At 45.0% G+C, this 288,358-nt stretch overlaps 2 protein-coding genes across 2 annotated transcripts; one reads left to right on the top strand and one right to left on the bottom strand.

The window, feature by feature from the left end:
- The first annotated feature begins 88,557 nt into the window (after positions 1 to 88,557).
- Positions 88,558 to 90,469, top strand: LOC310714545 (ferritin heavy chain A-like). Its single transcript, XM_083519841.1, has 4 exons — positions 88,558 to 88,660; positions 89,375 to 89,521; positions 89,655 to 89,780; positions 90,294 to 90,469. The coding sequence occupies exons 1-4, from the start codon at positions 88,559 to 88,561 to the stop codon at positions 90,447 to 90,449; spliced, it is 531 nt and encodes a 176-aa protein (XP_083375967.1). The 5' UTR covers position 88,558; the 3' UTR covers positions 90,450 to 90,469.
- A 13,643-nt stretch (positions 90,470 to 104,112) lies between these two features.
- On the bottom strand, positions 104,113 to 241,622 carry ADAMTS3 (ADAM metallopeptidase with thrombospondin type 1 motif 3). The gene is made up of 23 exons (XM_083458599.1): positions 241,606 to 241,622; positions 240,651 to 240,733; positions 235,890 to 235,917; positions 227,689 to 228,095; positions 199,652 to 199,808; positions 157,896 to 158,095; positions 153,660 to 153,743; positions 149,972 to 150,128; positions 149,083 to 149,188; positions 147,921 to 148,064; positions 146,209 to 146,341; positions 144,170 to 144,283; positions 142,054 to 142,199; positions 141,122 to 141,297; positions 139,946 to 140,079; positions 137,989 to 138,112; positions 136,131 to 136,211; positions 128,338 to 128,501; positions 126,822 to 126,987; positions 124,861 to 124,993; positions 123,397 to 123,604; positions 120,344 to 120,461; positions 104,113 to 108,681 (listed from the first exon to the last, which is right to left on the bottom strand). The coding sequence occupies exons 2-23, from the start codon at positions 240,717 to 240,719 to the stop codon at positions 108,116 to 108,118; spliced, it is 3,615 nt and encodes a 1,204-aa protein (XP_083314725.1). The 5' UTR covers positions 240,720 to 240,733; positions 241,606 to 241,622; the 3' UTR covers positions 104,113 to 108,115.
- Positions 241,623 to 288,358: the final 46,736 nt, after the last annotated feature.

The raw sequence follows: 288,358 nt of genomic DNA, 5'->3' as shown, positions 1-288,358 counted from the left end.
CTTCAAATTTATTATTGTTATTATTATTACCGTAATTCAATTTATATATCAAAAGATCTTAATGCACAAAGTAACAATGCACAAAGAAGGAACACACAATTGGCACCTATTTATATTTCTTGCATATGCTGGTAGATACTTAAAATGGGCCCTCTAACGCTGGTCTGCTTATTATCCTGAGATGGAACAGGAAGAGGCTGGATAGACAGATGGAAGGAGTGGATGGCTGGCGATGTGTGAACAAGAGACCAATTTGCTTTTATGCTTGTTTCAGTTTAACTGCGAAGACAGGCTGCTAGCACATGTGGAAAAAATGAGCTTTGATCCTACTTATGAAATCACATCTGAGTAATCATAGTGAAGACAGCACTCAATTATTGATTTTGCTGTCTCACAAGCACTCCACCCTCACATAGACAAACAACAACATATCTCAGTGGCTATTCTGTTGGGTGCTGTAAACGCAATTCTCAGTTCAGTGGCAATTGGTTTCACAGTTCTTCAGCAGGCGATGTCTCATTGTCTTTGGAGAGAATGCTGGCACATTTTCATATGAAGAAGATGAATCCTCCATCTGTTTGCCTTCCCTTTTTTTTAATTACTGTCAATAAGGCAGGCTTAGCCTCTTGCAATATTGAAGTCTTGGGCTTATCAACTCATACTTCTGGCTGGATCCACGAGAAGGGCATCAGCTGTGCAGAGAACTTCCAATCTCTGTGTGGGTGGATAGATGCCACTTGTCTCCACGCACTCAGAGATTTTCACTTCTGTGCCCATGGATCGAGCCAGATGTGGCTCGCCTGCACGTACACACCTACAAATGCACATACTGCATGCCTGAACACAAAGGCATCATTCTGGGCACACGCTGCTGTTGCGCACAGTGCAGAGGTATATTTTGATCTGTTGGGAACATATTATAGGACAAGATATATTTGTAGCCCAAAGAACAAACAATATATTGGCTTTTCAAATCAATCAACAGAATATGCAAGAGACAGAGCATAGCACAGCTGAGGAAGAGATACTTAGGCTTTCATGTATGGGATAAAGTTAAGGATGCTTACTATTATTATTACTTATTGCCCAGGCGGGTGCATTATGTGACCCAGGAGAGCAGCAAAATAACAAGACTGCACAGTGGTACCTCGGATTACATACTCTTCAGGTTACAGATGCTTCAGGTTACAGACTCCACTAACCCAGAAATAGTACCTCGGGTTAAGAACTTTGCTTCAGGATGAGAACAGAAATCGTGCTCCAGCAGTACGGCAGCAGCAGCAGGCCCCATTATCTAAAGTGGTGCTTCAGGTTAAGAACAGTTTCAAGTTAAGAACGGACCTCCAGAACGAATTAAGTACTTAACCCGAGGTACCACTGTACAATAGTGGTGGGATAAAATCAAGCCAAATCCGCTGGGTTTGGACCACTCCAAACCTGCTCCATGGAAGTTGGCCAGTGTTGAACCTTGCCGTAGGACAAGCAAGGTCTCACTGACTGACCAGGGTGCAGATCCCAACCAGGTAGATACCCTAAGCTTGTGGTGCCATGGTCAATTCTCCCCTCAGGCAGTGGCGGAGCTTCATGCTCCAGCACCAGGGGGTGGAGAGCAGGCGGGGGCAGGGCTGCCATGTATCCTGGGGGTGTGGCGTGTGTCCTGCTTGTGGGGCGCACCGCCTGCAGGATCGTAGCGCCCAGCGCAGGTGGGGGGGGCAACCACGATGACGATACGATACGATATTTTTATTGTCATTGTCCCATACAGAACAATGAAATTGCAAATCTATATAAAACCCTGGGGATTCTGCTGCCGGGGGCGATGCGTTCCCCCCGCACTCCTCTTCCTCCGCCAGTGCCCTCAGGCTTCTTATTGGACTCCTTATACTATATTTGATCATTCCCAATGCCATTTCTACCCTCATACAAACAACTTTCTTCGACTAACAAAGGAAGACCATAATTTCACTGAAGGAAAGGCAGAAAAACCCCAACCAAGTGCCAATCAGGTTGTGAGGAAACAAAACCCTGTGACCCCAAATTTCTCAGTGAAGGCTCTAACCCAAGGGTGGGCAGGTGGGAAGCTCTTGGGGCAAAATGGCCCTGAGCTTATAGAGCAGCCTTATTTAGGCTTTGCCCTTTCCTTTGCAAGAGGTCATGAGACAGCTTTTCCCCACAGGATAATATAAGAAGAAGCCTGGGGGTTCAGACTGGATGTCCTTTTAGTCCAGCCATGATGATCAAGGGACTGGAAACCAAGCCTTATGAGGAACAGTTGAGGGAGTTGGGTATGTTTAGTATGGAAAAGAGGAGACTGAAAGGAGATATGACATGACTTGTTAAAAATCTAAAGAGATTATGACATGGAAGAGGGAGCAAGCTTGTTTCCTCCTGCTCTGGGGGGTAGGACCCCCCCCCCCGTAAATGGCTTACAAAACAGGGTATTCTGACTAAACATCAGGAATAACTTTCTGGCAGTAAGAGCTGTTCAACAGTGGAATGGACTCCCTTGGAAGCTGGTGGACTGTCCTTCTTGAAGGTTAGATGTCAACGACTTGGATGATGGACTCAAGGGCATCCTGATCAAATTTGCAGATGACACCAAACTGGGAGGGGTGGCTAACACCCCAGAGGACAGGATCACACTTCAAAATGACCTTGACAGATTAGAGAACTGGGCCAAAACAAACAAGATGAATTTTAACAGGGAGAAATGTAAAGTATTGCACTTGGGCAAAAAAAATGAGAGGCACAAATACAAGATGGGTGACACCTGGCTTGAGAGCAGTACATGTGAAAAGGATCTAGGAGTCTTGGTTGACCACAAACTTGACATGAGCCAACAGTGTGACACGGCAGCTAAAAAAGCCAATGCAATTCTGGGCTGCATCAATAGGAGTATAGCATCTAGATCAAGGGAAGTAATAGTGCCACTGTATTCTGCTCTGGTCAGACCTCACCTGGAGTACTGTGTCCAGTTCTGGGCACCACAGTTCAAGAAGGGCACTGACAAACTGGAACGTGTCCAGAGGAGGGCAACCAAAATGGTCAAAGGCCTGGAAACGATGCCTTATGAGGAACGGCTAAGGGAGCTGGGCATGTTTAGCCTGGAGAAGAGGAGGTTAAGGGGTGATATGATAGCCATGTTCAAATATATAAAAGGATGTCACATAGAGGAGGGAGAAAGGTTGTTTTCTGCTGCTCCAGAGAAGCGGACACGGAGCAATGGATCCAAACTACAAGAAAGAAGATTCCACCTAAACATTAGGAAGAACTTCCTGACAGTAAGATCTGTTCGACAGTGGAATTTGCTGCCAAGGAGTGTGGTGGAGTCTCCTACTTTGGAGGTCTTTAAGCAGAGGCTTGACAACCATATGTCAGGAGTGCTCTGATGGTGTTTCCTGCTTGGCAGGGGGTTGGACTCGATGGCCCTTGTGGTCTCTTCCAACTCTATCATTCTATGATTCTATGATTATATGTCGGTTTGTCATGAATGCTTTAGTTCACGTTCCTGTATTGTAGATGGTTGGAATATATGACTCTTGGGGTGCCTTCCATATCTACAGTTCTATGGTTCAAGCATGTAGCTTTCCTCAACAGCAAATGAGATGCTTCCAGGAAGCCCATAACAGATGCATCTCATGGTTGCCTCTGAGGTTGGTATTTGGTGGCATATTGCCTCTGAGGGCCAGTGTGGTGTAGTGGTTTAGAGCAGTGGACTCGTAATCTGGTGAACCGGCTTGGCTTCCCCACTCCTCAGCATGCAGCTGCTGGGTGACCTTGGGTTAGTCACACTTCTCTGAAGTCTTGCAGCCTCACTCACCTCACAGAGTGTTTGTTGTGGCGGGCGGGGGGGAGGGAAAGGAGATTGTTAGCTGCTTTGAGACTCCTTAAAAGGTAAAGGGACCCCTGGCCGTTAGGTCCAGTTGTGGATGACTCTGGGTTTGCGGCGCTTATCTCGCTTTATTGGCCAAGGAAGCTGGCATACAGCTTCCGGGTCATGTGGCCAGCATGACTAAGCCGCTTCTGGCAAACCAGAGCAGCGCATGGAAATGCTGTTTACCTTCCTGCTGGAGTGGTACCTATTTGTCTACTTGCACTTTGATATGCTTTCGAACTGCTAGGTTGGGAGGAGCAGGGACTGAGCAACGGGAGCTCATCCCGTCACGGGGATTCGAACTGCCAACCTTCTGATCGGCAAGTCCTAGGCTCTGTGGTTTAGACCACAGTGCCACCCACGTTCCTTAGGGTAGTGATAAAGCAGGATATCAAATCCAAACTCCTCCTCCTCTTCTGAAAATGGAGGCTTTATATAGCCATCCTCCAATATAATAGCAAAGTTTGGGAGTATGTGCTAATGATTATTTTGCCACTATTTTCAGCACCCATGAAGGAAATGTCTTCATTCCCAGGGGGTTGCTAGAGAGGAGGAGGAGGAGGAAGAAGAGGAGGAGGAGGAGGAGGAGGAGGAGGAGGAGGAGAAGAAGAAGAAGAAGAAGAAGAAGAAGAAGAAGAAGAAGAAGAAGAAGAAGCAACAACAACAACAACAACAACAACAACAATCACCACTGCAAAGACAGACCATTTCAGTGACTTTGGCAGTTCTGATCCCAACAGTGAATATGCAAAGTGAGGATTTTTGGGGGGGGGGCAGGGGGAGGGGGCTCTGTACACAAAACATCGCCTCACTCCAGCATGACAGCATGCATTGCCATTTTCAATCCAAGAAAGAATAATGCATCAGATGTGCTAAATTTGGCTGGTGCACATTGCAGTTCTCTTTAATTGGCTCAGACACCAAACTGGCAAGTACCGGAAGAAGATAAGCCTTAAAATGAGCATAGTGACTCCACCTGGGATGCAATCACATGTTGCAGTCAGCTAAGATTACGGAATTGAACACCCTGCCAATTATATTTATCATCTGATTCTGGGACTCCTAAATGAACATGGCATGTCTTTGTCAATGCTGGGTCCAACAGGCCTGGTTTGGCAGAGAAGAGAGTTAAAACATTGTTATACTACCTCCCGATCTCTTGAAAAAAATACGTTTCAGGAGAGCTCGCTGTCAGTTCTTATCAGGTTTTCAGTCATATTAGTTCCCATCCTGGCTTACACCTGGGGCTCAGAACAGAACACAATAAAGCTCACTTTATTAAAATATACAACATTGTTTTAAAAATGGATGATAAGTCATCCACAGTGCTACCCTAAGCAAGGATGTTTTAAGGCAATGCCAGAAATTTACATTTGATGACTAGGAATATCAGAAGGGCACTGGTGTATCAAACCAAACACCTAAGGAGTCCAGAAATCTGTTCCTCCACTGTGATCAATCAGATGTCTCTGGGAAGTCCACAAGCGTGAGGGCAACAGACCTGTCAAACTGTCATTCTCCAGTTCAGGGTATTCAGGGACAAGCCATAATCCAGGGGACTCCCAACCCCAGAATTACTTTGGGGATTTGAGAAACTGTCATGGGTACCATTACATTCCCATTTCACAGAAGGAAAACAGGCACAGCTCAGACCCCTCCCCCAAGAAATAAAACAGACACAAAATACCCCTTCAAAAAAGCACCACCCTCAACAAAAAACTCTTTTCTTAATGATAGATAGTTAGCAGATGGGGTCTTAGCAGATGCCAAGGGTGTGTGTGTGCATACCTATAGGTACCATGTTGGGGTCTCCATCCTTTGGGGTTTTATAGGTCATTGCCAAGACCTTGAATTGGGCCAAGTAACTCATTGGCAGCAAGTGCTTTCAGCACCAGGGTCTCATGGTCCAATCAGCTGCCCCACTTACCACATTAGGACCAGCTGTAGCCTCTGGGCAGTCTTCAAGGGCAGCCCCCCACATGTTTAATCGGTATATAAATCCTGTTGGGAAAAAACCCAACAACCCCAAGTACAGTTGAGCTGAAGCAACCTTTTCTCTTGTCTCCCCATTTCCATTCCGATTGCTTCTCCACCCATTATTTTGAATGTCTTTTGTAGCACCAAAAGAAGATGCAAAAGAATTTTGCCACATGAGATCCACCTTGGGTTCTCTCATCTCCTCCTTCAGGTCTTTTAAAACAACATTTCCCCATCTGATAGCTCAGCTGTCGTCTTTATTCCCTTCTCTCCCTTTGTTCCAATTAAGCTATTTCTCAAAACCACCTCCACAACTCTTTAACCTGAAACAAACCATGTTCCTCCCCCTTTCCTGCCCCCCCCCCCCGTTTGCTTCATGTTCCCAAGGACTGATGGAAACAATTGTCAAGAACATTTGTTCCCCTTGAGGTACTGCTGGAATTCTCATCCACTCCACAGAGTGTGAGGGTTTGTTGCTTGCATTTCATGTTCTACATCTCAGGGATGCTCAACACATCTGAAATGTTAATCTAGGAAGTGTGCCCCAAAGGAAGAAGTGGAAAACATGTCTATGTAGAGTAAGAACAATAGACCTTATCCAAGGAAGATTCACTCATTAAGAGTGACCCAATTTCCCCTGTTCCATCTCTTGATTGTTCTTTTCTTTTCTTTTATACATTTTTATTATTTTTTAACATATCATTTCCAACAGTCATTTAACATACAGTCTTATACAATATTTAAGACTTCCGTCAACTATCTCTGAAGATTTTCTGTTCTTTATCACTTAATCTGCATTTCTTAATTACTTTTAATTGTCCTTAACTAATAATTCTCTTCATAATCTTCCTTGCAATATTTCACCTAATCCTCTTTACAAAACTTCTTGCAGTCCTACTAGCATAATCCGTGTATTACAATTGCTTTTCAAATAGTTCAAATATTTACTCCAGTCTTCTAAGAATTTCTGGTCCCGCAGGTTTCGAATCCATCCTGTCAGTTTGTCTAATTCTGCATTGTCCATTAATTTCATTTGCCACTCTTCTTTCGTCGGTAATTCTTCTTGTTTCCATTTTTGTGCCAATAATATTCTTGCTGCTATTGTTGCATATAAAAACAATTTACAATCCTGTCTATTAGTATCCTCCCCATCTCTTGATTGTTTCATGGATTTTGTCCATCTTGCATTCCACTCCTTTTGAAATCCTGCTAAACCTGGATGCTTTCTAATATTAATTATGAACATAGGTAGAGGAGCCCAGCTAGATTTTGCCAAAGCTCCATTTGATCCAGGATCTGAGTGCAACGGCCCTCTCTCCTCGCTTGCAATTCCCCTGTATGAATCAACTAAGAAGGGGGTCTATGTACCGTCATGCATCATGTGTGCAAGTGTGTAAGAGCGTGGGATATCCACACCTACCATTGGCATGTGGTCTCCAGATGGCTGGCCAAGGGTGAATGTGGCCTCTGAACCCCCAATGTTAGCCACTCCTGGGCTGTCAGCACAATCACATTGAGACTGTATTTCCATTTTCTCAATATACCTCGGTGTGCATTTACAGTGGTAAATTTACAGTGGTAAATTTACACACACAAAACAAACCTTGATGCATTCATGTGTACAACAAGGAAGGAAAGAAGAACCTTAATCTAGTTCATGTCCCTTTTGTGTCCGTCTACTGCTTCAAATCCATTTTGTTCTGTTTCTGTGAGGAATTCCCCCCCCCTTGAAAATCTGCATAAAAGGTTATTTATGTATGCAACTACTGTGGCCCATGTTTTGTTAGCCAAAAAATGGAAAACAAGCGCAGTCCCAATCAAAGAAGAGTGGCAACTTAAACTGATGGAACATGTGCAGCTTGCAGGTTTAGCGTATAGGACAAGAGCACAAGAAGAATATACGTTTAAAGAAGGCTAGAAAAGGTTTACTGATTATATGGGTGAAAATTGTGTTCATTTAAAAACACCGGTAGCATTAAGGTAAATTCAAAAGTGTAAATAAGTTTTCATGGATGTAAAAATGGAATACTGAATGGTTTTGTTCATGTAAAATATGCAGGGCTGTATGGTATGCAAAATGAACCACGGAAAGAGAAGAAGGGAAGTCATTGATTTAAGGTTGTTTAAATGAATATTCTGAAATGTAAATTACAAAAATTAATTAAAAATTATATAAAATAAAATCTGCACAAATTTAAGACAGGGAAAATTAAGAAGCACTTAGAAGATGGTCCATTTTGCATTTCTTTTTTAATACAGTTGTACCTTGGAAGTCGAACGGAATCTGTTCCGGAAGTCGGTTTGACTTCCAAAATGTTTGAAAACCAAATTGCAGCTTCTGATTGGCTGCGGGAAGCTCCTGCAGCCAATTAGAAGCCACAGAAGCCCCATTGGATGTTCAGCTTACAAAAATAGTTCGCAAACCAGAACAGTCACTTCCGGGTTTGCGACATTCAGGAACCAAAACTTTCAGGAACTAAGCTATTCAAAAACCAAGCTATGACTGTATGTACTAACTCAGGGGTCAGCAAACATTTTCAGCAGGAGGCCGGTCCACTGTTCTGACGGAAGCCAGCCGTCACAAATGGCGCTGTTAAGCATTTGAAAAAGACACAGAGAGCCAGCAATATTTTCAGGATGGTATGAGCAGCTCCTTCGACCACTCTCCTCCGATTTTATTCTCCTTTGTTCTCTCCTGTCGCATGGCCATTTGCCAATCCGGTCATGGCTTTTACCCACCCATCGCCATATAAGGTAATTACTGCCCAGAGGGGGAACATAACTCCATATAAGGTTATGCACTTAATACACTGCAAGGCACGGACATGCAGGTCACCGAGGTCAGCGAGGCACCAGGTGGCGCTACAAGCCTTTGCCATGACTTCATGGCTCCCACACTGTCCCTCAGACCTTGTGGGGGGGCTGGACTATATTTTGAAGGGAAAAAATGAACAAATTCCTATGCCCAAAAAAATAACCCAGAGATGCATTTTAAATAAAAGCACACATTCTACTCATGTAAAAACACCAGGCAGGTCTCACAATTAACCCAGAGATGCATTTTAAATAAAAGGACACATTCTACTCATGTAAAAACATGCTGATTCCCGGACTGTCTGTGGGCTGGATTTAGAAGGCGGTTGGGCCAGATCTGGCCCCCAGGCCTTAGTTTGCCTACCCATGTAGTAACTGCATACAGCAGGTAAAAAGTGCAGCTTCTGCCTCATGCATTGTGGATGGGGCTGAAAACCCCTCTTGGAGCAACAGGACTTAAGACAATGAGAAGAAGCCAGACCAGAGTACAATAGTTCTCTCCCCACTTTTGGTTCCAAGGAACTGCTATTTAGAGGCACAGTACTTCCAAGATTGGGAGGTAGAATATAGACTCCATGAATATAATCCTATTGTAAAGCCACCCAACTTGGTGGCCAGTCTTGTGAGAGCAAGTTCTAGAGCTAATTCTATGTGTTGCATGAAGAAGAAGGTACTTTTGCCTGTCTTCCAATATTCACCTTCATTGGTTGTCGCTAAGGTCTAATATTATGAGGTGCACAAAATATTATCCACACCATGAATATTGTCTGCACCTTTATCATAAACCAAGTTTTCTGTAGAAAAGAAAAGAATTAGCCCTTGGACCACGATGTCATGGAATTCATTAGGAGTGCTGAGTCTGAAATGGACCTATGACTAACCCACACATTATTTCAGGAAGGACAAAATGGATAAATTTTGCTTTGAAATTTGGACTCGCCAGATTCCTCAAGCATTCCTAATGTACAATCACATCAATAAAAGCAGTGTGACATGTGCAGGTTGAAAGCTGAAGCAAATGGTTTATATGCAGTGAAGAGTGCAAAATTTGGAAGTCAAAAGTACTGTAAAATAATGGTTTCCTAATGCACTTCAGAAAAAAGAAGGTGAATAATTTGGAACTCCATAAATCTGAATAGCAATTCAAATGAGGAGAATTTAAAAATCAAGTTTAGGTTTATTCATATCACTTCCCAGTACAAAAAAAAAAAAAAAGGCTGGAAGAAATTTACAACCAAAGTAAAAATACAGTAAAAATAATAATAATAAAAAATCACACCAGTATGTAAAAAACACATTCAGAAATACCATAAAATCTTATGACCTATTAAAACCTTAGGTAAAAACTGGATTATCATTCATCAATGACCCTCTGTCCCATGGGCAGTGGCCTTGTCTCTGGTAGATTGTTCCAGGTCGGTTAAGTAAATAGACCAGCCAAATTGCAAGATTATAAATATTAAATATAACCTCGGAGGGATGGTCAGGACAGGGAGAAAGATAATAATAACCAGATGCAGATAAATTAATAACCTCAGTACTTAAAACTTGGCAGAGGTAATAAAATAATAGTAGTAAAACATAATGATGATAATAATAAGATCCTAGGCGAGGAATCCGGGTGACGGCACTAATGTCATTCAGATAGCAGCTCTCAGTCTCATTGCTCTCTCGATAAATTTGGCAACATTCAGAAAGAGAACATTATCTGGAGTTGATGTATGTCCTTTGGAGAATTGCCACAGGCCAGAGAAGACTGAGGAAGACTCAGAGGTGATATTGTAGCAATATTCAAATATCTGAAGGGCTGTCACGTGGAGGATGGAGCAAGCTTATTTTCTGCTGCTCCAGGGAGTAGGACCTGAACCAATGGATTCAAATTACAAGAAAGGAGATTCCAACCATAGACTAGAAGTGCAAATGCTATCCCTAGATTATTCAGAAGGAAAGGAGCTGGCTTCCTCCCGATGGCCCTAACAGTCTTTCAGGCAAAATCTTTAGCCCAACTCCTATATGGCTCTCAAATTAGCCCCACTGCCAACCTTAAGACCCTTGAAACAGTACAATCTAAATTCTTAAGATCATTATTTGCTACCCCAAAGTGTACACCTAATGCAGTCTTAAGGCAAGAGGCAGGACTGCCCAGAGTGGAATTAAAAGTCTGGGAACAAGCAATATCCCTCTGGCTGAAAATCCATTACAATCCTAAGGGACTATTACCTTGCTTCCTGGCCGCAGTTCCCTATCCTCCTTGGCTCATGCAAATAACTAACAAGATCAAACAAATTGGCCTAAACCCTGAAAATCTTTTTATTGGAACTTTGAACAAGGCAAGAGCAATTATCACTCGGAGACTTTATGATATCGAATTACAACAAGAAGGCGCCCTACTCCCGGAGACGTATAGATGTTTAAAAGCTTGGCCTAATTTTGCAGCTGCCCCTTACTTAACTAACATCACTAACGAAGCCTATAGATGGGCTTTCTCTAGAGCCTGCTTTGAGACAATGCCCTCAGCAGTGCTGTACGGCAAATTCACGCGGGTTCCAATGCATGCGCGTCTCTGCCCTTGTATGTCTAATAAGGTAGAATCTGTCACACACATTCTTCTATTTTGCGAATTTTATAGTGAAGAACGAGTTCAACTTATTTTACCGCTTCTATCAAAATTTATACCCCTTCAATATTATTTGGAATCCTCCCCCGAAATTCTTCGAAAATACCTCCTGGAAGATTCCTCAAGCTCAATATCATATGAGGTGGCTAAATTTTGCACTTTAGTAATTAGGAAGCATAAATCTCTTCTGTTGAAAGGCACACTGCGAAGTTCCCTTGTGTAACCTTTTTTTTCTTAGGTTGTTAATAATAATAATAATAATAATAATAATAATAATAATTTATTATTTATACCCCGCCCATCTGGCTGGGTTTCCCCAGCCACTCTGCGCGGCTTCCAACTGAATATTAAAAACAGTACAGCTTCAAACATTAAAAACTTCCCTAAAGAGGGCTGCCTTCAGATGACTTTTAAAAGTAAAATAGTTGTTTATTGCTTTGACATCTGCTGGGAGAGCGTTCCACAGGGCAGGCGCCACTACCGAGAAGGCCCTCTGCCTGGTTCCCTGTAACCTTACTTCTCGCAATGAGGGAACCGCCAGAAGGCCCTCGGTGCTGGATCGCAGTGTCCGGGCTGAACGATGGGGATGGAGACGCTCCTTCAGGTATACTGGACCGAGGCCATTTAGGGCTTTAAAGGTCAGCACCAACACTTTGAATTGTGCTCGGAAACGTACTGGGAGCCAATGCAGATCTCTCAGAACCGGTGTTATGTGGTCCCGGCGGCCACTCTCAGTCACCAGTCTAGCTGCCGCATTCTGGATTAATTGCAGTTTCCGGGTCACCTTCAAAGGTAGCCCGACGTAGAGAGTGTTGCAGTAGTCCAAGCGGGAGATAACTAGAGCATGCACCACTCTGGCAAGACAGTCCGCGGGCAGGTAGGGTCTTAGCCTGCGTACCAGGTGGAGCTGGTAGACAGCTGCCCTGGACACAGAATTAACCTGTGCCTCCATGGACAGCTGTGAGTCCAAAATGACTCCCAGGCTGCGTACCTGTTTCTTCAGGGGCACAGTTACCCCATTCAGGACCAGGGAATCCCCCACACCCGCCCGCCCCCTGTCCCCCCAAAACAGTACTTCTGTCTTGTCAGGATTCAACCTCAATCTGTTAGCCGCCATCCATCCTCCAACCGCCTCCAGGCACTCACACAGGACCTTCACCGCCTTCACTGGTTCTGATTTAAAGGAGAGGTAGAGCTGGGTGTCATCTGCATACTGATGAACACCCAGCCCAAACCCCCCTGATGATCTCTCCCAGCGGCTTCATATAGATATTAAAAAGCATGGGGGAGAGGACGGAACCCTGAGGCACCCCACAACTGAGAGCCCAGGGGTCTGAACACTCATCCCCCCCCCACTTTCTGGACACGGCCCAGGAGAAAGGAGCGGCCCAGGGGAAAGGAGCGGTATAACAGTGCCCCCAGCTCCCAGCCCCTCTAGACGGTCCAGAAGGATGTTATGGTCGATGGTATCAAAGGCCGCTGAGAGATCCAGCAGAACTAGGAAACAGCTCTCACCTTTGTCCCTAGCTCGCCGGAGATCATCAACCAGCGCGACCAAGGCAGTTTTAGTCCCATGGCTATAAGTTGGGCCAAACTTATTCAGGGACAGCCCCATGGAGGCCATGCTTTCCACGAAGTCCCGAGCGGCCCCTTGTAAGGTCGTGTCGGCATGGATGTTAAAATCCCCCAGGACAACCAAGCTAGGTGTCTCCAGGAGCATATCCGCCACGACCTGAAGCAGCTCGGGCAGGGAAACCTTGGTGCAGCGGGGAGGTCGGTACACCAATAGGAATCCTGTACTGCCCCTATTGCCCAACTTCCAGAACATGCACTCAGAAAATTGGGTCTTCCCAATAGGACGCCTGGTGCAGACTAATGACTTCCTAAAATGACTTCACTGCAACCCCCCCTCCCCGCCCACATGACCTGGGTTGCTGTGCATAAGAGAAACCCGGTGGGCAAGCAGCGGCAAGGACAGGCCCATCTGCCTCATCCAACCATGTCTCTGTCACACATGCCAGGTCAAATCCTCCATCCACAATCAGGTCGTGGATGGCAGTGGTTTTATTCATCATTGACCTGGCATTGCACAGCAACACTTTCAGGTCATGTGGGTTTCCCTTGCTGATTCCAGTATCCTTCCGGTCAGGACCAGACCTGGAGGCAGGGATAGTCCTCAAACAACGACTAAACCTGCCTCCTCGGTAATGACATGGTCTGGTCTTAGTCTTGTTGATTTCTTGTTGTTTGATCTTGTGGTGTTTAGTGTCACTGGCTTTGGCCACAATAAAACTTGCTTGCAATACTAGAAAGAGCTTTCTGAAGGTAAGAGTTGTTCAACAGTGGAACAACTATGTCAGAATGTCTCAGACTCTCTTCTACTGGACGTTTTTAAACAGAGGTTGGCGTGCCATCTGTCCGAGATTCTTTAGTTGTGATTCTTGCATTTTAGGGGCTTGGAGTAGATGGCTCCCGTTCTACAATTCCAAGATTCTAAGGACCTATTTATTTATTTTTTTAAAAATCAATTTAATTGATTTTCCAATAAAAACAGCCAATCAACATATCCACATCATAATCCAATTAAAAACAATAAACTAAAATAAAAAATTGACCAAATTACAGTCTGAACTGTTAATTATTAACTTTTCCGGGCTCCCCATAGTCTGGACCTCTGAAGAATATCTCTAATATCTTCTTCCTGCCTCTTCTCGTTGTTTTCACTATTTATTTATGTTTTGCAGCTACTAGATTGAGGCTACTTTAAATTGCTACCAGAAATACCAGTCTGCAGCAGCACATTATGCATTTCAGGCAATATTTCCATACTGCCTGAAGCACCTTTCTTTTTACATGTTTGTGTTGTCCTTGTGAAAACCACCCTAGCTGCCCATTGAGCTTCCACATGCAAACGGCTCATTATGTTGAAGCAGCTGCTGTGCTGAATAACACATTGGAATGAGAGCTGCTCCTAAGCTGCAACGATTAAAACATTTTAAACATTCAGCAAATGAATAATTTCTCTCTGATTCTCTTTTTTTCCCAGGAGTCTCTCTTCCACCACAGTCATTAATGTAACTTCTGTCACTCCTTCCCATCTCATGCATCTTTCTCCTCCACAGCAGTTTCTAGCAGTGTTGCTGCATATTCCTACTTCTGGTCTCCCTCATCTTTTTCTCACCAGCAAGCTGCTCATGACCATTACCCCGCGAAAACTTCCCAGTTGGCATTTCGAGACCCACCACCTTGAAAGCTGCAAAGCCTGGAACCATGAGAGATCAGCATCTTTCTCTCCCTTCCCCACTTGGGGTTAGGAGGCAAAATGTTCAGAGGCTGTTCTCTTATACTCAGCAATCATATCTGACTTTGTCAGAGGCCAAGACCACTGGCCTGAGTAACGATAGCCTTTCCCTGCTCAAGTAGCCATCCTTGTACCTACCGACCACCTCTCCTGGTATGTCCCACGGAGGACCTTATGGTCTTCAAATAAAAACATCTTGGAGATCCTGGGCCACAGGGAGGTTAGGCTGGCCTCAACCAAAGCCAGGACTTTTTCAGCCATGGCCCCGATCTGGTGGAACGCTCTGTCACAAGAGACTAGGGTCCTGTGGGACTTGATATCTTTCTCCAGGGCCTGTTCCGTCGGGCCTTTGGCCAAGGCGCAGTCTGACCCCCTCTCTCCTGTAATCTTCATAGAACCATAGCTGTCAACTTTCAGATTTGAAAATAAGAGATCAGCAGCCTCACCTGTCCTGGGGACAGTCTACGGGATATCTAACAATCCAGGATAGCAGCGGGAAGCTGCGGGAAACGGTGCTGGAATAAGGGGATTTCCCACAAAAAAGGGGAAGGGTGACAGCTATGCATAGAACTCTAACCCAATGGCTGCCATTAATTTGATTCTGAATTGATTCTAGAATGTATTTTAATTACAGTGGTACCTCTGGTGAAGAACTTAATTCGTTCCAGAGGTCCATTCTTAACCTGAAACTGTTCTTAACCTGAGGTACCACTTTAGCTAATGGGGCCTCCCGCTGCCGCACGATTTCTGTTCTCATCCTGAAGCAAAGTTCTTAACCTGAGGTACAACTTCCTGCTTAGCAGAGTCTGTAACCTGAAGCATCTGTAACCTGAAGAGTCTGTAACCCGAGATACTACTGTATTTGACTGTGTGATTTTATGTACACTGTGCTATTTTTACCTGTTGTTAGCCAATTTGGCCGGGGAGGGCAGGATACAAATAAAGAAGAATAATAATAATTATTATTATTATTATTATTATTATTATTATTATTATTATTATTATTATTTGCAAAGGCAACACAAACTAATCTGCTATTTTAAGGACAAGATGACCCCACCACCCCTTCCCAAGTCCAGGAGGTGAATAGCCTGAGTGCCGAACCTTAATTCAGCACTGGCCGTGGAACTCTGCCAAACCTGAGGACAGCAGCCGAGCTTAGCAGAGCTTAGCAGCCTGCAGAGCAGGCTGTGTGGTGCACAAAGCACCATCATGGAGTCATAGAACTGTAGAGCTGGAAGGGACCCCAAGGGTCATCTATTCCAACTCCCTTGAAATGCAGGAATCTCAGCTAAAGCATCCATGGCAGGTGCTTAAAAACCTCCAAAGAAGGAGAGTCCATAACCACCCGAGGGAGACCGTTCCTCTGTTGAGCAGCTCTTACTGTCTTCTCACTGCTGATCCCTGTTGCCCATTCTTTGCTGCCTGGGGCATCTGTCTTACTCTGTCTAACGACAGGGGCCTGTAGATGTATAAAACTTGTGCCTTTTGCTAGAGAGGGGAATGGGGTGAACCTCTATCCATGCCTAATTCCTGGACGTCAAGGGTGCAGCTGATGAGGAGGGAATCGTGCTTCATCAGGGATGGGGCCAGTGGTGCAGTCCTGCTGTCACTTAAATTGTGTGTTTCCTACTTCATGCATGTAACACAGGAAGCAGGCGTTGTTGTTGTTTAGTTGTTTAGTCGTGTCCAATTCTTCATGACCCCATGGACCAGAGCACGCCAGGCACTCCTGTCTTCCACTGCCTCCCGCAGTTTGGTCAGGCTCATGTTTGTAGCTTTGAGAACACTGTCCCACCATCTCGTCCTCTGTCATCCCCTTCTCCTTGTGCCCTCCATCTTTCCCAACATCAGGGTCTTTTCCAGGGAGTCTTCTCTTCTCATGAGGTGGCCAAAGTGTTGGAGCCTCAGCTTCAGGATCTGTCCTTCCAGTGAGCACTCAGGGCTGATCTCCTTCAGAATGGATAGGTTTGATCTTCTTGCAGTCCATGGGACTCTCAAGAGTCTCCTCCAGCACCATAATTCAAAAGCATCAATTCTTCGGCGATCAGCCTTCTTGATGGTCCAGCTCTCACTTCCATACATCACTACTGGGAAAACCATGGCTTTAACTATATGGACTTTTGTTGGCAAGGTGATGTCTCTGCTTTTTAAGATGCTGTCTAGGTTTGTCATTGCTTTTCTCCCAAGAAGCAGGCGTCTTTTAATTTCGTGACTGCTGTCACCATCTGCAGTCATCATGGAGCCCATTATCCTTATTCTAAGCCATAGTGTGGCTATGGAATTGCTGTCTCCCATTATTTTGGTACCTTACATGGGTACCTGACCAAACCATGGCTTGATTCCAGCTGACTGCTGGTTTTGCACTCAAGAGACTGTGCCTAACATTTCATAGACACTGCTTTGTTTTTGTTTGCTTTTAATCTCCCTGATATACCTCATATATAATAATTCTGATTTTTCTCCACCCCTCCATCTCTGTTCATATGTTCGGCAATGATGTGCTGCATTTGCCCTTTTGTTCTCTTTGTGTGAGCATCAAATTCATCAACCGTTTATCTATTTATTGTCAGAGGAATGGACTGAACGCATGTGGGTGGCTTGTTCTTTTAAAAGGGCAATGTTTATTGGTGCTGAAAAACAGGATGGTCATCTTATCTGCCAAGAAGGTTTTTGACTCCAGGAAAGTTCTGCAATTTCATGACACATTGCAATGACTAAATCACTCTGATGACGTTCACTGAAATTTAGAATCTATCACGGTTTATGTTCATGCATGGCTGAGGCAAAGTTCTGCAGGAAATCGCTAATACCACTTAGAATCATAGAATCATAGAATCATAGAGTTGGAAGAGACCACAAGGGCCATCGAGTCCAACCCCCTGCCAAGCAGGAAACACCATCAGAGCACTCCTGACATATGATTGTCAAGCCTCTGCTTAAAGACCTCCAAAGGAGGAGACTCCACCACACTCCTTGGCAGCAAATTCCACTGTCAAACAGCTCTTACTGTCAGGAAGTTCTTCCTAATGTTTAGGTGGAATCTTCTTTCTTGTAGTTTGGATCCATTGCTCCGTGTCCGCTTCTCTGGAGCAGCAGAAAACAACATTTCTCCCTCCTCTATGTGACATCCTTTTATATATTTGAACATGGCTATCATATCACCCCTTAACCTCCTCTTCTCCAGGCTAAACATGCCCAGCTCCCAACTTCTTTTTGGAGTTTGGAGACCCTTTCCTGGCTCCTGCTGGATGAAGGATTCCAACTTCGTTTTCTGGTACAAACTTTATTATTCAAATCAGTACAGTACATTCGCAAGGCAAGGATCACGACTGCAACCATTCCACAGAAGAACTAAGCAGGCTAAGCCGTTGATCTAAAGGCAGGCAATGCTTCAGCGGAGTATGCAGGATGCATCTGGAACTGAGCAAGCAAATGGGAAGTACTTCAGATCGGGAGGACATGAGCTTTCTGTTCACACCAGCTCTTGTGTCTCTAGGTGTCTCTAGGGGAGGCAAGAGTGCTGACTTGGAGCCAGGCTGAGAACAGACACCTCCTTGGTGAGCAAAAGTGGAGGCTTTAGTGACCTGGGAGGCAGCAGAGATGGTGTGTACAGAAGGGGCAGAGGTTGAGTCAGAATCAAGACTGTGGATGTGGCAGCCAGCTGGGACCCTCTGCATGCCTCATCCACAGTTTCATTGCCTGAGTGCTTTTCATGATTCGCAGACCCCTGGTGCAGCACACCCCAACCTGCTGGGTCCCTCTCTGGAATCACCAGCAGGAAACTCCTTGAGCTCCTCTCACCCTGTCAGGAGTCCACTCCCTGGCTTGAGAACACAGGGAGCGTAGTTAATTAAAAAGGATGCTTTATTGTCAAAACAAACAGCTCTGGATGGCTTAACACAGCCTCCGCCATCATCAATCAAGATGACCCTTCTGAAGACTGCTTCCGGCATGACCAGAAGCAAGTGAATTTTTGCTTCATACGTCTTTTGTTTTGCTTCCTATCTTGAACCTTCCCTTCGCCGAGACCTCAGACTGAGTGGGTCAGCTCCTGCATCTTCCCCATTCTCTGAGAGGCTGTCTCTTAACTCTTTCTCCCCTGTTTGTGCTTCTGGTGAGCTTTGACTGCGTTCTAGCCTGCTCTCAGCCATTCCCTTATCAACCAACATTCCAAGGGGCGGGGGAGTTGGCACTAGCCAATGCTCATCCTGCATGGCAGTTAACCCTCTCTGTTCCTGGCTGCTTTCTGCAGTTGGCTGCAATCCTTCCCTGGGAGCTGGCTCATTCCTGGCACTCCCCTTGTCCTGATCTGACCAGCCCCTCCATGAGGTCTCCTTAGGACAGAGGTATCCATCTTGTCTGTGGTGTTTGACTGCTGGACCACCGGCGTGAACCTAAAAGAGAGGAAAATGGCTAAAAACTTGAAACCTCAAGCAAGAAAATACATCCATTTGGGAAGGCGTATAACATAATTGGCAGTGAAAATGCTATTCTCTGGTGATATAAAAGCTTTGTTGTTGTTGTTTTTAAGTAGAGAGAGTTCTGGTTTTGTATAACTGCCCTAAAAAGAAACTCAGCAGCAGTGGGTAAGAGGTGACCCCCCAAAAAAGCTTTTGCCCTCCTCTTTCAAACTGCTGTGAAAACATTTTTATTTATTTATTTTTTGTTTCAGCAAGAGTATGGAAAATCAGATAACAGGGCAGTGAATTCTTGCCTTGAAAGGTACTAGGGGAAGAAGATCTAGAGCATTGACAAGAACATCACTGCAGGAACCACTTTCGGAGCTGAATCAAAGCAATTATAGTGAAAGAAGACAAAGTGTACTTTCTTCGATTATGACCTCCCATAACTTCCTCTTGGGAAGCATGTGGCCTTCTGGGATTGATTTTCTGCTGACGGAGGGAAAAGAACAAAAAGTCCCCCTAAGAAGCAGTGTGAAAGATGTCTGGCTAAGCACAGGAGTGAAAAACCTGAGCCCCAGGGGCTGAAAGTGTCCTTCTGTCATGGCTGCCAGCTTCAGAAACAGTACTTGAATAACATTAAAAGAGAATTGGACCAATTCATAGAAAACAAGGCTATTCACGGCTACTGTGCTGAGCCCAGGGTTAACCCGAGCCACGCGGTCCAGGTCTGGTCCCAAATCCAAGGATTCCACGAGGAGTCAGTCCAACAGGGCCAAGGCAGGAAACCGGGCTAGGTCAGGCACAAGGTCTCAGCAGGTTCCAGCAAGCAGCAATGTTGCTCCCACAACCTGGGGCGGGGTCCGGCAGCCTTTTATCTCTGACGGGGTAACGACCAGTGCTGATCCTCCAGTGACTCACCTCCCTGTCTCACCCGAAGGCGAGCACGCCTCCTGTGAGTACTCAGGTCTCTCCTTCTCTCAGACCTCAGTCTCTGCAGCTCGGGAGATGTCGGTGGGTTACTAGATCCAGAGGCCGCCTCAGCCTCTCCTGACTCAACTGGTAGTGGAGCAGCTGTAAGTGATTGCCTAGCTGGAGGCAATGAGGTAATCCCCACATCTGGAGCCAGGGCAGGCTCAGGCCCCTAACTCGGCCCAGCTGGTGCTTGTTGCAGGGGAACCTGTGCAGACTGGGGCTCTACAGAATCAGGCCCCAGACTCTATTCACATGCCACCTGAGGCAGAGGATCCGGTGTGGACTGAGACTCCTCCAGCTCCGAGTCCGAGCCCAAGTCCCAGGCCATCACAGCTACAAGCCATGATGGTTCTGCTCTGCTTCCATGGTTGGAGACAGCAATGTTTCTCAATACCGTATTTTTCGCTCTATAGGACGCACCCAACCATAGGACGCACCTTGTTTTAGAGGGGGAGAACAAGAAAAAAAATACTCCCCCTCTCTGTGCAGCACCCCTTCAGTGAAGCGGCAGGAGAAACAGAGCCCCTTCCATTTCTCCTCCCGCTTGGCTGAAGGGGCGCTGCACAGCTCTCCCTCTCTGCTGAAGCCATGAGAGTCTTGCTCTCCCGGCTTCAGCAAAAGGAACCCGAAGCCTGCGGAGCGCAGCACAAGTTCCTGCTGTGCTCCAAAGGCTTCAGGCGGCTATCCCCGAAGCCTGGAGAGCGAGAGGGGTCGGTGCTTCAGCAAAAGCAACGCGGAGCCTAGGGAGTGCAGAGGGAGCGCTCCCTCTGCGCTTTGGAGGCTTCGTGTTGCTATTGCTGAAGCCAAGGAGCCTGCATTCACTCCATAGGACGCACACACATTTCCCCTTGATTTTTGGAGGGGGGAAAGTGCGTCCTATATAGAGAAAAATATGGTACCTGTTGCTGGAAACCACAGGAGGGAAGAATACTCCTGTGTTTGAATCATGCTTGCAGATTTTCCACTGGAATCTGAGCGGTCCCTGTGAGGAGAGGATGCTAGATACACCATTGGCTTCATTCAGCAGGCTGTTCTTATGACTCTTTTCTTTCTTTCTTTCTTTCTTTCTTTCTTTCTTTCTTTCTTTCTTTCATAAGATTTATACAAGACTGAATTGTGAAAAACATTGAAGTGTTTTTTAAAAAAGTTAAGACAGTAAAATCAAGTGGGGTGGGGGAATCACAACTGTACCTTAAAACATGCAAAAGTTAAAATACTAAAACAGATTAAAATTACCTCCATTTCTTCTTGTCTTGATTGTTCCCATAGGCTTTATTCCACAAGTCACCATGTGGTTTAAACACAGAGCAAATTACAGGCCGCACAGTTCAAAATTTCAAAGCAGAGCTCTGAGTTACATGTCCTGCTCATCACTTTCTCCAAACACATGTCTAGAACCTCAGCTGCCTCTCCTGATTCAGATGGAACTTAGAGATAGGGCTGGATGTCACCCACATATTGGTGACACTTCACTCCCAAACTCCTGATTACAGCTTGCAGTGGCTTCATATAGATCTTAAACAGCATGGAGAACAAGATGGAATCCTGCAGGAAACCACAGGAAAGATCTTATGTGCCTAACCATAACTATCTCCCATAACTATCTTCTGGGAACGGCCCTGAAGGTGGGAGCCAAACCACTGATATACAGTGCTCTTAACCCCAACCTCCTTGAATCACTTCAGAAAGATACCATGGTCAATGGTATCAAAAGCCACTGAAATGTCAAAAAAGCCAGCAGGGCCTCCCTTCCCTGATCTCCCAGCCAAATCTCTCTCTCTCTCTCTCTCTCTCTCTCTCTCTCTCTCTCTATCACTCTCACTCACACACACACACACAAACACAAATTAGCATCTTAGTGTGCATTTCTACAAATGGAAACATTTTTGTATGCAGTTTTGCCTAACATGCACATTTTTGCAGGCAATTTCCCTAATATAATGCATTTTTGCATCCCCTCCACAAATATATGTTGTTTCACACTACAGTATGTACATTTGTGTACACATAATTTATTTGGACACCCACTTCAAAAAATTGACAAAAGTACAAATTTCAAAGCACAGCTGTGTTTCAGCTCACACATATTTTCCCCAGGAAGTGCTAATTAGGTTCACATTAAAATGCAAACTGAACAGCCTTTCTGCCTTCTCTCTAGTTGGAGGACAGAAGTGTTAAAAGGCAAATCACTAGCTGATTAGACTGTCAATTGTGTACATCTTTTTTGTATGAATCACCCTCATTACTACAGGAAAGGAAATGAGACCTTCCCTTTGCTGAGAAAAAATTGGTGAGAGACAAAAGCTCAACAGCTCAGACATTTCTAATTAATAGAAGTAGTCCTTAAGTGCTCTGGCAATTGTCACAGTCCTTTGTGCACCAGTAGCAGTTTAGTCATGTTGTGTCAAGAGCTGGACTGAGGAGGAATGGAGTGAGCCACTCCTCGCTCTCTCTGCACCTTCCAGAGAAGAGGAGGACAGTATAGATTTAGAACAGTGGTTTGCAGAAGGACATAGTTCAAAGGCTGCAGAGCGGGAAAGCTGGGAAATAGTGGGGGAGCAGCAGCAAGAAGAACCTGGAGAGAGTAAGATGGCAGGCTCAGTGTCTTTGGAGAGCATTCCTGAGCCCCCCTCTCCCAGATGTAGATGGGCACTGAGAGTGATAGAACAGAAAACACAGAGGCAGAAAGCTCAGTTCAGCTGGTGCAGGGATGACACAGTATAAGGGACACAGAGGGGTTTGGGATTTACTTGGAGCAATGCCATTATTTAATAGAGACAGCATTGCTTTCTCTCTATGTGTGAAAACTGAATAAATTATGTGGTAAGAACTCTTTTTGGTTATCTGCTTTTTGACTGCCACTGGGGGAGGGATCGCAATTCCCTGAAGTCTTGATATGCTGGCCACAAGACCCGGAAAGCTGTCTGTGGACAAATGCCAGCTCCCTCAGCCTGAAAGCAAGATGAGTACCACACCCCATAGTCACCTTTGACTGGACTTAACCGTCCAGGTGATTAAGTGAATAGCGCGGTATCTTCGTCAATAATGACTGGTGTTCAAGGACATCCTTTTCTCTAACTTTCTGAGTGAAGGGATTGGGAACTAGGAAGTGTGGAGACAGCTGCCAGCTAAAGGCAAACTTTAAATTATCTCAGGACAATCCTACCAGGGAGTCTCATTATATAGTTTTCTGAGGGCTATCTGGAAGAGGTAGTCCATTATTACAACAAATGTATTGCGATAAATGGTCAGCTTTATTTGGGAAAAGGGGAACCAGGAAATAACTAGAAGTGTGCATTGTGTTCCTTTGTATTTTCACACAGCATGGGCTAAAGCAGTTGATAAGCAGAGTTTCTCACGAAATTCTATGAAGCTAAGTCTTATTTCTGTCCCTAGCCTGAAATAACTTTAAAGAGAGTGAACACTGGTGTAAGGTGTTAAGAGCAGTGGGGACAATTTGACAGCATTCTTACTGCTACGTTCAGTAAAATTGTGCTTTCTTCCATCTTCTGGTAAATGCTGACATACCAGCTCTGAGAGTGTATTTCTATGGTTCAGTATGAACTGGGGATCAAGCCAGTCCTACTGTTAGATAGAATCGCTTTGGATATTATGGAAAAGCAGCAAATTGTTGCTTAATTCAGAACTGCATTTTTACTGCCAGGGAGCAAGAGAGATACTTAGGGGGTTTTCTGCTCCAGGTGCCAAATAATAATAATAATAATAATTGGGATTCCTCAGACACTATGCTCCTTGACTTGGATGAGAGTGTGTTGTTATGACTCAAGACAGAAAAATGCCTGGAACCAACCTTTCCAGGGGGCAAACTCACATTCTAAAACTGTTCAACACAAGTTGGACCTATTTAGCAGAATTTATCCAGTTCTGCTGCAGGGACTTCCCTACCTGTCAATTTCATCCACTTCTGTGAAAAAGATTTTTTTTTTTTTAATAAACACACACACAACTCAAAGAGAGGAATTGCCCAGATCAGGGGTCTGCAACCTGCGGCTCCGGAGCCGCATGTGGCTCTTTTACATCTTTGCTGCGGCTCCAGGGCAGATAATAGCGAGGGGAGGAGGCGCATTGTGCGCCCCGACACTCCTCACTGTGGCAGGCGCTGTACTGGCTGTGACGTCGCATGGGGGCGGTGCGTGCGTTAGTCACGCACCGTCCCGACGTCACCTTCCCGTCCGCTGTCAGATCGTGGCTCCGGAGATATATTTGTTTTAAATGTCGCAATGGTTTTGCTGCTCCCAGTTGTTGTTTTTTCTTCGGAAACGGGTCCAAGTGGCTCTTTTTGTCTTAAAGGTTGCAGACCCCTGGCCCAGATCCTCAAAACTATAATGTATCGCTCTACAGGAAAACCACTGTGCCTATCCACCTGAAATTTGCAGAGGCTCAGTAGCTTAGGAGGGATAACTGCCTGCAAATTTCATCCAAATCTGGCAGAGATAAACATATTAGGGATGATGCTTTAAAAATAAATTATTGTTTAAGTTGTCGAGCATAGACATCACACCCACTATTTGCTTTTAATCTGGCAGACTTTATTCACTCTGGGTGGGCTACCATGATTGCCAGTTTCATTCACTGCACTTCTGTCAAAGGAATAATAAAAAAGTTATAATTGTTTCTCTACAGTGAATAGGGGAGAGGGGAAATGAAGAAAACGTGGATAGATGAGTTGAATCTAGCAAACTATGAAGATGAACCGTGTTTCCTTCACTACCACCCTGCCTCCCTATGGTTCCTATTGCAGTTTACAGAGTCTGTGATAATATAATATTTCCATTGTATTGTACTCACCTCACAGTGATAAAGTCTGCCCTTGAAGAAGAACCACTCTAGCTGTCATTTTCAAATTTAGCAGACTTCATCCTCACAGAAGGGGTGAACATACCTGCAAATTCAATCCAGTTTGAGTCAAAAATGAAACAGTTATAGACTTTTCCATTATTCATTTTTAAATTGAAGTTTAAAGGGGCCCTGCATGAACCTTTCTGGATGTATCTGCCTAGACTTTGGGAAGCTTAATGCACTCTGGTGGAGCTGCTACTCCAGCCCCAGACCAAATCTACAATGTCCAAAATTTAGGAAAGTTACTTCCAGTCAGCATCCCTGTAATGTCTTTCATTTTGTAGGTATGTGATTTCTGCCCATACTGCATTGTGGTGGCCATTGGCTATAAACAATAACTTTTGTTGTTCTAGCCATTTTTAAATTCCCTAGTGTAGTGAATGGGAAGGAAACAGAACTTATTTTTTAATTCATCTAATTCAGTCCTGAATAATATGTCAAATTTCAAAAAAGCAATTGTCTTGTTAACTTCATCAGAAGCAATGCAGAGACAAATCTTCTCACAAACAGGAAACAATCCATCTGGGTGGGGTTATTTTCAATGTAGAAATGCCATATGAGAGAATACTCTGATTTCTGGAAGGCTGCGTTTTAAAAACGCAAAAGCCCTGATCTAGCAAATATCAAAAGCACAGGGTTTGTCTTGCCAACCAAGGAAATGTAAAAAGATCCCCGCAGCCTTATGTGAGCTAAACCACCCATTGAGAGAAGCCCAAAGGGATTTGGGTTGAAACCCATTGTTTGTAGAAGAGGTGTGGTGATCGGGTGTAACATTTCAAAACCTTGGCTCCGTAAGTCCCACCATGATCCAGTTCAACCAGATAGAGAAATAGTGGTGGCTCCGGTCACCAAAATTGCAAAGTCCTAAGCAACGTGGTTCAGTTTGGATACCTAAGATATTGCCTTGAGGCTTATATACTCAACCATCAACACCAACTTCATTGAACTGGTCCTGTTCTTCGGATGCTTGATTATTGTCTTCCAAAGCAACTACTCTTTTCTGAACTTAAAAATGGAAAGAGTAATGCTGGTGGTCAACAAAAGAGGTTTAAATACTCTCTCAAGGCAAATCTATACAAAATGTAGTATAAACACCAAAAACTGGGAAACACTGGCCTGCGAGTGCTCCAATTAGAGAATAGCCTTTACTAAAGGTGTCATGGACTTTGAAGACACTTGAATTCAGGATGAAAGGGAGAAATGTGCTAAGAGGAAGGCACATTTGGCAAACCTCACTGTGATCAACTCCCACCCAGAAACCTATGTCCTGTTGGTATTAAAGGGTTAAGAAGCTCTAATCAAGACGCTCTAATCACTGAGCAGCTGGAGGTCGTTAAGCTTCCAGGAATGTGAGTTTGTATAAATAGTCAGCTCACTCGTGTGTTTGCCCCCTTCCCCTTTCTTTTGGGGCGTGTTTGCTGAAATGTGTGGTTATTCACCAGGGTTTTTTGTTTTGTGTAAATAAACCTTTTATTTGAGTTCCAAACCGCTTGCTCCAAGATTCCTTTATTGAAATGATGCTGACTCTCCAGCCCTTCTTGAGCCGCTGTGCGAAATGCTCTGCTGTAATGGGACATTGTCGCATCGGAAGCGCACTGGACATTTGATTAGCATTAAACTAATTAAAGTTTAATGGGACAGGTTATGGCTGTTTGTACGTCAAGAAGGAGATAAGGAGTGCAGTTCAGAGTGATTTATGAAAGGACTGGAGCTGTGATGGCCTGGGATTCCGATTCGGAGGATGAAACAGAGGAATCCCAGCCTGCACAAGAGTCCCCGCCTCCAGGGCCGGCTGAACTGGGGCAAGGCCTAGATGCTGAAGAACCTGCACCTGTGGCAGTGCATCAGGAGCTGGCCCCAGGTGAAACCCTTCTGGCCCCAGAGAGGCTTGATGACTCAGTGGCCACAGGTGAGCCTCCTCCAGGGCCCAGTTACCCTTCGGCCTCTCCTGATCTGCAGAGGCTTAGGGCAGAGAGGCGAAGGGAACTGGTTGCCCCCAGGAGGAGTGCTCGCCTTAAGGCCAGAGGAGGCGGGGCTCCTGGGGGCCGGGACTGCCCCTGGCCTTAGAAGAGGATAAAAGCCCAGTCAGCCCGGCCCCAGGTTGCGGGAGCAACGTCGTTGTTGGCTTCGGACCTTCCTGTGTTCCTGATCCCTGCTCGGCCTCCTGTTCCTGACTATCCGGTACTCCTGTTCCCTGCTCGGCTTCCTGTTCCTGACTATCCGGTACTCCTGTTCCCTGCTCGGCCTCCTGTTCCCGACCATCCGGTGTTCCTGCTCCCTGCACAGCCACTTGTTCCAGCGTTCCTGTTCCCCGCCCGGCTCTCTGCCTCGGACCTCGCCCCTCTTCGTGTGTACTCTGCTACACCCAAGGTACCTTACCCCCGGGACCAGCACAGTTTGCTCCCGCCACACCCGCACTCCCCCTTCGTAGGGGTGCGTTCGGGAAGAGCCAGAGGCCATGGCTGAACAGGCGGCTGCACTGGTGGCTTTGGCCCAGAAGAACCAGGCCTTGACTCACACCGTGCAGCAGCTCAGTGACGCGGTTGTGGCACTTCAGCAACGCTTGGAAGCCCTACCGGCTCCTGGGGCCGACGCCCCGGCTCCGGGCAAGTACCCAGTGGCTTTGCCTGAGAAGTTTGATGGAGCCCCGGCCAGCTTTCCCATGTTCCTGGCCCAGGCCAAGCTGTATATCCAGGGGCGAGCCCGGAACTTTCCTGACGACCGCACCAAGGTGCACTTTTTGATTAGTTTGTTAAAGGACCAGGCGGCCAAGTGGGCGTTGCCGCTACTCAGGCAGGACTCCCCCTTGCTGGCAGACTATACGGGGTTTTGCAATCGTTTGGAGGCCGCGTTCGGCAACCCCCAGAAAGGGAGTCAAGCCAACCGAGCGATTCGGCGTTTGAAACAGGGCAAGTCCACGGTGGCCGCATATACCACGGAGTTTCGGCTGTTGGCACAGGACTTGACCTGGAATGACTCGGCACTGCGGGACCAGTATCTCGAAGGGCTTTCGGACGAGGTACTGGACCAGTTGGCCACAATGGAACGCCCCACCACGCTGGACACCCTCATTCAACGGAGCCTACAAATAGACGACTGGTTGGAGGATCGTCGTCAGGCCCGGGGTCGCCGACACTTCCAGTTCACGGCACCAGCTTTTTCCGGCAGCCCCACAGTCACAACTGATTTAATGGAGGAGCCTATGCAGCTCGGGGCAGTGCGGCCACGCCTTTCCCCCGCAGAGAAGGCGCGGCGTCTGGAGGGAAATCTCTGTCTTTACTGTGGCGGAAGTGGACACTTCGCTCGGTCCTGCCCTGAGAAACGCCAGCCGCAGGGAAACCGCCAACCCCAGTAGCTGATGGCCCTAGCTACCGGGGGTCCCAAACCGTACAGAATGGGCCCGCACCAATGGACTTGCAACATCTTATGGTTTCGGTACGTTTATACCCTCCAGGGGGGCCCTGGATCCTCACCCATGCTTTGGTAGATTCAGGGGCAACCCGCTCCTATATGGACGCTGCTTTTGCCACCCATCATCAGGTGCCACTTCAGAACAAGCCAGTACCGATCCAGGTGGAAGCGATTGACGGACGACTTCTGCGTTCAGGTGCTGTTACTCAGGAGACCCAGCCCCTGGTCCTGTGTCTCCAGCAGCACCGGGAGTTGCGAACTTTGGACATTGCCTCTATGCCCCGCTTCCCCCTGGTGCTCGGGATGGACTGGCTGGAAGCCCACAACGTTCAGATTGACTGGGTCAAACGGACCGTGCACTTCCCAGACCCATGTTCCCATGCTCAATCTGGAACGCTGGCGGCCGCGCCCTCAGAGGAGGCAGCACCCACGCTCCCAGCCGTGTACCAGGACTACCAGGACGTGTTCGAGGAACGGGGGGCAGACCAGCTGCCGCCGCATCGGCCTTTTGACTGCGGCATAGACCTCCAACCCGGAGCGCCTTTACCAGTGAGTCGCTTATATTCCCTAACAGAGCCAGAGCGCGAGGCTTTGCAGGACTTCTTGCGCAAGAACCTGGAGCGTGGGTTCATTAGGCCTTCCACCTCGCCTACCGCGGCACCAGTGCTTTTCGTTAAGAAGAAATGTGGGGAACTCCGCCCTTGCCATGATTACCGAGCCCTGAACAAAATTACCGTCCCAGACCGGTACCCCTTACCCCTTATCTCGGAGCTGCTGGAGCGGGTGCAAGGGGCACAGGTGTTCACCAAGCTGGACCTCCGAGGGGCCTACAACTTGATTCGGATCCGAGCCGGGGATGAGTGGAAGACAGCGTTTGGGACCCGGTACGGGCAGTTCGAATATTTGGTTATGCCTTTCGGTTTGTGCAACGCGCCTGCTGTGTTCCAACGCTACATCAACCACGTGTTTCAGGACTTGTTAGACAAGTACGTGGTGGTGTATTTGGATGACATACTGATTTACTCCCGTGACCCGGCTCACCATGAGGGACATGTCCGGACCGTGCTGCAGCGCTTGCGTGAGCACCGTTTGTACGCAAAGCTCAGCAAGTGCGAGTTCCATCAGCGGACTGTGGACTTCCTTGGTCACCGGCTCTCTCCAGATGGGGTGCAAATGGACCCGGGGAAGGTGACAGCGGTTCGAGAATGGGCGGCACCCCGGAACCGCAAGGACCTACAGCGTTTCCTGGGGTTCGCCAATTACTACCGGACCTTCATCGCTGATTATGCTCATCGCACCACCCCGTTGACCCGGCTACTGCGCCCAAAGACGCCGTTTTCCTGGGACAAGGAGGCAGAGGAGGCGTTTCAGGGGTTGAAGGCCTGTTTCCAGAGGGCACCAATCTTACAACATCCTGACCCCTCTCGACCCTTTGTGGTGGAGACCGACGCCTCCAGTACGGCTCTCGGTGCCGTCTTGTCTCAACAGATTGGGCCTGAAGCGCCACTCTTACCCTGTGCCTTCTATTCCCGCCAGCTCCTACCAGCGGAGCGTAACTATACTGTGTGGGAGCGGGAACTACTGGCCATCAAGGTAGCCTTTGAGGTCTGGCGCCACCATCTTGAGGGGGCACGACATCTGGTGGAGGTGAGAACCGACCACCGGAACCTGGAGTACCTCCAGACCACCCGCAAGCTGAACCAAAGGCAGATCCGGTGGGCGTTGTTCTTTTCCCGGTTCCAGTTCCGGATCCGCTACATCCCTAGCTCTCAGAATCAGAAGGCGGATGCCCTGTCCCGGAAACCTGAAGACAACGCAGACACGGTACAGCAAGCAGAACCCACCACGATCCTACCTCCGGCTGCATTCCTGGCCACCCAGGAGGCGCAGCCACTGCAGGTTCGGGTGCGGGAACAGCAGCGGGTCGACGCTTGGGCCCAGGATCGGCTCCGGGAGCTGGCTGAAGGGTCCAGCCCACAGTATCCGGGGCTGGTCCTGCATCAGGGCCTTCTGCTGCATCACGGTCGTCTGTACATCCCGCCAGGGCCACTACGGCTGGAGGTTCTCCGGATGGCCCATGATGCCCCAGCAGCGGGGCACTTTGGACGGTATCGGACCACCCATCTGGTCAGTCGTGAGTTTTGGTGGCCCCGCCTGAAGGCTGACGTGGCTCGCTACGTTGCTGGTTGTGATGTCTGCCGGCGCGCCAAGGGACCTACCGGGCGACCCCCCGGCCTACTTCAGCCATTGCCAGTTCCACCGCGCCCTTGGCACACGGTTTCATTGGACTTTATAGTGGACTTACCCTCGTCTCGTGGCTGTACCTGCCTTCTGGTTTTCTCCGACCATTTCACCAAGATGGTGCACTGCGCTCCCTGTCCATCTGTACCCACAGCCAAGGAAACTGCTCAGCTGTACCTTCAGCATGTCTTCCGCTTGCATGGCCTACCTGAGCGCGTGGTGTCCGACCGGGGCGTTCAGTTCACATCCCGGTTCTGGCGAGCATTACACCAGACCCTCGGGACAGAGGTCTGCCTCTCGTCAGCCTACCACCCACAGACCGATGGCCAGACGGAACGGGCGAACGCGGTGCTGGAGCAGTACCTCCGGTGTTACTGCAGCTACCAGCAGGATGACTGGGTCGACCACCTGGCATTGGCAGAGTTCGCCTATAACAACGCGGTGAATGCGTCCACCCAGCAGACCCCGTTCCAGGCCAGTTATGGTTATCATCCACGGCTGTTTCCAGAGGTGCTGCCGGCGTCCGCGGTCCCGGCGGTGACGGAGTGGCTTCAAGAGCTCCAGTCCCAGCAACAGCTTTTGGTGGAGCAACTGCACCAGGCCAAGGAAGCGTACAAAGCCCAGGCCGACCGCCACCGCCAGGTGGGGCCGGAACTTCGCGTCGGTGACCTGGTTTGGCTCTCCACTCGCCACCTCCACCCCTCTCGACCTTCGTGGAAGTTGGACGCCCGCTTCACCGGCCCGTTCCCTATCGTGGACCAAGTCTCTCCTGTGGCATTTCGTCTCCGGTTACCCGCAAACCTGAAGGTTCACCCGGTCTTCCACAGGTCCCTTTTGAGTCCGGTGGCCCCACCCGACGAGTTCCACCCGAACCGTCCCCGACCGCAGCCAGTGTTGGTTCGGGGAGAGCCTGAGTACGAGGTGGAACGCATCCTGGACTCCCGATACCGCAGGGGAAAGCTGCAGTATCTCATTGACTGGAAGGGGTACGGACCGGAGGACCGTTCCTGGGAACCAGCGGCCAACGTCCACGCACCTGCCTGCCTCCGAGAGTTCCATGCGACGTACCCCGGCAAGCCGGGTCCGGACCCTCGGTTGAGGGGGGGGCCTGGGAGGGGGGATGGTGTGATGGCCTGGGATTCCGATTCGGAGGATGAAACAGAGGAATCCCAGCCTGCACAAGAGTCCCCGCCTCCAGGGCCGGCTGAACTGGGGCAAGGCCTAGATGCTGAAGAACCTGCACCTGTGGCAGTGCATCAGGAGCTGGCCCCAGGTGAAACCCTTCTGGCCCCAGAGAGGCTTGATGACTCAGTGGCCACAGGTGAGCCTCCTCCAGGGCCCAGTTACCCTTCGGCCTCTCCTGATCTGCAGAGGCTTAGGGCAGAGAGGCGAAGGGAACTGGTTGCCCCCAGGAGGAGTGCTCGCCTTAAGGCCAGAGGAGGCGGGGCTCCTGGGGGCCGGGACTGCCCCTGGCCTTAGAAGAGGATAAAAGCCCAGTCAGCCCGGCCCCAGGTTGCGGGAGCAACGTCGTTGTTGGCTTCGGACCTTCCTGTGTTCCTGATCCCTGCTCGGCCTCCTGTTCCTGACTATCCGGTACTCCTGTTCCCTGCTCGGCTTCCTGTTCCTGACTATCCGGTACTCCTGTTCCCTGCTCGGCCTCCTGTTCCCGACCATCCGGTGTTCCTGCTCCCTGCACAGCCACTTGTTCCAGCGTTCCTGTTCCCCGCCCGGCTCTCTGCCTCGGACCTCGCCCCTCTTCGTGTGTACTCTGCTACACCCAAGGTACCTTACCCCCGGGACCAGCACAGGAGCGAAGACAGAAGCGGTTGCCGACAACGAAAGCCTTCAAAGCAGCTTGAGTCCTGCAACGTGCCTAGGAAAAGTCCTCTGTGGAAGGACGTGTGGATCCAGAATTGGCCTTCATAGTCACTTACGGATTCACTGTTAAGACTGTGTTCGTGGAAGATAATCTTACTCTGCTATGAGTGATCACCAAAGATACCCAACCAGTTTTTTGTATCCTTCAGGAGAGGGCATCCTGCAGATGTCATCTTATCAGGAGGTCCATTCTGCACAATGCAGGAATCAATCCTTTAGTATGGCAACCCATTGGTAAGGCATCACTCACTCATCCTTTCTGTGAAGTTCTTTTGATGGTGGTACTGATGCATCAGAATCCCTTTAGACACAATAAAAGGAAACATCCAGACACAGCTTTAACATGCTGTAAACAATTCTCTTCAATAAAAGTCAAATGCTTGAGGGTATCAATAGAATGATGCCTTTCAGCTCTGAAACACATAGAATTTTGTTTTATGAAATAACAGCTCCCCCCAGGGACATCCTGTCTAGATGCATTACTTTGGAACTCAACACATACCTTCAAACACATTAGCAAAAGAAAACATGTCAATATGCTCCAGGACACAAACTTTCTCTCTTCTGTTCCTGCATTGATTGATTGATTGATTATATGAAAGCAGTCTGAGAAGTGCACAAGCTCAAAAATCTTCTTGGTGTAGTCACCCAAATTTCTAACTCTTTCCCCCCCCCCCATAGGGTTTGGGAAGGATCCTCACTGTGTGAGGAAACCATGAAACAAAGGTCCATATTGTTAAAGCTATGGTTTTCCCAGTAGTGATGTATGGAAGTGAGAGCTGGACCATAAAGAAGGCTGATCGCCGAAGAATTGATGCTTTTGAATTATGGTGCTGGAGGAGACTCTTGAGAGTCCCATGGACTGCAAGAAGATCCAACCTATCCATTCTTAAGGAAATCAGCCCTGAGTACTCACTGGAAGGACAGATTGTGAAGCTGAGGCTCCAATACTTTGGCCACCTCATGAGAAGAGAAGACTCCCTGGAAAAGACCCTGATGTTGGGAAAGATGGAGGGCACAAGGAGAAGGGGACGACAGAGGCAAGAAGGTTGGACAGTGTTCTCGAAGCTACCAGCATGAGATTGACCAAACTGCGGGAGGCAGTGGAAGACAGGAGTGCCTGGCGTGCTCTGGTCCATGGGGTCACGAAGAGTCAGACACGACTAAATGACTAAACAACAACAACAATAAAGACCAGGAAGCAGGAGTCAGGAGAACATCAATAGTTTACTTTGTTTATGAACAGCAGCTAGGACTTGATACTCTAGCAAGACTAGTTACAACAGGCTGCTACTCAGCCATGGACAGAACCACACCCAGAGGGTGGAAAGGAGTTTCTATTGCAGAAACACCTCAAGGGCCAAAGGACACACCAGGAAGCAAGGTTGAGAGGCAAGTCAGAAGTCAGCACTAAAGACCAACCATGGATACATAAATTCAACAAATTTAGGAAAGACCTAGGCTAAACTGAAGCAGGAAGCCCTTTATAATCCTTCCTGCCCAGGAGGATTCAACTGTTGAGTGTCCATGGAAGTTCAGTCAAGTTGTTAAGCTCACCACAGGAAGTAACTGTGTAGCAGAGATGGCAAATATAAACACAACTACACACACACTATTAACAGTTGCTACAAAAAGTCTTCAATCTCTGAACCTAAAGAGGGTTCTTTGCTTACAGAGTCCTTGCTGAGACAGAGCCCACACAGCACATGCGACATCCAGTTGCTAACGAAGTCCTGCAATTGCCAGAGCTCTCTGAGTCCAGAAGTCTTTCAAATTGTCCAACTTCCGTCAGATAAATGCTTCACAAAGTCTCCCACATTTTCACAGCATCATTCCAACAGTCTCCAACAGATTCTCCTGTACTCCCCAACACTGAATGTTGTAACATGAGCCTTTATCTACTCAGTGCTACATGCTAAACTTGCCAGGGACTCAGATAAGGCAATCACAAGATGCCTGCAGCTGTACTGGAATGGAATAATTTATGCCAGCTCATGGTCAATTAACCCTTTTTTCACATTCCTTGACACCAACCACTAGTCTATATGGGAAGATTCAGTTTCTTCATTGAGAAGTGGTTCGCCACATGAGGCAATCACAAGCAGATTCCAGACAAGCTGTGCTGAACTTTTCAACTCTTTCTCTCACCACATCAACCATATATGGAGGGGAAGGGCAAAAATATTTCCTGAGGGGGAAAGTCTACAGTGATTCCCCCCTCCATTGTATGTGTGAGATCTGTCTTGCTCTCATGTTATTGTTGTTGTTGTTAGACTTCTCAAATTTCATTTATTTTAGAAATCTTATACAAAGATTTACAACTCACTGCACGTAACTGAAATGCAAAGAAAAAGTCTGGTTTCTTAAAATGGTAAAGGGAACACAAAGCCTAAAAAGCAGGGGTGGGTATGTCAGGGACTGGGCAGAGGAGGGGGGAATGGTGGAGACTGTCAGGAGCTCGTCCTACATTCGAGTAGAACCTTGGCAGAGAAACATGCCTGACTGGCATGTTCTCTCCCTCCTGGTCGATCGTTCGGGAGCTTCATTAGCTTTCTTCTGCCCAAACATCTCAGCGACCAATGCCAACAGACATTGGCACACTTAGGGATCTGCAGAGTCTTTGCAGCTTGCGGTGAGTTGTAAAGTACATATACTTTATTTACATATAAACACACACGGAGCACTGCAACATGGCTCCCTCTCTCTCTAGCATCAGACAGCAAAGACAAAAACAAAGGTAAATAGTCCCACTTCATGGAACACAGTAACACAAACATCCTGTCTCCGTCACTTCCCACTTTGTGGAGTCAAAACATACACCATCATGTGATAGACAAAAATCCTGTGACTGCAACCACGGAGCAGGAATTCTAACAGAGACTGCCTCCCCATCCTGACCCTTCCAGGAAGGAGGAAGAGGAAGGCAGCATAGATTTACAATAGGGGGTTGCAGGAGGTTACAGATCAGAGGTAGATGAGGGGAATAGATGGGAAATCATGGGAGAGCCAGAGCAACAGCTGATTGACACGTCATTAGAAAGCATTCCAGACCCACCATCTCCCAGAACCTGGTGAACCTGAAAGGTAGGAGAGCAAAGACCTAAATGACAGGGGGCACTTAGCAGCACCAGTAGAGGAGATGATGATGATGAATGAGGAAGTGGGAGAGATGGGGGGTGTCACTCAGGACAAACACCATTATCCAAGAGGCTGGGTTCTATAGCCTCTCTCTGCAAAGTCTGAAATAAAAAAGGGCTATAATAATCTTTTCCTTGTCTTTATACTTTCCTGGGCAACCAGCCAGGAGCTGCTGACAGCATCCTGACAGGGGATAATAATAAATCTATAATGAAGAAAATACTTTTCAACTGTCACTGAATTTAGTTATTTGATATGAAAATATGTGTGGTCTTCGCCAGTAAGCAAACTTAACATTGTGGAGTTTTAAAGTGTATCTATTAACAACCATGTCTAAATTCCAGGTAGGTAATTATGTTTTGTTTACAACCTTCATAACTAGTAGAGGACAGTGAGAGAAAACCTTAGTGGCCAGATTGCCTGACATTTCTCTATGAACATCAGTCAAAGCAGTCAGGGTGTGTGTGTGTGTGTGTGTGTGTGTGTGTGTGTGTGTGTGTCAGTTTTCTTTTTTCTTTTCCAGGAACAGAGTTTGGTAAATTACAAGGTGGCAAATTAAACATGTCTCGCCTCCCTTTGAAGAAAACCACCAGAAAGAGAGTTTTTAACTGTCGGTTATAGTAGATGATGCTAACCAATGTGGGTGTTACAAAGAACTACTGACATTTCAACCGGTAGCAGCACAAATGGAAATAGCTAAATGTTGGAAATTATGTGAGGATCTGACACTTGACTCACGGTATATACATAAATGGACTCTTAGCTTAATAGAAAAATGGACATGTAAATTGCATTGGGGGGGCGTGGGTGGCACTGTGGGTTAAACCACAGAGCCTAGGACTTGCCAATCAGAAGGTCGGCGGTTCAAATACCTGCGACAGGGTGAGCTCCCATTGCTCAGTCACTGCTCCTGCCAACCTAACAGTTCAAAAGCACGTCAAAGTTCGAGTAGATAAATAGGTACCGCTCCGGCGGGAAGGTAAACGGTGTTTCCGTGTGCTGCTCTGGTTCGCCAGAAGTGGCTTAGTCATGCTGGCCACATGACCCGGAAGCTGTACACCGTCTCCCTTGGCTGATAAAGTGAGATGAGCGCCGCAACCCCAGAGTCGGCCATGACTGGACCTAATGGTCAGGGGTCCCTTTACCTTACCTTTACCTTTTAAACTGCATTATTGTTCAATGCAGCATTTCATTTCATAAATACATAGGAATGACCAAACTCAAAGACCACCACAATCACTTGGAGATAATAAATAAATAATAATAATAATAATAATAATAATAATAATAATAATAATAATAATAATAATAATTTATTTCTACCCAGCCCATCTGACTGGGTTTCCCCAGCCACTCTGGGCGGCTTCCAGCAGAATATTAAAATACAATGATTCATCAAATGTTAAAAGCTTCCCTAAATAAGGCTGCCTTCAGATGTCTTCTAAATGTCATATAGTTGTTTATTTCTTTGACATCTGATGGGAGGGCGTTCCCCAGGGCAGGCGCCACTACTGAGAAGGCCCTCTGCCTGGTTCCCTGTAACTACACTTATGCTATATATATCAAGGCTCCTTTGGATCTCACTGGGACTGTTTTCTATACTGATGGAACAGCCATTAAGTTGTATTTTGTTAAACTTCTTTGTTGGTTTCTTAAAGGTTTAACAAGAACATTTATTTAAAAATAAAATAAGAACTGCACCCAAATTAACAAAATTAATTTCAATAGGGACAAATGTCAGGTTCTACACTTAAGCAGGAAAAACCAGCTACACAAATTAAGATGGGGACACCTGGCTTGCCGGTAGTACATGTGAAAAGGATCTAGGAGTCTTAGTAGACCACAAGCTTAATATGAGTCCATAGTGTGATGCAGCAGCAAAAAAGAAAAAGGAAAAAAAGAAAAGCTGATGCTATTCTAGGTTTCATCAACAGATTAAGAGAAGTCATATTCTGCCTTGGTCAGACCACACCTGGAATCCTGTGTCCAGTTCTGGGCACCACAGTTTAAGAAGGATCTTGATAAGCTGGAATGTGTGCAGAGGAGGGCGACCAAGATGGGTGTTATGAGGAACTGTTGACGGAGTTGAGTATGTTTAGCCTGGGATAGAGGAGACTGGGAAGTGATAAGATCACCATCTTCAAATATCTGGAGGGGTGTCACATGGAAGATGGAGCAAGCTTGTCTTCTGCTCTGGAAGAACTTTCTGACAGTAAGAGTTGTTTTGAAGCACAGGTTAGATGGTCATCTGAGAAGGATGCTTTAGTTGAGATTCCTGTATTGCAAGAGGTTAAACTAGATGACCCTCAAGGTTCCTTCCAACTCAACAATTCTATGATTCTATAAATCAATAAATAAAACCTTTTAGATTTGTTTTTTTTTAAAAAAAACACCACCCTCCTCTTCAGCATCCAGCAGCTTCTCAGCTAGCCTCAGTTCCTGAAGTGCCGGTGGGAAGACATCGTAAAGAGCAACCTTGCAACATTGTTTGCAATGTAAGAGCAAGATAAATAAACTCTTTCTCCTTGTGAAAAACTCCAGTAAATTCTCCCTGCCACTGGAGAAGTAGGAGGAAAAATAGAGCCTGCATTCATGGAACTATGTAAAATGGGGGCAGGGTTGCTAATTCCAACAGCTCATGGCTGATGCTTGATGATCATGGACTCTGCTGTTGTTTACTATGGATGCTTGACTATGATTAATTCTGCCTTCTTTTTCTCAGATGACCATACTCTGCTGGAAATTATCTGCATTGGTTAATACATCATTCATGCATTCAGTCATTCTAGTTTTGCCCTCCCTGCTTACAATGTTAGAGGCGTGAGGTACCGCAGCTCTTGTTTTTTCTGTGACCTTTTATTCTCTTTGGAATAAAAATGTTTCCTCTGCTTCTTGTTGTGAAGGCTCTGCGAACTGGAGAACGTCCTTTTCTTTTCTTTTCTGAACAGTTACTGAGGTTTACAAAAGCTATCCATACATACTGTATTATTAACTGAGCTACAGAAGGCTAATTTGTTGAAGAAACATATAAGGGCTTCCTAGACTGGATGTGACCCTCCAAGAAGCCCAAAAGAGGAAGACGCACCAAGTGAAAATATAAGCTTTTATTGAAATGCAAATGTGCACAGCAATAGCCTCCAAAATAAGGAAGAGGCTGCAAAGAACCACATCCAAAACAATGTCTCCTATACACTTCCAGATTACACATGTGATTTCATTTCATCAAAGGATCACAACATTCTTAACAGTTGCAACCCAATATCACCATCTTGAACCAATCGAAATCATTTAGCTCTTCAGACTAGCCCCTCACCATAACATCGTGCGATCTTTCTTTCTTAAGACTTTGACTAATTTTCTTATTCACCAAAGGTCTCCCAATATCTTCTTTCATCTATCTACAAAACAACTCAGGGTTAATCACAATTGCCATGCCTAGCCAATTTTCTCTTCAAGCTTACAATGGCCACCATAGATTTTAACATTCTATTCTTTTCAGTGTTCTGGAATGAACATTTGCTATATAACCTCAAAAACAACTAGTTCTGTACTGTAGAAGGTAGACACTGGCCTTTTCAGTTTAGCTGGGTGATAGACTCAAAAGAAAATGCAATTGCCAAAATGATACAGTTTTGTGAAATTATTTTCTCCATCAGATTCTTCCATGTGCTTTGATTTAAACTCCCTTGACAATTGCATTTCACTTTGGAGTAGTTTCAAATGCATAATGAGAATTGGCTCTTTTTATGCTCTTATAAAAGGATTGGACAAATTCATGGGGCATAAGGCTATCAATGGCTACTAGCTAGTGACAGCTATGTTCTACCTCTATGATGGGAGGCAATAATGCATCTGAATACCAGCTGCTGGAAGCCACAGGAGGGGAGAGGGCTCTTGTGCTTGGGCCCTGCTTGCTGGTTCCCCACATGCATCTGGTTGGCCACTGTGAGCACAAGATTCCAGACTAGGCTATTGACCTGGTCCAGCAATAACCTTGTATGTTCTTTTTTTTTTTTTAAAAAAAAATTTATTAAAGGTTTTAAACAATATAACACCAAGCACATAAAACACCATCACCAAAATAAAAAAATACACACAGAACAAAAAAATACAACATAGTTAAATTTCAAAAACCAAATTTCCATAACCTTCTTTTAGGACTCCCTCACATCTCCCTTTCCTGCGTCCCCGTTTACAAAGTCATATTCAGCAATACTTCACCTTCTCTCAAATCTTGTTTTAATTTGTGCCTTTCAAATATTATGTCTCCAATTTTACCCTTTGTTATCAAATATTTAAATATTTAAGCTTGACATAATATTAATCAAATTTCATCTTTGTTCTTATAGTTCAGTTATTTTCATACTTCTTTCCACTAAGTTACTACTGCCAAGTTATCTTTATATCCTGCATCATTCTAGCATTCATACAATTTACAATACTTTTGCAAGTAGTCCTTAAATTTCTTCCAGTCCTCTTCCACTGTCTCTTCTCCCAGGTCTCGGATTCTGCCAGTCATTTCTGCCAATTCCATGTGGTCTATCAGTTGCATCTGCCATTCTTCCAGAGTGGGCAAATCTTCTGTCTTCCGGTGTTTTGCAATAGGTATTCTTGCAGCTGTCGTCGCATACATAAAAAAAGTTCTATCCTTCTTTGACACTCTCTGGCCGACAATGTCCAAAAGGAAGGCCTCTGGTTTCTTAAGGAAGGTATATTTAAATAACTTTTTTAGTTCATTATAGATCATTTCCCAGAAGGCCTTAACCCTTGGGCACGTCCACCAAAGGTGAAAGAATGTTCCTTCAGTTTCTTTGCATTTCCAACACTTATTGTCTGGCAAATGATATATTTTTGCAAGCTTGACTGGGGTCATGTACCACCTGTAAATCATTTTCATAATATTTTCTTTCAAGGCATTGCATGCCGTGAATTTCACACTGGTGGTCCATAACTGTTCCCAGTCAGCAAACATAATGTTATAGCCAATGTCTTGCGCCCATTTTATCATAGCTGATTTAACCGTTTCATCCTGAGCATTCCATTTTAACAGCAAGTTATACATTCTTGAAAGTACCTTAGTTTTTGGTTCTAACAGTTCTGTTTCTAGTTTTGATTTTTCCACCTGGAAACCTATTTTTTTGTCCTTATTAAAAACTTCCCTGATCTGACCATAGTGTAACCAATCCCGCACTTTGTCCTTCAGTCTCTCAAAACTTTGCAATCTCCATATATCTCCATCTTTTTCTACTATCTCCCAATATTTTGGCCAGTTGGCCTCCATATTGAGTCTTTTCTGAGCCTTAGCTTCCATTGGTGACAACCACCTTGGGGTCTTACTTTCTAATAAATCTTTATATCTTGTCCAGACATTAAACACTGCCTTCCTGACAATATGGTTCTTGAAAGCTTTGTGAGCTTTAACCTTGTTGTACCACAGATATGCATGCCACCCAAATACATTGTTGAACCCTTCCAAATCCAAAATATCAGTGTTCTCTAGAAGTAGCCAATCTTTTAACCAGCAGAAAGCTGCTGATTCATAATACAGTTTCATGTCTGGCAGGGCAAACCCCCCTCTTTCCTTAGCATCAGTTAGTATTTTAAATTTTATTCTGGGCTTTTTGCCCTGCCAGACAAACCTAGAGATATCTCTCTGCCACCTCTTGAAACACTCCATCTTGTCTACAATCTGCAAGGTCTGAAACAAAAACAACATTTTTGGCAATACATTCATCTTTATAGCAGCAATTCGACCCAACAAGGAAAGCTTCAGTTTTGACCAAATTTCTAAGTCCTTTTTAATTTCTGACCAACATTTTTCATAATTATCTTTGAATAGATTCAGATTTTTAGCTGTCATATTAACCCCTAGGTATTTCACCTTTTTAACCACATTTAAATCTGTCTCCTTCTGAAACCTTTCTTTTTCTAAAGTTGTCAAGTTTTTTTTCCAAAACCTTAGTTTTCTGCTTATTTAATTTAAATCCCGCCACCCGACCAAATTCTTGAATCAATTCTAACACCCTTTTTGTACTAGATTCTGGCTCCTGTAATGTCAAAAGCAAGTCATTTGCAAAAGCTTTAAGTTTGTACTGTTTAGCTCCGACCTGAACCTTGTATGTTCTTATTATGGCTACCATAATGCCATTGTTAGCATGCCCCAGATGCTAGCATAACCAAAGAGTTGCATTAGGGGTAACTACCTCCCAGTTATTTCTGTTCTCTGACCTCTACCTTTATTGCAGGCCCCATTTTTAATCATCTGAGAACCTCTTTGGAGAACTTGAAGTGCATCTTAATCATTTGCAGAAGTGAAGAGCCCGTGGTCCTGTAGATGTTGTTGGGCTCCAGTTCTGAGCATTCTTGACCATTGAGTACTCTGCCTAGGGATGATGAGAGTCCAACTACATCTGGGGGGTCTCAGGTTCCCCATCCTTGTCCTATCATGCAGAACCAGGACATGGTGGGACATCTTTACAGGTCCCAGGCACTCTAGCTTTACTATCTTGGTTTGGATCTGACAGACCAAGGAAATGTCTGGGCTCATAATTTCATAATTATGAAGACCAAGGAAATGTCAGGGCTCATAATTATGCTCATAATTTCTAAGCAAGCACAACCATGACCTTTTCACAGCATACAATTTCCCTGCTTTGTGGAGGGCGAGTCAACAAGAGTTATCTTAACTTTGATCTTAAGCTGGCAGGTTTTGATTACTGAACACCAGAAGATCCTGGTGAATCAGACCAATGGACCATCTCGTCCAGCATCTTGTTCTCCCACTGGCTGCCCAGATGTCTATGGGGAAACCTCAAGCAGGACCCAAGTGGAAGAGCATTCTCCTATGGTTCCTTGAAAGTGGTATTCAGTAGCCTTACTGTCTTCAACCATGGAGGCAGAGCAGACCCATCTTAACTAGTAGCCATCAAATTTCCCTGGTTTGTGAAAAGAAAATGTATTATAATATTGGGATCTGTTAAACATGAAATGAGTTGTTTTGCAGCTGTTAATTGTTGGATATAATTGGTAGTTATATGTACAGTTACATTCTGCACTCCTACAGAGTACTCCACCCTGCTGTGAAGAATCTGGCAGTCTGAAATGCCATTCATAGCATTAAAGCATGAAGCTGAACAAGGTTTGGTCTAGAAGCTAATAATAATGTCTATTTTAAACTGCTAACTGCGTGACATCTTGCTTATGAAAGGCAGGAGAATGAAACAAAGACTTTATATCCCATTATGTTTGGTAGGCTAGCATAGGCCAATCTGGTCCAGATTGGAAGGCAGCCCCCAAAACTAAGGAGTCAGGGCCAATAATTGATGGGGGTGTGCTGACCTCAGGATCACCTCCACCCTCTCTAAATTGGTTTTAAAATCCACCCCTCACCCCTGCAATATTCACCGATTCTATCATACTGCTAATTACAAGTCAGGAACATCACAATTGCTAGGTATGACAAGGAACTGATACAGTAGCTCCACCATGGTTCCAGTTTATGGAATGATCCTGAAAAAAATAAGCCCACATAAAAATAATTCTCTGTTTAAATGTGTGCAGATGAATAGATACAGCTGTCTGTGTTCTGAAAAGCTTACTTCTGAGTGAGCCTGCCCAGGATTGCATTATACTGTACATTATCCTTTTACCTCTCTGCCCTCTTTTGATCAGTGATCTCTCCTTGCCTGGCAGGCTGACTCCTTTAGGTTTCAAAAGTCGCCTCCCTTTTCTTCTTCAATTGTCAGTTTGCTCCTAACACTCCTGAAATGAGAAGGGCAGTGAGCACACTTGACTTCTGTGATAAGCAGATACCATTGACTTGAAGGAACTGGGCCACTTTATATATATAGGCTGATCGCTGAAGAATTGATGCTTTTGAATTATGGTCCTGGAGGAGACTCTTGAGAGTCCCATGGACTGCAAGAAGATCAAACATCTCCATTCTGAAGGAAATCAGCCCTGAGTGCTCACTGGAAGGACAGATCGTGAAGCTGAGGTTCCAATACTTTGGCCACCTCATGAGAAGAGAAGACACCCTGGAAAAGACCCTGATGTTGGGTAAGATGGAGGGCACAAGGAGAAGGGGATGACAGAGAATGAGATGGTTGGACAGTGTTCTCGAAGCTACCAACATGAGTTTGACCAAACTGCGGGAGGCAGTGGAAGACAGGAGTGCCTGGTGTGCTCTGGTCCATGGGGTCATGAAGAGTCAGACATGACTAAACGACTAAACAACAACGTGTGTGTGTGTGTGTGTGTGTGTACATACACACACACAGAGAGAGAGAGAAACAAACAGACAGGCAGGCAGGCAGATAGACAGACAGGGAGACCACCTCTTTCAGTGAAATTTGGGGTTTATAGCGGCTTTTCACCAAAAACATTCCAAACTATCTAACTCTTTGACCTCGGCAAAATATTTTTTTGAGCCCAATAACATAGTTGGGAATTTCAGAAACTGTTATACCCAGCGGAACCTAAGTCCCCTCCAATCCAGGTTTAATTAACTCTTGGTCAACACACTTAGCATCATAGAATCATAGAACTGTAGAGTTGGCAGGGATCCAAATGTCATCTATTCCAACCCCCTGCAATGCAGGAATCTCAACTAAAGCATCCATGACAGATGGCCACCCAACCTCTGCTTAAAAACCTCCAGGGAAGGAGATTCATTCCACTGCCAAACAACTCTTACCAACAGAAAGTCCCACTTCCACTCTGTCTGCAAACTAACACAAATACCACTAGGATAATAATGCATATGCCTCACCTGTCCCCAGACCATGACACATAAACACACACATAAGGCATGGGAAGCAATTCTGTTGAGTTTGTTTCTAAAGGTGAGACTCCATAATTCACACTTTCTGAACAGAAACACAAACCATCCTTCAAAATTTGCTGTCTTGTTCTCCAGCCAAGGAATGTGTACAAAAATGCATCTACTAAGGTAAAGATTACATATGAGTGCATATATTAGTGAATGCCATAAACAAAAGGCATCACGTCAAGGAACACTGCATGAAGAAATGTGTACGTTGGGCAAAACTGCATGCAAAAAAAATCTGTATTATGAGAAATCTGCACTAAAACATTGATGGATTTTGATGAGGACTTTTCTGGGTTTCTAAAGCAAATTCAAAGGGAAATATGGAGACCACTCAGAGACCACTTAGAAAACTACTGTGGAAAAACCCCAATGTTAGCAATACATATTCAACCAATTTCCATTTTGAACCTTCATTAATATGCAAACATTTTCATTTCCCTGTGGATTATCCTGGTTATACTTAACAGTATCTCCACCAGCATGCCAGAATCTCCATCAGAAGCAACAGCAATGACATTCAAAAAGGTCCAAAATTAGGCATCACCAAAGTAGACTTGCTCAGCAACTGAGTGCTAAATTATTTGTAGCAATCTCTCTCTACTCCCCTCCTTCTTCTCCTCTCATTGTCTTCCCATCTTCATAATTGTTCAGTTGCGCTATAGTGATATATACATTCGAAATTGTCAAGCTGAAAAGTTTCCCTTTTGCTGCCAACCCCCTGCTTTGTACTATACTAAATATTTCATTCTGGTCTGGTTCTGCAACTTTCCTGATATCACCATGGCTGATGGGTTTGTGCAACGATTTGCATTGCAGTTAATTAATTGGGTTTACTGCTCCATTTAGGCAAACTGACAGAGAATGGAGGAGGAAGGGGTGTTTTTCACTGGCAATCAAGGCACAGCCAGCATTTGTACTTCGCAGAAGCATTTTATGATAATGCCATGTCAACACGTTGGCAATGACAACGGCAGAGATTTGAGGGCTCATGTTGGGTTAATGCTTCCTTTAGATAACTGCTGGAGAGAAGCAGTATTTTGCAATGGCAATCCCATAGCAATGGGAACATGGAATCATAGATGAGGAAGTAGTCCTCAGAGGAATCTTCCAGAACTTGGTGGGTGTAGCAAACACAATTCTCTATTTCAGCAGATGTGCCTGGCTTCCCTTGAGACAGGTTCAGATGTTTGCAGGCATCCAAACTGCAGAGGGAAAAAGAAAGGAAGAGAAAGAACAAAGAGGGGACAGAGAGGCAAGGAATGCCACGCCAACATTGCAGAGAGAATATGCAGGTACATCCTGACTTAGAAGTGCTGGATCACTGGCTTTTCCATTGACAGATAGAGCCTGCTGTAGAATATAGTAGCCTTTGTCTAAGGCCGACATTGATGCCGAAATCCAGCACCGCCTGAGCTCTGCGATTGCAGCTTTCTCCCGATTGAAGTGCAGAGTGTTTGAGGACCAGGACATTCTCAGGGAAACCAAAATGCTTGCTTACAAAGCTATTGTATTACCAACCTTACTGTATGCTTGTGAAACATGGACCACTTATAAACGCCATCTCCAACTCCTTGAAAGATTCTGTCAATGGTGTCTCCAAAGAATTTTACACATGGGACTTGGGAAGACAGATGAACTAATGCCAGTGTACTGGAAGAAGCAAAGATCACCAGTGTCGAAGCAATGATTCTACAACATCAACCGGGTTGGACTGGTCATGTTGAGTGGATGCCTGATGGTCATCTTCCAAAGCAACTACTGTATTCTGAACTTAAAAATGGAAAGTGTAATGCTGCTGGTCAACAAAAGAGGTTTAAAGACTCTCAAGGCAAATCTAAAAAAATGTTGTGTAAACACCGACATTGGGAAACACTGGCCTGTGGGCGCTCCAAATGTAGAACAGCCTTTACCAAAGGTGTCATGGGCTTTGAAGACACTCAAACTCAGGATGAAAGGGAGAAATGCACTAAGAGGAAGGCACGCTTGACAAACCCTCAACGAGATCAACTCCTGCCTGGGAACCCATGTCCCCACTGTGAAAGGACGTGTGGATCCAGAATTGGCCTCCACAGTCACTTACAGGCTCACTGTTCAAACCGTGTTTATGAAAGACAAACTAACTTGGCTATGAGTGATCGCCAAATGAAGTGAAGGCCCAAGACAGGTGTTGATCATGATGTGAGCTGCGCACAGGTGGTCTGAAGTGAGCGAGCTAGCTACCACCATTCCTGTGGAGCCTCCTTTTATTGAGACAAATATGCAAGCCAGGCAAATACATTTTTGGGCTGTGACCTTTACACATCTTCCGTCCCGAAATCGTGGGGTGGTACAAAGTTATTTTGGCACCTGTTCCACAGCGTCATTTTCCCTTTGCACAGTGTATGACGAATGGAGACAAATGTCTCATGGAAAAGGGTTACAGACAGGACACCGCAAACTGCTGAGATCGCGAAAGGTCAGGCAGAGGTGGAACGATGTACAGACATATGTGGCTTGTCTGGGGGGGGGGCTGCCCCTGCACCCCAAGGTCACGCGTGCAGGCAGACTGTGGCTGCCTGCTGGCGGGGAAGTGTGCTCCCTCCGGACCCCACTGCCCCACTCCGCGACATCCCTACAGCCAAAGAAGAAAGAAGAAGTATTAGATCCTCATTTCTAGCTCACAATCTTGATGCTTCCTCTTGTTTTGCAGAACATTTTCCACATCATTTTGGTAACTTGGTAACAAATGACCTTTCCTGTTGCTCCGCTTTGATTATGCTCCAGCATCTTGTTCCAAATGCTTGCAAAGTCATCCCAGTTGGACCTTGCTGGTGTTTCTGTTTAGCCTCCCATGGATGTGTTGTCTGGTAATGCGGTTAACTGGCACCCTGACCAGTTGTGAAAGAACACTGCTCCTTATTCTAACGTGTCGTACCCTCACCTTGTTTGTGTTGAATGCTGTAAAGGATGCCACTGAATGACTTTGGTACTTTACTGTTTGTAGAGTATACAGAAGGGATGCCCTAGGATGCCCTTAAGAGATGTAGGAGCTAAGAGGATAGAGGGGGAAAGAGAGAGACTTCCATTATACTATTTGCCACTGTAGATGAGAGAGAAAAGTGTGGGCATGTCTCTGACCATCTGCAGAGACCACACAGACATTAATCTTCCTGAGATGACCTGAAACATCTTTTTGGAAATGACCTGTTTTTCCTTTTTGGAGAAAATGCTTTTCATTCCATGAAGACCAGGAACCAGTACTTCCCTCCCTTGCATCCTGTGGTAGGACCAGGGGCTTCGGGGTGGTGGTGGGAGCTTGTATCTTCTCTTACTTGTACAGGATGTGGAGAAGGAAGGAAACAATGGGAGACTGGTCTCTCCTACTGCTCAGAAGAGAGTCTTACCTGCTTGAAAAATACTGTGGGTATGGGAGAGAGAGAGAAGAGGGAGGGAGGAAGACAGAAAGGGGGAAGTGGTAGTAGAGAGAGAGGAAAGTGGGTACCAGAAAGAGAGAGAGAGAAGTGGGTCCACTTCTGCAAACCTATCCACTCTGCCCACCAATGATGTTAGGATTCCTGCTCCATATTTGCAGTCATGAGAATGTTGTCTATCACATGGTGGTGTATTTTTTCATTCCACAGAGTGGGAAGTGATGGAGACAGGATGGTTTGGTATTACTGTGTTCCGTAAAGTGGGACTATTGTCCTTTGTCCTTTCTCTCTTTTTGCTGTCTGATGAGAAAGAGGAAGGAGCTAAGTCAGAATGCTCTAAGTGTATTATATGTAAATAAAAGTAGATTAGCCAAAATGCTGCGCTATTGAGTTCTGTTACGCAAACTGCAAATACTCTGCGGATCCCTGAATGTGCTGATGCTTTTTGGCATCAGTCGCTGAGATGTTGGGGTTGAAGAAAGCTTTTGAAGCTCCTGAACGATAGACCAGGAGTGAGAGAACATGCCAGCCAGGCATGTGTCTCTTCCAGGGTCCTATACAAGAGTAAGACGCTCCTAACAATCTGACCCCTAACAGATTACCACAGACAAGGGTGGGCATGTGGCCTACCTTATAGAGGACAGTCCTCTATTTATTTATTTAAATATGTTTATAGCCCACCTTTCCTCCCTGAGGTGGTGTACATGATTCTCCCTCTTCACATTTTATCCTTGCAACAACCCTGTGAGGCAGGTCAGGCTGAGAGACAGTAACTGGCCTAAGGCCACACCCAACATGCTGTTACCCCAGTCTCCCAGGTTTTAGTCCAACTCTCTAATGATGGCACCACATTTTGAGGGTTGTCCAGTTCAAGTCTCGGTTAAACATAAGGAACCATAAAAATGGAGACTAAGCGGGAACTTGAAGTTGTGCACCAACAGTGATCAGCACCTGGTCGGTGGACTTAGCAAGCACATGGGGCTCACAGGACACCTGGTGTCATCTCCACTACAGAACCACAGAATCATAGAGCTGGGAGGGACCCTGATGGTCATCTAGTCCAACCTCCTGCAATACAGGAACATGCAGCTGTCCCTTGTAGGGATCAAACCTGCAACCTTGGCATTATGAGCACCACGCTCTAATCAACTGAACTCTCTGGAATATATGGCACGGTGTATTGAATTTCTATTTAAATTCCAGAATTTATTTCTAAATTTGCATCTAGAAATATAAAATACCTTATGCAGGTTTTATGCAAATTGATTTCTTTTTTATGAACAAAAACAGGAGACCAGACAGTACCATTCCCCTGAGAGGCTGTGGGGTATGAAAGGGCGAAGTCTCTGTTTGTCTGGTGCTCATGGAAACTGCCAAGGATTTTCCACTCAATATAAGAACAGCTGGTCTCAGAAGATGGCCGTTGAAAAGTTTCTAGCTGAAAGCTTCTCTAAAGTGTGCAAGAACCAAATCTTCACATCTCTCTAATTAAAACAAAAACAAAAACTAAAGCGCAACATATCCTTTCCTTCTAAATAATGCACAGCCTTTTAGGTGATGGAAGTTTTCATTTTCAAGCTTCTGCTGTATCAACAATTTCCTTTACTGATTTAAATTTAAAGCACTGAGCTTAGACTTAGCAAGTGCTGGGTATGACCTGCTGATGATTATACTCTTGTAATCAAAGCAGCTGAAACATAGCAGAGAGGAATGAAAAACATCAGCAGAAAATGGACTAGGTATAAGTCCAGCTTCCTTGACTGTCACATAAGCTGTATTCATTCCATCTTCCTTAACCCTTTATTTTCATGTCTTATCTTTCACATGGTGTATATTCCGCTTCTGGAAACCTAGCCGAATCTAGTGGAAGTTTAGGGCTCATTTCCCTGTTAACCATATCCAGAAAACACACACACACCTGTTTTGCTCATGTTATGAAATTTTGGAAGGTATTTTGGCACACAGAGCAGTGAACCATGGGGGCACAGAAACACGCACACCCAGCAAGGGTGGGAGAGTCACAAAGTGTACAATGCCAGTTTCCATTGTATCACACTATGCTTGCTGGTCCAGTAGTGATGTATGGAAGTGAGAGCTGGACCATAAAGAAGGCCGATCGCCGAAGAATTGATGCTTTTGAATTATGGTGCTGAGGAGATTCTTAAGAGTCCCATGGACAGCAAGAAGATCAAACATCTCAATTCTGAAGGAAATCAGCTCTGAGTGCTCACTGGAAGGACAGATCGTGAAGCTGAGGCTCCAATACTTTGGCCACCTCATGAGAAGAGAAGACTCCCTGGAAAAGACCCTGATGCTGGGAAAGATGGAGGGCACAAGGAGAAGGGGACAACAGAGGACGAGATGGTTGGACAGTGTTCTTGAAGCTACCAGCATGAGTTTGACCAAACTGCGGGAGGCAGTGGAAGACAGGAGTGCCTGGTGTGCTCTGGTCCATGGGGTCACGAAGAGTCGGACACAACTAAACAACTAAACAACAACAACAACAACGTGCTTGCTGGTGTGATTTACATTAAGCATGACACAGTGGTATATTATTCAAAATGCCACAGTTTCATATTGCCAGGGGCATAGCTAGCTGCTCTGGCACTCGGAGCGGGGAGATCTGTGCATGGTGGCGGAGCAGCGATCCACTCAGGGGTGGCGGCGTGGTGAGCTGCCCACAGAGTCCGCCTAGCAGATGCAAGCCCCACACTAATGTTTTGGGCAGCGTGTGGCCCAGAGCCACTGCATCACTCTGAGAAGACATGCGTGGCTCCGGCGCGCTAGCTGCGCCCCATGGTAAGTGACACCCCTTCAGTGTGCCATTTTGTCACCCCCTCAGGGATGACACACAGGGCAGACCACACACCCCCCTTCCTATGCCCCTGCATAATATAGCAGGTACTGCGGGGTAAAAGTACAGTCTCCACTTTAAGGAACCAAACTTGATCATTTCCCCGTCGCAGTCTCATTTACTGTCACATTATTTCAAAACATTCTGATTTGAACCCAGAGTAACCATGAAACTTGTGCTTCGAGCAATTTATTATTCAGTGTGTGTCCCGCAATCACCTTAGAATCACAAAACCGACAGGAAATGACATTTGTTAAAAAACCAGAAGCATTTTTGTTAGGGATTGTAGGACAAGACCTGCCAAGGAAAATAAAGAATTCGTTTATGTATGCAACAACAGCAGCAAGAGTCTTGATAGCACAAGAATGGAAAATTGAGGAAATCCTGACAAAAGAACAGTGGGAAGAGAAATTGATGAGTCACGCAGAGCTGGCTAAATTGACATACAAACTGCGAGATAAGGACAACTGTGACTTTAGAGAAGAATGGGAACTTTCTACAAATTATTTAAAAAGACAACAAAATGAACTGGACTCCTTGGCAGCTTTTGAATAAACACACACAAATTTATTGATTGATAATATGGTAGACAGATAATGTTAGGATTCGTATAATTTTATAGCATGCAGAGAATAATACATGTTGAGAAATCAGAGAGAGGAGCTGAGGGAAGTCTTTGGGGGAGGGGAGGGTGGGTTTGAGAGGGGTGGGGGAGAAAAAAAGGGGGGAAATAATGAAAATGACATGTTTTGATAAGCTGTTGTGTGGAAATTGTTAATTAAAATATTTTAAATAAATAAATAAATTACAAAATCCTTGGCACAGAATACTTATGTATTGATTGTAAACAGTTGGGTGGGAAACCGGTGCAAGTTTCTTTTAAAAAACAAAGATCACAAAACGGATGTTGAAATGTGAAGACCTCATCTGAAGATTGGAAACATGAGAAATCCATATTGTCTAATTCAGCCATTCCTAGGTCAAATCCAGGCATGGGCAGTATAACAGAGCAACTGTCAACCAGGACTGGTAATGGGTAGGACACCTTTTTCTCCTTCCTTTCACTCCTAAGCAACATTCCCAGCCAGATGCCAGTTGTGCGCAGGGCCAGCCCCGGGCCAAAGGTGGGCTGATGTGACTCTTACCTTTGCCCCAGGGGCTAGAGCTTCAAGAGGTGCATTGAAGTCTACAGAGGTGTTGCGAGTGGTCTACTTCTTTCTTTCTTTTGTTTACTTTATTAAATGTATATTTTTCCCTTCCTCCCAAAGGAACCCAGGGCAGCAGCACTACATAATAAAAACAATATAAAAATCTCTAAAGTATCTTAAGAACAATTCCAATGCAGATGCAAACTGGGAATGCTCTTGATTTAAAAGGCTTCTTGAAGAAGAATGGTCTTCAGTAGGCAACAGTAGAGAAAAGGCCGCAGAAAGGACAACTGACAGTCTTATATTCAAGGGGAGGGGGGAATTCCAAAGGTAAAGAGCCACAGTGCTAAAGGCCCGGTTCCTATATTGATCAGGAATGGAGCTCCTGGTGAAATGTCATTTGCAGGAGGTCCTCACCTGCAGAGTCCAGTGATCGATGGGGTATATAAGGGCTGAGATCAACTTTCAGGTATCCTGGTCTCAAGCTCTATGGGGCTTAGTACACCAAAGCCAGCATCTTGAGCTTAGCCTGGCAGCTAATGCAACATGACTTGAATGTAATGAATGACTCAACATGCCTTGGATGTTATGCTCCACAGTAGCCTGGAAGCGAGCCGTAGCCTGCTGTGAGGGTTGATCACGCATCATGGCACCTCCAGCACAATCTCATCCATGCTTAATGCTTGTGTCCTGATGCTTATGAAAACAGTGGCAGGAGAGAATAAGGAAATGATTTGCTGCTGGGCAACGTTCCAGAGTTTGGTTTTCTTGCTGTACCTGCCCCTCACCCAAAGGTCACAGGGTGGTCCACAACATTAAAACACAACATGTAAAACTGCTTAAAGCAACTTAAAATCACCAAAAATGTATTATTATTATTTTGCTTAATCTACCTTTTTGATAGCTCTTGGGGTTTAAAGCAGTTTATAAACAGTGGTACCTTGGGTTAAGAACTTAATTTGTTCTGGAGGTCCGTTCTTAACCTGAAACTGTTCTTAACCTCAAGCACTACTTTAGCTAGTGGGGCCTCCCACTGCCGCCGCACGATTTCTGTTCTCATTCTGAAGCAAAGTTCTTAACCTGAGGTACTATTTCTGGGTTAGTGGAGTCTGTAACCTGAAGCGTCTGTAACCCGAGGTACCACTGTATCTGCAAATAAATAAAAATAAATTGAATAAACAGTGACTGGAAGTGGCTTTCCAGGGCTGCAGGCAAGAGACATTCTGAGCCCTACCTGGAAATACCAAGGATCAAAACAGAGTCCTTCTATATAGCCTACCACTGTGCTTTGATCCTTCCTGAAACATTTTCAGCTCCCTGAAACCAGACATGCCCCCACCATTCTCCAATGTACACAAATTGAGCCCTTGTTCAGACATTTCCCCATTGATTTGCATTTATCTCCCTGTTTGACAAAGCGGGTGCTCTGCTTGTGTTTTCCTTCCCAGAGAGTATATGGATTATCCTTGATGCTGCAAACTCATTTTCAAAGCAAAATGGGGTTTATCTGAAAAAGACAGGAGGTTCCATGTGCAAAGACCAATTTTTCATTTGTAAAAGGCAACAATTGTAGCTGGATTTTTGATTTTGTGCCGTGGCCATTTAAACTCCCCCCCCCCCCATCTTCCTCGAAGCTTTTAATTTTCATTCTGTTGTGTCCTTGGTTTGCTCAAGTAAGCAGAACACTAGCATGAAAGATTCCAATCGCGTTAATGCTTGCCCTTGTGGGTCCCTGCATATTTCTTTCCTTGTTCCCCTGATAGGACTGAAGATGTGAAGCAGCTGTCACATTGTGATAAACCTTGCAACTAGATTCAGACTACAATCTTATAGCCACTTAGCTGGGAGTGAACAGTTGGAGCACACTGGTCAGATGTCTCGTTTGGAAACTTCATTTGGTGCTGGAGTCCTGGGAGGTGGAAAATGTGACCTTTAAAAATGACAACTGATAGTTGACAAATAAAGATAAAGGAACACCTATAGCTGAATTTATTGAGCTATCATTGTTCACAAAGCAACCACAGCCAGCTAGTCAAGAAAGCAGAAACCGTATTTTGGTGAATCAAGCCATTAGCAGCTCAAAAGAATGCACCAAGGTGATTTGGTCTGATTGACTTAATTCAATTGGATGTTTAAAACATAAAAACAAATGTATATAAAATGAGAGGTTGGGTATGCAATGCCTCCCATAGCAACCTAAAAGGTTTGCCAGTGTATATGTGTTTGTGTGTACACATGCAAATCAGTGCTTCTAGTAGACATGCTCCAAGACCTCTCCTTCCTCTGTCTCTGTGCATCAGCCAGAGACAGAAAGTCGATCTCACAGCCTAGGGGCCACTACCCAGAAAGGCTGTTTCAGTGATGGCAACTGATTCAACAGATGGCAGGATTAGCAAAAGTTACAAATAAAACACAAAACATACAATCAAGGGAATGTTAACTAGAGAAAGTAGAGCTCACATAGCAGCTCCTTGTGGATTCTGAAATAAATGTGACTATACTTGCCTAGTGTGCATATATTTTGGCTGCCTCTGCCTAGGGGCGCTGTCACAGATATTTTCAAGAGATTGATCTGCAATTTAAGCTGATGTGTTCAATGGACTGACTCGAAGAAGAGAGTGGGAATGTGAGAGTAAAGTAGACAATCCATCGCAGGGTTTCTGAAGCACGAACAATCAGAAACTCTGATGGTGCGCATAATCCCTATAATGCTACAGCAAAGCTCTCTCTGAACTGAACCACTTCAGACTGCAGGTGGGGAATCGCATGAAACAATGCTACCCCAAGCCAAAAATGTAAATTTAATTTCCTCACATATAGAGGTCTAGCTTGTCAGGGACAAGGCAAGGTTGGGAAAATGTCTCCCCAAAAGGCTTGTTTTCTATGTGCAACATTGTTGTTTCTTTGTATGGAGGGACAATCAGTTATGTCAATCTCCACCCACAGAATGAAAGAATGAAACAGCATGCAAAGTGTCAACTAGAGCACTGCTGGGTGGTTTAATTTAGATGAGATTCAAACGGGGCATGTATAAGAAATGGAAGAAGGGGCAAATCATGAAGGGAGTATGTATGAGTAGCCAACATTTAGAAGGAAAAGGTCAGACAGACTAAAGATCATAACAAGATTAGGCTTGTAAAAGAGATTAAAAAATAACAAAAATGTTGGTTTGTTGTTGTTGTTTTACTATGTTCAAAGCAAGAGGAAGAACAAGAAAACAGTAGTTCCTCTGTATAAAGAAGAAGGAGAAATGCTATTGGGTGACAGAGAGAAGATGAAACTGCTCACCACCTCCTTTGCCTCTGTCTTAATCCAAAAGGAAAACAGTGCCCAACCTGGTGATAATAGAATAAATGATGTAGAGAGGGAATTGTAGCCCAAGAGAGGGAAAGAGGTGGTATGGGAACATCTACTCACTTTAAATGAATTCAGATATCCAGGGCCAGATGTGGTGCACCTGAGGGTACTAAAGGAGCTTGCAGATGTAATCTCAGAACCTCTGTCTATAAACTTTGAGAATTCTTGGGAAAGAGGTGAGGTCCCTGCAGACTGGAGGCAGGCAAATGCCCTTGTCTACAAAAAGGAAGAAAGACAGGACAGCTTGACAATGATTCCACGAAAGGTCCTAGAACAGATAAATAGTTGGCCTGTAAGTACTTAGAAAAGGATGCTGTGATTACTAAGAGTTGGCATGAGTTTCTCAGAAGCCAGTTAATCTTATTTCTTTCTCTTTCTTTTTTTTAGTAGAGTTGGTGGATCAGGGGAATGCTGTGGATGTAGTGTATCTTAATTTCAGTAAGGTGTATGACAAAGCCCCTCGTGATATTCTTGTGAAGCTGGTAAAATGTGTGCTAAATGATTTTACTGTAGATGGTTGACTGACCAAACCCAAAGAGTGTTCCCCGAGGGTTCCTCATCTTCCTGGAAAAAACCTGACAAGTAGGATGCTGCAGGATTCTGTCCTGGGTCCAGTGTTGTTCAACATCTTTATAAATGACTTGGATGAAGGAACAGTGGGAATGCTCATCAAATTTGCAAATGACACCAAATTGGGAGAGGTAGCTAATACATTAGAAGGCAGAATCTTGATGAGGTTGGTGACCGTGTGATTTCTACATTGCAGGGGATTTGATTAGATGACCCTTTGGGTCCCTTCCAACTCTGCAACTATGATTCTATTAATTAATGCAACACAGACATTTTGTGCTTCTCCTGAGAAAGGGGTGTGTGTGGGAAAGTAAACATGCTTCCCTCACCTGACTTTGATTGTCATCATCGCTAATGACTTGTTTGCTCAGTGAACTGCTTGCCACACTAAAGAGCTCATTAAGGTATATGCTGCCACAATGCACGCTTAGGCTGTGTTTGTACTTTGATGTTTGGGTTTATTCTGAATTTTGCAGAGTGCTGCCCCTCCTCCCCCCCAAAAAAAGAACAAGGGGAAACAACGACTTTAGTTCACTCACGAGCAGGAGGACAATTTGATGACTCCATTGAATATGCAGAGGAGAAAGCAGCAATAACAATGAATGATTCTCAATAAATGGTGCCAGGCCACTATGTAAATTAGGCCCTTATTGTTCTTATTAGTCTTAAGAAGGGAGACTCCCACAGCCACTTGAGAACCTTTCAAGAGGGACAGGGAGAGCAGCTCTTCCTTGGGTTCAAAGCCAGCCAAATCATGATAATCAATGGCCATTGAGACTGGAGAGGGCATAGCCTCTTCCCTCATATACCTTGGCAGCCTCATAATCACAACATAAGAATGTGGAGGACACATAACAACTAGACACCTGGATTATAGACTGAAGAGAGCCTCCAATTCTCCGTACCAAAAGGCATTCATAGAATCATAGAATCATAGAGTTGGAAGAGACCACAAGGGCCATCGAGTCCAACCCCCTGCCAAGCAGGAAACACCATCAGAGCACTCCTGACATATGGTTGTCAAGCCTCTGCTTAAAGACCTCCAAAGTAGGAGACTCCACCACACTCCTTGGCAGCAAATTCCACTGCTCTTACTGTCAGGCAGTTCTTCCTAATGTTTAGGTGGAATCTTCTTTCTTGTAGTTTGGATCCATTGCTCCGTGTCCGCTTCTCTGGAGCAGCAGAAAACAACCATTCTCCCTCCTCTATGTGACATCCTTTTATATATTTGAACATGGCTATCATATCACCCCTTAACCTCCTCTTCTCCAGGCTAAACATGCCCAGCTCCCTTAGCCGTTCCTCATAAGGCATCTTTTCCAGGCCTTTGACCATTTTGGTTGCCCTCCTCTGGACACGTTCCAGTTTGTCAGTGTCCTTCTTGAACTGTGGTGCCCAGAACTGGACACAGTACTCCAGGTGAGGTCTGACCAGAGCAGAATACAGTGGCACTATTACTTCCCTTGATCTAGATGCTATACTCCTATTGATGCAGCCCAGAATTGCATTGGCTCATGTCAAGTTTGTGGTCAACCAAGACTCCTATTTTTTTAAAAAAAATATTTTTATTGCTTTTTTTAGGTACAGATATAAAGTCAGATATGTGAAAGAAATAACAGAAAGAAGAAAATGAAAGAAAGAAATCCATCTTTCCAAGACATTTTTTCATAACCAACCGGACTTCCCCACATCTCCCTCACCCTGCATTCTTTACAATAAAAATATCAGCAAATTGTTACCTTGTTTCATGCATTCCTTTGTACTTTCAAATAATTATATTTTGGGTTTAAAATACTTGTTGTCAATTTACTTTTACCTTAAAATAAATATAATATTACTTTAAACTTTAGTCCTTTCCTAATTGTAGCTTAATTTCCCATATCACCGAATCTTATTGCTGAAGCTAGATTTTCCAAATCATGCAAATCTTAACATTCATATAACTTATAATATTTTTGTAAATAGTCCTTAAATTTTTTTCAGTCCTCTTCCATTGTTTCTTCTCCCAAATCTCGGATTCTGCCAGTCGGTCAACCAAGACTCCTAGATCCTTTTCACATGTACTGCTCTCAAGCCAGGTGTCACCCATCTTGTATTTGTGCCTCTCATTTTTTTTGCCCAAGTGCAATACTTTACATTTCTCACTGTTAAAATTCATCTTGCTTGTTTTTGCCCAGTTCTCTAATCTGTCAAGGTCGTTTTGAAGTGTGATCCTGTCCTCTGGGGTGTTAGCCACCCCTCCCAGTTTGGTGTCATCTGCAAATTTGATCAGGATGCCCTTGAGTCCATCATCCAAGTCGTTGACGTCTAACCTTCAAGGAAGGACAGTCCACCAGCTTCCAAGGGAGTCCATTCCACTGTTGAACAGCTCTTACTGCCAGAAAGTTATTCCTGATGTTTAGTCTGAATACCCTGTTTCGTAAGCCATTTACGGGGGGAGGGGGTCCTACCCTCCAGAGCAGTTACAAATCCACTGAGTGGTAGCATAGTCAAGACCGCATTTTACCAGCTTCTTTACAAGAATATCATGGGGCACCTTGTCAAATGCCTTGCTGAGATCCAGGTAGGCTACATCCACTGCGTTCCCTTCATCTACCAGGGTTGTAATTCTGTCAAAAAACGAGATCAGGTTAGTCTGACATGACTTATTTTTCAGAAATCCATGCTGACTATTGGTGATCACAGCATTCCTTTCTAGGTGCTCACAGACTGCTTAATGATCTGCTCCAGAATCTTCCCTGGTATTGATGGGCAGTAATTATTTGGGTCCTCTCTTTCCCCCCTTTTGAAAATAGGGACAACATTTGCCCTCCTCCAGTCTGCTGGGACTTTGCCTGTTCTCCAGGAATTCTCAAAGATGACTGCCAGTGGTTCTGAGATCACATTTGCCAGTTCTTTTAATACTCTTGGATGCAGTTCATCTGGCCCTGGAGACTTGAATACATCTAAACTAGCCAAGTATTCTTGTACTATCTCCTTAGTTATTCTGGGCTGTGTTTCCTCTGCTGAATCATTTGCTCCAAATTCTTCAGGTCGGGCATTGTTTTCTTTATCGGAGAAGACTGAGGCAAAGAAGGCATCGAGGAGTTCAGCCCTTTCTGTGTCCCCTGTTTGCATTTCACCATCTTCTCCTCTGAGTGACCCCACTGTTTCTTTGTTCTTCCTTTTGTTACGAACATACCCATAAAAGCCTTTTTTGTTGCTTTTAACCTCTCTAACAAGCCTGAGTTCATTCTGTGCTTTAGCTTTTCTGACTTTGTGTCTACACGTGCTGGCTATTTGTTTGAATTCCTCTTTGGTGGTTTCCCCCCTTTTCCATTTTTTGTACACATCCTTTTTTAATCTTAACTCAGTTAAAAGTTCTTTAGATAGCCACTCTGGCTTCTTTAGGCACCTTCCATGTTTCCGTCTCATTGGCATTGCCTGAAGTTGTGCTTTTACTATCTCCCTCTTAACAAACTCCCAGCCATCATGAACTCCCTTTCCTTTTAGTATTACTGTCCATGGGATCTCACCCAGCACTTCCCTAAGTTTTATGAAGTCGGCTTTCTTAAATTTAAGAAAGCATCATTCAATTTAAAGATGCTTCAGTGGTCTCCAGTTTAGAAAGCTACGCTCTCAACGGTGACATGTTTGAGCTCTGTAAGGACAGAATAGCATATAAAATGCATGTGTGTTCTCTTAATCTCAGGTCAGTGGCTCCCAGGTATTGCTACTGCACTTGGGTCTGAGGGAAAAGAGGTTCATTATATGGTGACAACAAATCCAGGCAAACACTGTCGCCTAAAATGCAATTTTCAGCATCCACTTTATTGTATTTTTATATTTTGCTGTAAGCTGCTCAGAGTGGCTGGGGCAACCCAGTCAGATGGGAGACACACGAATAATAAAAATAATCATCTCTGGAGTGGGAAAAATCTCTAATAGATTTCTGACATTATGAAAATCATCCGGGATCGTCAGCATAGAAATAGGAAAGTATACTGAGGTTCAGCGCCGAGGGCCTTCTGGCGGTTCCCTCACTGTGAGAAGTGAGGTTACAGGGAACCAGGCAGAGGGCCTTTTCAATAGTGGCACCCGCCCTGTGGAACCCCCTCCCATTAGATGTCAAGGAAATAAATAACTATCTGACTTTTAGAAGGCATCTGAAGGCAGTCCTGTTTAGGGGAGTTTTTAATGTTTGAAGTTTATTCTGTTTTGAATGTTCTGTTGAAAGCTGCCCAGAGTGGGCGGGGTAGAATTAATAAATTGTTGTTGTTGTTGTTGTTGTTGTTGTTGTTGTTGTTGTTGTTATTTAATTTTGAAGGCCCTGTGTTGTCATTTCCTGAGAAATTTCCTTCTTTAGAAAGAATTGTAGTATTGTAGAATTGTAGTGTCGGATTAAATTATGCAGGAATCTTTTGCCCAATGAGGGGCTCAAACCTACGACCTTGAGATTAAGAGTCTCATGCACTACTAGAAAACTGCCTCTTCTCCTAAAAGAAATGACACTATCTTCAAGAAAATTTCCCTCAGTCTATACACTGCCTGCCTACATGCCAAACATTTACAACACACATACGCCCTCCTCCAAGAATCCAAGGAACAGCTGCTCCTTGAGGGTGCTGTGAATTGTACCCCAGACAGAGGGCCTTCTCGCTAGTGGCACCCGCCCTGTGGAACACCCTCCCTTCAGATGTGAAGGAAATAAGCATCTATCCTATCTTTAAAAGACATCTGAAGGCAGCCCTGTTCAGGGAAGTTTTTAATATGTAATGCTGTACTGTTTTAAACACTTGATTGGGAGCCGCCCAGAGTGGCTGGGGAAACTCAGCCAGATGGGCAGGGTATAAATAATAAATTATTATTATATTATTATTATATGTGAAGGGCAGATTGCAGCTCCCAAGATTCTTTGAGAGAAGTCATGTGTTTTTAATGTACAGTGCACATGCAGCCGTTGTTCACAACAATGCCTTTCAAATGAGCATGCCACGGCTCACAAAAAATCCCACCAGCGGAACAAGAATCCTGCTAGGCAGGGGTGCTAGTGTTTAGGGAAGTTTTAAATGTTTGATTGCTTTATTATCATGGGTAGGCAACCTAACGCCCGGGGGCTGGATCCGGCCCAATCATCTTCTAAATCCAGCCCATGGACGGTCCAGGAATCAGCATGTTTTTACATGAGTAGAATGTGTCCTTTTATTTAAAATGCATCTCTGGGTTATTTGTGGGGCACAGGAATTTGTTCCTCCAAAAAAATATAGTCCAGCCCTCCACAAGGTCTGAGGAACAGTGGAGCAGCCCCCTGCTGAAAAAGTTTGCTGACCCCTGCTTTATTATTATTATTATTATTATTATTATTATTATTATTATTATTCTGTTGGGAGCCGCTCAGAGAGGCTGGGGAAACCCAACCGGATGGGTGAGGTATGAATGAATGGATAAATAAAGACTGATGAGTGCCGCTCGCATGGTACTGAATTAAACCCGAGCTACAGAGGAAGCTGCAGACATGGTCCAGTGTTCAGTAATAGCCTCCCCATTAAGCCAACATGTTCTGCTATGCCTTATTGTACTGCCCATTAGGTGCCAGATTTGCTAATGATGGTTGTTTGCTAAAAGCCCCACTAGCTATATCTCTGTTTTTTTCTGTTTGTTTGTTTGCTTGTTTGCTTCCTTGCTTTTGAGGTTGAGGGAGAGCAACCGTGGTGCTCATTATGAACAATTTGCTTGTAATGTGAGCACCTGCTGTAGCTGCTGGATGTACCTGCTCCTCTGAGGTTCTTAAAAGCTGAAGATCTTTAATGAAGGATGACAGTGAATTTGGGAGGTGGGGAAATCTGCCAAGTGTCAGCAGGAATATGCTTCTCCATGCTAGTTGCTGGAATCATAAGCAGAGAGAGAGACCTCACATTCATCTTCTGCTTGCAGGTGTCCCTTTGGGGCTTCTAGTCGGCCGTTGTGAGAACAAGATGCTGGACTATGTATGATGGGCCTGATCCAGCTGGATTATTATTTTTTAAGCTCCTAATATTTTAATAATGATTTTATTATTTATAGCCTGCCCATCTGTCTGAGTTGTTCCAGCAGCTCTGGGTAGCTTCCAACACATAAAAACACAATAAAACCATAGCTGTCAACCGTCCCTTATTTGGCGGGAAAGTCCCTTATCCCAGCGCCGTGTCCCGCTGCTGTCCCTTATTGATGATGTCCCTTAAATTTGCCGGGTTTCAAAGGAAGCAGCTCCTCTCCCTCCCTCCCTGCCGGCCAGGGAGGAGGGAGGCTCCAACTGTGTTGCTTGGCTGCGTTGCTCACCCAATAAGGAGTCTAAGAACGACTGGGAGGTGGAACTTGCATGCCTTGTGCTGATCAAATCGGCTGGATTGCCTGGGAACTCGCCTTTGCTCAGCTCTTCCCAGCGGAGAAGTGGTGGTGGTTTTCCTTGCTGCATCCCCTTTGCCGGGTTGCTGCGTGTGGGAACTACCGCTTGAGGCTTCATTTGGCTACTGACTGGGCTTTCTGCCTTTGGCTCGGAGGGGCTCAGAAGTTGAACATACCTGTGCTCGCAAAATCCCTTATTTTGGCTGCTGATCCCTTATTTTCAAGGCTGCTGGTCCCTTATTTTCAAATCTGTAAGTTGACAGCTATGAATAAAACACCAAACATTTAAAAACTTCCTGATGTCTTCTAAAAGTTGTGCAGTTAGTTATGTCATTGACATCTAATGGGAAGGTATTCCACAGGGTGGGTGCCACCACTGAGAAGGCCCTCTGCCTGGTTCCCTGCAACTTCACTTCTTGCAGTGAGGGAACCACCTGAAGGCCTTCGGAGGTGGATCTCAGTGTCTGGGCTGAATGATGGGGATGAAGACGTTTCTTCAGAAATAAGGGGCTGAGGCCGTTTAATACCAACACTTTGAATTGTACTCAGAAACGTACTGGGAGTCAGTGAAGATATTTCAGGACCAGTGTTATATGGTCCCGGTGGCTGCTCCCAGTCACCAGTCTAGATGCCGCTTTCTGTATTAGTTGTTTCTGAGTCACCTTCAAAGGTAGCCCCACACAGAGCGCATTGCAGTAGTTCAAGTGGGAGATAACCAGAGCATGTACCACTCTTGTGAGACAGGGAGCAGGCAAGTAGGGTCTCAGTCGGTGTACCAGGTGGAGTTGGTAAACAGCTGCCCTGGACACAGAATTGACCTTGATTCTGTATCATTCCTTTCATTCATTTTTCTATTGAAATGAAAGCTGGACATCTTGTCCTTTCTAGGGGTTATTGAAGAATGAAATAGTGGTGGCTATAATTAGGATAACAGCAAAATACCCTCATTGCAACAGGCCAGAAAGCAGGGACTCTGTGAAGAGGGAATGGAGATGAAAGAGGGCATCATTTTCCTTTTTGCCCTGTATTCACCATATGCAACACTGTTTCTGTCCTGCTGCAGTTCTTCTTCTGCCAGACACTACATGACTGTTCTCACTGTCTGCTGTGGTGAAATTATGTAACTTACTAAAATAATAACCAGTTGCCTAGCATTTATCGACTGAAAGCAACAACAACCTGACCATATTCACCGGGTTGATAGCCCTTCTCGGGATCTTCCATTCAAAGAGCAGGCTCCTTGCTTCATAAGAGCTATAGCTCAGTGGTAAAGCATCTGTAAAAGATCTTGGGTTCAATCCTGGTTTCCCAAAGCAGGGCTGGGAGAGTCACTGCCAGTCTGTGTAGGCAATACTAAGCTAGATTGAGCAATGGTCTGAGTTGATATAAGGCAACTTCCTAACTTCCAAAGTTATGCCCCAATACAGTTGGTGGCATGGTTGGGATGAGTTACATGGCTTTTGGAGCAGCTCTCAACACATAACCCCACAGCCTCACTTGCCCTTTGACACCTCAAAAAGACTTGCAGTGAACCAGGTCTGGAGTTTGTGTTTGGAGGGGGTGGCAGAAGAGATTGCTTGGAGTATAGAATGTCAAGGTTAAGTGGGAATTGAAGGGAGCATAGAAAGACAGTTGGGCTGGTGGCGAGGATTTGGTCTAGGGCAGTGGTTCCCAGTATACCTGAAGGAGTATCCCCACCCCCATCATTCAGCCCAGACACTGAGGTCCAGCTCTGAGGGCCTTCTGGTGGTTCCCTCACTGCGAGAAGTGAGGTTACACATTTATGTGTGCAGAAAATCAAAGATCTAGTCAAAAGGCAACACATGGAGATCTGGGTTGATCATTTCAATGCATCCCTAATTGTCATTAATATGCAAATATAGTACTATTGTATAATCTTAGAAGGGGTGTGGCTGTGAGTAGGATGAAAAGACCTTGCATTTCTGAATTTGCCACACTATCACAGTTAATAAAAAGACTATGTCTTTTACCAAATCACATCTCTTGCTTGCTAAAATTTGCCACTCTAAGCTGAGGGAGGGTCTTACCTTTTGGCCTGATGCACATAAAAACAAGTTGTGAAATGAATTAAATGCCAAAACAATGAATTTGAGGTCCCAGTCCTCCCCACAACCACCACCAATTGTCCCTAGTCATAGGGGAGCACAGCAGCTATGTTTCTCAGCGATTTCACCTTCTGAGTTCTGGCACCAGTCCAGGCACATTTGCGAAGTGTTTTGCAATTTAAGCAGGCTTGCTCTCCTGCTGGGAATGTATGCTGAACTAAAATGTATTTGATATGCTGAATTCTCTGGGAACAAAAGAAACACACTGTGCTTGCAGCCCATAAACACATGAAAATATAGTACAGTGACAGAGAACTGTTGAGCTCTTTCAAATTCAGGAAAGTAGCAATTGCCATCCAAGAGGCAATAATCAATGCCAGATAATATCCACACAGGGTACTCCTACCACATACAGTAATCTCTTTGTTTTGTAGCTGAGTCAGTTGCCATTTGCGATATGTCAGTTTGGAAGGCAATAATGTTAAAGTCTTTTGTCTTTTAGCTCAGATCCCTTCATTTTAAAATAACATTTTTCTCCTTATTCCAGTTATTGCCATATTTAATCTCCCCAAAGGTTTTAATTCACTGGAGTTTTGGGTGTACTAAATGCTTTTTGGTATTGTCCCTTCCACTGCTTTTTTATGGGCGTATTCAAAAGTATGCAGTACCAGCAAGTTCTTCTCCCTACAAATGTTAAAAGTGTGGCGCTTGCAATAACAACTTCATGGTGCGTATTGGCACCCTTTTCTACTAAAAAGAAAAGGAAAGAAAAAAAGCACTGGTCCATTCTGTGCCCTGAAATATTAAGCTTCACTTCTGCGCACAGTTACTGTGGAGTAAGCTCAACTGAGCACAGTGGGACTTATTTCTGAGTAAGCATGAGGATGATCAAGAAACTCATCTACAACAACTACAAGCTGTCTTTATATGTACATGTACAAGTGCTTTTGTGAAAGTGCACATGCTTGTTGATTTGTACAGTTCAGGCTCTACACTCGTTGCATGTTACCTTTAAATATCTGTACATTTGTACAGCTCAGATATTGAGTTCATAGTCACATCAACTGCCGCTTTATTCAGTGGCGTAGTGTGGGTTGCTGGTGCCCGGGGCAAGGCAAGTGTTGAACATCCCTGGTGGATTGGGCAGCTGGGGTAGGGGTGCATGCCAGGGGGGCGTGTGGAGCCCTCATGGAGGGTGAACGGAGCCCCCTTCCAACAGGGTCCTCTCTCACTGCTCCATCCACCTGCCCACTAGACCAACCCACCTGCCACTGCACCTCAGCTGTCAGCCGCTTCATGCCTGTCGTGGGGGCACCTGATTGCGCCCCCTCAAAAATGTGTGCTGAGAGCCATGGCTCCCTGCCCCCCATGCTATGCCTCTGCATTTATTGAAAGCACCCTGTGAATGCTTACTTAATGTGTGCTTACAAGATGTGCTATTTGCAGCTGTAATGAAGAGAATGTAAATAGGTTTTCACCCCCCACTCTGCAGTACTGGCATTGCAGGGTCTTTCCAGATTACTGCTATACTAGCTGGAAATACCATCCTTTTTATTCTGTATCTTGCTGAAAATAAGATACAGAATTCTGCCTCTTCAGAGTGGATCCAGGTGTCATTATAACTATGTCAAAATCTTAGGAAGCTAATATTCTTGTCCCTACCCTCCAATAAAGTCTGTATTAGACAGTCTAATAAGCAATGCCATTAAGGGAATGAAAAGACAAATCAATCAAATTGATCGGGGAATTAGAAAGTACATTCCGATTTCATTTATAATTCTAAATGTCACAGTAAGAAGTAATTACTAGTTTCTGCCTAGGATGAGATCTGCCAAGCAGCGGAAATGAACACAAGGAGCATTGCAAGGCTGGTTGAAAACAGATCATAGTTTTGTTATTCCTGTTTTACACACACACACACACACACACACTCCTCCTTCCGTTCTGGATATATCCAAAATGGCAGTTATGTGGAAGAGAGTTTGTAGCACTGCCCAAATCTACAATCTATAAACAGCTTCAGCCCCTTGGAAGTTGGTCTGTGTCTGGACAAACAATTCCCACATTTTCTCTCTATTTTCTTGCCTAAGGCACATTCAGTTGAATGCCCTTTGTGAAAAATGGACTGTGCACACAGATGCATAACATACGGCCTTCAGGTTATTGCTCCTTCACTCAAATCTTTGGAAGCTGAACATCTGTGTAAGAGACTGGAGACGTGTTGCATTTAGATCACATTCAGGTAAATGCAATGGGTTTTACTGAACCAAATTCTACTCAGAGTAGACCCATTGAAATCAATGGACCTACATTAGGGTCAGGCTCTAATCCCAAAACACAATGTCAGCAATTTGTTGCAAATTAACAGGCTGAAAGGAAAACCCATGCATGTTGAGGAAGAGAAAAGGTTTCATTGTCTTTATTGGCCAGTAAAGTTGACTCAGAGGAATCAGTTCCAAATTCTGAGCGGGGCTTATAGAGCGGGCGGTCTTTGATATACAATTCTTAAGGCATGAATATGCATAAGTTTCTGTCCAACCCTAGAATTACACATTCTACTAATGAGATCCTTATATGGGCAACTCTAATTGCATATACATTAGAGGCAGAACAAAGACTCTTTCTAAGTATCTAAGTAAGGGACACAGGTGGCGCTGTGGTCTAAACCACAAAGCCTAGGGCTTGCCGATCAGAAGCTCGGCGTTTCAAATCCCAACAACGGGGTGAGCTCCCGTTGCTCAGTCCCAGCTCCTGCCCACCTAGCAGTTTGAAAGCACGTCAAAGTGCAAGTAGATAAATAGGTACCACTCTGGCGGGAAGGTAAACAGCATTTCTGTGCGCTGCTCTGGTTCGCCAGAAGTGGCTTAGTCATGCTGGCCACATGACCTGGAAGCTGTCTGCGGACAAACGCCGGCTCCCTAGGCCTATAGAGTGAGATGAGCGTGCAAGCCCAGAGTCGTCCGTGACTGGACTTAACGGTCAGGGGTACCTTTACCTTTACCTAAGTATCACCTTGCAGCACATGAAGAAGAGTGGGCCTCTTCTTATTATGCATACACTCTGGCATGTGGTAAACAAGATAAGGAGTAAGGTCGTTCCTGGTACCTTAAGGACAGAATGTTTCCTAATACAATAGGGCAGTGTTCCCCAACCTTGGGCCTCCAGCTGTTTTTGGACTACAATTCCCATCATCCTTAACCACTGGTCTTGCTAGCGAGGGATGATGGGAGTTGTAGTCCAAAAACAGCTGGAGGCCCAAGGTTGGGGAACACTGCAATAGGGCAACTCTTTGGTGCAAAGGAGATTAGCTAGAGGTCTTTGCTTCAGTTTGACAGTGCAATGGTCTCCCTTGGGAGGTGGTGGACTCTCCTTCCTTGGAGGTTTTGAAGCAGAGGTTGGGTGGCCATCTTTCATGGATGCTTTAGTTGAGATTACTGCATTTCAGAGGGTTGGACTAGATGAGCCTCAGGGTCCCTTCCAACTGTACAATTCTATGATTCCTGTATAAACTGCTGAGTCACTCTGTGGATTAAGGTCCCCTTTTGCCAATATTCATCCCTTTTGCTTATATTTATGCACCCCAAGTCATAACAACTGGGCAGATTGGCTGCCTTCATTTTGCCTGCTGTGGGTCACAGGATTTTGGCAGGATTTTGGCACGAAGAAGGCGGGTGAAGTAAAGCAAGCAGTGTTGTTAGTGCCAGCAAAGGAGAGCCTTATAGATTCTACGTCAAGCGTTTGTAGTTTCAGAGCCTTGCTCTTCCTTTTTTCCAGTTTTCCCTGTTCACTGGTGATGGAGGGACTCCAGAGTGGCACATGTTATTTGGAACAGTTTCTTGCCAAATCTACTGGAATCAAGGCTTACTATATTTTTCTGTGTAAAAGACGCCCCCATATATAAGATGACTCCTAATTTTTTAAACCCAAAATTAAGAAATTTAGTTGTTTAGCTTTTTTTGTGGCGTGGGGGAAGTCACTTCCGCCAATCGCTCACCCGCCTGCCCGCCACTGCAGATCGCTTGTCACAGCCTCTGCCGCCCGCACACCTCGCTGCAGCTGCCAATTGTCTGCCCACTCGCTGCCACCAACAGCCCACCTGCCCACTTGCTGCAGTTGCCAATCACCTGTCAACCTCACCACAGCCACCAATCACCTGCCCAATTGCTGCAGCCACAGGCAATCGCCTGCCCGCCTTGCCACAGCCACCAATCACCTGCCCAATTGCCGCTGCCAGTGTCCTCCTTCTGCTGCCACTAATTAAACGTCCCCCACTGCGTTCACTATCTGTGTATAAGACAACATCCAATTTTTGTCCTTTTTTTAAATAGCAAAAAGCATTGTCTTATACACAGAAATATATAGTACCTATTGTGTGCAGCCTTGTCATAGTGATCCTACCAAACACAGATATCCTGGAAGTGTTGCAGGATCTTGCTTTGATCTTGGGCCCAAACAAATGTGGTGGAATAAAAGATGGGTCTTTTAACTTTCTCAACAAACTTTATCACAGCTGCTGTGGGGTGGCTGCTAATTTGACTGGAGCAGATTGGCTGGGGGAAAGGGTTTAACCCTTCCCTTTACTTCTTAACAAACTCAGCCAGCAAACACATAAATCTGTCAGAAGTATTCACTGTAGATAAATTTCTAAAAAAATATAAAATACTATTACCTTTTACCCTACCTTTTACAGCAGGCAATATAAAATGAAATATGCAGCATCCATCACAGAGTTCAGGGGTCCACTGGAAAGAAAACACATCGCCAGGGGGGAAACTATAAAAATGATTCATCTCAACCACATACATTTAAAAGCTTTCGGTGGGGAAGTGGCAAGCTCCTGGATGTTAACATCAATCGTAAAATCATACAGTGGTGCCCCACAAGACGAATGCCTCGCAAGACGGAAAACTCGCTAGACAAAAGAGTTTTCCGTTTTGGAGGTGCTTCGCAAAACGAATTTCCTATGGGCTTGCTTCGCAAGACGGCAATGTCTTGCGAGTTCCTGCTGGTTTCCCCCCCCCCCTTTTCTAAGCCGCTAAGCCGCTTATCAGCTGATCCGATCAGCAGATAAGCCGCTAAAAGCCGCTAATAGCGCTAATCCGCTAATCCTTCAATGGGCTTGGTTCGCAAGACGAAAAAAACGCTAGACGAAGAGATTCACAGAACAGATTCTTTTCGTCTTGCGAGGCACCACTGTACCAAATTAAACTTACCACTTTTACACGGGCCTCTAAGTGTCCTCAGTTTGTGTGCCATTTCTTCTTATAATGCAAAACTAATGTAACAAATAATTCTCCTTGGCATACCAATCATCTGTATCTGCTCCCACCTTGTCTCTCCAGACTCTTGCAGTGGCTACTTAGTGAGTAAGTGACTGATCAGTTCCCTGCTACAGAGAACAGACTCTTTATCTGTGAAAAGGTTTAGAAGGGCTAATTGCAGGGGTGGCATCACTGTGCTTTTCAAAACAGCATTTCAAAACAACTTGATACATGGGCAACCCTCTCCAATGTATCATTTATTTTGCTGGTAGCCCAGCAAGGAAGTAAAACAGAAGGAGGGGCCACTCGGGGCGCATCGGAAGATGGCTGACAAAAATAGGGGATGGTTCCCTAGAAAATAGGGACACTTGGAACGTCTGTAATAATAACCCCCATTTTACATTGAGTGTTTTTGGGGGAGTGTGTGTGGCTTAAGCATCCATCTCTGAGCTGAACAAAGTGGGGTGTAGTAGCTCTCAGCTCCTAGATTCCTACATAGTACTGAAATCTATAAAGGCAACTTGCCCAAGGTAAGAGTAAGGCCGTCGTCGCAGAATCCACTTTTATAGTGGAGGAGTACATCAATGTACCCAGGTGGCTGCCTGCCAGCAGAACAAAACGGCAGTATAATGAATGATGCTCTTGACACCTGAGGACTTCAAGGACTAGCAATGTTTTAAAAATTGATGTTTAGCCACCAACAAATCCTGTACATGACAAATTAATGCTAACAGCAATTGGAGAGGTATTAGTTTTATGGCAGTGTTGACTGCTCACTGACTGATTCACTTAGACCAAAAATAATGTTGTGGAGAGTATGTATTGGGAAAGGAGGATATGCCAGGGGTTTCAGCTCCACTTATGCATTATTATTATTATTATTATTATTATTATTATTATTATTAGTTGTTGTTGTTGTTGTTGTTGTTGTTGTTGTTGTTGTTGTTTTACCTTTTCTGCTAATGATTTCTAGAGAGCTATGAAAAAAACACATCTTGGCAAGCACAGACAGAAAGGAACTCAGGAGAAAAAAGCTTTTCTCCCTCTCCTAATACTAGAACTCACGGATGTCCAAAGAAAATGAATGTTTGGAGACAGAGGACAGGCAAAAGGAAGCAAATGTAAACAGTTATGTGACCCCTCCTAGCCAAGGAGGTAAATAACTATATAACCATGGGCATAACCAAGGGGGTCAGGGGGGCAGCTGCCTCCCCAAAATCAAGTAAATAAATAAAAATACTTAACTAACTATCCAATTGTGTCACACAATTGTGTCACAATTCTGCCCCCTCCATAATGCCTGCCAACCCCCTAAAATAAATCCTGGCTACTCCCATGTATACAACCTTTAGAAAACATCTGAGCACCATGAGTACAGCTTGGTGGAAAAGGTGGGGAGATGCAGCAGGGTCCTTCTTAAATCCATATACCGCAGCTGCACTATACATTTAAAGCAGTATCGTATAACTATAAACAGCTCCCCTTAAAGAAACCTGAAAGCTGTAGTCTATTAAGATTGAAGAAAGTTCTTAGGAAACCTCTATCCCCCTCACAGAGGTGTTAAACCACTCTGAATATTGTATCTCTCCAAGGCGAATATGATATTCCTGCTACTTGGGCTTCCGAAACAGCAGTCAAGCTACAGACCATTTACACTAGCAGACTCTTACAATGTTGGAGGGTATCATAGGATGTCCCTATTTTCACTCCAGAGAAATGGTGGAGGGTATGGAGTTATGTGACCCCCGAGCCAAGGAGATAAATAACTATACAACCTTTAGAAGACATCTGAAGGCAGCCCTGTATAGGGAAGGTTTTTTTTAAAAAAAAGTTTAATATTTTATTACATTTTTATATATGTTAGAAGTCACCCAGAGTGGCTGGGGTAAGCCAGTCAGATGGGTGGGGTATATTATTATTATTATTATTATTATTATTATTATTATTATTATTATTATTATTATTATTAGTACCCCAGGGCTGCCTTCAGATGTCTTCTAAAAGTCTGGTACTTGTTTTTCTCTTTGACATCTGGTGGGAGGGCGTTCCACAGGGAGGTTGCTACTACCAAGAAGGCCTTCTGCCTGGTTCCCTGTAACTTGGCTTCTCATAGTGAGGGAACCGCCAGAAGGCCCTCGGTTATTATTATTATTGACTAGAGAGCCAGTGTGGTGTAGTGGTTAAGAGCGGTAGTCACGTAATCTGGGTAACCGGGTTCGCGTCTCTGCTCCTCCACATGCAGCTGCTGGGTGACCTTGGGCTAGTCACACTTCTTTGAAGTCTCTCAGCCCCACTCACCTCACAGAGTGTTTGTTGTGGGGGAGGAAGGGAAAGGAGATTGTTAGCCGCTTTGAGACTCCTTAAAGGGAGTGAAAGGCGGGATATCAAATCCAAACTCTTCTTCTTCTTCTAGAACATCCTTATTTTCATTGGAGAAATGTTGAGGCGTGTGTTACTATGCATGTGCATGGAAGAGGGTCTCAAATTAGGGCTCCTTGCGCATTGGTATCTCAGCTCCTGTGCCAGCAGTACTGTAGTACCTTGTCAGGCTGGAGGAATCCTCTCCCTGTAGCTTCCAGAGAGGAGGAAGGCAGTCTTGGATTACAGCAGGGCTTTGAGGAAGATAACAGTTCAGAAACAGACGAACAGCAGAGTTATGAGGTGTTAGGAGGAGGAGGGAAGGCAGGGCAGCTAGCTTATATATCGCTGGACAGCCTAACCAACCCTCCTTCTCCCAAAATGCGGCGTTCGTTACGTGTGCAAGAACAAAGGGCACAGAGGCAGTTGACCATGGACAGATGCCATAGAGGCAAGTGTTGTTGATAAAATGGAGTAGGGGAAGCTCAGTGCGAGCAACGCCATCATTGAGGAATGACTGAATTCTTTCAATGTGATAACTGAAATAAAATCGTAAGTAAGAAGTTTCTTGTTTCCTCCCTGCTTCGTGGTGCCATTGGGAGAGGGAGAGTATTCCACACACCTGACATGCACTCAGTTTTGTGCTTCGGCTCCACACTTTTGACACCTGGCCCACACCATAACATGGGGGGGGGGAGGGAGGTATTGGCCTCTAGAAGCCAGAGAAGAAGAAGAAGAGTTTGGATTTGATATCCTGCTTTATCACTACCTGAAGGAGTCTCAAAGCGGCTAACATTCTCCTTTCCCTTCCTCCCCCACAACAAACACTCTGTGAGGTGAGTGGGGCTGAGAGACTTCAGAGAAGTGTGACTGGCCCAAGGTCACCCAGCAGCTGCATGTGGAGGAGCGGAGACGCGAACCCGGTTCCCCAGATTACGAGACTACCGCTCTTAACCACTACGCCACACTGGCTCTGAGGTGGAGCTAGCTGATCCGGCACCTGGAGGCGGAGCTACCTGCCCGCAGGAGTGGGGCTAGCCACCCGCGGGGGTGGGGCTAGCCACCAGCAGTGAGTGGTGAGTGTCCCAGGGGGTGCTGCCCGCAGCGAGAGTCCCAAGGGGGCGGCGCGCCGATGTCACCCCCTGAGGGATGACACCTGGGGCAAACGCCCCCACCACACACCCCTTCCTCTGCCACTGCTGCTTCTATAGTGGCTTCTCAACAAATAGGAAGTGCTGCTGGTTTCCTCCCACCCCTAGGGAGGAAATGGTGGGGGCTGCCCTCTGGGGTCTCCTGTGCTCTGTACCCGCCTGGCACTGTTCCCCACTCCCCACCCCATGACGACCTTTGAGTGCAACGCAACTTCAACTGCCACGTAATGTTGATTTGATTTCTCTCCCCGCCCCCCCCATTCCTGATGTAGATAATAAATAATAATAATAATAATAATAATAATAATAATAATAATAATAATAATAAAATTTATTTATATCCCGCCCTCCCCAGCCGAAACCGGGCTCAGAGCGGCTAACAACAGTAAAATGATACAACATTCTAAAATCATTTCATTATAAAATCAGTTCAAATCAGATTAATGGCAACCATTGGGCTAGAGTTCTGTGAGGATTGCCAAAGGAGGGGGTCAGGCTGTGCCTTGGCCAAAGGCCTGGTGGAACAGCTCTGTCTTGCAGGCCCTGCGGAAGGATGCCAAGTCCCGCAGGGCCCTAGTCTCTTGTGATCTTTCCTCACCCATTTTTTCCCCTCCCCACGGGTGGGGGTAGGCATTTTGTGGTTTGCCTCAGGTGGCAAAATGTCTTGGGCTGGCTCTTCCATTAGGCTTATTGGCTGGGGCAGATGGGAAGCTGCTCCGACAACTCATTTTGCATTCAGGATTTTTGTAGAAACTGATTGTGTTTTGTTGAACACAAATCCCCTGAGTGATATTCATGGGCATATGATTGTTTCATGCAACGAGAACAAAAAAAAAAAATAAAAAAAAAATCTCTATAATTGAGGGAATTGAAAACAGACCTAGCGGTTTTCAGAAAATTATAACTGCCTCATTTTGAATCAGATCTATCATGGAAAACGCCAAAACAAAAAACAAAGAAGAATGGATTATAAATTGCCTTTATTGCTTTACAGCTTAATAGGGCTGGTTTGTTCCTTGCAAAGCGTTGCCACTTACATTGTGGAGCAGGCATGATGCAGCATTAAAGAATGCTTAGTTCATCAATCATCCAGCTTTTAAGCAATTAACTGAGGGATTAGGTGATTGTATTCAAATCAATGCACATATAACCAAAGCCTTAATATAGATGTTGAGTGTGCCCTTAACAGATCGCCTCATTCTTTAAAAATTGCACTTCCCATGTAATCAACCCAAATTTTAGATGAAGGGTTCCCAAATGGCATCCTCCAGATATTGTTGGACGATGGTACTCATCATTCTTAACCATTGGCCTTTATGTCTAAGCCTGATAGAGATCCTATTTCAAAGTATCTGGAGGGTACCATGTTCTTTCAGATGATAAACCTACTGATTAAAACTTGAAGTCTCAGTTAATTTTAATCATTCTTTTTTTAAAAAAAATAGTTTTCTTATCCTCAAAAGGTAAGCACAGGTAGCCATGAATATCTGTCTGTCTGTCTGTCTGTCTGTCTGTCTATGTCAAATATGGAATACATTAGGTAAAGGTAAAGGGACCCCTGACCATTAGGTCCAGTCGTGACCAACTCTGGGGTTGCGGCGCTCATCTCGCTTTATTGGCCAAGGGAGCCGGCGTACAGTTTCCGGGTCATGTGGCCAGCATGACTAAGCCGCTTCTGGCGAACCAGAGCAGCGCATGAAAACGCCGTTTACCTTCCCACCGGAGCAGTACCTATTTATCTACTTGCACTTTGATGTGCTTTTGAACTGCTAGGTTGGCAGGAGCTGGGACCGAGAAACAGGAGCTCACCCCATCGCAGGGATTCGAACCGCTGACCTTCTGATCAGCAAGTCCTAGGCTCTGTGGTTTAGCCCACGTCCATTTTCTGTCAAAAACCCATCTGCCTACTCAATTTTGGCTGGTTCCCTATGCTTTCAGTGTTCCAAGTTCTTACTTCACTGTAAGACTCCTGTACATGAGTTTCAAACAAAGTTGCACAGCATTGTGGATTTCATAGAACCAAAGTATCATATTATGCCGGTTTTCTTTCGTCTTGTTGGAAGTACAATAGTGTTGTAGGCTTGCAGTGGCTAGAACGTAATTAAGACTCAAGTGTCAGAATGTGATCAAGACCCGTGTGCATTAAGATGTGTGCTAGATGCTTTTTAATCCTCTGGAATTAGCATGTGTGAAAGGCCAATTAAGCTAGGCAAACTTTCTAAACTGTATATTAGATTCCCTTGGAATCAGCATTGTTGGAAACTAATTAGACTAGTTTCCTTGGTGGGGCTAATGAGCTATTAGCAAAGCAATGAATCAAAGGAAACTCTGTGTGAGGCAACAGTGGGGTGGGGCCCCCTTCACTCCACAGATAAAGGAATGTGGGATAGATGCTGGGAGGAGGATATTATTTGACAAGTGGAGAGTAGGAGGCAGAGAAAAATGACAGGTGTCTGTGTTTATGGGGGAAGCCTCTTGGGGTACAAATGTTGTGTACTCCTTCATTGTAGGCTTAGATAGATAGATAGATAGATAGATAGATAGATAGATAGATAGATAGATGGAGGGGCAAAAATTTGTTGAAGTTTTTACCTTTTTTTCTTTTTAGGAAAATCACACAAAAAATCAACACTTCTGATATAGGCTGCCTGGGTTTCCCCGGACATTTTAGCTGCTTTGTGAAAATTGCGCCCAGATGCCATTTTCGACGGATGAATCCCATCTATGTCCAGAAAATTCCGGAAGTATGACAACCATATATCATAAAGACACCACAGTCTCTGCTGTGCCACATTTTCCAAAAAGGAAACACAAGTGTGCCTGAGACTCCCTGGAATCTCGAGGAAGATGATTGCGTTTTGACAGCTGAGGGAGTTGGGTAGAAAAGTGGTTCTGAATGAATTTTCCTCATGTGTAGGCCTGAGAGACAAAAAACAGACAAGTCTTTCTGTTTCAATTCTCCCCAAGTTAAACCTTACTGTTGCTCAGCTTTCACCTCAGCAAAGCAAGTTTCTGTTCTCTCTGGATTCCATTTGCTTCATTCTAGTCACTCTCCTAATGTCTTTCCCTTGCAATAATGAGACGTTTTGACCGGCTGGGATTAAAATATTAAAGAAGTCTTGCAAGTACATAGATAAAGTATGGGGCTTGTTCCCACAGGATGGCCGCCAACCTAGATGGCGTTAAAAGAGGGTTAGACAATTTAACGGAGAAAAGGGCTATCGATGGCTACTAGCCAGGATGGGATGTGGGTGAAGCTGTTGTCTAAACCACTGAGCCCCTTGGACTTGCCTCTCAGAAGGTCGGTGGTTCGAATCCCCATGATGGAGTGAACTCCCGTTGCTCTTTTCCAGCTTCTGCAAACCTAGCAGTTTGAAATCACACCAGTGCAAGTAGATAAATAGGTACCACTGCGGTGGGAAGGTAAACGGCATTTCCGTGCGCTCTGGCCTCTGTCACGGTGCCCCTGTTAGCATTTTACTCCTCCACTGCTGGATGTGTGATTGTTACATCACATGTCTGTGTTTACTTTCTAGGCTTGGAAAGCCTGAGAAGGGAAGTTAATCTTATCTTTTCTGCTCCATTGTGTTTTTGTACTTTTCACTTTCTGTTCTCTCTTGGAGCTGAAGGGAGAGAACGCCATGATTATTTTGCCCTGTATATTAAGTAAAGGTAAAGGGACCCCTGGCCATTAGGTCCAATCGTGACCGACTCTGGGGTTGTGGTGCTCATCTCGCTTTACTGGCCGAGGGAGCCGGCATACAGCTTCCGGGTCATGTGGCCAGCATGACTAAGCCACTTCTGGCGAACCAGAGCAGCGCACGGAAACGCCGTTTACCTTCCCACCGGAGCAGTACCTTTTTATCTACTTGCACTTTGACGTGCTTTCAAACTGCTAGCTTGGCAGGAGCAGGGACTGGGCAACGGGAACTCACCCCGTCGCGGGGATTCGAACCAGCAACCTTGTGATCGGCAAGCCCTAGGATCTGTGGTTTAACCCATAGCGCCACCCGTGTCCCTGCCCTGTATATACTACTAATAAAAGCTTAGAATGAGCACACCAATCTCCACTTTGTGTCTGCTGATCTCTGCTGAGTGTGCGTGCACATATGCATCTGATATGTGTTGCTGGAGTGTGCAGGAACTGATTTATGGATGTCCCAGAACTGCACAATACCAGGAAGATGCCCAGAGAGGTTTGTCTCATCCTGGGGGCTGTGTGGACCCCCCCAGTGTATTCCGAGAGTCCCGTTGTACCAGAAGCGGTTTAGTGATGCTGGCCACATGACCTGGAAAGCTGTTTGTGGACAAATGCCAGCTCCCTCGGCCTGAAAGTAAGATGAGCGCCACAACCCCATAGTCGCCTTTGACTGGACTTAACCATCCAGGGGTCCTTCACCTTTACCTTTTTTTTAACCTGCTCTGCTTCCACAGTGGGAGGAAGCAATGTTTCTGAATACCAGTTGCTGGAAACCAGAGAAGACAGTGCTCTGATAACTGGATGTGGCACTCAAAGGGCCATTGGCCTGATCCTGCAGGTTCTTTTTATGCTGTTATGTGTAAGTGTGTGGTTTGCAAGGTTAAATCTTTCCCAGTGTGAAAGGGTTAATATATAGTTAGAGTGCATTACAGGTGCTGTAATAATATGCTCGAGTGATTTGCAAGCACATCCATCAAACACAAGGATTCTGAAAGGGCTGTCAGACAGTTTGGATCAGTAGAGCTCATTAAGAGCATGCTGATTTAGATTGGAAGGAGTGGTGCCTGTAAGTGACTAGCTGTGAAGCTTGGGAAAACTGGGCCGAACTTGTGAATCCATCTCTAACATCAAGCTTGCCTCTGCATTCCTGCAAACTCATTCCTGTTTCTATGTCAGGAAATGAACGGCCTGCTATGGAGACACCAAATCTTCAGGATTCTCCCCCCCCCCCATTTTTTTAATTCATTTTATAACACAAATAAAGAACACAAACAAAAAAACAAACAGTACAGACAAATTCTTGTCATATCCTTATTTTTCGAAACATTGTTAAGTGGGCTTCCCCAGGTCCTACCTATCTGATTTTCATTTTACTTATGATATAAGTTTACTTATATCATAGTTTCTAACCATCTTTATTTTTATCATACTTAAAATAACTTCACATTTTATCACTTACAAATAATGCTATTTTAAAATACACTATCTTCTACTTCTAACCCTACAGCCTATATCTACTTCCAAAGCTATTCAAAGATTTAAATAGCAACATATTTTTTCAAATATTCCTTAAACTTCTTCCAGTCTAAATCTTCAAGATTCTCAAAGAGAATGGACCTTGTACGAAAGAAAGATTTGTACTCCACTCATCGGGAAAGGAGGAGCGCGACATGAAGAGCTCTAGGAGTGCAACCAAGTGTAGTCGTGCGCACACCCTGCAGCTTGGGCACATGATGTTAGCATGCTCTGCGTGCATGGTCACCATGGAATTTTGAGGGGGCCAGCCCCTCTCCTTGAAAATGCTTGGGGGCCCTAGGCCCCATGCCCCCATGTTGCCCCTAAGTGAAACCATCTCTGGGTTAATGCATCTTATTAATTTCCTTTCAAGAAGCTAACATCAAAGTAAAATTAACAGCATTTTTTTTTTAGTCAATAAATAAATAAATTAACAGAGGGCCTTTCCGGTAGTGGCGCCCACCCTGTGGAACGCCCTTCCATCAGATGTCAAGGAAATAAACAACTGTCTGACTTTTAGAAGACTTCTGAAGGCAACCCTGTTTAGGGAAGTTTTGAATGTTTGATGCTTCATTGTGCTTTTAATATTCTGTTGGGAGCCGCCCTGAGTGGCTGGGGAAACCCAGCCAGATTGGCAGGGTATAAATAAATAAAAAATTATTATTATTATTATTATTATTATTATTATTATTATTATTTAATAAAATAACCAGTTAATACTACTAGGGCAGGCATAGGCAAACTCGGCCCTCCAGATGTTTTGGGACTACAACTCCCATCAGGAGCAGTGGTCAGGGATGATGGGAGTTGTAGTCCCAAAACACCTGGAGGGCTGAGTTTGCCTATGCCTGTACTAAGGGCTGCCACCACTGCTCAACTCCCATCAACTCATGTAAAGAGGAATCTTGCCTCTGACAGAGGAAGTAGAACATAGCCTTTTCGGCTAGTAGCCATTGATCCTATCCTCCATTCATTTGTGCAATTATTTTAAAAGCCATCCAGGTTTGTGACCAGAAGGTTAATTCACAGGATCTCTACTTCCCCTCCTCACAGCTGGGAGAATGCCTCCTTAATGACCATTCCTACAGAGACATGTGTATTTTGATTTTGGAGCTGCCTGGTATCAAGCAGTAACAAGCAACCTGCCTCTCACTTCCAGCTGAGCCTTTGCACATTAGCTTTGCTCAGCACACTCCCCCCTTGGGGAGCAGGCAATTTGCGCTGCAACAATTTTTTCCTCCATGCCGGCTTCTCAGTTTGCAGGGGCTCCAAGCAGTCAAATTGGTTTGAGCCATCGCAGGTGCAAATGCAAACACTGATTGCCTCCCTCTAAGGGGAAAGGAGCCAGAGTGTGTCCCAAATTAAGCGGCAGGAACCAGTGCAGCCAGGGACCGGTAGGACCGGAAGAGAAGCAGGTGCATCACAGGGCATGTTAGCAATAAAAATCAGTGGCAAAATGCCCTTTTTGAATGCATGTTTCTTTTTATTTAAAGCACTACACTGAGTTTGTGAGCTGATTGCTCCCACTCACTCCCATTTGCTGATTGCCTTCATGCTTTTATATCTCTTTTTCAGATGTATTCCAGGGCACACGAGTAAATAGTAGGAAGGGCAATCTGTAAAGGTATTGCATAATGCTAGGGTGGGAGAACTCATGCCCAGGGGCTGAATCATAGCTGTCAACTTTTCCCTTTTCTTGCAAGGAATCCTATTCGGAATAAGGGAAATTCCCTTTAAAAAAGGAAAACATTGACAGCTTTGGGCTGAATGTGGCCCTCCAGGCTTTTCTGTCTGGCCCCCAAGGCTCTCCCTGAACCCCGCCCTTCACTAGACCTGCTTCAGTCCCTCCTTGTTTTTTGTTTTTTTAATTCTATTTTATTAAGTTTGAACGTTTTTAACATATACAGTCAAGATGCAAATATTATAAAGGCAATGCTTATGCCTTTGCACTGCCCTCACCCCTTCCCAAAAGAACTTGGGAACAATCCCTGCTGTGGCCTAAGCAGGAGAAAATTGTGCTGATATATTATAAGATGCATAACAGTAGGCAAAATTGCACACAAAAATGTATCTATTACTATAAAAGCAGAAAAAAATGAGAATTAAATTTCATGAGGACTACCCTCCTCTGGTGGTTCCCTCACTGCAAGAAGTGAGGTTACAGGGCACCAGGCAGAGGGTCTTCTCGGTAGTAGCGCCCTCCCTGAGGAACACCCTCCCATCAGATGTCAAGGACATAAAGAATTATACAACTTTTAGAAGACATCTGAAGGCAGCACTGTATGGGAAGGTTTTTTATGTTTGACATTTTACTGTTTCTGCATGTGCTGTAAGTCACCCAGAGTGACTGAAGAAACCCAGCCAGATGCGTGGGATAGAAATAATAAAATTATTATGATTAAACAAAATGTTAACTGAAGTGGCAACCTGGTGAACTGAAACCAAGAGGAACTAAAATTGATGGATTTGACCATTCCCACTTGTACCTGCCTGAGAAGCAAATTGATGTGCTATTTATTCTGCCAGAACATCATGAGAACATTAATATCTATTCTACAATCCATTTTCTTTTCCCCCATTTAGCCGATCCCTTCAATTAGGGACACTGCTGGAAATTTAATTAAAATCTCTTTGAGGTGAGAGGGGGTGTCTGTTTCGTTTTCCTACCAAGATGCTCTAATGAGCACTTCAAGATGTTGCCTCCTAGAGATTAGTTCTACTGCCCCTCTTCCTTTGCTTTACTAAGAAGGGAAAATAGATATTGATACAGAAGTGTTTAGCCACAGACTACTTAATGAGCAAAGGAGCCATCGTTAATTGTTGTGCAGATGTCTGTGGTGTCAAGTGTGCCATGAATCCCCACAGCAATGATAAAGGTAATGAAATGTGGGTTGGAAAGAAATGCAATCGGTCTTTCTTTGAAAAAACAACAACCACAAAACCCCTCATAGGGTGAAATTCAATATAACTTTAAGTGGAGGGTGTGAGTGAGTGGAATGAGGCCTTCTTGTGCAACAGGGTTTTGCTCTTCGCCTGCATGCCACACAGTTTCCCCCTTGAACAAGAGGAGATCATTCCCCCCAGAGCTTGGCCAGAATCATAAAATGATGGGCAGCAGCAGAGTTGTGTATTTATGTCCCAGCTTGCTGGCTTCCTGGGCGCATCACTTGGGCCATTTCGGGAGCTTATAACGTAGCAGGGGAACGACAACGAACAATAAAAGCATACTGTGAAACAGTTGGCCGAGCCAGCGGAGTGGAATACGTCGACAGAGGCAGAGAGCATACTGTATTTGTCTTCGGTCAAAAGGTTTCCGTTAATCCGATTAGCAATATTTCACAGGATTATCTCTCTTCTCCGCCCCACCACTCTCCCCACACAACCCCACTGTGCCCTGACCTTTACATTAAGCCTGAGCAATCGGATATCAGAAGCATCTGCAAGATCTCTTGCTGCAGCGACAGTGACTAGGACTGGTCGCGTGGGAGACAGACAAATAACATCTGACAAAGTGATAATTCAATCCGTTGCAGGTAAAAGGAGAGCAGCAAAGGAAATCAACTTCCCTTTCCCTCTGAGGCAAAGAGCTGTAAAGCAGGGCCCCTTGGGTAAAATGAAAGAAGAAAGGGAAGCCGTGGGTCGAATGTTATAGACGCAAATGCTTTTTCTGACAGGGCAAGAACTCTATGCATCACCCTTGCTGCTCCCCATATTGTTATGATTTGTAGAAGTCAGTTGGCCCATAACCTGCTAGACATGGGCCCAACATTGTGTTGTTGTTATTGTTTTTTTTAAAAAAAACTATCCTTTTTTGAGGTGCTCTCCAGGGAAAAAGGATGAGCTTAAAGCAGTATTCCTTCAGCCGCTGTACATTTGCCTGATCAACAAGTTGGATCCTCCTAACAGAGGGTCCATGTTGTGCTCGGCCCTAGAACTCTTACCCAACCGGCTTGCCCCGCTCCAAGCTGGTGGCGCCACAGTTATGCCATTGGCCTTTAGGCAATCAGCAGCGTGGCAAGGTTGGGGGTATTTATTTGGCAGCATGACGTAGGGACCGCCTTTTGCTTCATGCTGCCGAGCACCCACCCACCCACCCGTTAATTAGGTCGTGTTTGACCTTGCTTTGGACCTTGGTTGGTTGCCTGTTTTGGACCGGGGGCCGGGTAGGAATTTTTTTCCAGTGTGGCAGATTGGCTGTGGCCACTTGGTTTTTGCCTACCTCTTAGCAATCATCACAACTTTGTAAGGTTTGGTGGTTAGGCATTAGTTTAGGGGAATGTGGGGAGGGGAGGTGCAGCCATCACCAGCCCCTTCAATTAATAGGGTATTCTGTTAAAGGAATCCGGGGGTCTGGATCTCGTGTGAAGCCCGGAGATGGGCTAGGGCCATGCCAGGACCCCTGGGAACCCCAGGGGTGAGCACCAGTCAATATGCATTGATGGAGCTCCCCCTACTGGTCGTTTACCTTTCCAGGCTTCCTGCAGGGTGGGGCAGGAGCCAGTTATAGTTTTGATACCAATACCTAAGTCAACACCAGTCACATTTGTGTATTTAATAAAGTTGTGGCCAAAATTTGCCCATTAACAGTTTAACTAAATTCTGTCTCCACTGTGTCTTTATTTCCATTGGGGGTGGGTTTTGGGGCTCAGAGCACAAAAGGCAACACATGGGCTAATACCGTATTGGCAATATTTATGAAACACTATCATTTGTTTCTTAATTAATAAACAAAAGCCATATAATACCCACAAGAAGTCACAAACTAATAGAAGTCAAATAAATATTCCATCAACAGGAATGCTTCGAATGGTGTGTAATCACAAAGAAACACTGAAGCTGAGGCAAAAACCCTTTCTATATCAAAGTTTGGTTGAGAATGAACTGGAGCCGGGTGGTGCTGTTAGCACAGCAGCAACAAACAGCAAACAGAACAGTTCTTCTGGGATAATGAACTGTTTCAATGATATTTCTTCATCAGTAATTTAATACAGTGGTACCTCAGGTTAAGAACTTAATTCATTCTGGAGGTCCATTCTTAACCTGAAACTGTTCTCAACGTGAGGTACCACTTTAGCTAATGGAGCCTCCCGCTGCCGCACGATTTCTGTTCTCATCCTGAAGCAAAGTTCTTAACCTGAGGTACTATTTCTGGGTTAGCGGAGTCTGTAACCTGAAGCATCTGTAACCTGAAGTGTCTGTAACCTGAGGTACTACTGTAGTCCCCAAAGGTACATAAAGTGATTGTGGATCAGCTCTCACTCAAAAGTGTAGTAGACTGATGATCAGACTTTTGTGTGCTATCGTTCGGTGAGACACCTCATAATTTTTCTGATTGGTCCAAATATTGGATGGGGAGCAATACAACAAGCCATTGCCTAATGAGACTTCCTCCTTAGGGTCTTCTTTGCAGGTTGATGGGGTCACTCGTCTTTGCCAGACTTTGTGGAAATGGGGCTTCAAGATCATGCCATTCCAGCTGGGTGCCATGGCTCCTTATGTTCCTCCTGGAAGAGAAAATGGCCGGAAGGGGGAAAAGTATGATCAGCGGAGTATGCAAAGCTTCAGCAGAGTTTTCCAGCAGAACACCAAAATTATCCTGCTTTCCAGTAGTCAGCCTTTTCCAGTGTTTCTGGTTAAGAAAACTCCTTTCTCACTTCGTTCAGTGTTTATTGTCTCACTAGTGAGGTAGGAGAGCTGGGGGGGGGGGAATCACACCTGGAAACCAATGTGCCCCTTTGGTTTCAGATAGTACAGGGACAGCTGCATATTCCTGCCTTGCAGGGGGTTGGACTAGATGATCCTCAGGGTCCCTTCCAACTTGACGATCCTATGATTCTAGAAGAGGCTAAAAAGCCCGGGACACAAATTTGCATAGCCCTCTAGTGGTTATGGTGGCTCATTTACCAGAAGTTACATATTTAGTGTTAGCTCTGGAAGTGTGCACTCAATTCTGACCAAACTATCTAGTTTGCCCAGGCATTTGATGGCTGAAAAACCACTGTTATTTCATCTCCTCTCACAGAGGTGCTTGGCTGATCAGCTGCTGGGTGATGCATTTGGGGTTCAGTGCAGAACCAATACTGCATACCCCAAACACATGGCGCAAGGCACAGGAGAACGACTACATCTGGAGTCCCCAATGTGATGTCTTGAGACACCCCTTTGGCACTCACCAAACCAACTTCCTAAGTTGTTTTTTAATGCATTTTGGGTCCTTTTGGGGTTGTGTAAGAGGGGAGTTACCTGGGGTTTTTTGGGAGGGGTAGGGTGCCTGTTTCTTTATCTGGGATTTTTTTTGGGGGGGAGATGGGCATTGCAGTTATTTTACCTGTTTGGAAGTGGGGTTCTGGGCATCATGCGCTTTTCCCAGTCAGATGGGTATTTTGGGGATTCCCAGCAATTCTTCACATTTGCAAACGTGTCCCTGGATCCAAAAACGTTGGATAGCCCCGAACTGTGTGATGAAGTCTTTCTCCAGCTCCACATCATTCTGTAAAGCACTTTGAAGCCTTTGGCACATGGGTAGGCAAACTAAGGCCCAGGGGCTGGATCCGGCCCAATCGCCTTCTCAATCCGGCCCGCGGACAGTCCAGGAATCAGCATGTTTTTACATGAGTAGAATGTGTGCTTTTATTTAAAATGCATCTCTGGGTTATTTGTGGGACATAGGAATTTGTTCATTCCCCCCCTCAAAATATAGTCTGGCCCCCCACAAGGTCTGAGGGACAGTGGACTGGCCCCCTGCTGAAAAAGTTTGCTGACCCCTGCTTTGGCACATCTAGAAGTCTGAAAGTTGCAGTTGTGCTTAAGTTGCTGACAGCAATTTCTACAAGCAACATAAATGCATTAAAAGTTCATCTGAGCATAAGGAAACTATCTCCTCCTCTCCCTCCCCGCACCCACCCCCTTCCAGCATTTTTAATTTATGTGTTTCCCCAACAATAAATTCCAATTTCAGTTTGAAAGGCTGCATGTAATGTAAAGATACCGAACAATATTGCTTTGGGATGGTGCAACACAATTACTCTTCCTTCCTTTTCGTTATTATTTTTCTAAACTATTGATTTTACTGTACTTTCTTTGATTGTGTTGGCTTGTAATTATTATATTTTTTTTGAATTCAATAATTTAACTGTCTACCTACAACAAAGTTCTTTGACCACTTTGTTTTCTAGCTGGGCTCCTATGTCTTTAAGAAAACAGCTGGTGCAATTTCCCCCATCAACACACCCACTTTGCTGGAAAGATTTCACTTGCAGAATTTCTGCTAATGCAACATCCGATGAAGTCACAGGTGAAAATTTCTGGAAGGCGATTCTGGCCATTGCAGGAGTGCCAACTTGGCCCTGTGACCGTGGGTGCCTGGGGCTGTGGGTGCCATACAGCGTGCATGGCCCTGGCACTGAAATTTGTGGGTATTCAGCCTCATTATGGGGAATTTTGTGGGTGCTCGGGCACACAGGGCCCCAGGGAGTTGGCACCTATGCTGGCCAATGTGAAGTTCAGTGAACATTGTGGAATTGATAAGCCCTATTGCCAATCGTATGTTCAATCTCTTTCAGTACAATCTATATCTATCTATCTGTTCAGAAGTAAATTCCAGTTTTTCAGTGGGTTTACTCTCAGGTATAGCAGTGCTCTGCCTCCATGTTTGGAGACACTAATGCAGGCATCCCCAGGCTTGGCCCTCCAGATGTTTTGGGACTAGAACTCCCATCATCACTAGCTAACAGGACAAGTGGTCTGGGATGATGGGAATTGTAGTCCCAAAACATCTGGAGGGCCAAGCCTGGGGATGCCTGAACTAAAGATTTTGAATCCCAGTTGCTCCACTTCACAGGAGGGAGAGTGCTCTTGCATTTGAATCCTGCTTGTGAGTTTCCTACAGGCATTTGGCTGGTCAACGTGAGAACAGGATACTGGCCTGATCCAGCAGGCTCTTTGCATGTTCTCATGCTCTTACAGTTTTATTAACGGCGCTTCAATCTCACTGTTCCTCTACAGAGGTATATATATTCAGATTTCCACACTTTATACTCACAATAACCCCATGAGGTAGGTTCACCTGAGACATTTTCTCCTAAATGCACCCACTGATCAGAATGGCATAGTGTGGAAGGAGAATCCAGACAGGACCAACATAGGGTGACTGGGAGTAACCCATCCCTGGCATCAGATTTTGGGTACCAATAAAGGTCAGCAGATCACCATTATTGTTACCACAATGCAGGGCTTTCTAGAAAGGCCAGTGATGTACAGGATGTCATACGCTAGTGCTGTGTCATAAGAACATAACAAGAGTCCTGTTGGATCAAGCCCATGACCCATCAAGTCCTGTTCTCATAGTGGGCAGCCAGATGCCTGTTGGAAACCCATAAGCATGACCCCATCACAAAACCATCATCCCAAGCAACTGGTATACGGAAGCATTACTGCTTCCATCCATAGAGGCACAGCATGGCCATGGTGGCTAGTAGCCATTGATGGCTTTGTCCTCCATGTTTTTCTTTATTCCTCTTTTAAAGCCATCCAAGTTGGTAGTCATCATTGCCTTCCATAGTTTAACTGCATGAGGAAGGACTTCGTTTTATCTGTCCTGGATCTTCCAACATTCCTTTTTATTGGATGTTCATGAGTTCTAGAGTTGTCTCTGGTGCTTCAGTGAGAGATACAGAAATCTTGCTCAAACTTTCCGAGCACAATTCAAAGTGTTGGTGTTGACCTTTAAAGCCCTAAACAGCCTCGGCCCTGTATACCTGAAGGAGTAATCTCCACTTCCACTGGACTGAGGTCCAGCTCCAAGGACTATCTGGCATGTCCCTCATTGTGAGATGTGAGGCTACAGGGACCAAGGCAGAGGGCCTTCTTGGTAGTTGCGCCCACCCTGTGGAACACCATCCCATTAGATATGAAACAGGCAAACAACTGTATGACTTTTAGAAGACATCTGAAGGCAGCCCAGTTCAGGGAAGCTTTTAATGGTTGATCTTTTCTGTGTTTTTAATATTTTGTTGGGAGCTGCCCAGAGTGACTGGGGCAACCCAGGCAGATGGGCGGCATATAAATAATAAAATTGCTTTTGTTGTTGCTGCTGCTGCCGTTACTCTTCAAGTGCATGTTGAAACATTAAGAAGAAAACACAAGCCTGTCTATGTGTCCTTGTTCTATCTGTCACCTGACAATCCACTACCTCTGTGTGTGGGGGGGGGGGGAATAATACAAAATCCTAAAAGGGAGCTGCACCAATCCATGCATGGTGGTGTCACTTGTAGAGAATGGCGCTTTCACGGCTCATGTTCAATGGTAATCCACATGGGTGATGAATTAGTTTCCCCCTATCCTGTTCCTTTATTGATCTCTGGTTTTGGCAAGGATGCATAGCTGTCAACTTTTCCCTTTTCTTGCGAGGGATCCTATTTGGAATAAGGGAATTTCCCTTAAAAAAAGGGAAACGTTGACAGCTATGCAAGGATGGGGAACCTTTGACCCTCCAGATGTTGTTGGAGGGAACTCCAGTCTCCATCCGCCTAAGCTAGTGTGGCCAATAGACAGGGGCGGTGGGAGCAGTAGTCCCACAACATCAGAAGGGCAACAGATTCCTCATCCCTGCATAAGAGGAAAGGTAATAATGCATGGGTTGCATGAATAAATTCCTATGTCCAAACCCCAGCATCTCCTGAATGGGCCAAGAAAGACTCCTGTTGTCCTCCAGATGTTGTTGGACTCCAGGAACATCTGGTAGGTGCCATGATAGCTACCCATGCTTTTGTCTCACTACACCACACTGGCCCTCAAGGCTGAGTACAATACTCTACCTTATGTATCTCTTACTGAATCTGAGGTTATGATGAATAATTGTAAAATTTGCACACACACCCAGTTCGAGTTCCTATATGCTCGTCTTTCACTTGTGCAGGAGAATGAAGAAGGTGGCAGATTTGCTCTTATGCATGAATTCACTCCCAGCTCTGCACATCTCTTCAAAGTTCATAGTCTAGTCCTATGCATGCCTACTCAGAAGCAAGTCCCATTGAGTTCAATTGAATTGTTCCTGTGTAGGCATGCCCTAGGATTGTGCTGTGAGTCTTTGCCCTTCCCTACAAATTCGTGCTTCTTCCTTAAACTCCTGCAGCTGTGATGGAAACAACCCACAAAGTAGTGCAAAAAAAAAAAAAAACCCACAACTGATTAAGTATCCCCCCTCTCTCTCTAAAAAAAAAAAGGGCCGAAAATGGTCAAATAAGACTTGATTACTAGGTGGAGACCAAATTGTCATCAGCTGCTAGCTTTGTCCCATTCTGCTGAGTCATTCTCCCACCCCCAGAGCCAACTGGCATTTCTATTGGATGATTCTGCTGCTAATCACAAACAAGTTACCTGCCCCAAATGGTATAAAAACCACTAGGGCTGCCCGTTTTTCTACACCACCAGCAGTGTAGGGCTTGTAGTGTTGTTTGGTCTCAGTTTATTTTGCTAGGATACAGAGATGTCTTCTCAGGTGTGCCAGAACTTCCATGCTGACTGTGAAGCTACCTTGAACCAGCTGGTGAATCTGGAGTTGAATGCTAGCTATGTTTATCTGTCTATGGTAAGTGACTTTTGGCTATCTAATAGGAAGAACCTGGTTGCAACTTGTTTGTGTCATTTTAGATTTACCCCAGTCTTAAGTATGTTTGTTAAGCTTCAAGTCTCATGTAGCTTATTGGGTTGTTTTTCTAAGTAAGTGTGCTATAGGTGGGAGAATGTGCTTCTGATAAACTGTAACAGTTACAGGGTCTGGAAGACCCTTGATGCTTTACCATGTCTTTCAACTCCAGACCTGTTAGAACCCTTAGTGAAGTAACCATGCTGAATTGTTATAATTAGCATTCTGCACTGTAAGAATGTAGTTATTATGGTAACTAGGAAGCTTTTCCAGTACACTGGAGGGGTTTTTAGTTTGCTTTTACTACCTCTATGTGAAAATAAAAAAATTCCTTCCAGTAGCACCTTAAAGACCAACTAAGTTAGTTCTTGGTATGAGCTTTCGTGTGCATGCACACTACTTCACTTCTCTATGTGGAAGGTGCTTGTGGAGAAACTCAGGTCTGGGGGCTGAAGGTGGTCAACCAACTCTCTATCTGTACTACTGCTACAGTAGGCCATCTATTCAAGTAGTATCTTTTCAGATGTTGTGTCAATGCAAAGTGGAGAACAGTGAGTCCAAAATACATGGACACATCTGGGGTGGGAAGGGATATGCTTGCATATTGGCTACATGTCCTCATCTGACTATGACCTGTATTTTTCCTTCCCCTTCCAGTCCTACCACTTTGACCGGGATGATGTTGCCTTGTGTCACATGGCCAAGTTCCTGAAGGAGCAGTCCGAAGAAAAGTGGGAGCATGCAGACAAGTTCCTGAAATACCAGAACAAGAGAGGGGGGCGCATCTTGCTGAAGGACCTCAAGGTAAGTGAACGTGGAAGATCTTTAGCTGGGCTTCATTTGGGAGGAGAGTGTGTGTTGTGATTTGATAGTGCTGTTTGCATGTAGCAAGACACAGGCTGGTGTTCTGAGTCTCTGTATCTGATTTTTGGCACAGAAGCCAGAGAAGGACGAGTGGGGCAACAGCTTGGATGCCCTGCAGTCGGCCCTGCAGCTGGAGAAAAGGATGAACCAGGCCTTGCTGGATCTGCACAAGCTGGCAACAGAGAAGGGAGACCCTCATGTAAGTTCTCAACAATGCTACATTCTCCAGGAGTCTCGTGCTTCATAGGTTTAGGAGGGTTAGTTAGCTCTGAGCTACCTGTGAAAATTCCCATCCCACGTGCAAGGTTTGTTTCCTTCCATAAAACCAGCACCAATGCCTAGTATATCTTTAATTTCTCTGTGGCATTCAAAAACTGGAAGGGTGTAGCCTTGTTGTAGCCCTTCCATGGTTTGACACAATTGGTGGCTGTTGGTTTTGGTTTAGCTTATCTAGAGAAAGTTAAAGCTACATGCCTTATTCCCCTTGTGACCCAGTTCTTAAACAAGATGTATACAAAAGTTTTAATCCACTGGTAGGAAATCTGTGACCCTCCAGATGTGGTTGGATTGCAGCTATCACAAACTCTAATCGCTGTTCAGGCAGGCTGGTTTGATCTGAAATCCAACATCTGGAGGGTGGCAGATTCTCTTTGTCCATAGCTTATGGTGAATAATATGTGCAGTTGACCAGTGCTTGTCTTTCACCTTTCAGCTGTGTGACTTCCTGGAGTCTGAGTTCCTGGAGGAAGAGGTGAAGGTCATCAAGCAGCTGGGAGACCACCTCACGAACCTGAGGCGCCTGGGACTGCCCCAGAATGGCACAGGGGAGTACCTGTTTGACAAGCTCAGTTTGAAGAGCAGCAGCTGAATCCTCTCATCACTTTAGAAAAAGAGAAAAATTTGTAGTCAATTTGTGTAGTGTAATGTTCAAGAATAAAATAAATTATTGGCATGAATCTCTAGTCGTGTGGTGTTCTGGTTAGGGATGAGAACTTTTGTTGGAAGCTCTTTGGCAAAATGGAGTGGGACAACCCAAATGCACTCAGGCCAGGGTGTGGTCTGAAGGTACACAAGTCCACTACTACTATGAAGTAAAGCAGGTCTGGGTCTGGTACTTGGATGGGCAGCTACTGCAGAACCACATATGATGCCTTGGTTTCTAGGACGGAAAAGAGGTTGGATATAAATGTGAAGAAATTACACTTACTGCCCTGTAGCCTTCTTGAAGATTTTATGGGTGGCCTAAAATGCATATGAACCATAGACATTTGGTTGGTCAGAGAACTAGGGGCTGGACTAAATGGGCCTTGGGTCTGGTTCAGAAGGTCTCTCAAGTTCTTAAGCCACCTTGAGATTGGAAACTTCGATAGTAGTTGCATAAGATACTGAGAAATTTCATGGCGCAGCCAGCACACTTCAGTTCTCTTGTTTGCCTGAAGCAGTCTCCCCAATCAATCAGTGTTGCGTTGTTTTAGAAAACTAATGAACTTGCAAAATAAACCCAGTTGGTATTTACAGAATGCTTTATCCTCTACCCAAGAGTACTTACTCTCCATGAGAATATTCCCTTTGGAAGGCTAAATATTTAAATGTAGAAATACAAAAAGAAAATGGCACACATTCCCCATGCATCCTTTTACTGACAAGCTCATCACTTCAAGTTAAAAACAACTTAGCCCATGAGCAAAATGTTCCAGGAGCAGTTCAAAGCTCCCTCTGAAGCTTTGCTGTGGCATTCAGAGTTTTCTTTTAAACTTCACCCTCCAATTATTGTTACCAGTTGGTCACTTCTGTCCTTCCTGGGTGTCTATGAATGGTAGTTTCCATCTGACTTTGAGAGCAAGAAAATAAAGTTGGACAGAATGATGTGTCTCCAGTTAACAATTTCCCACTGCAATATGGAGCAATTGATTGCTTGTGGGAAATGCTGATAGGCCATCGAGTTCCACACTGCATTAGCAAGAACGTCTGTAAATAGGAACTAGGTGTATTGATTTCCATGCCAGCAGGGCTAATCGCCTCCAAAGTGCAGCTCCTTTCCTTGATGTGGAAGGAAACTATATCATAGGAAGGGGCCTTACACCAAGTCAGATCATTGCTCTACCAAGCTCAGTGTTGTATACACCAACCGGCAGCATCTCTCCAGGGTTTCAGGCATGAGGTGTCTCCCAGCCCTGCCTGGAGATGTTGCCGACTGAACCTAGGACCTTCTGCATGCAAAACAGGATCTCTACCACTGAGCTCGTTTCCAGTTCTTTCACGCAGTTGCTGCAGAACGTGCTTGGGATCCATGGTAGAACATCTGCTTGGTATGGAGAAGACTCGTGGTGGTGGAGGTGGTCCACGAGGGCAAATGGAGCACTGCTTCATCAGCCTCAGTCTGCTCACAGCCAGCTCCCACCCACCTGCCTCCACCCTCATATATTCCAACAGCTTGTTTGCAGGATTCCTTTAGGGTAGCCTGATGGCAGGCAACTCCCCACTTACACAGGGGTTATGTTTCAGGCACTGGATGCTTAGCATTGTGGACCTCATTCAGTGGTCCTTCCCTGTTGGAATTCAGGTGGTTGACGATCTTTCGATTTTGCCAGGCACTATTAGGAAGTTTTCTCTTCTGCAATGAATTTCATCCATGATATGCTTCTTTTGCCATCCTGACATACACCACAAAAAACCTGGGTGATATAGAAAGCTGAAATAAATACAGTAGTGCCCCGCAAGATGAATGCCTCACAAGATGGAAAACTCGCTAGACGAAAGAGTTTTCCGTTTTGGAGGTGCTTTGCAAAACGAATCTCCTATGGGCTTGCTTCGCAAGACGAAAATGTCTTGTGAGTTCCTGCTGGTTTTTTTTCCTCCCCCCCTTTTTCTAAGCCGCTAAGCCGCTTATCAGCTGATCCGATCAGCAGATAAGCCGCTAAAAGCCGCTAATAGCGCTAATCCGCTAATCCGTCAATGGGCTTGCTTCGCAAGACAAAAAAATCGCTAGACGAAGAGAATCACAGAACGGATTCTTTTCGTCTTGCGAGGCACCACTGTAATTGTTCAGTCTCTGACATGTCCACACACTCCATCATTTCTCCAATGAAAATAGGGATGTCCTATTTATTTATTTATTTTCATGTTTATTAATTATTATATTACATTATTAATTAATTAATTAATTAATACCCCACCCATCTGCCTGGGTTGGCCCAGCCACTCTAGGCAGCTTGCAACATATATAAAAACAGTATACAACATTTTTTTAAAAAACAACAACAATGCCTTCAGACATCTTCTAAAGGTTGTATATTTACTTATCTCCTTGGCTCGGGGGTCGCATAGCTCCATACCCTCCAACATTTCTCCAATGAAAATAGGGACGTTCTAAGGAAAAGTGCGCCATTCCAGGATCAAATCCGCAATTGGGATGCCTTCTGTAAATCCAGGTCAGTCCCAAGAAAATGGGGATACATGGGGGGTCTGCATGTCCAGGGAGCGCTAGGAGATATCCTTGTCTGAAGCCCTGGAGAACTGCTTCCTGTCAGTGTAGACAATACTGAGTTGGAAGGACCAGAGGTCTGACACAGAATTCCTATGTCTGTGTGGCAACAAAATGCACATCTGTTATGTGAAACTGCCTTATCCTGGGCCAGATCATTTGTACTGCATCTGATTTGTATGCAGAAAACCCCAGGTTTGATCCCTAGCATCTCCTGGTGGGTCTGGGAATGTCTCCTACCTGGAACCCTGGAGAACCATGGACGATTGCTCTCTTGAACTAAGTGCCTTAGAAAATGGAGCTGTGAGGGTGCAGGTTGATGGTGCTTGAGTAAAAGACACCAGGAGAGACCACCAGATACCCACAGGCATGCTAGTCTTAGGGATGCGGGTGGTGCTGTGGACTCAACCATTGAGCCTCTTGGGCTTGCCAATCAGAGGGTCGGCGGTTTGAATCCCCACAACGGGGTGAGCTCCCATTGCTCTGTCCCAGCTCCTGCCAACCTAGCAGTTCAAAAGCACACCAGTGCAAGTACACAAATAGGTACCACTGCGGCAGGAAGGTAAATGGCATTTCCATGCGCTCTGCCTTCCATCATGGTGTTCCATTGTGCCACAAGCGGTTTAGTCCTGCTGGCCACATGATTCAGAAAGCTGTCTGTGGACAAACACCGGCTCCCTCGGCCAGAAAGTAAGTGCCACAACCCCATAGTTGCCTTTGACTGGACAGCTGAGGCTCCAATACTTTGGCCACATCATGAGAAGAGAAGACTCCCTGGAAAAGACCCCGATGCTGGGAAAGATGGAAGGCACAAGGAGAAGGGGACGACAGAGGACGAGATGGTGGGACAGTGTTCTCGAAGCTACGAACATGAGTTTGACCAAACTGCGGGAGGCAGTTGGAAGACAGGAGTGCCTGGCGTGCTCTCGTCCATGGGGTCATGAAGAGTCAGACACAACTAAACGACTATACAACAACAACAAACCGTCCAGGGGTCCTTTACCTTTTACCTTTACCTAGTCTTAGTAAGGTCTTTGTAGCACTGGAGCTTTGATTCATCTCTTGATTAGCTTAAGGATAGGCTGAGATATCAAATAGCTGGACCAGCCAGCAAAATGCTCCTGTAAAATTTACAAGCCGAACACAAAAGCACCCCCCCCCCTCGACAAAACCTAGTCCCCTGAAAGATGCAGGGAAGCTCTGCATGCCTGGTTTGAGTCAGATCTATATAACTTGCCTCAGGAAATCTGGAATCAATTCCATCTCCAGCTTTCAGCAAATATTGGAGAAAGTCTCTTTGCCTGGATACCAGGTACTCCTGCTTTTTGCCTACAGCAGATACGTTTTCTAAGTTAAATTCTGCTTATTAACAAAGACATTTAGATGGAGACTTGGCGCAGTTTTAGAGAGTCAGACTCTGCCCTTCTATCCATTCCTTGGAGTATTCCCCACTTTCACTCTTATATGAGAAAATGCTTTAGAATTAAAACAACCATGCTGGAGAAGAATTTCTTAAAAATAATATTAACTTTTTAATAGGACAACTGTTTTGAGTACAGTGGTACCTCTGGTTACGAGCTTAATTCGTTCTGGAGGTCCGTTCTTAAGCTGAAACCATTCTTATCTTGAGGCGTCCTTTCTTCCCGCTGCGCGCACCTCTGGGGCACAACTTCTGCTTGTATCCTGGGGCAAAGTTCACAACCAGGAGCAACTACTTCCAGATTAGCGGAGCTCGTAACCCAAAGCGTGCGTAACCAGAAGCATTCGTAATCAGAGGTACCACTGTACAGGGAATTTTAAAAAATGCAATCGAAGAGTAGGGCTGTCAAAGAATTCAGACATAAAACAGGAACGGCAGCAGAAGTTGCTGTCATTCACTTATTCACTTATAAATTATTATTATTATTATTATTATTATTATTATTATTATTATTATTGGAAGTTTTTTAAATGTTTGATGTTTTATTGTGTTTTTAATATTCTGTTGGGAGCCGCCCAGAGTGTCTGGGGAAACCCAGCCTGATGGGTGGGGTATAAATAAATTGCTGTTGTTGTTGTTCTTGTTGTTTTTATCTGTCTGGACATCAGTCCAGCAAATTTGATTGGTATTTGCTGTTCTTGCTTTTAGCCCACAAATTATATATAATTGATTGTGGTATATGTGATTGATTATGGTTTTCTTCTTCCCCATTTGCATTGTGTTTCCTTTGCATTGTCATGAATGGGGTGGAATATCAATAACATACTTAATGTGCATAATGGATTTCACAAGTTATATCATTTTGCCAGTGGGGACAGCAGGGGTTGGACTAGATGACCCTTGGGGTCCCTTCCAACTTCTATGAGTCTATGAATAATGTAATTTTTGCTAGAATATGAAGTGCAGTTGAATGAAAGCAATGTTGCATGTGACAAATACAGGGCAGAACAGCCTTATCTCACTGTGTGTGAGCATAGCAGCCAGTCAACACACCTGCCTCTGACTGTTGGGCCAGGCTGGGAAATCATATCCAATGAGGATGTCATTTTAGGGTGTACCATTTTAAGGAGCAAAACTTGATATTTGCAAATTTCTTCAGTGAGCGGTCTTAAATATATATTTTTGAGTGTGAGGAATTCTAATCTGCCATTATTTTTTTGTGATTGGATAACATTTAGCTGGGTAAGTCTGCATTTGAAGAAGAAGCAAATAAACTTCTTACAGGAAACCAAAGACTTGTGATTTTATCTGCTGAAAATGTCAGATAATGCTAAACAACAACAACAAATAATTAAGATATACTATGACTGCAAGTACTTGGCAATCATTTTTAATGATTTCTGTGCAATTTTGCAGACCTTTTACTTACCAAGCAAAACCAAATCATACTGTATTCACTTAACCAAAATATATTTTGAATTCCCAAGTCATGTTACACCTTTTTAGCGCCCCGCATTTTTGGAACTGGAAAGTTGAAAACATGCCCTAATAACCACAGCACCTTTGAATGCAGAAGGATCAATCACTGCCATCTCTTTTCCTGTAAGACCTATTGCAGTCGTTAAGAGTCGTCAACAGGCTCATCTCAGCTATCTGCCAATCACCCATTCCCACCACCCTTCTGAGTAATACCCCTCCCCACCTTCTCACTAAATAGAAGGATCTGGCAACTTCTGTTTCAGTGTATCTGAAGAAGTGTGCATGCACACGAAAGCTCATACCAAGAACTAACTTAGTTGGTCTTTAAGGTGCTACTGGAAGGAATTTTTTTATTTTGCCATCTCTAGGTAGCACTGAAACCGACCCCTGTCTGATACCCTGGAGATCTACTGCCACTCAGTGTAGACCAAGGTTTCCCATACTTGGGTCTCCAGCTGTTTTTTGGACTACAAATCATCCCTGACCACTGGTCCTGCTAGAGACGATGGGAGTTGTAGTCTGTAGAGTCATCACACCACTGCCTCATGCTCAGTGTGTGATCAATCACAATCCCAAGGTCTTCTGTGCTGTGCCAGGGCACAAATGTGTTCAATTTGTCTTTCTTCAGCTGAATTGTGGGTGTACAGGCCGAGAGAAAACAAGGCAATTATTTCCTTTAGAATTATTTCTGGTCCAACACCAGCAGCTATGCCTAATTAGAAACTGGCTTGTATTTCATCCTGCAGGTGAGCCCAGTTATCTTCCATCTCCAGGTTCTTGGCTCCAAAAACTATATATTTAGATAAGTGCTTTGTCAAATATCTCTTTTCTATCTCTCCTGCCCCCTCCACAAATCATTCTCCACCATTTAGTGAGAAGCAAGTTTGGAGCCCAACAAGGGCCAAATGGAGAGGGCAGAAATATATGAGATTCTCAAGGGCGAGAATCGACCCTCAATTTACATTACTTTCAAGATAGTTGAGAGGTTTTAGCTGGTACCTTTTTGTATGACCATAAAGGAGACCAATAGATTCTAAATATTATTTTCTGTTGTATTTGTCTTAATTTAAGATCCATTGACACCTCTGGTATCAAGGCTAAAATACTTTCCCACTGTCTGGGTAGCATTGGAGAGGCCTCTCTGAAACATATGCTTGTACAGTGTTCTGTGCTTAACTAAATTCTGGGAGGAAGTGCTGGTCTGCATAACTATGACTGTGCAGAAAAAAGTTAAATCTTTCAGCAGAGAATATTCTTTTGAACTATATACCTATTGTATGGAAACTAACAATAGGGTGACAAAAATGGATTCTGCGTTCCACTGTCAAACAGCTCTTCCCATTAGAAAGTTCTTCCTGACATTTGGTCATAATCTCCTTTCTTGCAAGTTGAAGCCATTGGTTTGGGTCCTAGCTTCTGGAGCGGGAGAAAACAATCAGATCAGAGCATTCCAATAACTGTTTTACGATTCCTGGGCAGATCAGAACCCATAATTTCCTGTATTATACCCAACATTTTTGACCAAAATTGCCTGCAGCTCCAGGTCCTTTTATACCTCAAGCAGTACAGAGCTTTGACTATAAGTTATGTGGCATTAGATACTATTGAAATATAACTTTGAAATAGTTTTCTTTTAGATCTGCCTTTAGTAATACCACTAAAATATTTTTGAACAGCTAGTCCCAGTCTTCTTCTATGATTGATTTAAGTTCAGAAGGTTTCATTCCCATTTTTTCTCGAATAGGAGAGAATTGTGTGTGTGTGTGTGTGCAATTACTTTTCCTTTATCAGATTTTTCATGTTAAACAGCAATTGTTCATCTGAAAAAAAAAGATGTTTAATTTCCATTGTTCAATTGAAAAAAAAATAATGAAACAATGCGCTTGACTTGTTACTTCTTTGGCACCTTCATAGGATATATTGTGACTTTGCTCATACTATCTTCCCCAATTGAGTCCTTTCCAGATATCCTTGTTGATAGTCTGTCGTCTTTGCATTGTTATACTGCCATTTATTTTTTATTTTTTATTTTAAGATTTAAGCTAAAGGGGATAAAGTTGAAGTTAGCTTTGGAGAACAATTACCCCAAATCTTTAGTATTGATTTAGTGGAGGAAAGTAGATAATTTACAAGCTTCTTTGGTTTGAACCAAAGTCATTCCCATAATTGAGACTTGTACCATTCTGTTTCTCAGTTGAGTATATGGCATGCAACCATTACACAAAATAAAAGCATAAAAATAAAACAATAAACACTCATTAACAAAATTGTGTCAAATTGTATATACCACAATCATTACAGATATGAAATGATGCACATAGTCTAATGTGTATTGCTTAGATTGGTGACAATGAACAAAAGGTATTTTGTAACAATAGCAGTTAGAATTTATAGACATTTATAGGAAGGGGAGAGGAACAGGGTGATGGGGAAACAATTAAAATACATTTCATGCATGGCAGACGATGTTGTAAACTGTGGGTACTGTTCTACCTTATGCCTCATTATTTGTGTAATCAATAAAGTCACACCGACTACATTAATATTGTTGTGTTCTTTTTGGCCTGTGGTTGCTTTTAAAGACTTGTACTTTTCTGCTGTTAGCACTTGATTATGGTTCCTTCGAAACGATTCTAATGTCGCTGCTATTTTTGAGGCCTTATAAGATCTCTTTATAACTCCCACTCCATAAAGCATATTTTCTGATTTAGATTTTTGTTAGCTGTTCTGCTCTGACCATATTTTTCCTCTTATCGTTTTCTACAATTGAGGAAATTTAACTGATGGAAACGTTGACATCAGGAATAATATGTTTGGGGGCCACTGTTTCCCCCTCATCTATGATAGCTGGAGTTTCCTCCACTTTTACAGAACTAAGCTCTTAATAATCATTTAAGATAGCGTTCTTTTATTGTTTGTAGGTTGGGATGCTGCCACAAGCCCAGATAGCTTATAGATGTGCTTTATTATCGTGGCCCTTAAGCATTTCTGTATCTGTTGTTTATTCTGGTTGATCATGAAACATTTCAATTTTGTGTCTCAGGGCTGTTTGAAAACCCTTTGCCAGTGGCCGTGTCTTGTTCCTTTAGACCTTCAGAAATCCAAGGTTTAAGGAGCAGAGCAGGCTACATCAAAGCACAGAGCTGGGAGGGAGAAGTCATTTTCATTGCATGGAAACAGCTTCCTCCTCTTTGAACAAAGTATGCTCTCACTGCACATTAGCCTTGGCTCCAGGAGCAGAACAACTGGAAGCCCAATTTAAGCTAACCCTAACCCTTTGAAGCCCTGTTCTTACCTGTGAGTGTGAATTACTGTTAGGACCCTTATTAGTGAGGCCAATGTCACGTAAACAGGAATACAAGAACTAGTTAAAGGGGAAATGTATGGGCCCTATATTCTATATTATGCACTGCAATTGGATGAAAGGTAGTGAAGTACTGGAGTGGCAGAAGGTGGTTGAGTAGAGGATAAACAATTAAGACAATATATATTTGCCTATACAGTGGTACCTCTGGATGTGAACGGGATCTGTTCCGGAGCCCCGTTCGCATCCAGAATCGAACGCAACCCATGTCCGCATGTGTGCACATGCGCGGGTCGCGATTCGCCACTTCTGCGTGTGCGCGTGATGTCATTTTGACCATCTGCGCATGTGCAAGCAGAGAAACCCAGAAGTAATGCACTCCATTACTTCTGGGTCGCCGCAGCGCACAACCTAAAAATACTTATCCCAAAGCTACTTCAACCGGAGGTATGACTGTACAGTGGTACCTCGGATTACAGACGCTTCAGGTTACAGACTCCGCTAACCCAGAAATAGTACCTCGGGTTAAGAACTTTGCTTCAGGATGAGAACAGAAATCGTGTGGTGGCAGCAGGAGGCCCCATTAGCTAAAGTGGTACCTCAGGTTAAGAACAGTTTCAGGTTAAGAACGGACCTCCAGAACGAATTAAGTTCTTAACCTGAGGTACCGCTGTATAGTGTGTGCCCTGATGAAAATGTTCTTGCAGACTCTTTGAACTCTGCCTGGTAATGCATTACTGAATGAAGTCTGAAATTTGGTGTGAGCCTCTGTACTTGAGAAATTCCACTCCCGCACTTGACATATATGGTGTGTGCAGCTTTCACCAAACTGCCTTGTTGGCTGAATGGCGAGGCCTGGGCAGCCACGTTTGGCCTGTGGGTCAGGGGTCTCTCACCCTGTCCTAGAAAAACATACCCTCCAACATTTCTGGTGGGGTATGACTAGCTTGCAGCAGTCTTACTGCTCCCATTTTGTTCAGAGTATATCTCTCTCTCATTTTTAAAATAATGATAATAAGTGTTTATCTTTCCAGGTCCGGTATGTTTGCATCTTAGCGCTCATTTAACTCACACAATTTCAACAGGCTGGTTGAAATCCCACAAGTTAAGTGCAGACAAGGCAGAGAGCTTAAAAACTCTTTTCGCACTGGGAAAACTCAGCACAAGAAGAGCTTTTAAGCTATCTGCCTTGCTTGGGGCTCAAGGGCTCAGCTCTGCAAGGCTAGGTGTGTTTGCACATGCTTGGTTCCAAGGGAGCGCTTTGAGCATACATGCTTTTGCATATACATCATCCCTGGAATGTAAGCCCTATGCAAGATGTGGTTGTGCTTTAAAACAGGATAAACAAAACAAACAAAAACAAAACAAAACAGGATAAACAAAATTGTCTGGAGTCCCCCACCCCCACCCTGTGCAGAATAGTTGCAGAGGAAAACTACAGAAATGATATGTTCCATCTTAAAGGAATGTATCTATCCACAGTCTGCCGCAAATTGTAGGAGTTCTGAATCCATGTTCTTTCACGGCACCATTCCAAAGAAAATCAAAGCATCTCATTTGAAAGACACTTGTCTTTGTATTGGTTCTGTGTCCCCGCATCTTGTCATTTCATTTGTCCATCAGAGCAATGTCCCATATTTTCACCAACCGCATATCAAATTATGTCTGTATTCAGAGTCCTCCAATTCGTCATCATGGTAAGTTGAGTTGCAGTCATTAAATGTGTTATGAGTTATTTAGCAGTATTATCCTCAACAGGGTACTTCTTTACAGCCCATTCAAAGGTACCAAGCCTTTTCGGGAGTCAGTCTGCCGCTAACATGGACAATATCTGCACCTGCAGCATTTTTCAATTAAGCATCTCCATCCACATTCTACCGCATCTATCACAAGTGCCCCTCCCTTTTGAAACGCAGAATTAGAATTGGATTGGAGCAACTTGCATTTAAAGCATGGGTAGGCAAACTAAGGCCCGGGGGTCAGATCCAGCCCAATCGCCTTCTCCATCCGGCCCGCAGATGGTCCAGGAATCAGCATGTTTTTACATGAGTAGAATGTGTCCTTTTATTTAAAATGCATCTCTGGGTTATTTGTGAGGCCTGCCTGGTGTTTTTACATGAGTAGAATGTGTGCTTTTATTTAAAATGCATCTCTGGGTTATTTGTGGGGCATAGGAATTCATTCAATTTTTTCTTCTTCAAAATATAGTCTGCCCCCCCCCCAGGGTCTGAGGGATAGTGGACCAGCCCCCTGCTGAAAAAGTTTGCTGACTCCTGATTAAAGTATAAGGAGATTTGCAGGAGAATATCAGTTCAAGGAGATTATACCAGAGATGGTCTTAGCCAAGCTTGCAGTTCAGATGCTAAGCTGGACAACTGGTGTGCCAAATACTGTCCAGTTACATTTATAACTATCTTTTCACTGCTCTCGATCAACAAGACAGATGGCATTTGTGAGTTGTTTTTCCCTTGCGTCTTCTCCAGTTCACATGCAGCTTAATCAATCAAAATAACTGATTACAGACCATGCAGCCAGCACCACCTCAAAATCACAAGCCAAGCTGCCTGTCCTGTCATTTTTGCAATAGCATATAATAGGACTGCCACTCAGGCTCCCAGACTAATGTTGTCTGCTTTCTTTGTCTGCTTGTTTCGGCTTGGTATGCCATTCCATTAGACGTGATTTCAGACTCAGAGGACTCTGGGAAGAATCCAATAGAAACATCAGAAGCTGCCTGACAGTGAGACTCAATGGTTCGCCTAGTTCCAGTATTCAAAATGACAAACTGATGTGGAAATGGGGTGGGTGGAACTGACGATTGGGAAAATGACAAAATGGAGAGAAACCGATTTGTCCATCTACCTGCATGGCAATACACCTGGGAGCAAGGAAGCTTCCAGCAGCGGATTTGTGGGGGAGTGCTTCTGCGCAGTTGTAGAAGGGAGGTGGTGGCACAGCTACGGAATGGTGGATGCTGATAATTAATAGGGAAGGAACTCCAGGAGGTTGGCTGTAGAATCACACCAACATGTTGGAAGACACAAGATCTACCTACTTTGGAAGTATGGCAGATGAAGCTGATTGACTGTATGGGACTGGCAGAAATGACTAGCAGAATCCGTGACCAGGGAGAAGAGTCGGCAGAAGAAGACTGGAAAAAATTTAAGGACTATTTACAAAAATATTGTAAAATTAAGGAATGTTGAATGATGTTGGATTGAAATTAAGTGGTTTCAAGCTGTAATTATGATAAAATGGTTTTCTTTTTCTAAGTAAGAATTTGAAGTTATAACAATCTAAGATGATGGAGAGAAAATAAGGTGTTTCTTTTTTCTTTTTTCTTTCTTTTTAAGCTGTAATGCTCTGAGATAAGGATTTGCTGTATAAACAATTTGAATTGGATATACAAGAAGGGGAGGTATGAGGAGGTCGGGGAAATAAGTTATGAGAAAATAAGTTGTGAAAGTTATGTGTTTTTAATGTTTTTATGTTTGCTTTTTTCTTTTTGTTTTGTAAAAAATTGGAAACTCTAATAAATATTTTTTTTATTTTTTATTTTAAAATAGAATCACACCAAGATGCATGTTTGGGTGGGATTTCTGTGCAAGAAACATCTCTGCTCATGTTGATGTAGGAAATGCATCATTACTTTATTCCTCTATGAATTTCATGTGTGTCCGGAATGCCAGTTGCACTAGATCGGCAACATTGCTAGTAAGGATTCCTACATTAAATGTGGCATTTGGGGATATCCTGGTGAATAACACAGTTTTTTGAGGCATCAATTGTTCCGTGAGTGAAATCTACAAATGTTGTAGAGGAGTTTCCACATCTTCCATGTTTAATTCATCTCTGTTCTGTGGGTTGTATCTATTGAAGTTGGCCCATTAGTTTTTCTGACACTACAAGCAGAAACTGAGTGGAGCAAGCTGGGGAAAATTAGTCTACTGTGGTTTTGTGTTACTGGACTTTACAGTCCAGGAGGAGAGGAAGTACAAGGACGTCTGCCTGTTCAGTGGGACTTCCAGTCCCTCTCCTCTCCCTGCGTGCTCTCCATGTGCCCCTAGAACTGTTCTGGAGTTTTCCCCAACCCTCAAGGGGAAGATATGGTGCCCATGTTCCACGAAAACTGTCCTGTATAGGAAGATGGGTAAGTTACCCCCTGTGCGTCTGACAGCCCTTAATTGGTTTGAGCTGTGTGTGTGTTAACTGGCATGGCTTTACTTCTAAATAAGTCAATGTAAAAAGTCCCCCCCCCCCACCAAGGTAAAAGGAAAAACTGCCTTTGAAAACAAAATCAGCAACCACACTGATATCAGGCATCTGACAGACAGCCACAGACGGGGTGTGCTCTTGCATTCCTACAGCTTCTAAAATGATAAAGAAAGTCTAAAATAATTCTAAAGCACCCTGAGAAAGAGGCAAGCAAAAATAACTGGAAGCCTCTTTTACCGGGGAAGAAACATTTCAAGAAATTGAAAGGGCATATTTGAGCACAGAGCTAATAGAAATGCGTTGGAAGGACGTGCTATAAACCTTCAAATAGATTCAGATATGACATTTCAAAAGCAAAATGCAAAATGTTGGTGGGATGGGCCCTCTCTGTCCTTGCTCGGTAATTTAAATAGGAAAGAGCTCAGCTGACACACGTCTACATTTTTTAAGGTATGTCCTCTGCAGTGGGGCCCTTACGTGCATATAAACATGCTTAGACTGCAACAGCACTTTGCAGCCGTGGGTGGAATTCAATTTGAAACACTTTACACCAGAGGAAACGGTGCTGCCATCTTAAGCGCAAGTTTTTAGGACATGAAACACTGGCACAGAAAACCACCACAACCAACTTTTAATAAATAGCTTTACTTTTCATTCCTATATACAAGTACCTTACAGCGAAACCCTGCACACACACGCACACACACACACACAAAGAGAGAGAGAAGTTGCCTGACAAGTTTGATAGTGACCCAAATGGCTGGCAATCTGTCCCAGTTGGATGCATATATGGTGGTGCAGCTGGTCAATGCACTCTCTCAGCTTGAAATCGATGAAAAAGTTAAGTGCTTTTCCAGCGCTTGCCACTCCTACACCATGTTCCTGTCCTAGTTTGGAGCCGCTCTTTGGCTTTGACGAACAGGCAATTTAGCAGATTCTTATTTTTATTTTTTAAAAAGTAAACTTAAGTCACCTTCTTTTCAGGGACATTACCATACTTTTACTGCACACCAGGGGAGTGCTATAAGCAAGACCTTCTCATGCACAAGCCCTATTGAAAAGAAAGGCAGTCAGGCAAGCATGGGTCCATCTGCTCAAGTACTCTATACTTTGACCAACAGCAGTGCCCCATGGTCTCTTGTAAGGGCATTTCTGAACTCTGGTCCTGGAGATGCCAAGAACCGAACTTGGAGCCGTGTGCACACAGATCGTTTTTCTTACTTAGTGATTAATTTTGTATCCCTTCATTTCCCCCCTGGAATTCAAGGTAGGATATACAGGGTCCCCAGACAATTTCTTTTGGAAGAACCGACCAGATTACTAAACTTGGAGCCTAGAACAACATTCTAGGATCCTAGAATGCAACAACTGATTGGCCTGTGGGAGCAGACCAATCAGGCTACAGGAGGGAAGCAGAATCAGCCAATCAGACGGGACTCATTGTGTAAACAATGTATATAAAGGCCTGAGGTTTGGGGGGAAATTCAATCACTGTTTTACAAGCTGCAATAAAGAGCATGAAATCATTGCAGGAGTATATTTCAGGGAGAGCATCTGCTTCACCCATAGAAAGCCCCAGCTTCATTTCCTGATATCTCCAAGTTGGGTTGGGAGAGAAAGCTGCCTGAAACCCAAGAGAGATCCTGCCAATCAGGGCATATAATATTGAGCTAGATGGACTAATGGTTTGACTTGAGATAAGGCAGATTCCTATGTCCCTGTGCTCAGCTTCAGGTAGGTGGCTATTATCATGTCTCCAGGCAGGAGCCATGTGCTCCGTCAGTAAATCCTTACATCCTCCTTCTCTCATAGCAAGTGACCCCCAAATTCTAGCATTCATTTCATTGAGGATGTGCCCATGATTATCTTCACCTTTTCCACCAATTTCTTCTCAGGTTCCATTTAAATTTGCAGCTTTGGTGATGTCCCTGTGATGGGCCAAACCATCCTGGACCTTGTCTAGACAAGGCAGTGCCAATGCCACTTGTGACCAACCACACTGTAAATCGTGGTCATTTGCAATCTCAGTTGCACAATCTAATGTTGGGATTGGTGTGCACAGCCCATGTGCAACTGATGCTGCATTGGGGTACAGGCAAAAGAAGAAGGCACTGTGAGTCCAGGCCTCACTAACCCCCTTAAGTATAGGCTGGGGTGTTAGGTTGCATGTTTGTTTCCTACCCACCAGAGGCAAGGAGAATTGCTTTCCCTTTCCTTGCCAAGACAGTTCAGCGACCCCACATACCTAAAGTGGTGTGAATGAATCAACTTAGAACATGCACTTTTTGATGCCTTTCATCTCACCAAGCCATGGATTGCATGACTGAGATGATCACCCCAATGCCCTTGGAAGGATATAAAGGTAGGAGATTATCTTTCTCTGTAATCCTGCTTGCTGGGGGTCCTAAAGGCTGTGGGCAGACCTTTCAGGCCACTGCTAGCCTCTTGGCAGCTCTGCCTCCAGACCAGCTGTTATATACTGAGCTGAATCCTAGAACAATAGGATCCAGAATGCAGCAGTCTGATTGGTCCACAGGAGCCACCCAATCCAGCTCCAGGTAGAAGTGAATCAGTGACCTGATTGGCCTGCAGGAGCAGCCAATCAGGCTTCTAGAGGAAGTGAATCCGCAACCTGATTGGCCTACAGGAGCAGCCCGGAATTAGCCAATCACGCGGGGCCCATTGTGTAAATAATGTCTATATAGCTAGACATTTTGGGGGAAATTTCATTCATTGCTACTACGAGCTGAATAAAGAGAATGAAATTCACACTCGACTCCGAGTATATTTCACCAGCCTAGCTGGAAGGCTGGCCTTTCAGGTCTTCAGACTTAACCTCTCCTCTCGGCACACTTTCCCTCAGTTGATACTGTGCCCACATCAGAATGTTGGGAGATACTCTAGAGTAAGTCTGAGGCAGCACAAGGAAATCATGCTGGGAAATGGAGATCTAGAAAGCCTTCGCGGATGTCCAAAGCCATTTGGCGACCTGGATTGGTGTGCAGCACTGTTTGTATCCAGGTCTTTGGATCCCAGCAAAAAACAAACATGCTCATGGCTTGTAAATAAGGCAGAACTGAACGGCAGGCACCTAAACATGATCCTGAAATGCAAAGTCCATAAACAAATGGCTGAATAACACAAAACTCTTGAAAAAAACACTGTTTTCCCTCCCTCTCTATTTGTTATATGCACTATGACCTGGTTTGCACATTGTGCTAAAACAAAGTATAGCTTAGCATGAGCACATGAGAAAGCAGGCTCCAGGAGAGGAGGCTGTGGCTGCTTTGATCCTTTCTGTTTGCTGTGCTGTTGTTATGTGGGACCTGAACCCAGGCGTTGTAATTGAAGGGTTAATTATGTTGCCACTGTTAAAGCCACCTAGCCTAGAGGCGGGGTAGAAGTGTTGCTTAGCAACCAGGCAGAAAGACATGATGGTTCCAAAGGCAGCATGTGCCCTGATTGGCTGTGTAACTCTGAAGGAGTTTTCCCTCTGTATGTTTGACTGAATGTCTCCTGACTATGTATAAACTTTTCTGTTCGTTCCCCCTCAAGTTATACACTGAGGTTGATTCCAGTGTCCTTGCTAAAGTTTTCTGAGGATTCTTCCTCTTTGTGCACTCTGCCTGCATTATTTAACTGGCTTTGCTAACAGGCTTGTGGGTCTGCTCACTCTAGGTTAACCACAAGCTAAAACCAAACTATGGCCTGCCTGTGTTTTTTATGCCTCGTGGTTTGTACGGGAGAGCTAAGCCACAAGCCTGGCTTCAGATGACACACTAAGCCAGGGATGGGGAATCTGTGGCCTTCCAGATGTTGTTGGACTTCAACTCCCATCATCCCCAGCCAGCATGGCGCAGAGGCAGGGATGATGGGAGTTGTATTCCAGTAACCTCTGGAGCCTCGCAGGACCCTGTACTAAACTAACTCATGGCTAAGTAACAGAATGAGTGGGGAGGAGCAACACAGCTGAAAAGCCCTCTGGGAGCCTGTATCTTCATGTGGCCATGCTCAGCCACGCTTTGGCTCAGCATGATGTGCCAACCAAGCCTATGTACATGACAAAGGTGAACCATACTCTAGCATTTGCTTCTAGAGATAAATTAGCAATACAATTCATATGGAGGTCAAATGTTCCACAGTAAAAAATACGCTGTAGACCTGTAAACTTTGGTGCCTTTGCTTGGTTGCCCCCTCCCGCCCCTCAAAAGCAACATTTAATTTCTTTCCTTCCTTTATTTTTAATCAATCATACTTTCCACCCTCAAAAGCAGCCGACGTGCAACGTTAGGGGGTCTGGGTGGCAGAGAATGGCCAACCCACTCAGCTACTTGCTTCTTCTTCTTCATCTTCTTTTTACATCGGTGTGATTTTTGGTGCTTCCCTTCAAAGTTTTTGGGGTGGCCAGATGTTGGGAGGAGGAGGAGGAAGAAGAAGAGGACAAACTGAGTGAAGGATGGATGTCACTGGAAAGTGAGCCAGCACTTTTTTCCCTCCACCTCCTTTTCTGCGGTTGACTTGTTGAAAGTTTTGTGTTGGAAGGGTTTGCATGCATCACCGTACTCCAAACAAAGCAAGGAGACACATTCTCCAGTTTAGGTATCTCCCACCCCCCTTTTTTACTTCTAAGTTTCATCTTTCCACAGTGGAAGGCCTCAGAGGTTGCCGCCTGTCCGCTTGCTTCTCATTTTTCTTTGAGGGTCTATTTGGAGACAGGACGCCAGCTGAACTGCTGTTCTGTGTCACAGCTGGACCGATATCTAACAAGGCTGTGGATGTGTGGATGGCAAGGTGCCCACTCATGGTTGGCAGTTGTAACGGCGTCGCAACTGGCCCAGAAGTCTTGTTCCTCGCTTGGCTTTGAACTCTCCGCTGAGGTGGGCTGGCAACCCTGGCCCTTCCGTAGGCACTGGGGATCAGGGCATGCCTGTCTTCTTCTGCCAAGGACATCCTGCCCAAAGAACCGCGCCTCTCAGAGCGAGGAGGAACTGAAGACGTTGGAGAAGCCAAAGTCTTGGGGAGGTTGATCATCACGCCCTCTTCGGTCTCGGCAGCTTCGCTAAGGTAAGGTGGCGGGAGGGTGCTGCTACGTTTGCTGCAAGATTCACAGCAGAGCTTCTTGTAGCCCGGGATGGAGCAGTACCGGGATAGCACTTCCATTTGGCAGAAGATAGATTTGTCGCCCAGGCATGGTTCATCTGAAAGACAGAACCCAACAAGAGTCAAGAACATAAGGACACCAGAAGAGCCTGCTGGAGTTCATTCATTCATTCATTCATTCATTCATTCATTCATTCATTCTCTCTCTCTTATCGTTTTTCACAAACTGAAACATACCTGCATTCTGATTTATTAGCCTAGGAATTGCAAATCGGGTTCGTTTGCTTTAAAATGCAAAATCGCTGAGTAACCTTAACACCAGGCTCCTTGGAAGAATTGTGTGCATGTGTATCTAATTTCCTTATGTCAATAAAAAATTATTCAACATCCACATTTGCATATATAGCATGATCTCATCTTAGAGTTCGGTTCCAAGCGTTCTGCGTATACGCAAAAACGTATATACCCAAACCCTTGAAACTGTCCCTGTGCAAACATCCTGGGGCTTCTATGATCTCACAGGAACAACCCACAACTGGGTTTTCCCAGCTCAAAAAGAGCTTTTAAGCTCTCTATCTTGCTCAACTCCTCTCTTTTGCACACAAACACCCAATTCAGATTTAATCTCAAGAAGGGAAAGCAACGTCTTCTCAAACTCAATAAAAAAAATGACCTCCCATGGAGCTGTGTGGCTACTTCAGTACTTTCTATACCTCTCAGTGCATCCTACTTCCCTCTGATATTCCTCTGCTTGCTTGCATGCAGCTAATAATAATAATAATAATAATTAATAATAATAATTTATTATTTACACCCCACCCATCTGGCTGGCTTTCCCCAGCCACTCTAGGCGGCTTCCAACAGAATATTAAAATACAGTAGTGCATCAAACATTAAAAGCTTCCCTAAACAGGGCTGCCTTCAGATGTCATCTAAAAGTCTGGTAGTTGTTTTTCTCTTTGAAATCTGGTGGGAGGGCATTCCACAGGGCGGGTGCCACTACCGAGAAGGCCCTCTGCCTGGTTCCCTGTAACTTGGCTTCTTGGACCAGAAGTGCACAAAATTGCTTGTGCTCCGTTTCTGGGGAACAGAATCCAGATGTATTAGAAAACTGGGTCTTGGCAGCAGGTGATAGATAAGAATCGGGGAGGAGTTTCAGTGGTGCTATCAGGGCAGGACTTTGGGACAGAAGACCAGAGACCCATTCAGCAGAATGAGCAGGAGAACCGCTGAATGCAGCCAGACTTCGGTACCACATTTGAAGTAAGTGAAATAAAGATTGTGCACAGTTGGGTGAGGAGACCAATAAATCTGAAGTCTAAAATTACCTAAAGGAGCTTATTCCTCTCCTGGCAGCCTGCTGGTAGCTCCTTCAAAAAGCTGATTTTACCCCTTACTTAACAACAGGATTTTTTTTTTTTTTTGTTTAATCAAGTGCTCTAAGCATCCACCATGGGAGCCCCAGTTCTTGAAGCATCTACAGAAGGTGAGATTAGAGGTGCATTTAAAAATAAATCCCACCTGAATACACGCTTGTTTGCTTGGAAAAAAACATTTACAATTACGTCTGCCTGCTGTTGTGCTCAGAGACCCGTTTCATATTTGAGGATTATCCCGTTCTGCAGACACTTTCATGTTCATCTCAAATGCCCAGGTCTATCTTGCTTCAAGAGCTGTCCCCTCTCTTCTTGCTAGAACCTTATATTCACTAACCTGGGAGTAAATTCCACTGAACTCAGTATGGCTTATTAAGTATAAGTGATTTAATTCACACAGAAATGAAAAAAGTTATTAATGAAGGTTTAAAATGGAAAATAGCTAAATCTGGAAATTAGCAAATACCCTTAGCTGTCTTTCATTTATTTCATGAGGATGTTCCAATTAGGGATGGTTGAATATGTCAATTTTTGTTTGCCTCCAGTTCTCATTTTTCCACACATACAATTAAGCTCTCCACATTTCTGCACAGGTTTGCAATTTTTAAAATGTCACTGGGAAAATCCACCAGTATTTCAGTGCAAATTTCTTCTTTGTTTGTATGCAATTTTGCCTAATACACACATTTTTGCGAGGCAAGTTCACATGATATAGTGCATTTTCATATGCTATTTTCACCAAATTTTATGCACACTTTACTCTAGTACCTGCATTTTTAGGCACACCATTTAGTCATAGAACTGCATTGCAAAATTTGTAGAAATGTGAAGTTTGAAGGATTGCTGTGTTTTGGTTTGCATACCCTTTCAGAAAATGTTAGGTAGGTTCAACCTCAAATGAGTACAGAATCAAAATTCTCCCCCATCCTTAGCAGATGTCATGGGCTGGTTGGATAGAGAAATGGTGAAGGGCACCAGTTGGGGAACCCCCAAGGGAAGAAGGCTCAGAGCCCGAGGATTCGTGGTGGGATGACAATGAGTGGTCAGAGGGAGAAGAGGGAGCAGACTGGGAAATGGAAGTGTCAGGAGCTGAAGAGCTAACAGGGTTTGCTTAGTGAAAAGAGAGAGTCTGTGACAGAGAGCAGAACAGAATCAGAGGCAGGAGAGGAGGGGAACCAAGAAGCAGAGATAAGTCAGGTTGCTGAAGAAGTCAGGGAGTCTCCATCTCCTGCTGCCACCAGCTGTCTTTCCCCCTGGTCTCTCAGAAGAGGTATGAACCAGAAGAGGTGTGAAGAGGGCACAGCAAAAACAGACAAGGTGAAGAAGTCTCAGGTTGCTGGGGAAGAGGAGGAGGGAGGAGGAGACTTAGGAAGCGGTGGGAAGGACGCTACTGCCTCCTTGGGGCAAGACCTACTGGGAAGAGTTGCTGTGCTCAGAAGAAGAAGAAGAAGAAGAAGAAGAAGAAGAAGAAGAAGAAGAAGAAGAAGAGTTTGGATTTGATATCCTGCTTTATTACTACCCAAAGGAGTCTCAAAGCAGCTAACAATCTCCTTTCCCTTACTCCCCCACAACAAACACTCTGTGAGGTGAAAATAAAAAAATTCCTTTCGGTAGCAGCTTAAAGACCAACTAATTTAGTTCTTGGTATGAGCTTTTGTGTGCATGCACACTTCTTCAGATACACTGAAACAGAAGTTGCCAGATAGGTTGATGGACTTCCATTTCATGCGGCTCAATGTGGTGCCTTCCATGGTTCCAGTTACAGATAGGTGAGGCTGAGAGACTTCAGAGAAGTGTGACTAGCCCAAGGTCACCCAGCAGCTGCATGTGGAGGAGTGGGGAATCGAACCCATTTCACCAGATTACGAGTCTACCGCTCTTAACCACTACACCACACTAGGCCTGCTTGAGCTGTTTTGTTTCCTTGAATAAAGAGTTAACTTCGCTGACACCTTGAGAGTTATTCCTGACCTGTTCCCGACTCCCGCCTTGGCAGTGTATCATTTTGCCATTTTCTAGAAAGCAGGTGAATGTCTTCCCATAAATATAGTCTTTAAAAACTTTGCTCCTGGGGCTTTAAAGACATGACGGGTTTGACTTAACACTGCCATTCTCTGCTGTTTTACTCCGTTGTTCTATTACAGCTATATGCTTTCGTTGTTTTATTGATTTTACGTGGAGCATCCTTACACTGAAGGGTGGAATGTCAATATATAAAAGCAAGCCAATGGTAAATAAGGTAAGAAATGGCTGAAAACCATAGCTGATATCATAACTAATATTAACTAGCAATTATTTAATGGTTGAATAATTAAAAATAACAATGAAGTTGCCTACAGCTTTACAAATCAGAAAATTTTCAAGGTCACCAATCTAAGATGAAGAGTTCAAATCCATGTTCAGCCACCAAACTCATGGGTTGATCTTAGGCCAGTCACTCCCTCTTTGCCTAACCTACCTTTCAGGGTTGCTGTGAAGATAAAATGAGCTTCATATTCCCCCCTCCAACCAGTTATAATGCTTTATTGCATTTCCAAACATTTTATTGCTTCTCTTTGCAAGTTGTATCCATGGAATCATAGAGTTGGAAGGGACCCCAAGGATCATCTAGTCCAACCCTCCAGCAATCTTTTTGCCCAATGTGGGACTCGAACCCACAACCCTAGATTAAGAATCTCAAATTCTACCAAGCTATCCCGTCTGAGGGTTTCAGCACAAATATATTTATAGATAAAACATATTTGTGTGTGTTTGCGTTTCTTCCTTTTTAAAATTGCTGGAAATAATAATAATAATAATAATAATAATAATAATAATAATAATACTTTTATTGTCAATGTACAACCTGTGTACAATGAAATTAACTGAACCTCCCTCCCCTCCACACAAACACTCAATCTCATTGCACTCTGTGTGCTTGCCTCATGACATAACAACCCGAAAAGTCAGTTGCACTATATTATTTTCTGTTCAGCAGCCTAACAGCCCACAGATAGAAACTGTTTTTTAGCCTGTTGGTACGACTGATTATACTTCTATATCTCCTGCCCGAGGGTAGAAGATTAAAGAGGTGCATTCCACTTAGAGTTGTTTTATACAGGCAATGACTGATTTATGCACATATGATTGGCAGAGCCGTAGGTAGGTGATCTTGCGCCCCTGGCAGAACCATCCAGATTGTGCCCCCTAGCCATGGAAAAGGAATGTGGCACGGAGAAAAATAGGGAAAAACAGGGGCCCCACATATCATATAAAGACCCTTTGTTTAAAACCTTTTCTTATGAGGCAATAATCAATATTTTTATTTATAGACATATTTGTGGACACTGATTTTGCATCTCCCCCCTTGCTTGCACCCCTGGTGGGAGCCTTCCTTGCCACCCCCTGACTGTGCATGAGCGCACAGGTGAACTTAAAGTTCACCTGGAAGTGAACTTAAAATGTCCCTAAACGGGCAGAATGGAGGCAGGGCGGGAATGTAACCTCTGTGCAAAACGAAGATTGCCTGTATATTAAGTATAGAAAAAAGTATTCAATAAATAAATCCGTAATTTACAGGTCTGCATACCTGGGAGTAAGCCTCATTGAACTCAGTTGGATGCACTTTTGAGTGGACAGTATTTGATGGCATAAGGTCCATATTGTTAAAGCTATGGTTTTCCCAGTAGTGATGTATGGAAGTGAGAGCTGGACCATAAAGAAGGCTGATCGCTGAAGAATTGATGCTTTTGAATTATGGTGCTGGAGGAGACTCTTGAGAGTCCCATGGACTGCAAGAAGATCCAACCTATCCATTCTGAAGGAAATCAGCCCTGAGTGCTCACTGGAAGGACAGATCCTAAAGCTGAGGCTCCAGTACTTTGGCCACCTCATGAGAAGAGAAGACTCCCTGGAAAAGACCCTGATGTTGGGAAAGATGGAGGGCACAAGGAGAAGGGGACGACAGAGGACGAGATGGTGGGACAGTGTTCTCGAAGCTACCAGCATGAGTTTGACGAAACTGCGGGAGGCAGTGGAAGACAGGAGTGCCTGGCGTGCTCTGGTCCATGGGGTCACAAAGAGTCGGACATGACTAAACGACTAAACAACAACATTTGATGGCATGGTTAACTTACCTGCGAGAATTTGGCCCTTTCCTAAGCTTACCTGCTTATAAGACATTTTAGTAGAAATTACTTCCAAAATTGTGTGTGTGTCAGAGGCACTGAAACTTGAATTGCAGAACATTTGGCATACGAAAAAGCATTACGGAATTATAAACACAAAGATGTACAGAATGGATAGTTACTGTCTTTATCTAGTTCAAAGTCTGCCTTTTTATAGGAAACAACAAATATTTGCTCTTGGTCCTGCGTTTCTATTTATAGTGAAGTTTTATAGAACATCTGTAGGCACTGCAACCTTTTCCGACGAGTAGAATTCATCTTTATACTGTGATCTCAGCCGCCCACAGCTGACTAACATATGGATGCAAACACTCGTCCCTCCCAAAATGGTGCCAAGGTTGCATTTGCTAAAAAAAGTTACTGAAAAGTTTTCAATGCATAAATGAGCTTATCTTTTCTCACACTGCATGCAAGAGTTCCCAGTGCGGACACCGGTTCTAACTTAGACACTCTGCCTAAGCAACATATCTGATGGTGTTTCATGCATGAGGCAAAACACCTGGATGGTCCCCCTCATCCTCAATTTGTCACTGGGCAAAATCTTGGAGCAAACGAGACAGGAGTTTGGAAGGTCTGCAATATGATCTCTGCAGGGTTACAGCAAAGACTAGGGGTGTTCATCCATTAGTGTTTATCTGCTTCTAGAGCTTCAAGAGCTTGGACGCAGGGGGCGCTATGGGTTAAACCACAGAGCCTAGGACTTGCCAATCAGAAGGTCGGCAGTTCGAATCCCCGTGACAGGGTGAGCTCCCGTTGCTTGGTCCCAGCTCCTGCCAACCTAGCAGTTCGAAAGCACATCCAATGCAAGTAGATAAATAGGTACCGCTCCGGTGGGAAGGTAAACAGCGTTTCCGTGCGCTGCTCTGGTTCGCCAGAAGCGGCTTAGTCATGCTGGCCACATGACCTGGAAGCTGTACGCCGGCTCCCTCAGCCAATAAAGCGAGATGAGCACCACAACCCCAGAGTTGGTCACGATTGGACCTAATGGCCAGGGGTCCCTTTACCTTTACTTAATATACAGGGCAAAATAATCATGGGGGTTCTCTCCCTTCAGCTCCAAGAGAGAACAGAAAGTGAAAAGTACAAAAACACAATGGAGCAGAAAAGATAAGGTTAACTTCCCTTCTCAGGCTTTCCAAGCCTAGAAAGTAAACACAGACATGTGATGTAACAATCACACATCCAGCAGTGGAGGAGTAAAATGCTAACAGGGACACCATGACAGAAGCCAGAGCGCACGGAAATGCCGTTTACCTTCCCACCGCAGTGGTACCTATTTATCTACTTGCACTGGTGTGATTTCAAACTGCTAGGTTGGTGTGATTTCAAACTGCTACGCCGGCTCCCTCAGCCAATAAAGCGAGATGAGTGCCGCAACCCCAGAGTCGGTCACGACTGGACCTAATGGTCAGGGGTCCCTTTACCTTTACCTAGAGCTTCAAGATGTTGCCTGATCTGTTTCAGAGCCACTCTGTGTCTTTCCAATTTGTCTCCTTATTTGGGATGGGATTAGATCTATTAAAAACGAAACCCGCTTTCACCTTCCCATTCAACAATATTGGAAATCTAAAAACAGATAGAACTCTTTTCTCTTTTCACAGAAGCAGATAAAACTTGCAGGCATAAGAGTCCGTCCCAGGTGGATTAAGCCTGACAAATTGTAGGCAGATTTATCCAGGGGTGTTCATGCAGAGCACCTTTACTTTTTTACTTTTTATTTTTTTAAGGATAAAGTATTTTATTTTCTGATGGAACTGGATATACTTTGCGGGAATACTCACCTCTTCAAAGGAGACCGAGCCTGCTAAGTTTCAGAAGAATAGCTGCAGTGGGTTTCTCACAAGGGAGGGAGGGAAAATCATAATTCTAGTAGGTCGGGTGGGAAATGGAGCATGGGACCCCAAGAAAGATGGGAGTGGTGAAAGTGTTACCATCCAGTAAGGATCATGACCCCTAAGAGTCATGGGGAGGGGGCTTCTGCTTGTATTTTGGGGGGCACAACTTCTTTTCCCTGGGAGAGATCTATCCATTAGCTTACGCTGGAGAAGGGGTGTAGGAGGAAGAAAAAGTGTGGCTTCCCAGGAGAGACTGAGGTGAGAGAATTATCAGCCTTCCAGCAAGGATCCTATTACCCAAAGGCTCATAACTGCATTTTTAGCCTGTTTGAAGCCCTTCACATGCATGAAACCATGTGAAACCATGGAATTACCCACTCAGATCTCATGATAACAACCATTTCTGCTACACACAAAAACAGATTGCTGTGCTCCACAAACACAAAACAGCTATGGGAATTTCAGCAAAAGTGCAACAAATCCGAGGCTGAAAACTTCTAAGATTATATCTAAACTACAGCAGCTACTACCCTTGAAGCACAAATCTTTGCACTGGGTTTCCAATATGCAGAGGGGAACCAGAGATGTTTTGACAAATGTCACCCTTATGTTATAGTTTCTGAACACTTTGTCACTTTGGCCTGATCTGCAACTTGCAACAGAATGAGGTGGTTGTAGAAAAATCCTAAAATGATAGGGGAGGGAGGCTGTACCACTTCTGACTGTGAGTCAGAAATGCCATTTTTTTTAAAAAAAACTCTTCCTAAGTTTAAAAAATCCTATCGCCTCAGGCTTCTGCTTCTCTGCTGTATGTGGAGACTGACCAGATTTTAGTTGTCCAGTGCAGCAAATGCAATTCTAAACTGCAGAGGTACCTTGGTACTCGAACGGCTTGGCTCCCAAACAAATCGTTCCCAAACGCCGCAAACCCAGAAGTGTTCCAGTTTGCGAACATTTTTCGGAAGCTGAAAGTGTGACACGCCTTCCGTGGCTTCTGATTGAGTGCAGGAAGTTCCAGCAGCCAATCAGAAGTCGCGCTTTGGTTTTCGAACAGTTTTGGGAGTCAAGCGGTCTCCCAGAACAGATTAAGTTCGAAAACCAAGGTCCCACTGTATTCACAAAGGTCCCCAAAGTCACTCCATGTTTATTACCTGTTCAATAAACTATTGCATGCATTTCACGGTGGGGCTGATCGATCCAAGTATAGCAGTGCAAAGTTTTGTTTCATTTTCTAAAAAAATAGTCTACTTTTGAGCACATCAGTACCAACTCTGAGTTGCGTACTCACAGGTTCTCGTGGTTGGGGTTATTTTGGCCTTTTAGATGGACTACACATAATCTAGACATCCATTTCTTATTCACCAGGTTCCCACGGTAGAAAACCTTCCCCTTCTTACATTTGGTTGTGAGCCTCATTGTAGCTGAGGGAGGAAGAGGCAAGAGTGGTCTCGCAAAACTGTCCATGACACCTTGGGATGAACCTGGAAAAAATCCTGTGGTGTTGTACTGCCTGCCCCTTCTTTACTCTGAGCCAAAAATGAATATGGCTCCCTTATAATATTGTATTGGAAGCACTGTTCTTTCCGACAGGGCTTGAGAGATAAGGCGAAATGCCATTTTATACCAATGAAAACCTCCATGTGTTTCCACCCTCAGCTAACAGATACATCTTTGCTTCCCTCTAGTGTCTCTAGTGATTACAACAGGCCTCAGACTTTGTAAAGTTTCATGTGAAAGCTGCTGTAGTTTACAAGCTGGTACAGTGGTACCTCGGGTTACATACGCTTCAGCTTACATACACTTCAGGTTACAGAGTCCGCTAACCCAGAAATAGTACCTCGGGTTAAGAACTTTGCTTCAGGATAAGAATAGAAATCGTGTGGAGGCAGCGGGAGGCCCCATTAGCTAAAGTAGTGCTTCAGGTTAAGAACAGTTTCAGGTTAAGAACAGACCTCCGGAACGAATTAAGTATGTAACCAGAGGTACCACTGTAATTTCTCAGTTAAATTGTTGCAACTCACCTATGTGTGACTGGCTTTGGGAGTGGTTCGAAAGCTGCAGATGGAAGCTCACCTCCCCAATGTAAGGCTGGTGTTGATTGCTCTGGCTGCCAAAATGCTACCGAGCTAAATTTAAACTGCTTGTTTTGATCGCAGTTAGGCTTCCACACTGCAGCATTTTCTCTTTTTCCCTACTGCCAGGCCAATGGGAAAGAGGTTGGAGAAAATGAAATTAGCAATGCGGGAATACAGTGTTAGAAATTAGCCAGGCGCCAGGCGCATTTTGCAACTGGTCCAATTGTGACCACGTAGAGCTCTCTGGATGCCAGCCTGGCGAATGGGGAAAGCAAAATGTCACTTAGAGAAGGATCTGAAATATTTCCCTCAAAGCTTGAGTTTGTTTTATTCTGGATTGCTTTGTTTGCCGTTTTAATGTGCTGTAAGGAAATTTTCTAAAGGGAATCAGCCCTGAGTGCTTACTGGAAGGACAGATCCTGAAGCTGAGGCTCCAATATTTAGCCACCTCATGAGAAGAGAAGACTCCCTGGAAAAGACCCTGATGTTGGGAAAGATGGAGGGCACAAGGAGACGGGGACAACAGAGGACAAGATGGTTGGACAGTGTTCTCGAAGCTACGAACATGAGTTTGACCAAACTGCGGGAGGCAGTGGAAGACAGGAGTGGCTGGCGTGCTCTGGTCCATGGGGTCACAAAGAGTAGGACACGACTAAACGACTAAACAACAGCAACTATGTGCTGTAAACTGCTTTGAGGTTTGTTCTTTAAAATGCATTGTGGTATAGAAATGAAATGTAATATAAAGTCCTAGGCAGCTTGGGAAATAGATACCCGAAAGACTGCCTGCTCTCTTATACATCTGCCCAGACTTTAATATCCTTCTCACCACGCCATGGTTCTCTGAGCTAAAATATTTGGCAACTTGTGAAAGGACCTTCTCAATAGTGGAACCCTTCTGAAATGCCCTCCTCACGTCAGGAACATGCAACACCCACACTAATGGAATTTGATGCATGGTGGACCATTTGGTATAGCATCCTTTCTCACAGTGGCCAAACAGATGCTCTGGGGGGCAAGCCCCCAAGCAAGACCAGAGAGCAACAGCACTTTCCCTTCAGGTACCAAGGAATTGGCATTCAGAAGCATACAGCCTCTGACCGTGGAGTGCCAGCATCTCATTCATTTATTCATTTTTGCAAGAAGAGCACTGTGCACCAGGCTTTTAGAGCAGCAGAATTTTCTGATAACCAGGTATTTCATGTTGCTTCTATCTCTTTCTGTTACATCACATGCTAGTCGCAGGGTGTGCAAATTCATCTGGACTGGGATGCATGCATTCATCGTTACCTATCGTGGAAGAACGGTTGTTAAAATTATTGGACTCAGCTGATATGGCGAAGCTGATGTGTTTCATCAGAGGAAAAAATCTTTGTCAATATTTACTAAAGATCGGAAACTTTTCACGTGAAAAATAAACTTATGATATCTGGGTTTGAGGATTGAAGAAAATAATTGGTTTATAGAAAGTAGAGTTGTTGGGGTGGGTGTTATTTTTTACGTATAGCCGACAGACGAAGAATTGGAAGTTCTCTTTTTTCTTTATTTCTCAGTCTACTTTCTTTTTCTCCTTTTGGTTCATGTTTTTATTTAGATTAGTTTTTTATCTTTGATAAAAAGATATTGGATGTTTGATATTAACCTTGGTATATTTTATTTCAAACTTTAGTAAAATTTATGGGGGTAAAAAAGGCCTGGGAAGCAAGCAATTCAGGGTTGTTGTTGTTTTAACCCTTCCCTGCCACTGTTTTCCCAGTGAGAATATCTCCCTTAGCAAGCTGGCTATATGCTCTGTGTTCCAAATCAGGGATAGTGGACAGAGTGACCTCTGGATGTTGTCAGACTTCAGTTCCCATCAGGCTGAGCCATCCTAGCCAGTGTCCATCAGTGATGCAAGTTGTAGTCCAACAACATCCGGCAGGCCCCCACCAATCACTTTTGTTCTAAATTACCGTATTTTTTGCACCATAACACTCACTTTTTTCCTCCTAAAAAGTAAGGGGAAATGTCTGTGCGTGTTATGGAGGGAATGCCTACGGGTGGCATGCCTACGGATTTTCCTCCTCTAAAATCTACTGGCGTGTTATGGTCGGGTGCGTGTTATAGAGCGAAAAATACGGTAATGGGAAATCCACCTGTGGAATTTTCATAGCATGGTACACAGAAATGGGAAGATTTGTTCTGCATCAAACCAGAAGCAACTCTCAGAGTGTTCCCCTTGCTTTGCACCAAATTCCAGATGTTGCCAGAATTCCAGAAACTGGAACAATCCAATCCTGACGCAGTTAGAGGACAACATTTTGCTTACCATTGCAGGGGGCGAGCTTGCAAACTCTCACGGATTCTGGCTTCTCTCCATTGCATTGGTCACCGGTGCGGCATAAGACTTGCCTGGACTCTGTTCCTTCACCGCAGGTCACAGAACACTATGGCCAAAAAGCAACAAGGAACTATGGATAAGAGAAACTATGGAGACTTCAGCACATATATCCTTAACCAAATGAGGAAGGGAGCTGTACAGGTGGCTGGCTGCATTGCTGCTGCTGGAGCTGGAAGGATGAAACTCTATTTGAAAAGGTCAGAATCTGACCAGATTTGGGACTGCCCCCTTTCCTCCTTTCCCAATAAATGACACATTGCCAGGTTCAACAGCTACCTCCAGCTGCTGCACAGGTAAAGCCAGATTGTGGCACTGATGCAATGCTGTCTCTTGCCACCTTGTCCTGGTTAATCCAAAACCATTTGCCAAAATATGGACATGCATGACATTGCAAGCAGACCTTTAAAGGAAGGAGAAACATGCTTTATGAGTGCTCTGTTAACTCAGCATTACCCATCAACCATTCCTTTGCTAGTAACCTCAACTTTCCCAATTCTCCTTCTACCCTGTGGTTAGCTAGTGTTCAATTGGAAACTACAATTCCTGGCCTGTGCTATGCTGCAAAACAGCCATGCACGTTGATGGGCTCTATAACCACATTACCCCTGAGCCAAAATCTGTCCCTCAGTTTCTCAAAAGTTTTCCTCCTCTGCAAAAGAAGCTCCCATTTTACTGCCTCATTCTCAGGACACTTGAGATTTTGTTTAGAATTTTGGTGAGCATGGAGTTTAGAGCTTAGCTTGTTGTTGCAAGACAGCTGAAGTTTTCTTTCAAGGAAACATTTCCCTCAAAATATGCTGCAGCCTCCCTGGCTGTCTGTGCTTCCTGATTTGAAAAAGCTCCATCGATGGAGGTACCTATGATGCCTTCTCCTGGGCTTTGATTAAAGGCATCTGGGAAGGCTGAGATGATTTGAAGAAAGAAAGAAAGAAAGAAAGAAAGAAAGAAAGAAAGAAAGAAAGGGAAAGAGGAAGGAAGGAAGGAAGGAAGGAAGGAAGGAAGGAAGGAAGGAAGGAAGGAAGGAAGGAAGGAAGAAGGAAGGATACTTGAAAGTAAGACTAATGTGACAAAAGCCCTGGACTCCACTGATGAGAATGTCACTGAATTTTCCTGCCCTTCTGTTAATTTTCAAATGCAATTTCTTTTCCCGTTAACTGGTGGGCAATGGTAAAAGAAACCCACACAGGATAGATGTTTGGCATAGGACTAAAATCCATAGCTGGTAAAAACAGCAGCAGTAAACACTACAGTTCTGTTTTGCTTCCATCCAGAAGCAGGTATCCATTCTCACAATTATTAAAATGTGATCTAGGTAGCACTAAGAGAATATCCTTGAAGTTTAGAGGCTTGCTCATAATTTATTTTAAATATTTTCTCCTGCCTTTCCTTGCCACACAATAGTGTTGTAAGGGGTACGTTTCCCTTTCTTTTGAAAAAAAAGAATGATATATAGCCATACAAACAATACTCATCAACTAGGAAATGAAATCAAACAACAGACTTTGAAATTAGCACACGTTAATTGGGTGCATGTCCAGATTTTGTCTGAGTCTGGAAATATGACAAAGTGATGGATGATTCTAGTTTATTATATATAGTATTTTAGCAAGAGGCAGCCCTGTATCAACTGTGCCTTTGGTTGAAGCATGCTCACATTTTCAATGCCAACAAGTTTCAAACTGCTTAAGCACCATTGTTGCAAGACCAGAAGCCCTTGGAGGTTTTAGACATGAAGGTGGTTAGAAGCTCCTTCTTGTACGATGGCTTTTATCCATGATGGCCAAATGAAACTTTTCTGTTGAGAGGCATATTTTTCTTTATTTCATTTATCTCTATTTAAAGGGGATTCTCTGCTTGTGGACATCCCACTGTGGCATCTGGCTGATTACCCTGAGAAACAGGATGTTGGACCTAGTTGGGTCTTTGGTCTGATTCAAGAAGACTCATGTGTGTGTGTGTGTAATTAGACAAATATAATCCCCTCTATTTCCAGTGTTCAAGCTGTGAGTGGGTGGAGGTTGTTAGAATTCCTGCTCCGTGACTGCAGTCATGGGATTGTTGTACATGACGGTATATGTTTTGACTCCACAGAATGGGAAGTGACGGAGACAGGATGTTTGTGTTACTGTGTTCTGTGAAGTGGGACTATTGTCCTTTTCCCCCCTTCTCTTTGCTGTCTGATGCTAGAGAGAGAGGGAGCCATGTTGCAGTGTTCCGTGTGTGTTTATATGTAAATAAAGTAGATTAGCCAAAATGCTGAGTTGCTGAGGTCTGTTATGCAACTGTGCAAACTCTGCAGATCCCTAAGTGTGCCAGTGTCAGTTGGCATCGGTCGCTGTGATGTTCGGGTAGAAGAAAGCTTTTGAAGCTCCTGAAAGATCGACCAGAAGGGAGAGAACATGCCAGTTGGGCATGTGTCTCTGCCAGGGTCCTACTCGAGTGTAGGCTGAACTCCTGCAAGGGTTACCGGTTTGTTTTTGGTTTTATTAGCCATTTTGCTTTTTTTATCTTGTATTTTTATGTTGTGAACCACCTTGAGATCTATGGATGAAGGGCAGTATACAAAATTAATTAAGAATAATTCCTTATTTGGGGGAAGAAAGGAGTGCTGTATCACCAGGATATTTGGGGAAGGGGGTCATGAGGCTTTAGGTTAGGAGGGGGAAATCCCTCAGCTGGAGGGTCCCTGCCCCATAGAACAGCCCAGGGATGGCAAAGCAAGATCAATGGACTGAATTTTATGGGAATGCAAAACTGAGGGGGAAGGAAGAAGTGCAGTGGAATGGCTGGGACCTTGAACTGATGCACTCTATGCTACAACATTTTGTTGGAGGGCCTGCTTGTCAATAACCTCTCTCCGTTCTGACAAAATGGAGCATACTGTAGGTGTCCTGGGCTTTTTAACCCAGAGATGGGTTTTTTGTTTTTGGCTACCTGCGCCCATAATGGTTGATGAAACACAGAAGACCCGGTTTGCTTACTGGACTCCAGGGCCAGGTTTTCCACTGAGCAGGGCACGGTGTCCTGTTGCATGGCCGGCGGCTCTCAGGGCGATCCCCGCTACAATACTTGAAATGGACGGAGCGATTTGCACCATCATGGAGAGGCTGGATGCAGCGCACGGTTCGGATCTGATAACCAGAGGTCCCACAGGTTTTGGTGCAATGCTCCCATTCTTCTGATACCCAGCTGAGATGGGGCAGAGAGAAGAGCATTAAATAGGAATACACTAACTAGTGCAAAACACTAACTCCACCCAGGATTGATCTGCATGTGGCACAAATACTATTGCTGTTGGCTTTCACTGTTGTAAGGAAACTAGGAAATCTAGCTTGCATCACCTGTAAAGATCTTCAGGCAACAACTTTAGACTTGGCACTTTTAGAAAACCTTCTTGCAAAAATGATTGGTCATGATTAGAACATTTTGGTCAGGTGTCCATCAATAGAATGGACCATATCGGAAGATGGTGCACCTTCCTTCATGGAGGGGGGGGGGTTAAACAGAGGTCAGATGGCCACCTGTCAAGGATGCTATAGTTGTGATTCCTTTATTGCAGGGAGTTGGACTAGACAAGCCTTGGTTACCTTCCAACTCTACGATTCCATGACCCATATACTGTGGTACCTCAGGTTAAGTACTTAATTCGTTCCGGAGGTCCATACTTAACCTGAAACTGTTCTTAACCTGAAGCACCACTTTAGCTAATGGGGCCTCCTGCTGCCGCCGTGCCGCCGGAGCACGGTTTCTGTTCTCATCCTGAAGCAAAGTTCTTAATCTGAAGCACTATTTCTGGGTTAGCGGAGTCTGTAACCTGAAGCGTATGTAACCTGAGGTACCACTGTATGTATTTTTGTTTCTTTAATGTATTCTGCTCTTTTTTAATTTCTTAAGTTGTTTCAGTTTTAATTGAGCTTCTGGACACTGAATGGATATGTTTTTGTATGAGTTTGCTGCATAGAAATCTAATAATATAGTAGTCAATGTGTATATAACTGGATCCTACTCAGAGTAGACTCCTTGGAATTAATGAACATGGTTCTCTTAGGCCCAGTAATTTCAACAGGTCTACTCTGAGCAGGATTTAACAGGCAGGATGACAAGTTCTTTCTATCACATAGGTAAAGGCAGCAAACTTTCAGCCCAAGTATGCAGAAACTTGAGGATGTGCAGGAGAGGCAGAAGGCTGCAAAGTGTAATCTTCGATTCCAAAACAAAGCCTTCAAGACAGCTGGATTATAGCTTTGGGGTTAGCACTTGATGTATTTCCTGTCGTCCGTAATATGCTGTCTTGGTAAGTTGTGGGAAATCAACTAGCAGGACCTATCACTGAATCTGGTTGCCTGTTGTTTCACTGAGGAGAGACTCTATGGCTGCTTGGGTGAAGCTTTTTTGACTGCACACTGCTGCTGCCAATACATCACTGAACAGGAGCAGATGCTTACAATGGCTGCGTACATTCCTGAAGGTTGCACATCCTGCGAATGGGCTTGGGTTTTTTGCTGGCTTCACAGAAGCTGCGGTGTACCATTTTGCTATCACTCTTCCTGCGGCACCCATACTTAGTGTCTTGGAAACCTGGGGATGGAAAACAAACAACAATTAAGGAAAGAAAGGGGGAAAACCCACATATACAATGGAAAAACAATCAGCTCTCCAGTTTCATTCCAAGTGCAGAATTTGGTGCAGTTTTTAATTTATTACAAACTGTTTTGGGCTTTGCAACTACTTTGGACTGAATCCAACAGAATCACAAGTGGAACCATTCCCCCTCCCTCTCTCCCCCTTGTGTGCCCCCAACTCTTTTTTGGATGGTTGGGAGAAACTCCCAGAGTAGTGTGGGTGGGGACTGTCGGATTCTCAGGCCGCAGTCAGAGGTAACTGGCCATTCTCCAGGCGTTCGGCTTGAGATCCTTGTAGACCTCCCCGTCTGCGTCTCCCGGCAGGATACAGGCGAGGTCACTATCGACGATCCCACTCAGCGTGAGAGGGACACACCAACTCCTCCCTCCTCCCTGCTTCCCTCAGGGAGGGGAAAAGAGACAGACAGAAATCTATTTACATGTCTTTATTTCTGTCATTGCAGCAGTACAGAGAAACACGTCTGCACTCTCCAGTCTCCAACAGTAGAGAGAGAAACTCCACCCCTGTACTACCAGTACAGGTCAGATGACACTCTGAGCTAATATCCGGTGCTCAGTACAGTGAATAGACTGCCCCTTTGTTCCAATAGTGCAGTCCCAAACATCAACATCCTGTTTTGCATTCCAGACACCTGCAGCTCGCTTTTGCATTGCTGCTTTTTCCTGAAACTCCCAGAGTAGTGTGGGTGGGGACACACAGAGGGAGCAGAAGGAAGGGAGATTCCATTGTGTCAGTGGAAGTTGTTCTACTCACTCACTGGTTCTGTCAAATACAACTCTTCATGTGCACAGAGGCTGAGCAAGTCGATCAGGCATCTGGGGTGGCATGCATGCTCTGCACCCAGGTGCGGGGCCAGCTGCCCACAGGGCAGGGCGAACAGGGGCAGGACGCTCCATGGGACCTCTGAGGAGTCTACCTACCTTCTCCCACTTAGCCACCCCACAGCTGAGGGGGAGGCAACAGGTGGACTGTTTGGGGCAGCGTGGAGCCTGTAGGCCCTCAAGCCACCGCGTCACTCCTAGGAGAGACGCGTGGCTCTGGTGCGCTGCAGACCCCGTGCCACCTGGCATTTTGTCACCCTCAGTGGTGACACCCAGGGCATCCGCCCCCACCGCACCCCCCTTCCTCCACCCCTGTATGTACTGGCACTAAAAAGACACATTGTGATGGCCTGGGAATCCGATTCAGAGGCTGAACAGGAGTCCCCGCCTCCAGGGCCGGCTGAACTGGGGCAGGGCCTTGATTCTGAAGTGCCTGCACCTGTGCCGGATCCTCAGGAGCAGGCACTAGGTGAATCCACTCTGGCTCCGGAGGTGGTTGAGGACTCAGTGCCTACAGGTGAGTCTCCCCCTGGGTCCAGTAGCCTCTCCTGAACTGCAGAGGCTCAGGGCAGAGAGGCGAAGGGAACTGGTTTCTCCCAGGAGGAGTGCTCGCCTTAAGGCCAGGAGAGGCGGGTCTCCTGGGGGCCGAGACTGCCCCTGGCCTCAGAGAAGATAAAGGCCAATCAGCCCGGTCCCAGGTTGCAGGAGCAACATCGTTGATGAGCTGTTTCGGCCAGCATCCAGTCCTGTTCCCCCAGAGTTCCTGTCCTTGCCCGGCTTCTCGCTGTGGACCCTGCTTTGCCTGAGGAGGACTGTCTGGCGACCCTCAACTCAGGTCCTGGACCTCGCCCCACGGTAACCTCCCCCCCTGGACCAGCACACACATAAAGTTCTCCTATATATTCTTCTACTCCCTCCCACCAGACAATATTATGACTTGCCTCCTCCACAAGGCTTGGAACATTGGGACCAACTCTTCAAAGCCCACTCAAACGTATCCAGGTCCTCTTGAAGTACATTGTTGCTGTTGACGTTGGGGACCGAATCCTCGTGGATTATGTATTTGTATGTCAGGCTCGACTGTGTGACATTGTCCCGAGGAATGATCTGTCAAAAGGTTGAGCAAATGGGACATAATGTCAGTAGTTGGAAACATGGGCACTTCTTTCTTTTAGGAATTTTCTTTTCAGAGCCACAAGAGAGGAAGATACAGTATTTGCTGTACCTTAGCAGGTGATAAAAAACAACAATACCCAACTCAAAAGTTGATGGTTGCCTTGCTATTGCGGCTGGTAGTGTTGAGGGCAGCCTTTCCCAACCTGATGCCCTCCTGATATTAGTGGACTATAGCCTCCATCATCCCTGGTCACGGTTGTGCTGGCTGAGGCTGATGGGGATAAGTGTTATGAGTTTTGAGGAGATGTCTTGTTTGGGCTGGTCAGATCAGATTGAGAGGTGGGACCAGGATGAGGAGTTGGAGGCTGATGACTCTGGGGAGGGACCCAGTGGCCTGGAACAAGGTATGTTAGGTTCTTGTGAGATATCTGAGCTGCCTGGAGATGATGGGGACTCAGCCAATGAGAAACATGATCTTGGAGAGGGACCTAGTGGGCTGTCACTCTTTTGTTCCATTGCCAGTCCAGCCCACAACCCTGGCACCAGCACCTGAGCTGAAGGAGCCTTCCCACAGGGGAGGCACCCCATGCCAAGTCTGACTCTGAGCTGGTGCTGTTTCATCACCCATCGCTGGCCTGAACAGACAGCTCAGGCCCCGCCACCAGAAGCCGTTCCCATTCTCTTGTGCAGTCCAAAGATGCTCAGTGTTTGCCACACTAAAGCCCTTTCCACTTCACTTTTTAAAAAAACAACAACCTGGGATGTACATTTCCAAAATATAAGATAAAAAACAAATAAAATGGCTTTAGATACCTATTAGGTTCATAGATTACCATATAGCATATATTCAACACAAAAAACAGCAACAATTTCTTGTTGACAAAGGACAGCTGGACATAGAAAGGGCCCCATTACCTTCAGTAGCTTAGGGCCTCATCAAACCTAAACATAGCTGCCAACGTTTCCCCTGTTTAAAGGGAATTTCCCATACCCTGAATAGGATTCCTCGCAAGAAAAGGAAAAAGTTGACAGCTATGAACCTAAATCTGACCCTGGATTGAAGTGTAGAGCACAAGGTGACTCAGAAATAGACTGGAATATATGAAGGGCACAGAGACAGATACAAGGTGCATCTTAGGTCCCATTCATGTTCACCCCAACTGTGTATGACTGATGGGTTGCCTCTAGTTTTGAAACTCACAATTTGGGCAGATCTACTCTGTCATAACCACGTGGCTATGTCCTTGTTGGTTTTGTGAGTAGATCTCTCAAGTTGATACTGCCTGGCCTGGAACAGGCCCTGTTGGTCACACCAGAAACAGAAAATGGATCATGACTTACCAACACAACAATAGCATCATACAATGGCCCATCCGTCTGAAGGGTTTCTATGTCATCTTCTATGTGGTACTCCCACTCTAAGCCGAGATCAATGAAGGAACGAGAGCCAGATCCCTCTCCTTTGCCATTCAAAATATAGTGACCCGTTGCCTGGTTCTTAACAGCTGGAAGGAATAAAAGCAGAAATGGTGTCTGATTAATCATTGCAATTAAATTGGGTGGGTGGCCATGTCTTCCTTAAAGACAATACAAAAGGCACTCGGACCTTCATTTTGCATTGTTTCGATGCCATGAAATTTAGGTTCTCGTTTAGCGATCTCGATAGGGCATCAATGTGTTCTATTTTACAGAATGCAATCTATTTGATGACATCCTCTGTTTAAAGGGCTGCCCATTCACAATCCATTTAAAGAACCTTAAGAAGGGAGATCAGGGACCTTGAAGTTGCCAAGCCACAGTTTATCTAGGGTCATCTGTCAAGTCTTCCCCAGTATGCATTTTTATTTCAATTATAATAAATATAATAAATGAAATTTAGCCTTCACACAATTTGTGCAAATCTGTGTTCTCTTTCCTCCTCCTCCTTTTGGTGACACAGTTCATCTTTTCATTAGCAATGAATAAGTGGCCACCCAAGACCCAGAGCTTCTCAGCCCATTATCTAGTGCTTCTTTTTAGCTTTAGTTCACCCCCCCCACTGTGTTCCATGCACAATATGAAAGTAGCTGTAGCCTCTGCAGAGATGGTTTCTCTACAGCTAATTTGGAAGAACCAAGCCGATTAGACAAAATAAAATAGCAAGGGCAGGTTGGGAGAAAATGAATGAAAGCACATGCAACTAGAGGCTGGGGGGCGGAGATGGCTTTAGAGTTATTTGAAGATAATCCAGAGATCAAAGAAAAAGTGGTGTTCACTGATGCTAACTACGGTAATACCGTACTGGCCTGAATATAAGCCACACCTTTTTTTCCTTCCAAATTCCAACTGTGAAAAGTTAAAGTGTGGCTTATATTCAGAGCCGCACACCAGTGCTGGCTTGGGGAGCGGGCTGCTGAGTGCTGGCTGCCCCTCCCCACCCCCGTTCAGGGTGGTAGTGCTGGGTGGTGGGCCGCACCCACAAACAAGCCTTGAATTTTATTTGCGGGTGCGGCTTATAGGCGGGCCAATACGGTATTGCTACATGGCACCGATGGTGGCTAAGCTTTTTAAGAGCACAAGAGAAGCCTGCTGGATCAGGCCAGTGGTCCATCAAGTCTTGCAACCTGTTCTCACAGTGACCAACCAGATACCTGCAGGAAACCTGCAAGGAAGACCAAAGCACCAGAGCACTCTTCCCTCCTGCAGTTTTCAGCAGCTTACTGCCTTCAGTCAGGCACACAGAGCACAGCCATTGTGGCTAGTAGCTATTGATAAGCCATTTGTCTCACACTCTTTGAAAGCCATCCATGTTGGTAGCCATCACAAGAAGAGTTTGGATCTGATATCCCACTTTACCACTACCTGAAGGAGTCTCAAAGCGGCTAACATTCTCCTTTCCCTTCCTCCCCCACAACAAACACTCTGTGAGGTGAGTGGGGCTGAGAGACTTCAAAAAGTTTGACTAGCCCAAGGTCACCCAGCAGCTGCATGTGGAGGAGCGGGGAAGCAAACCCGGTCCACCAGATTACGAGTCCACCGCTCTTAACCACTACACCACACTGGCTCTCTTGTGGGGGGGGGGTGTCCCATGGTTCAACATACCTTTCAGGCTGAGGGCCAAATGTCAAGCGTAAAACCAAAGTGCGTCTTACTCTTTTTCACATTTAATCGTAAATGTTAGACAGAATTAATAGTAATTCCCCCTCTTTCTCCTGTTTGAAAAAACAATTTCACCATTAATTTCCACCCCTTTCCCCATTAAGCCTTTAAAAACTCATTTCACTATTAATTCCCCTATCCCCCCGTCACTCCACACTAAATTCATTTCATTATTACTCCTTGTTCATTTCATTCCACTATTAATATTCATCCCATTACTCCTTAATAACTTAATTTCATTATTAATTTCCACTCCCTGCCCCCCATGACTCCCAGTTAAATTTGTTTCATTATTATTTTCAAGTGCATTCCCCCCTTAACTCCTTTTCCATTTTACAAATTTAAACCCCATTGCCCAAGTTCCCCATTAATTTGATTAATGTTCCTTATTGCATTTACAAGTTCTAATGTTTATTATGATTAACCATTATGATCATAGCTCAGTTGGCAGAGCATGAGACTCTTAATATCAGGGTTGTGGGTTTTGCCCTACATAGGGCAAAAATAGTTGGACTAGATGACCCTCAGGGTCCCTTCCAACTCTGCAATTCTATTATTCTATGTTTTTCTAAAGAGCTATTACATTGCCTGCCCTCTTTCTGCTGCTCCTGTCAGCACTCGGGTGTGAAAGAATAGCCCAACCTGGTAATAATATACTGTAATGAATATTGGAGGAAGGGAGCTGCAGTCCGAGATAGGAAAAGAGGTGGTAATGAAACACCTAGATCCTTTAAATGAGGTGAAATTATTGCCATCTTCAAATATATTAAGGGCTGTCAGATGTAGGAAGCTAGTTTTACGCTGCTCCAAAGGGCAGGACCCAAACCAATGGATTCAATTTACAAGAAAGGAGATGCTGAAGAAATATTAGGAAGGACTTTCTGACAGTAAGAGCTGTTTGACAGTGGAATGGACTGCCTTGAAAGGTGGTAGACTCTCCTTCCTTGGTGGCTTCTAAGCAGAGGTTATGTGGCCATCTGTAATGGATGCTTTAGTTGAAATTACTGCATTGCAGAGGGTTAGACTGTATGACCCTCACAGTCCCTTCCAACTCTACAATTCCATGATCGGGAGCATTCTGTAGCTTTTGGAGATCAGGTCAGATCTCTTTTACAGTGAAGCTATAGGAAAGAAAGATGCAGATTGCTGAGTGTTAGAATTCCTGCTCCATGATTACAGTCATGGGATTTTTGTCTTTCACATGACGGTTGTATGTTTTGACTCCACAGAGTGGGATGTGACGGAAACAGGATGTTTGTGTTACTGTGTTCCACGAAATGGAACTATTGTCTTTTGTTTTTTCTCTTTGCTGTCTGATGCTAGAGAAAGAGGGAGCCATGTTGCAGTGCTCCGTGTGTGTTCATATGTAAATAAAGTAGATTAGCCAAAATGCTGAGTTCTGTCACACGAACTGCACAGACTCTGCAGATCCCTAAGTGTGCCGGTATCGGTTGGCATCGGTTGCTGTGATGTTCAGGCAAAGAAAGCTTTTGAAGCTCCCAAACGAATGACCAGGAGGGAGGGAACATGCCAGTCAGGTCCTACTCGAGTGTAGGCCGAGCTCCTGACACCCACCAGCTCCAGTCTCGATTCCACCAAGCTCACCTCCTGCCTTCTTCCTTGCAACCAGACTATGGGGTGATCCTGGCTGACAGCTTCATCCTCCTTAACCTCATGACGCCCTTGCAGAACTTATCAGGGAAGAGGCTGGAGACAACACTAGATTTAGTTGCTTCTGCCCATCACTGGCTCTCTGGTTCCCGGCTGTCCTCCCTATCAGTACCAACTGGTACCAGCCACCACTGCTGATGCAGAAATGCTTTCAATGTGCATAAGGTGGTGGGACGACTCTGAGGGCACTTTTCAGCAGTTTTGGGGCACGCACAGCGATATTTGCAGCAGTTATTTTGTAGCAATGTAACTGGCGAAAGTGGCCCATTGGGAAACAGGCTGATAAAAATAATAAAATATGCTGCTGCAAAAAATAGAAATAGAAATGGAGGTGTCCTCAGGGACTATGGTAAACCTTTGAGGAGAGGCTTATTCAGATTGAGTGCATCCCAAGTGTTTAAGCGCTTCAAATGCATTATTGCAGAATTCATTACAATAAGCTTTATGACAGGCCAGGAGGACTTCCATTCCCATATTGCAAATGTGCAGATTAAGGCTGAAAGAATAGTAGCTTGGTCTGCCCACCTAGGCATTTGAACCGGAGACTTCCAGGCTCACAGCTCACCATTATACAAATCAATGCAAATTTATTCTGAAGTCCCGCTGAATTAAATGCCACTGATTTGCAAACTTGCATACGATTGCGATCTATGCCAGATCCCTAGCATGGAACACCCTATTTCCTGGTGCTCATTTGGATCAACCAATTGATTGTCCATCTCTGCAGACTTGATCAAGTCAAGGGTAAGCAAACCAGGAGAGATACATCACATCCATAAAGAGGTAAAGGTAAAGGACCCGTGACAGTTAAGTCCAGTCGCAAACGACTCTGGGATTGTGGCTCTCATCTTGCTTTACAGGCTGAGGGAGCCGACATTTGTCCACAGACAGTTTTTCCGGGTCATGTGGCCAGCATGGCTGAGCAGCTTCTGGTGAAACCAGAGCAGTGCACGGAAACGCTGTTTACCATCCCACCAGGGCGGTACCTATTTATCTACTTGCACTTTGACGCGCTTCGAACTGCTAGGTTGTCAGGAGCTTGGACCGAGGAACGGGAGCTCACCCTATCATGGGGATTCGAACCACTGACCTTCTGATCAGCAAGTCCTAGGCTCTGTGGTTTAACCCAAAGCAGCACCCGCATCCCTATCACATCCATACCAAACATTTGAAGTACAATTAGGACACATTTAAGCTATATGCCTTCACTAAAAAAATTCCTGGGTTCTATAGTTTGTGAAGGATTCTGGGAACTGTAGCTCTGTGAGGTATAAGCTACAGTTTCCAGGGGTTTTTTGGGGGGGGTGAATGCATGTTCTTTAAATGAATAGTGTGCATCTCTGGGGGCCTAATGGGTTCTGGAAAGGGGCTGGCATGAAGTCTTTCTACCACCCTGTCACCCCTACTTCCTGAGGGATCAGCTTTCCAGGCCCCTCAGTTTTCTTACAGCTTCATGACTTCTGCATGACAAATTGATATAGCTCCTCATTCATCTCCAATTCTGTTGAATAATGATATTATAAAATGGCTAAGCTATTTATTTTGTCGTCTCTTCCTTACATGCTTTCAAGATGAGGCCCACCACTTAGTTTAATCGCCTCCCATCTGTGGATCCTTTGATTGCTCATCCTCCTAAAATATGCCATTACAGTGAATATTAGCAAATCAACAGTGGACTGAGAGAGAACATCAGCTTTAAAAGAGCTCATATAATGACTATCTGCACCAAAGGAGCATCTTATTGATTTCTCAAGGACCAGCTATTATTTCTTTGAGGGGTTTAGATTGCAGATGGCCGGCAAATCATCTGAAATTATTGGACTTGGAAAAAGGAACTGATTCCTCCTGACTGATATTTTTAAATACATGGCAACGTTCTGAGGCACAAATGTTGGGAAGGTGAATGATGTGCTTTTCTAAAGCTCAAAAGCACTAGCTGCAACTGCACAATATTACCGACGCCACAGAATGTAAACTTTTGAATGGAAACATGGGGGGGGGGATGGCGGCATGATTCTGTTGATCAAATACTACCTTAAGTGATATAATTCTGCACAGCTAAATTGTGTCTGCATACTCAATACATCAGACAGAAATGGATTTGAAAAAGCACAGTTTAAAATAATAACAAGAACACCCACAACAAAATCGGTAGCAAATGAAGCACCACCTTGTAAATGCATAGCCATGTATTAAGAGAGACCAAACTACTTTGGGTAGCAGTTCCTCCAGTCTTTCATTTGCATAAACTTTGCTTAAAAACCTCCAAGGAAGAAGAGTCCACAACCTCCTGAGGAAGTCCGTTTCACTGTCAAACAGCTCTTACTGTCAGAAAGCTCTTCCTGATGTTTAGTCAGAATCTCATTTCTAGCATAGTTAGTGACTTATGTGAAGCAGAAATTGACAGGATCAGGCCAAGCTCAACCAAATGTTTTTAAGAGAGCCAGTGTGGTGTAGTGGTTAAGAGCGGTAGTCACGTAATCTGGGGAACCGGGTTCACGTCTCCGCTCCTCCACATGCAGCTGCTGGGTGACCTTGGGCCAGTCACACTTCTTTGAAGTCTCTCAGCCCCACTCACCTCACAGAGTGCTTGTTGTGGGGGAGGAAGGGAAAGGAGATTGTTAGCCGCTTTGAGACTCCTGAAGGGGAGTGAAAGGCGGCATATCAAATCCAAACTCTTCTTCTTCTTCTTCTAAGCTTCAGTTTTTGGCCAGATTCACTTGCCTCCTCAAAGGAAGTGCCTTGGCATGACCTACATAGCAGGAAAGCTGGGTTCATGATGGAATATAAACTCAGCAGGGAGCTGCATCCATTTCTAGCTCTCTGATTCAGGTTACTAAACATCTTTGCCTCATTCACACATTACATTCCTTTGGTCTACTATTTAAGCATCTTAGATGTACACCCAGACAGACGGGATGCAGCAACTGTGATAAAGCAAAGGAGGTTTGGGTCTGTTCAGCACATGGAGGTTGAAAGATTCAGAACAGACTGGAAAGAAGTGCTTCTAAACACTTTGCATCATTAAACGATGGATGTTTGCTCCCACAAGAAGTGGCAATGACTACCAACTTGGATGGTTGTAAAACAGGACCAGACAATGGCTACTAGCCTCAATAGGGTTGTTCAACATCCACTGTTGAAGACAGTAGGCCTAAGAATACCAGTAGATGCAAATCACAAGTGAGGAGAACACCCAGGTCCTTCTTGTGAACTTCCCGTGGGCATCTGGTTGGTTATTGTCAGGGATTGGTTTGAAGACAAGGACTGGGGAATACGTTCTATGGCAGACCAGCTTGTCTCCAATGGAGAGCTGGAGGGGGAAGAGTCGCCCCCCCGGCCACAGTGTGTTCAGAAGCAGAGAGAGAGAGAGACAGAAGCTGAACAGTTTAGGGAGGAGTTACCCACTCTTGAGATAATGACAAGAGAACCAGAAGGGAGGGGGCAGCGACTTGAGATGTCACTTGGGAGTGTGGGGGACCCCTCACCAGCACCACAGACTCAGAGGTCCAAACGTATCAGAGAGCAAAGGAGTCAGAGGGAGGGAGGAACTTCTCGCTGGCGCCCAAAATGCTGCGGAAGTTGGGAGGAAGATTTAGAGTAGCCAACTGCCCTCCAGTTGTCTAAATTACCCACACACTGCCCTCCACACTGTAGTCAGTGTGGTGTAATGGTTAAGAGCAGTAGCCTCGTAATCTGGTGAACCGGGTTCGCGTTTCTGCTCCTTCACATGCAGCTGCTGGGTGACCTTGGACTAGTCACACTTCTCTGAAGTCTCTCAGCCTCACTCACCTCACAGAGTGTTTCTTGTGGGGGAGGAAGGGAAAGGAGAATGTTAGCTGCTTTGAGACTCCTTAGGGTAGTGATAAAGCGGGATATCAAATCCAAACTCCTCTTCTTCTCCTCCTCCTCCTTGCAGAGAGCTGTGTATTTGTGCTCGTAACATGATGCTGCAATAATGATGCTATAAATCTCTCAACCGCTTGTTAATTCTTATCTGTGAAGTTACCAAAGGGAGATGAGTACTCTCCATGCCTGACAATTATTGTGAGAAGAGGATTCTGGATCCAGCAGGTATCTTCTTATGTTCTTAACTCTTCCCTATGTTGAATTGAGTTCCACGGGTTATAAAAGTGATAATGAAACACAATGTCACAATGTCAAGTGAATTGCTCCACAACCTGAACCACAGGAGGTACCACTTAGACTCCCCAAGTGGCCAGGGTAACATCCGCAATGGTCCTCCTGGGCATCTTCTGGAAAGTGGGGTTAGGTCTATTAGAGTTCTTGGCAGCATGGTCAAACCTAAGCAGAGAAGCACTTACCAAGAATGTGAGGGGTAGCCTCGTCTTCTTGGACAGACACATGTCTAGCACCCGGGGGGATGTCAAACATCTTAAGGTAGCCTTTGGCATGTGAGGCAAGGCATTGGTAGGAGGCAGAAGAGAAACAAAAGGAGAGAGAGAAAAATAATTGCTAGGGTTAGTAGGTTGCAAGAAGAGGTTGGCCCCATTTGCAGAAGAGGTGCATCCATAAACCCATGAACAGCCAACTTAAGGACCAGTAGGCTTGCAATATTGGCGATTAGGCAGCCTTGCAGTTCCCATATTTTCATGAAAGAGGAGGGGAAAGGCAATCTTATTGCAAGCCACTTATTTCATTTTGTTCTCTGGCGAACCAAAGCAATCTGAGTAATTTAGACAAAGCATTTTTGTTTCCTACTGTATGTTTTGTGGAATGAAAATAGCAGGACACAGGGGTCATCTACCCCTGTTACCATCTGTCAGTTAGATCCTTTCCAGAATAATAAATACATATTGTTAAGAATTCATTTCTTCCCCAGTGGCTGAGATCAGGCCAGTGGACCATTTTGTAGAAGCACAGAAGCTGCTATCGCAAGCCAAATTCATCACCCTAAGAATTTCAGCTTACTGTTTGACATACTTCAGTGAATGTAGTTCATGGTCAGAATATTGTCAGCTTTCAAGAAGCTCCCATTGGAAGCATTAAATGATTTGCCTGAGTTTGCTTTTCCTGTAAGTGACTGGTCAGCAATTAGAAGTAATACAAGAAGAAAAAATGGTTCTGCGGCGGCTATGGATGCCCAAATTTCTGCAAAGCGTCAAAACTTACCCAGAATATTTTTAGATTCTCTGTTTTCAGAAACAGAAACATCACGAGCTCCTTTAGGCAAAGTGAACGCGCCTCTTGTCTTCCCTTAAACAGAATGTCTTTTGTTAGTAATTTAGGGCATGGAAGTCTTGAGTTTTCATTGACTGAGTCTTCATATGAGCACTTTTTTTTAATCAATCAAGCATGAATCAGTTCTGTTCCAAATTCAGTTTGAAATATTTTTGCACACATTGCAGCAGTTCTTTTTTACTTAAAAGCATCAAGTCAATGAAAATTAAGACTGTGAAAAATCAATTGGATACTTGCAGATTTCATTTTCCAGAACCTTGAGTTCATTTTGGCACCTCTTGCTTAATTGTTTCCCTGTTGGAAGAGGTCGATTAGATTTTTTTCTTGCAATGCCAAACATAAATGGAATCTAATGATAAATAATTGTGAAACATGATTGTGGAATGGAAATTAATGCTTCAAACACCTCCCCAAGGACAAAGATCATCCTCAAACACCAGCTAACAGGATTTTCTGCATTTGCTAGCTTTGCAAATGCTTCAACTGGTGTCCTGAACTTACCGCAAAATGTCTTGGATATATTCAAAATGAATAAATAAAAATAATTGAAGCATGGCATGCTGTTGTACTGTGGATCATTCAAAAGCTCAGTTTAAAGGTCTGCAAATCAGTTTGAAATTTCCATTTCCAGTTGACTTCAAATGGTTGCACGAAATGACTCCAAATAGTTGTGCAGACTGGAATCAGTTTAACACTGATGTTGGACTTCAATAGCTTCAGTCTGGATGGCCAATAGGTAGGATGGTAGCTAAAACAACATCTAAAGGGTTACAGGCTGGCTGCCTTGCTGTGACCTGTATTAAACCAATTCCAGTCCACACGAATATTTGAAGTCAGTTCATGTGAACATTTGCAATCATGGTCAAAGCACTTCATGTTGAGATTTAGGCTATCAGCACCTTTTCTCCTCTGCAGAGGTGAGGGACAGCAAAGGAAACTAATGGTAATATGGAAGAGTAATGGAGGTAGAGGTATCCCTACCAGGTTTCTTAGGGATTCTAGTGAAGGTCCCTTTGATCGTCCGGCAGTGAGAGTTATCTCCCCCGCATACTCCACACTTGTCTTCAGCTTTGTTGGACCCGATTTCCTTGTCGCAGCCCACTTTCTGCAAAAAAAGACGGTCACCGTATCATCGGAGCAGAGAATCAGAGGAAGCATTGTTTGGAAATGAACAGAATCAAATGCACAGGTCAAATTTGCAACTCCTAATATTTTTCCCCCAATGAAAGTGCAGGTGTTATATATGCTCCATAACAGCAGGTTTTGATACCAAGCATCTAATACAGTTTCTGGCAGATCTTTGCATTTATCACCCAAAAAGAAGAGGAAGTGGGGAGCAAGTTTCTGGTTCAGTGGTTGGGAACCTTCAGCCATGAAGTCTAATTAGGCCCACCCTTTGGCCCATGAGGCTATTTCAATCAAGACATGCTGACCTGCTTTGCAGGTTTGATGGGCAAAAATGTGGCTGGGCTAAAAAGGGGTTTGCAGGCCCAAGACACTTTGCACTGGGCTTTCAAAGCACCAGCTAATGGCTTTGCAAGCACCAGCAGAGGCTGTCATTGTGATGTCAGGTGATTGAAAGGTGAGGGGCTCCACCCACCTATCAAACCTGGCCCTTGAGGGGTGGGGAGATAAGGATTCAGGCCCCCAGCTGGATTCAGTTCTCCATGCCTGCTCTAGTTTATATGGCCAAGTAAACTTCAAGGACTCAAAAGCAATTTTGGCAGTTCAGGAGTTACTCTGCACAACTTACAGCATCCATTCATGACTTGCAGAAGCCAGGCAAATTCTGGCCCTACAGAATATACTTATGCAGATTGTGGAATTCCACATTTCCTGGTAAAGAATTTTTGGAATCTGTGCAGAATTTTTATGTCATTTTCTTCAATGGGTTACATCTCAGGCATAACCATTGGAAGTTTTAAGCAGAGAAGCTGGCAAAATTCTTCCAGCTCAGGGCCTCAGTGAGTTTCAGGTACTTGGTAATGCTTGTTTCAGAGAAGAACTGAGCATCAGAAGCTCCCATGTTCTTCTCCAGATCAGATTAAAATCCAAGCTGGAGGAGATTTCCTGCCTACCCCTCTTTGAAAAGCACCTCACCAAAGCTGGGTGCTTCAGGGGACCACCTTATCCCAGAACAAAATTTTCTGGGATCAGCTCTTCAAAGCACTTCCGTTGCTTCTCTGCTGCTTTGCTAAGGGGCTGCTTTGCAGAGCTACCCCCAGAAAAATGAGAGGAGCTGAGCTTTAGACCCCCATCCCCAGAAATGTCAGGAGCAACTCTTCAATGCAAAACTGTAACAAAGAAACACACAGGGAGGAAAACATTGCTGGCAACTGAACATGAGACCTTCTCTCATAAAAGAATGTTGTCCTTCACCCTCTCCAATTAGAAGTCACACCATGTTTATGTGAAAACAGCTGCACGGATGTTACTAGCCCAGAGATGGAAAGAAGAAAGAGTCCCTACCAGAGAGGAATGACAAACTAAGCTGATGGACTACACCAAAATGGCAAGGCTGACTGGAAAGCTCAGGAACCAAGAGGACAAAAACTTTTTTAAAGAATGGGAAAAAATTATAATTTATTTAGGAGACCACTGTAAGCAGATGAGAACATTAGCAGGATTTTAATCTCACTTGTAACGTAACAGACACTATGGATAACGTGGATGGAAACAAAATATAGATTACGAAATAATACGCAGTTGAAAATGTTGACAATAGGACCCATGGAGGGGATGGGGGGAAGTCTCGAGATTCAGAGAAATCTCTTTGTATGGATATGTATTTGGTATTATATTTGTAAAATCAAATTAAAACTATTTAAAAAAGAATAAGTCACGCCATGTATATTTGACTGAACATATCTTGCAAGGTCTTTTGTGAACAGCTCCAGCTAAAAAGAGCAACTGGGATGGTCAGGAAGACCTCACTCACCACACATTCCCCACGCACACAGATGCTGAAGGGGTCTTTGTATGAACAGCGAGTCCCATCATGGGTGAGTTGTTTCATGTAGGCAACATCTCCTGTCTCTCTGGATTGGCAGTAGAGTTGGCATCTTTTGGTAGCTACATGGGATAGAAATGTGGACAAAATATGTGTCCAAACCCATGAACAATTGTTGGATTACACAAGCAGCACAGACCACATTCACATCAATCCTTCAAACCACTTTAAACCATCACGGCTTTCCTCAAAGAATTATGGGAGATGCAGTTTGTTGATGGTGTTGAGAGTTGTTAGGAAACCCTTGTTCTCCTTCCAGAGCTACAATTCCCAGGGTGGTTTAACATTAATCCCACCGGCCCTGATTCAATTTGGGACCCAAAATCATGCCCAGGTCAGATCAAGGCCCAATCAGGATTACTGAAATGAGCCCTGGACCAAACCAGAAGGCACCTAATATAAATGCAGTAATACCTTGGAAGTCCAACGGAATCCATTCCAGAAGTCTGTTCGACTTCCAAAACGTTCAAAAACCAAAGCACGGCTTCCGATTGGCTGCAGGAAGCTCCTGAAGCCAATCGGAAGCTGTGGAAGCCCCATTGGACGCTTGGCTTCCAAAACAACATTTGAAAACTGGAACACTCACTTCCGGATTTCGATCATTCAGGAGCCAAACGTTCGAGAACTAGGCTGTTTGAAAACCAAGGTAAGACTGTATTGAACAGCCCTAATATAAATACAATAAATGACTAAAGCTACCTTTCTAGCTGTCTCTCTGTCATCTCCATATTCTCAGCTTCCTGAGCACGCTTAATTGTCAGAGAAGCTATGATGGGTCACAATGAAAGGCCAGGCTCCTCATTAATCAAAGGAGATCAATCTGTGCTACACGAGAAACTCTGTCGGGTTGATAGAATAAAGATCTAACAAAATTTCTTCCCTAGTTATATTTAACCAGTCACTGCGTTTTGTAATAGTTCTGGTTATTAGAGCTCAAGAGAAGAATTCATTATTGAGAAGTGACTTTTTGATGACTTCCCTACTGGAGGGCAAAGAGTTGGTGGAGGGGAATGAGCATTGCTCATCTGCTATTTGTTCTTCTTTCCCAACTCCATTGCAGCGTTTGAAACAGCTCTTTGCAGAAGACGACCGGCCATCACTTACCATCAGGATGTTCATAAGGCAGCCAGTGGTGTTTACTGCTCTGGTACTCAAAATGTGAGTTGCGTTGTTGACACTGCTGGGCTCGGAAGTCTTCGTGATGCTTTGGGCATTCTTCCATGTTGCACAGCTGGTACTCAAAGTTGACACCAGCACAGTCCTGACCCCCATTAAGAGGCCTTAAAGGGAAGAAACGAGGCCCGATTAGAATGATTAAAGGTACCTTTTATCATATGTGACAGACTTGTAAGGTGATAAAAGCTTTCTGGGAGATGATATATAATGAAATGGGGGGAAATGTTTAAAATAACTTTTGTTAAGAAACCAGAAGCTTTCTTATTAGGAATTTCAGGTACCAATATTCCAAAGGAATGGAAAAAACTTTTCATGTATGGAACAACAGCAGCCCAGATGTTACTAGCCCAGAGATGGAAAGAAGACAAGGTCCCTACCAGAGAGTAATGGCAAACCAAGTTGATGGACTGTGCTGAAATGGCAAAATGGACCAGAAAACTCAGAAACCAAGAGGACTGGAAGGGGAGAAATTGGGATCTGGGATCTGATCCAGCTTAGTCGCACCCCCAAGCATTCTTTTCTCTCTCTCTTTGAAATCATTGTTATTTGCTTTCACAAATACAAAGTTATAAAAATCCAAATGTATATCCATATACAGAGATTCCTCCGAATCTCGGGACTTCTCCCCATCCCCTCCATAGGGTCCCATTTTGAACATTTAGAACTGCATATTCTCCCCTTCCAGTCCACAAACCCCACTGATTCATCTCTACACTTGTCTGACTTTTGACCTAGGCAGTCCTGAGTTGTTGTTTTCATTTGAGCCACTGGATATAGTGTTCCTCAGAGGGCACCCTCCTTATATCCACCCCAAGATGTTGTGCGCGCAACAGGTCGCGAGAGAAGCACCGCCGACTCACGCAGGATTGTTGCACAGTCTTGTTCTGAAGCGAACGCCAGTTCCGCATGTCCGAGAGCAGGAGCCAAATTTCGTCCAGGCTCCCCAGCTGCCATCTTGCTTCAGCTGGTTGGTGTTTTTCCACATACAGTGACCTTTGTAGCACCACTAAGGGTAAAATGAGAAATGACACACACACACACACACACAAATTAGACCCTCTGTAGTCCCCTGATCTCTTCACCTGAACTTTAATTGTTAACATAAGAAGAGAGTTGCTGGATCAGGCCAGTGACCCATCTAGTCCAGAATTCTGTTCTGACAGTGGCCAGCCAGAAGTCCGTGAGAAACCTGCAAGCAGATCTGAGCACAAGAGGACTTTCCCCTCCTGTGGTCTCCAGCAACAAATATTCAGAAACATTGCTACCTCCAACAGAGGAGGCAGAGGATAGCCATTGTGGCTTACAAGTTGTGTGGCAAATTCCCGCCCCCAACAGTGGAAATAATGACACAAGACACAATTATTAAGGTTAATGGGCTAAAAATGGCCACAACTTTATTGGTTACAGGTGAAGAACTGTATTGGCTTAGGCATTGGTCCTAACTGACTATATCTGGCTTCAGCCCATCTGCTTGAAGTCCGGGAAGGGTTAACCAGCAGTAGGGGGAGTCCTGCTGATGCACATCAACTAGGAACTCCCCCAGGGTCACCAATAGGGGGTCTCCAGGCTTCGGACAGGGCCACGCCCCCCGGAATCCTTTACCGGACTACCCTTTGATATTTGGGGGAGGTGATGGCGCTACCTGCCCTCTTCCATCTACAGAGCAATACCAATGCCTAACAGCCAATACCCAGAAAGTTGTGACAATTTGCTACAAGGTAGGTGAAAGCCAAGTGGAAAAATTCCTACCAGGCCTCTCAACGGCGACCAACCAAGGTCCATAGCAAGGTCAAGGAACGAAAACCTTATAGGGCGGGAGGGTGGAAAAAGCAGGAACAGCTGGCAGACGGCAAAGAGGGAGATCCCCAGCCATGTCCTGCGTTAAATAGGGCAGGCCACACCCCCTGGCCAGGAGATGATGTGGTTGGGAATCCCACCCCCCAATCGTGCAGGGGCTGGTTCCAGTAGCTGCGTGCGTGTCGGGGCCGTGACGCCCGCAACCTCACCTCCTCCGTAGGGTGGAAGTGGCTTTATCACAAGCTCTCTCCTTCATGATTTCGTATAAGCCTCTATATTTTCATGTATCAATGAAATTGCTTCACTGTGTATTTTAATTATGTGTGGGGTTTTTCCTGTTAGTATAATTGAGTTTGTATTTAATTAATAATTTATTAACAGTCAATTAATTACCCCAGCCCATGCCTTCACAGTAGGATCTCTGTCGGTGGTCTCCCATGGTTCAAATACATGGGTCGTACTCATTAGGAGCTGTGCATTCATTAGGTAAAGGTAAAGGGAACCCTGACAATTAAGTCCAGTTGGGAACGACTCTGGGGTTACGGCGCTCATCTCGCATTACAGGCCGAGAGAGCCGGCGTTCGTCCGCTTCTGAAGACAGTTTTTCCAGGTCATGTGGCCAGCATGACTAAGCCGCTTCTGGTGAACCAGAGCAGCACATGGAAACGCCATTTGCCTTCCCGCCAGAGTGGTACCTATTTGTCTACTTGCACTTTGACGTGCTTTCGAACTGCTAGGTTGGCAGGAGCTGAGACTGAACAACAGGAGCTCACCCCGTCGCGGGGATTCGAACTGCTGACCTTTTGATCGGCAAGCCCAAGTGGCACAGTGGTTTAACCCACAGCACCACTGTGCATTCATTACCGGGGGCCTAATTCTGTAAAAAAACCCACACATAGTTGGAATTAGACAGATCTGCTCCCATTGGTAAAGATCTTATTTATTTGTTTATTTGTTTATTTATTTGTTTACAGGTATTTCAGCAAGCGTTTTAAGAAAGCCTTTCTGATTTGGTGGTTCTTTGAAACAGATTTTATCCATTGTATCGCTTCTGTAACCTCACTGTAAGCCACTGAAAGCTGCTGTGGTGTATAAGGAGTTGGAAATAAATAAAATCACCTCTGTATCTCTCTGCCTTGAAATGTATTGGGACATATAAACTTGAAGATACATACTCACTTTACTGGGTGCACATTCCGTTCCGTCCAGAGGGGGGCCCTTCTTTGTCTTGCAGAAGTAGGGGTTGTCCGGATGGCTGCACCACAACTGTTTACACGGGTCGAAAGTTCGGAACTAGAAAAAGGGAGATGCCTGGATAAGTTTTTGATCTCACAGAATTATTATTCTTTTATATAAATTTTTATTAGTTTTTTAACATACCATTTTCAACAATAATTAACCATACTTTTACATCTTATTCATTTTTTTTTGACTTCCATCAGTCCGGTCTGAAAATTTTCCAATCTAATCTCTTAGTATGCATTTCTTATTTTCCCTATTACATTTCAAACTCATAACCAATATCTCTATCTTTTTCTACTTTGTAACACTTCGTATATTTCTCCTTACAAAACTTCTTGTAGTCCTACTAGCATAATTTGTTGATTACAGTTGCTCTTCAAATAATTCATATACTTCTTCCAATCTTCTGTAAATCTCTGGTGCCGCAGGTTTCGAATGCTTCCTGTCATTTTGTCCACTTCTGCATAGTCCATTAATTTCGTCTGCCAGTCTTCTTTCATCGGAATTTCTTCTTGCTTCCATTTCTGGGCTATGATCTCACAGAATTATAGTATTGTATAGAGTTGGAAGGGACCCCAAGAGTGATCTTGTTCAATCCCCTGCAGTTCAGGAACCATAACTAAAGTATTAACCTAGTGAATGAACACACAACCTCTATTTAAAAACAGAGGAGATCCCACCACCTGGGGGGGGGGGTAGTCTGTTCCACTATAAAGCAGTACTTATTGTCAGAAAGTTCTTCCTAATTTTTAGCTGGAATCTCCTTTCTTGTAATTTGAGTTAATTGATTTCAGTGCTGCCCTCTGGAGCTGCAGAAAGCAAGCTTGCCCCATCTTCCATATGAAAGCCCTTCAGAAATGAAAGATGGCTATCATATCACTTCTCTTTTCTTTTTTTTAAATTTTTTTACTGGAATTTTATTTACAACATAACATAAACCCCCAATACACAAATCCACCCTCATTAAACATGAACATAACATACAATGAGTATAACATACAACAATACAAACAACCAAATAAAAGACTTCCTTAATCCTGTACCTGGCCTCCTTATTTACTTCTTAAAAACTGTTTCCTTTATGAATAATTATTAAGATTTTTCTAATTATAACTTAAATATCCACAAAGTCTCCTGCAGACATTACAAGTCCAGGTATGTATTTTAGGGCACTGTTTTGGGAAGTATTCTCTGCATTTTCCCCATGCTTTTTGAAACTCTTGTCTAGTGTGATCTCTAATTGTCTCTGTTAATCTAGCCAGCTCAATATACTCTAGCAGTTTGTCTTGCCGTTCCTTTTTTTGCTGGCACAGTTTCTTTTTTTCCAGTTTTTAGCCATTAGGATCATTGCCACTTCTGTGGCATAGAGGAATATTTTCTGATCTTCTCTTGCTATACCTGTGTCCGTTATCCCTAGTAGAAAAGCTCTTGTATTTTTCATAAAGTTATACTTAAACATTTTTTTAAGCTCGTCCTATACTGTGTTCCTTCAGATATTTGAAGAAGATTCATATCACTTCTCAGTCTTCTCTTCTTCAGGCTAAACCCACCTAACTTCCTCAACCATTCCTCTTAAGATTTGCTTTCCAAACCCTGTATCATCCTGGTTGCCCAGCTCTGGGCACATTCCAGCTTATCAATGGTTTGCCCCATTCTCTCCTTTGGGAGGAAAGATGAGATCTAGATTGAATAAACACATGAAGAATCATGACCAACTTGGGCTTACCTTTCATGATACATAATATAATGAAATATAACAACAGAGAAAGCTGCCTTACACTGAGTCAGACCATTGGTCCATCCAACTCAACATTGTCTTCACTGACTTACAAAGACACTCAAGGGTTTCAGACAGGTTTCCAAGTCTACCTGGATGCCATTGGGGATTGAACTGAGTTCTACATGCAAAACTGGGATCTTTCAATAGTTCAATGGTTTGGTCCGGTTTTACTTTCTAGAATTCGCTTTGGACATACCGCTGTGCACATTTTGTAGCCCACTCCAAAATCGAAACGGCACTGTTCATCCATGGAATAATTGATCCCCGGCAGGTCAGGAAGTTTGGGCCAGTCGTGTTCAAAGGGATCATCGAGGAGGCAGTCATAGGAGCTATTGCAGAAACGAAGGAGAAGAGAGTCATCTGCTGGATAGGCATAAACCACAGCTTATAACAGAGGGCCTTCTCAGTGGTGGCACCCACCCTGTGGAATGCCCTCCCATCAGATGTCAAGGAAATCAACAACTTTCTGACTTTCAGAAGACATCTGAAAGCAGCCCTGTTTAGGGAAATTTTTAATGTTTGATGTTTTATCGAGTTTTTAATGTTCTGTTGGGAGCTGCCCAGAGTGGCTGGGGTATAAATATAATATTATTATTATTATTATTATTATTATTATTATTATTATTATTAAATTAATATTTACTCCCACTGAGTCTAAGTAAGGAGGGTATTCCTTATCCACAGCCCATCTTTCAATCTGTTTAGTGGTTCTCAACCTGTGGGTCCCCAGATGTTGTTGGACTACAACTCCCACCATCCCTGAGCTCTGGCCTTGCTGGATAGGGGTGATGGAAGTTGTAGTTCAACAACATCTAGAGACCCACAGGTTGAGAAAGGCTGGACGGCATCAAGTAAGAGATAACGGAGATTCTTTCTGCCTATGAACACATGGTGACCAACACCAGAGGGCACTGCAGGGCCGATAAACTTTTGAGCCAACATATTCAGTTCAAATGCACTGGGATTGCAGAACTTGAGTTTATCAATGCTGGCAACAGCAGTTCTTGAATTAAAGATATTGGTGGTTCTTGCCCTGCAAAGAGTAAACATTCTCCCGTTTGCCTTATTGTGTTTGGATCTCTTAGGCTGATTTGCAAGAGGGCTGGTAGGCCCTTCAGATTGTTTGCTCTCTCCCAATTGCTGTTTCCAGTCAGCCACCCCATTCCCCAGTTCACTAAGCCCCCTAACTCTGAGACTGATAGTAACAGAAGGGCATGTCTGTGACAACTGATGTTACTGGAGCACACATTTCTTAATCTTCATGTAAAATACAAGGGAGGAGGGACGGGGATAAAGGTTCATTGGTGGTGGTGGTGGAGAAGGGGATCAGTTCCCAAAGACAAAAGGATCCCAGTTGATTGGGCTCATAATAAACCAGGGGTGGCTAATCTGTAGTTCTGCAGATGTTGCTGAACTACAACTCCCATGAGCCACAGTCAGCATGCCTAACATCGGGGATGATGGGAGATGCAGTTCAGCACCATCTGGAAAGCTACAGTTAAGCCACCCCTGGAATATCAAACAAGGCATTTTCCATGAGGGGCGGCCCCACCACTATCCACCCCAAAACATCAGTAACAACTGTTGCATCAGGTGCTTTGCTATTGACCTTTAAAAATGCATTAACTGCATGTCAAAATTAGAACAATGAATCTCCATGTCTGTGCACCAACGTCCTTTGCTGTGTGTCACTATGAAGGAAGAGAGGGCCAGGGTTGTTCTTCTTGGTCCTGCTGTTGACCTGCCTTCTGCAACCCATTGTTTCCTCCTGATTCAGTTCTTAAAGCTTCCAAGCCAGATCTGAGACTTTGCCTGGACACTAGCCAAACTATGGCTTTCCTCATGTGCGCTCCCTAGTCTTGCTCCAGGTATTTAGTGCCTGTTCATACAGCATATGTTGGTCCTTACTGTATGTATCTTTTGACTTCTTGGCCACTGCATCGGGACCAGTGGTATCGATGGAACGCTGCTTGCACCAGGGGAGCCATGACACTCCCCATTGCTGTCTCATCCCCACACCGGTTCCCTTGTCCGTCATGCTCCATTCCCAACCTGAAATCAGAGACCAGCATGATGGAATTAATTGGGGCCAAGAGTGGAGGAGGTTGAAACCATATTTCACACAAAAAATGACTTAGATCAGCTTCTCTTTTACTCTGATAAATTTTACCAGGCTGGTCTAGGTAGCTCAGGGATGGAGAGCCCTGTGGCTTTTCAGATTCTGCAGGACAAATATTCTCATCATCCTTGACCATTGGTCATACTGAGTTGGGCTGATGGGAGCCGGAGCTCAACAATATCTGTAGGACTACACATCTCAACCCTTCCCAAGCTCCTTCAATTCCAGGTTTTCTAGAAGGGAAAGCATGACAGCCATTGTAGTCTGAATTTCACAGACCCAGGTCCATCATTAGGACTCCATTGCAATTGAAAACCAGGGTCTGTGTTGGACTGCTTTAGACAGACATTTGGAAGGCTGGTCTAGGATCCTTCTCCCTGAACACTGGTGGGTGGTTCATTAGGGTGCAAGAAGCATTGTCCTACCAGCCTCAGTCTGCCCCAGCTGCTAACCCTCAGGGGTGAGGAACATGTTTGGCCTCACAGATCATTTTTTTATTTCTCCCTCTTCTTCCCAAGAGGACTAACTTTGACAGGTGGATGGCTGGATGTCATTGTGACATCAGATGACTGATAGGTGGGCATCCTGCTAGGTGGAAGGGTCTGCTTCACCATCACATTCTCTGCAAGGAACATGATGGTGAAGCAGCACCCAGCAGGAATATAACCCTCCGAACAATGATGCCAGCTGATGGGTAGTTTGGTGTGGTTGGAGGGAAATGGCCTTACTGGCCAACTTGGACACCCTGGTGGGTCAAGATTGGCCAGTAGGCCAGAGATTCCCTAGCATAAGGACATAAGAAGGGCCCTATTGGATCTCATCCAGTCCTGCATCTTTCTTCTCCTAGTGGCCAACCAGATTTCCATGGGAAGCCCACAACGATGACCCGAGTGCTCCTTGAACTTGTGATTCCCAACAAGTGAAATTCAGAGGCATACTACTGGGACTTACACGTGGCCAGTTTCATGGGCGACCACAAAAGCTGAAGAAAATCCGTCTTCATGGTTAAGAGTGCAGCTTCTGACAGGATGGCACATGCCTGTTACTGGAGCATAGCCTGTTGAAAATGTAAAAGATTTGGATTTTAAAAATAAAACAAAGCACTGTTTGTTAGCCCTCCGTGGCTACAGCTATATCGTCAAGCCTTAACCTACTGACAGAACAGAATTGTCAACAGTGCAGAAGGAGACATTTCTTTACAGTTCTGTGCAAAAGAAAAAGAGAGATTTCCGGTTGCATCATATGAAAATAGCTAGCTGCCTTATAATGTGTGTATGTAGCTTAGAATTGTGGCAGAGACTCTCCATGGTTTCTAGCAGGGATCGTGCCCAGCCCTACGCAGAGATTGAACCTAGGACCTTCAGCATGCAAAGCCTTCCCCAAACCCTTTATTTACCTTTCTATTGCACACTTTCTTCCCTTACTCCATCTCCTTCTGAGTAGGAAGGAACCTTAAAGAAAAATGGCTACTAGAAACCAGGGGGTGTGATTGCCATTCACCATCAGAGTAACATGAAGCCAGGAGAGATTCAGGAAACCTTTACAACCCATTCCTAGCTTCTAAATACATTCTTTTAATAACTGTTAGAAGTTCTCTAGTTTTATTTCATAAACCTAGTGGAGTAATAATAATAATTGGGAGAGAAATTGCTGAACACATTCCCCAGCAGGGATAGATTGAGTTACCAAACTTTGACCAACTCTGAATAAAGAGAGAAGAAATGACTTGTGAATTCTGGCTGGATTCCACTTGCCCGAATCAAGTAAGTTGAATCTTGAAAACAGCCAACACAGCAAAATACTTGTTCATAAAAAGAAGAAAAAGTCTTGGTTGCGCTACCTTGCATTCCAGCTGGTCCAAAATCTTGCCTGGTTAGGAATATGGCATGATCGTGGTGCTCCGAGTGGCTGGAGTCTGCTTTCTGTTGCTGATATGCCCAGCGGCAAACATTCTCCAGGCTCCGGGATGGATTTCCTCGTTCAATGAGGCTGATGGACTGAATAAGAATGTGATATATGTTAGATGGATCTGATCACAAGAGGAGAGATTGCTGCTGGTCAGGCCAGGCACCAGCACTCAGCACGGCAGACCAAATGATGTGGCTCTGGAGAGCCCTGCAGTGGTGATATTCTGGACCCCTTGTCATTTCATTCTATTCTAGAAAAAAATAAGATGGCACCAACTGCAGGTGATAGCTCAGTTTGCAAGACTGTGGTGCTGATAATGCCAAGGTTGCAGGTTCGATCCCTGTATGGGACAGCTGCATATTCAGGTTGGACAAGATGATCCTTCCAAATCCATGATTCTATGACTATATGAATCTATTCTATGATTCTATGCTTCACCTGGCACATGGCCTCATGGTGAGGGGCTGCACGTGATTGCCCCACCCCACTACTCTACAGGTGTGGGGAACTTCAAGGACTGAATCTGGACCTTTATGCCTCTCTGTTTGCCCCTTGGATCTCTCCCCAAGACACATCCCTTATCCTTGAGCCACACTCCTCACTGACCCCAAGTGTTTTTGCCTTGATTGAACGTGTCCTTGAAATCTGATAAAGCTTTTTGCTCCCCTGGATGGAGGTTGGAGAGCAGTGTATGAAGAAACTAGGCTACTGTTGCCTCACAAGCTGAGGAGACCTGGACAAATCATCATCATCATCATCATCATATTTATACCCCGCCCATCAGGCTGGGTTTCCCCAGACACTCTGGGCGGCTTTCAGCACATCTAAAAACATAAGACACCAAACATTAAAAACTTCCTGAAACAGGGCTGCCTTCAGATGCTTTCTAAAAGTTGTGTAGCTCTTTATCTCCTTGATATCTGATGGGAGGGCGTTTTACAGGGAGGGCACCAATACTGAGAAGGCCCTCTGCCTGGTTCCCTGTAACTTCACATCTCGCAGTGAGGAAACCGCCAGAAGGCCCTTGGAGGTGGACCTCAGTGTCCGGGCTGAACAATGAGGGTGGAGGCACTCCTTCAGGTGTACTGAAGGTATACACAGATGCCCTTTTCAGTGGCAGCCCTGTCAGGTCAGAACATCTGCCCTCAGTTGCATAAATGAAAGACGGAACTCTGTGTATAGTTAAAATATAATAAAATACTACTGGTAGTATTTTGGATCTTCTGCTATAAACACTCTCTTTTTTTCTGGCTCAAGGCAGTCAGATCTGCTTGTTGTAGCTGCATATTAGAAACTTTGCAGAAGACATTATCTCTGATGTTTATATTCTTCATCCCTGTAATGAATTGGGGGCTATCCTTTTCTCTGCGGGAGAAGCCATGTGCAGAACAAATGCTCAATGAGTGAGACAGTCTCAGAACCAGGACAATTGTGGCTGCACAGCTGGGCTTTGCTTACATTCCCAACTGCTGGGGGAGAAGAGGCAACCCTCTTGGAAAATAAATCTGAGGCCAATGACATGAACAGAACTGCCAGCATTTCTGCCAGGGGTGCTTGAAGCAGCAGTGTTGTGCACTCAGATGAAAAGGCAATAAATATTTATTAGTGCTCTGGGTTATTGATGAAGTGGTCCTTCCACCCACCCAAGAAGAATATTTATTAGCACTTAAGGATATTAATGAAGCAGTCCTTTCACCCACCCAAGAAGCATTATACTGTCCAACTAAGTGATGGAATAATGATATATACAAATGACTGCTTTGTGCAGCCGTTTTTATCTATAGAACCAAGCCTGTTTTTTCTTTGTCTTTTTGGAGAAAGAGGAGCAGTAGCATCATAAAGAGAACCCTGGCAGCCAAACTACAGATTATGCAGAAGCGGTGGCAAAATTATGAACTTCAGTGTCAAGGAGTGTATGGTTGAGAGAGAGAGAGAGACCAGTTCCTCTAATATAAAACAAAAGTGGTGAGTGCCAACAGAATTGTAGCCAAAATAAAGCTGAGAAACTGGAGTGAAGTGTCAGTATGCTGGAAGGATTCCTAAGGCTCGCAAAAGTACAATCTAGATGATCTAGATATCAATATTGATATAGATGAGATGATCTACAGAGCCAAGCTATACCTCTAACTGTAGGCAGACTAAGGCCCCGGGGCCGCATCCGGCCCAATCTACTTCTAAATCCGGTTCAACGGACGGTCCAGGAATCAGCGTGTTTCTACATGAGTAGAATGTGTGCTTTTATTTAAAATGCACCTCTGGGTTATTTGTGGGGCCTGCCTGGTGTTTTTACATGAGTAGAATGTGTGCTTTTATTTAAAATGCACCTCTGGGTTATTTGTGGGGCATAGGAATTCCTTCATCCCCCCCAAAAAAATATAGTCTGGCCCCCCACAAGGTCTGAGGCATAGTGGACCGGCCCCCTGCTGAAAATGTTTGCTGACCCCTGGGTCTTCACTTATCCTGCTTCTTTGAATGTTTTTGCCTACATGGAATGTGCTTTTGAATTCTGCTAATGCCTCTCAGCCTCCCAGATGGAGGGGAATATCTGTAGAAAGTAGCCTTCAGTACATAGGTAGAATTCACCTTTGCTGCCGCACTCACCTTTGCCCCTGGCTCCACCCATCACTGACTCATGGCCCCTGGAAGGGAATGCATCCTTAAGGCTGAAAAGGTTTCCCCACCCATGACTTAAAGGATGATAATTTGAAGGTATCGCTGGGTTTTCAGAAGCTGACTGCCACTAGATGGCAAAAGAGACTTGGTCTGCTCAGTTTACTCTCCTGCCAAAATCCTCCTAAAGAGAAGTGACAGGATGCAGGCCAGGGCTGTGATTTTGTGGGGTGCAAGATGGGGCGGGGATCTGAATCAAAAACCGAGTGGAGAATTCAGATTCTGGAGACTCTCAGCTTTCAACTTTAAAATCAAGTTTCTAGTCCTTGTGATTGAATTTTTTTATTTGTAAAAGTGTTTGCAGAATGCCAACTGAAGTCTCAGGAGCCAAAAGAGGTGGTTTGGTGGAATTTCTAGTGACCTGGTACATGCAAGGAGGTTTCAATGTTAAGCTACTTTAGCAGTCCAAATGACTACTGAAGTTAAAAATTTGCAAAGCAATTGCTGGGTAAATCATGCAAAGTAAGAGGAATCGCAATGAAGTTTTTTATTTGCATCATTCTGGTGGTTGCAGATTTCAGCTACTTCTGTGCACAGGATTTGGGCTTCCTTGAGTGCAGAACTTTCCCTTAAAAAAATTAAAAAGAAGCCACATGGAATAACCCCAGAAAAATACAAGGCAAAGGATAATAATGAAAAGATCTGTTAGATTCTAGAATGTTGCTCCATTTGCTTTCTTCTTCCAGGCTCAGAATTAAAGCAAACATGATAAGGACACAGACCTTGCTTATCACCTGAGGATTAAGGCAGGATTTGAACCAGCCCACAGAGGTGGCCGTTGCTGCAGCAGCAACTCTCTCTCCTCATTACTCTTCTTCATACACACACAACAAGGAATCCACACACATGTGATGTCTTCGTACAGGAAGCACACATAGTAACATCTCACCTTCCAAAAGCAATTTGGATGAGAATGGAGACAGAAGGGACCATTCACTTGGTTTTCTTACCTTGGTGTAGCCCAACATCATCATGCGAACCAGAACAACGTTTATGTGGACTCCCAGGGATTCATCCTGGTAAATTTCATTCACCTAAAAGAGAGAGGCAGAGAAGGTGAAACCTGAACAGTCACAAATCCAAAGTTTGATTCAGTCGACAATTAAAAGGACAACCCAATTTCTACTTTCCAAAACAGTGCGTGTTGGAACAGTGGGATTTTGCAACTGTGTCAAAGGGAGGATAAATGCATCAAGCTGGTGCGTGTTGTTTCTTAAAAATCTGCACTCCAAATGAGTATTCCTTCTCCTTAGTTTATATCAGTGGTTCCCAAAGTGCTTCCTTCTGGGGGGATGACCTAGGGGGGCACTAAGAGGCAAAGGGGGCAGCAAGGAATGCGGAAGTGAAAATAACTTTTCAGGCATTGGAAAGCTGACATCACTGGATCAAGTTCATCTATTTTGTTAAATTAATTAAACTAAAAAGTTTTAATTGGATTTTGAATCAATGTGCAATTACCATATTGGCCCGAATACAAGGCACACTCCCCCCCCCCCAAAAAAAAATTCCGACCGTGAAAAGTTAAAGTGTGGCTTAAATTTGCGACCTTACAAAAGTTGACTTTTACGATATCGCTGTTGGGTTTTCTTCTACATTGGCCATTTACAGGTGTGAGCCCTTGCAGAATTTTAAGGCAGCAGCTTATATTCAGGTATTGTCTTTTTTTATCCCCCCCCCCTTGAATTTTAAAGGTGCGGCTTATTTGGGGGTGCGGCTTATATTCAGGCCAATACGGTAATTGCTACTGCAATTAATATTTTATTATATTATTATCTTCCTTAGTGGGTCATGCAGAATGCTATTCTGAATAAATGCCTCTTGTGGTGTATGGGGGATGAGCGTATGGAACCAAGGGGGCGGAAAGTCAAAAAAATTCAGGAATCATTGGTTTATATGAACTTTTCATGATCCCTTGTCCTTCCCACTAGCATCACATGTTCTGAGTTTTCCTTGTGCCTTTGCATAGTACGTGGGATTACACCAAAATATTTCAGGTATCTGGAAGAACCAAGACCCCTGCTGTCTCCTGTGTCCCACTAATAGGGTTTTGGGGAGGGAAATTCAATTTAGTTCACTAATTCACACTTTCTTTCTTTTCTATCCTATCCATATTTTATTGCTGAAAGGGCATGAGCCTTTGATCGCATTTGATGAAACTTCTTCATATCCCTCTGTGTCAGTTCTGCTATGGTGAAGCATTTTGTTTCAGATACCAGAATTTAGGGGGATACATAAAGTCAAGAAGCTACATCTGAACCAGTGCAACAAGACTGTTTACATTTTGTCCACCACCTCCCTAGCAAATGATACCCCATAGGGAGGGTATCATTTGGTGCCTTGCTTCAGGCATCAAAATGTCTTGGGCCAACTACATGGAAATGGCGGAAATGACTGGCAGAATCCGAGACCAGGGAGAAGATCTCGTGGAGGAAGATTGGAGGAAATTTAAAATTTATTTGCAGAAACATTGTGAAATTTTTGAATGCTGATGACATTGAAATGAACTGAAGGGGTTCTAGCAACAAGGTAAAATGTAAGATGGGATTGATAATAGATAAGTTAAATTGGACATGAATTTGCTGAACCAAATTTTTAAAAAGGGATACAAAAAAGGGAGGCGTGAGGAAGTCAGGAGAATAAGTTAACTAAAGATGAGAATTTAAAAAAGAGGGAGTTTTGTTTTTATGTGTTTTCTTTTTTTTCTTTTCCCTTTTGTGTTTAATGTCTGTATTTTTGTATTTTGTGATTTTGTATTTTTCTGTTTTTGTACTCTTTTCTGAATTACTTTATTGATAAAACCTAATAAAATATTAAAAAACAAAAAAACAAAATGTCTTGGGCCAGCTCCACTATTCATTTTCTCATTGCTTTGGGATCCTCTTACATTGCCAGCTATCATCTCATGCCTGTTCCAGCTGCTGAAGAGACAAGCCATTTAAACAAAACAAAAAACAAAACTGAGCAATGACTTATCTCTTCAGCAGCAAGAACAGAGGCTATGAAAATGATCTGAAAAGATCCTGCTAATTCGCACTTTCTGTAAAAACATGGGGCTAGATTCAGTTTTACAAGCAACTTTACTTTTCCTAGATTTCTTGGAGGCTATCCATTTCTCTCAGGCTCACAGCTGGCCAAAGCCTTTTAAATGCTTCAGCTGAGCGTGGTTTTGAAAGGCTCATGAAAAATTGACACAGGTCATCCTCTCAAAGATGCAGACACATTGATCTCCCTCCTTCGCTTACAAAGCACTTTTCGGGGGTTGTGAGGGCAGAGGAAGGGGAATAGAGTTGTAAATGAGGTTGCCTGTTGGCAAGAAAGAAAGACCTGTGCCCTAAGTGACAGATGCCACCGAAGCATTTATACAGGGCCGGCTCTATCATTAGGCAAAGTGAGGCAATTGCCTCTTGCACCACATGCTTGCGAGCAGTGGCTGAAGCCCCCCTGGTGTTGCTCCAAAGCGCCCTGGCCTTTTTCCTCTGCATGTTAATACCCTGCCCTTGTACCCCCAAAATAGCCTGCTGCCTCAGGTACAGTGCAGGATGCCAGTCCAAACTGCTTCTGTTGCCTCAGGCAACAAAATGGCTTGTGCTGGATCTGCATCTTTGGAACACAGATTAAATTTTTGCTAGTTTTTATTTTATTTTTATCCATGTTATACTTAATATGATGTTTATTTAAGGTGCAGTCAAATATGGGGACTATTGTGCTAGTTTTCCTGCTTATAATGCTAGCAGGTCTTTTCTGTTTTCTGAGGTATTATGGCACTGTGGCATTTTGAGGGATATATTGCCATGCCGTGCTAAATTTCATTCACACTAGCAGGCATGATGTGAAACGACAAATGATGTCTTTGGACAAGAGAAACCAGTAGGAGAACACTTCAATCTCCCAGGACATTCAATACAAGATTTTGAAGCAGCTGTCTTATTACAAAAGAATTTAAGAAATAGACTTGAAAAAGAACTTGCTGAATTACAACTTATTACCAAACTGAAAACTATGGAAAGACCTGGTCTAAACAGAAATATTGGATTCTTGTCTCATTACACATGCTAAATCTATTTTTGGTCATCTGCATACTATCCCTTGCTTTTTCCTGTAGGACTAATTGCAGTCGTTAATAGTCATCAACAGGTTTACCATACCCATTGAGCCAATCACCCATCTTCCACTACCCTTCTGAGAAATACCCCACCCCACCCTCTCACTATATATAAAGGTCTGGTGACTTCTGTTTCAGTGTATCTGAAGAAGTGTGCATGCACACGAAAGCTTATACCAGAACAAACTTAGTTGGTCTATAAGGTGCTACTGGACAATTATTATTTTATTATTATTATTTTGTGTTCGGACAACGTCACTATTCCCCAACTTTCTGCAGGTTCAGGTTCCTGATACACCCATGAAAATGGCAGGAAATAACTGTATACTAGTATACTGCCCCAAATGTTGACACTTTACTTCTGTTGTTTTCCTGGATTAAGGGGTTTTCTTTTCTGGAAGCAATTAACATGGACATGAGTGCTAAACCTCCACTATATTCTGCTAGATTTCCAGAAGTGGTTTTAAGGTCATGTGAAAGCTCAAATATAGTGCCTAAATTAACAGTTAGGCAAATGCTGGGGGGAAGGAATAAACTGTCGTGTGAATGCACCCTCAGTAAAGGTAAAGGACCCCTAGACAGTTAAGTCCAGTCAAAGGCGAATATGGGGTTGCGGCAGTCATCTTGCTTTCAGGCCGAGGGAGCCAGCGTTTGTCCACAGACAGCTTTCCGGGTCATGTGGCCTGCATGACCAAGCCGCTTCTGGTGCAATGGAACATAGTGATGAAAACCAGAGCGCAAAGAAATGCCATTTACCTTCCCGCTAAAGAAGTACCTATTTATCTACTTGCACTGGCATGCTTTTGAACTGCTAGGTTGGCAGGAGCTGGGACAGAGCAACAGGAGCTCACCCCATCACAGGGATTTCAACCGCCAACCTTCAGATTGGCAAGCCCAAGAGGCTCAGTGGTTTAGACCAGTGTCACCCCCATCCCTTAGTACCTTGACTTCATCCCCCTCCCCACATCTATGCTTCAGAATACACCTGCAAAATGCCCCACCAGTTGAGGAGAGAGGGAGTTAGTCCTGAGTACTGGATGAAAAAACATGCTTCCCGGAACAGCTACAGAGGGAGAGAACTCACTATATTCATCAGGGTGAGGAGGTAGTTCTGAACGTGTTCTTTGCCATGGAATCGGACGACGGAATCATCCACTCCCAGAAGCACCTCGATGTTGTAGTGATTGTCGCCGGCATTCCGGCGCTGCCTTAGCGTCTCGTTCAGCCGTTGCTCTACGCTTGCATACATAGAGTCGAGACTGGGACGCCCCCCAAGGCCAGATTCTAAGGGGAAATAAAAGCACAGGTTCCATTGTTATAATTCATTTCCTACTTTGCCTAGAATTTCCCAGGGGGTTTCAAGTGCCCCTTGACATCCTTTAGTTACAGAAGCCGTACCATAAATTACAGATAGACCCCGACCATCTTTCCTGCAAGCTCAGCTAGAAAACAATGTTGGAAACTCATATGACGTTGCTGAATGCCTTCCAGTGGAAGGACCATATCTCAGTGGTAGAGAATCTGTTTTTCAATCCCTGGAATCTGCAGGTAGGTCTGTGAATGCCCCAAGCATGAAACGGTAGAGAGCTGCTGCCACTCAGTATAGATGGATCATTTCAAGAAACATAATTTGGTCCCGTGCAGTTTTGGCTTCTACAACAGTGTTCTAACCTGAGCTCTTGTGGCCACTGTTTTCTCTGCTTGCCTGGACATCACTGTGGTTGCAGGACGGGCACCTCTATAGGGTCTCTATTAAGTTCTGAATGTGTTCTGCAGCTTCCAGGCCACTGGGAACCATGGGAAATGTTCTTTCCTATGATTCCCAGCATCACAGAACGATTCCAAGCAGCATCTTTGGATGCTTCAATCACCTAAGGCCTAACAAGCTATCATTGCAGCCTTCACCTCCATTTTTTTTTGGGGGGGGAGTAATGGGGGAGTACAGGGGTGCCAACTTGAATAAAATATTAAGTGGCTCAGGTAAGTCCCACCGCACATAACTGATCACATGATGCAGCATGCACACACCATTTAAATGGCAATTCCTGTCAACTTGGCGGGGCACCCTCAAATATTGTATTGTGGGAGCGAAGGGACCTTGGCCCCTAGGAGTTGGCTCCTATAGGGAAGTAACCCACCTAGTCATTAAAAAAAAAAAAAAATAGCGCCAAGATTGTCCATTCCCAGAATTAGTCACTTGTGAATTGGATGACCATTTTATTTTTCAGGGAATCAATATTCACCGCTGATCCCACATTCCCTTTTAAAATAATAAACCCACTACATGTGGTGTAGTGGTTAGAGTATTCGGCTAGGACCAGGGTTCAAATCCCCACTCAGCCAAATGAAGTTCACCGGGTGAAATTGGGGCAGCCAAGGACTCTCAGCCAAACCTACCTCACAGAGTTGTTGTGAAGATTAAAAGAGAAAGAAGCACGAATGCCACCTTGAGCATGTTTGAGGAAAAGGTGGGTTGTGTGTGCAGAAAATTAATAATAACTAGTAGAGGGAATTTAACCAAAGTTCTGAAACTTGCACAACTCCTTCCAGTGAGCAGCTGCAGTGCCTTGCTCAGTAGTGGAGAATATTCTCTCTCTCTCTCTCTCTCTCCTAAAATTCATCTCAGTAGCTCAACAACACATAAGTAACCCTCCTTCCTTCCCCACATCAAACAGCGAGACTTCCCTCGCACTGTGAGCCCTTGCGGGTGAGAAACCCTGCCTAGCAAACAAGCTCTACAATTTGACCTCCGCTTCTTTGCAGGGCTCAAGAATGCAAAGGCTGTGATAGCACACAAGTGGGAAATTCATACCCCTGGCTCCCATTTCTAAAAATTGCTCCTCCTGGCAAGGGTGGGTGGTTTTCTTTCGGGTTTTCTTTTTTTCTTTTTTGGAGCGCCACGTCCAATGGAAATATACAGTCATGTCATCATATCATTATGCCCGTTGCATGAATGGAATAGTCTGAATCGGCAGGTCAGCAGAGGGGGGGAAAGGGCCGTCTGCTCCACACAGGGCCCATGGGCTTGGCTGTCATTTCCCTCTTTAAATAAGTGGTTTTGTGGTCAGGAGTAAGTGGAGAATCTTCCTTTCTGTGTGTGAAAGGGGCAGGGAGAAACACTTTCTTTCCCCAAATATCCAGCTCATTCCTGGACTGTGGATTTGTAGGTTAAAAAGCATCATCGTTCCCTGCCTTTTCCCCTGCGTGAAATATTCAGGATCTTAATTTACGGTATTTTTTGCACCATAACACTACTTTTTTCCTCCTAAAAAGTAAGGGGAAATGTCTGTGCGTGTTATGGAGGGAATGCCTACGGGTTGCATGCCTATGGACTTCCCTCCACTAAAATCTGCGTGCATGTTATGGTCAGGTGCGTGTTACAGAGCGAAAAATACGGTACATCCCCGGCAAATGGACAGGTACAGCCATCTGCTTACAGGAGGGGGGGGGAGGTTTAGCCTATGGGAAAAGCACCAAGCAGTTCCATAGCAGGGCTCACCAGACTTTATGCACAGTTAAACAATGGAGGAAGAGATGGCCAACAACCTGTTGTTTAGTCGTGTCAGACTCTTCATGACCCCATGGACCAGAGCACGCCAGGCACTCCTGTCTTCCACTGCCTCCCACACTTTGGTCAAACTCATGCTGGTGGCTTTGAGAACACTGTCCAACCATCTCATCCTCAGTCATCCCCTTCTCCTTGTGTCCTCAATCTTTCCCAACATCAGGGTCTTTTCCAGGGAGTCTTCTCTTCTCATGAGGTGGCCAAAGTCTTGGAGCCTCAGTTTCAGGATCTGTCCCTCCAGTGAGCACTCAGGGCTGATTTCCTTCAGAATGGATCGGTTTGCTCTTCTTACAGTCCATGGGACTCTCAAGAGTCTCCTCCAGCGCCATAATTCAAAAGCATCAATTCTTTGGCGATCTGCCTTCTTTATGGTCCAGCTCTCACTTCCATACATCACTACTGGGAAAACCATAGCTCTAGATGGTTTTAAAAGAGGGTTGTTTTTATGAGCCATCCTCAAGTAGCAAATTCTGCCTGCCAGCCACCCACAGAACAATTGGCAAATCAGATGCAATATTCTTTGGGATGAAGAGAATGCAAACACCTGGCAGAAGGTAGGATCCTCTCTTCCCAATCTGCTTGCTAACCTGCAACCTTCTGCACGCCAAACAGATGCTCTGCCGCGGAGCTGCTGCCAAAAGCTATTTTTTAAAGTTTCCGTTACCTGTAGCAAATCTGTTTGAAGCAGACATGCTAATCTCATGTAATCTCGTTCTGAAATTAGCCGGGTCATTCTCATCTATGTGTCTTGCAGCCTGGCTTCCTTGGCTTTACACTGGTGTGGCACGTAACACCACTGCCAGCCACATTTTTTTCTGCGAAGAAACTGTGCTGATTTAAAGATGATCCTTAAGAGGTCACTCGCTCATCTTTAAAAATCCAGTTCCTTTACTGGGGTGGCAACACACACACACACACCAGCTTTTAACCTTTTTGATGTTTTACAATTTCAGTTATAGTAAGCGATTAAAGGAACCTTGTTTAAAACAAGGATGGGGCAGCCTATGACCCTCCAGATTTTGTTTATTCATTCCTTTCTTGCTTTAAAAATATATAAACTGCATGTTCAAAAGACAATAGATTTCAGACGGATATACGCAGGAATTTAAAGTCTGCAAAACAACAGGAGAGACTGGAGGAGGTGGTTTATTGTTTTGGGTGTATGTGTGTTGTTCTTGTTTGTATTTTGTGTTTTTATGTTGTGAGCTGCCCTGAAATCTATGGATGAAGCATACAAACTTAATAAATCATCATAATAAAATAACTGTACAATGAAACAGAGGGGGAAACTATTCAATCCACTGAAAGCACCACAGTTTTAAATGCCAGGGCAAATTAACAAGGGTTTAACCTATTGCTGGGCTCCATCTCCCATCAGCCCCCGCCAGCATGGCCAATGGTGAGGGATGATGGGAGTTGTAGTCTGAAAGACAAAGCAGAAAACAGTACGTCCAGAGACCCACAGATTCCCCATTCCTGATTTAAGGGGAAAACTGAATTCAATACAAACACACACTTGGCACACATACACTCTCTTAAAACTGAATTATGACCATGTATCAAAGTACAGCGGTACCTTGGGTTAAGTACATAATTCATTCCGGAGGTCCATTCTTAACCTGAAACTGTTCTTAACCTGAAGCACCACTTTAGCTAATGGGGCCTCCTGCTGCCGCCGTGCTGCTGCAGCACGATTTCTGTTCTCATCCTGAAGCAAAGTTCTTAACCCGAGGTACTATTTCTGGGTTAGCGGAGTCTGTAACCTGAAGCATATGTAACCTGAAGTGTATGTAACCCGAGGTACCACTGTACTGAATTAAAGCCTGTGATTCTATATAAGAAAAATAAGTGCAGAGGGTATATGTTTCGGACTTCTGAGGCTAAGCACTGTCATGTATTCGATATTTACAAGACTTAAAACCTGCAAGTTGCTGTAACATCAGTAGCCGACTGTGTGATGGGATGAATACACTCACCTGATCACCCAACAGCTGAGTCGACGCTGCTTACTAGGAGGTGATAGAGAGGCTGGTGGAGTGCAAAAGCATCATAAGCACCAGATTGCCTCTGCCATTGCATCTGCACTGCGCTGACCTCTCCGATGCGTCACCTCCCAGTATGCAGCAGAGACTCGGCTCTCAGGAAGTCAGGCAAGAGCCACCACCCTTTCACTAAGAATCCATGGAGGTCACGTTGATGATTCTCTTAACTGTGCAATGTGCTCGGTTCCAGATGATGAATCTCTAGCACTCTACCAACCAAATGGCATCTACATTTAAGGTCCCATCTCATAGAGGAACACTAATTTTCCTGCTAATTTTCCTTCTGGAAACTGGTAGAAAATTAGCTTTCACGTAACTGATCTTAATTAGCATCCTTTTGTGCATGGGAGCACAAAAGGGCAAACACAAATCTGCCGCTCATCCCTAAGCAGAGTTAAAAGTGCATGGGAACTCATGGCTAAAGGTTTTAGATGGGGGTGGGTAACCTATAGACCTCCACCACCCCTTACCAATGGTTAGCTGGCTGGGTCTGATATGAACTGGGAGTCTTCCAGCATTTGGAGGGCCACAGGTTAAGCACCCCTGTTAGATCGTGCTCCCACGTTCAGTAAAGGCTATTTTTTAGTTATAAACCATTTTTTTTAAATAGTGACCAATGCTCAGGATATGTATTAATTGCAAAATGTAAAGCTTGACTGAAATCCACCTTTCTTCTCACGGATTGAAACCAATCGTTTAAATAAACCTACCCTGCCTTTTCCTCGGTTAAACAAGGATTGTCCAGTTAGCTAATAGGCCTAGAAAACGAAGTATTTCAACAAACAGTGCACTCTTCAGTTCATTCCCTGCTATGCACACACCTACACACACCCTGTAGTTATTAACCTAACCCGCTTTGAATCCTTGGATTTCAGCCAATGCAGTTCCACTTAGGTCAGTGGGGCAAGACCATCTTAGGCAGAAGCATTTCAGCTTAACTAGTTTGTGGATCAAACTGATGACCTAATGAGGTTAGTGGAGGACTAACAAGCTCAGTGGGGTCTGCAGGTTATCAGCACTTGCAGACTTTAGGCCAAGGGCCATAGCTTAGTGCTACACCACCTGCCTTGCAGATAGAAGGTCCCAGGTTCGATCCCTGGTGTCTTCAGGTAGGGCTATAATCATAGAATTGTAGAGTTGGAAGGGACCCTGAGGGTCGTCTAGTTCAATGCAGGAATCTCAGATAAAGCATCCATGGCAGATGGCCACCCACCCTCTGCTCAGGAACCTCCAAGGAAGGAGAGTCAACCACTTTCCAATGGAGTCCATTCAACTGTCAAGCAGTTCTTACTGTCAGAAAGTTCTACCTGATTTTCAGTCGGAATCTCCCTTCTTGTAACTTGAAGCCACTGGTTCAGGTCCTACCCTCCAGAGCAAGAGAAAACAAGCTTGCCCCATCTTCCATGTGACAGCCCTTGAAATATTTGAAGACGGTTATTATATCTTCTCTCAGTCTCTTCTTAAGACTAAACATACCCAGCTCCTTCAACCGTTCCTCATAAGGCTTGGTTTCCAGACCCTTGATCATCTTGGTCACCCTCCTCTGTGCACATTCCAGCTTGTCAATATCCTACTTAATTTGTGGTGCCCAGAACTGGACACAGTATTCCAGATGTGCTCTGACTTGCTCCCTGACCCTGCCTCCTTCTTGTGCTCCAGTTACAACTTGCTGTGTTGTCCTGACTTCTCAGTGACTCGCAACTCCTGGGTCTCAGCACCTGCCTCACCTCAGACATTTGCCTGTTGTCCATCCTTGTCAGTGGTTACCCTGAAAGGGGCAGGTGATTTGGAGGAATAAAGAGTCAACCATTGGGCATAAAGAACACCATGGATGGGGGGGGGGGAATTCAATTCAGTTCTCATTTAAAGGAGAAGCTACCTAATTTACTTTTTCTGAAATAATGCACAAACTGAAAGGTAGGAGTCCTTCAAAATGTACATATTGCTGATTTTTTGCAATAAAGTTATCCAGCCAAATCACGTATACAAAAATGCACATTTCTGTAAAGTGTGCATTTGCAAAAATACTTTCTGGTAGGGAAAAGTGCTTTGCAAAAGGGTGTATATTGCGAGAATATGCTTACAAAAATGTGTAGATGAGAATAAATTATTCAGGTCACCAATGTCCCTTTGGATATAGATAATTATTTTGAGACACAGATTGAAAATAACCTTTGGCCTGTGTGTGCCTTGAACGGGCATCATAGCTTGCCACAGAGAGCTGTTTTATGTTAAAACTGTATTTTGCAGGCCTCAGAATAAGAAATAAATGAGCTCTCTCATAAAAAAGGAGGTGCATACATTTGTATGCCAAGAGCGAATGGAGCCAAAAAGTACTGTAAATCTGTTTACTAAAAAGAACTTTCTTCCACAAGTAACTTAAAGGAGGGGGGGATCAAACACTGCTTTCAATATAACACAAACATGGAAGCAGCTGAAAGGACGAAATGTTAAAACCCATACAAACTCACACATTGCAGTCTAAACAGCATGGCGGAGAAAATGTAAGCCCACCATAGTTTTTAAGAAATGAAGTTAAAGGGGATTCTATCAAAGAAATAATGGGGGGGAAACACATACAAAGGTGAGTTTCTGGTTTCCATATATTTGTCACACTCTCGCGTGACCAAGAAATAGCGTAAGGGCAGAGCTATGTAGATTTTGGGGCAGGACTGAACTGAAAGCAGGGGGCTTCTCAGGGGCTTCCCTTCAGCTCCATAGGACAAAGTATGAGATATAAGGAAAGTTATGTTGCTGTCTAAGGCACAACAAGATCCCAACATCACCACTTCCATTTACTGGACTGCTAACTGAATCTTAAATCCACACAGGCAATTGGGCACTACCCTCCAATGCACCACAGGGCAGCATGGTAGGCCATGAAAGCAGGAGGGACATTTTAGTGATTCTTTCTCAGCCAGTAGGAAGCACCATTTCATCCAAAAATGCCCCTTGAAAGAGTATAGCATCATTCTGGTGTATTTCTGGCCCAAACAAATATGGCGCCCACCAGCCAAATGGAGGCTGGAGGATCACCGTGGAGTCTTGTTCTAGCTGAAATTAATTCCACGCTCAGAATGCAAAAGGCAGGTTAGCCCCCGCTTTGACTTTTAATAATGGGTAGGCAAACTAAGGTCCGGGGGCCGGATCCAGCCCAATTGCCTTCTAAATCCAGCCCGCAGACAGTCCGGGAATCAGCGTGTTTTTACATAAGTAGAATGTGTGCTTTTATTTAAAATGCATCTCTGGGTTATTTGTGGGGCATAGGAATTTGTTCATATATTTTTTCAAAATATAGTCCGCCCCCCCCCCCCACAAGGTCTGAGGGACAGTGGACCGGCCCCCTGCTGAAAAAGTTTGCTGACCCCTGCTTTTGACCTTCTCACACCAATTAACCCATTAGAATAATAGTAGAATCATAGAATTGTAGAGTTAGTCCAACACCCTGCAATATAAGAATCTCAGCTAAAGCATCCATTACAGATGGCCATCCCAGTGGCGTAGCGTGGGGGGTGCAGGGGGGGCCGGCCGCACCGGGCGCAACATCTGGGGGATAGGGTTAGGGGGCGCAAATCCATGGGTTAGGGGGTGCAAATCCACGGGTTAGGGGGCGCAAATTACTTGCCTTGCCCCGGGTGCTGACAACCCACGCTACGCCACTGGGCCATCCAACCTCTGCCTAAAATCCTCCAAGGAAGTAGAGTCCACCACCTCCCAAGGGGGGGCATTCTACTGTCAAACAGCTCTTATTGTCAGAAAGTGCTTCCTGATGTTTAGTCAAAATTTCCCTTCTTGTAACTTGAAGCCATTGGTTCGAGTCCGCCCCCCCTCCATAACAGGAGAAAACAGGCTTGTTCCCTCTTCCACATGACACCCCTTGAGATATTTGAAGTTGGCTATTGTATCTTCTCTCAGTCTCTTCTTTTCCAGTCTAAACATACCCAGCTCCTTCAATCAGTCCTCATAAGGCCTGGCCTTGATTATCTTGGTTGCCCTCCTCTGCACACATTTGACAAATGTTGAACTGGTCCCGGCTCTCTGTACTCAAGTTTTATTGTGGGTGTATTGTGCAACACCTCCTGGGCACAAGAATAGTGCATCGGTGGGAGATTCGTCCCACGATGCTTCACCAACAATAGCACATTATTGCTGTGCAGAGGGGCTGTTAGACTGGGCATGGTGTGTGCTCAAATTTGGTGGGGCATTTTTTGAGTGGGCAGGAGCCAAATTGAGCTTCCAGCTGGAAATGGTGGATTTGCATCCAGTGAAATAATTGCTTTCATTGCAGCAATTTCCACAAGTGCAATGGAACTTCTCCCTCCACACAGCCCTCTGGCCTTTGGAGATATATAGTTGGAAGCAACCCTCTACTAAAATGCTTGTGAATGCAACCCAGGGGTATTGCTGCAGCACATTGAATAAAAACCATTCTCTCAATGACCTTGGAGCAATCCCCCTCCATCTCCAGCACACGCCTGTTCACTGCAAACCTACTGGAAAGGGTGTGGAATGTGGGTAATGGCAGCAGCAAAGGCTAAGACCCAAGCTGTTTTTAGAAAGAAGTGAGGGACGCAGAATATTTGCCAGTTCCATGCTAAAGAATGCTTATGAGATCATTCCTCAAACTGCTTTTTCTTCCACACACCTGACATATTGGTTCGGCCTTTACGTTTGCTAGAAGCTCCGTTGGCATTTTTGTATTTTATGGCTCTTAAAGGAGAACAGCTGGTACCATCGATAGCTTGCTGCAGAAGTGCATGAAAGATTCATAATGCAATGTGTTTCATCAAGTGAAACATACACACTTATGCCTACACCATATGACTCTGATGTCCCTGCCTAATTATTCTTAAGAGCCACGAGATACTGTTTAAATGTTGCATCCAACTAAATTATACTTGGAGCAGAGCCACAGAAATTAATGGAGCTAAGCTAGTTGTATCCATTATTTTTAATGCATCTACTTTAAGTAGAACTAACACTGGGCATAGCTCCATCGAACGAGGAATACTAAAAAGGGGCTTCATCCCTGTGGCAAACACTGCCAACATTGATGCTGCAGTTTTTACCTGCCACAATTAAGGACCAGATGCTTCCCATTTCTTCTAAGCAAAGGAAATTATTTTCAAGACATGGGGCCTGCTCTGGATGCTACTTAAAAAGGATGGGAGCTGATCTCAAGGGCAGTTACAGCCTCCTGGATTCCCAGACTCCAGGGCTTCCAAGCCCTTTCAGTCATCTTGTTGCAGCAATCCTCCTAAATTGAAATAAATGTGGTATTGTCTTTCCATCCTGGCAGCTGGAGACTTCCGATTGCTGCTCTTGGTTCTCGGGAGCTTGGCAAGTGGTAGGTTTTCTTGCAATTGACCAGACACTGTTTCTGTCGCATGGCAGAAATTTCTGGATCTGAACAACAGCATGAATTGTGGATGAATATGCCCGGTGACTTTGGTTAAATGATCTTGTTCATTCCCCCTTCTGCCCTTCAAGTGAGATCTGCAGGGAACTGGGGGTCCTGTAAGTGAGAAGATGGGTAATGGCAAGCAAGCTTCACGAAAGGAAACTTGACTGACATTATTAATCTTATCCTGTGGTAGGCCACCATTTCTGAAATGCTCTCCCTGTAAGGTCTGAATCAAAGTTGAATACTCTCCAATATTTCTCCAATGAAAATGTTGTTGTTGTTGTTTAGTCGTGTCCGACTCTTCGTGACCCCATGGACCAGAGCATGCCAGGCACTCCTGTCTTCCACTGCCTCCCGCAGTTTGGTCAGACTCATGTTTGTAGCTTCGAGATGTTCTATTGCATCCTCACCATCCTCATCCTCCTCATAATTTTATTATTTATACGCTGCCCATCAGATTGGTTCACCCCAACCACTCTGGGTGGCTTCCAACATATATAAAAACCTAATAAAACATTAAACATTTTTAAACTTCCCTATACAAGGCTGCCTTCATATGGCTGGGGGGTTGGATAACTCCATACCCTCCAAGATTTCTCCAATTAAAATAGGGACATCCTAAGTATGGCGCTGTGGGTTAAACCACAGAGCCAAGAACTTGTTGATCAGAAGGTCGGCAGTTCGAATCCCCGCGACTGGGTGAGCTCCCGTTGCTCGGTCCCTGCTCCTGCCAACCTAGCAGTTCGAAAGCACGTCAAAGTGCAAGTAGATAAATAGCTACCACTCCGGTGGGAAGGTAAACAGCGTTTCCGTGTGCTGCTCTGCTTTGCCAGAAGTGGCTTAGTCATGCTGGCCACATGACCCGGAAGCTGTACGCCGGCTCCCTCGGCCAATAAAGTGAGACGAGCACTGCAACCCCAGAGTCGGCCACGACTGGACCTAATGGTCAGGGGTCCCTTTACCTTTAAGGAAAAGTAGGACATTCCAGGATCAAATCAGAAACCGGGATGGCTTCTGTAAATGTGGGACTGTCCCTGGAGGGTCTGAACTTGTGATTGGTAGTCTCAATCCCTCCCCCCCCCTCTCTCTCTCTCACACACACACACACACAGAGAGAGAGAGCGCACATTTTCAAGCAAGTCAATCAATATAGATAGAGCAGATGCTTGGCATATTGCAGATGAGCCACTAATGCACTATGAATGAATTGGCTTACTCAACAGTGCTTTATCTGATGAACGTTTTTTTCTCCCTAGAATAAAACTTGGATTGCATTAACCTTTTCTCCAACCTTAACACCATTTTAATGTCATTGCTTTAACGGCATGGTCCAGTAAACTGTAAAGCTTTTATCAGCTTAGATGAAGCGAAATGGGATTTGCCATTCTTCAGAGTAAGTAAGCTGGAGTGCCTCGTCTTTTGCAAAAAAAAAAAAAAAAAGAGAGAGAGAGAGAAGGGGGGGGATTGCGTCAACTGCCTTTAACTGCTGAACTTTTTCTGTAGAAGAAATTTAGTGGTGCCCCAACCATTCCCAATTCAGAGGCCATTTAGCCTTTTCCAACCAAATCCTAGGTTTAATACCTATGTGAAACGTTCTCCAACATTGTGGCTACCAGGCTCTTTCCACTTCCTTGCTAGCAGGGATACTGTCCTTCAGAGGAACTCAAAGTGCCTCCACCAAGCAGCAGCCAAAGAAGAAACTTGCCCACATTTCTGTGGGGAGGATAGGCAGGGAGTGTGCCTGCTTGGCCATTGCTGGGCACTCAAGAGGACCTCGGGCAATCATTGTCCAAAGAAGCTGCTCCCTTGACCCATCTAACAGAAAGAGTGGGGGACAGAGAGAGAGAGAACGCCAGTGTGATCAACTGTGTTTGACCGAACAGGAGGGAGGATGTCTTGGAGGGTGTGATGCACAGACAAGAGGCAGGAGAAGCATTTTAGAGCAGTGTTTCCCAACTGGTGTTCCGCGGCACACTAGTGTGCCGCGAGACGTTGCCTGGTGTGCCGTGGGAGGGAGGCGGGCGAGTCGGGCGGCGAGAGGCGGGGCGGCAGCGGCGAGGAGAGGCCGCCCAGCGTGGGGCTCTCGCCGTCTGCCTGCCTGGCTGCCTGCGTGGCGCTGACGTCACGGGGCTGTAACGTGCCCCACATAGGCACACGCGGGGCGGCGAGCGAGCTCCCTCCCACATCCCATCGCCGCTCGCTTCGGCCGGCCTACCTTCACGCCTTCCTCCTCCCGGGTCCTTGAGAGCGCGGGAAGCGGCAGCGCGAGACCGGCGTTGAGCCTGGTAGGTATTGCGCTTGCCAAGGCAGTCATTTGGGAAATGAAAACTTGCAAAGCAAGCAACCAGTTCAATCTGAAGTACGTGTATGCTTAATATCCTGTATCTGAAACCTGTTCTGCCCCCTCCCCCACACTTGGTGCCATTTTCATCTACACATGCAGCAGAGTAAGTTGACCCAGAATAGTACCAATTCAGATGGCAGATGGGAGAATGACAGTGCTGAATGCTTTCCCATGTAGAACAGTCCCTGCAAATAAAAACCTAGCATATTTGGAAGAGGGATGCTAGCCTAACCATTACCTTCTATGCTGTTATTTTTTATTTTTATTTATTTTTTACATAAGTAAAAAGTGACCTTTCCCCATCTGGCATGGTGGTGTGCCTCGAGATTTTTTTCATGAAACAAGTGTGCCTTTGCCCAAAAAAGGTTGGGAAACACTGTTTTAGAGGATGGAATGTTGGGAAGGAGCAGCTGGAGTTAAGATAGCACAAGGTATGGATCTCTCTCTGTGGCAGCACCTAGGCTAAAGAACTCCCCACCTAAAGCAGCCTGCTGGGTGGGGTGGAACTGCTAGGAGATGGGGCTCTGTTTCTTACCAGGAAGCAGGCAAGCACACCAGCAAGAGCACCAGATTGGCTCCACCAGGGTGTTTGCACCTTGCTGACCTCCCCACTGCCTAGACCTCCCAGTGAGTGACAGCGACCCACCTGCTGGGAAGCTAGTTTGTTAACTCTTCCCTACCCAACAAGCCGCATCTGGTCCCAGCCCAGCCCATTACAGTGGTACCTCGGGTTACAGACACTTCAGGTTACAGACACTTCAGGTTACAGACTCCCCTAACCCAGAAATAGTACCTTGGGTTAAGAACTTTGCTTCAGGATGAGAAGAGAAATCATGCTCCGGCGGCATGGTGGCAGCAGGAGGCCCCATTAGCTAAAATGGTGCTTCAGGTTAAGAACAGTTTCAGGTTAAGAATGGACCTCCAGAACGAATTAAGTTCTTAACCTGAGGTACCACTGTACTCAGGTGCCTCCACATGAAACAGAAGCAAAAGTAGACAGCAAGGTGACATAAAACTCTGCCTCGGTACCCTTTTATTGAAGTTAAAGGGCATGACAGGGGGCAAGGCAGAGACTTTCAAGGGCCAGATTGAGGGGCCTGGAGGGCCGCACTCAGCCCTGTGGCTTGAGGTTATGCAACCCTACTTTAAAGGTTTCAGAACCTCCCCACTTCAATTTCTGTAGAAAAACTGTGATGATGCCTTTGCCAATGCTCTCGACCACTGTTGAGCAATAGACAAAGGAAGTCTCCCACAAATCTTTCCAGAGGGTGATGATAACTTTCACAAGACAAGAAGTGGATGTAACTTAAAATTTCACATTACCTAATTTCCCCCCAACCCGTATAACAGTACGTACAATGTTTCTTTGGAGTGAAAAGGGTGTTTTGAAGAAAAACCCCATTCTGTTCTTCCCATGGAGAAAGGATCATAACCTTCTGTTTAATGTGTCTTGGGGTTCTGGCACTTCTTTAAAAGGAGCCCTTTGGCAATTCCTATAGCAGCAGAAATGTTCCTAAAATATTCAAAAGCCCATTAGCATGCACACAAAAATCATGCCCTTAACATGACATCTCCAAACTGATTTCTGAAATTACGACAAGGAAAGTACATTAAGGAGTTCTCGGTCTCTCTCTCCTTCTGTGGTTTGTTCAAGGAAGACTGTCAAGACAATTTATTAAAACAAGTTTTTAAAAATATGGGTTATCATAAATAATTTTGAAAAGGAAAGGCAGGTGAGTTTGAGCGAAATCAACTTTGTACACTTAGCTCCAATATTAGCCAAACTTTGTAGAGGAATACTCATATGAAAGCGAGAGCTGGACCATAAAGAAGGCTGATCACTGAAGAATTGATGTTTTTGAATTATGGTGCTGGAGGAGACTCTTGAGAGTCCCATGGACTGCAAGAAGATCAAACCTCTCCATTCTTAAGGAAATCAGCCCTGAGTGCTCACTGGAAGGACAGATTGTGAAGCTGAGGCTCCAAGACTTTGGCCACCTCATGAGAAGAGAAGACTCCCTCAAAAAGACCCTGATGTTGGGAAAGATGGAGGGCACAAGGAGAAGGGGACAACAGAGGACGAGATGGTTGGACAGTGTTCTCGAAGCTACAAACATGAGTTTGACCAAACTGCAGGAGGCAGTGGAAGACAGGAGTTCCTGGCGTGCTCTGGTCCATGGGGTCACAAAAAGTCAGACACCACTAAACGACTAAACAACAACAGCACATGCTTGCAAGTTTCCCGCTGGGGCATCTGGGTGGCCATTGTAAGAACAGGATGCTGGACTAGATGGGCCATTGGCCTGATCCAGCAGAGCTCCTCTTATGTATTTGAGTTACCTCCACACCATAGATCTAAAGTGCTCTTCTACCACTTTAACAGTTATGACTCCACTTCCCACAAGAATCCTGGGAGCTGTGGTTTGTTAAGGGTGCTGGGAATTGCAGCTCTGTGCAGTCAGCACCCTTAAAACACTCCAATTTCTAGAATTCTTTGAGAGATAAATCATGACTGTTGAAGTGATAGGAGAGTGCTTTAGACGTATGCTGTGGATATGACCTGCAGTGGCATAGCATGGGTTGCCAGTGCCCGGGGCCACATGGAGGGGGTGGGTGGGAGGGAAACAGACAGAGGAGATCACACCTAGGAGATTACAGATGCAGAGATAAGAAAAGAAGAGTTGTTCTGTTATCTGAAGAGGTCACATCCTGGTTCACATGGAAAAGCTGCTTTTAACTGAGCCCAGTGACAGAAGTGTGCAGCACTGGGTGTTGAAATTCGCATCCCTAACAAATTTGCACCAGGGACAACCACCCCTGTGGCCAGCCCCCATGTTACGCCACTGGCGATCTGTTCTTTATGGCTACAGAGGGCAGGGCATTTGTCCTTTTGGTTAGACATATTATCAAGAACATATAATAGCTGTTGTTCAGCAGGGGTGGGGCCACGTTCCCTTCTAGCCAATCTTCTCAGGGCCACATTCCATTGGTGGGTGGGGCCAGGGGCAAAAGTAGGTGTGGTTACAAATATAAATTTTCGGTTTATCCCGTAGGTTAGTTTCTGTCCAAGAGGCTAGTTTTTACCCACAGGCCCTACCCACACCAGACATTTAAAGAAACAATAATACCATTTTTAACAATCATGGTTTCCCACAAAGAATCATGGGAACTGTAGTTTGCTAAGGATGCTGAGAGGTGTTAAGAAGCCACTATTGCTCTTCCAGAGCTGCAATTCTCAGAGTAATAATAATAATAATAATAATAATAATAATAATATTTACAGTATACTGCACCCATCTGACTGGGTTGCCTCAGCCACTCTGGGCAGCAAGAGTAAAATAATAACAAAACGTCAAACATTAAAACCTTCCCGATACCGGGCTGCCTTCAGAGGTCTTTTAAAAGTTGTGTAGCTCTTTATTTCATTGACAACTGAAGAGGAGGGTGTTCCACATGGTGGGCGCCACTACCGAGAAGACCCTCTGCCTGGTTCCCTGTAACTTGGCTTCTTGCAGTGAGCGAACTGCCAGAAGGCCCTCGGAGCTGGACCTCTGTGTCTGGGCTGAACGATGGGGGTGGAGATGCTCCTTCAGGTATACTGGGCTGAGGCTGTTTAGGGCTTTAAAGGGCAGCACCAACACTTTGAATTGTGCTCGGAAATGTACTGGGAACCAGTGTGGATCTATAGGACCAATGTTATTTGGTCTCGGCAGCCACTCCCCATCATTCTATCTAGTAGGTATGTTCAGAATTTCAGGTTTAGGTGAGGACATGAGCCATTTCTGTATCCTCACCCCTTTATTAATTTTAAAAAGAAAAATTACAATCAACCAAAAAGAACCAAAGACTGCTACAATTTACAAAGGATAAATTAATTCTCACAACATAACTTCCATTGTGATTTACAGTCACCCCGTCAAGTGTCCCAGTTTCCTTTTGTGTGACGCACTTTTCATTATCTCTTCTAACTTTTCCCAAGTTTTATTTTAGTAAAGTTTTCTATGTTCTTATAGGGGTCAGTCTAAGCCTGCCGGAGGATTCACATTGCTCTTCAAGATATTTTCTGCAAATGACCCACTCTCTAACAAAAGTTTGTTCTGTATTGTCTCTAATTCTTCCTGTCATTGTTGCTAATTCTGTGTATTCCAATAGTTTTGACTGCCAATCCAATTTAGTTGGGGTGGTTTCTCCTTTCCAATTTTTTTTTCATTTTTTTTTCTCTGTTAGAATTCTTGCTGCAACTGTTGCATACATCGGAGGGATTAATCAAGGAGACGGTACTACCTTCCCGTCCTGAACCACAAAAGAGGGCTGAGCTGTACACCCCATGCCTGGGCCAGTCCCAAAATACCTCCACTCCTACAACTAAACACTATGATTGTGCCAGTAACTCTTTGACACCCCAGGAGGAAAGAGAGCTTATTGCCTCCTTTGGAGAGTTACCAGCGAGGGAACAACAAGAAATTATAAATAGGCTAGACTTACTTAAACTTCAGCTATTAAGTATCGCCTGCAATGGAGTTTCGACGAATAATACCCACTCTAATTTAGCGGTGCCATGCCCCATGGAGATGGAATCAACAATTCCCCAATACCCAGCATATAAGGTGCCTTCTGCACTGGATGGGAAGGTCTCACTGCTGGAGGCTGACTCTTCTCCCCCCCCCCCCCTTCACGCTGGTAACTCATCCCTGCTTCTAATGGACTTATCTGTTCCCTCCGTGATTAACCGATCAAAGAATGGAAAGAATGGAACTCAGGATAACACCCCCCTGGATAAATCGTTGTCCCTTCATTCCTCCATGCCGGACTTGGAATCAACATACATCGAAGACCATCCACGACCTGAGACAGTAGTGGCCACTCCAAGTCAGGCTTATCCAGCGCATTCTTGTCCACCAAAAATCCAACAATTATGTGAGGAAGACACTACAGTGTCGAGAGTCACCACAGAGTGGACTGAAGACCCAGCAGGACATATAAATCAAATGATCACAAGTGCATTGGTTAGATCCCCAAAAAGGACGGCTCCGGAGGACTTGGCAGGAGCCTCTTCAGAGCCTAGTTGGGCCCGACAGCTAAAAACGCCAAATATTATCTCTACCCACCAGGATGCTAACTCTCTTCTGCCCCCCAAAATTCTGGCCCTCGTGATTTGATCGTGCCACAACCGGCTCGCGCTAGAGCAAAAGACTCCCCACAATTGGTGCACACCAGAGCCAAAGATTCACCACACCAGGACGATAACTTTCAGCAAAGGAAAATAACGGACTTCTTTAAGGGAGCGTCCTGGCCGCATAAGAGCCCCCCACAAGAATTTAAATGACGTTTAGCTGGACAACCCAGAAAACCACCAATATCGATATGTTGGAACACAGCTGGCTGGCGTAGGAAAAAATGTGACCCAGATTTCCAGTCGTATATCAACTCGTTTCATATCATTCTATTGCAAGAAACTTGGGAGGAGGGTGAAATTGTCATAAACTGATTCAAACTATTATTACTCCCAGCTTATCCCTCCCAGAAAGGAGGACAGCCGAAAGGTGGTCTAGTAATTGGTATTTCACTGAAGCTACATTTCAAATTTTCATTAGTTTTGACTGCTCCCCCTTATGCTTTATCCGGGTTGATGTCGGGGGGGGGGAGTATCACTGCTAATCTCCAATGTCTACGTCCCGCCAGGGGGTTCGTCCCTTGAACTGCATGATAGATGGGAAATATTAGAAGATCATTTAATATCATGCCGAGTCAAATATGCCAATAGCCAATCCTTAATTGGTGGTGACTTTAACGCACGTATAGCAGCAAATTGGGCCGACTTAACTAAAGCTAAATGGTGGACTGCTCCATGCCTCGAAAATTATGATTTGAGACATACCTTAGGGAGAGCCTCAAAAGACTCTAAAGTAAACGAGGCTGGAGTACTTCTTTACCATATGGCTATTCGTTTAAACTTAGTACCCCTGAATGGCTGCTGCCCTCCTGATATACCGGGGGAGTATACCCACCTAGGCATAAAATCAAACAGTGTACTAGATTACCTTTTAGCTTCGAGTGACCTGATTTCGAAAGCTCTCTCTTTTAAGATTGACAATATTCAGTACAGTGATCACCTTCCACTTGCTGCTACGTTTGCTCTAGACTGGCATGGGGACGAGCGCAGTCATCCAACTCAATTAGATACTAACGCAGAAAACCCGGTAGAGGGTATTAATACGGCATTACGAGTGAAGGGTTTAAAGTGGTCTGTAACGCAGGCTCAAAAATATTCTGATTTTTTTCAGCAGGAGATCATACAAACCTATTCAGCCCTTGGCAAAACTTCATATGAACACGATCAAACTATTAATCTATTTGCCAATCTGTTGAATGACCTCACGTCATTCTTTACTGTCCCAACCCACCAGGCAAATTGGGCCCACTCCAAGACAGGTGCACCGTGGTTTAACCGAAATTGCAAGCAAGCCAAACAACTTCTCTGTGCTATTTATAATGATTACAAATCCTCAGGGGCGAGTATGCTTCCCAAGGAGTACTATCAGGCAAAATCAGCTTATAAATATGTGCAAAAAAAGGCCAAACAGGAATGGCAACTGAACTGCTGGCAAGCACTTATAGCTGCCTCAAGCACCCGTAATTCCTGAAAATTCTGGCTGTTGGTTAACAGAAAATCTAAAAGATACCCCTTAACAGTTATTCCTGCTCCAATTTGGGAATCCTTTCTAAGGAACTATTTTGCCTTACCAGACCCTAATATTAATACAATCGATGGAGTCTATGAGCAGCTCCTTCTTTGGCCACCCACTAACCCGGAAGAAATCCACGGACTCATTTCTAATCTTAAAATCGGAAAAGCCCCCGGTCCTGACCTAGTCCCGGCGGAAGCTATAAAACTTCATGCAGACTGGTGGGCGAAAATCCTGACCGCTACTTTTGATGCCGTAAATAACAGTGGGAAGGTACCAAGAATATGGAAGGATGCGATTATTGTTCCAATTCATAAAAAAGGCTCGACAGATGATCCGGGAAATTACAGGAATATCAGTTTATTGTCATTAATTGGGAAAATATATGCACGGTTCTTGTTAACTAAGCTTACTAAGTGGGCCGAAGAGAACAACCTGATTGGGCCTGAACAGGCTGGTTTTAGACCGAATCAGTCAGCAGTTGATCAGGTCTTAGTTTTATACCACCTTGCCCGGAAATATTCCTCCCCAAATAGAGGCCAACTTTGTGCGGCCTTTATTGATTTAAAGGCTGCTTTTGACAGCATCCCCAGAGGATTACTTTGGGGAAAATTAGCCCGATGGGGAATAGACAAAAGACTTTTGTGGCTAATAACTAAATTGCATGACGGATCGGCCGCGAGGGTGAGTATCACTCCGGCCGGTGACCTCTCAAATCCAGTAACTATCAATAGAGGTGTTCGTCAAGGGTGTATCCTTGCTCCGACCCTCTTTAATCTATTTATAAGTGATATGAGGGCGTCTCTGATAGAGTCTCAAGAAACGATCCACCCCCCCCCCCGTCTTGCCCAATATCGTTGCCCCCTTCTACTCTACGCAGACGACACAGTGATCCTATCCTTCTCAAGAGTCGGCCTCAGGAGGGCATTAAAAATCTTCGATGCTTACTGCAAATCAAATTTTCTTACAATTAACCACGTTAAGTCCAAAGTCCTAATTTTCACCAAGAGTCGAAAAACCTATAATTGGAGAATAGACGGAAAAGCTATTGACCAAGTCTTTAAATTTCAGTACTTGGGAGTCTTTCTCCAACACAACATGGGCTGGAAGGTCCATATTGCATATGTATTAAACAGAGCTAAAGCCCTTTCCTATGCGTTATTGCGTTTTTTCTTTTCTGATGGGGCTTTCCATATTCCATCAGTGTTAAAAGTTTTCAAGGCAAAGGTGATTGCAACAATAGCATATGCAATCCCATTATGGGGGTCCTTTGTTAACCTAACCCATTTGGAGGTAATCCAAAACCAGCTTTTAAGAAGGTTGCTAAAATTACCCAGGTGTGTAAGCAATACTGCTATACGACTGGAACTAAATGTTACATCTCCAGAAACCACATTATGGAAATGCATCCTCTGTTACTGGTTGGCATTATGGCATAAACTTCCAAATCTCCACTTGTTACAGTGTCTCTGGAGAGATGACTTCCCTAGCCCCTGGGCAAAAATAATACATGGGAAACTTGTGTCCCTAGGAATATCTCCATCTGAACTATTAAAATTGGATTTAATTTCTGCCAAAAGAATTATAACTCATAAATTAGAGGAGATGGATTTACAATTTAATATTGCGACAGGTGGTGGCACCTGTTTGCCGACAAACCTTGGCTTAACACCACCAACGAAACTTCCATCTTACTTAACTACCTTATCTGTGGTGACGCACAGGTATGCCTTTATAAAGGCTAGATTCAATGTTTTCCCATCAAACGTGTTGGGTAACAGACTCTCCAATGGACAGATCTCACTCCTCTGTGACTGTAAAAGTGGATCTATAGAATCGTTATATCATATAATCTTCTGTTGTCCATTACATTCGGCTGCACGGTCCAAGTTTCTGGCCCCATATTTATCGAGAATTGCTGACGGTCCTCAGGAAGCCCAAATAATATACTTATTAAACGACGAAGATACAAGTAGATCCCTTGCAGTCGCTAGATACCTGATAAATGTTTTATTTCAAAAGAGGAGAAATGGATCACTGTATGTCTCTGACAGCTTAGCTAAACTTAAGAACCATCAATAAGTGCCAGAACTAAGATGTATACCCCCAAAAAATCTGATGGATCTGAACTGCGGTTTACATAGAGGGAGCTTATTGTGTATAGTGTTTACTTAACTGAAGTAAAATTGGTTCTATATGGGTGTTTTAACTTGGAACTGTTTAAACTGTATTGTTTATGGATAAATTCTGATGTATTGTTTTCGATATGGGCCAATGGCTGCAATAAATCTATCTATCTATTTATATAATGAACTGTATCCTCCTCATTTACCGATGGAAGACCAATGATTTAAGACAATGTGTCAGTTGTTTTTAAGAATGATTTCCCTGTGTGTGTTTCCTGGCTGGCATACAACCTAGCACTAAGTAACCATCCTGTCAGTGCATGAATTTATGCTGGCAAAAAGGGACTTCCCCCATCCTCTGCCCAAGTGCCCCCTAAATATTTCCTGGGAGTTACCCCACTCTGCTGGGGCAGATTTGAGGAGGTCATGGGGAGAAAATGGGGAGAGTACCATTGCTCAAGCATAAATCTTTGTACTGTCCGGACAGTTACTTAGTACTACATTGAATGCAAGATTGTGTCAGTTAGATAAAAAATGCAGAGGGGGGGGGAGAAAGGAGTAATCTCTAGAACAGATGAGCCTGCAAATGAACAAAATGTGCTCTTTAGCACAAATTAATTCTCTGTCAGGCTGCATTTTTGTAAAAAGCAGATTGCCACAAAGACGACGCCTCCTGTTCATTTTATTGCTTATTGTATTTATTACATTTTCTGGGCAGAGGAGTGTGCTCTGAAGTCAAACTGGAATGCCAGAGTAAATCTGGAGTTAGAAATTAATAATGTTAAGAAAGCAACCTTGTTTTCTGTCTTTAAACACACTCTCCATAGCAACTGGGAGAAATGCCTTTTCAGCTCATCCCCTCAATTAAGGAATTGGTTTTTAATTAACAGAGCAGCTTTCTGAAATCACAAAGCCATATTGTGGGAGTGCGAGAATGTTCAGAGGTGCGTAGCAGTGTTCATCGTGGCTGAACACAGGGCGGTCATTACTCAGATTGCATCGGTGTCAGCACTGACAGAAAACTCACACTCACAAAAACCCATGAACCTGTGGATGAATAATGCAGTGTGGTTCTGCACTGCATCGGTTTAATCATTATTTGCTTATTGTGTGTGTGTGTGTGTGTGCGTGCGTGTGTGTGTTTCTTTTCCATTTTCCTTTGAACATGCAAAGTATGAAATCAAACCGCGTTGGCCAAAGACTCAGTACTTTGCTGTATTGTTTTTAATATTCAGTTGGAAGCTGCCCAGAGTGGCTGGGGAAACCCAGCCAGATGGGCAGGGTATAAATAATAAATTATTATTATATTATTATTATTTGCAAGCACCAATAATCGGCTGGTTGACAGTGCCTGTGAACCCTGCTTTCAACCCAACTGTATCTTTACCTGTCCACACCTGACATCACAGCTGACATAAGGTGTAAGGAAGGTAGGTATGGCTGGAATGAAATCATGGCTGTGTGTGTCCATGTATTGTTTGGGGAACTGAAAATTAGGTGGAGTGCAGTCCCTCCAAGTGCTCCTATTTTCCAAGGACAGTCCTGGATTGACGATTTGATCCTGGAATGTCCCGCTTTTCCTAAGGACATCCCTATTTTCATCGGAGAAATGTTGGAGGCTATGGAGATATGTGACCCTCAAGACAGCTGAAGGCAGCCCTGTATAGGAAAGTTTAAAAAAAATGTTTAATGTTTTATTATACTTTTATCTATATCTAAAGCTACCCAGAGTGGCTGGGGTAACACAATCAGATGGGTGGGGAATAATAATAATAATAATGATAATAATAATAATAATAATAATAATAATAATAATAATAATAATAAAGATAAAGGGACCCCTGACCATTAGGTCCAGTCATGGCCGACTCTGGGGTTGCGGCACTCATCTCACTTTATTGGCCGAGGGAACCGGCGTACAGCTTCCGGGTCATGTGGCCAGCATGACTAAGCCACTTCTGGCGAACCAGAGCAGTGCACGGAAACACCGTTTACCTTCCCACTGGAGCGGTACCTATTTATCTACTTGCACTTTGACAGGCTTTTGAACTGCTAGGTTGGCAGGAGCAGGGACTGAGCAACGGGAGATCACCCCATTGCGGGGATTAGAACCGCTGACCTTCTGATCGGCAAGTCCTAGGCTCTGTGGTTTAACCCACAGCACCACCCACGTCCCATAGAGGATGTCCCTATTTTCATTGGAGAAAGATTAGAGGATATGGAAGTGGGAGGGGCAGCAACATGTGTTGGCATGCACACACTGCAATAATGCTTCTGAATATCAGTTGCTGGAAACCAAAGAAGGAGAGAGAACTCCCCTGCTCATGGGTTTTTCACAGACATCTAGGTGGCTATTATGAGAACAGAATGCCAGACTAGATATGTCATTGGCCTGGTCCAGCCAGCTCTTCTTATGTTCTTAAAGTTCTTAATCAGAACCAGTAAAGGCGGTGAAGGTCCTGTGCGAGTGCCTGGAGGCGGTTGGAGGATGGATGGCAGCTAATGTTTTGAGGTTGAATCCTGACAAGACAGAAGTACTGTTTTGGGGGGACAGGAGGCGGGCGGGTGTGGAGGACTCCCTGGTCCTGAATGGGGTAACTGTGCCACTGAAGGACCAAAATGTGAGTCATTTTGGACTCACAGCTGTCCACGGAGGTGCAGCTCAATTCTGTGTCCAGGGCATCAGCTCCAACTGGTACGCAGGCTGAGACCCTACCTGCCTGCGGACTGTCTTGCCAGAGTGGTGCATGCTCTAGTTATCTCCTGCTTGGACTACTGCAGTGTGCTCTATGTGGGGCTACCTTTGAAGGTGACCCAGAAACTACAACTAATCCAGAATGCGGCAGCTAGACTGGTGACTGGGGGCAGCCGCCAAGACCACATAACACCGCTCTTGAAAGACGTACATTGGCTCCCAGTACATTTCCGAGCACAATCCTTAGTTTTGGTGTTGACCTTTAAAGTCCTAAATGGCTTCGGCCCAGTATAGCTGAAGGAGCTTCTCCGCCCCCATCGTTCTGCCCGGATGCTGAGGTCCAGCACTGAGGGCCTTCTGGCGGTTCCCTCACTGCGAGAAGCAAAGCTACAGGGAACCAGGCAGAGGGCCTTCTTGGTAGTGGCGCCGGCCCTGTAGAACGTCCTCCCATCAGATGTCAAAGAAATAAACAACTACCTGACATTCAGAAGACATCTGAAGGCAGCCCTGTTCAGGGAAGTTTTTAATGTATGACATTTTAATGTATTTTTAATCTTTGTTGGAAGCCACCCAGAGTGGCTGGGGAATTATTATTATTATTATTATTATTATTATTATTATTATTATTATTATTATTATTTTCCCTACAAGCAGGTGTTGCCAGTTTAGAGATTTTTTTATTTCGTATGATTGTTATTTGTTTGCTTTTATTGATTGCTTTCTTTTTTGCATTTGCATTTTCTGCTTCAACATGCTCTGGATGACTTTTGCAATGAGGAGTGAGTAACGGCTAAGTCATCTCTCTTGATATATACATACACAAACATACGCGCACACACTCACACACACGCACAGGGATTCCAGATGCCTTTTGTGGTAATAGTTTTCCAGAATGCTGGACGCACTTTGCATTTGAAACAAACAACCAAACATAAACAATGCATTTTAATTTGTCCACAGTGCTTGACAAGAAGCAAAAAGACCTTTCTCCATTTTTAGCTCCCTCCCATGAGTTCTCTTTGTCTAATGGAACCCATTCCAGCATATTCAATCAGTTTATTAGGAGTTTCCCTGGAAATTTCAACTATTGTTCCTTGGAGCAATTGCTGGCCTCCTTCAAATGGATTCTTCCCCTCTTCTGTTCCCTATTAAAAAGCCATTTTTAACTAAGAGTAAATAACACATCTCCCACTTTGTTATTACACCATGTCAGCACCCTGGAACTAGTAGAGGTCTGGAGAGAGAGAAAATGGGGCAAAGCGTGTGTGTCTCACTCATGGTAGCTTGCTAAGGGAATTTTTTTATTCCTTTGTTTGTTGCTTTTAAATCCCACCTTTTTCTCTCAAGGAGCTCAATGGGGTATCCATGGCTTCCCCCCCCCCTCTATGTCACATAGAGGAGGGAGAAAGGTTGTTTTCTGCTGCTCCAGAGAAGCGGACACAGAGCAATGGATCCAAACTACAAGAAAGAAGATTCCACCTAAACATTAGGAAGAACTTCCTGACAGTAAGAGCTGTTTGACAGTGGAATTTGCTGCCAAGGAGTGTGGTGGAGTCTCCTTTTTTGGAGGTCTTTAAGCAGAGGCTTGACAACCATATGTCAGGAGTGCTCTGATGGTGTTTCCTGCTTGGCAGGGGGTTGGACTCGATGGCCCTTGTGGTCTCTTCCAACTCTATGATTCTATGATTCTATGATTTTATCCCAACAACCCTGTGAGATAGGCTAGGCTGGGAGGCAGCAACTGGCCCAAGGAGTTTTTATGAGGTTATTTTTTAGTGAATCATAGACTCATGGTATTGGAGAGTTGGAAGAGACCCCAAGGATCATTGAGTCCAACCCCCTGTAATGTAGGGATCTCAGCTAAAGCATGCATGACAGATGGTCAACCAACCCCCAAGGAAGATGAGCCCACGACCTTCTGAGGGACTTGGTTCCACTGTCAAACAGCTCTTGCTGTCAGAAAATCCTTTTCTGGTGGATGTTCAATCGGCATCTCCTTTCTTGTAACTTGAAGCCATTGGTTCGAGTCCTCTCCTCCAGAACAGGAGATAACAAGAAAGCTCCATCTCCCATGTGACAGCCCTTGAGATATTTAAAGATGACTATCATATCTTCTCTGTCTCTTCTTGTCCAGGCTAAACATACCTAACTCCCACAACTGTTCCTCATAAGGCTTCTTTTCCAGACCCTTGATCATCTTGGTTGCCCTCATCTGCACATGTTCCAGCTTGTCAACATCCTTCTTAAATGTTGGTACCAAAACTGGACACAGTCCTCCAGGTGTGGCCTGACCAAGGCAGAATAGAGCCGGTACTATTACTTCCCTTGATTTGGACACTACTGATTCCAGCCTAGAATAGCAGTCACCTTTTTTTGCTGCTGCATCACACTGTTGGCTCATGTGAAGCTTGTGGTCTACTACATCCTTTTCACATGCACTTCTGGCAAGCCAGGTTAAAATAAAAATTGCAGCTAGGTGGCAGAGGACCCCGCATCACAGCAAAGAAAATACAATGCAAATGGAGGTGCAGAGAACTACCCAAATGACGTAGCATTTGGGGACTGAATGGCGGCAGCAAATGCCAATTGTGTTTGCTGGACTGACTTCTGTTCTGGATGTGGGATGAACCTGCAAGTTCTGCTCATGTTTCTATCATCTATTTTTGTTGGAATTCTCCAGCACTCTTCATTGAAATATACTAAGGGGTGAAGGACAGCAAAATGTCTACGGCTGATTTCTAAGGCCTTTGCACTGCATTATGTTCCACATACCTCCTACCAAAGGGGGATTCTTACCACTCCGGAGATTGCTTTTTATTCATTCCTAAGAACAGGAAGCTGAAATGCCACAAGTGCGGGAAATTGATTTCTTGCTGACCTTAGTCAACGAAACTGTTTCATCGAGGGCTCGCCATACCCGTAATCCCTGCGACATGGAAGCGATTCAATCTGCGACATACTTGGAAGCCGCTCAAAATCAGCTGCAAAATAAACCAGCTGAACTTTTGCTGCGTCAACCTTCCCAGTGGGGAAAGGGCACAGGATCACTTGGTGCTGTGGCGAAGGAAACAGCTCAAAACTCTGCAAGTGACCATCACACTACTTTCAGTAATTATTAACCTAAATTCAACAGAGTTATCACGGAAGTTGGGAAACCAGCAAGCTTTTACTCCCACAATGAATGAAACAAGACAGAGCTTGGGTCTCTTCCAACTCTACAATTCTATGACTCTATGTGATTGTAATAATTGACTGATGGTAGCAAATATATATATATATATATATATATATATATATATATATATATAGTCTTTAAGGTGCCACAAGGCTATTTGTTATTCTTGCAGCAACAGAACTGGAGACACCCACACCACACCATTTAAACCAGGATCACACCACTGTAAATAATCATGGCTTCCCACAGAGAATTCTGGGAGCTGTAATTTGTTAAGGGCTAGTGATTGATTGTTAAACCACTCTGAGAACCATAGTGCCATGATGGGAATAGGCAGTCGCCTAACAACTCTCAGCGCCCTTAGCAAACTACCCTTCCCAGGATTCTTTGGGGCAGAGGTTTCCAACTTTTTGAATCCATGGCTTCCTGGACCAACTACAGTGGTACCTTGGGGTACAAACTCAATTCGTTCCGGAGGTTCGTACTTAACCCGAAACCGTTCTTAACCTGAGGCGCGCTTTCGCTATAGGGCCTGCCACTGCGCCGTTCCCATCCTGGGGCAAAGTTCTCAACTTGAGGTACTACTTCCAGGTTAGCGGAGTTTGTAACCCGGAGTGTTTGTAACCTGAAGCGTTTGTAACCCAAGGTACCCCTGTACACTCTTTCTGCAGCGCCCCTGTGGGGGCTCAGGAACCCATTATGTCACACCTTGCCTGCCAAGCTGGAAGTCTCTCACCCTTTTTTCAAACACCCTTCCTTGTGGCGTGTTCCCTCAGCCTCCTTTCCTCTCTCCATTCCTTGGGAGTCCTCCGGGCAGTTGCTGCTGTTGTCCCTGGTCTCTGAGCTGTCATCCCCACCACAGCTACCAGGCCCCTTAATGGCGACCAACTGAGGTCCATAGCAAGGTCAAGGGAAAAACCTAAGGGGCAGGAGGGTGGGAAACCCGATGAGCTGAGGCGGCAAAAGAGGGAGATCCCCGGCCGCGCCGGTGTAATATAGTGAAAGCCACACCCCCCCAGGCCAGCCGATTGGTGTGCATCTGGAGAGGGCGCGAAGCCCGCAACTCCACCTCCTCTCAAGTTCGGAAGTGGCTTTGCCTGCAGAGTTCTTAGCCAGGGCTGCTTCAATGAACAGCTGTGCAAGCCTTTGGGAGGCAGAGATGTCAGAGGGCCTCAGAGGAGGGAGGGAAGGAAAGAGGGACAGAGGCCAGTGTTGCCCACAGCACCCCGGTTCATCATTCAGGGCACCCCAGGGTCCCACTGCACCCTGGTTGAAAGCCACTGCTCTGGGGGAAGGCCATGAGTGCTCAAAAGTGCTTTAAATGTATGGTGTGAATGAGGCCACTGCTTACCCCTCTGAGAAAAGCAACACAAATCAACACCACTATAAACAAAAGGAGACTGATATCTTTTATCTCTGGAAAGACGCAATGAGCACTTCCTCTTCCAACCAAGATTGCAGAACTAAGCCTTCTGGGTGCTTTCTCGGGAGAAGTAGCACATAACACAAACATGTGCATGCTCACATACTTTAAATACTTGAAAATTAGGCAATGAGAAATCCTTGATAACAAGAACTCTTCCAGCAGAGAGAAAGAGAGAGACGGAGAGAGGTGGGTCACGGTCTGAGATCTGGCTGATGCACTCTGGTAGAATTTACGCACATCGACAAGCTTTTGACAGCATGCACGGCAGAGCTGGAGTCCTCTGGGAACCATTCCCCAAATGCACATCATGTTCTCACATGAGTCATTTCCGGGAGATTTCGCAGGGCCTTTGATTACCGGGTGCTGTGATATCACACTCGAGAGGAATATCTCCCCTACACATGGGCATACGGGCAGGGGGTCGCGATGATGGGGACCTCTGACGAAATAATTCCCGGAGACAGCTGACATTGATCGTGGACCAGGCAGGAAATGAATTCCCACAGAGGAATACATGCAGGGAAGATTACAGAGAAAGGAAGTATCTGCATGGCTTCCACCCAAAGGATATGTGAGTAGGAGATGAAAAGTGAGATGCTCAAATAGGAACTGGGAAGCTGCCTTATATTGAGTCAGACCTATTGCTCCATATCATTCAGAATTGTCAGTAACTCTCCAGGGTTTCACAAAGGAAGTATTTTCCAGATTCTAATTCATATTCCCCCACATTGGACACTGGAACACCGAACATTGGAAACTGCCTTAAACTGGGCCAAACCATTGTCCATCTAGCTCCATATTGCCTCTATAGGATTTCAGACAGGGTTCTGATCCAGCCCTCCCTGGAGATGCTGGGGGCTGAACTTGGGTTCTTCCACATGGAAAGAAGTTGCTCTAAAACTGAGCAACATCCAGTGGTAGGGAACCCCTTATGCATTTCAGCTGTGGCCCCGATCTGGTGGAACGCTCTGTCACAAGAGACTAGGGCCCTGCGGGACTTGACATCTTTCCGCAGGGCCTGCAAGACAGAGCTGTTCCGCCTGGCCTTTGGTTTGAACTCAGTCTGACCCTTATGTTTCCCTCCCCTTATGGTTTTGATCTATGGGTTACTTTTAAAATGAGGCTGCATTTTAAATTGCATTTTAACCTGTATTTTAAATTGGGGTTTTTATTCTTTTCTTTTTTCCCCCTATTATGTTTTTACTGCAATTTTTACTGTTGTTAGCCGCCCAGAGCCCGGCTCTGGCTGGGGAGGGCAGGGTATAAAGAAAATTTATTATGATTATTATGATTATAAGTATATCAGGGAGTTGCAAGGTCACACAGTCTATTCCCATCCCACATTGACAAAACATACCTACTGCAGGGCGCATGCTTGGTGAAAATGAGACCTTGGTGCACAGAGCTTAATCCACATGAAAGGGGATCCTGATTAGCCCAATATCCCTCTCGTGAGGAGGAGCTCTGTCTGCATACATGCCAAAGGATCTAGGAGTCTTGGTTGATCACAAACTTGACATGAGCCAACAGTGTGACGCGGCAGCTAAAAAAGCCAATGCAATTCTGGGCTGCATCAGTAGGAGTATAGCATCTAGATCAAGGGAAGTAATGGTGCCACTGTATTCTGCTCTGGTCAGACCTCACCTGGAGTACTGTGTCCAGTTCTGGGCACCACAGTTCAAGAAGGACACTGACAAACTGGAACGTGTCCAGAGGAGGGCAACCAAAATGGTCAAAGGCCTGGAAACGATGCCTTATGAGGAATGGCTAAGGGAGCTGGGCATGTTTAGCCTGGAGAAGAGGAGGTTAAGGGGTGATATGATAGCCATGTTCAAATATATAAAAGGATGTCACATAGAGGAGGGAGAAAGGTTGTTTTCTGCTGCTCCAGAGAAGCGGACACGGAGCAATGGAGCCAAACTACAAGAAAGAAGATTCCACCTAAACATTAGGAAGAACTTCCTGACAGTAAGAGCTGTTTGACAGTGGAATTTGCTGCCAAGGAGTGTGGTGGAGTCTCCTCCTTTGGAGGTCTTTAAGCAGAGGCTTGACAACCATATGTCAGGAGTGCTCTGATGGTGTTTCCTGCTTGGCAGGGGGTTGGACTCGATGGCCCTTGTGGTCTCTTCCAACTCTATGATTCTATAGCTCAGTGGTAGAGCACCTGCTTTGCATGCAGAAGGTTCAATCCCCACCATGGTCAGGTAGTAGTGGGAGAGACGCCTCCTTCCTGAAACCCTGGAGAGCTGCTGCCAGTTAGTGTTTACAATACTGAGCTAGATGGACCAGTGGTTAGACGTGGTATATAAGCCTAGGTGGTGCAATGGTTCAGTGCATCTGGCTGTTAACCAGAAAGTTGGTGCTTCAAGCCCACCCAGGGACAGCTGTTTGCAACGGGCTGGACTAGATGACTCTCAGAGTCCCTTCCAACTCTACAGTTCTATGATTCTATGAGTTCATGGCTGCAAGGCACCCATAATTCCTGGATTTAGTAAGTGTTAGAATTTAATGTTTGGAGAATTAGACTGGAAATCAGACTCTTTAACAGCTGGATTCAGCTTCCTGTGTCAGGAAATCACCTGAGAGATAGGCCATTAACAGAGAACAAAGACACAGAGATGAGCCATCAATACAGCAGAGACTCTGCCATCCAGCAGATGGGTGAAGCCAGTGGTGTAGCGTGGGTTGCCAGAACCCAGGGAATCAGTAGATGGGAGCGAAACAGACAGAGTATACATGTGCATTCAACTGCCTAATGGCGTCGGTGTCACCCAGGAGACAAGAAGAGTTGTTCTGTTGTCTGGATAGGTCACTTCCTGGTTTTTGTTAGGCTGAAGTTTTGGGGTTTCAGTTTGCTGTGGCATGGGTTGAGGGAGAATGGTGTCAGTTTGTTCAACGCAGCAAGCTGCTGAGAGAGGCTAAAGCACAAAGTGTGATGCCTGTTTGAATCAGAGGCTGTAGCAATGGGAGAAATGGGACCCTCTTGAAGTGTGATTCTGGGAGCCCCTCCATCAAAGGCTTAGGTTGTATATGTGTGAAAATAAACCATATATCATAAAGACACCACAGTCTCTGCTGCACCTCATTTCCAAAGCAAACATGAACACAGGATAAATGCCTTGGACCCCCGGAATCTCACACCACTCAGAGATTGGGGTGGTTATGTAACAATACAGGCTTGAATAAGAATGGAATATCACAACAAAGACTCTCGAAAAGGTTGCAGAAAGTTATTCTCCTCTCCTTATTCCAATTCAGTGACTCAAAGAAGCACAGAATTTCTTAAACCCTTCTGTAGCTATAAGAAGAAGAAATGCAAACTTCAGCTGAAATTAAATGATTACTATTATTATTTTTAAATCCCGCACTTTGACAAAGTTCCAGTCCTTACAGGGAAGGGAAATATGCAGTCAACTGCTTTAGTGATCCTGTCATCTTCACTGGCGACACAAAGCCTGCTTTTGGATGCCTTCTGCTGTATGCAAATATTTGCATGTGGAAAAATTAAAGTGAGAAACCGCAAAATACTACCCAGCTTGTGGAAACGAAGCCTCTTCTTTTTGGCACCAGATTAGTTTCTGCCCACAAATCATTCTGTCTTGGAAAGAGCAAAGTCCCAAATATTCCAGTGATCTGAGGGTGTGTGTTTGTGTGTACATACACTAGAGATGAATTATTTAGATTTCTGATTTTTTAATACAGATACATGCCATTTTCCCATGTGTTCATACTTCTGTGCCATCTCACTTATGTGTTATTCTCTGAAATACTTTTTAAAACTATCCCTTCAAAAAAATCGTTCTTCAATGGGCATTTGGTCACAAAACAGAATAAGTTCAAATATGTATCTCAGTGTACGCATTTCTAAAAAAATATTCTTGCCCTAAAATACATATTTTTAAAATGTGCAATTTTGGTACTTTTTAAGCTGAAAACTACCACAACATTCAGAGAATTGCAAAAACAGAAGGCTAAATTACATTAGGACCAATGAAATTCCATCACCCTAGAGGGTTGGCCCTTTAAGTACCATAATTCTCAAAAAAGGGGGTGCAGTCTAGGAAAGGCAGACCAGAGACAGAGGCTCAAAAGACCTCAGTCTACCTGTATTCCTTGCCCTGTACAGGTAGGTGCCTCTGCAACACCCTTCAACCTCTCTCCATCCTAAGCCCACATGTGTTTGGGTGAATGAGTGTTTCGCAAAAGCAGCAGGCAAAGGCATGAAAGTCACACAATTGTACTGTGTTCCTCTTCCAGAACCCTAACAATTTTCTTAAAAAATAAATAAATAAAGTGGAGTAATAATTTTGCATCCTTAATTGCTGAAGCTAAATGGATGCTGAAGGAAATCTGGCTGGCTAGGTCGCCTGAAACCGCCCCATCCCTCGCATTGCACTTTCTAGGCAAATACTTTCCGCAACTTCCAAGAACAAGGTAGCCCAGTGTGACCTTTGAGAGACTCTCTGCTCTGATTTAAGGCAGGCACTTCCTTCTTGGACCCCGGTTTTGTTTGCCGGTTGGTTTGTGTATCCAGGTTCAACAGACCTGGAAAATCTCTTTGCAAAGCAGAATGCCTCTATGTGCCCGCAGGAGAAAGCGGGAGAGTCGTACACATTCTCAGCAATTCTCCTCTCACGGAGAACTTGGCCTGCCACAGATATGCTCCCTGCTTATGACTCACTACCCCTGTTTGTTTGGAACACTTCCCTATTTATTTATGAAACAGGGCTGCCCAGTACTTTTGGCTCTGGCTCCCGGCCTGCAGGGAAGGAAATTTCCCTCGAGGACTCTTGTTCCCCTACGTGCGGCGTCAGGCAGGCATGCGGAGAGGCCGTTTTGCTTCAGGCACTGTGCTCTCCTCCGTTCTCCCTTGCCAGGATGAACTTCACTGGCTTTCTAGCCCTGGTCAAAGCGCAGGGGATCTTTCCAGTGAAAGCTACTGTGTGCTTACAGTGGTACCAACATTCCCTCTTCCTCTTTCTCTGGAGGGCTTACAGTCTTATTATTCCCTTTAGATCAGGGGCCACCTGCACAGACCCTCCAAGTATATCCCTATTTTCCAGGGACAACCCCAGATTCACAGAAGCCATCCCAGTTTCTGATTTGATCCCAGAATGTCCCACTTTTCCTTTGTTTAGTCGTTTAGTCGTGACTGATTCTTTGTGACCCCATGGACAGAGCACACCAGGCACTCCTCTCTTCCACTGCCACCCGCAGTTTGGTCAAACTCATGCTGGTAGCTTCGAGAACACTGTCCAACCATCTCGTCCTCTGTCGTCCCCTTCTCCTAGTGCCCTCCATCTTTCCCAACATCAGGGCCTTTTCCAGGGAGTCTTCTCTTCTCATGAGGTGGCCAAAGTATTGGAGCCTCAGCTTCAGGATCTGTCCTTCCAATGAGCACTCAGGGCTGATTTCCTTCAGAATGGATAGGTTGGATCTTCTTGCAGTCCATGGGGCTCTCAAGAGTCTCCTCCAGCACCATAATTCAAAAGCATCAATTCTTCATCAGCCTTCTTTATGGTCCAGCTCTCACTTTTCCTTAGGACATCCCTATTTTCACTGGAGAAATATTGGAGGGTATGGAGCTATGCAACCCCCGAGCCAAGGAGATAAGTACCCGGTAACTAACAACTTTTAGAAGTCACCTGAAGGCAGCCGTGTATAGGGAAAGTTTTTTATGTTTAATGTTTTATTATGTTTTTGTATATGTTGAAAACTGCCCAGAGTGGCTGGGGCAACCCAATCAGATGGGCGGCGTATTGGTGGTGGTGATGCTAATGGAATAAAAGGTAAAGGTAAAGGGACCCCTGACCATTAGGTCCAGTCATGGCCGACTCTGGGGTTGCGGCGCTCATCTAGCTTTATTGGCCGAGGGAGCCAGCGTACAGCTTCCGGGTCATGCGGCCAGCATGACTAAGCCGCTTGTGGTGAACCAGAGCAGCGCACAGAAACGCTGTTTACCTTCCTGCCAGAGCGGTACCTATTTATCTACTTGCACTTTGATGTGCTTTCAAAATGCTAGGTTGGCAGGAGCAAGGACCGAGGAACGGGAGCCAGTGGCGTAGCGTGGGGGTGCAGGGGGGGCCGGCCGCACCAGGCGCAACATCTGGGGGTTAGGGTTAGGGGACGCAAATCCACGGGTTAGGGGGCGCAAATTACTTGCCTTGCCCCGGGTGCTGACAACCCACGCTACGCCACTGACGGGAGCTCACCCCGTCATGGGGATTCGAACTGCTGAGCTTCTTTCTGATCGGCAGGTCCTAGGCTCTGTGGTTTAACCCACAGCGCCACCCGCGTCCCATGTTATGTATTTTTAAAAAACACTATTGTATATCTATATTTTCCATTTTCTCTTTATATGCAGACGCGGTTCAAGCCTTGAAATAAAATTATTTATCAGCATAACTTTTGTGAAAAAAAATTATATACTTACTTAGGTATAAGACTTCAGGGTAAAAAAAGGGGGGGCACATTATCTACTTGGCCTGGGCCTTTGGCTCTGCAAGGCCCTGGGGATGACACCTGGAGTGGACCACATCCACCGCACCCACTGCACCCCCCTTCCTCCACGTGGAAAGAGGAGGCTTGGCCTGGCAAGACACAGTTAGTGGAGGGGGTTGCTGCCCCCCCCCCGGCTACACACAGACCCACCTCTCTCTATAGCAACGTGCAAGGAGCTCTATGTTGGTGGTAGTGGGGGGGGGGGTCCCGTGATATGCACACTAGACCTGGGAGGGGAGGCAGAGGCTGCTGGAAAGGCGCCCCCAGTCATCCTGCAGGGTCCTCCCAGCCTTCGCTGCTGGCCGCGAGGTCCACTTGGAAACCTCTCCTTAGCAGGCGCTGGAGAGATGATGAGGGAGAACAGCCAGCACTGGCCTCGCCAAGGCCGTGTCTGCACACTGGAGGAAGGGATGCTCCTGCTGCTGTTTCCTCCAGAAAAGAAAACCACTGCAGTCACTTGAATCATTCATTCTTATTGTTTTGAGAAACATGATATTGGTTGAGGCTGTTTGGTGGCTTTTTTATTTTCAAATCTCTCTCTCTCTCTCTATATATATATATATATATTTAGCAAGGTTTCCCTGGACATTTAAAATCATATTTAAATCTCTCTCACTCACCCCCCCAAGGCTTTTCCTGGACATTTTGCCAATTCAGCAAAAAGCCACCCAGATGCCATTTTGTCAGTCCAATTCCTGGACGTGTCCGGGAAAACCCGGACATATGGCAGCCCTATATTCCGCCCTTCATCCAAATATCTCAGGGCCAGCTCTGTCCATAGCTGTCAACTTTCAGATTTGAAAATAAGGGATCAGCAGCCTCACCTGTCTACGGGATATCTAACAATCCGGGATAGCAGTGGGAAGCAGCAGGAAATGGTGCTGGAATAAGGGAATTTCCCGCAAAAAAAGGAAAGGTTGACAGTTATTGCTCTGTCTGGCACCATTATTATTCATTTCTCAACGAAACACATTTTCGACTAGTCTTTTGGAGGGGGCTGGCCTGAGGTAGGCAGCTGTAAATGGCTTGGGAGCTGATCTGCTATGGTGTTGAGCTGCCTTGTTGATACCGTACATTTCTGTTTGATGTTTGAAGTGGCTTTCGGTGGAGATTTGATTGCTGTAGTAATCCACAGCTTTGCATAGTAAGCAGAGGGCTGTTCTGCTCCACTCTGGTGCTGAGCTGAGAGGAAAAAGACTTCAGCAGAGCCATGGATTAAGAGAAGAGTGGGTTGGTGGGGTTTCAATCTACGGTATTTCTCTCTCTCTCTCTCTCTCTCTCTCTCTCTCTCCATGTGTGTGTGTGAGAGAGAGAGAGAGAGGGGGGGGAGGGATTGAGACTACCTATCACAAGTTCAGACCCTCCAGGGACAGTCCCGCATTTACAGAAGCCATCCCGGTTTCTGATTTGATCCTGGAATGTCCTACTTTTCCTTAAAGAGAGAGAGAGAAACACAGAGAGAAAATGTATATCTGTCTGCTTTTATCTCTCTGTTTCTCTCTTTATCTGCAAGCAAACTCTGGCTATGCCCATTTTTGCTTTGGCCACATCCATCCCTAGCAAGTGACCCCTGGAGGGTTGTGTAACAGCAAATGTGGCCCTTGGGCCCCCCCAAAAGTAAATAACACCATGCCTGATTAAAAACAAACAAGCTTGCATTAGTTGAACACACAACAATCCATACAGCTGCTTTCCCTTGCAAAATGTAAAGCAGGATTTCCCAAACTCAGGTCTCCAGCTGGCTTTGGACTACAACTCCCATCACCCCTTGCTAGCAGGACCAGTGGTCAGGGATGATGGGAACTGGAGACCTAAGTTTGGGAAACTCTGATGTAAAGGATCCAGATGACTCAGAGCTATTTGAAGCAATCAGTATTGCTGCAGCACTGAGAGTGGTATTCCCCGCTAGTCCTACTGAGAGTAGACCCACTGAAGTTAACTGAAAAGAATAAGCTAGATTCATTAGTTTTAATGGGGCTTGGCTGAGGAGGACTTAGGTGAATGCCACCCCTCCCCCAAGTCCACCCTGGTTACAATCTCCACCCCTCCCCAACTCCACCTTAATCAGCATTATAATTCCAAAGTGTACTCAATCTGTTCTCCGCAATGATAAGAATGAGGTGGGAAGCTCACATCTGCTGGATGTAATCAACCTTCAGGTCTGTAAATGGATTGGCAAGATGCCTCCCACACACTCTCCCTCAGGTGACTTGGCTTCCTTAATTACAATGCCCGTTGCGGCAACCCAGAGCTAAGCCAATCGCACAGCACTCCACCTTTATAAATAACAATCTTCTTAGACTGGATTTGTCCTCCAGACTCCTCAAGAGCCCAATGTAAGTTAAGTGTCTAATGACCAGGAGGGAGGGAGGAAAGAGAAGTTTCAGTCCTAAGAGCCATGGAAGTGTCTTTGATTTGTAAAAGCCCTGTGGTCGTGGGCAGGTAGCTCTGAGAACTGTACATGTATTCAATTGCCCTAAAGCAAAAGAGCTCTACTGTTACTCAAAGCAGACCCTCCAAGTGTCCCTATTTCCAGGGACAGTCTTGGATTTACAGACGCCGTCCCAGTTTCTGATTTGATCCCAGAATATCCCACTTTTCTTTGGGGAACCCTATTTTCATTGGAGAAATGTTGGAGAGCATGATTGTTGTTGTTTAGTCGTTTAGTCGGGTCCAACTCTTCATGACCCCATGGACCAGAGCACACCAGGCACTCCTGTCTTCCACGGCCTCCTGCAGTTTGGTCAGACTCATGTTAGCAGCTTCGAGAAGACTGTCCAGCCATCTCGTCCTCTGTCGTCCCCTTCTCCTAGTGCCCTCCATCTTTCCCAACATCAGGGTCTTTTCCAGGGAGTCTTCTCTTCTCATGAGGTGGCCAAAGTATTGGAGCCTCAGCTTCGGGATCGGTCCTTCCAGTGAACACTCTGGGCTGATTTCCATAAGAATGGATAGGTTTGATCTTCTTGCAGTCCATGATAGCAAGTCCCTATTGTCAATGGAGGATATGGAGTTGTGCAACCCCCACCCCCCTTGAGTCAAAGAGATAAGTAACTACTGTATACAATCTTTAGAAGACATCTGAAGGCAGTCCTGTATAGGGAAGGTTTCTTAAAAAAATGTTTTATTATGTTTTTATATATGTTTGAAGCTGCCAAAAGTGGCTAGGGCAACCCAGTCAGATGGGTCGGGTATTATTATTATTATTATTATTATTATTATTATTATTATTATTATTGAATAAGACATCCCTATTGTCATTGGAGAAATGTTGGAGAGTATGTCAAAGCAGAGTTGCTGGCTCCTAAGTGGAAAAACGGGTCCCTTCTGCCTTAGGAACATAAGAAGAACCTTGTTGGATCAAGTCAAAGATCCACCAAGTCTTGCATCCTGTTTTCACAGTAACCAACCGGATGCCTTATGGCAGCCTTTCTCAGCCTGTGGGTCCCCAGATGTTGTAGAACTACAACTCCCATCACTCCTACCTGGCAAGGCCAGAGCTCAGGAATGATGGAAGTTGTAGTCCAACAACATCTGGGAACCCACAGGTTGGGAAGCCCAAAGGCAGGACTGCAACAACACTCTATCCATGAAATTCCTGGCATCCAGGAAAATGATTTTCCTCTGAAGGAAAAGCATAGCCATTGTGGCTAATAGCCTTACCCTCCATGAATTCATCTAATCCTCTTTTAAAGCCATCAAAAGTGGATGCCCATACTTCAGTGAAGGCCAGGAGAAAGCCTCATGTGGTTAACTTCTCCCACTGGGGTAGGAGAGTCCCGTTCAGAAAATGTAGGCAGCCAGGGAGGCTGCAAAGTGCTGAAGAAAGATTTTATTGAAAGAAAAAGGTGCACACCATGCTTGGCTATTTTGCAACAATAAAATAAGCTCCAAGCACCACATCCACCAAAATTCCAAATAAATGCTAAGGTGCCCTGAAAATGAGCCACATCATAGTAATATTTCTATTAATACATTAATAATAATAATGTTTCCGTATCCAACACATCTATACAATGGAGCCATGTCAGTAAGCTAGGGAGTAATTAAATATAGAAGAGAGTCATTTGTTATATTCTTTACATCCATTGGAATACACTCTTGAGAGCTTCCAACCATCTTTGAGAGAATTCATTGTTTGTTTACGAACCACTTGGCTTCTCAAGTATCTATATAATTTTTGAAAAGAGGGAGGGGAAAAGATATTGCTGAATAGTCTGGACAATCATTGTTTTAAGGTGGGTCAACCACATTCCGCTTGCCGGCAGACATATCCAGACAAAACAATTACTCCAAAAGAGTGATGTGCTCAGACAGTAAATAATGTTAAAATCTCAGTTTTATCCCCTAGTTTATCTGTAAGTGGAAATGGAAATGAAATATAGGGCATTAAGAAAAGTCAGTGAGTGAAAGAAGCTGAATGGGTCACAGAGTACTTTAGGTGTTGCTGAACTTCTTCAGCCTGTGGGCACAATTTTGAAATTTGAGTGAGTGCCATGGGCACCAACTGCTCTCCACACTTCATCCTGCCTCCTGTATAAGCCCTCTTCCCAAGAAACTATATATGCTCACATTCTGCTTTCCTGTGGGATCTGGGTAAAAGCATTAATCAGAGCTTTGAAAACTGCATGGAGGTAAAAGAGGACATGAGAAAGAATATCACTTTCCCAACTTCCTCCTTCATGTACTTTTCATGGGAAGGAAGGTAAGTGCCCTCAACACCTCCTGACTGCGGTGGCAGTGATGGGCAGGTAAGAGATGTTACAGGCACCAGGGAAAGACCTCAAGTCTTCCACTGCACCCACAGGGATCACAGTGGTGACCACATTGGTAATCTCTGGGGCACACATATGAGATGCATCGTTTGCTCTTTCTCACGCCCTTCATCCTACACACTGGATTCTCATGGGACAATTGACCATAGTCAAGCCAGGCCCAGGGTCCCCCTTGGTAGAATGAGTAGTAGGGCCCCCAAACTCAGCATGGTTGGCTTGCCTCAATTTTTAGTAAGCGAGTTAAGGAGGGGGCATAGCACCATTTGAAGTAAGCAAGATATTACCTCCAAAGATGTCCCCCACCTAAGACCATTAAGTCCAGAGTCTAAAATTACATAACTGCACTGCTGATTGGCCATGAACTACAAGTCCCTGTAATCATATTGTGATATATCATAGACCACGGACTCAATTAATTTCACAGTTCAGCTTTTAAAAACAACAGCTATTTCCTGAGGTCTTAAGGGGAAATTCCCCTTGGTGGTTCAGTGCATAGCTGGTATCACATTATCTATCCCCATCACCGCTATCAAAAAAACTCCCCAACCAATATGGGTAGCCAACTTAGAGCCTTCGAGATGCTGCTGAACTCACATCAGCCCCAGCCAGCATGGCCAATGGTCAGAGATGATGGGAGTTGTAATCCATTGACTTCGGGAAAGCACACAACTTACATTATCCTCAGTGTTGTTGGACACAACTCCCACCACCTATGACTATTGGCCATGCTGGCTGGGGGTGATGGGAATTGCAGTCCAACAACATCTGGCAGGTACCACATAGTCTACCACTGCAAAAGAACATCACAAGAAGCCCCAAAGCAGGGTTTGAAGGTGACAGCTCTTCTCCACAGAAGGCCACCAGTATTCCGCAACACACTATTGCTTAAACATGGAAGCTCCATTTAGCAGATGAAGCTATCATCCTTGAGTTCAACACATCACTTCCTTTCTCATTAAATGTCAGTATCATAGGCCAACACTGAATTTGTCCAAAGTTTTCAGTGCACATAGCTTATTCAGCATTACCTTCAACAGTCGCATGCAACTCAATCCTACTTGAACCAAACTCAACAAGTAGTTTGTATCACTGTGTGAATCCAGTCCTAAAAGAGTATTTTAAGTTTTTAATCAAATCAATGCTCAGGATCTGCAAAAAAGAATCCAATCAACAAATCCACACTGCTTTTGCTGCTGATTTTCTACAATGTTGTTTTTATTAAATTTCCACAGTTAATATAAGAAACCCTCAAATTTTGACCTACTTATTCAAAGCTATCCACCTGTCTCCCTGCAAAAAGATAAAACAAAGAAATGTTCATGGTGACAGTGGCCATGTACAGACATAACACTAAACCTTGATGTTAAGAATGAGCCTAGCCTACACTGTTTGTGTTTACCAGCTCCATCTGGTACACTGGCTGAGGCTCTACCTGCTTGCGCACTGTCTCGCCAGAGTGGTACATGCTCTGGTTATCTTCCGCTTGGACTACTGCAATGCACTCTATGTGGGGCTACCTTTGAAGATGACGCAGAAGCTACAATTAATCCAGAATGTGGCTGCTAGGCTGGTGACTGGGAGCGGCCACCAGGAACATAAAACACCAGTCCTAAAAGATCTACATTGGTTCCCAGTATGTTTCCAAGCACAATTCACAATGCTGTTCATAAGATTGTGTTTCCACATTTGATTAACCAGAAGTTGTGGCATTGCCCAAACCCTGATAAACTGTGGTTAATCTGAATTATGGTTTGTCTGAAATAATTCAGTTTCACACAGCTGGCTTGCTTCAACAAAATATACCTAAGATTAGCCACAGTTCTGAGTTCTGATACAATCCTAAACTGTAGTTAATATAGGAAATGTCAGTTTCACACAATGGTTTATGAAGCTGGCTTGCTTCAACACAATATACTTAAGATTAGCCACAATTTAAAGTTCTGATGGAATGCCAAACTATGGTTAATCAAAACTGGAAAACAAAAGCTTCTAACATCCTTCGGGGATGGAGAGTGGAAGCATGCAAGGCAATGGGGATGCTAGCCTTTTGTGATCAGCCCCAATGCAGTCAGCGAGTTCAAATAAGCATAGACATAAGAAATACCTTCACTGAGGATGTCAGGGAGTATATCTCCTGGATCTTGTGCAATGGCCGACCTCCTATAGACCATGTGACTCCTCCCTCTCTCTTCATCCATTTGTTTCCCTTTCTCCAGTGGCTCAATGAAATATTCATCTTCACCCACTCTGATCATTCCAGCCTAGGCAGAAAGAGGAAAAGAAGTAAGAAGACACCAACATGTGAAGAATCCATCTTCCAGATTTGTCATGATAATAAATTGTCGTTGGGATCATTCAATTGTCAACCACCGAATGCACTACAGTCATACCTCTTGTTACGTTCGGTTCAGGTTACGTGTTTCCAGGTTGCATACCGCGGCAACCCGGAAGTACCAGAAAGGGTTATTTCAGGGTTTCGCCTCACATGCATGCACAGATGCGCAAAATGACATTATGTGCATGCACAGAAGCGGCAAATCGTGACCCGCGTATGCGCAGATGTGGGTTGCATTCCTTTCAGGTTGCGAACGGGGCTCCAGAATGGATCTCGTTCGCAACCAGACGTACCACTGTACAAAACAAGGATGGAAGACCTAACCTTATGCTTGGATGAGAGGTACAGAAATCCTGTTTGAATTGCTCTGCAGAGGAGTATGGAAATGTTAAGGGGCAAACACAAGTTGGAGTGTGTGCATCTACAAACCGGCCATCAAATGTTTCCTTGTAATGGGTGCAGATGCAGCAGGACTCCCGTTGGAGTCAGTCTACCCCTGAACTACTGGGTCTGGGCAATTGGGGAACAGGCATAGCTCAGTGGCAGAACATCTGCCTTGCATGTAGAAAGTCTCAGGTTTAATCCCCGGCTTTTCCAGGTAGGGTTGGGACAGAAATCCTGAAATCCTGTAGGGGCAATATAGAACTAGATGGACCAGTGGTTTGGCCCAGTTTAAGGCAGTTTCCGGGGACGCGGGTGGTGCTGTGGGTTAAACCACAGAGCCTAGGGCTTGCTGATCAGAAGGTCAGTGGTTCGAATCCCCATGACAGGGTGAGCTCCCGTTGCTCGGTCCCTGCTTCTGCCAACCTAGCAGTTCAAAAGCCTGTCAAAGTGCAAGTAGATAAATAGGTACCACTCTGGCGGGAAGGTAAACGGCGTTTCCGTGTGCTGCTCTGGTTCGCCAGAAGCGGCTTAGTCATGCTGTCCACATGACCCGGAAGCTGTACGACAGCTCCCTCAGCCAATAAAGCGAGATGAGCGCTGCAACCCCAGAGTCGTCCACGACTGGACCTAATGGTCAGGGGTCCCTTTACCTTTAAGGCAGTTTCCAATGTCCAGTGTTCAGGTGCCCAATGTACTAAGTGCTATGGGGGAATATGAATTTGAATCTGGATCTTCCCACTCCTGATCCATCATGAAAACCGCACTGTCTTGAACAGTCGGGGGGGGGGGGAAGCAGCAGCAGCAGCTCCATGGCAAAGGGGAGCTAATAAATTAAACAGCAATGAGAAATTGCAGAGAGACATTGCAGAATCCTGTGGGATCTATTCCCTAGTTGGAATGCTTAGGACCGGCGTTTAAAAGTTATTCAACACAACTTCAAAGTTGTGGTTACTTAGAACACCTCTGCCCCGAAGCCATTCAAATTTTGGCCATGGTGAGAGAAGGCAGTGGGGGAAGGGGCAGTAAAAGGAGGAGCACATCCTAGCCAGGTAAAAACCAAGGAAAGCAGGTCCACTAGAGGGTTTGGCTGGGTAAGGGAAATGGCCTGGGGAGATTCCTGAGAGCCAGATAGAGAGGCTTGAGGGGCCACATTCAATTCCCCAGCCCTAGTCTATAGGATCGGAGGAATAGCTCCTCAAATACTTGGTTGCTGGAAGGGAGAACATGTGAGCTTTTGGGGCTGATGAGCCTTTGCCTTTGGCTGTATTACTGTTATCTATTTACCATAGAGTAAGTGCAAGTAGATAAATAGGTACCACTCTGGTGGGAAGGTAAACGGCTTTTCCGTGCGCTGCTCTGGTTTCGCAGAAGCAGCTTAGTCATGCTGGCCACATGACCCGGAAAAACTGTCTGCAGACAAACGTCGGCTCCCTTGGCCAGTAAAGCGAGATGAGCACCACAACCCCAGAGTCGTTCATGACTGAACTTAACTGTCAGGGGTCCTTTACCTTTTATTAAGCCTCGTTGAATTCAATGGGACTTACTTTTGAGTAGACATGCTGTCTATCCACCCCCACTTTGTACTCCTTTCCAGGGCCGGATTTAGGTTTGATGAGGCCCTAAGCTACTGAAGGTAATGGGCCCCTTTATTTTAGGGAACAGGCTAGCAGGTGGGGCCCATTACTTACATCATAGAAGCCTACACAACGCAAAACACTGTTGCTGTATGTAGGTTTTATTTTATTTTTATCTTATATTTTGGAAATGTACATCCAGGGTTGTTTTTTCCTTTAATTTTTTGGGGGGCCCTAAACTATAGCTTGTTTAGCTTATACGTAAATCCGGCACTGCTCCTTTCAAGGAAAGAAGTCAGGGATTGGAATATTTCGTATAATTATCTGTTTTGATTATTCTTGCTCCTTGAAAAGTTGTGTGCGGGGGTTTTTTAGGCTAATACGCAGCTCCATCAAAACACGCAAGACATTCTTAAGGCAGGAATCAACTGGTAGTGGTTCTCCGGGATCACTGGCACAGATATTTCCCAAATCTGCTACAGAAGATCCTTTTCACTGGGATATGGCAGAACTGAAGTGCAATGCAGAGCATCCACTCTGCCTCTGAATGGCCCCTTTCCTCAACAATAACCATTGGGATATTTAAGTTCAAATAAGTCCATTTCAGGATCACACCCTCATTTTTCCCTTTCCGTATGGCCAAGAAGCATTATTAGGTTGGCAACCTAGCAGCCTCCTGGCAAGTGAATGGATTGCTTTCTTGCCATTTGAAATGGGGGGGGGGGGGAGAGACAGAGAGAGTTTGTGCCTACAGTTGCTATGCTCATGACGTAAGATTCTATCTTGGCACTCCCACGTTTGTTTAAATATCCCATTTTCAATGCTTTCAGCTTGGAAGTACTCAAAGGAAAGAAAATAAAAGAAAGGAGGCCCAAAACAGCATTTTCCCCCCAGCAGGTTCCTCTTCCATTTTTCTATTTTACAGCGAAAGATGGGGTGGGTGGTAAGATAGATGATGACATTATTCATGAAAGGTTCACAGGGGGGAATATTTTCAAAAAAACAAGTTGTTGGCGTTGGGTAAATAGAGAAGTGATGAGTAATTTTTGGTTTCTATCAGTTCCTCATTTTTCCAATATTGAGTTCAGTTCTCCAAATACAGTCATACCTCAGGTTACAGCCGCTTGAGGTTGCGTTTTTTTGGGTTGCGGACCGCTGAAACCCGGAAGTACCAGAATGGCTTACTTCTGGGTTTTGGTGGTTGCGCATGCGCAGAAGCACTAAATCACGCTTTGTTCATGCGCAGAAGCACCAAATCTCAACCCACAAGTGCACAGACTTGTAGACACGGGTTGCGAACCCTGCAGGTTGCGAATGTGCATCCCGCACGGATCACGTTCGCAAAACCGAGCGTCCACTGTATCCTCATTTGTTTGTATGAATGATTAGGAAGGCAGACAAGATGATAAAGGGTCCAGAAGCCAAGCTTCATGAGGAATGGTTTAGAGAATTGAGTATGTTTAGCCTGGATAAGACTTAGCCTGGGTGAGACTCAGAGGAGATATGATAGCTATCTTCAAATATCTAAAGGCCTGTCACATGGCAGATAGAGAAAGCTTGTTTTCTCCTACTCTGGAGGGGAGGACCTGATCCAATGCATTCAAAGGAGACTCCAACTAAACATTAGGAAGAACTTTCTGATGGTAAGAACTGGCTCCTTCAGAAGGTGGTGGAGTCTTTTTCATTGGGAGTTTTTAATCAAAGGTTGGATGGCCCTATCTATCGTGCATGATTTAGTTGAGATCCCTGCATTGCAGTGGGTGACCCTCAGGGTACCTTCCAACTCTACAATTCTATGATTTCATGACTGATATCTATCTGCTTGTCTATCTATCATCTATCCATCTATCTCTCATGTATCTATCCCAGGTGAAAATTCACCAGCAGGTGAATTTCTCCTAATATGCATTTTTTTTGTATGCAATTTTGCATAATAGACACATTCTTGCACAGCTGTGTCCTCTATTATAATGCATTTCTGCAAATTACTATCACTAGCATATGCATTTATATGCAGGTTTTCCTCCAGCATAAGCATTTTTGTACATATTACTGGACTTGATATGTATGCATTTTTGCCTAATATAAACTTTTGTTTGTTCGTTTTTGCAAAGGAAAATACAATGCATCTTTGTTAGTTTATAGTCACTAATATATGCATCTATAAGGCACACTTTACCCCAGTGTATGCATTTATGCTATATGGCTGGAGGACTGCTTTGCAAAATTCAGACAGTGTGAATTGCGAAAGTTCACATATTGTTTCACGAAGTGCAAATGAGGTAAGTCCACATTTAAATGAAAACTTAATTGAATTTCTCTGCCATTCCTAACCATATGGCATTTCTGGATGCACAGTTCAACACTCGTTTTTTATTGCTTTGCAGTTCTACTCTCTTAAGGTCAAAAGGTGCACAGGAATTCAGGTGTGGTGTTACCAGCACCAGGCAACGCGGTAATACAATCTCCCCCCTGACTGGATAAGCAATCACTTACTCTACTCAGTTTAGCTGGGGGGAAAAGAATTGGCTTCCTTCCTAATTGCCTCTTTACTGTGAAGTCAGTCAGGGCCTACTCTTGTTTCAACATAATAATCAATGTGTAGAGTTGCGTCTAGGCAGGATCCCTCCCTCTGCAGTGCTTTCTCGCCTTCTAAAATGTCCCCTGCCCAGATTTTCAGTGACCTGATGCTCTCAAACTTTGTCCTTATCTTACCCCACTAATGCTGCAATCCTGAACACACTTTGTAGGGAATAGGTCTCATCAAGCTCAACATGAATTATTGCTGCATGAACGTGCCTTGGAATGTTCTGTTAAGTGCCACTGAACTTAGCAATATTTCCTTCAGAGTAAATATGCCGAGGGCTGTGCATATACTGAGATACTAGGGAGAAATTCTTTGAACCAACAAAAAAAGCTGCCTTATGGTGAAACCCATACCCACTTCATTCCAGACTCTCTCTCTCTCTCTCTCTCTCTCTCTCTCTCTCTGTGTGTGTGTGTGTGTGTGTGTGTGTGGTGGATTGAGCAAAGGTGGTAATCTCCATTGTCTCTGCAATACAAGCCACCTTTGTACTGGACTGCAGTGGTGACTTAAAGGTAAAGGGACCCCTGACCGTTAGGTCCAGTCGTGGACGACTCTGGGGTTGTGGTGCTCATCTCGCTTTACTGGCCGAGGGAGCCGGCGTTTGTCTGCAGACAGCTTCCGGGTCATGTGGCCAGCATGACTAAGCCGCTTTTGGTGAGCCAGAGCAGCGCACGGAAACGCTGTTTACTGTCCCACCGGAACGGTACTTGTTTATCTACTTGCACTTTGATGTGTTTACGAACTGCTAGGTGGTGACTTAGAGTTGCCATATTTCAAACAGTAAAAACCAGGACACCCCAAAAGTTGCTGAGCTTCTTTTAAGAAGACACCTAAATTGTTGATTTCCCCCCCCCCAAAAAAAAAAAAAATAATGCCAAAAGAGCCACTTTTGACTACCATCTGCAGAACTGATGCCAAGGTCACTCTACAAAAGCAGGCCTCTTTCTTTTGAAGGTCTGCTTGGACTTTTGGAAGATCAGAGCCGATAGCGAGCCCCTTTGAAATATATTACACAAACCAAACCAGAGTTATCCTTTGACGTTTGCCCTTCTCTGAATTTTGCAACACAGTGCTCCAACGAATGTGTACAAAAATGAATATGTTGGGGAAAACGTTTGCATTAAAATTGCAGCTACTCTTAAAAAATAACAGAAAAATACATCATATTCATCATATTAAGAAATATTGCTTGCAAAAAAATGTACATATTGAAACTGCACATGGAAATGTCTTTGTTGTGAGAACTTAAACGCTGGCGAATTTTCTGTAGAAATGTGGAGAACTGAATTTAACGCTGGAAACTTGAGAATCGGAAACTGACAGAGTCATCCATCCCTACCTGGGATGCAAGGTGGGTTGGGGATGGGGGCAGTTTTGTTATCAAGCAGAAATCCACCAAGACACGAAGTCAAATGCCCAGCTGTGCTCACCTCTCGGATACATCTGGGTGTGAGTTTCAAGGGAGGGAGAATTGCTATGGCCACAGCAGCCAAGAAGCTTGCGGTTACCTGGAAAAGACTCGCTGGTATTTTAAGTTCCAAATATATCCAACACCCAGGGTGTACCGGTTTCTGAAACCCTGAGACTGAATGGGGAATCTGCTGTCATGCTCTACATGTTTCTATTTGCATTTGGATGCTCACATTCCTTAACACAAACAGAAATAGCAGGCATCCAAAACCAAACACTCATCCCGGTATTAAAAGCCCTAACAATCAAGTGCCACATTCAAGAGGCTGTGCTTCACCATAGAGCAGTGGTGGGGGAGAATTCCGGGCTGGTTTGCATTTTCATGTGAAATGACCTAATTTGCAGTTCCTGATAGAATACGTGGAGTGCAGCTGTCCTTGGACGTTCATGCTTCTCCAAAGTGTGTGATGCAGTTCTCCAACCAAAGAAAAGGTGCATATTAGGACAAAATGAGAATAAAATGAATCTATTGGTGAAAACAAGAGCAATACTGGGGAGAACTGCTTGCATAAAAAAGCGGATATTTGGCAAAATTGCCCACACATTGGAGACATGCACTCTGATGAATTTTCAGGATGGTGGTGGTGTTGATGATTTTTAAAAACAATTGGATGTGCAAGTGGGTCAAAGTGCACTATTCCTATTCCTCATCACCCCAGCAGCTTTCAGACAGAGCAGAATAAATGGGGCTCAGTCACTGATCTTGAGGTCAATTCTGCAGAATTCTCTCCTGGCTGAGATTAGAAAACCCCTTCCCTGTTGAATTTCGGGTGCTCAGATTCATAAAATCTGAAGGAAGGGACCACAAGGGTCATCTAGTCCAACCTCCTGCAATGGAGGAATCTTTTCTCCAATGTGTGGGTCGTACCCATAACCCTTAGATTAAGAGTCTCATGTTCTATGGACTGAGCCATCCGGCTTGATGAAGACCTTTCTAGTCCAGCAGGCAATTTTAAGGAAGCGCTTTGCTTTCGTTATTAATTTCAGCTGATCTTATCCAATGCGTGTGTTTAAAAATAAAAATAAATGGGTATACCACTTCAAAGCTTTAGTGCATATTAATAGCTTAAGAGAAATTAACAAACAAACAAACGGGGCCAGGGATTTGTCGCTGATCTTGTTCTCAATGAAGAGAGGAAGTATAAACATTTTCCTGGGGTTTGGCCACCCCTTGGGCTCTTTTGTTTGAAACCATGGCAAAGTCTGGAAGACGCTACGTGGCTAATCTACAGTTAAGCCAGCCTTTTCTGCTGCAGGAGTGGATGGAACCCTGTCTTGATCCATGTTAATGAAATTAAACAGCCTTCTCCACTAAGCCCCATGGCACTGAGGAGCTATTAATTAAGAACAACCATCTGTTGCTTTGTTCCAATGCTAGGCTGAGGAGAGGAGGCGGAGGAGGCTAATTATTTGATTATATGTGCTGACTCCACAAATGCGCTATTTAGATAGAGATGCAGCGTCATGGGGCATTATCTGGATCGGCGCTGTATGGCCCAAAGGGCAAATTCAAAAGCATGAATGCCGTATTGGTCCGGATATAAGCCACACTTTCCCCCCCAAATTCCAACTGTGAAAAAGCTTATATTCGGAGCCTATCCAGATCAAACCTATCTATTCTTAAGGAAATCAGGCCTGAGTGCTCACTGGAAGGACAGATCCTGAAGCTGAGGCTCCAATACTTTGGCCACCTCATGAGAAGAGAAGACTCCCTGGAAAAGATCCTGATGTTGGGAAAGATGGAGGGCACAAGGAGAAGGGGATGACAGAGGACGAGATGGTTGGACAGTGTTCTTGAAGCTACCAGCTTGAGTTTGACCAAACTGCGGGAGGCAGTGGAAGACAGGAGTGCCTGGTGTGCTCTGGTTCATGGGGTGATGAAGAGTCGGACACGACTAAACGACTAAACAACAACATATTCGGAGCCAAGCAGTGGAACTGGCTTGGAGAGCGGGGTGCCAAGCGCCAACCGCCCCCCGTTCAGGTTGGTAGTGATGGGAGGCAGGCCACACCCGCAAGTAAGCCTTGAATTTTAAAGGTGTGGCTTATTTGTGGGTGAGGCTTATAGTCGGGCCAATATGGTGTGTGAACACTGTAGCTTATGCTGATACCTGTGAGAAAGTTAGCTCAACTTTTGTTCAGTGTCCTAATGTGGCATTCACACAGCAGGCCGCATAGGTCAGCCAGGGCCACATCCTGCCAGGCCTCCTCTGCCCCTCAAGATTGAGATGGCTGAGCCCTGTCCCAGTGGTCATTGGGGAGGTTGTAGAGGCCTCAGCCCCAGAGAGTTGTTGTGCCTGCTGTTGTTGTTTAGTCGTTTAGTCGTGTCCGACTCTTCGTGACCCCATGGACCAGAGCACACCAGGCACTCCTGTTGTGCCTGCTAGGGAAGGACAAATACATGAATTTAGGTTTCACTTTGTTTCTCATTTTCCCAATCTTAAATTCAGTTCTCCACATTTCAAAATCACTTAATTTTTTTTTAATGCACCTGAGGGCCCCCCTGAATCCTCACACAAATCCATGAGCATTTTTGTGTGATTTTCCATCATCCATCAATTTATTTGTATGCCGCCTTTCCATAGAAAACCATGATCAAGGCGGCTCTCAACATGAAAAAAATACATAATTGCAAACATAACGTGTGTAGCCATAATCAAGAAATAAAACATCAAAAAGCACACAACCAAATTAAACAATTTCTACATATAGCGTAATAAGATCTAAAATGAAGATGCAAAAATTAATAGTGTTAACAGCAACAACCCCCCACCCTCAAGCAAACCCTGCTAAACATTCCAACATTCCAGCCCAAGAGTGTGTTTAGCAGCTTCAGCTTTTGTAGCTGGAGTCAGTCAAGGCCCTGCCCTCTCTGGGAAAAGGTCTGCAAAGCTGGAAGCCAAGGTGCAGATTTGTGGAGCACAAATGTCAATAAATGTCTATGCTTGTCCTCAAACAGTAGCATATACATAGCACTTCCTGCTCCAACTATTTCTCCTAATATATACAGTGGTACATCTGGATGCGAATAGGATTCGTTCCAGAGCCCCGTTCTCATCCTGAAGCGAACGTAACATGTGACTGCGTGACTGCACGTGTGCGGGTCACGTTTCGCCACTTCTGCGCATGCACTGACGTCATTTTGAGTGTCTGCGCATGCGCGAGCAGCAAAACCCGGAAGTAACACGCTCTGTTACTTCTGGGTCGCCATGGAGCGCAATGTGAAAATATTCATCCTGAAGCTACTTCAACCCGAGGTATGACAGTATATATTTGTGTATGCAATAAATATGTGTATGTCTATAGATTTGCTTCATGTGCACATTTTTCCTGTGTTTCGGTTTGCATATTGTTTCAGAAAGAGCAAAAATAAGCAGGATCCTCTTTAAATATGAGCTGGATCCGGTTTCTCCTCCATCCCTAAAGTGCCCCTCCCCCAAAGGTATTACCACCTTACAGCTTTCGCAGTTTTATGGGCATTCCGTTCTGAAAGAAATCCTGCAGCTTCCCACGGAATCTTTTCTATTCCAGCTGCCATTCTCATTATTCAAATGGGCACATTTGCAAGGGCATCACACACACACACACACACACACACACACACACACACACACACACTGCTTTGGACAATTGCAAGTGGCTGATGGGAGCTGTGCTTTGCCATTCGCGAAATAGAAGCGCCACTGAAATAAGGATCAAGAGTTCTGTGTTTCATCTGTCTAATAGCCGAGCGCCAGCCAAGCAGACAGTCTCCGCTTGCCAAGACAAACACAGGAGACCTGGCTGGAGGGAGGTGCACATGGGTTGTGGGGGAGAGGAGAGGGGGTGCAGTTTGTGGAGACAACCCTCCAGTCTTTAACTTCTTAAAGAGTTGACATAAAACGTGCTTTTATAGCTACGATGTTGCCATGTCTTTAAAAAACACATCTCCAGGCACCGAAGAGACACAGCCACCTTTCACCCTCTCTGTTAGTTTAAGGTGTGTTGGGTTCAATGACTGTGCAAAACTTGCGTCACGAAATACCTGCCACATGCTTTTTTAAGTCCGGGGATGAAAAACGTTCAGAACCGCACACCGAACACTGGCCAATTTACTGGGAAAGCAGGGGGAATGAAAACTAAGAGGAGCCAATGATGCCCACATCGCTTTCCCCTTTGGCTGCTCCCGCCCGACATCCAAACACATCTGCAGTAAAAGTTATTATGGATTTCCTACTTCCATAGCTACGGGGATAAGGTGTCCGTGGAACCTGGGGTTGGTGATTTTCAGTGAGATCCATACTTCTGAGACCGCGACTCGGTGGTAGAGCACTTGCCTTAAGGGCAGAAGGTTCTGTTTTCAATCCCTGGCAGCTCCAAGGCTGGAAAAGGCACCCTGTCTGGAACCCTAGAGAACCACTGCCAGTCCGTTTGGACAATTCCAAGCTAGATGGACCGAGAGTCTGACTCAGCATAAAGCACTTCCCTGGGCTCCTATGTTCTTTCAAGAGCTGGAAGTTTCTCCACATAACAAATTAGAGAATCACGAAGGGGGATTTTTACTGTGTTTAGAAATTGTTTCATAATCACCTTCAGAAAAGTGAGTTGCGTATTTTCGTAACGGTTCTCTTTCTTGCATGCAAGGTTGTTGACCCTGTGGGCGGAAGGTGTGGAAAAGGCAAATTCCATGCTAGGGATCATTAGGAAAGGAATTGCAATCAAAGCTGCCAGCATCATTGTGCCATTATACAGATCTACACTGAGACCACATTTGAAATATTGTGTACAGTTATGGTCACCTCACAGTTTTCTGTGTCACTATGCCATTTTCTTATGGTCACTATGGTTTTGAGATGGTCACTATGGAAGTGAGAGATGGACCATAAAGAAAGCTGATCGCCGAAGAATTGATGCTTTTGAATTATGGTGCTGGAGGAGACTCTTGAGAGTCCCATGGACTGCAAGAAGATCAAACCAATCCATTCTGAAGGAAATCAGCCCTGACTGCTCACTGTAAGTTCAGATCCTGAAGCTGAGGCTCCAATATTTTGGCCACCTCATGAGAAGAGAAGACTCCCTGGAAAAGACCCTGATGCTGGGAAACATTGAGGGCACAAGGAGAAGGGGATGACAGAGGAGAAGATGGTTGGGCAGTCTTCTTGAAGCTACTAACATGAGTTTGGCCAAACTGCAGGAGGCAGTGGAAGACAGGAGTGCCTGGTGTGCTCTGGTTCATGGGGTCACGAAGAGTCAGACACGACTAAATGACTAAACAACAAAAATGGTCACCTTGCATCGAAATGGATATGGAAGAGTTGGCAAAAGTTTAGAAAAGGACAATCAGCATAAGGTTGAAGTGTTAGGTGTCAGGAACATGGCCCCCCAGAGTGCAGTGGAAGAGTCAGCCTCAGAAAATGAGCTAAGCGACCAAGGAGCCAACTCTGAAGCTGAGACCTGTTTGTCAGAGTTTAGAGAGGACAGCCCGACCCCCCTCCTTCCCAGGGAGAAGCTGTTAGCTCCCAAGGAGAGGAGGAGTTGGAAGTCGGCCGAGTGTTGCCAGGCAACTAGCAGATAAGCCAGTGTCTTAGGCTGTGTCTTCTGGGAGTGGTGACGAAACGGGCCAGCCGTTCAGTCCCCATACTAGGAGACTGGAGAAGCTCAGAGAACAATGGAAGGGAAGGAGAAGAAAGGCGGGATTTTGGCGTTCTTTCTGTTGGAGGAGGGACAATGAGTCAGACTGAGCAACTACTGTTAATGAGAGCACGTGAAGGCCAGCTCTGGATTTGTTTTTTCTTGTTGTTGTAAATAAACTTGTACAAAACTGACGGAGAGTCATTGCAGCTTATCAGGCTGCTTGCCTGCCAGAGATCGTTATATTAGGGACTTCTTGGTTCAAGAAAAGGCAAGTAAGAGGCAACATTATAGTGCTTTATAAAATTATGCATGGAGAAAGTGGATAGAGAAAGGGTTTTCTTCCTCTCTCATAACAATAGATCTCATGAGCATCAATAAAGCTGAATGTTGGAAGATTCAGAACAGATGAAATAAGTACTTTTTCATGCAGCTCATAGTCAAATGATGGAGGCAGTGATGGTCACCAACCTGGACAGCTTTTAACTCTTGGAGGAGAGGTTTATCAATGGCTTGGCAATCCCACACAGTGAAGGAGAAGAGAACTTGTCCTTCTAGTCCTGGAGAAACAGAAGATTGCTTCTCCTTCTTGGGGCAACATCAGCACCAAACACTGGGTTGGACTGGTCTTGCCTGCAATTCCTAAGTACTGCAGGCTATTTCAGTATGCTGCAAGCAGTGACCTCAGTCACAGAGGATTCAAGAAGCAGATGCCACCTTTTGGCAACAAAAGCAAAAATCCAGAAGGAAAATTACTTGTCAATCTGCCCAGTACTGTGTTGTTTCTAGGTTTCTCTCTTTTTTTGCAAAAAAAAAAAAGGGGGGGGGGAGTATCGCCAAGGACAGAAGGTGCGATTCAACAACAGTTCCAAAACACATAACTAAAGAACATCTAATGACCGCCCACTTTGCGTTTGTTAAATTAATCACCCGCCACACTCTCCAACCCAACATCTCTTTGCAGTTCAGCTTTACAGTGGTACCTCGGGTTAAGAACTTAATTTGTTCTGGAGGTCCGTTCTTAACCTGAAACTGTTCTTAATCTGAGGTACCACTTTAACTAATGGGGCCTCCCGCTGCCACTGCATTGCCACCACACAATTTCTGTTCTCATCCTGAAGCAAAGTTCTTAACCCGAGGAACTATTTCTGGGTTAGTGGAGTCTGTAACCTGAAGTGTCTGTAACCTGAGGTACCACTGTATTGTTATCTCCCTGCCACCCCCCAAAAAGTGGGGCCTACCTTCATGAGGGGACGCAGGTGGCGCTGTGGGTTAAACCACAGAGCCTAGGACTTGCCGATCAGAAGGTCGGCAGTTCGAATCCCTGAGACGGGGTGCACAGAGAGCTAGCATCAGACATCGAGCACAGGCTGTGCAGGTCTGGTCAAAAGAAGAGCCAGGAAAGTCTTGCCTTAGCTCAATGGTAGAGCATCCAGCTCTCATGCAGAAGGTCCCAAGTTCAATTCCTAACATATCCAGGCAAGACTGTAAAGAACTCCTGCATGGAATTCCAGAGAGCCACTGCCTGCCAGTGCAGACAATATAAATCTGGGTTTGACTCTGTATGTGGCAGTTTCCTGTGTCCCTCAGACAGGTGGCACAATCCCTTTCTCCCTGCCTCTTCCCTATAAACTGCAGCTGCACACATGGGAGGGACAATCAGTTCATTAGCCAGATAATAAAATTATTATTATTATTATTATTATTATTATTATTATTATTATTATTAGCTATTGCCAATCCACAGTGACCATGATCTGGGTCGCTGTAATGCATTCTAGACTGGCTAAGAATTATACAAGTTTTTATTTCACTTTATTTTTATTTTTGGGGTATTAAACTGTTTGACCCACCCTGGTAACACCATGCGTATGGTAAGCTATAAATGCAAATAAATAAATATTGAGACCTTCTCTCTCTTCCCACACCTCAATAGATCACCCCCAACTAGGAATGGAAATACTGTAGCTGTCAATTTTTGTTTCCCTTGGTTTTGGTTTTTTAGTTCTGCACATCAGTTCATTTTGGTTTTTGTTTTGTTTTGTTTTGTTTAAAAAGCCCTCATGAAAATCTATCCGAATTTAATGTGAATTTCTGCATAAAATTGTGCCCAATGTACAGATTCTTGCAAAGCAATTTTTCCCAGTGTGCACATTTTTTACATTATTATGTAAAGCATTTTGTATGTTTATTTCCATGAACATATGTGCATTTTATGCACACTCTTTATGTGTTTTTGTACTCATTGCTGGACTGGAGATCTGTGGTGCATAACTTGAAGAGGTGAGGATTTTGAAGGGCGCCTGTGTTTCAGTTTTCGTATTGTTTTGCAAAGTGCTGATTAGGTAGGTCCAGCTAAACGTCAATAAATAGTACGTGAGGCTGCTGGTTCCTATGCAAAGCCAAGGGAAGCAAAAGCTTCATCCTGTGCTGAAGAGCCAAGGCAGGTATGAGAAGATGCAGAGTTTGTTGTTTGTTTGTCTTCTCAACACCCATTTTCCTAATCCACAGCCAGGGGATGCTCTCCAAGTTAGAGGTTGACGGCTGCAATATTTAATCCTGCTTGTTCACATAATTGAGGGCTTGTTAACGACTGGCATCAACCAATTTCCAGGGATAGAATTGTCAAGGCAATTTCCCTCCACCATAGTTACTGTATACTGTAGGTGTACGGCAACAGAGATCTTTTAAATAATAATAATAATAATAATAATAATAATAATAATAATAATAATAATAATAACAACAACAACAACAACAACAACAACAACAATAATAATAATACAGTGTATTTGAAAATGAGTCATGGCAAGAAGCAGTGCTCTTGGTTTTTAGAACAGTCCAAGCCACAGGCAACAGATGATGCAGAAATTCAGGAAAATATTTTTTAAAAAACTGGGTGCTGCAAAGAAAGAATCTGGAGAGGGCTAATGTTTTAATTATGATTGCATTTATTTCTACTCAGCACTTTTATTTCAAGACAAAGAGAACTCACCATGCAGTGACTTACAGTAAGCCACCAGGTGAGTCAGAGCAGCCAGTGCCCCAGATTCTGCCCAGGTCAAATAAATGCATCCCCTCTTCCCTCATTCTCTTAGATTCAGGCAGATGGCTAGGGCAGTTTGGAAGGGTCCTTGTGGAATGGTAGAGGCCTGACTGGAAAGCTTAAAGCCCGTCACTGCTACATGGGAGATGGACTGAGGGAAAGGAAACATGAATTGGACCCACCCCGCAGTTTGAGCAATCACAACTAGGAGGTAGGTGCAGTCTTAAAAAAAAAAAGAGTAGACTCTCCCACGGAGGCCAGCTTCCATTTTGACTTGAAATGTTTGTTTGGGGCTTCTCAAAAGTGCGTAAAGGCAAGAAGCAGACAGAGGGGTCACCAGTCTGAAATGGCACCCACCTGAGAGGTGCCACAACTGTGCTCCAGCTCACTCTGGTACTCTGAAAGCAAAAGCCCTGTTTATATTGTGTAATCAGCATGCATAGACAAAATCAGTTCCTGTATTCACAAAGGAACTTGCCTGATGGAAAAGACCACTGCTTCATAGAATCATAGAATTCCAGAGTTGGATGTTTGGGATGTGAAAGACAGAGCAGTCAAGTACAACATCCCTAGAGTGGATGTAAAAAGGGGATGTCTTGACCAGCCAGTAGGAACTTCCTGTTTCCTCCTAGGCTGGGTGGGACAGACTTCCTCTACATGTGACCAGAGGTGGGCATGGCCACACCTATGCAGGTAACAAAATACCTCAGCAGAGGCCGCCATCTCTTTTTCTCTCTGACTAGATTCATCGAAGAAGCAACATCTGCTTGGCCTAAGATGCTCTCTTGGCTTTCACCCAAGAGAAGACAAAGGAGCTGTGATAGTTTCCAGGTACAGTGGTACCTCGAGTTAAGAACTTAATTCATTCTGGAGGTCCATTCTTAACCTGAAACTGTTCTTAACCTGAAGTACCACTTTAGCTAATGGGGCCTCCTGCTGCCACCGCACGATTTCTGTTCTCATCCTGAAGCAAAGTTCTTAACCCGAGGTAATATTTCCGGGTCAGCGGAGTCTGTAACCTGAAGTGTCTGTAACCTGAAGCGTCTGTAACCCAAGGTACCTCTGTATATTACTTTTGTAACTTAAGTCTGCCTTCTGGGTTTCATCTGTGAACAGAATGTGAGTGAGTAAACACTTTTTAAACTTTTATAGACGACTGTGCCATGTGTATTTTTTATGAGGGACTAAAGGGGAAATTACCAAGGAAATTTATTTTAGAGGCTTTAGTGAGCCTGAGCAAACGTATCCACTGTACAAGTTTAAAAAGGAGAATGTTACTCTGCTAAATTAACACAAATTGGAAAGGATATAATGAAACAATATATCCTCTCCTGCATCCCTGAACATTCCCACAGGATGGAAACCATTGGATCATCTAGTCCAATCCCCTGCAATGCAGAGAATCTTTCATCCAGCTCAGTATTGCCTATATTGAGTGGCAGTCTCTCTCCAGGATTTCAGGCAGGTGACAGTCCCAGTCCTACCTGGAGATGCTGAGGATTTGACCTTGGACTTTCTGCACAGAAGACAGATGCTGCACCATTGATCTATGGCCCTTCCCTCAAGGGCTTTCATGAAACAATATAGGGAGAAGAGAATGTGAAGAAACATCATTATGCGTACTAAAACTTCAGTTACAGCTGGGAAAGGTTAAGATGATAGCCTAGAGCAGGTGAAGTCATAACGCCCTCCAGACATTGCTGGACTACAACTCCCATCATCCCTGACCATTGGTCATAGGTGCCTGGGACTGCTGGGAGTTGAAGTCCAAGAGCATTTGGAGAGCCACAGGTTCCCCACCTTCAATTTGGGATTAGATAAATACAGTGCTGGATTTACGGAGAAGCTAAACAAGCTATAGCTTAGGACCCCACTCTCTTGGGTCCCCCAAAAAAATTTAAAGGAAAAAACCTGGATGTACATTTCCAAAATATAAGATAAAAAACAAATAAAACAAAACCTACATACAGCAACAGTGTTTTGTGTTGTGTAGGCTTCTATGATGTAAGTAATGGGCCCTACCTGCTAGCCAGCTCCCTTAAATATCACTGGTTTGCTCATTTCTATATATAGGGTGCCTACATTCTGAATGGACTGGTTGAATGGCAACATGTGCAAATGGCTTTAGATACCTATTAGGTCCATAAATTACCATATAGCATATATTCAACACAAAAAAACGGTGACAATTTCTGGTTATTGACAAAGGACAGCTAGACTTATAAAGGTCTCCATTACCTATAGTAGCTTAGGGCCTCATCAAACCTAATTGCGGCCCTGGATAGATAGATAGATAGATAGATAGATAGATAGATAGATAGATAGATAGACAGACAGACAGACAGACAGACAGACAGACAGACAGATCTGCTTACCCCAATGTCTCTGGAGCCAAAAATGATGGTGTGTCATCACACATCATCATTTCCCAAAAGCAATTTAGGTTTCAATTTGTGGCGTGCAAGACAGCCAGCAGCAGTAGCAGCAGTTGAGCTGCTGGCATGCTGATTCATTAAGAACCAAAAAGGTCACCATCTCGCTTGGAACCTCCTTCCTTGAGCATCTAGTTTACTGGAAGTTTAGTGGGTGTGCAGGGAATGAGGACACTGGACTGGACACTGCAGGAAATACTGGACTGTCCTGTATGATGGAGGACACCAGGCCTGTCTTAGTTTCTTGCCCTTCCTCTGATTGCAAAATGTATCGGAAGCCTGTTGCTGTTTTCACCCTCTCTAGAAGTGCAATCCAGCTGCTTCGACTTGGCTCAAGGTCTGCCGGTGACGTTCCAAGCCGTTCAACTTGGTGTGTGTCAAATCAGTTTTTCCTATGACCAAACAAGTCCTGGAAGGACAGGAAGAGGGAAATACAGCCCCCACCCCACCCCCGTTTTGGAAAATCTATTATTTTTGAAGGTTGACTGGGGTCGGGTGAATCACACTTCTCCCCACCCCCAAATTATAAAAAAGAGAGATGAACTGTATAACAGGAGGAAAAAAATATGAATGCAAAGTTTTAATCTGCACAATAGTACACAGCGGAAAGAAGGGGACTCTGATTTCATAGCACATTCCACCCAGTTGCAATGTATTTAATAACAGCAAGCTCAGTTTTCACTGGGTTGGCAAAATGGCACAGAAGGAACCCCAAGCTTTGCAGAAGTACGAAAATTATTTAGTTGAGGGGTGGGGAGTAAATGCAAGTAATCTAGCAAGGACTGAGCATGCTCAGAGGGCACAGAGTGCTCATTGATCAGTGATCTATCTGGCTATTGTCTACTTTGTGGCTGGTGACCACCCAGAGGTTGATGGTCCACAACTCTCACCATTCCTGGTCAATGGTCAATGATTGAGAATGGTGGAAGTTGGAGTCCTAGAGCAGCGGTTCTCAACCTGTGGGTCCCCAGATGTTGTTGGACTACAATTCCCATCATCCCTGAGCTCTGGCCTTGCTAGCTAGGGATGATGGGAGTTGTAGTCCAACAACATCTGGGGACCTATAGGTTGAGAACCTCTGTCCTAGAGCATCACAGCCTACTAAACTGATGGTGAAGCATAGATGTTTCCTTAATGAAGGGATGGTGACCTGTCTCCCTCCAGAGGTGTAGGAGGGTGTCTAGAGTTGAGCCTCCTGAAGAAAGGGGGAAAAACACATATGCTGCTCTGCCTACTTTTGCCTCTGGCCCCGCCAACCAAACATGTGGCCCCCAAAAGGTTACCCAGATGGGAATGTGGCCTTTGACCTCTAAAAGGTACCTTACCTCTGCCTTAAAACATTAACTTATATAAGTCCATCTGATTAACCATCTTCAAATATCTCAAGGGCTGTCACATGGAAGAGGGAAAACACTTGTTTTCTCCTGCTCTGGAGGGTAGGACTCAAACCAATGGCTTCAAGTTATGAGAAAGGAAATTCCAACAAAAGATCAGGAAGAACTTTCTGAAGGTAAGAGTTGTTCGATGGTCGGACAGTCTCCCTTGGGAGGTTGTGGACTCTCCTTCATTGGAGGGTTTTACACAGAGGATGGGTGGGTCAGGGATGCTTTAGCTGAGATTCCTGCATTGCAGGGGGTTGGACTAGATGATGTTCAGGTCCCTTCCACCTCTACAGTTCTATGGTTCTATGATAGGGTGCTTCTCTCCAGCATAGACTGTAAGCTCTGGAAGTCACCATAGAAAGGGCAAGTCTTCAGCAATTTCTTAAGAGAACGTTTGGAGGGAGGGAGGAAGAGAGAGAGAGAGCTTTTGAAGACGAAGGGGGAAAGGGAGGTGATTTTGGCATGTGGAACCAGGGATCAGTTTCAAGCGTAGGAAGAATCAGGCATGGCAACAAAGCGAAGGAAGGCCAGAGAGGGCCAAGAACAAGAGACTGCACCAAAATCAAGGAGAACTCTCCTTCTCAGCTGAAAAAGGAAGCAGGTTTGTGCCCAGAGAGAACAGTTTACATGGGACAGAAAAACCACAATGCCTCCAAGCTGAACGGAACGAGGAATTGGAGGTCCAGCGGGGAGAGATGTTTAGTCTGATCTGTGAACTTCTTGTGGCAGACGAGTTCCTGGTTGAAACACAATCCAATGGATTAAATGCTGGGGGGGGGGGGAATGCTTCAGTTTATTTACTTGTTTATAAGATTTCTTGCCTATATTTCTGCTTAGGGTCCTAGGTTTGGTAACAGTGGCATAATATACAGTTATGAAAATGGAGATAACCATTACAATGGCAGATGGACAGGACCGGAAAAGAGAAGACTGATAGCCATCTTCAAGTGTCTAAAGGGCTGTCACAGGGAAGATGGAGCAAGTTTCTTTTTTCCTGCTCCGGAGGGTAGGACTCGAACCAATGGATTCAAGTTACAAGAAAGGAGATTCTGACTAAACATCACAAAAACTTTCTAACAGTAAGAACTGTTTGAGAGTGCAACGGTTTGCTTAAAAATCTCCAAGGAAGGAGAGTCCATCACCTCCCTTGGGAGGTGATGGACTCTCCTTCCTTGGAGATTTTTAAGCAAAGGTTGGATGGCCATCTGTCATGGATGCTTTATCTGAGATTCCTACATTGCAGGGGGTTGGACCAGTTGATTCTTAGGATCCCTTCTAACTCTAAGATTCTATGACTGCCCTCCAATGGAACAGAACAGTATTAATTTGGCGAAAGAGGTGAGTAAAACAAAGCACCTTAACAGTCAAAGACGCTGGACGCATCTCTTTGGGGAGGGAGTTCCACAATGTAGGGGCTGTCAGGAGCTCAGCCTACACTCGAGTAGGCCCCTGGCAAAGACACATGCCCGACTGGCATGTTCTCTCCCTCCTGGTCTTTCATTTGGGAGCTTCAAAAGCTTTCTTTAGCCTGAACATCACAGCGACTGATGCCAACAGACACTGGCACACTTAGGGATCTGCAGAGTCTTCGCAGTTGTGTAACAGACCTCAGCAACTCAGCATTTTGGCTAATCTACTTTACATATAAACACACACGGAGCACTGCAACATGGCTCCCTTTCTCTCTAGCATCAGACAGCAAAGAGAAAAAGAACAAAGGACAATAGTCCCACTTCATGGAACACAGTAACACAGACATCCTGTCTCCGTCACTTGTGGAGTCAAAACATATACCGCCATGTGAAAGACAACAATCCCATGACTGCAATCATGGAGCAGGAATTCTAACAGGGGCTTCCACAGAGAAATGCCTCTGCTTCCATCGGCCACCATTCCCTGCACATCTGAGAGTAGCCTAACTATGAAGAAAGGTCCCTCTGCCAATGTTAACACCAGCAGTCGCTAGTTCCGATTGAAACTGGTAGGGCAGAAGACCAACAATGGGTGGAGCCAAGGTCAATGACAAGACTAGCCTAGTAATTTTAAGTTTGCCCTCATCTTCCTCCTGCTGAGTTGTATAGGAGCAACACCTGAGACCAAGGAGGAAGAAACTGACTGCTAGACCCTGGGCTGGTTGTAACAAAGAAGGCTGGAGCAGGCTGGCTGCAGGGTGACTGATGTTTTTGGTCCCAATGGCCCATTCACTCTAATAGATCAGTCTCCACTGCTTAGAAACCCAAGAAGGGAAAGAGATGGTCTTTCAGATATTTGGGGTCGATTCACAAGTCCACTTGGGCAAAGGATGGTTGAAAAGAGATCCACTTTTTGTTTTTCCCAGTTCATTTTCAAGGCGGTTGGATGCAAGCCTAATTTTCTGAAGTGCGGTAAAAAAACACCCCAGGAGATTTCTCAGTGGGGGAGGGGGAGGGCTCTAGCAGATATACATGTTTAGAAGGATATTTCATGTATCCCTACTGCATGTACACCCCTTCCGGATCAGGAGTCATACATGTTCGCACTAGATGCAGAAGGAAATCCAAAAAGTGAGCAGCTCAGCAAAGCAGACTTGGATGAAAGGCACGTGACCCCAGAAGTGAAGGATGGGCAAATATATCCATTTTTGTTCCTCTCCATTCTTCATTTTTCCAGACTTAGATCCAGTTCTCCACATCAGCTTTCAGAATGGATTTTCTCCCAACAAACACATTTTGGGGATGCAATTTTGCCTAATGTGCACATTTTTGCAAAGCAGTTCTACACGCAGCGCAGAAACCAAATGGGCTGAAAGAGGAGGGAACCAATATTGAAATTTAGCAGGCTCCTGAAGATAGGATAGACCTCTTTTTTTCCCTCTTCTGCTTGTCCCCACTGAGTTAGCTTCACAGGGGGGGGGGGAGAGAGACTAGTAACTTAATTATTGTCAGCATTATTCACTTAGGAAACAAAATGACCCGTCAGCACACTTGGTCTAATTAATTTGAAAGGGACTATAACACTGCACTGCAGACTCTCCAAAAGTGCCACCAGAAAGCAATTTATTATCAAACAACAAGGCTGAGGAAGCCTCATGCAGAGAGTGGGTGAAAGAAGACCTCCAGGCTTCTCTTTCTCTAGCCAGGCCACATGCAGGGCCATCTTTACCCAGGGGTGCAAGGGGTGTGGGGCACCTGGGTGCCGAATTCTGGAGGGTGCCAGGCACCTGCCGCTGAAGCTGCCTAAGCTCTTACCTGTCTACCTGTTATGGAATAATAAATAATTTTGATCAAGCTAGAAAAACAAAATACATATATACCTAGGTATTATCGAAATGTACACCTACTGTTTCACTAAAGGACTTTCGACTTTGTGTGCTCATTTACCAAAGACACGCCACACCAGTGGTGGCGCTTGTCCTTCACAACGATGGCGCTTGTCAGACTTGGGGCCACTGGGCAGATCTTTGCACCCTGGCAGCGTGTATGCTAAAGATTCCACTGGCCACATGCCAGCATTGGCACTTGCTTTGTACCAAAAGTGGTTTTAGAATCATAGTGTTTGAAGGGACCATGGGGGTCATCTAGTCCAACCCCCTGCAACAAAGGGTTCTTTCGCCCAACATGGAGCTTGAACCCACAACCCTGAGTTTGAGAATCTCATGCCCTACCCACTAAGCCAGTCAGAGACAAACTTGGCCCTCCAGATGTTTTGGGACTACAACTCCCATCATCCCTAGCTAACAGGACCAGTGGTCAGGGATGATGGGAATTGTAGTCTCAAAGCATCTGGAGGGCTAAGTTTGCCTATGCCTGCAGTAAGCTATCCTCTTGCCCAGCTGGAATGTGTCCTTGAACTGCAAACAGGCCTTTTGTTTCCTTGGCTGGGGGAGAGGGAGAAAGGTCTGTGAGCGCATGTAGATTACACTTGTCCCCACCCGCTTTTGCCTCTGGCCACACCCACCATTGGCATATGGCCCTCAGAAGCCTGCCCAGACAGGAGAGTGGCCCTCAGGTTGGAAAACGTTCCCCAGTGAGCTGAAACTGAACAGGACGAAGCAAGCTTAAACTTTGAAATGACAGTGGTGAGCTAAGCTGTCTCAGCAAACACTTTGAGCCAGAAACTAGGGGGAGAGGAAGACTTAACAAGACATTCATTTCAAAAAGATGGATTCTAGTAACAATAAACTATTCATCAAGATGCTTCTGGGGAGCTGAGTGGATTCTGAATTGATTCTGGAATGACCACAGGATTCAATTAACATATTGATTCGTTGGCTCTTTATCGGATCAATATTGGGCCACCAGCTAGCAGACGTCAGCCAAAAGATAGGAAGGAGAGTCTTCGTCTAAAGCCAGTTCTGCAATTCTTGCCCCCACCTTCCTTCTAAAATGTCAGTTGCACATACTCTGGGTAATAACTGAGTTCTAGCAGAACACAACACACACAACACAAATCTGGGATTCAGCAGCAACTTAATGCCAGGAAAGCTGTTATCACTGGGACACTGTTGGCATGTCTTCTGCATTTTTCATTTTTATGAAATGGACCCATGAGAGACTGACTTTCTCTCTCTCTCTCTCTCTCTCTCTCTCTCTCTCTCTCTCTAGCAGAAATAATATCCTGGCCAACTGCCCCTGTATAGAGCTGTAGGATCACTTAGATCAGCCTTTCTCAACCTTGGGTCCCGAGATGTTGTTGAACTACAACTCCCATCACCCCTAGCTAGCAAGGCCAGAGCTTAGGGATGATGGGAGTTGTAGTCCAACAACATCTGGGGACCCACAGGTTGAGAACCGATGACTTAGATGATCCAGGGAAATTCTGCTCAGGGCCCAATGCCTTACAGAATATCATACAGTGGTGACCTGAGAAGGGCCATTTTCTGCTGTTGCCCATTCCCTCTGCCACACCTAAAGCAGCAGATATCAGTTGCTCCAGTCATCTGACAAAGACGTACTGTGGCACCCAACCTTCCCCTGACCTATAAGATTGGACCCTTGTTTATGTGGATGAAACCCCTGAATCTCTGTTTCACTTGCCTCCCCATGCTTTTACAGGTTTTTATGCTGTTGTTTAATTGGTATGTTTTCTGTTTGCTTTAATGGATGTTGCCTTTATAACATACACGGCATATGCTGCTTTGAGGTTTTCGAACTGTGAAGTGGTTTTGAAATGCTTTTAACGAAACAAATACCTGATCTTTCTGCAATTGGGGGAACTGGGCAGTTTTTTGCACCCAATTGCAGAAAGATCAGGTATTTGTTTTGTTAAAAGCATTTGCTAAAGACGGCCCTGAAAACAACAATAAATAACAGTTAAGCTATGGAGCTTGCTCTCACAGGAGGTAGTGAGGGCTCCCAACTTGGCTGGCTTTTAAAGAGGATTAGAAATAGTCCTGTTCTCCTAGATGGCAGTGGCTACAAGACACAAAGGCCATGTTTTGCCTGTGCTGTCAGGGGTACCATGCCTCTGAATACCAGTTGCTTGGAGTTACAAATGGTGAGAGTCAGAGGTACTGTCTTGCACCCAAGATTGGGGGGCAGCACGAGGCGTGCTCTTGTGACGTAATACGGACAATGCAGGATTTTGCATCGTCGGGAGGAAGCCAAGCGCAAAGCCTGGCGTGGTGTGGCTTCTTCTCTCATGCTCAGGAGGAGCCAACCATTGAACCTAAGCACGCTCAGCCTCCTCCGCTCCTCAACATAGAAGGTGCCAAAGACCCCTCTGCCCCTAGGAGTTGGCACGCCTGGTGAGAGTGCTGTCGCTCCTGGGTTTTTGCTGATGGGCTTTCCAGAAGCATATGGATGTCCATTCTAGGAACAGGACACTGGACCGGATGGGGTCTTTGACCTAATCTAGGAGGACTCTTCTTAAGTTCTTTTCCAGTGCACAAATTGCTATGCCCTCAATCTGCAGTTTGTGCATTGCTGGGCAACAACGTCATGAATGGCCCTTGATTGGGCTCCAAACTATAAGAGATGAAAAAGCATGCAGAATTAACATGTTTTGATCATCTGCGGTTTCATTATTTCAGATGGTTCGACTAATTGCATGTTTTTCTGGTGCCTTTATTGTTCCTCTCACTGTCTTGTCATTTGACCTTCATTTTCTCTCACCTCAGCTGCCCTCTGTTTTGCGTCCGCTTTAAAGACAGGACTGACTTTCTACATTACGAGATTCCCAAATGCTTAGACCCTGCCAAGGGTCCATCTCTCGTTCCAAGATATTGCTCAAGCAGAGGAACCCATGTACATCCCCAGCAACAATGTTCGTGTTTGGTTTTGAAGGGACTTGCACAAATCAGCTTTGCAAATTGAGCTTGCAAAGCATTTTCCTGGTTGCAACACACAGTCAGGGATCTCACAGGCGAGCCATGGCTTGGTATTGCTATCCAGCAATGCACACCTATGGGAAAAAGCTACCGTATGTGGCCTCTAAGGATTCAGTCCAGGTGGCCATTATAACCAAGGCTGACCTGAAAAGTAAAGGAATTATGTAGCTACCTTGCTCATTGTCCACAGTTGCCATTCTAAAAATGCAAAATCCGAGAGAGAGAGAATATTGAAACTGAAGGTCTGGGAGGACTCCAGGTTCCCTGATAGTATCATCACCTACCTCCCTGTCAGGGAACTGCCATCAGAGCCAGAGGGAGAGGGAGAGCTCCAGAGGGGTTCCGGAGAGCGTCCCGGGAGGGAGAGAAGCAGCACATCTTCTGGGGAAGGAAATCAGCGTAGCACCGGTGGAGAAGGGGGGCAGATGGGGGAATCAGCGAGGAGGCTCCACGACTCCTCGCCGGGGACCAGCGGGGAGAGCACGGGTCCTCCGCTGCCCACACCCTCCCTGCGCAGAAGGCTTCCGCACAAGGAGACTAGGCGGAGACTAGGCGTCAAAGAGCTTCTTTGCTGGAAGAAGTTCAAGAAACGCCCACTGACGGATTCTGCCAGCGATTGAGGCAGCCACGGGAGAGTGGCTGTCCAGACAGAAAGGGTTCACCCAGGCAACCCAGCCAGGTGTGGAGACGATTTACGCACGAGCAACCCCTAGAACCATTACACTCCCCATCAGCTAATTCTCAGGTCCTTTTGAAACTTATCCCTAGGGATGAGGGAGGAATTGCACTCATTCTGAAATTAATGCACTCATTCTGAAACTAAACATGCACTGGAACAAAGTGGTCCTTCAGAATTTGCATTCAAATGCTGATGAATTTTCATGAGGTTGTTTTTTAAATAAATAAATAAACACCAGTTTATTGGGCATGATATTCAGCTTTGCACTAGGTACCGCAGGACAGAGAAAGGGCATTCCAAGACTGAACACCAAATGTTAACAAAAAAACACATCGACACTCAACTTCAATGACAAATATTATTATCACTTTAAAATGGAGAACAACAATAATGCAAATGCATTACTGTTTCAGAAGTACTAGCAAGGACAAGACTGACAAATTTGGATGCAATGAAACCTCATGGAACCATTCAGACTAACTGCACATTTTAATATCATTATCTGTCTCTTGTGACAGCTTTTCCAGGACGGCTGTGTGCTGGATTCACCAGAGGCCCGAATACTGCGCCGAAATGGACTATTTGCACTGAGCCAGGCATCATTCGAATTGAGTTTAAACATCCTTGGTTCACAAAGGAGCCATGATCCACACACTGCAGGATTGGATCCTTCTGCTTAAGAGCTGTTGGACTTGAGAATTAGCTCTAGTATGGAGCTAAGGCAACCCCACCCAACCTTTTCGAAACCCAGTGGTTCACCTCTATGTTAAAATAGGGTTTAAAAAACCTTTAGCCCTGCCCTCTTTCTTCAGGGATGGATCCGGTGCAAGGTGAAAGTCCCCTGGGTGACACTGAGTGAATTGACCCAATTCACATATCAGGGGTCCATGCACAGCTCTGCTTTCCTGATATGGGCCACCATAACCATTCAAGTTTTCTAAATACCCACTCACATGGTCTCCTGCTTATTTATTTACACACACACCCCAATGAGCTCAAGGATTTTCCCACTCCATTTCATTCTCACAATAAGCCTCTGACGTAAGATACACTGCAAAACAGTCACTGGCTCAAAGCTTGTGCAGGATTTGAACTTCCATCTCTGCAGTCCTAACCAAACACTCTAACCACTACACCGCACCCGTTCCCCACCACCACCAGAATCTCTTCCAGGAGACCCGACAGATTCCAGCACTAAATCAACCAAGAGGGAAGCTGTCATCTCAACGTGAACTGAGATTTTGAATCAAAGCTACATCCATCTCCCATGGTGCACTGCAAAGGACACAGAATGGTGCAGACAAATTTAATTGTCTTATCCCATAATGAAGCACGACTGCTGAAGGTGAGTAGGCATCGTCCCTTGAGTTTTGTTTGCATGGCAGACCAAACGTAAAAGTGATATGCGAGTGACTCTGAACTCTTTAGATACAGTGGTGGAGAACCTGTGGACCTCTACTACAAATCCCATCCTTGCTGCAGGTTGTGACTTATGGGAGTTGGAGTCCAAAAACATCTGAGGAGAGGGGGGTGGGTGGGTTCACCACCCCTGCTTTGGAAGAAGGGCAGAGAAGAGGGGAGGGGCCCTTGACCTCTAGCCTCACCAGTGAAAAGGATCCTGGGTAGTGAGAGAAGGAAATACATTTACCCAAACACTGAAGAGCAACTGTCATGTTCACTGAAGCAAGGAAGCTTTGTGCATTCAAAGGCAAACAGCTAAACATGAAAAGAGTTCCAACACAGAAAAACATTCCCCCATCCCATTTGGAAAATATTCCAAATTTGTATATTTATTTCTTGCCCGTCCTTCACCCTAAGGTCCCAGTGCAGTATTTCTCAAACGTGGGTCCCCAGGTGTTGTTGGACTACAATTCCCATCATCCCTAGCTAGCAGGAAGAGTGGTTATGGATGATGGGAGCTGTGGTCCAACAACATCAAAATGCAATATTAAAAGTAATTTAGAACAACTTAACAACCATAGAAATAAGGTGGGTTCTAAAAAAGGAAACATCACAAGTGTTAAAAACCAAGGTAAATAAGTGTGTCTTCAGCATTTGGCAGAAGCTGTAAATTTAAGGTGCTGGGCGCATCTCTGTGGGGAGGGAGTTCCACAGCTTAGGGGCCACCACAGAGAAGGCTCTCCCAGGGGATGCCACCCCCCTGAGCCTCTGAGGGTGGGGGAACTACCAAGAGGGCCCCCTCTGCTGATCTCAGCACCTGAGAAGGTCTGTGGGGAAGGAAGCATCCTTTAAGCTATTATGAGTTACTGATTATGTTTGTGACAGAAACAACCACAAATATTGACACTATCAGTAACCAAAAAGAATATCTTACCAGACCATCACAGTTGCTAATAGCAACTGAAGCGCTTGGGATATCCACAAGATCTCCAACGTAAGCACAGTTGGTCGATAATGATTCTTTTTTCCATATTCTTTCGGTGACAGTCCCACTCTGACCCAGGCTAACGCCTTCTGTTCCGTTTCTTGTTTCCACAGAGTCTTCGTACCACTCCACCACTGCCCCAGGAGCTATTAGATGAGTGTTAGGCCTCAGTCTAAGATGGAACTCCCTTCCAAATGCAGATACATTGAAATATAGTTGCTTGGGGCTTGCCGATACATCTCTCACGGCTCTTCTTGAACGGCTTGCGGAAACTTTATGGGAGATGTAACTTCCATCCGCTCTGGTGCTGATCGGGGTTGCTAAGACATACTGCTTTAGCTTGTGTTCTGATGTTTCTGTTAAAAGAAAAAGAAAAAAAGGCAGCATTTATATCAATGTCAAATGGAGCAGACACAGCCATCAATATTTCCCTTCATAGCATCATAAGAAGAACACTTTTGGATCAGTTCAAAGACTTTGAATCATAGAATCATTGAATTGTAGACTTGGAAGGTACCCCATGGGTTATCTAGTCCAACCCCCTGCAGTAATAATAATAATAATAATAATAATAATAATAATAATAATAATAATAATAATAATTTATTTATACCCTGTCCATCTGGCTAAGTAGCCCCAGCCACTCTGGGCAGCTCCCAATCGAGTGTTGAAAACAATACAGCATTAAATATTAAAAACTTCCCTAAACAGGGCTACCTTCAGATGTCTTTTAAAGATAAGATAGCTGTAAGTTTAGGATTTGCTGAAATAATTTTTGAAATTGGGATGTAGAAAGGGGAGGTTTGGGGGAGTCCGAGAAGTAAGGTTTATGAAAAAAAGGATATGAAATTATACATGTTTTGTTTGTCTTTTTATTTGTTTGTATTGTTCATAAAAATTCTGTAAAATTAATAAAAAATTATTATAAAAAAATAATAATAATAAAGATAAGATAGCTGCTTATTTCCTTCACATCTGAAGAGAGGGCGTTCCACAGGGCGGGCATCACTACCGAGAAGGCCCTCTGCCTGGTTCCCTGTAACCTCACTTCTCGCAATGAGGGAACCGCCAGGAGGCCCTCGGAGCTGGATCTCAGTGTCCGGGCTGAAAGATGGCGGTGGAGACGCTCCTTTAGGTATACAGGACCAATGACGATGCAAGAATCTCAGCTAAAAGCATCCATGACATCTAGTCCATCATCCTTTACCCACTACAGCGAATTCACTACCTATAGAAAAACCTCAATCAAGCACGAAGTGAAGCTATGGGACTCATTTCCACAGCAGGCAGCAACGGCCACCAACCTAAATGCTGGGAAACTCAGAAGAAGTGTGTGTTCTTGTTCTTGAATTCCGCTTGCTGGTTTCCCCATGGCGTCTGGGTGGCCACTGTGAAGGGGTGCCAAATTTTGCTGTTGCACAGGGTGCTGCTGAAATTTGAGACCCCCAGGTCCGCCACTGCCACAAACACAATACCTCTCAAATGACACAGTTAGCACAAACAAGAGTGATCTGATGTGCCAGCACTGAATGCATTTTTTAAAAAAAACCTCACTGAATGAATAGTAGCAGAGGGAGTCCCCTGTATAGACATTTCCCTTTAGGATGATGGTTAGTTTCAGCCTTTCAGCTACAGTTCAAAAACAGCTTTTTGGAAGTCCTGTAACCATCTCCCCACATTTCAGCATGCGGGGAGAAGGGAAGAAAGCGAGCTCTTCAAGGAGCAGAACCAGCTACGTATGAGGAGGTGAGAATAAAATAGGAGAAAAGGAGACGCCTGCAGGATTGTCTGCAGTCAGCAGAGAGCTTCCCAGGATCCATAAACACAGAAATGGAAGGCTGTTGCCCCCACCCCCCCTTTAAGTAGTCAAAGGCAATTAAAATTAAATGTGGCATGCTTAAACTCTGAAGACATCCAGGCTTCTCAGCTGTCGTCCTTTGTCCCTTTTCCAGAGTCTACAGCCTATGGAAATGCAATTCCATCCATTGGTGGTGGAAAACACTATTTCCCCCTCTCTTCATTCTCTCCCACACATCAGTCCCAGCATATCCTCTTTAGCTAATTAGGAGCTCTGCTAATAGCCAATAATAGTAAAAAGGGGGAAGAAGAAGATAAGAGTGAAAATGCTTATGCACAAGTTTTTAAACTTGGAAGCAGCCATTGATTCCAGTGGAAGAGCCAAATAACTGCTCCAGAGTGCAGCATAAGGGATTTTAAAATTGTTCTGATTTTGTTTCTCAGACTCCTCATTTCTGCTACAGTTGCAAAATGGTTATGTTGTAAGGTTTTGCTCAAGAAAGCACATCATATTCTCATAAGGAAGCATTCCAAAACATATAATTAAGCAAAAGGAAGGCATTTTTTTTTTAAGTGTTACAACTTTTTAGCAGAATTCCCAGAGGGAGCCAAAAAAAAAAAAAGTCAAGAAATCAGGTCTGCTGGACCACCCAAGTAGATCCCATCTACCTTACTGGAGTTAACTTGCATGTGTGATCTCATTCACGTTATTAGAGCTCATTGCAACTCATGGTCTCTCATAACACGAGAACTTGTGGACATCAATAAAGCTGGATGCTGAAAGATTCGGGACAGATAAAATGAAGCACCTCTACAGTTGTTGCAGAGTTAGACTGTGGAACTCCATCCCACAGGATAGCCACCAACTAAGATGGCTACAAAAGAGGATTCGACAAATTCATAGAGAAGAGAGAGTTATTGGAGGTTCTAGCCATGATGGCAAGAAGAAGAAGAAGAAGAAGAAGAAGAAGAAGAAGAAGAAGAAGAAGAAGAAGAAGTTGTTTTATTTATACCCCACCCTCCCCAGCCAAGACCGGGCTCAGGGCGGCTAATGTCAGGTATAAAAACAATTGATTAAAATACAACATAAAAACAAGATTAAAATACAACATTAAAATGCAGCCTCATTTCAGTAGAAACTCAAATCAAAAAATTTTGGGGGATGAAAACGTCAAATCTTCACCAAGGCCAACTATCCAGACTGGTCCTACATGGGCCAGAAAAAAGCCAGGGAAGTCCCCAAACAGGAGTTCCATCACAGAAAGAGAAAGGAAAAGGGAAAGAAGGGAAGGGGATCAAGTTGATTCCAAGTCAAAGACCAGGCGGAACAACTCTGTCTTACAGGCCCTGCGGAAAGAAATCAGATCCCGCAGGGCCTTGATCTCATGAGACAGAGCGTTCCACCAGGCCAGGGCCAGTGTTGAAAAGGCCCTGGCTCTGGTTGAGGCTAATCTGACTTCCTTAGGGTCTTGGACCTCTAGGGTGTCGCTATTTATGGACCTTAAGGTCCTCCGCAGGGCATACCAGGAGAGGCGGTCCCATAGGTACAAGGGTCCTAGGCCATGAAGGGCTTTAAAGGTCACAACCATCACCTATGGCTCTGCTCCACCTCCACAGCTGGAGCCAGCAACGTTGCTGGAAACTGCAAGAAAGGGAAAGGATCTTGTCCATGGGTCCTGCTTGCAGGTTCCCCACAGGGATCCGGATGGTCACTGTGAGAACAGAATGTTAGATGAGAGGGGCCATTGGCCGGATCCATCAGGCTCTTCTTCAGTTCTTGTTCCACCACTTTGGCTACCAACTTGGTGCCAACTTGAACATTGGAGGGCAAGGAAGCCCTGCCCTGCACAACCAATCACACAATGTGGTGCACAGGCAGTAAGTCCCAATAAAATAAGCAGGATGTACTGCTGATGTAAGGGACGCGGGTGGCGCTGTGGTCTAAACCACTGAGCCTCTTGGGCTTGCCGATCAGAAGGTCAGCAGTTCAAATCCCCACAACGGGGTGAGCTCCCATTGCTCGGTCCCTGCTCCTGCCCACCTAGCAGTTCGAAAGCACGTCAAACTGCAAGTAGATAAATAGGTACCACTCTGGCGGGAAGGTAAACGGTGTTTCCGTGCGCTGCTCTGGTTCACCAGAAGTGGCTTAGTCATGCTGGCCTCATGACCTGGAAGCTGTCTGCTGACAAATGCCAGCTCCCTCGGCCTATAGAGCGAGATGAGCGCTCAACCCCAGAGTCAGGGGTACCTTTACCTTTTTACTCCTAATGTAAACATGCTAAACATGTAATGGCATTTTTTTATTCCAAATTACTTTTTCTTTCTTTCATTTTTTCTCACTCTTTATATATATATATATGAAATTCTCTTAATAAAATATTAATTTTAAAAATGTAAGCATGTTTAGATTGGACGAGAGAGAGAGAGGGAGAGAGAGAAAATCTATGAAATCTAATAGCCTAATAGTCCTGGAAGTACATTTCCCTGTTCAGCCAGAGATGACAACTCCCAAGGGGCCACTTAAAATTCCCCCGTTGATTCAGAACTTAAAAGGGTCTCATTTATCACCCCAGTATGTCTGGTTCGGCCTACAGGGAGTCATCAAGGAAGCTTCGCAAGGCCTCTCCTAAAGGCAGCTGGCCAGTGTCATCCCGCGAAGTTCGAAAGCCAAGATCTTGTCAGAAACTCGTCAGTGTTATCAGAATTCTATCACCTCCCAGCTCCACATGCCAGGCAGAATGAGAGAGCCGAGAGCCGAGAAGGCTGAGCCAAAAGGGCTTTGCAACACAAACTACCCTGCACACATCCAAGATTGTTTCTTCCCTAGCCGCAAAAGCTAAAAATACGTGGGGGGTTTTTTATTGTTAGCAATATGTCATCGGATGATGCATGAGAATTGCTCTTTGCTTTAAATTATATATGAGCATGAAAGATGCAGCTCCATAATTCAGCCTATATATATATTGGGCTATATATATATTATTCTTCAGTTTGGATGCCTAGAAGTCTACTTTTGCCACGCAAATCCCTGCCTCCCAGATGGCAAGGTGCCATAATCACATTCGCTGGATGACTGTAGGCCAGTGGTGACTGATATTGCTAGGGCAAGAAGCATAGAGACCAACAAGAAGAGAAGGCAGATACAAGGCCAGTCAGAGACACTCCCTGACTGTGGATAAGAAGGCAGAGAAGTGAGGACTGACTGAGGTCGATGTGGTAGCGCCCCAATCACCCTAATGGTGCAAATGCTGTAAGCTCCTTGGGGCAGGGGACCATGGCCCTGCTTATGTATTGCCGAGCATATTGGTGCTTCAAAAAAACCACAACCATTTAGCAGTAAGAGTGTCACATTGATGGAGCCTGTGTAGACAGGTGCCTCGCAAAGGGGAGCACACACATTAGGTCAGTGGAACAAGGAGACCAGTCTAGTCCTCTAAATGTTATCCTGGTGTCTCCTTCCCAAAGCCCAGGAAGCTTCTGCCCAGCTTAAAGAGGCACGGTATTCATGCGCGTGACATCAGGACATCAGTACATCTTGTGTGTGACATCACCCCCCATCCCACTGCCCTCACAATCTGGTGCCTCTGGCCCTAATTTTGCCTCTACGAAATATTTCACCGCAAGCCACTGACATTAAGCCACAGACTATGGGTGCTTTCAGGAAAAGGGAAAAAATATATATGCCTATTTGTTTACAGGGACTTGTTGTGAGTGATTAGCAATGGAGGAGAAAATTGGTTCAGTTAGAATGTGAGTGCGAATCTACTTAATTTGCACTTTCCTCCCAAATTTGCACTTCTCTGAATTTTGCGATGCAGCTTGCCAGTCAAATAACCAGCACAAAATTGTCTACATTGTGGGAAAGAATGAATTAAGATGCAAATACGGACAAAGGAAATGTGTTATATGGGGAACATCATGCTTAAAAATGTGTATCTCAAATGAAGTTGCATGCAAAAATGTGTATGCTAAGAGAAATTTGTGCAAATGCGGAGAAATGCCACAGGATCATAATGAAAAAAATTTGGCAATTTTCATTCCTGTTTGCATCAGAATTATTTAACACCCCTATCCATGGCATATAACCTCTGAATATGATGGCCCAAATTTAGCTGTTGTGACTTGCAGCCAAGGAAGGACTATGTTTTGTCCAGTTCCCTTTTAAGACAGCTGGACTGTGTTTCTGTCAATTGCCCATCCTTGTCATAGGACCATAACGCTTCAGAAAACTGGTCCTTTTTGCTCCGAGGCCACCTAAGAATACGAGGAGCTGAGCTGTCAAACTGGAGAAGAGCTCAGAGCGAAAGGTCACAGAAAGAGATCGCAAAAGCTTTGAGGCAGCCTTTTGAAGTGTTCGGGATGCGAGCTTTCGCCTGCTAGAAGAGCCACCGAACAGGTTTAAACCTCTGTATTAAGGGGTCAAAGGCACCAGAGATTTAGCTTTCAAGGACTGGCTGACTTGGCAACTCATCTTGCCCCTCCCCCTCCCCACTGCCCCAAGACGATATGGTTTCCAGTTGGCAAGCGCTGAATGAATACGAATCTGAAAAATCCACAGACATTTCAGGAGCATTTTCTTCCCTGCTACGGGGAAAACAAGATGCCAGATTCACACATGGAGGGAAATTAAGAAACGGTTACGAGAGCCTCTGTTACAAGCCCATAGGCATTTCGTTAGCTCGTCTGCCCACACACAGCTCTGCAATAGTGTGACAGCTGCCAAGGCTGGAAGTGAGAGCCCCCAGCTCTGAGCACAGCTGCCTTGTGTCAGGAGCCACCAGAGCTACATGTTTTGAGCGTTTCCCTAGACGGAGAAGGACCCCAAGGCACTGGACTCAGTCCGCCTGCCCATAATTACATAAGAACATCAGAAGAGATTGTAGGATCAGGCCAAAGGTTGACCAGCCCAGCATTCAGGTTTAAATACAGGTATCTGCCTATTATTATTATTATTATTATTATTATTATTATTATGCCCCACCCATCTGGCAGGGTTGCCTCAGTCACTCTGGGCAGCTCCCAACACACATAAAAACATAATAAAACCTCAAACATTAGCAACTTTCTGATACAGGGCTTCTAAAAGATGTCTTCTGAAAGTTGTATAGTTATTTATCTCCTTGACATCAGCCGGGAGGGTGTTCCACAGGGTGGGTGCCACTGCCAAGAAGGCCCTTTGTCTGGTTCCCTGTAACCTCACTTCTCACAGTGAGGGAACCGCCAGAAGGCCCTCGGAGGTGGACCTCAGTGTCCGGGCTGAGCTATGGGGGGTGGAGAATTTGTAAAGGTTTCATTGTGATAAGATGGCCAATCATTTCCTGTATATGTATAATATTCCACAATCAGTTCTGTCACCTTTTTTAAAAGAGATCGATAATTTTGGCATCTCTAAAGTCTGCTGGGATTTCTTCTCTTTCCCAGATTTTTTCGATGAGCTTGTGAAGTTGTTGTGTAAGTTCAATTCCGCCTACTTTGAAGATTTCGGCAGGTATTACATCGGGTCCACTGGCTTTGTTGTTTTTCATTTGGTTAATAGCTATACACAACAGCCTTTACCAAAGGTGTCATGGGCTTTGAAGACTCAGGACACAAGGGAGAAACATGCTAGGAGGAAGGCACGCATGGCAAATCCACACCGTGATCAACTCCCACCCAGAAACCAATGTCCCCACTGTGCAAGGGCATGTGGATCCAGAATTGGCCTACACAGTCACTTGTGGACTCATTGTTAAAACAGTGTTTATGGAAGACAATCTTACTTGGCTATGGGTGATCACCGAAGAAGAAGAAGAAGAAAAAGAAGAAGAAGTGTAATAGTTCCCCCCTGATTTTCTTGCCTGCCTTCCATCCATACATAGTAGATTGACACAGTTCCAACATGTATCACTATTACTTGCCGACTGAGGTCCAATATCAACTACATGGCAATTAATTTAGAGTGTGTGTGTGTGTGTGTGAGTGTGTGTGTGTGTGTAATGGTCTCACAGGGTGATAAAGCCATATTAAAGGTAAAGGTACCCCTGCCCATATGGGCCAGTCGTGTCCGACTCTAGGGTTGCACGCTCATCTCGCTCTAGAGGCCGTGAGCCGGCGCCGTCCGAAGACACTTCCGGGTCACGTGGCCAGCGTGACGAAGCTGCAGCTGGCGAGCCATATTAGTGGTAAATAATTCTATCTTGTGTTTAATATTTTGAGTTTGTGTTTTAATATTTTGTTGGAAGCTGCCCAGAGTGGCTGAGGCAACTCAGTCAGATGGATGGCATATAAATAATAAAGTAGTGGCAATAGTAGTTAGTAGCAGTAGTAGTAATTTATATACAAACTGCAAACAAGAGACAACTGAATGGTCTTACCTGTTTGAATAACGTCTTCTTTAGCAGCCTGGAAAAATAAACAATAATTTGTTTTATTCATTAACTATACTCACATACATATCAACTTTTGGCACTCACGCACTCCAAGAGGTTTACATACAAAACAATTATTGAACCAATATTAAATGACAGAAGAGTGGCAAAACAGCGAAACCAAATCAACAGTCCAACAATCAAATCACCAGCAGGGTGTAGTGTGGTTAGACTACTGGACCATAATCTGGGGGACCAGAGTTCAACCCACCCCCCAACTCAGCCAAGAGGCTCACTAGGGCCAATCACTGCCTCTCAGGATAAAATGAGGAAGGGGGAGAACCAGGCACACCACCTTGGTCTCCTTGGAGGAAAGGCAGGAGATAAATCTAACACATAAATAGAACTTCAAAAAAGGAGTTCCATAACTCCTTGAAGGGGCTGTCACAGAAAAGGCCCTGTTGCTTGCGGGAGCACCAGTCTAGCCTATTTCTATGTTGGGAACCTCAAAAGAACCTCAGAGTTGGCTGCAATGGAAGCAGCCCTTCAGATGTCTTAACCCCAAGCCACTTAGGGGATGGAAAACGTGTTCCTTTCTAGTTGTTGCTGGACTTCAGCTTCCATTAGCCCCCAGCCAGCACAGCCAATGAGACAGGGAGGATGGGAGTTGTAGTTCAACAAGATCTGGAGGTACACCCCCCCACACACACACACACCTGCTTTATTAGGCAAGAAGAAGCACTTTGCATTGGACCAGGAAACTTTTTTTGCAGGTGAGTGGGTGGGAGGATGCGAATGCTACTTTGCTTCTGATCATGATGAAGATAGTCAGTGTATGTTTCTGGGAAAGTAACAAAGCAAGGGCACCTAGATGCTGGAATAAGTAAGAACCATCTAGCTCAGCGTTATGATTCCAGCAGGGGCCAAGCAGATCTGACCAAGCAGAGCAAAAAAAAGCAAGAAAAAAAAAGCGATAGAATCACAGAATTGTAGAATTAGAAGGGAACATGAGGGGCCATCTAGTCCAACCCCCTAAAATTCATGAATCTTTTGCCTGATGTGGGACTCAAACCCACAACCCTGAGATTAAAAGTCTCTTGCTCTCCTGACTGAGCTATTTGTTGCCTGTTTTCACCCCTAGCCAGTGGAGGCTTCTCCCCACCAGCCTCAGTCTGTCCTCATCTAGCCCTCACCTGTCTCAGTCCAGGGGATGGTCATCAGCTTCCTCTTCCCCAGTCTCAGTTTCGCACCGATGGAACTCACCAAAAAGGATGGTGGGAACCAGACCAGAATTAGGTGGCTCTACCCATCTCTGTCTCTTGCTCCACCAACCACCGGCTTTGGCGCCATCTACTGTTGGCCTCCCAGACTTCTGCCCTACCAGTTCCCAATCACCAATGTCCCTAGCAATTTGTATTCAGAAGTATACTATTTTTGTCCACTGAGGATCCATGCTTCAGAGCAGTTGCTATGTTTGCAAAGGACAAACTAGTTGGTGTAGCCAGCTTATCCTACACTGTTTTACCTCTTCCTGCCTTCCGCAACGCCCCCCCCCCCCACTGCCCCACATCCAGGAACGGTGCTGCCCTTAAGTGAATAAACAGCTGTCCCCCAATGCACTAATAAGACTCCATAAATAATAAGTTTCACATAAACAGCTTGAGCTAATAAACCCAGATTTCTGAATGGGCCATTCTGTAACGCTGCAGTGCTACGCCAAAAAATTAGAGTCTGGTGGCTGAAGAAATACTTTAAGAGCTAATTAAACCTACGATTCCTGAGGGATGGAGGGTGTAGGGGGAACAAGCAAACATGAATCCTGACAACTCTCCAGGGACACAAAGCCAAAGAAACCAAGACAAGTGGCAGTCTCTCTTTTTTTTCTGCCCTAGAACTGAGCTAGCAGAGAAAGGAAGTACAGTTAGATCTCTGAGCGAACAGGTTTTGCAGGTGCGGAGAGTGCTTCAAAAAGCCTGCAAAACCTATTTGATCAGAGGGGATGGCAAAGGGAGGGGGGGGAATGAGTTCCTGGGAAGTGACGGCTTTATTATCATAGCAAATTTGAAAGTCTGTTGCATCTCATACCTATTTGCATTCACAGCAACCAACATGCAGTGGAAGAAGCCCAAGTTCAGGAACGTATGTGGGCCCACAAAGAAAATTAACAGCAACCAGCAAAAGTACAGTCTGGGGCAGCGCCTACATCTCGCCCCCAGGATTGTGGGTCCTTGCCGCCATAACATGGACTTGCAATATCACACATCAGCACATAGTGTGTGCGATGTCACACGTGATGTGGAACGCCGTGTTGCATTTTCGGAGAGGGGATCCCTTCCAGCTCTACATTTCTATGATTCTGTGATCTGGTTGGTGACTGTGATAATAGGATGCTGAACTAGATAGACCTTGGAACTGATATAACAGGGCTGTTCTGATGTTCTTAAGTATCAGCTGTAACTGAAAAGAGCCTGTGAGAAAATTGCAAGTATTCTCAGATGAGTGGGAAGAGGAGCCCCTTGACTCGAATTAGCTTTTTTCAATAATAATAATTTAAAAAAAACATTCCATGAAAGATGGGAAGAGGAAATGAAGAATCAGGTTGCAAAGGTTCATCCATGCTTCCCAAGCACAAAGAATAGGAATGCGTTGAATGCGTTTTACAATGGAACCAACCTGGGCCGCCCAGGAGCATCTCACCTTGGAGTGAGGATGCTCTCTGACCTCTGGTGGCTGCTCTAGTAAGCTAAGGATGCAAACATCTCCCAAGAAATGATGACTCCTTTGGACCATTTCCCTCATGGGGAAAAGAAATCCTGTGCCAGCCTTGGGGCAGGTGGGATGACCTGTTTGCTCAGGTCTGTATATCTCTGTGCCATGAGCAATGTCTCCAAGTTTTGTTTTGTTTTTTAAAAATATTTTTATTAGCAATCTCAACATAACAAATTATCAAACCATATAATCACGTACATTATTCCCCTTCCATCCCTCCCCCTCCCCCACCAAAGGCTTCCCTCCACTCCTCTCTCTGATTTCTCAGCACGTGTTATTCTCTGCATGTTATAAAATTTTAGATATCCTTACATTATCTATCTAACATGTTATCAACCAATAAATTTGTGCATGTTTATACAAAACCTGCCAAGGAGTCCAGTTCATTTTGTTGCCTTTTTAAATATAATTTGGAAAAAAGCTCCAATTTTTCCTTAAAGCCACAGTTGTCCTTATCCCACAATTTATATGTCAGTTTAGCCAACTCTGCATAACTCATCAGTTTTTCTTGCCACTGTTATTTCATTGGGATTTCCTCATTCTTCCATGGCAATGTCTCCAAGTTTTGTTACACTGGGGGAATCAATTATTTTATTATTTGTGCAAACACTGGAGTGCATCTCCACTGTGTCATACTTAGAGTACTGAAGTTCCATTGGCTTCAATGGGTCTACCCAGAGTATGAGTACTGCACATCAAGATCCAACCTGGTGTATGCACAATTTATTTTTATTTTTTAAAAAGATAAGCAGTCTCATGGATTTCAGCTGGGCTACTCTAAGCACAACTAACATTGCACACCAAACCACGACTGCTCAGACATAAGTCCTATTGAATTCAATGGGGATGACTCTCACCTACCTGAGCTTAGGATCCCTGCCTAAATTGGGTCACAGACCTTTGGTAAGCTGCTATTTATTTATTGGAATGAACTGTATATGCCACTTGATTGCAAAAAGGAAAACAAAAAACCCTCTAAGCAGTTAGAAAATTGCCAGTGAAAGAGTGTTAAAAACAGGTATTAAAACATCCAGAAATATAATTAAAACCAACAATAGACTAAAAAGGCTTGTGTTTTAATCTCAGCTTCCACGTGTCCGGGTAGGCTTGTCTAAGCAAAAGCGTTTTAAACAGGAGCTGAAAAGAGTACAGAAAGGGATTCTGCCTGCTGTCAATAGGCAGGGAGTTCCGAAGGTCAGGCGCTGCCACGCTAAAAGATCTTCAGCCTTGGTCTCTACTTGACGGATCCCAAAGGCATCATAACTCCCTAATAGAGGGAAAGTATTCAATGGGGGGGATTCTCTTGCGCAAGCCACAGTGAAGAGAACGGGAGCCACGGAGGGGCTCGTGTAAGAGAAGCCCCCCTCCCACCTGCGGAATTGCACACGGAATGAACGCTTTCACACGCTCGCCCCAGAGAGACGAATAAGAACATCTCCATCACCCGCTGACTTTGTTCCCCAGGCTAGAGGACAGCAGTTAATCTGCACAGCAGCCTCTTCACCTTGGGCTGCTGAGGAAGAGCTGCTAAGAATCTTGCAATTTAATACTCACAAGCCAATCCGTTACACACACACACACACACACACACACGGAAAGGAAAAGAGAGAGAAAGCCGTGTTAGCAGAAGAGAAAGTTGGAAACAAACAAAGTTCTTCTATTACACTACAAATTAGAACCTTAAGGCAATTCTGGGCTGCTTTGCCAAGCAGTAATTCCGTGCAGGAGCCAGGGATATCATCACACAATCAAAACGTTTTTCTTTTCTTTTTTTGAAGGCGGGGGGGGGGGGAGGTGGCTGAAGAAAGTGGGTTTATAAAAAGCCACCAGGAAGAACGGAGTTTGGAAAGGAACAACAAAGTCTTCCCACCATCACCTTCAATCAATCAAGTAATAAATAAAGTAATAAATAAATGATAGTAATTAGTAGTAGATGGAGGTGGTGGTGGAAGGGATGTGTGTTGTTCCGCAGGCTTCTCGGGATATTCATGGACTTACTTGTTCGTCAGCTGAAGTCTTCAACTGCACCAGAGCCGCTGCTGTGAAGCACAATGACAAGAGAATCATCCCGAAGTGAGTTTCTCGAAAGGGAAAAAAAAAAAGGATGGATGGTGGATGATGGATATAGGACAGCCTATATATGCACTTTTAAAAAATAAAATAAAATAAATAAATGTAAGTTAAATGTTGCGGGGTGGGGTGCGGAATGAAAAATTGCACTTCTGATAGGGAAAAAAAAAAAGAAACGGGCAATTTTAATGTATTTATTTCAAGGAGCCGGAGGGAGAATTCCCTGATGGTCCTCTTTGGCGCTTTGCACAGCCCGCAGCGCGCGCGCTCCCGTCCCGGCTGGCAGCCTGCGCTCTCTTGCAAAGCAGCTCCTTCGCCGCGCAGGAGGAGGAGAGGCAGAGCCGTGGCGAGGGGCGGAGAAAGCCAAGGAGAGCGGAGGAGGCGGGGGAGAAGGGTGGGCGACTCCTGCCTGAAGGCACGGACCAGCCCTCTTTGAAGATCCCCTTCCTTCCTTCCTTCCCCTCTCCCGCTGCGCGGGGTCTCTTCCTAGGCGGCCGGGAAAGGGCGAGAGCGCACAGCCTCCTCTTTCGCCAGCTCCTCTCATTGTAACCTGCTGAGCGCGCTAATAAAGCCACCGCTCGGGAGTCCGCCCCTCTTGGCCACGCTCCACCTCTCCAGCCAGAGACATCCAGGAGTCTCTTCGACGCTCTGGCGAGGCGGGAAGCGCCTTTGGCTGCGCTCCGACGGGAGCGCGGGCACCGGCGCTCCGGAGCAGGGGCGCACAGCTGAGCTGCGCCAGGAGCAAGCTGGAGGGAAGAGCGCGGGCCGGCCGGTGCCTGAGAGCGCACGGCGCGGGAGTCGAGGAGACCCGTGAAGCTGCAGATGGAGGGAGACGCTTTATCCCAAGTTTCACCTTTGCAGCACCTCGCTCAGCATTGCTTACCTTGACTGGCAGCTGCCCTTCTGGGTTTCAGCCAGAGGGCATTCTCCGGCTGTTGTGCCTGGAGATATCAGGGACTGAGCCTCTGCTATCTGCAAAAGCTGACGGTTCAACGCTGAGGGTGAAACCTGGGTCTGAAACCTTAGAGAATCTCTGCCAGTTAGTTTAGAGGTGGATAGACCAGAGCTTGCAGTATGTCAGTTGCTTGTGTTTCTTCACGCAAGGTTTTTAGGTTGCTGGATCAGGCCACTGTCCCTTCTAGTCCAGCATCCTGTTCTCACAGTGGCCTCCCAGATGCCTCCGAGAAACCCTCAAGCAGAACCTGAGTTCAAGAGCCCTCTTCCCTCCTGTGATTCCATCACTGGCTCCCAGTACATTTCCAAGCACAATTCAAAGTGTTGGTGCTGACCTTTAAAGCCCTAAACGGCCTCGGCCAAGTATACCTGAAGGAGCGTCTCCACCCCCATCATTCAGTCTGGACACTGAGATCCAGCACTGAGGGCCTTCTGGCGGTTCTGTCATTGCAAGAAGTGAGGTTACAGGGAACCAGGCAGAGGGCCTTCTCGGTAGTGGCGCCCGCCCTGTGAAACACCCTCCCTTCAGATGTGAAGGAAATAAGCAGCTATCTTATCTTTAAAAGACATCTGAAGGCAGCCCTGTTTAGGGAAGTTTTTAATATTTAATGTTGTATTGTTTTTAACACTCGATTGGGAGCTGCCCAGAGTGGCTGGGGAAACTCAGCCAGATGGGTGGGGTATAAATAATAAATAAATTATTATTATTATTATTATTATTATTATTATCAACTGGACTTGTAGACATTAGCAAATGCAGACTTGCACATACTTTTGCAAAGGGCCACACACAGATGTTAACCTCTGCTCTCTTTTACAGAATGGCGGTGGGGTTAGTTTCACCAGTTCACATTTCCTGCAAATAAGACCGTAAGAAGAGCCCGCTGGATCAGGCCAATGGCCTACCTACTTCAGTATCCTGTTCTCACAGTGGCCAGCCAGATGCCTCTGGGAAACTGCTAGCAGGATCGGAACACAAAACCATTCTTGCCCGTCCTCCGTGGTTTCCAGCAATTAGTATTCAGAAGCATTGCTGTCTCTGGCAGTGGAGATATCTGTCCCAAATCTCCTGACATTCAGCTTCATTGAATTCCAGGGGTATGAGAGAGGAGGGAAAACTTTCCCCACTTCCTCTACGCCATGTATCATTTTATAAGTGATGTCAGTCGCCTCTCACCTTTCTCTAAGCTAAAAAGTCCCAGATGCTGCAGAGTCCCCATTCACTCCAATATTCACTCTCCCTGCCCTAACCTTATCAGTTTCCCTGGAGATCAGATAGGGAGAGAAAGGTAAAGGATGGTGAGGCAGAGAAATGGCAGGATAGCAGGATGGACTTACAAGGCGGTATGAGAGGCATCAGCTGGAAGTGTTTTCTTCTGGATAGCTGGTGTGGTTAGATTTGGAGCTGAATCAGCATAACTTATGAATGACAGAAATGCACATTAATAGAAAAGGGGGCATTTCTGGTTTGGGCTACGCTCTTTGATAAGTCTCGGAGAGTGCTGCAGCTGCAAATGGGTCTCAAAAGATTTAAGGGGCTTCCACAGTCACATGGGAAGCTGACATTTGACAGGCCTCTAAAAATGCAGCTCCCACTCTTGAGTGGGCATGAAATCGCCACCCACCTTTCCCCCTGGGAAAGTCCCTGCCCCTCTATGCTGCATGGGCCTTGACTAGCTGCCCATTTGGCAGGTGAGTATAATTTTTTAGGGGGGGGCCCTAAGTGGCCTTGGAACTCCTCTTTTTCACCTACTTTGAATTGTCAGGACTTTTGTGTCTCTAGCGGCATTGGGTTTCGTTGGGTTTCATTCTGGGAAGGAATAAAAAGTCCATAGATGGAGTAAAGAACTGAGTAAAGGGCACTGGGATCACTGGGACTCCCTTTATGCCAGGCATGAACATTGGGTTGAATGATGAGCTGGTGGGGCCACTGTGCACTTGCCAACTTACATAACTGAGGTTGGTGGATGGATGGTGGCTAACAGATTGACATAAGTACTGAACAAGACATAAATACTGTTTTGGGGGACAGGAGGCAGGTGGGTGTGGAGGACTCCCTGCTCCTGAATGGGGTAACTGCCCCTGAAGGACCAGGTGCGCAGCCTGAGAGTCATTTTGGACTCGTAGCTGTCCATGGAGGCGCAGGTCAGTTTTGTGTCCAGGGCAGCTGTCTACCAGCTCCATCTGCTACGCAGGCTGAGACCCTATCTGCCTGCGGACTGTCTCGCCAGAGTGGTGCATGTTCTGGTTATCTCCCGCTTGGACTACTGCAACGCACTCTACGTGGGGCTACCTTTGAAGGTGACCCAGAAACTACAACTAATCCAGAATGCGGCAGATAGACTGGTGACTGGGAGTGGCCGCTGAGACCACATAACACTGGTCTTGAAAGACCTACATTGGCTCCCAGTATGTTTCCGAGCACAATTCAAAGTGTTGGTGCTGATCTTTAAAGCCCTAAATGGCCTCGGCCCAGTATACCCAAAGGAGCATCTTCACCCCCATCGTTCCGCCCAGACACTGAGGTCTAGCGCCAAGGGTCTTCTGCCGGTTCCCTCATTGTGAGAAGTGAGGTTACAGGGAACCAGGCAGAGGGCCTTCTTGGTAGTGGCACCTGCCCTGTGGAAAGCCCTCCCATCAGATGTCAAGGAAATAAACTATCTGACTTTTAGAAGACGTCTGAAGGCAGCCCTGTTTAGGGAAGTTTTTAATAACTCATGTTTTATTGTATTTTTAATATTTTGTGAGGAGCCACCCAGAGTGGGTGGGGTATAAATGACTAATAATAATAATAATAATAATAATTGAAGCAACGAGAAAGAATTCCTCCTAATCCTTTTCTGTGGAGCCAAGAAGTAGAGAGTAACAAGGTTCCTGCTGTTTTAGGGAGCTTTCCTGCCCAGAGAATATTATGGTTTAACTAGTTTTACTTTGGTTTGCAGATCCTCTAGGCTGCTATAAATATAACCTTTCCCCCTTCACAATTCTTCATCTCGAGTCTTCTTTGTACACCCTTTTCTGTGAAACTCTGGGCAAAGTTTGCTTCATGCTGGTTTATAACTGCAGTGGGCACTCCAGCACAGAATGAACCAAGGCTGGGTGGAATATTGGGCAGTCGAAGTTCCCCTTTCACACACTTGAATCAGCCTCTGATCGGGGAGGAGGGTTGCAAGTCTCCAGGAATGCAAGTCTGAACACGGCAGAATTCACGCAGAAGGCATTTTCCATTTGTTTAACAGCTCTCAGATTGGAGGAAAAAGAAGCATATCTCAGAAAAATAGAAAGCTAACATATACCCTTATCAGATCATCTAGTCCAATATTATAAACATTGGCTGTTGCAGATCTCCAGGTTTTTAGTTAGGAAGAGTCTTTCCTATCTGGAGATACCAAGGATTGAACCTGCGGCTTTTGACACATCCTGCATGTTTTCTATCACTGAGCTACAGCCCTTCAGCTCCAGGGCAGATATAAACATTTCAGAATACAACCTATATTTTGTGTGTGTGTGCACAGACAGGTGTGCATGCTATCTAATTGTTTTTCTTATTTTAAATATTTATTACCAGCTCTTCATTGCAACAGGAATCCCAGAGCCGGTCATAAAATTTCAGACCAACCAAGTATCCCAGGCATCACCACCACAACTCATTTCTATAGCACTCTCGGTTTTGTCAAGGGCATTATACAATCTGTGCATCATGCATCTTTGCAACAAGCCTCTGAGGGAAGCCATTCGTATGCCCATTTTACATGCCAGCAAACTGATCCTAAAGTCACCTTTATAGGTGACATGGTCTGATAATGTGCTGAATTAGGCATGCTTCAGCCTATTGGAGGGATTCAGGTTGCCCTGTGGGTTAATCCACAGATAAGAAGGTCGGCGGTTCGAATCCCTGTGACAGGGTGAGCTCTCGTTGCTCGGTCCCTGCTCTTGCCAACCTAGCAGTTCAAAAGCACGTCAAAGTGCAAGTAGATAAATAGGTACCACTCTGGCGGGAAGGTAAACGGCGTTTCCGTGTGCTGCTCTGGTTCGCCAGAAGCGACTTAGTCATGCTGGCCCCATGACCCAGAAGCTGTATACCGGCTCCCTCGGCCAGTAAAGCAAGATGAGCGCTGCAACCCCAGAGTTAGTCACGACTGGACCTAATGGTCAGGGGTCCCTTTACCCTTTACCTTTAAGCCTATTGGGATCTATTAAGGTCAGGGAAGGATTTTGGTCCTACAGTGCCCTGAGCAAGGGCCAAATCTGGTGCCCTCCCCCTCCTCTTGCCTTCCATTCTGTGCATGCTTTCAAGTGTGCTACATCATAGTTTTGCACCCGCTTGACTTGGTGCCCTGTGCAGGAGAACTGTTTGCACCACCCAAAATTAAGGCTCCATTAACTGTGCCTAGGGGTTGGAGAATGTCACATGGACAAGGAAGAATTGCTGAGATTGCTGCATTGCAGAGGGTTGGACTAGATGACCCTTGGGGTCCCTTCCAACTCTACAATTCTATTATTCTAATTAAACGAGGCATGAGGGGTTCACAAGCCACATTAAGCCAAGGTATGGATTGGCCCACATATGGGCTTCAAATAATTGCCTTTGCAAACATGCTCCGAACTCTATTTGAGGAAAGCAGTTTCTGGGCATTTTGCATAGAAAATACAGCATGCAGGAAAAAGTTTAACTGAACACACATCTGCACACATGCATACATGCATACATGCAGCAGCTCAATTCCAGACCCCAGGTTTTTTGGGGGGTGGGGGCATGCGTTTACAGTTCATGATCACAAATAATCTCCTTCTAAGATGGACATTCTTAATGAAACAACATCTTTTCCATACATTAGCAACCGTGGAGAATATTGTATTACACGAGCCAAAGTTAATTGCTTTAAAAGACGCCCTCAATTTCACAAGAGCATGAAATGGAGAAATTCGGTGGCTTTATTATTTCAGAGTGCCGGAGAGCAGAATTTATGGCAGAGATTTAACAGCAAGACCCATGAAAGTGAAGTTCTGAGTCCAACGTACAATGTAGTCAGGAGAGGGAGAAGACTGTAAAATAGTTATTTCACTCCAGCTATGCAAAAGTCAATGTAGAGCAAATGAGCTGAAGTGCAGCTAGCTACAGTATTTATAAAATTGTTCAGATTTCTAGGACACTGGTGACCTTAAAAAATAGGTTGTTAAAATAAATGCCCAGAATATTAATGCAACTGCTAAAAGTTTTCATGGGACATACTTGCCCCACTTTGGAATTTTGAGAACTGCTAGTTTCTCATATGCACCTCAGCAGAGCACAGAGATCCTGGCTCTGTGATTTGCCATTTCAATAAGTTAGCCCAGCTGTGAAGAAACATGAAAATCTTCTAATCAAGAAGCTGACTTATTTATTCACGGTGCGCCATACAGTAATATCAGTGCAGCCGCTTCTGGGGGTCAAGCACTTTCAGGCCCCCTCAATATTTTGGGGGTCAGGGCTGGGGGCCCCAGTGTCCGAAAAGTGTGGAAGAGAAGCCATTGAAGTGGCCTAGGACCCACGTACCTGCAGGACCGCCTCTCCTGGTATGCCCCGGGGAGGACCTTAAGGTCCACAAATAACAACATTTTGGAGTTCCCAAGTTGCAAGGTGGTTAGATGGGTCTCAACTAGGGCCAGGGCTTTTTCAGTACTGGCCCCGACTTGGTGGAATATTCTGTCACAAGAGACTAGGGCCCTGCGGGACTTGACATCTTTCCGCAGGGCCTGCAAGACAGAGCTGTTCCGCCTGGCCTTTGGTTTGGACTCAGTCTGACCCTTATGTTTCCCTCCCCTTATGGTCTTGATTTATCAGCTACTTTTAAAATGAGGCTGCATTTTAAATTTCTTTTTCTTTTTCCTTTTCCCCTATTATGTTTTTTACTGTGATTTTATTGGTGTTAACCGCCCTGAGCGGGAAGGGTGGGGTATGAATCAAATTTATTTTTATTTTTATTATTATATGACCACCATGTTCTGCTCTGTTTCTGGCTCCTCCCGATGTCCTGGTGTCACATGCACAACGTTGACCCCCAGCAATCACCCTTGCAAGCTGGTCCTCTGAGCCATATCTGCAATGCCAGAAACCTACCAAAGAATCTTGGGAAATGACATTTGGTGCAAATTCCCAGATTTGCCATTCTAGGAATGCCAAGCATCTCTTAACGGAACTACAGTCCCCCAAGGAGAGAGAACAAAGGTCAGACCCAAAATCTGTGGTGCAGATACGCCCTTCATCTCAGATTTGTTCCTCAGCCACAATCCTACTTGCATTTTCTATGGCTCTTTTACTACGCAGCAGCCCAGCCAGCCTCTCCATGTATCTAGGCAGCCAACCAAACAGAGAATGAAGGCGAAGGAGCCAAAAAAACATTCCCTGAGCAATTAAAAAGTACAATAGGAATGGGTGGAAAAAAGCTGGTTCAGAATCAACAGTAAGCAGCCAATTTGGCCCGCTGTACAGTAGGAAATGCCTTTTTCAGAAGAAGTGGGATAAAACGCTACCTTCCGTGTGGTTGCCCTGGAATGTGTAATTCCTGTCGGGATTTCATCCGAAAAGGCCTACTCACACAGTGAACTTGCACCTCTCTCTCCCTCTCCTAACCCCCCTCCCCGCCCATTTCCTTGATTTCATTATGAAAGGTTGTGGCGTATGTGTAAAAATAACCCGCCTCCGCTTGCCAAGATCCTCCAATTTTGTAAGCATTTTTAACGCAGAGTCAGAGCAGAAGCCCAGGAGATAGTGCTATTCCCGTAAACTGCTAATGGATCAAAGGGCGTTTTAAAAAGAGACAGCTGAAATGTGCAGGCTGCTTAAAAGTCTTCTGTTATGAGATGATGTACGTATGTTTGACCAGCGGAGAGGTAAGCATACTAGAGAGAGCTATTTTTGCTCCGAATACATTATGCATTGTGGGCTCCCATCCAGCAAATATTTATGCAAGCACTTAATGGCTAGGATGAGCGCACTCGCAAGAAGGGCCACTCGTTGCGAAACAATGCATGAGCAAAACACAGCTTTCATTCCGTATTGACACTTCTCTGAATTTTGGGGTGTTGTTCTCCCACCCAAAAATGTGGACGCAAGAACGTTCTGACGGCAAGAGCTGTTGAACAGTGGAACGGACTACCTTGGAAAGGGGTGAATGCTCATTCACTGGAGGTTTTTAAACAGAGGTTGGACGGACGTCTATCAAGGAATCTTTCGCTGTGATTCCTGCATTGCAAAGGGTTGGAAAAGATTAGCCTTAGGGACCCTACCAATTCTGCAATTCTATGTTTCTGTGTAATGCATGCATTGAGGAAAAGTGTATGTGTGGATATATATGCAAACGTAAGACACACACACAAACACATATACACACAAACGCTTGCACAATTGCTTGCAGAAATGTGCATCAAAACCACAAACAAAAATGTATATTTTAGGGGAAATACGAGCTAAAATTTTCATGGGGACTTTTTTTTTTTTAAATGGAAACTGATATGGAAATGGGAATAACAGGCCCTTAGGGCTGGGAAAATGAGAAAGTGAGAACAAGCAAAACTGACAGATTCATTCACCCCTACAAGCAAACATAATGAGAAAATAATAATATAAGAAGTCTGCTGCATCTGGCCAATGGCCTGTGTAGTCTAGCTTCCTGTTCTCACATAGGACCAATGCGCCATGAGTAATGGTGAACACTGAAACGTCATGCTACATAAGGGCACAATTGACAGAAGCTGTGCTGCCCTAAAAGCGTAGATGCTTTTCATAGAGTAGAAGGCTGACAATCACCAGCAGTTAATGATGACTTTAAATTATTATTATTATCATTATACCACCCTATACCCAGAGATCTCAGAAATTAGGGATGGAGGACCTGTCGTCCTTAAGGTGTAGCTGGATTCCATCCCTCCTCATTCTTGGTCCTTGGCCATGCTGGATGGGGCTGATGGAACCAAAGGCAGTCTTCCAAGCATCTTTATTTGGTCCTCAGGACACACACCTGTGCACCAAGCCATGCCCCTCACTGCACCATCCTCAAGGGTTTTTGCCTGGCTGGAATGTGCCCTTGAGCTCTGACCATGCCTTTTGCTTCCTTGGCTGAAGGATGAGAAAGCAATGTGTGATTGCATGTAGAAACTAGTCCACTGTGAATAGGTAAAAGTTACATCCATTGCTCTTTCCACCTTTGCGCACTGGCATGTGGCACCTGGAACAGTGCCCGCCATGGGGGCAAGCCCGTTAGATGAGCCCTTATCATCAGAGCAGGGATGAGGGGGAATTTTTGTTCCACTTTGCATTTTAATGGAAACCTTCTGGATTTGGACTTCCGGGGCTGATATTCCGCATGAAATGAAGCTGCCCTTTGGGGGGCAGGAATCTGAATTTTCTGAAGCAGTTCTTCAAACCCCTGCAAAAAAATCTGTATGGAAAACATGTATATTATGGGAAAGTGAACAGAAAGTTGCTTAAATTGGTGAAAACAATATGCAAAGATACATTAAATGAGAAATATTGCTTCCAAATATGTGTATATTAGGTGAAGTATTTAATTCATTGAAAAAGGTGCATGGATTTTATATGGGTTTTTTGATTTCTTGACTGCATTTATATCCCTTTTTCTCAGTGTAGAAATAATAATAATACTTTATTTATACCCCACCCATCTGGCTGGGTTTCCCCAGCTACTCTGGGCGGCTCCCAACAGAATAGTAAAACCACGATAAAACATCAAACATTTAAAACTTACCTAAACAGGGCTGCCTTCGGATGTCTTCTAAAATTCAGATAGTTGTTTATTTCCTTGACGTCTGATGGGAGGGCATTCTACATGGTGGGTGTCACTACCAAGAAGACCATCTGCCTGGTTCCCTGTAACCTCACTTCTCGCAATGAGGGAACCACCAGAAGGCCCTCGGCACTGGACCTCAGTGTCCGGGCAGAATGATAGGGGTGGAGACACTCCTTCAGATATACTGGGCTGAGGCCAGTGTGGTGTCCCACACTGTTCTCCCTCTCTTCATTTGAACCCTACAACAACCCTGTGAGGTAGATTAGGCTGAGAGGCAGTGACTGGCTCAAGGTCAATAGGTGAACTTTATTAACTGGGTAGGGTTTTGAACCCAGGTCTCCCAGGTCCTAGTCTGACACTCTAAGCACTATGTCACTCTTGCATTTGAAGTTTTGTTCTTAAGAGAGAGAGAAATGTTGCAAATTGATGAAGAAGCATCTCTACCCCCACCATTCAGCCTGGACACTGAGATCCAGTGCCAAGGTCCTTCTGGCAGTTCCCACACTGCGAGAAGTGAAGCTACAGGGAACCAGGCAGAGGGCCTTCTCAGTAGTGGCACCCACCCTGTGGAATGCTCTTCCATCAGATGTTAAGGAGATGAGTAATTACAGTGGTACCTTGGGTTACATACGCTTCAGGTTACATACGCTTCAGGTTACAGACTCCGCTAACCCAGAAATAGTACCTCGGGTTAAGTATTTTGCTTTAGGATGAGAAGAGAAATTGGGCTCCGGCAGCACAGCGGCAGCAGGAGGCCCCATTAGCTAAAGTGGTGCTTCAAGTTAAGAACAGTTTCAAGTTAAGAACGGACCTCCGGAATGAATTAAGTACTTAACCCGAGGTACCACTGTATATAACATTTAGGAAACATCTGAAGGCAGCCCTGTAAAGGGAAGCTTTTTGGGGTTTACTGTTTTATTATGTTTTTATATGTGCTGGAAGCCACCCAGAGTGGCTGGGGAAGGTTAGTACCTCTGGTGGTAGACTCAACATGCTCCTTCTGGGGTAGTGTGTCCATTTTTTGTCCCCACCCTGCACTCAGCTCTCACCTGTGGCTCCTAGATGCCGTTGGCATGTGACAGCAGCCACACCCCAGGAAATAGCTTCAACTGGCCAGCTAAACCAGGTGAGGGTGGCTGATGGGTTTCAAACCCTCAGTGAGTTAGGGACTTCCTGTGCATGCAAAGTGGATTGATCGGACGAGACCAATAGTGGGTCCAACAGTCAAGAAGGTCGTTTCTGCATGTGATGTAGAAGGAAATGATAGGCAGATGGAGCTCATTGCACCCAGGAGGGTAGCCCATCTAGAAGGAAAACTCTTATTCTAAACTTCTCCTGCCTTGCAGGACATCTTCAAGAGAAGAAAAGGCTAAGGAGCAAACCCTACACAAATGCAGAGTGGACTTCCTAAGCCAGTTGAATGGCGTATTGTAAATCTTATTCTGGAAACTCCTGCAGGCAAGCTAGTACCAAACACATTCCTCTGCTTTCCTTTGACCACATCAGCAAGGCTGAGAGGTGAGGGTCTTGTCAACTGGGCAGCCCAGGAGCTCCATACACACTGCCCTGGCTTGCACCCTTTGGAAGTCACTTAGATCCTGTTAACTCATTGGTTTGGCAATAGAGGTGCACTCTATTGTCTCTCGAGACAGAGGGATGCCAACAAATTCAGAGATGGCTCTGTTGGATGCCGTGCAGTTTAATGCTAAAAGAAAAAAGAAAAACCCACCACATTCATCTTTGATTAAAGAAGCTGGCCATAGCAATTGCATCAGCAGAGTTAGGGTACCTCTTGAGCAATTGCACCATTCTCACAGCTTGTTCAGAATAGTGCGAAAAATTGCCCATTCATTCCACGGGAAATTGTTCAGCTCCAGATTTAAGAAGGGATCAAGGTTTAGTGAATTATCATTGCTTGCCTGTGTCCCGCATTTCATTCAAGAGAGAAGTAAGAACATCTGTCCACTTCCCAAGATCAATACACCTATCCCCTCTCTTAATTCGGAACAGCTGCTAAACAAATACATACACCGCACACATGCAGAACAGAGACCCGAGTTCCTGTTGAAATAATAACCTTCCTGATGAAAGATTAGAGCAGTGCATTTAAAGACTCAGAACATGGATTTATCATGCCATGTTTGAGGTTGCAAATGGGGGAGTAATAACTAATGTTGTGCACACCCACCCACCAATCTGCCCTGGAAACCCACCTTGGGCCAAGACAAGAATGCCCTGGGTTTAGTCCTGAATTAGTTCAGGGGTGGAGCTAATGTTTAATTAGGCTTAAAAAAGAGAACACAAAACCCTAATTAATTATATGGTCAGGAGGGGCACAGGGGAAGGAAATTGGGGAGGGGGGTTCGATTCTGCAGGGTGCTGTTTTGCAAGCAGCTTCTGTGCAGAGAAGGTGCACATGCGCCCTGCAAGATTGGTGCTTCTGCGCAACAGCTGTTGCTCAGGGACCTGGATCCTGTGGAGCACTGCTTCACAAAGGAGCACCCCACATCCCATGGGATCGATGTCCCAGCTCAACAGCTGTGGCACAGAGGTGACAATCCAACAGGAGCTGGGTGTCCACAGGAAGGAGGGTCAGGTGGTGTTGGAGTGGAAGGACATCAGGTTGGAAAGAACTGTCCATAACTGAAGGCACACCTGTACTCCCAGGAAGCTACAGCCAGCTGTCAGGTGGGTCTACGCCTTTTTGTGGGTTTTCCTGCCTGATGCCCCACCCCCTGGCAGCTCAGGATCACTCTGCTCCACCCACCCCATGAAGATCTGGGGCTGTCTCAGCCCAACTCAAATCAATACCCAGTTGTCCTTGAATTGGCTCAGTTCGGTTTGGAGATCAGCCAAATCTGGTGCACAGCGCTCCTAATACCCACAATTATTAAAAGCGAGATTTGTAACAAAACATTACAGTATAAGCGACTTCTATTAAGCTATGCCCTCTCTCCCCCCCCACACACACACTATGGATTTCCCTTTCCACAATCCCTCCCAAGGATTATCTATAGCTAATAAAATGTGTTGGAAGGCTCACAGCTGAATCAATTCCAAGTAGCATATTGTGGATTAAGGTTTCTTAGCCACTTTGGAGTTCTGTAGTTAACTCACTTGGACCATCTTGGTAGGCTTCAAAAATGTAGGTTAGAAATAATATGGCTGAAGAAACGTGTTGTCCTAGTTCAGGATGAACCAGGATGGTTAGACCAGTCCTTTGCAAGACAATGGCTGTAACTGACCAATGAAGCACCACCATTTACATGTCCAAAGAGTGGGTTCTGTTGCCATAGAGATAAATAGATGGGCCTTTTCTCATTTCACTCATCTGCATGCCACATCATCCTAGGATGGAGCATAATCATTTAAGGTAGGCTATATGTGTGTCATTTTTGGCTGATGCTGGAAGCTGGAGACATGTCTTGCTCGGTGCTCAACCCAAAGCTGTGACTTGAGACTGCATTGGAATCTTAATGGGGAACCAAGATGTACTGGAGTGTTAATACACAAGATGCTCAGGCTGTATATACAATGGAACCTTGGTTGCTGAATGGCTCAGTTGTTGAATAAATCGGCTCCCGAATGCCACAAACCCATAAGTAGGTGTTCTGGTTTCTGAATGTTTTTCGGAAGCCGAACATCTAATGCGGCTTTTGCTTGAGTGCAGGAAGCTCCTGAAGCCAATTGGAAGCCGTGCCTTGGTTTCTGAACAGTCACAGGAGTCGAACGGACTCCTGGAATGGATTAAGTTCGAGAGCCAAGATCAATGGCAAAGGAAATTGATGGATTATGCAGAAGTGGCCAAATTGTCGTACAAATTGCATGACAAGGACAACTGTGACTTCAAAGAGGAATGGGAACCTTTCACAAATTACTTTAAAAAAAACCCAAAATGAAGTGGACTCCTTGGCAGGTTTTGAATAAACATACACAAATTTATTGTTGTTAAAATAATAGATGATAGATAGATAGATAGATAGATAGATAGATAGATAGATATTTGGAGGAAAAATGGGGGGAATATAATGAAGATGATTTGTTACGTGTAAACATTCAATAAAAAAATTATAAATTCAATTAAAAATATATTTTAAAAGTTTGAGAGCCAAGGTACCGATGTACGTGTAAACAAAACCATATATCCTAAAGACACTGTAGTCTCTGCTGACCTTCATACTAAGGAACCTGGATAGCTTGGTTGGTTAGAGCGTAGTTCTGATAATGCCAAGGTTGCAGGTTGCAGATTCCTGTATTGGAAAGCTGCATATTCCTGCATTTCAGGGGCTTGGACCAGATCACCCTCAGGGTCCCTTCCAACTCCTCAATTCCATGATTCTCTTATTCTAACCCTGGGTGATCGCTGGGACCCCTGGAGTCTCTCACCGCTCAGAGATTGGGGTGCAACAATATAGGTTACAGGGAAGAAAGAAGGGCAAAAACCTAGGATGGGGACAAGGCCACGGATAGCTTCGAAAGCAAGGACAAATATGTTGGCAGGCTGCTCTTTCGTCCAGCCTTTGGCATGACTTTGGCTTTGCATAGCTCTTTGCAACTTTCTTCCATAAATGAGGCTGTGCCCATCGAGCCATGTTACCCTTTTTTGGGTTGCTCTCGTAAAAATTCCCCTGTCCGTTGACCAGAGATGCATGGCATCCTGTCCTCCGGGCTCTCTAAATACTCACGGACGTTTATGAGCAAATAGCTATATCGCATCGTGGTCGTCATCGTGCAAGCTGACATACCTGGACAAGAAGGGCATTCGTCTGCAGGGGAAAGCAGCACGAATCCAGCATTGCAAGCCTTAGCTCCATGGACCTCATCTCAATAAACCTTAAAGACCACGAGCAAATTTCAAATATAGCAAAACACCTGCTTTTACGCAGGAGTGCAGAACTTTGAGGCTGAATGTTGCTCTCTGTCTGGTTCCCAGGAGACAACGCCCGCATGACTGAACCACACCCCCTCACTCTGTGCCCTCCTTGAGAGCTTTTGCCTGGCTGGAATATGTCAATGCCTCTTACTTTCCTGGACAGAAGGTGAAGAGGTGTGTGTATGCGTGTCAAAACATGTGTGTTTTAGTCTGGATGGCATGTCAAACTGGTCTGCCCACTTTTGCCTAGGTCCCCAACTCACAACATAGCATGTGGCCTCTGGAATGCACCTTTTATGGAATGAAGCTTTCAGGCTGAGAATGATTCCTTCTCCAGGCTCAAATTGGACCTTCCGGGTTAATCAAAGCTGAAATACGTCATAAAGGACTGTTCATCTTTCCTCCAACATAATCCAGATCGATTCTAAGAAAGCACAATATTTATTGATGAAATTAGTTCTGCCTTTATCTGCTGAGTTTTGTAAGTTCGGCCGCAATCGGTATCTAGCAAACGGAATTTATTTTGTACAATTTCTGTTGACCTTTTCCAGGGGTCGGCAAACCTTTTCAGCAGGGGGCCGGTCCACTGTCCCTCAGATCTTGTGGGGGGCTGGACTATATTTTAGAAAAAAAATAATGAATGGATTCCTATTCCCTGCAAATAACCCAGAGATGCATTTTAAATAAAAGGACACATTCTACTCATGTAAAAACACGCTGATTCCCGGACCGTCTGCAGGCCGGATTTAGAAGGCGATTGGACCAGATCCAGACCCCGGGCCCTAGTTTCCCTACCCATGACCTATTTAAACCCCTCCCCTCAAAAAACTTTTATGCAACAGTATATATCAAGATCATTATGCAGCTACAAATACTTTATAATGTTTTGGGTGGATGTTGGTGGATCACATTAGCCTTTATGTGACAGGGGTGTGCTACTCAAAGTGATCCAAAGGCAAAAAAGAGTGCAAATGAAGAAACAAACTTCAGTTCTCAATACACTCGGTGAACAAAGGAATTAGTATTTGAGTGTGTATTGGGAAGGGGGTTGAAATAGAGGAAGTTGAATGCAATGATGTATCATGGATGATAGCATGACTGGCAGACTAGAACTCTGAGCAAGAGCATTCTGTCCTGCAACATTTTGTTGCAGCTCCCAGTAATCATACAGGAGTAGGGTTGCCATATTTCAAAAAGTGGAAATCCGGACACAGCATCCTGGGTATGTCTGGGAAATTCCAGACATATGGCAACCATATACAGGAGCTCTCTGCTACATTTGCTTTTGGGCTTCCCAACCAGTGCACATCCAGTACATGCCCAGGGAAGCAAACAAGACTTCCAAAAGCATCTTTGCAAAGCTTTGCTGGTGGTCTCTTTAAGATCATAGAATCAGAGAGCTGGAAGGGGTTCCTGTGGGTCATCTAGTCTAACCCCCTGCAATGCAGGAATCTCAGCCACCAAATTAGAACCCATACTGGCCCCTGCTTAGCTTTGCAAATGGGCTAGCGGTTTTATTGCTGCACCACTGATATCTCCCCAGCTCAGATGTTAAGTACTTCCATTGTAGCTTTCATTCCTATTATTTTGCTGTTTCAGCAGAGCCTAAAGTAGAAATTCAATGTGTGTGCTAATCCAGGGAGCATGCTGAGACAGCATGGAATGCTATCCTTGAGCAGGGAGGGGAGACAGAGAATCTCCAATACCACAGAGATATTGGTCTGAATGCCTAAGCCTCCTCTAGGCAATTTCAGTGTGACTCACACCTTTCCATTGGCTGGTAAGGACACACGCTAGAGGTGGCTTGAGTAGATTACATAGTGCTTGGGGGGACCCAAACAGTGCTCTTTCCACAGCGTCACATACAAATCTCAGAGAAATGCAAGGGAGCAAGAAAAGAAGGCAGCCTTTCCAAGCTGGCCAGGATTTCTCCACATGCCAAGAGCTTGCTTTGCACAAAATCTCCCCCAGTACTGTCTGATTTCAGCAGCCCTGTGGCATCAAGCTTCCTGTAAAGACATTGGCAATAGCTCAGTTGGTACAGCATAGGTCACAGAATCATCGAGTTGGAAGGGACCATGAGGGTCATCTAGTCCAACCCCTAATAATAATAATAATAATAATAATAATAATAATAATAATAATAATTTTATTTATATCCCGCCCTCCCCAGCCGAAGCTGGGCTCAGGGCAGCTAATAACAATAAAATAGTACAAGATTCTAAAAACATTTCATTATAAAAATTAATTAAAATCAAATTGTTGGCAACCATTAAGCTAAAGTTCTGTGGAGATTGCCAAAGGAGGGAGTCAGGCTGCTCCCTGACCAAAGACCTGGTGGAACAGCTCTGTCTTACAGGCCCTGTGGAAAGATGTCAAGTCCCACAGGGCCCTAGTCTCTTGTGACAGAGCGTTTCACCAGATTGGAGCCGCAGCCGAAAAGGCCCTGGCTCTAGTTGAGGCCAGCCTAACCTCTCTGTGGCCTGGGACCTCCAAGTTGTTTTTGTTTGAAGACCGTAAGTTCCTCTGTGGGACATACCAGGAGAGGCGGTCCCGTAGTTACGAGGGTCCTAGGCCGTATAGGGCTTTAAAGGTTAAAACCAGCACCTTAAACCTGATCCTGTACTCCACCGGGAGCCAGTGCAGCTGGTATAGCACCGGGTGAATGTGATCTCGCAGTGAAGACACCATAAGGAGTCTCGCCGCAGCATTCTGCACCCACTGGAGTTTCAATGCAGGAATATGCAGCTGTCCCATACAGGGATTGAATCTGAAACCTTGGTGTTATCAGCGCCATGCTCTAAGACTCTTAATCTCAGGGTTGTGGGTTTGAATCCCACATTGGGCAAATGATTCTTGCAAGGTATGTCATGATGATGATGATGATGATGATGATGATGATCAAACCTATCCATTTTTAAGGAAATCAGCCCTGAGTGCTCACTGGAAAGACAGATCGTGAAGCTGACGCTCCAATACTTTGGCCACCTCATGAGAAGAGAAGACTCCCTGGAAAAGACCCTGATGTTGGGAAAGATTGAGGGCACAAGGAGAAGGGGATGACAGAAGATGAGATGGTTGGACAGTTTTCTTGAAGCTACCAGCATGAGTTTGACCAAACTGTGGGAGGCAGTGGAAGACAGGAGTGCCTGGTGTGCTCTGGTCCATAGGGTCACGAAGAGTCGGACACGACTAAACAACTAAACAACAACATTATTATTATGAATTTAATTTCTATACCGCCCTATACCCGAAGGTCTCAGGGTGGTTCACATAAAATATCAAATACATAAAATCAAAACCAAACCAACAACGCAATAAAAAACCCACCAGCCAGCATTTTTTAAAAGGGTGTAGGATGTAGATCAAGTCAGGCAAAGGCCTGGTTGAGAAGGAACGTTTTTGCCTGGTGCCTAAAGGCGTATAGTGAAGGTGCCAGGCGAACTTCCCTGGGGAGAGCATTCCACAGACAGGGAGCCACTGTAGAGAAGGCCCGTTCTTGTGTTGCCACCCTCCAGACCTCTCGCAGAGGAGTCACACCAAGAAAGGCCTCAGCAGATGATCTCAGGGTCCAGGTAGGTCCTGAGCCATTTGAGGCTTTATAGGTCAAAACCAGCACTTTGAATTGGGCCTGGAAACTAATCGGTAGCCAGTGCAGTTGGACCAGGATCGGTGTAATATGCTCAAACCTTCTTGCTCCGGTTAGCAGCCTGGGTGCCGAATTCTGCACCAGCTGAAGTTTCCGAACCATCTTCAAAGGCAGCCCTATGTATAATGCATTGCAGTAAGCTAACCTTGAGGTTACCATAGACAACAGTAGTTAGGCTATCCCTGTCCAGACAGAGGCATAGCTGGGCCACCAGCTGAAGCTGATGGAAGGCATTCCATCTGATGAACACCCTGAACAGTCACGTTTCCAGATGAGTTTCTGTCATAAGCAGAGTTGGTTGGGTATGACTGAAGATCTGTTGAATCCAGAATTCTGTCTGTAGCTGTAGCACTTTCCAGGTTCAGTGTGATATCACCCAAGTTCTAGCATGATGAGAAAGGAAGAAAAATCGCCTTCCCGCCTTCATACTAGTCATAACATTATCATCTTTTAGAAAAATTCTCCTTAGGGATTAGTTTTTATGATCATTATATTTCCCAACACGTCTCTATCTATTGGCTTCCCAGCGTGGTTTAATAACAAACTAGTGTCCAGAATGCGCACCTTGGAGAGGAATTGATGGATGAACAAATCAACCAAGATGGTTAGAGCAACTACGATGGTGAGATCAATATGGTTCAATCTCCAATCCTGCTATTCCGCTGCCTGACTATCCACACATTACAAGTTCTGCTCAACACATCCATCAAGGAGATACGGAGCAAGTGAGTTCATTGGGGAATTCAAAAAGAAAGGCATCCCTAAGAATCATGTCTTATTCCTAGCTATCTGTGCCATCGTCTATAAAGAATCAAAAAATTGTAGAGTTTGAAGGGACCACAAGGGTTCTAGCAAGGCAGGAATATTTTGCCCAGCAAGGGGGTCCAACCCCCCACTGGTATTAAGGGTCTCATGCTCTAGCCATAGTGGTGAGGGTTCATGGCAGGATGTGTGTGTGTGTGTGTGTGTGTGTGTGCATGTGTGTCAAAGAGTGACTATTACTTCTGCAACAGGATCCATGTCCAGCCACCATGAAAACGTTGTGTTGATTGGAGCTAATCAGAGTGAAAGAGGCAAGTCAGCTGGTGAGGTTTGGTTCCTAGGGTTACTCTGGAGAAGGCACTCTGGGCGGCTTCCAACAAAGATTAAAAATACATTAATATGTCACACATTAAAAACTTCCCTAAACAGGGCTGTCTTCAGATGTATTCTAAATGTCAGGTAGTTGTTTTTCTCTTTGGCATCTGGTGGGAGGGCATTCCACAGGGTGGGCACCACTACCGAGAAGGCCCTCTGCCTGGTTCCCTGTAGCTTTGCTTCTCGCAGTGAGGGAACCGCCAGAAGGCCCTTGGCGCTGGACCTCAGTGTCTGGGCAGAATGATGGGAGTGGGGAGAATGTAATTAGGTACCCTTAATTAATTACTTTGAATGTGATGTTTAGGGCAATGGCGGTCAGTGGGTCTGGTGGGTAGGAAAGTTGGAGGGGGAAATAAATAAATCCCAAGACTGGAGGGTTTTGCAATTATAATTTTTTTTAAAAAAAAAACAACAGAAAATATTTCAAAAGTCATGATCCAATCTCCCCCATCCCCTACTTTTTGGGCAAAAAAGGACTTAAAGTAAGGTTACCAGATTTTTTCCAATGAATCCGGGGACACTTTTCAACTTCCTACTAAACAGATAGATTTTGTCAGGGGACTGATTTGTAAATCTGGGGACTTTTCCCTGGGAAACGAGGATGTCTGGTAACCTTAACTTAAAGGTTTTCAATGTGTTCTGTAACCACAACATCAAGGGAGATGGAGGAGGGAGAGAGAAAGAGATTATCTCACCTTTAGGTCACCAAACCCAATGATCTATATACAGGAGAGTTGCCTATATTATCCCTTCTGTCTTTTGCAAAGGAGGTTTTATTCCTCTAAGCAGATGCCCTCACATGCGGTCGCCACAGACGAGACAGAGACATGAATTCGCCACTCGGACACTGTTTACATTGGCCCTCGCATCCCACCCACCCCAATGGAACCAGCTCCACAGGAAAGTCTAATATTTGAACTTTTCACTCTTATTTCATTTTATTAGACTGCAGTGAAAAGTTGGCTTGTGAGCAAGGTCTGAGGTCTCTCTTTTTTATACCCTGAAAATATTGCCAGAAGTTTCTCCTCTCCTCCCACCCCCCTCCTTTCTTTCAGGGCAGAGGCTTTTCGTGAGGTGGATAATTAGTATTTTATTGAAGGCAAAATAGCAAACAGAGGCTGGAAACTGAAGGGGCTTTTGGAGAGGGGTGTGCGAGTTGTGAACCAAGGACCACCCAGAATGATTCCATCATATATTTCTGAAGACCCTTCCCTTCCGTTCAAATGTGTGTGCGTTCTCGCAAGCCTGTGAGTTCGGCATGACTCAAAACCAGACGCTGGGATTATTCCCAGCAGTATTTCAGTGAGAGAAGCTGGGATGGGAACCTGCTTTCTTTAGCTGCTTTCACACCTCATCAAAGAGGCACCGGGGCTGACGAATCTGCCAATACTGACACTTCGGATATTAGACGGATTGCATTGAAACTGTTGTGCCACCTTACTATTCCTGATTTAAATCAGCTGGGCTTTAAAAAAAGAAAAAAGAAAAGAAAAAAAACCACGGCACTGCTATCTGGGCCCTTTTCACACATCATGAAGATCAAATTACAGATAGGTAGCCGTGTTGGTCTGCCATAGTCAAAATAAAAAAATTCCTTCCAGTAGCACCTTAAAGACCAACTAAGTTAGTTCTTGGTATGAGCTTTCGTGTGTGTATCTGAAGAAGTGTGCATGCACACGAAAGCTCATACCAAGAACTAACTTAGTTGGTCTTTAAGGTGCTACTGGAAGGAATTTTTTCATGAAGATCAAAGTTGGCCACTAGAAGCACTTTCAAATACCTTCCAACATTTCTCCAATGAAAATAGGGATGTCCTCATCCCTCATCCATCATCATCATCATCAATATTCCACCCATCTGACTGGGTTCCCTCAGCCACTCTGGGTGGCTTCCAACATGTATAAAAACATAATGAAACATTAATATTTTAAAACAAACAAACAACTTTTCCTATACAGGGCTGCCTTCAGATGCCTTCTAAAGATGGTATAGTGACTTATCTCCTTGGCTCGGGGGGTCACATAACTCCATACCCTCCCACAGTCCTCCAATGAAAATAGGGAAATCCTAAACAGGACCAGATTTAGGTTTGATGAGGCCCTAAGCTACTGAAGGTAATGGGGCCCTTTATATGTCCAGCTGTCCTTTGTCAACAACAGATTGCCGCTGTTTTTTTGTGTTGAATATATGCTATATGGTAATCAATGGACCTACAGTGGTACCTTGGGTTACAGAACACTTCAGGTTACATACTCTTCAGGTTATAGACTCTGCTAACCCAGAAATAGTACCTCGGGTTAGGTACTAACTTTGCTTTAGGATGAGAACAGAAATTGTGCTCCGGCAGCGCGGCAGCAGCAGGAGACCCCATTAGCTAAAGTGGTGCTTCAGGTTAAGAACAGTTTCAGGTTAAGAACAGACCTCCAGAACGAATTAAGTTCTTAACCTGAGGTACCACTGTACTAGGTATCTAAAGCCATTTGCACACAACAAATAGGAGCCTACACAACACAAACCACTGTTGCAGTATGTGTGAAGGTTTTATTTTATTTGTTTTTTATCTTATATTTTGGAAATGTACATCCAGTTGTTTTTCCTTTAAAAAAAAAATGGGGGCCCAAGAGAGTGGGGCCCTAAGCTATAGCTTGTTTCGCTTATACGTGAATCTGGCACTGATCCTAAGGAAAAGCAGAACGTTCTGGGATCAAATCAGAAACCAGGACGGCTTCTGTAAATCCAGGACCGTCCCTGGATAATAGGGACACTTGGAGGGTCTGCGTTTGGGCAGAGGGGTGGCACATAGAGGGTGAGGGATGAATCAGAAGAATACAGGATACAGAACCTGCTTTGTGAACATATGATGCAGTTTCTGGCATGGGCCAATCCTGCACACACACTGCTAATCATGGAGGAGCAGTCAAGAGCCAGGAGCCGGGGCCAAGCCCCATTGCTAATTGCCCATGTCCTTGCATGCCCTGGCTTGAATCATCTGTGCTGTGCACTGAGTGGGCATCAAGACCTTCATAAAACGTGGACAGGTGTTTCCTGTCTTGGATGCTAATGCAAAGCTCAGCAGTCGCTTTCTGAACCAACAGATGTTTAATTTTTTTCCCCAATTAAAAAAAAAAAACACCTTCCAGTTTTTCCCCCCATGTGGCTTTCCACATTTCAGAAAAGCACGTGGTTTGAAGAAAATGTAATATTCCAGGCTGAACGATGTGATGGCGAGTCTCAGCCTCCCCTGTCCATGGAAAGAGCCCCCTGCTGGAGACAGGAGGGTATTGCAGTTGCAGAAGCAACAGCGTTTTTCATTTTTGCAATTCTTTATTCCATTTCTGTCCCACCTTTTCTCCAAGAAGCTCAAGGTGGCACACATGGTTCTCCCCCCTCCTTATTTAACCCCCACAGCAGCCCTGTGAGGTAGGTTAGGCTGAGAGGCAGTGACTGGACCAAGGGTCATTCGGTGAGTTTCATGGCCGAGTGTAGATTTGAACCCTGGTGTCCCAGGTGCCAGTCTGACACTCAAACCACTACACCACATAACTAGCAATGGGCCTTTAGAAACAGGAGACACTTCCTTAAGGGACCGTTGATGGCTAATGCACACAAGCTATTGCACACGCCTCACTTCCCATGAGAAAGAAGTCTCGCTATGTTCTGTCACTATAGTCAGATACCAGCTGCTGGAAATCGCAGGAAGGGAGAAAGCTCTTAGTCTGAGGTCTTGCTTGGAGACTTCAAGCAGGCATCTTAATGGGCCACTAACCAGATCCAGGAGACTATTTTGTGTTCTTAAGTCTAACTTCTGCAACTTCTGGGCAAGACTGAGTGTGGTGTGTGAAAATTTAGGATTGCATTATCTTCCGCAACTACAGTCGTACCTCAGAAGTCGAACGGAATCCGTTTCGGAGGTCAGTTAGACTTCCAAAACATTTGGAAACCAAGGCACGGCTTCTGTTTGGCTGCAGGAAGCTCCTGCAGCCAATCAGAAGCCACAGAACCCACATCAGACGTTCAGGTTCCGAAGAACTTTCGCAAACCAGAACACTCACTTCTGGGTTTGTGGTGTTCAGGAGCCAAAACGTTTGACTAGCAAGGCGTTCGACTTCCGAGGTACGACTTTAATGGAAATTCCATAGCGACTGCTATAGCTGCATCTCAAGCATGTGTCAGTCACTGGTCATGCAGCAACAGGTAACATGTTTGGAGTGCAGAACAGATTTAGCTTCCTTCCGCAGGGCCTGTAATACAGAGCTATTCCACCTGCCTTTCAATTTGAACTTAGCCTGATCTTTTATTCCCCTTCCTTCCATCCCGCTCCCCTTTTTATGAAGATTACCCGCTCTGGGATCCCACAGCTAATTCTCCCCTGGTCTCCTCACTGGTCCAGCAGGCTCTTCTTATGTTCTTATGTTAACGCCGGAAATATACTGCCAGCCACTCTTGGGAAAACTGCGCTAAACGCATCAAAACTCTGGTTCAGTATAAGGCAACTTTTTATGCCTGCTTAACAAGTCTTCGAAGAAAGCTGTCCGCTGTAAAGAAGGACATAGGGCTATTTTAAACTGCACTGTGGAAACACAACAGTGCCAGTATTATTGCAGAATAATACAGTTGTTGTTGTTGTTGTTGTTGTTGTTACAGATCCTGGTAAGAATCAGACAAGGGAGTAACTCAGACAAGGGAGTAACTAGGAGACCCAATTCTTGCTTTGTCTGGCATTCCTGTGCTACAGCAAGAGCTGTCCAGCATTCATCGCAGACTCCAGCACCTGACTTAGTTATGTGATTGCTTAAACATTGGAGAATGCTACTCCTTTATGTAATGCCATTCCCCGCTGGCATAACAGGGCAGCGGGGCGCTTTTATTTATTTATTTATTCAGTCGCCTGGCATGGGACTCCTCCGTGGCTTCAGTCCACATGCTGGGCATTCCGCATGGATGGTATTTGACTTCTGGCAAGCGGAGGGTCTGCCTCCAATAGCTATTCTGCAATGTGCCACCGCTCGGACAGGTCCACATTTTCTAGGGAAGGGCTTTTTGTTTGCTTCCTATTCTGGAGGTGTCCTCTTGATCTTCGGAAAGGTCGCCCAAAGGCCAATGTCTTTGAAGGGCACCACGATCTTCAAAAGGTGTTGCGTAATCCGGGGCAACCCAGAATGGGAATGGGGACAAACAGGGAGGAGGAAAGGAAAGGGGCGCTTTAGGACAGTGGATCAGGCAAATGACCCATGAGGTCCAGCACCCTGTTGTCACAATGGCCAAGCAGAAGCCGATGGGAAACCTTCAAGCACTACCCAAGAACAAGAGCCCTTTCCCTTCCTGTGGTTTCCAACAACTGGTATTCATAAGCATTGCTGCCTCCAGAGCACATATGGGATCCTCATAACAGAGGGTCCTGGTTGCGCGCGGGACCCAAGAGCTCACCTGACAGGGTTAAAATGGGGAGGGGGGAGCAGGAAGTCCTGGCCATTCCCCTGGGATCACGCCAGGCGGTTTTAGCCAATAGCCAGTAGGTGGTGTGATCCCAGGGGCTTTAAAAATGGCAGCGTGATGCAAGCAGGGGCACTTGCTTCACACTGCTGAAGACCCGCCCACTCTCCCTAGTTTAGGCAGAGTCGCTTGGCCTTGCTTTGGTTTGGGTCGCCTGTTTTGGAACAAGGGCTGGGTAGGAATTTTTCCATTTGGCAGATTGGCATTGGCCTTTTGGTTTTCGCCTACCCCTTAGCAAATTGTCACAACTTGTAAGGTGGCGGTTAGGCATTGGCTCAGTTGGATTGTGGGGAGGGGAGGTGCGGCCATCACCTGCCCCTCCAGGAACTGGGTATTCTGTTAAAGGAATCTGGGGGTCCTGGATCTCGTTCAAAGTCCTCTTGAGGGGCTAGGGTCATGCCAGGACCACAGGAACCACGGGGTGAGCTTAGGTTGGTCCTCATTGACCTAGCTCCCTCGTTGGGTTTACCCCATTGGACGATCACCCTGAGAGGTGGAGTCAGTCATAGTGGGGAGTCAATGCCTAAGCCAATATCGCTCACATGATTGTATTTCAATAAAGTTGTGGCCAAAATTTGTCCCAAAACTTAAACTAATATAAGTGTCCAAGTGTAATTATTTTGGGGGCGGGTCTTGGGGCCTTGAGGCACAACCACCATGGCTAGTAGCCATCATTTGCCCTCTCCTCCATTATTTTCTCCAATCGTCTCTAAAGCCATCTACAGTTGGTGGGCATCACTTCCTCCTGTGAAAGACAGTTCCATAGATTAACTATGCACTGCATGAAGAAGCAGCTACTACTGTGGCCCGTGTTTTGTTAGCCCCAAAATGGAGAATGAGCGAAGTCCCAACTGAAGAAGAATGGCAACTCAAGTTGACAGAATATGCACAACTCGCAGACGTAACATATAGAATAAGAGAACAAGAAGAACCTACATTTAGAGAAGATTGGAAAACGCTGAATATATGGGAAATAATTGTGTACAGCTGAAAACGCTGGCAGTGTTAAGATGAATTCAACAGTGTAAACAAGTTTTGATGGATGCAATAATGGAATACTGGATGGTATAGGTTTTTTTTGTAAAATATGCAGGGATTTATGATATGTAAAATGAATCATGGAAAGAGAAGAAGAGAAGTCATTGATATCTTAAGGATGTAAAATGAATATTTTAAATCGTAAGACTATATATATATATATATATATATATATATATATATATATATAGTATTTTCTTTTATTTGTCCTGAATCTTGCAATATTCAATGGGTTCTCATGCTGGGTATAGCCAATGGTATGATCCCATCTCTCACAAAACTTTCCCTTCCTCTTGGTAAGAAGGAATGCTTCTAGGCCATTGAGGTTGTGCCAATGATACTTATATCCTTGAGACTATCAACTCTTTATTTTATTATTTTATTTATTATATTTCAATATCACTCTTCATCCAAGGATCACAGGGTGCTTTGCAAACCTTTTCCATTTCCCCATGATTTGTCTATGCAGGAAGCGTGGTCTATGCAAAATTGTGGAGCATATTTAAGACCTCAGCTTATGGAAGGTCCTGGCATTGGGGCCTCACCTGAACAGAGAACATGAATTAGAGCATATCCACCACACAACCATGGCTGTGCATGGCAGGGGAAGTGATGGGCAAGCTGTCTTTCAAGGAAGCTCTTCCACTATTACTGACTTCCTTGTTGAGGAGCTCCTGATAAACATCAAGGAACTCATTGGTTGTTAGTTGGCATCCATGGGTCTCAAGAAACATTGCAGTGTGCCTCCAAGGGTGGAGTCAAACTGCTGTGTTAGCAGCACTGAAGTGACCTCCTTGGGACACAAGCCTGGGCAGTGTGGATGGAGGTCCTGGGCTACTCAGAAAACAACACCCTCTCTCTGCTTCACTGATGTGGTCCAAAGGAAAGCAGAGCAATACGTTGGGCATCAGATGGACTGCAGGTGTTGCCAGGAGGAGGCATAAAAGGTGCCATCCAACCACCTTAGGGACCTCACTTTGCATTTGTCCAGGGTTTATGCCTTAGCCATTTCTTCTCCTAGAGATATCTTTCAAGGCAGCAGAGGTTTAGGATCAGAGCTTTCCTTCTCCTAGATGGGCTACCTTCCCAGGTTGATGGGCCCCATCTGCTCCTCACTTCCCCTACAGCTCATGCAGAAATTGCCTTCTTGACCATTGGTCCCACAATTGGTCTTGTCTGCCCATTCTGTCAGGGCCTGTCTTCGCTTGCAGGGGGAGTCACTAACTGACCAATCTATTTATCAAAGTATATATTGAGAGAAAACAGGTTTAGCAGTAAAGGTAAAGGTAAAGGGCCCCTGGATGGTTAAGTCCAGTCAAAGGCGGTGCTGAGATTGCGGCACTCATTTCACTTTCAGGCTGAGGGAGCCAGCATTTGTCCACAGACAGCTTTCTGGGTCATGTGACCAGCATGGCTAAACCGCTTCTGGTGCAATGGGAATACCGTCACAGAAACCAGAGCACACGGAAATGCCATTTACCTTCCTGCCATAGTGGTACCTATTTATCTACTTGCACTGGCATGCTTTCGAACTGCTAGGTAGGCAGGAGCTGGGACAGAGCAATGGGAGCTCACCTTGTCGTGCGGTTTCAAACCGCCAACCTTCTGATCAGCAAGCCCAAGAGGTTCAGTGCTTTAGACCACAGCGCTACCCGCATCCCTTTTAGCAGTGAATCATTTGGGAGAAAACATGTTGAAATACATATTTAATGCATATGGATTTAAATGGGATTTCCTTCTTCTTTCTGTAGAAAGGGGAGGAGTGGAAATGGAATAGACAAAGGCTACAGTCCTAGCTGACCTGGGAGTAAGCCTCATTGAATTCAACTGGGCTTCCTCCTGAGTACGACTGCGGCCTGAGCTAGACCATTCCTAACCATATGTTACTATGTTCCATGCATTCTTATGAGAGCACCGGTTTTACAGGAATGTAATGTTGCAGTGCAAAATTGTCGTCGATAATATTGCTGACTGGCAGCTCTTTGCCACTGTCCAGATCTTTGCCCTGTAAGAAACTGCTCTTCTTTCTGAATTCTGGATGGGAAACGGAGGACTAACCTCACAAGGTGAAACCTCAGCTACTTTAGGATTTCACAGCTGGCAAAGAATGGAGAAGTCAGCAAAAAGAAAAAGAAAGAAAAAGAAAAGAGTTTTTCAAATACTTGTAACCATTACCAGACTCTGTCTGCTTTTCCAGTCAAAAAATTCTCAAGCGAGACATGCTTGGGCAGGAGACTGAGCGAGAGGAGGAGAGAACTTCCAAACGCATCACTTCTCTTTTATAGTGATTTGAACCATGGTGGGTTAATGGAACCTCCATCTGTGGATGCAGTCTACCCCCAAATGCCTGTTGCTGGGGATAGGCAACAGGGATGGGTGATCAACATCCACAGGCTTCTGCATTGCTGACATAACACTGTTTATAAATTGCATTTCTAGCCCACCTGTTCCGAAGGACCTCAAGGTGGTGCACCTGGTTCTCTGCATCCTAATTCAATACCCACAACAACCCGGTGAGGTGGGTTAGGCTGAGAGGCAGTAACCGGCCTGAGGTTACCAGTGAGCTTCATGACTAAATGGGGATCTGAACCCTGGTTTCCGAGGTCCTAGTCTGCCACTCTAACCACTACAACACACTGGCTCTTCCGAGAAGCCAAGGACCGTAAATATCCCATCCTCAGTCAAATCAGCCCCAATTCTAATTGTGCTCTTGCACAAGAAGCTGCCTTTCCCTGAGTCAAACTACAATCAGAGAACTGTAGAGCTGGAAGGGATTCTGAGCAACATCTAGTCCAACCCGCCCGATGCAGCATAGACAATATTGAGCTCAATAGACCAGTCTGGACAGTTCCTTTGGTTAGAGCATGGTGCTGATTGTGCCAAATTTGCAGCTTCGCTGTTTGGATTCTACCATACAGGGACATGCTTGGTTTTACCACATCCCTTGCCCGTCTGGCCCCTTGCTGACCCTTAACGAGGCAATAAAAAGCGGAATGCCTGAGCAGAAACCACGTCGCTCATCCCAATGGCATTTGTGGACGCCGTCCTCGGTCAAAGTGAGGCCACATGCTATGACTTCATCCATTCTTCGATAAGCACGAGAAACAGGAGCAGCAACAGCACCCGACCCACAACCATTTTTGTCTATAAATCTGAGTTTGCACCCGGGGAAGGCTTCTCAGAACTTGTAAAGGCTGATCCTCCGACTGGATGCTCTTCGTGACAATAGACTTTGTTGTTTAAAAATAATTTCTTTCCCCCGGGGCAGTAATTCTCACCCGGTCTGTCTGCACCAGCAGTGGGTGCCTTTGCCAACGGGTGTTGTCATGCCCAGAGACTCCCCTTGGGGCATCTCCAACAATCAAGGAGAGGTTGCATTTGATACCCATTCTTTCTTATGCCCTCATTAGGTTACCTGGGTCCAACCTCTCTTTTTTTTTTGGTCTGGTCTTTCTATAGATTCTGACTCAGCCACTAATGATATGTAACAGTGGCTTTGCTAATGAGCATCTGTTCCCTAGAAGTGCTGTGTTTATAGTACCATTCTACTCTGGCGATAAGCTCTTTGCCATGAGATCACCAGTAAACTATTCCTTTTCTCTCTCTCTTTTAGTCTCTTTCCGGCACATGGCGATCTATACAATGAGTGGCACATAAACACATTTGCATATCATGTAGGGATGCTTGGGAATTCAGCTCATGTTATTTACAATGCAAACATGATCATTATACTCTGAATTTCTCAGAATCTGGCAAGTATAATTTGCGAAGTGTATTTTAGTGTATCCATTCTGAAGGAAATCAGCCCTGAATGCTCACTGGAAGGACAGGTCATGAAGCTGAAGAGAAGACTCCCTGGAAAAGACCCTGATGCTGGGAAAGATTGAGGGCACAAGGAGAAGGGGACGACAGAGGACGAGATGGTTGGACAGTGTTCTCAAAGCTACAAACATGGGTCTGGCCAAACTGCGGGAGGCGGTGGAGGACAGGAGTGCCTGGCATGCTCTGGTCCATGGGGTCTAGAAGAGTCGGACACGACTAAACGACTAAACAACATTTTAGCGTAGGAGGTATACATTAGAAATGTACGCATAGATAAAATACACATTAAAGTCTGTACTTAGTGGTAAGATATATATTAAAAGTAAGTTTATATGAAAGTAAGTATAAAATAAATATATATTCAAAGTACTATTACAGTAAGAATTTTCATACACTCCCCCCCCCCCAATAAAACACCACAGATTCATGCAAAAACAGGATGGAATAGATTTAGGAATTAGCATGTATGAAATTTGCATGGATTGATCTGCTCATGATGAATGTTTGGTGAATATGTCAGCTGAGGCAACCACTTCCAGAGGGTAGCCATGTTACTGTCCACTTTTCATCAAATAAGTTTTGTAGTACACATTACTAATGGCAATTTTTTTTTTTTTTTGCTGTAAGTCCTCTCATCAGATGCATGAACTAATGCATGTCTAATCTCAGCTGAGAGGTATGCACAATGCATTTCTGGACATGTCCCCAATCTCAATTGTTCTCATCATTCCCAGAATCCCTGGACAATGTTGTACATCTTCTCTATAATATGCACAGAGGTTGGAATCCTAGGAACTGCATTTCCCAGGCTCCCCAGCATGCCTGATCCCTACAATGAGTATATGGAGGAACACCCATTGCCATCTTATGGCAGTGTCATTCCTGAAGTTTTCTCAGTTGTCCTTCCCATCTTTGAGAGGCTATACTAGGGATGGGCAAATATTCCAACTTCACTTTCTCTCTGTTTCTGTTTTTTCCTCAGTCCTAAATTCAGTTCTGCACATATCCATATCAGTCTGCAATTCATAAAAAAAAGTTTTCATGAAAATCCATCAACATTTTCATGTGAATTCCTCCTGCCATACATATTTTAAATGGCATTCTGCGTAATATAAACAATTCCCTCTGATATAATGCATGCACTAATGCATGCATGCTGAGGCACAGCTTACCCAAGCATATGCACTTTTGTACCCATTACTTGGCTGAAGAGCAAATTGCAAATTTCAGAGAAGCAAGAATTTCAAAGGATTGCTGCATTTCAATCTACCTCTTGTTTTGGAAATTTGGTAGGCTTGAGTGGGTGAGATCTCCCAGAAGTGCTGCTGCAGATTACAGCTTCAGTTTAAATTTTGAGTAGTTTAAAACTGCTTTAATAATCATAATGAAATGAACAAATCTTTGCAAACCAGAGAATATGTTTTCTACCAACATCATGAGGATTATCAATTGATATGGGAGCTTTGTAATATGAAGTGGCACAGAATTGTCTCTCCGATGTCCCCTGATTCCTACCTAGACCTTGGAAGATGCTTGGCTGTGGGGGTCATGTTCCAGCTTGAGTTGCCTACTGTTCCATCTGCTGACCCAGTGGGTCAAGAAGAAGGGACCCAATCCTGACTTGCAGTCAGGACTTCCTGATGAGCAACTGATGCAATGGTTGTTGCTGCATCACTGCACTAATCCAGTAAGAGGTGACAGTTGCATAAACAGTTAGATACACCTCCTTTGGGGAAACTCATGGGATGCTGCTAACCTATGTTTACCAGATGTCCCCGTTTCCCTGGGACAGTCCCCGGATTTACAAATCTGTCCCCGGACAAAATCCGTCCCAGAATGTCCCCAGATTTCATTTAATGTCCCTGGATTTGTATTTTAAATGTTGTAGATTAATTAGCAGGGAATGAATGTTGTGTGATTGGTTCAACGGCACAAGACACATCATATGGGGAATTCCAGTGAGGCAAAATGGTGGGCGCCATGGGAGCGAACAGTTTCTGAAGCCAGCCAGAGCCAACTGTGCTACCAGGCTGGCTACAGGCTGCTGAGACTGCTGCTGCCACTGCTGAGGGAGAACCAGGGATGCCCGGCGTATCAACTGGAGGAACTGCTGACACCCCACCCCCCTGTTACACAAATCGAGCCAAGAGCAAGAGCACCTGGCCACCCGGCCAACTGCCCAGCCGCGCTCCAGAGCCAGGAAAACCCTGGAGCCGATGCAGGGAGATGGAGGAGAGGAGAAGGAGAAGGAAGAGAGAGGAAGAGGAAGGAGAAAAAAGAGGGGAGCCCTGACCTTGCAGCATCACTGCCACTGAGGAGGAGAGGTAGCAGAGCACCGGGAGGGAAAGGACATGTGGCCGAGCCCAGACTCGAGTCTACTCCACGGCGGCTAGCACTCCAAGAGAGCAGGCCAGGGCCCAGTGGAAGGTCGCATAATAGAGGAGACCATAGAAGAGAAGATATTACTTCTTAATTTTTTAAAAAATAACTCCCCCCCTCTATTATTTTTTTTTAAGTGTTCCCAGAATCTTTGAAAAAAATCTGGTAACCATATGCTAATCTCTGAGAGTCTGCATTTATTTCACCCTGGGTTGGTGTCAGAATCATCTATCCAGTTGTCCACAGGTGAGCATTCACACCCCAGGTCTTCTCTGCCTCACAATAAGTTGCACTGCACTCTTTTTAATGCACTTCTATCTTCCAATTCTCATTTTTCTGGTTACTTAAAAAAAACAACACAACACAGATTGAAATAATAGCATTGGGGGGCTGGTTGGTATTTTTTTTACAAATTTTTCTAAGTCTCCTCCTTTTTTGCAGGGTTGTTGGGTGTGTGTGTGTGTGTGTGTGTGTGTGTGTGTGTCTTTATTTAGCTGCAGTTACCTTTTGTCTGCAACACTTACTGTTCTGGATCGCTTGGGTGGTCCAAGTCCCAGACGGACAGTGCGGAAGCCAATTTGGATGAGGAGGTAGGAAAATATTATTACTGTATTGACACACAAATGGCTGCTATTGTGGATATTACAATGGTATTCTGCTCAGAGCCTAGCAGGCAAAAGAGGAATGTGGCACCTCCAGTTTTCCTCCACAATTATCCAAAACTATATTGGACTCAGATTTCATCTGCTAGTGAAATGAGATTTTTTGCCATAAAAAACAAAACTATTATCCTTGTTCACTCGTGGTACTGGGCTAAGTTCAAGGTGCTGTCTTTACTGTAAAAAGCCCTACACCACATGGGACCTGGAGACATAGAAGATCGTCTCACACCTTATACACCCAATTGATCACTGCACCCTGTAGTTGCCGTATTACTGGGAGGTCCACACAAAAACAGGAATCAGATCTTTGGTGTTATGGCACCTGCAGTTTGGAATATCCTCCAGCGAAAGTTGAAGAAGAAGAAGAAGAAGAAGAAGAAGAAGAAGAAGAAGAAGAAGAGGAGGAGGAGGAGTTTGGATTTGATACCCCGCCTTTCACTCCCTTTAAGGAGTCTCAAAGCGGCTAACATTCTCCTTTCCCTTCCTCCCCCACAACAAACACTCTGTGAGGTGAGTGAGGCTGAGAGACTTCACAGAAGTGTGACTAGCCCAAGGTCACCCAGCAGCTGCATGTGGAGGAGCGGGGAAGTGAACCCGGTTCCCCAGATTACGGGACTACCGCTCTTAACCACTACACCACACTGGCTCTCTCTCTAATGTCCCTGGATTAAGAACACAAGAGCATGAGAACAGCCTGCTGGATCAGGCCAATGGTCCATCTAGCCTAGCATCCTGTTCTTACAATGGCCAACCAGATGCCTGTGGGAAACTTGCAAGCAGGACTGGAGCACAACAGCACCTTCCGCTTCCGTGGTTTCCAGCAACCAGTGGCGTAGCGTGGGTTGTCAGCACCCGGGGCAAGGCAAGTAATTTGCGCCCCCTAACCCTAACCCCAGATGTTGCGCCCAGTGCGGCCAGCCCCCCCTGCACCCCCCACACTACGCCACTGCCAGCAACTGATATTCAGAAGTGGCCCTACCTCCAACTGTGGGGGCAGAACATAGCCATCATGCCTAAAGATAAAGGTAAAGGGACCCCTGACCATTAGGTCCAGTCACTGATGACTTTGGAGTTGTGGTGCTCATCTCGCTTTACTGGCCGAGGGAGCTGGCGTACAGCTTCTGGGTCATGTGGCCAGCATGACTAAGCCGCTTCTGGCGAACCAGAGCAGCACACGGAAATGCCGTTTACCCTCCCGCCAGAGCAGTATCTATTTATCTACTTGCACTTTGATGTGCTTTCGAACTGCTAGGTTGGCAGGAGCAGGGACCGAGCAATGGGAGCTCACCCCGTTGCAGGGATTTGAACCACCGACCTTCTGATCGGCAAGCCCTAGGCTCTGTGGTTTAACCCACAACACCACCCGTGCTCCACATAGCCATCATGCCTAGCAGCCATCAATTAGACAGGTGCTGACCCTGGGCCACCCCACTTTCACTTTCCCCCAGGATAATGAGGAACCATTAATGAGTACTCCTTGGGTTTGGTCAGTCAACCAGCTACAAATTCACCTAACAGTTACCTCATTCAACCCACATTTTGCCATCTTCCTTGTGAGAATACCATGGGGGACTTTGTCAAAAGCCTTTCTGAAATCAAGATACACTACAGTGGTACCTCGGGTTACATATGCTTCAGGTTACATGCGCTTCAGGTTACAGACTCCGCTAACCCAGAAATAGTACCTCGGGTTAAGAACTTTGCATCAGAATGAGAACAGAAATCACTCAGCAGCGGCACAGCAGCAGCAGGAGGCCCCATTAGCTAATGTGGTGCTTCAGGTTAAGAACAGTTTCAGGTTAAGAATGGACCTCTGGAACGAATTAAGGACATAACCAGAGGTACCACTGTATATCCACAGAATCACCCTGATCCACCAAGCTTGTAAATCCATTGGAAAAAGAAATGAGATTTGTCTGGCATGGCTTGTTTTTGAGAAGCCCGTAATGGATCTTTGTAATCACAGCATCCTTTTCTAAGTCTTCACAGACTGAATGTTTTCTCATTTATTCTAGGCCCTTTCCAGGTATTGACCGGTCAGTAAGCTACCTGGGTCTTCTTTCCCCCCTTTTTGAAGATGGGGACAACATTTGCTCTACTCCAGTCTGCAGTGACCTCAGAATTCTCGAACATTATAGACAGAAACTCCTTAGTACCCTTGGGTGCTGATCTCCATTGTTCCTACTCATGGATCCCGAAAATGGTGACATTAGAATGTTTGAGGTAAGGATATCTTCTGTATGTATAGCTCTTATTTGATCAAGCACTGTGTTTGTCTCAAAAAGTTACCTAGCAGCTGGGCTGCCAACTGACTAGAAGAATGGCTTGGCCTGCTCTTGAATTTTAAAGTAAGTAAAATGAAAGTGAAAATCAGTAGAATAAGCTTTCACAGCATGCAATGGAGATAAACATCACCTGTTAATGTCTGCAAATAGGGATGGAATCAGAATCCAATTTAAACTGATTCATACATTCATTTTTCCCCACATGAGACTGCCTCTTGCACTGAGTGGCCACTTAGGTTCAAGCCATCTGTGCACTGTCATTTTTTCTTTAAAGCGCAACCAAACCAGACCTCATCTGGAGTACTGTGTCCAGTTCTGGGCACCACAGTTCAAGAAGGACACTGACAAACTGGAACGTGTCCAGAGGAGGGCAACCAAAATGGTCAAAGGCTTGGAAACGATGCCTTATGAGGAACGGCTAAGGGAGCTGGGCATGTTTAGCCTGGATAAGAGGAGGTTAAGGGGTGATATGATAGCCATGTTCAAATATATAAAAGGATGTCACATAGAGGAGGGAGAAAGGTTGTTTTCTGCTGCTCCAGAGAAGCGGACACGGAGCAATGGATCCAAACTACAAGAAAGAAGATTCCACCTAAACATTAGGAAGAACTTCCTGACAGTAAGAGCTGTTTGACAGTGGAATTTGCTGCCAAGGAGTGTGGTGGAGTCTCCTACTTTGGAGGTCTTTAAGCAGAGGCTTGACAACCATATGTCAGGAGTGCTCTAATGGTGTTTCCTGCTTGGCAGGGGGTTGGACTCGATGGCCCTTGTGGTCTCTTCCAACTCTATGATTCTATGATTCTATGATTCAAATACATCCAAAATTGTATGGGGAAAAAATACATGTATTTTACGTATAACTTGAGGCTTTGCCCACTCCACATTAACTCCTAGAGTTTCCTCTTCTCATCCTATGCAACTACTAAGATCAGTTTTTGCCTTCCCAACCTCATTTCTGCATGCAAATCCAGGATAGTGATGCGGCACTACAAATCCTCCAATGCAAGCTGCGTGATGACAGCCTTACATTTCAATGTGTATAGGAAGATATGTATAGAAAAGTCAACTCTCATGCAGTACTACTTTTCTGCAGCATAATTTATAAATATACATTATTTTTTACATTACACATTGTTGTACATAATCTGCTTTTGTACCTGGTTACTCTAGGAAACATGAATCATGTAAATATCAGGGATATAATAGTGCATAAAATTTGCAAGCATTTTTCACAACTTTAGCAGAACTGGTAAAAAATATATATTGCTTCTCACTGCAATCAAACTGTGAGAGGGGAATTAGGAAAAAAACCTGTGCAGATAAACACAACCTAAGATTTTCAGAAAAACCCATCCCTATCTGCTCCTCATGCTGCTATTAAGACACAGGAGCATGGGTGGATTCAGCAGTTGCTGACCCTTCCTGACACTTTTTGAAGAATTTTTTAATATATTTTTTTAATCCAGTTCATCCCATCTACCAGAGGAACCTTCAATTCCTTCTGATTTATTGCCAACTCCTCCCAGATAGAACAATGTGTGCAAAATCGTCTCCCAACTTTAATAAATTGCCTGCTCATTATAAACTAAGAACACACACACACACACACATGTTGAATTGGATATTTGTTTTGGGGAATCTGTGTTAGTCCATTGTGGCCAATGGTCAAACCTCCCTCCAACGAAAACATTGGGCCGCATGTTTTTCATTAAAATTAGCTGTGGGCCTCCAATGCAAACATTTAATGAGGCTTGCCAAAAACGAACACCTAAACAAGCTGGGGCTTGCATACTGGCCCTGATCCTGAAGGGAATTAGTGGGAAATAATTCTATTTATTTATCCCCTAATTTTGTTTATGAGCTGGCTTGCCTTGGTTGCAATGTTATTGTCAGCATTTTATACCTAAGGCAGCATGGAGCTCTTTGCTGTTTTCCCATGTTGCTTGAATTAGGAAAACTGGCAGCAAGCATATAAGCGTTATAAATGAAACAAAATAGAGGAATAGTTGGTGGTTTTCTTTCTGGGGTCAAGATCTCTCTTGCTGCTCTTAACTGAACTTATAATTTGAATGGCAGACTATCTGTCACACAACACACACACACACACACACAATATATATATGTGAAATTCAGTCTTCTCCCAACTCATACAAATATTCCCCCCTCCCTCCCTTTTTCTTAGTCTTAGGTTGCCCACCTTGCCATTTCACACTGCCTATTCAGTACATCTCCTTTGGCCACTTTGTTTGCAAGTTCCCTACCTCCTCAAGCCTTTTCCTAGTCCTCAACCTACTCCACAAAGCTACTCCTCTCTGTAAGGCCATTCTCAAAAGAACAAAACTTCTGTGTGTGTGTGTGTGTGTGTGTGTGTGAGAGAGAGAGAGAGAGAGAGAGAGAGAGAGAGAGAGAGAGAGAGAATGTGTGTTTGTGAGTGAGAATGTGTATAACCCCTACGCTTATAAGGTGAACTGCAAGCATCCTGACACATTTGCTCCCTGAGAAGTTGGAATGTTCCGTGTCATCACATCAGCTCAGCCAATTGGTGCCCAAAACTTTGCCACTATAAACTCAGCAAAAAATGAGTAGTCTGCATCCAGCCAGAGTTTTGGCTGTTAAATTCCAATATGCATGCACATAGCAACTCCTTATCCCCTGGTGAAATATACTCAGAGTCGAGAGTGGATTTCATGCTCCTTATTCAGCTCATAGTGGTGAGGAGGGAATGTAAGTCCCCTCAAAGTATCTGCTTTATATACATTATTTACACAATGGGCTGCACGTGATTGGCTAATTCCGGAATTCTCCTGTAGGCCAATCAGGTTGTGGATTCACTTCTATCTGGAGCTGGATTGGGTGGCTCCTGTCAACCAATCATACTGCTGCATTGTTCTAGGACCAATCAGACTGCTGCATTCTGAATCCTATTGTTCTAGGACCAATCAGACTGCTGCAGTTTGGATCCTATTCAACTCAGTACATAACACCTGGTCAGCTCCTGATCAGCCAACTGTTAGAGATTCTCTTTTCCTAACCTGAGCTTTTTTGTTTCTCAATCCTTGATGACGGCTCCCTCTCTCTGGTACCCACTTATCTCTCTCATTCACCTTCTACCACTTCTCTCATTCATATTGCCTGCCCACCTCTATCTCCTTCTGCATATGACTCAAGATAACGCTTTCTGAAATCTTTGTAATAATAATAATAATAATAATAATAATAATAATAATTTATTTATAGCCCGCCCTTTCGGGTTCAAAAGCCGGGCTCAGGGCGGCAAACAACAAATTTAAAACACTTTAAAACTCTTAATTATAAAAGCAGCATAAAATACAGTATAAAAACATGAATAACAATAAAATTCAAAAATCAATCAGATAATCCCCAGGGCTAGCTGGCTGAATTGGTCCTACTTGGGCCAGCGAGGAGACCAGGGGAGAATTTGCTGTGGGGTCTCAGAGTGGGTGATCTTCATAGAAAGGGGAGGGGAAGGGAAGAGAAGGTAAATAAAAGATCAGGCTGAATTCAAATTAAAGGCCAGGCGGAATAGCTCCGTCTTACAGAACCGATGGAAGGAGGTTAAATCCCGAAGGGCCCTAGTCTCATGGGACAGAGCATTCCACCAGGTCGGGGCCATCACTGGAAAGGCCCTGGCTCTGGTGGAATATAGTCTGACTTCCTTAGGGCCCAGGACCTCTAAACTATAGTTATTCATGGACCTTAAGGTCCTCTGTGGGGCATACCAGGAGAGGCGGTCCTGTAGATACGAGGGTCCTAATCCACAAAGGGCTTTCAAGGTCAAGACCAGCACCTTGAACTTGACCCTATACTCCACCAGGAGCCAGTGCAACTGGTAATGCACTGGGTGAATATGCTCCCATGGCAGGGACCCTGTGAGGAGCCTCACTGCAGCATTCTGCACCCACTGGAGTTTGTGGGACAGTTTCAAGCAGGGACACCCCAGCAGAAATGATTTGGTTTGTTTTTTCATAACACAGAGTGGCCTTCTATTTCACTGACTGTAAAAAAGATCAGGAAAAGGCATTAAACAAAACCACATATAGTGATTTTATCTATTTGAAGGTTTAAACTGAAATAAAGCTAGATTTAAGCTCTGGTATCTTCTCTCTCTTACATCATGGAAGTCAGCTGATAGGAAGTATGTTCTGCATTATTTTATTAATACTATTGCTACAAATTTATCATGGTCATTGCTAGAACAATAAACCAATGAATTGTATTAACTCGGTATCCTAGACACTGGGTTTAGGGCTGGCAGACTTCCAGGGCTGACCTGAAATCTTCAGGTTTCCCTCACTTCCTCCACGTCTCAGGTGGAGATCTTGAATCTCTAGGTGAGTGAGAGTACCTGTCTGTCTTTCTATCTACTGTGATGGCAGTTTGCAAACTTTAGACACCTCTGATCCCTCCTCCCTGCTCCCAATTAACTTCCATCTCCAGGACTCAGTGGTTAGAGGGACACAGTGGTTAGAGGGAAACAGAACTGGGCTCGACTGAAGAGGAGGAGGGGATTTGTGAGAACATTTTGAGTGTGCATGTGCAACTGGCACAAGATATAAGAATGCAGACACAACATGTTGTGCTTAATGACCATAGGGCCACACCTAGGTCTCAGGTTGGGGGCCTGAAATCTCAGGTTCTGGGATGCAACCCTGACTTGGCAATCCTAAATGCGGCCAACCAATGATTTGACACAGATAAAAATGGGACTGCTTCACACATTCCTTAGTTAAACTATGGAATTTGCTTGCAGCAGAAGTAGGGATGGCCATCAACTTGGGTGGATCATGAGACAAATTCATGGATAAGGCTGTCAATGGCCACTAGCTACACTGTCTGTGTTCCATCTCCGTTGGGAATCACAAGTGATATTTATTCCATTTTATGCTCACGTCTGCCCTGTGAGGTAGGATATGCCGAGAAGTAGCAAAAACTGGTCCATGATCACCCAGGGAGTTTTGTGGCTGAGTAGGGATGCAAACTTGGATTTTCTGAATCAGACCTTCTAACCACTCAACCACACTGCCTCTTGGAAGTTCCCACTTCCTCTTTCACTCCCTGCAATCCCCTCCCCCAACACTACCACCAGTGTTGAGAGAGAGAAGGGCTGAAATTGTAAAAGAAAAAGAAAAATCTGAGTGCTAGAGAATATTAAGTTTTATACCTATATGCATAAAGCATTTTTGCAGCTCTCGGACCAGAAGCATTCTGCTGCCAAACCCAATAAAACAGGGGGAAATCAGCTACGCAGAACCAGATGGCATTCCAGTCAAACCTCCGAAACCTTTGGGGTGGAAGACCTACTTCAGGTAACCTGGGGGAAGATACAGGTTTGGCACGCTGTGAATAAAACACCAGCACTCATAACAAATAGCCTGAGGTGGGGATAGACAGAAAGGCAACCTAATATCTCCTCACAGATTCCTTCATGAGTGACTACTTGCTGATATGAAGATTGTCTTTCCCTTCCTCCTTGTGACTCCATAATAGCCACATGCCTTGCCTATACCCAGAATGGCTTTGTTTTCCCAAGAACCCAAAATATTCTTTCAACTGCTCTAGACTATTCATTTCTGCGCTGTGCTGCTACAGATACACCAAACTCAGATACTATGCACATATCACTTTAGTATAGACCAGTGGTTTTCAACTAGTGTGCCGTGGCACCCTGGAGTGCCTCGAATGATGGTCAGGGGTGCCATGGGCAATACTGGCCTCTGTCCTTCCCTCCTTTGATACCCTCTCACATCTCTGCCTCTCAAAGGCTTGTGTGGCTGTTTGTTGCAGCAGCCCTGGATACAAGCTCCCCAGGAGAATGGTGCCTCTGGGGCTGGCCAGGGGGTGCTGGTTGCCAGGGGCTGGGGTGACCTCAGAGTAAGCAAGCAATTGGCCGAGGGAGCCTGCCCAGCCAGTCCCCTCAGCCTTTGCTGTTGGGAATGGACAGACAAGTCTCAGGTCCCTCTGGGGCAATATGAGGAGGCACCTCTCTTTGGGGCAGGGGGGTGCAGCTCAGAGACCAGGGAGAGCAGCAGCTGCTGCCCAGAGGACTCTCAAGGAGAGGAGGCTGAGGAAACACTCCCCAAAGGAGGGTGCTCAAAAAAGCATGTGTTATGTTTTCAGTGGTCTGTGTTTGCCTGAGCTTGAGTTCTAGACTAAAGATTCTGAGCCCCTATGTTCTGATTTGATGCATGATATCCAATCACAGAACATTTCAGGATTTGGGCCCCTGCCATTGGCCCTTAAACTCTGAGTTATGATTTGCAGCTTGGGAGTTTAGACAGCCAGTCACGTTGAGAGTGGGAGTGGCCCAGGTCTTTAGAAATGTATATAAGCAGTTGCTTTGCCCCTGTTGTCCAGTTCTGTTAGTTCAATAAAGGTTCTTGCTGTTATTCTTGTGTCCTGGGAACCCACCCACGCTTCAGGTGAGAGCCTGTCAGCTCTGCAAGCAAGAGGTGACATAACTGGGCTCCTGAGCCCCACAGAAAGAAGATGAAGAGGAGGAGGAGGAGGAGGAGTTTGGATTTGATATCCTGCTTTATCACTACCCAAAGGAGTCTCAAAGCAGCTAACATTCTCCTTTCCCTTCTTCCCCCACAACAAACACTCTGTGAGGTGAGTGAGGCTGAGAGACTTCAGAGAAGTGTGACCAGCCCAAGGTCACCCAGCAGCTGCATGTGGAGGAGGAGCGGAGACATGAACCCGGGTCACCAGATTACCAGTCTACCACTCTTAACCACTACACCACACAGAATTTAGTTGGTCAATGAGCCGTGGACTAAAAAAGGTTGAAAACCTCTGGAATAGACCAATTTGTTTTTGAACTTTCAACCTTGATTGAAGGAGCTCTTTCTGCATATCATAGAGTCATGGAGTTGGAAGGGACCCCACGAATCATCTAGACCAACTCCTGCACCCCCCACACCACTTTGCATAGGATTCTGGGAGATATTCTAGGGCCCCATCCTCACCATACACTATACATTCTTTGGCTTCTCCCAAAGAATCCTGGGAACTGTAGTTTGAGAGTGATGAGAGTTTTTAGGAGACCCCTATTCTGCGATTCTCACAGCTCTGAATCAGTGGCCATCACTGCCTCCTGAGGGAGCAAGTTCCATAGTTTAACTATGCACTGAGTGGAGAAGTATTTTCATTTATCTGTTCTGAATCTTCCAACATTCAAAGTGCCTCTCCAGTTGGCAGTAATGTGGTAACATTGGGTAAGCATTACAAAACAACAAAGAAAGCAGAATCCACACTAATGCACTATCATTGTTGCAATAACATCTTGTAGACACCTCTCCAGTAGCCCAAAATTCCCTACCTTCATGGATTGACCAGTCAGAAGACACCCAAACTGCAATAATTTTTGGACTTGCTTCTTAAAACCCACTGGGAAAATCGTATCTGCTGCTATATCTCATATGTTTTTTTCCTGTATTTCAGACTTGACTGATTGCACACAGATGTCTTTCACGCCCTGTAGTAAAGTGGTGAATCAAGAACTCTCTCCTCTCTCAAAATTCACCCAAACAGCCAATAACCACAACCTTTACCATGAAAAAAACCCCAACACTTCAGATTTAAGCAAAAGGAATACCTTGCATTTTTTCCTTTTTAAATAAAAGAAAGTTGGAATCACTCAATGGACTTGACTTTCATTTTTACAAGGCCTTTTTTCCTTCTTCTTTCAAAGCATCCCAAGAACAGCTGCTTCGATGCACTGGAAAACGCTTTGGGGATCAGGGACCTGATCCGGCAAGGCCTTTCCATAAGCAGCTCCAAATCCAGTTTGCCGCCTCAGTAGCCTAGCCAAGCTTCCTTGACAACTCCGTTCGTCAACCTGTTTTCGCTTGCTTTGCTCCTCTCCCTTTAAAGAGCAGCCGAAATGCGTAAATTGAGCAGCTAGGATATTTCCTTCCTAGCACTTATCTCCTGCCTCTGCCCCCCATCAAAGCTTTATTCATTCATTTCCCAGAATGGTTTAACAATCAATCCCTCTTCCTGGGGAACCCTGAGAAGACTAGCTCTGTGCGGAGAACAGGAGGTCTCCTAATAACTCTCAGCACCCCTTCTTCTTCTTCTTCTTCTTCTTCTTCTTCTTCTTCTTCTTCTTCTTCTTCTTCTTCTTCTTCTTCCTCCTCTTCTGTGATCATTCGTAGCCAAGTAAGATTGCCTTCCATAAACATAGTTTTAAAAGTGAGTCCATAAGTGATTGTGGAGGCCAGTTCTGGATCCACACGTCCTTCCACAGTGGGGACATAAGTTTCCGGGTGGGAGTTGATCACAGTGAGGGTTTTTCAAGTGTGTCTTCCTCTTAGCACATTTCTCCCTTTCATCCTGAATTCAAGCTTCTTCAAAACCCATTACACCTTCTACTACAGGACCTAGGAGTCTTCAGGGAAAGCCATGACTGTATGATACTGCTTTGAACGTGTGGTACAGATGGTGCCTTGCTCACTTCCATCTCATTGGTGCATGCTCTGTTTGAAGCTACCCTTGAAAAGTGCTCAGAAAATTAATTTGGCTTAGAACAGCTTTCCCCAAATTTGAATCCCAGACGTTGTTGTACTACAAATCCATGATACCCAGGGGAATGTTTGGAGTTGTAGTCCAACAACATCTGAGGGCCCCAGATTCAGAAATGCTCTAATCAGATTATCATCTAGTGTGACCCATTCAGACAATATTGCCTCAGCGATGTTCCAGGTTCACTGGCTGTCTAATAGCTTTCAGGCCCGATTCAAGGTGTTGCTCTTGACCTTAAAGCCCTGTGTCCCCCTCCCTGAGAGGTTCAGAGGGTGACAATGGGCTTTTTCTGTGGTGGCTCCCCATTTGTGGAATGCTTACATGGCTAGATGACCCCCAGAGTCCCTCCCAACTCCACCTTGCCAAAAAAGGTCCATATAGTTAAAGCTATGGTTTTCCCAGTAGTGATGTATGGAAGTGAGAGCTGGACCATAAAGAAGGCTGATCGCCAAATAATTGATGCTTTTGAATTATGGTGCTGGAGAAGACTCTTGAGAGTCCCATAGACTGCAAGAAGATCAAACCTATCCATTCTTAAGGAAATCAGCCTTGAGTGCTCACTTGAAGGACAGATCCTGAAGCTGAGGCTCCAATACTTTGGCCACCTCATGAGAAGAGAAGACTCCCTGGAAAAGACCTTGATGTTGGGAAAGATTGAGGGCACCAAGGAGAAGGGGATGAAAGAGGATGAGATTGTTGGACAATGTTCTTGAAGCTACCAGCATGAGTTTGGCCAAACTGCGGGAGGCAGTGGAAGACAGGAGTGTCTGGCGTGCTCTGGTCCATGGGGTCACGAAGAGTCGGACAAGGCTAAATGACTAAACAACAACATAAACATCTGGAGGCCCACAGGCTTGATAGACCTTCTCCATCTCTCCCTTCCTTCCTAGTGGGCTGCAAGGAAGATGCAGGTGGCTGTCTGCAAAAGTCTGAACTGATGGCTTGCAGAGTTAACATTAGACCAAGGGCCACATACTTTCTGGTAGCCTCTTCTGGCCATGTGCCACCACCTGAAGTTCACCATACTGAATGGCCATGCCAGAGAAGCAGATCACCTCTCCCTTGGTCACAGCCTTGTTACCCTTTCTCTCCTTCTTGCTGTGCGGCACACTTTATAAACAGCTTCTCTAAAAGGGAACACCAGAGCCATGCATAATGCATTCTTGATCTTGTGAGAGCCCCCTTTCCTCTGACATGGGTTGAAGTATGGTGCTGATAACACCAAGGTTGCAAGTTCGATCCCCATGTGGGACAGCTGCAAATTCATGCATTGCAGGGGGTTGGACTAGATGACCCTCGGGGTCCCTTACGACTCTAAAATTGTATAAGATTCTATGTCTCCCCTCCTTCCCCCTCCCTTTTTTCATCTACTGCATTTTAATGAGATGAGCCAGTCACGTCTTGTATGGATTGCATTGCTGGTGAAACTGACAGAAGCCCAAAATGAATCAGGCAGTATATGATTTGTGTACTGTGTGTGTGTGTGTGTGTGTGTGTGTGTGTGTGTGTGTATATATATATATATATATATATATATATATATATATACACACACATACACTAAATACCAAGGGATTGAAGTATAATAAAGTAAGAATTCTATAAAAGTTTTATGATTTTAATACTTTCTGCTAGTAAGTTCCATTTTTCTGGGGGCTCGGCCAATTTTCCTGGAATACAGTTTGTCTGACAGCTGAAATCGGGGTGGTTTATTATTGGTGTCTTGTTTTTTTAAAGACCCAAGTCTGTGGTGCAAAGAGTAATTCGCAGTGGCAGAATAAAAAGTGTTTGTAGAGGGGGAGTGTTGAGGCTTTAAAACCAACCCCCCTTTTCTGCCCCTAATGCCACTGCAGCCCGGTGAGAGACGCAAGCAAAGCACAGTGTTGCAATCTTGAGGTTCGAGTTTCTTCAAATCCATTTGCATGGCTGGTTTTAACTACCGTATTTTTCGCCCCATAAGACGCACCGGCCCATAAGACGCACCTAGATTTTTTGGGGGGAAATAAAGGAAAAAAAATTTATTTCCCCCCCAGGTGCGCTGCGCTACACCAGGAGCTTGGGGCGTGCGGAGCTCAGCGCGCCCCAAGCTTCTGCGTGCAGGCAAGGTCTCCGCTAGCGTGGGAGAGCCGGGCGCCTCTCCCAGGGCTAGCGGACTCCTGCGCTAATCCAGAAGCTTGGGGCAAGCTGAGGTCAGCGCGCCCCAAGCTTCTGCGTGCCGGCAAGCAGTCCGCTAGCCCTGGGAGAGCCCCGGGGCTCTCCCAGGGCTAGCGGATCGCTGCGCTATACCAGGAGCTTGGGGCGTGCTGAGCTCAGTGCGCCCCAAGCTTCTAGGTGCGCGCAAGCAGTCCGCTGCCGCCCCAAGCCTGGCGCACCCGGTGGGACCTCCTGCGGGTGCGCGAGGCTTGGGGCGGCAGCGGACTGCTAGCTTCTAGGTGCGCGCAAGCAGTCCGCTGCCGCCCCAAGCCTCGCGCACCCCCTGCCGGGTGCGCCAGGCTTGGGGCGGCAGCGGACTGCTTGCGCGCACCTAGAAGCTAGCAGTCCGCTGCCGCCCCAAGCCTGGCGCACCCGGTGGGACCTCCTGCCGGGTGCGCCAGGCTTGGGGCGGCAGCGGACTGCTAGCTTCTAGGTGCGCGCAAGCAGTCCGCTGCCGCCCCAAGCCTCGCGCACCCGGTGGGACCTCCTGCCGGGTGCGCCAGGCTTGGGGCGGCAGCGGACTGCTTGCGCGCACCTAGAAGCTAGAAGTCCGCTGCCACCCCAAGCCTCGTGCACCCGGTGGGACCTCCTGCCAGGTGCGCGAGGCTTGCAGGCATTCGCCCCATAAGACGCACCCCCGATTTCCTCTTCATTTTTGGAGAGGAAAAAGTGCGTCTTATGGGGCGAAAAATACGGTAAGTAAGTGCATCCCATTGTATCAGCTCAAAGCTTGTGGATGCCTTCCAAAGAGCACAAGAGGAAGGGAATTATTACTGCAAGACTTATGAAGAGTCTGGTATGGTGGATGAAATCAGAGTTGCGTGGGTAGATAGAGGACAGTAATTATAAAAATTATAATTTACTTTGTGGAGTTGTTCTGGGGATTATAACTAATACAAAACACACTGAATGCTTCAAATCAACATATAAATGCAATGAAAGTTTGGGGTCCCTTTGAACAATGTGGAACAAGACACAGGGGGCTGTTTTGAGGAAGTGACAAGAGATTTTCCACCCACGAATGTCCTTAACTTAATCTATTTTAGGTTCTAAGCCCAGTTTGTGGCAATTCTCCCTTCCCCCAGCAGCCCCTTCATCCACCCCTCATTTATCTATTTTTCATTTTATTTGATTATTGCCTTCATTTCCCACCTTTCCTCCCAGGAGTTGAGGGTGGTGTACCCAATTCTCCTTGTCTTCACAACAACCCTGTGAGGTAGGTTAGGCTGAAAGGCAGTGACTGGCCCAAGGTCACCTAGTGAGCTTCATGGTGGGGATTTGAACCTCGGTCCCCCAGGTCCTGGTATGATGCTCTAACCACTACACCACAAAATATTTGTGTCCCCCCCCCAAGTTGATGGGCATTGCCATTCAAATGGTATGTGCTGTGCCATGTCATGTGATCAATTATGTAGGGCGGCACTTACCTGTCGTCCCCTGCCAATATTTTATTCACCCTGGGTGGGTGTTTTTATTTGTGTGTAGGGAGTGTTTTAAATTGTTCCTAAGTGTTATATGTACATTTGTATTTTGTATTTGTCTTTCGATTTTTTTACTCTGAGGGCAAGTGAGGGAACAGTGATGGCTGCTGCCCTCACTTCCCTTCCTGGTAGCCTAAATGGGTGGCAATGTGGCTTATTTTTTAAATGCTGGGCCTTGACATCTGCCCGACATTTCCAACCCCTGGCATGGGACCAGGATGAACCATCCTGAGATAGTGTTATGAAGGGTGGTATATAAATAAGATGGTGATGGTGATGATGATGATGATGATGATGATGATGATGATGATGATGATTTATTTATTTATACCCCGCC

Source organism: Podarcis liolepis, assembly GCF_965112155.1.
Source record: "Podarcis liolepis genome assembly, chromosome: 9".
Classification (NCBI taxonomy): Eukaryota; Metazoa; Chordata; class Lepidosauria; order Squamata; family Lacertidae; genus Podarcis; species Podarcis liolepis.
The sequence above is the reverse complement of the archived record's forward strand: the minus strand, read 5'-3'. Positions and strand labels throughout refer to the sequence as shown.

Excerpts from the sequence above, each read along its gene's own strand:
- LOC310714545 (XM_083519841.1), top strand. The coding sequence starts at position 88,559 with ATGTCTTCTCAGGTGTGCCAGAACTTCCATGCTGACTGTGAAGCTACC. Across the intron at positions 89,522-89,654 it reads TCTTGCTGAAGGACCTCAAG|AAGCCAGAGAAGGACGAGTG; the intron begins GTAAGTGAACGT and ends TTTTTGGCACAG. Across the intron at positions 89,781-90,293 it reads CAGAGAAGGGAGACCCTCAT|CTGTGTGACTTCCTGGAGTC; the intron begins GTAAGTTCTCAA and ends TTCACCTTTCAG.
- ADAMTS3 (XM_083458599.1), bottom strand. The coding sequence starts at position 240,719 with ATGATTCTCTTGTCATTGTGCTTCACAGCAGCGGCTCTGGTGCAGTTG. Across the intron at positions 142,200-144,169 it reads CGGAATGTGCACCCAGTAAA|TGGTGCTACAAAGGTCACTG; the intron begins GTGAGTATGTAT and ends TTTTACCCTTAG. Across the intron at positions 136,212-137,988 it reads TAGAATCCCTAAGAAACCTG|GCTACCTTAAGATGTTTGAC; the intron begins GTAGGGATACCT and ends CACATGCCAAAG.